This window comes from Notamacropus eugenii, chromosome X, assembly GCF_028372415.1.
Source record: "Notamacropus eugenii isolate mMacEug1 chromosome X, mMacEug1.pri_v2, whole genome shotgun sequence".
In the NCBI taxonomy this organism is placed as follows: Eukaryota; Metazoa; Chordata; class Mammalia; order Diprotodontia; family Macropodidae; genus Notamacropus; species Notamacropus eugenii.
Window position 1 is genome coordinate 22,054,393 of NC_092879.1, and position 288,358 is coordinate 22,342,750.

The 288,358-nt window shown below is 45.8% G+C and overlaps 3 protein-coding genes and 2 long non-coding RNA genes across 22 annotated transcripts in view; 3 read left to right on the top strand and 2 right to left on the bottom strand.

The window, feature by feature from the left end:
• Window positions 1–13,808, top strand: part of LOC140515350 (extracellular matrix protein 2-like) — a 20,777-nt gene extending 6,969 nt beyond the window's left edge. For both annotated transcript variants that reach the window (XM_072626019.1, XM_072626018.1), the window contains 7 exons: window positions 875–1,141; window positions 2,200–2,315; window positions 2,703–2,835; window positions 3,235–3,392; window positions 5,823–5,962; window positions 12,246–12,572; window positions 13,536–13,808. In XM_072626019.1, coding sequence (XP_072482120.1) covers window positions 875–1,141; window positions 2,200–2,315; window positions 2,703–2,835; window positions 3,235–3,392; window positions 5,823–5,962; window positions 12,246–12,572; window positions 13,536–13,713 — 1,319 coding nt within the window. In that variant the 3' untranslated portion in view covers window positions 13,714–13,808. The remainder of the gene's footprint in view (window positions 1–874; window positions 1,142–2,199; window positions 2,316–2,702; window positions 2,836–3,234; window positions 3,393–5,822; window positions 5,963–12,245; window positions 12,573–13,535) is intronic.
• Window positions 13,809–67,584: 53,776 nt separating this feature from the next.
• On the top strand, window positions 67,585–96,707 carry BGN (biglycan). 2 transcript variants are annotated; one of them, XM_072626633.1, is made up of 8 exons: window positions 67,585–67,815; window positions 86,334–86,584; window positions 87,539–87,651; window positions 88,590–88,803; window positions 90,385–90,495; window positions 91,202–91,295; window positions 91,477–91,615; window positions 95,476–96,707. In XM_072626633.1, exons 2-8 carry the CDS (start codon window positions 86,344–86,346, stop codon window positions 95,671–95,673), a joined length of 1,110 nt encoding a protein of 369 aa, XP_072482734.1. In that variant the 5' UTR covers window positions 67,585–67,815; window positions 86,334–86,343; the 3' UTR covers window positions 95,674–96,707. The 2 variants fall into 2 exon arrangements, with proteins under 2 accessions (XP_072482734.1, XP_072482733.1); XM_072626632.1 differs by having other exon boundaries at window positions 67,611–67,815; window positions 86,330–86,584.
• Window positions 96,708–105,267: 8,560 nt separating this feature from the next.
• On the top strand, window positions 105,268–236,468 carry ATP2B3 (ATPase plasma membrane Ca2+ transporting 3). Of its 15 annotated transcripts, none has more exons than XM_072626763.1 (25): window positions 108,297–108,539; window positions 139,907–140,122; window positions 140,388–140,715; window positions 152,410–152,607; window positions 154,209–154,466; window positions 155,704–155,829; window positions 158,011–158,136; window positions 158,958–159,002; window positions 168,993–169,034; window positions 172,614–172,670; window positions 175,457–175,621; window positions 180,020–180,234; window positions 182,775–183,017; window positions 184,030–184,271; window positions 186,407–186,641; window positions 197,921–198,100; window positions 199,429–199,516; window positions 202,827–202,933; window positions 205,196–205,387; window positions 208,968–209,181; window positions 212,683–212,894; window positions 215,935–216,042; window positions 218,172–218,354; window positions 222,425–222,578; window positions 233,328–236,468. In XM_072626763.1, the coding sequence occupies exons 3-25, from the start codon at window positions 140,511–140,513 to the stop codon at window positions 233,357–233,359; spliced, it is 3,627 nt and encodes a 1,208-aa protein (XP_072482864.1). In that variant the 5' UTR covers window positions 108,297–108,539; window positions 139,907–140,122; window positions 140,388–140,510; the 3' UTR covers window positions 233,360–236,468. The 15 variants fall into 15 exon arrangements, with proteins under 15 accessions (XP_072482859.1, XP_072482858.1, XP_072482864.1 ...); XM_072626764.1 differs by lacking the exon at window positions 233,328–236,468 and adding an exon at window positions 231,908–232,029; XM_072626772.1 differs by lacking the exon at window positions 233,328–236,468 and adding an exon at window positions 221,667–221,732 and having other exon boundaries at window positions 222,425–222,513.
• LOC140515925 (uncharacterized) lies at window positions 208,718–211,679 on the bottom strand. The gene is made up of 2 exons (XR_011971186.1): window positions 211,316–211,679; window positions 208,718–209,655 (listed from the first exon to the last, which is right to left on the bottom strand). It is a non-coding gene; the product is annotated as an uncharacterized lncRNA (long non-coding RNA).
• Window positions 236,469–260,897: 24,429 nt separating the features above from the next.
• Window positions 260,898–271,837, bottom strand: LOC140516052 (uncharacterized). Of its 2 annotated transcripts, none has more exons than XR_011971250.1 (2): window positions 271,659–271,837; window positions 260,898–268,320 (listed from the first exon to the last, which is right to left on the bottom strand). It is a non-coding gene; the product is annotated as an uncharacterized lncRNA (long non-coding RNA). The 2 variants fall into 2 exon arrangements; XR_011971251.1 differs by lacking the exon at window positions 271,659–271,837 and adding an exon at window positions 270,185–271,646.
• Window positions 271,838–288,358: the final 16,521 nt, after the last annotated feature.

Genomic DNA, 288,358 nt, shown 5'->3' on the forward strand with positions numbered 1-288,358 from the left:
ACCTTTGTCCCTTCTTTCCACCTCCATCATTATAAAATTCTTTTCCCATAGTCTCACAAAGGCCAGTCTCAAACACCATCACCATTACTTTTATGTGTTGCCTATAGTGGTCAGCCCTCAGCCCAAGAAACAGGGATTGTCCAGATAGCTGCTACAATCCTACTCTCAAAACTTAGCCTTCCCTGCTAGGCTAACACTGGATCCTAGATTCAGAGAAGGGACCAAAGAGACACTATTCAATCCAGCCAGACTTCCCACCCCTGGTTTTACATATGAGGAAACTGAAGCCTGAGGAGGTGATTGGCCCAAGGTTACTCAGGCAGAAAGCATGGGAGTCAGGATTTGATCCCTAGGTCATCTCAGTCCAGAGCCAGCACGGTTATCCCTTCCACATCACGACTTTCCCCATCTTAGTTTCAATATGTTGCAAGTCGGCATAAGAAATTAAATGGGAATTTCGGGGGAATTTTGCAGAAGCCAAAGAGGACATGTGAAGACCAGCAGACAACAGAGAAAAAGTTTAGAAACTCAGAAATGCCTAAAAGATATATATATAGTGTTGTATAATATCAACATATTTTGTCTTTGAATGTCACAATCATTCAGATTTCTTCTCTGATGTTAAGAGAGGACCAAAACATTTTTCAGATCCCACTGCACCCCTAACCCCCACAATGTGGAAGGAATAACTGTACTCTTTTTCCTGTCTCAAGGTGCCCCAATGGATTTTTGAGCTGGCTTGACTGCTGCTGGCTCACTGGGTGCTCTTGACCAAGGCTACCCTCTCTCTGGGCCTCGTTGTCTCGGGCTCTTGGAGCTCAGGGTTACTATGGCTTCCTCATTTTTTGCCCTCTGACTCTGCCTCTCCCCTCAGCTGTCACCTGGCGATTACAACAGAAGTCAGAGGACCAGAACATCAGGGACCTAGATAGCACCTGGAAGGATCCAGGGCCTAAACGTGGTGACGCTCCCCTCCTCCATCATTCCATTGTCTTTCCATCACTGAGTTCTCCTCAGGAACTGACTCCTTCTCGCCTAGCCACATGCCACCTATCTGAGGCCAGCATCTCCTGTGGACGAGTCAACCTGAAGGCGATTCCGCTTCTCTATGACCCAGGCCTGAAAAACCTCTACCTGGCAGGTAAACATCAAGGGCTGCAGGGCTCAGGCTCCAGAGTCACCAGAAGGTCAGAGGCTACAAGGTGGCTGGATCATCTTGGGCAAGGCCCTCGGGGGCTCTGGAACTCAGTTTCCCCCTCTGCAAAATGACAGTGAGAATCATGGCCCTTCCTACCCACAAAGCAGCCTGAGAATCAAGAGAGATGGGGAAAGTGTTTTGGGCACAAATCACCATCCAGATGCAAGAAGATATTATTAGACTATTATTATCATTACCATCATTAACAATACTTCCCCCTGACATATCCTTATGGGAACATGTATATAGAGCCAGAAAAGACCACAGAGCCCTTCACTTTACAGATAAAGAAACTGAGGCCAGAAGTTAGGTGACTTACTCAAGGACACAGCTGGCAAACAGTAGAGATAGAATTTGAACCCAGAGCCTTTGAATCCAAATTCACTGTTTCCAGTGCATTGACCCTACCCCCACAAGTCTGATAGGCATCCCCCTCATACGGTTCTGGAGATCTTTAAAGTTTATAAAGATTTTATTGAAAATATTTATTCAAATAAATTTTAAATAAATAGATTCATAATAAAGATTTATTCCAAGAGTACTTCCCTTGAGCTCTACAATTTCCCTGTGAGGTAGATAGAATAGGTATTATTGGTCTCATTTTCCATGTGGAGAAACTGAGTCTCAGAACGGACAAGTGATGTGCCCTGGGTCCAACAGCTAATGGCTAAGGCAAGATTAAAACCCAGGTCTTCCAGACTCACAAGTCCAGTACCCTGGCTGTCCACGTGGGAAATAAAGAACCAAATGGAAAGGCTTCCAACATGGGCCAGGTAGTCTGGCTTCCAAGTACAGGGGAGTGGCTTGGCACTGAGCACAGTCTTTTGGAAACATAGGTGTTGGTGCTGGTGAGGGTGATAGCCTAGCAGTCTGATCATCCTTGTTAGAACCCAGGTGGGCTGGCAACCACAGGGCACTGCTGGAGGTGAGCAGAAGAAACGAGAGTTTCGAGAGACGGCATGGTAAAATGTGGTGGTGGTTTTTCTTTATTTTTTTCCCAGAGAATGAAATTTCCAAAATCCCGGCTGACATCTTTCATGGCGTGCCCAACCTTGAGTGGCTGGATCTGAGCAAGAACAAATTGGACACCCAGGGCATACATCCTGATGTCTTTAAGGCATGTGCCCCTAGTGTTCCCTCCTTAGATAGCCAGTGTTTCAGGGGGGGAGGGGAGAGGGAGGGAAATGACACAGAGAGATGGGAGAGGCCTGAATGTCTACCAGGGGTGGGGAACCTGTGGCCCTGAAGCCACATGTGGCCCTCTAGGTCCTCAAGTGTGGTTCTTTGACTGAGTCTAAGTTTGACAGAACAAATCATGCCTGCTGTACAAGTGAGGGAACTGAGGCTCAGAGAGGAAGTAACCTACCTGAAACCACTCAGATAGTGGAGTCATAGGTCTCACACTCAGACCTTCAGACTTTTGATCCGGCAGGCCTTCCACATGGCCACTGCAAGTGCTCTCTGGTTTCTGACCTCTGAGCAACCAACATTTGTCTCTCCACAGAACCTGATACGCCTGAAGCGACTGAACTTGGATGGAAATTCTCTTTCTGCCATCCCTGAACTACCAGGCTCTCTTCAAGAGCTCAAGGTCAATGACAACAACCTTCAGGGCCTCCAGAAGACCAGTTTCCGTGGTGAGGGCAGGGACCACAAGGGGCTACTTGACCTTTAGCATCTGTCTCTACCTCCCCTGAGGGATTCCATCAAGGAAGGATTCTAGGGGATTTTTGACAAAGATGGAGAGATTAGTGCCCCCAGTAGGAGATCCAGAGCGTGGAAAGGAGGACTGGCTTTGGAATCAGAGAAACTAGAGTCCAAAATCTGGGCCTCAATTTCTAAGACGTTAGACTTGATGGCCTCCCTGATCTTTTCCAGTTCCAGGTCTCTGATTCAACACTTGGATAATCCTTAGCAATGAAAGGGATTCTGGGTACAAACTTGGAGACCCAGCTTGTCCCTCTCTCCACCTCTCTCGGGGCTCTCCTCCAGCTGCACTGATCACAGGCTGAGGTTCACTGTGCTCTTTTCCCCAGGACTCACCAAACTGTTGACCCTGGAAGCTGAAGGAAACCAGCTGCATGATGGGAACATCTATCCTCTGACGTTCCAGCCTCTGAAGAGCCTGATATATCTGAGACTGAACCGAAACCGCCTTAGGGGCATTCCACAGGGCTTGCCTGCTACCCTGCAGGTGAGGGCCAGAGTCCTTCCTGGGCCAAGCTCCTTTGGAAGGGTGGGGTGGAGGGGAAAGGCAGTCCTCTCCATGTGTCTGGTTAAAAGAAGGGGGAAGTCACCTCCCACAACACAGCAGAGACGCCCTAGATACTTAAGATTTCTTCACAATCCTAGTGTTTCTTAACTTTAAGCAAAGCTGACACATGCTGATCCAAAGTGACAAGAGAGAAATTAGGAAGTGAGGAGGTATTTACAGGTATTCCCCTGACAAGAACCAGCTCTCCTGGGTTCAATTGACAAAACCTTATGCTGTCAGGGAAAAAAAAATTAGATTTGGAGTCAGAGGTCCTGGGTTCAAATCTGGATGATCTCTTGGCATATCACTTCCCTCCCTGGGCCTCAGTTTCCTCCTCTGTTAAATGAAGGGGCTGGGCTTCCAGCTCTAGAACGAGGCTCCAGGGGGGCCATCTCCAGTCATCCTAATCGATATCTGGCCACTGAACCCAGATGGTTCTGGAGGAGAAAATGAGGCTTAAATTTACTTCACTTAAATCTAATTCATTTGCAAGTCATGACATCACCTCCCTAATGTCATGGTCCTCTTTGAGAATGAATGACCAACTGGTGAGGCTCCAATGATCTGAACTCCCATTCTTAATAAAGAAACACTTTGATTCATCCAAGAAAAGTACATATTGAGAGGATCCCTGAAGGGAGGTGGGTTATTTTTTTTGTCAAGGTAGAATTACCCCTCTCCACCCCATTTTCTCAGGCTTACTATTGCAAATCAGACCTAGATCAGTTCTAACCCAATCCTCTTATTTTCCATATGGGAAAACTGAGGTCCAGAAAAATAAGAGAGAATGAGTGACTTGACACTGTATTTGGAGCCCAAAGACCTAAGTTCAAGCTCTGACTCTGCTCCCTTTATATCTGGGGCCTCAGTTTCCTCATTTGTAAAATGAAGAAGGACAACTGATCTCTAGGGCAGTCTAAGAGCCATAGCTCCAAATTCCAGTAGCTCTCTGGTATAGGTGGAATTAGATCCCCAGGTTTCCTTTGTCCTGGCTCAAGAGTTCTGTCCACTGCACAAAATGGAAAGGGATATCTCTCTACCCAGGATCCTTTCAATAGGAAGGCCCCTCCTAGTGCACTGAAGATGGGGCTCACTTTACAGACATCTTGGCTCCACCCAGTGCTTTTTTAGGGACACACCTGCAGGATGAAGCAGCCCACCTCCCATCCTCCTCTGGCCTCAGAGCTGACTGACTTAGCCAAGGCTTACTTCTTGTATTGGGGTGGCAAGGAGGTGGGCTCCCACTCTGGAGTTTGGAAGGAGAAATCCTGGGACTCTAGGGGTCTAATGGAAGGGGGAAATAGGCCCCGTGGCCAATGGCAGCCCTGAAACACCCACCAAGCTTCCTTTCCAGGAACTTTCCCCCTTCCCTCCGCCTCTTGTTTGCCTTGGATAGCTGTGTGCAGGAGATGCTGAATGTTTTTTGTGGCAGCTGTCTCCCTCCCCTGGCACCAGGGTGAGGGAGCGGGATACAGACCAGGGTCTGTTCTGCAGACCAGGCTCTTTTGGAGCCAAAGGGCGGCTTCTCAGTCATGGCGTAGTGGAAAGAGGAATGGGGGCCAAGAGCCCTGAGTTCTGGTCCTGGTTCTAGCGTTAACTCTCCATGGGTAACTTCACTTTTCCATCACAATAAAGAACTAGATGACCTTGAAGGTCCTTTCTAGCCCTCAATCCTCTCATCTATAGTTCTCCCTGGGACTGAGCCAGAGGGAGGGAAAGGACACAGGAAGGTCTGATTTGCCAGAGGAAACATGTATAGCTCAGGGCCAGTTAGCCTTGGCCTTCAGGCAAGGCTGCAGAAGAAGGATGGGAAGGGATATAAAAGGTTTAGAGAATGGTGACGTGGGAAAGAACCTCTAGAGACCAGTTAGTCTGAAGCTCTTGCGTTAGAGAGGAGAAAACCGAGACCCAAGGAGTGGAAGCAATTTGTCCAAGATCACAACAGGCTCTTAGATCTAGAGCTATAGGGGACTCCCATGTTTTACAGAGGAAGAAACTGAGCCCTAGGGAGATTACATGATTTGTCCATAGTCACACAAGTAGTAAGGCAGCAGAGTCAGGACTTCTCCTAGACCACCTGACCCCAGAATCAGTATGAACTAGGAAGTATTGGCAGCTGAGTGGACAGAATCACTGGTGGGTGGATGGCAAGCATCATCAACACTTGGTCCCTAGGATGGGGCTGGAATTTCCCTGTTGGGTAGTTATGCCAGCCCTCTGGTCCCAATCCCAGGCCCCCTTTTCCACATCCCCTCAAAACATGAGGAAGGCAGGTGACTTGGGGTAATTTGGTCTGTGACTGTAGAAAAGGCCACCCATCTGCCTCCCTGCCTCATGCTCTCTGCCCTCTTGGGGCTTGGCATGGTCTAGGAACTCCACCTTGACACTAACAACATAGAAGAAGTGAATGAACATGTGCTGAATAAGTCCCGGAGCTTGAGCCTGCTGGTCCTAAGCAACAACCGTATCCAGGAGGATCGCATCGCCCCCCGAGCATGGATTGATCTCCCGTGAGTGTGACTCCCCCAAACTCCCCTCCTCTCATGTTAGGAAAAAGGAGAAAACTGAGGTAAGTGGTTTGCCCACAGTCACACAGCCAGTAAGGATTAGAGGTAGGATTCAAACCCAGGCTGACACTTTACTGACACTCTGTGCCACTCCACAACGCCCACAGAGGCATACTTCATGAAAGGAGCTCTCAGCAGCTCCTTTGACCTTAACCAACAAATGTGGCCCAGAGGTTACACGCCAAAGCTCTGATGCATCTCCCCCACCCCCCACCCCCCTGCACCAGTTCCTCTGGCAGCCAACAACACCTTCTTCAAGACAGCTGGTAGAGCCAGGGTTCAGGCAGTAGCCGGGGCCATGGAGCAGGGCTGTTCTATCACCCCCAATACCCAGGGTCAGACCTAAATATGGGCATTATTAGCTGTGGGCTCTGATCTACTAAGTCACCATGTCTCTTCTAAGTTTTCTCACATGATAGAATTTCAGTACTTTCCTAGTTTACCCACTACCCCAAAAGTGTCCTACAAGCAAGGGTGTGCTGGTACATGTTTAACAACCAGATCTCCCCCAAAAGTGCCCTACAAGCAAGGGTGTGCTGGTACATGTTTAACAACCAGATCTACCCCAAAAGTGTCCTACAAGCAAGGGTGTGCTGGTACATGTTTAACAACCAGATCTACCCCAAAAGTGTCCTGCAAGCAAGGGTGTGCTGGTACATGTTTAACAACCAGATCTCCCCCAAAAGTGTCCTGCAAGCAAGGGTGTGCTGGTACATGTTTAACAACGAGATCTCCCCCCAAAATATATGAGGGACACACTTTTCAGTTTCATCTTCATTGCTGATATTTCATAAGCCTAGACAATCCACCAACCAGCTCAAGAAGCCCTGATGTATAGGTTTTGTCAATTGGATAGCTCTCTCAGGTTGAACCTTGCACACCTTGGGGTCCCTCTTCTCTGACTTGGGCCCTTTCTTCCATTCCACAGTCATCCTAAATGTATGCTTCTCCCCAAACAAATGAGTATTCACCAGAGCTGACTCAACCTACCACAATTCAATGACTATGGCTAGCCTTGTGTGTACGCAGCACGTACAATGGAATGGACATTGACCCTTCCCACTGAACTTAGATTTATGGGATCTGAGTTTAAATCTTAGCCACGCACCCCTCCACAGATGTCCTTTTCCTCCTCTCTATCATGAGGGGGTTGAACTAAATGACCTCTAAGGTCCAAATTTCTAGCTCCACATCTGCACTCATATAATAAGCACTTAATAAATACTCGTTGCTTGATGATCCCTCGAGGGCCTCCAGAGTTCCGGCCTCATTCAGAAGGAGAATATCTTCCTCTACCTCTGCCTTTCCCTTGCCTTCACCCCAACCCTGCTGCCCCAAGGTAACTTGGGATTGGTCTCATAGGATCATAGATAGGATTTAGAGCTAGAAAGTAAACTTAATGATCATTTAGTCCAGCCTCCTCACTTTAAAGTTGAAGAAACAAGCCCGGAGAGGAAGAAGGCTGAGGTCACACAGATCCTCTCAATATTCTCATTTCCTCTAAGACAAGTCTAAAACCATGTGGGGCCGGAGATTGAGAAACAAGGGATGTTTCCACACATGTCCTTAGTCTGAGCCATGGCCCCATTCTCCTATCATCCCATCATCACCATGCCTTTCCTTCTTCCTTGCCACCTCTGTTCTGCCAGAGATGAGGGTGACAGCTGGCCAGGGACCAGGAGCAGGAGATCTAAAGATACTTATGGCTGGCCCAGATTCAGGGCAGGTCAAAGGTCCAGAATCCTGGTAGCTTGGTGAGGTTTGGAAGGCGGCAGGTCATCCCAGAAGCTGGGGATGAATAAGAAGTCAGGAATCCAAGCTGTGAGCATGGGATGAGGTGTCTATTGTATTCCTCTGTGGTCTCAGACCTGTCTATTCTAAGACTAGTGCTGACTATCTAGCTCCATGACTGCTTCTGGGCCTGAGTCCACTAGCTAGGTCTTGATTTCCTGGTGTCCAGACTCCCTACCTGGTCCCTTATTCCTTGTCCTCCACTTTTCTAGCCCAAGCCCCCTGCTGTCTGACCCATGAGCCTTATTTGCTGTGACCTTTGCTCCATCTGGACTTGACCTCATGGTTGTTGTTCAGACGTTTCAGTTGTATTCAACTTTTTGGGATCTTTTTGGCAAAGACACTAGAATGGTTTGTCACTTTCTTCTCCAGCTCATTTTGCAGATGAGGAAACTGAGGCAAACAGGGTACAATGACTTGCCCTATTATGGCTAGTAAATTTCGGAGATCATATTTGAACTCAGGTCTTCCTGACTCCAGGTCAGCACTCTATTCACTGCAGTGCCCCCTAGCTGCCCCAGACTTGCCCTCAGGTCCTCCTGATTGATACCATCTGCTTACTCTCCTCCTGTCTAGCCCTACTTCCCCTCTCATTTCCAGCTTGCTGCTGTCTAAGGAATTTGGGGTGCCAAAGGGTGTCTCACCAAAGACTCAGAAATATCAGAGTTTTGCCTTAAGAATATTACTCTCCATTCACTGTTTCAGGAGGGGGAGAGTCTGGATGCTGGGGGACCAATCAAAGACTGCTACAATAGGCCAGGGAAGAGGCATTGAGAGGGAGAGTGCAGAGGAATGAATGGATGAGGAAGACATGACTGGACTTAGCACCTGGGAATAGGGAGCCAGGGACAAGGAGAAAACCAAAGCTTCAGGGCAGGAAGGAGCTGCTGATCTCCTTATTCCCAGAGAATCAAAAACTCCTGCCCAGTATTCTTGCTCCATTCCAGGAAAAAGTTACCCAGAGCTTTTGGGTTCAATTATTATTCTTTTTCTCATTCCCCTCCTCGCCAAGTGAGGCAAGGGAAAGCAGACACCAATTTTGGTGGAAGAGAAGCCCCACCCGATTGCTCCGTTGGCCCGCTACACCCATTGTGCGGTGGGGCTGGCCTCCCTTGTAGGATTCCCAGACAAGCCCTGGCAGCAGGCCCCTCAACTGTCCTAATGTGGCCCTCCAAATGTTGGGGTCTGCAGTGATGGTGACAAAGGCTAGCAGAACTGACTCTCCCACATTCTCTTAGGAGGGAGAAAAGACACTATTCCCCTGCCCCACCTCCCTCCATCCCTGGATATCTTCAAGTAAAGGCTAGATGGACATTTGTTAGAAATGCCATAGAACAGGGCAGAACAGAAGCTGCTGAGGCCCCTGTCAGTTTGAGGATGCTGTGAATATGAGCCGATGAAGTAAATATCATTAGGGACTCTCCATTTTTAGGAAGCTCTGCCAAAATCTGCCTCCCAGCGACATCCTTCATCACTCCTCAATGTGCCCTGTCCAACCAAGTAGGATCATTTCTTCTCCTTCCACACATTAATCCCTCTAGTTCTTGAAGACAACCAACTGAGATTCCCCAAGGTGCCTCTTCTCCAAGCTAAACAAACTCAATCCCTTGAGCCAATACTCATATAAATGCCATGGTCTTCAGGGTCTCAGTGAAGAAAGAGTTTGAGGAAGAACAAAGTTGTAAAGAAGATGGCCAAAGGGAAAGGGTGACTCAAACCTTCTTTGAGCCTGAGTCTCCCCATCTTGCCCAAGCTGGAAGTACATTGGCCACTCATGGGTCGCATCCCAATTCTGATCAACTTGGGAGTTTCACCTTTCACACACACATATACACACACACACACACACACACACACACACACATACACACACACACACACACACACACACACACACACACACACACACACACACATACACACCCTTAGATAGCCTGGTGGCTCTCTGCTCTCCGGGGCTTACCGATTAGTGCCGGACTTTATTTGGACAATCAACTGCCTTAACCAATGACAGCTTGGAACTCCCAAGCTCAAGCGATCCACACCAGCCTCCGCCTTCACAGTAGCAGGGATTACCCAAGCCAGTCTAGTGAATTTGCAAAGTTCTCCAAAAATACCTGTTTACTCTGAATTCTAAGTTTTCCTTAGCTATTCTCTTCCTTTACTAGGCTAGTTTGATTTATCATTATAAACCTATGTAGCCTTTCCCACCATTAACCTAGATTTGACCAGATTTCTTCAATTCATGTTATGTAGGAGAATCCACAGTTCGCCCTTGCTACCTCCTCTGTCACTAAGTCATTTGTATGTCTTCGGTCACCTCACCTCTCTGGACCTTCTCTTTCACAGCTCCCTTCAAAGGGCCCTTCCCAGCTCTAAACATCACCAATCCTCCCCTTTTCTTTGGCTTCCATTCTTTCCTCCCCTCTTCTTTATTGTTGTTGTTTTTCAGTCATTCCATCATGTCCAACTCTTCATGATCCCATGAACCATACCAATATTGTCCATGGGGTTTTCTTGGTAAAGAAACTGGAATGGCTTGCCATTTCCATCTCCTGTCTTCCTCATCATAGGGGAGGCAAAAGAAGGGAGAAAGTGGAGGAAAGGAAAAAGGGAAGGAATACAGCCAAAGTGAGAGGCCTGAAAGGTGTCCCCTCATCCCATCCCAAAATATCTTCCTCTTGTCCCATTACAGTGCCTGAAATACTGTCATTTGTGTTTCACCTTTTAGGGGTACCCACAAAGCCTGCTTCAGGCTCTGAAGTCTGGAGACTTGGGATGTGAGGGGATGAGACATGTAGGGTCATTAGGGGAGCAGAATGGAATGGGAGAAGTCTGCCAGTTTTCGGATCTGTTTGTTTGACTTGAGGACAGACTGGAATCTGAGAGGAAAGAGGAGGCAGACAGAAGAAACCTGGTCACCACCTGTTTTGATTTCCATGATCGGATACTGCCTTAGCTCCTTGCATCTGAATAATCCTCCAATATCTTTATAACCCCTGGGGCAGCCACAAGGGCTTTGGACCAGACATGCACGGTTGGAAGCATCTGCCTCCCTTGTGTTAGGTGGCAGGCCCGGATGAAGTCAATCCTCTGCCTGGGGAGTTCTCACCAAAGTAAACTCAAGTCTGAACTCCAATTTGAACCCTGAATAATAGTTAAGTTTATAAAGAGCACTTTAAGGTTTGTAAAGGACTTTAGAGATGCTATTTCATTCATATATCATTCAATACCCCTGGGAGGTCAACACTATCATTACTCTATTTTACAAATGAGGAAACTGAGTCAAAAAGAGGTTAAAGGACTGGCCCAGGGTCACACAGCTGGGAAGCAGCTGAGGCAGAATTCAAACTCAGATCTTCACCTGACCCTCTAAGTTAGGCCTCAAATCTCACCTTCTCTACTTGGGGAAGACAAATAGCTGCCCAGAGAGCTGGGGAAAGGAGCTTATGGACAAGATAGGAAGGCAGAGAAGAGGAGGACTATGGTTAGTGAAAGAACCCTTGGATGTTAGAGTTGAAAGGGCCCTTATTGCTCACCTCATTCAGCCCTTTCACTTTATTAATTCCAAGAAGGAAACTGAGATCCAGAGAGGGAAAAGCACTTCCACAAGGTCACACACCTAGTAAGTGGCTAAGCCGGAATTAGATCCCAGGTCTCTTGACTCCCTGGGCATGTTTTCTATTACACCCATTGCCATTAACTTTTGAAAGTGAGAAGAATGAGAGAGGCAACTTAGGATGGAGTGGGCAGAAGAGATGTCAACATGTCCAGTGGGAGAGGGAAAGAAAAGTCTCCTGGGTATGGGGACTCAGACAGAACAAGCCGTGTGTGTGTGTATGTGTGTGTGAGTGTGTGTGTGTGTGATGTGTGTGTGGGTGTATTGAGTGGGGGTGTATGTGTGTATGCTTGTGCATGTGTGTGATATGTGGGTATATGTGCATGTGGTGCATGTGTATGTATGTGGTATGTGGGTACATTGCCTTGTGTGTGCGTGTATACCTGTATATATATGTAGTGTGTATGTATATATGCATATGTGTGTGGTATGTGGGTATATGTGCCTTGTGGGGGGGTGTATGTGTGTGTGTATGTGTGTGATTTGTACCCTAAGAGTCTTCACCCAGTGCTAAAGTGTTTTCTTAGCCTCAGTGACTGGAATGGGACTGATCTCCTCAGTCTGAGCAGGGAGTCTGGAGGGAGAGAATTCAGGATCCCCAGATGTATTCCTGAAGCCCCCATCTAAAGAAGAGAGCCCTGGGTAACAGTGGAATGGATGGGCAGTAGATGCCAAAAGGCTGTTCTTTGGTGGGGCTATCCAAGATGTGCCAGCACCCCTTCCCCTATAGGAAATGTCAACTCTCCCCTGGTCCCTGTGTCTGGCTCACATTCTGTCCTTGCCCCTAAACATCTTCTAACTCTCTCTCTCCATTAGGAAACTTGAGTCACTGGACCTGTCCCACAACCGTCTGGTCCATGTGCCCTCCTTTCTGCCACGTGGGCTGATACAGCTCACTCTCCATCACAACCAGATTGAGCGCATCCCTGGCTACGTGTTCGCACACATGAAGCCAGGCCTCGAGTTCCTGCATCTTTCTTACAACAGCCTGCGGGACGATGGCATCCATACTGTGTCATTTCTTGGGCTGCGCTGGTCCCTGGTAGAGCTACTCCTGGACAACAACCAATTGCAGGCCATTCCCCGGGGCATCCTGAGTCTCAAAAGATTACAGGTGCTTCATCTCAGCCACAACAAGATCAGGTATGCCAGTTGGAGACGCTGCCTTTGCATCCACCCTCTGACCCATACCCAAACATGCCAATCAAATAACAAGACATTGCGCTCTCCAGGGCAAGCTCCAAGTACCACCTAGAGGGCTGGGAAGGTTTCTAACTCCAAGATGGAGCTCCTAAGATTCCCAGCCTCCTCTTCTTCATGTCCCCCACAGTTCCAGGAACCAGAACCAAGGACCGCAAGAGACAAAGCTGATGTCAAGGTCCAATTGTGACCTAAGATCTGAGAGTCAGAGAGTCAGAGCAGGGACCCCAGGGAAGGCAGGGGGACAGAGCAGGGTCGCTAGGGAAGGTTGGGGGATGGAGCAGAGACCCAGGGAAGCCAGGAGTCAAGGCAGACCACAGCTGGGAAACTATCAGGGTAGGTTTTTTAAAGGTATGGCCAAAGATCAGAGCATAGAGACATGAGTTTGACCAGAGAGGGGAGAAATGGTCTGGGCCTGATGCCAAATATCGAGGGCCAGTCAGGTGCCTCCTCTCTATGACTATAGGAGCGTATACACACACACACACAGACCATGTGTACATGCATATGCCACATGCAAACACACATACACATGCATGTACTGTACATATACACACATGTGCACACATGCGCACACCTGTCCCCTGTCTGGCTCTATCCAACTTGCAAAGCCTCTGTTTATGTTAAATACTCCCAAGGCATGTATGCAATACGTCTTCTGGTCCTCATGACAAGGTCTAACTCAGGCCAGTCTGGTAGTTGGAGCTCAAGGAATGCAGTAGTAGCAGAGAGGGGCCACTCCTAGACCCAGCTCAGTCACAGGCCTTTACTGCTCCCTGTTTCTCCCTCTTTCCCCTCCTCCCTTGGTCCCTGCTCTCTTTGCTTTCTCCCCTCTGTGTCTATCACACTCTCTGGGGCTTGGCATGCCTGCCCATACTCAGCCGTCTCCTGTTCCTTCTTCCACAGACATGTGCCTCTGAATTCCGTCTGTGACACTCGAGTTTCCCAGGACTCAAAACTCATCTCCATGCGTCTGGAGAATAACCTCATCGATCGACGCCAGATTCCACCCACAGCCTTCTCCTGCATCAAGGCCTACCAGAGTGTGGTCCTCAAGCCGCAGCAGAATGAAGAAGAACATTAGTCTCCTACAACCTAGGCCTCTCTCCTTGGTATCCTGCCCCTACCTCCCAGTCCCCCTCCCCCGCCTAAGAGTGGCCTACCCTTCCTTTCCCTTCTCCTTCCCTCCCCACCTTTGGCCACTCCTAGCCAACTTGGGCCTCCTCCGTCAGCTGTCATTAATTCAAACTTTTTGTTGATAACCATTGAATGCCCTCTTTCTGCCACTCAGGGAAAAAAAAAGGTTTGCTGAGCAAATGAGGACCCAAAGGGGAATGTTTAGTTTCCCAAATAAACTGAATCATCCCAACAGACCCTAGCCCCCTACCCTACAACCTTGGGCTTACCCTGATTTCAGTTACTGTATACACTTGAATGAAATAAAAATACTTATCATTTAAAATGTGATCTAAGTCAATGGGCCTATCTTTACTTCATTTTCGATCATCTCTCTGTGGGCCTACCATGACTTCCTAGTCGGCCTTCAAGAGGAATTAGGGCCAACAACACCACCATCTGCAGCCAACCTGGATTAATAATATAGCAGCCTCCCCTAACTAAGGGGAGGGATGGGGAGTGAGTCTTTGACTTCATTGAAAGAGGGAACTCCCTCTACCAACACAGGACAACACATCTCTTCACCTTCTGCTCTCAGAGAATGGTCTGGGGCATTGAAAAGTTAAATGGCTGGCCCAAGGTCACACAACCATGGTGTGTCAGAAGTAGAACTGTGGGGCTTCAAGGCCCAATTGGTCCAAATTAATGAGATCTGTCTCTGTGTCACCAGAACCTGCTGGGTGACTTTAGCTAAGACTATAGGCTCTTAACTCTAGAGCTAGAAGGGACTTAGAACCCAGTTTGTCCAACCCTTCAGTTTATAGATGAGGAAACCAAGGGAAGGGAGGGGGGATGGAGAGGAAGGAGAAGGGGGAAAGGAGGGAAAGGGTGAGAAAGGAGAAAAGGGGGAAAAGGGAAAGGGAAAGGGATCAGTAGCTGGGAAGTTCATGTAGAAAGTGGCATTTGACCTGGACTTTGAAAGAAATCAAAGGCGGGGAGTACATTCCAGATAGAGGGCACAGCCATTGCAAAGCAGTGGGAAATGGAGCCTACATAGGTGGCAAAGGCAGGACTTGACCCCAGGCAAACTCAGGTTCTCTTGACTCCAAACCCAGCACTCGTTCTTTTACTCCACTGTGTTATTATTGCTCCTTTCAATCTTAGTTTTGGCATCTGTAAAATGGAACTTGTATTCCCAGACTGCACCACTTCAGCACTGTTGGTTGGGTTTGAACAAAATATGATTCCTGTCCCTCCCCCCAAAAAAATGCTTTGTGTTTATTATCTTCTTTACATGTACATATGTGTTGTCTCTCAACAAAATGAAAATTCCTACATGTCTTTTTTTTTTTCATTTTTGTGTCTCTATAGTGAGGGGCCAACTTAGCACCTCAGACACAGTGAGAGCTTACTAAACATTTGGCAATCAATTGACTGATCACAGACTTAGAGCCAGAAAGTATCTAAGAAGCCACCAGGTCTAACCATCCCATTCTACAGATGAGGAAACTGAGGCAGAGTGAAGTGACTTGCCCAAGGTCACATAGCTAGTAGATGGCTAAGGAAGGATTTGAATCCAACTCTTTCTGACTCCAAGGCCAGGCCTCTATCCCATGTACCAGGCTGCCTCTCTGATTAGTGAATTGAATTGATTCCCATTCCCAGCCTCAGCCATTCATTCACCATACTTCAGTCCCCTGTTCCTTAAGCAGGAAGTATCAAAATGAGTAGGAGGAAGAAAAGGGAGAGGAATTCAGTGGCTCACAGTGTTGACCTCTTACCATGATTCCTTGCTGGTAGGAGAAGCTCAGCCAAAGGGAAAGAGCATAGAGACTAGAGTCAGGGGCTCTAGGTTCAAAGCCTAACTCTGTCACTTGCCCTAGCTGGGCCTCAGTTTCCTCCTCTGTAAAGAGCAGGCAGATAGGTATCACAGTGGATAGAGCACTGGACCTGGAGTCAGGAAAACCTGAGTTCCAATCTGGTCTCAGATACTTCTTAGCTGTGTGACCCTGAGCAAGTCACTTGGCCCTGTTGGCCTCAGTTTCCTCATCAGTAAAATGAGCTGGGGAAGGAAATGGCTAAACCACTCCTGTATCTCTGTCAAGAAAACCCCAAATGGGGTCACAGAGAGTCAGACATGACTGAAATGACCAAGCAACAAAGTGCAGGCATTAGGTCAGGTTATTCTCTCCCTTCCAATTCTAAATCTCTGATCTTAATTCCCAGAGTCAGGGGAGGGGGTAGTTCCAGGTTGAGGAGCCCTGACCCTCAACGATGAACCAGAAATGAACCAACTCTCTGAGCTGTGAATGGAAGTCAGTGGGAAAATAGAATCTACTCTTTTATAAAAAGACTTCTTGTCACCTGACTTTCAGGAGACTGGGTAAATTGGGATGTGCTCTCTATTTCTAACCCCCTGCCCTGCTGCTCTTTGTTAGCTCTCAATCTTACTTTTGGCATATGTAAAATGGAATTCTTATTCCTAGGATGCATCACCTCAGCACTGTTGAGAGCACTGGGACTCTCTAGGATGGCCACCAGATAAATGATCTCAGGGTTTCTTGGAGGTACCCCAAGAGCTGGGAATGGGCCCCAACCCATGAGGGAACTTCCCCATCCTGCCTTCTAAAGCCTCGGAAGCTCTAATTCTTTCTCTCCCTCCTTGGGGGCTCTGAGTCATTATGGTAACTCCCCATGCTCTGGCATTCAAGGCCTCCTTCAGACAGCTGAGGCTGCTGGCCATCAGAAAAAGAAGTGCAATGACCATCTTGCTTGAAGGTTACAGACTGAAATTGCTCTCCTTGAACACAGCACTAGTGGAAGAGGACCTGAGTACAAAAGTGACCTTGAATGTTTATTAGCTGTATGACCTTGGCCAAGTCACTCTCCCTTTGGGCCTCAGTTTCCTCGGTCTAGATGGCCTATGAGAGATGTTTCCATTCTAGAACTAGGATTCTCTCGTCCTGTGAACTCTGTGTGTAAGGGGGTACAACTACTACAGAAGCCCTGGGACCTCAGAGCCTATCATATCCCAACAAATGCCTGAGCAAGAATCCGCTGTCCCAGCTCCCACTTGCAGTCACCCAATCCCATTTTAGGGGCTCATGTTCTTTTCAGCTTTTTCCTCGTATTGACCTGAAATCTTCCCCTCTCTTCAGGGGCCCTATCATTTTTGTCTCCATATCCCTAGTACTCAGCTCAGTGCCTGGCACCTGGTTGGTGCTTAATAAATGCCTTCTGCTTGACCAATTTCATAAGAAAATGGGGCCTAAATGGGGTATAGAAATCTATCTTACCCTATGGGAAAATAGAAGGGAAGAGGATAAGAGGAGAGGGCAAGATAGAAGGGAGGGCAGATTGGGGAAGGGGTAATCAGAAGAGGAGGAGAGATGGGGAGAAAATTTGGAACTCAAAATCTTGTGGAAGTGAATGTTGAAAACTAAAATGAATTAATTCATTTTAAAAAGGAAAAGAAAAATGGGGTCTAAAAAGAGAGGCAACTTGCCAAGATCATCATCCATTGAGTTAATGTGTATAAAGTCCAGTCTTGAACCCAGGTTTCTTGACTCCCAGGATGTTCCCACAAAGTATTTAGATTCCCCATTTTGGAGGGCGAGCTCCTCCCCCTCCCCAGAGCTGGCACTGTGCAGAAGCAGCTAGAAAGCCCCCGCCTTGACCAGTCCCAGCACCCAGGACTCCACCATGGCACTTTTAAAACCCTTGGGTTGATTGGAACATTTTCCTGACATGACTCAAGGCAAGAAAGAGTGAATGTGGGGAGGAGCAGGCACCTCGGACTCCAAATCTAGCATCCTTTCTTTCCACAGACCCTAACTGCTCCTCCCCAAATGGCACATTTCTACCATCTGAGCAAGTCCCTGAACCTCTCTAGGCCTCCGTTTTCTGCTTTGGAAAGTTCAGAAATTAGAATAGGTGAGCCTAAGAACCCTTCTTTTCAAATATAATTGCTATGATCTGGACTATGGGGGCCCCGGGCTCTCCTGTCTCCCTCGCGTTGCTACTTCCAAGCAGGTCCAAGTGTCAGGCAGCTCCTGGAGTGACCCAGCTGCACTTCCTTCAAGGGCTATAGATTGAATTGTGGAATAAAATGCTAAATAATGAAAAAGAAAAAAAACAGGAAGTGAGAAGGAGAGAAAGCTGGGCCTCAGTGAAGGAGACCCAAGGAGAAAAAAGCAGAGTTGCTCTTGGGGGGCACTCCATGCCCACGTAAGTGAGCAAACAGTGACAGTTGGTCCATCTATGATGGAGAGGCGTTGTTGGCCTGCTGGTGAGGCCTAGCCTAGAGGGAGAAAAAAGGGGGGTCATTTGGAATTCCACACAGCTTTGGGAGAGACAGCTAGCTAGGGATACTCTGGGTATAAAATGACTTAGAATGAATCTTCCAACAAAGATAACCTTGTTTGATGGCCTGCTGATCATAAACCTCAGGCAGGCATACAATAAGGAGGATTTGGGTGACCAAAGGTATTTGCCCTTGTGATGAAAGAGATCTAGCATGGAGTCCAAGCTGGGAAGGGATTTCCAGATGCTCCTGTTTGGAATGACAGCATGGTGCTTCCATAAATCCCTGGAACATTGTAGATCCTCCTGGATGAGAGCTGTAACCCTTCACAAGAATTTGGCAGGATCATTCACATAGGAAAGACCAAGAGGATGAAAAATGTCTTGCCCAGACTACGACATTCAGGTGGACAGGCAGCCTACAGAACTTGTCCATCAGTATGTGTGTCTAGGATGGAGAATACAAATGGACCACATATGGGGCTAAGAATGAAATGGGGAGGGGAGGAGAGTGGGCTTTCAGGAAACTGCAAAGCTCCTTTAATGACCCCAAACTTTTCCTCAAAACAAAGGCCTATATTTACCATACTCTACTGGTGGTATTATACAGTTGTGAGATATAGGCCACAATGGTCTTTGAAGTACTGAAAATGAGTATCACACAGCAGGCAATGGAGAGGAGCATATTAGGGGTGGGGAGGGAGTCATGGGGGCGTGATACAAGCAAAATAAAACACATAACCAATGAAGGACTTCAAAGAAGACCAGGAATAAAGGAGTTTATGAGAGCCACATATGTCAGAAAAAGCTGTGCTGCTCACATGGTGACAGTGAGGACAGCCTATGTGCTCCACTGGCACCCTGGAGATGGCAGGAGAAAGCGAGGATACCCCCAGCATGCCAAATAGCCTCCCTGATCAGTCATTCAGTCATCCTCTGTGATCCCATTTGGGATTTTCTTGGCAAAGATACTAGAGTGGTCTGCCATTTCCTTCTCTGGCTCATTTTACAGATGAGGCAACCAAGGCAGACAAGGTAAAATGACTTGCCCGGGGTCACACAGATGAAGAAATCTTATAGAGTCCTTCCCATCCTTCAAGTAAGTGGCCCATCCTACATGAGTCCTACAGTTTGTATGGACTTTGTATTAATTTGTCTGGGCACATGTTTTTACCAACAGAATTTCAGCTGCTTGAGAGTAGGGCCTGTTTCTTTTCCGTTGTTGTTCTTTCATCCCCAGTACCTAGCATGGTGCCTGGCAACATATCGGTGCTGAGAAATACTTAGTGAATGAACACACTTCTCCCAATCGTAGAACATCCAGCTGGCAGGAAAGGACATCGGAGCTCATCTGATCCAATCCCTCTATTTTGTGGAGGAAGGAAAAGACAATGGCATAAGCATTTATATAGTGTCTACCATGTGCTTTTACAATTGGCTCATTTAATACTCACCAACAACTATTCTTATCGACATTTGACAGATGAGGAAAATGAGGTAAACAGGGTGAAGTGACTTGCCCAGGGTCATCTAGCTAGTAAGTGTCTGAGGCCAGATTTGAACTTAGGTTTTCCTGAAACATAAGAAATTGAAACCCAGAGAGGTTGAGAGAAATGGCCCAGAGCACACAGGTGTTATGGATTCCAGGATGTTTAAGGGACGCCCTTGTCCTGGAGGAGAGGAGGAGCAGAAGCAAAGAGAAGAGTGAAGAGAGTTGGGGAGTTCTTGAGAAAACATCCATCACCTTCTATGAAGCCTGAGGCCTAGTGCAGACAGTCCCGGAGGAATCTGGTCCTGGGGAAAAGTGGCCAGCCATGTCTTTTCCACCTCAACCCCTCCTGGGCTCCAAGCCCTGAGTCAGGCCCCAGTGTTTCTAAACCACAAATGGAGAAATTCTGTGTGTGTGTGTTGTGGTTAGCTGTGGAATTCCTAGCTCTGGGGCTGGGGGAGTGGGCACAGAGGGCTGGGTGGAGAGGAAGAGGCTGGGCCTAGCCTTCAGGAGCTCTAAGGCCTGCTGTTGCCTCAGCCAGCTGGGCTCCCCCCTTCTTACCTCTCCCCACTCCTACTCCCCCCGCAGGGGCTAGCTGTCTTCCTTCCTTTGTCCCAGGAACAGGAAAAAATCTCAAGAATAATTCCAGTTCTAAGTTCACTCGGGGAACACCTCCCAATCCAAATTGCCCTTCTCCATTGTCTGAAATTACTCCGTCTCCTGCCTGGCTTATCTGTCCTACTCCAGCACAGAAGGCCAAATGGTCACTTCTCCAAGAACATGGCCTCACCGAGTCCCCCAGTGCCCACCCCCCCACACACATCCTCAGATTAAAGGTGAGTCTGCAGCCAGTTGCCCCTTGCTCTTACTCCTCACCCCCCATGGCTACTTAAATCAAGCAACCCCTGGGCCAAGCTGTTTCTCATTTGAGAGAAGGGAAAACAAGGGGGTTAGATCAAAAAGGCAGCCCTCCCCACCCCCTCCTAAGAGAGAGACACTTTCCCACCCCCCTCCTAGACAGGAAAGAATTCCCTCTTTCCTCTCCCTTCACACCCACCACGCCCCCTGCCTTCCACACTCCATTACCATTTCCAGCACCTCATTCCCCATTCCTCCCCATGCTCTGATACCCCGTTCCTCTGATGTACTCCCCACACTGCTCTCCCTATAGCCAGCCCCTTCACCCAACCACTCAAAAGAGGAATTTCTTGTGTACGCATGTAAGAAACAAAAAAAGGAAGATGGAGATTCAGATCCTTCTCTAGGCCTGACTTCTTCCTCTGGAAAAATGAAGGGTTGGGCTACAGGATCTCTAAAGGAATTCACGTTCCATAATTCCATGACTCCTTTGTGACTCAGATGGCTGGCCCAACTCCCTCCCCTTCTAAATGGTGAAACAGGCCTCCTCCACCAGCAAAAGTAGGGGCACCACCAGGCTACATGTGCTAAGGGGCCTTCTGAGTGAGTCACACGAAGGAGAGGGCACTGGCCCACAAGTTGAGTGAGGAAGTTTTTTGGGCGGGAATCAGTTTGTACTAGGTGTTGAAAGATTCCAATAGGTCAGAGTGTGGGGGGTGAGGTGATTGAGGGGGCCAGGATTAAACTGTCTGGTCAAGAAGGTCTAAGGAAATCACTCTGGCCTTCCAATCCCAAAGGCAACTCTGCTGGTCCCCCAGGCCTTCACTTACTGCTTCAATTAATAAGTCAGTTAGCAAGTATTTATTAAACTCTCTGTGCCAGGCACTGTGCCAGGAGCAAGGAAATAAAAAGGCAATAATCTTGCCTCAGTTTCCCCATATGTAAAATGAGAATAATAATACTGTATATGTATGTGCATATGTATGTGTATGTATACATACACATATACATATATATTAAATATGCTTATTCCCTTTGACCCTCCACTGTGCTAACATTATGGTCATAATCCAACCTCATACAACACAGAAAGGTCATTAATAATGTTATTACTGTTTCTGAAATTCAAAGTTTGAGTTCCCTAACTCCCCTTCCCAGCCAGGTCCTCACTCCTGGATCACCAGGATTGTTTGTAGTTGACCATTAAAATATTTTCAGTGAAATGAACCTTCCCAAATAAAGCACATGTAGACTTTTTAAAAAGGCAACAGTCCCTGCCTTCAATGGGCTTATATTTCTATCAGAGGAGTGTTTCATCTTCTGGGAACAGGCCTGAGACAATATATAAAGAGGTCAGTCAGTGAGTCGGTCATAAAGGACTTGCTTTAGGAAATGGACAAGCTTCAGCAATGGTTTTGTAACTGGCATATGGATCAGCATGTGGAGACTCAAGCTCCAAAGTGCCCAAGATCATCATCGCACAAGATGAGAAACTGGGACATTTCTGAAAAACAGCAAAGGTTTTCCAAAGCAGGACCCTGTCACCGAAGGCCAAGAAGAGGCTGGGTAGCCACTTGTTACATGGATTGTCAAGAGGATTCATGCCTCTCTGAGGGATTGAACAAGATGATCGCTAAGGTCCCTTGTACCATGGTGGCCATGGCTCCTGATTTCCAAAAGCTGATCTCTTATTTAAGAAATATTAACAAGGTTTTCAGTCGGGCTCTGACATAATAGGCAAATTATTAAAATAAGCTTTGCTCACTCTTCAGTCATCCCAGCTTTTCACTCAATTAAGACACTGAAACACTGAGGGCACTCTTTTGGCTACAAAGAAATTGTGATTTCTAGATGTCTCAGAGGCAGCTTGTGGATAGAGCACCAGGCCTGGAGTTAGGAAGACCTGAGTTCAAATGTAGCCTCAGATACTTACTAGCTGTGTGACCTTGGGCAAGTCACTTCACCCTGTTTGGCTCAGTTTCCCCATCTGTAAAACGAATTGAAGAAGGAAATGGCAAACCACTTCAGTATCTCTGCCAAGAAAACACCAAATGGGGTCACAGAGAGTTTGACTCAATTGAAAAATGATTGGATGATAACAACAACAAAGATGATTTTATACAGGTGTGATTTTTTTTTTGAATTCTCAGCTCCTTTCAAGGCTCAGCTCAAGTGGTATTTCTTACTTGGGACTTACTGATTCACCCAGGTTAGTGCTTCTATCTACAAGAAAAATGATATATACATATATGTATACATACATACATACATATATATACACATACACATATACACATACATATATATCCATATACACACATATACATATATACAAATATACACCTATACATACACACAAACACACAAACATGTACATATACACATGTCCATATACACATTCACATATACATATACACATACACACATATACATATACACACATATACATGTACATATACATTATCCATATGCACATACACAAATATACACACATGTATATACATATACACACATGTACATATGCATATAAACATGCCATCTACATATACATAAATACATACACACATGTACACTGCACACACATATCCAATACACACACACAAACATGCATATACACATATATGCACATATACACATATGCATACACATAAAGGCACAAAAAGATATATACATGTACATATATGCATATATACACATATACATACACATATCCATATACATGCATACACATAGGCAATATACATATACACATGTATACACATATGTGTGCACACATACATATATGCACACACAAATATACACTTACATATACATATAAACACATGTGCATGCACACATGTAATCACACACTTACACATGTGCAGTATACACATGCATAATACACATGCAAACATATGCATATACACACATACATATACATAAGCACATATACATGTACATACACACATATATACACATACATGAGAACACATGCACACATATACACACATACACATATATACATGCATGCATACACATAAACACAAACACACATGTATACACACATACACATACGCACATATACATGCACAAATATACACATATATACACACATACACATAAGCTCCTATATACACATGCACGTAAACACACATATATACAGATACATATACACAAACACACATATACATATGCACACTTACACATATACACACATATACATATGCACATATATAGTACATATACACATACACAATATACATATACACACGTGTGTGTATATACTTTGCTTCCCTTCCTCTCCAATAGAACATAAGCTCCTTGAGGCCAGGGGCTGTTTTCAAATTTGTCCCTGTGACCCCATTCCTAGCACATAGTAGGTGTTTAATAACGGCTTATGTAATTGAATCTAAGTGTTCTGAAACAGTCAATAACCATGGCCCAGGACCCCTTAAACTCTGAGTTTACACAGACCAGATCCAATCTTAGGGGCATCCACCACCATCACCACCGTTATATATTGTATTGTTCTCATCCAATGTTGTCTATGGGAGATCTTGGAATAGAGCAGAAGTATATTTTGTAGTTAGTGCTCCACAAATGTAGGTAAGCACAACCTGAGATCTTATGCAAGCACTCAAGATAACAATACCTATATTGGTGACAGGATACTTCATAGAAAATGTAGAAAACATGTAAAGGACTCAGAGCAGCACACTAAAAAGTGATACAGTTTTCCTCCAGGGAATTCTACCTTTCCCCCAAGATACCCCTCAGGTGGGAAATGAACTTGCATTACTAGTAGGGCAATCCCATGACATTCCTGTGATTTCTATTCCCACTTGGAGACAAATACCAGCATCCTCTGGTATTGTCTTGAACTCACCTGGGACTCCCCCAGAAAGGAAAATTAACTTGGTATTCATAAGAAACAACCTTCCATCACTCCAGTACCCTAGTACCCCTGAGACTCATATAGGCCTCCATACTTGTGGTACTACCCTAAGTGCATGGAATCCCTCAGAAAGACAAAACCTCCAAATTCTAGGGAGTCTCTTGGTCATCTTGGAGATGAATACAAGCCCCTAATATTAAGGTAAGACCCCAAAGGTCTGGATTCTCCCAGGAAAGTAAAATTAATTGGTGCTGCTAGGGAAGCAGACCCTAACATTCCATGAATCTCTTGGTTGTGTCAGAGACACACCCAGCTTTCTGGCCCTATGCTGAGGGCTTGGACTAGCCTGGAGAAAAAAAAAGCTATTTGACATTACTAAAAAGGCAAGATTCTGACCTGCTGGTGAGCTCCACTTTCACCCCAAAGACACATACAGGGCTCCAGCTTTATGAAGCCATGCCTAAGGGTATGGACCTGCCCCAGAAGGCAAACCAGCTTGGGGCTGCAAAGGAAAATGTGCCCCCACCATGTTCTATTGAGTCTCTCTTTCACCAAAGAGATTAGTACAAGCCTCCAACCCTCTGGTACTGCTCTGAGGACTTGGACTCCCTTACAAAGAAAAACAGACTGGGGGTTGCTAAGGAAACAGCCCCCAACATTCTCATGAGTCTCCTAGTTACCGTAGAGTGGTATGGTGGATAGAGTGCAGGGCCTGCAGTTAGGGGAGGATCTGAGTTCAAATCCGAACTCTCAGATACTGTTTGACCCTAGGCAAGAAAGGTAACTTCTTTCTGCCTCAGTTTCCTCAGCCTGAGTGTTATAGATTGTATGTATATATATATATATATGTGTGTGTGTGTGTAGGTGTATGTGTGAGTGTTTATTTTGGTATGTGGGAATGTATGTGGGTTATAGGTCTGTATTGTTTATGTGAGTATGCATGTATATGTATATGTGTGTGTCCAAGTGTGTATAGTGTATGTATAGATGTATGTACATATCCATGTGTGGATATATGTATATGTTTATGTGTAGGTTGTATAGATGTATGTATCATTTGTATTTATATCTATTGGTATCTGTGTGTGTATTGTGTATGTGAGTATGCATTGTGTGTATTGTGCTGTGTGTATGCATATGAATATGCTGTGTATTTTGTGCATGTGTGTGCATAGATGCATGGATGTGTTTATAAGTGGGTATGCTTATTTAGGTGTGTGTATATGTAAACTCATTTGTGAATTGTGTGCATATATTGGGTAGGTGTATATGTGTGTTTATTGCATTATGTACGTTTATATTGTGTAATGTTATCATGTGTGTATGTACGCATGGGCCCATCTGTAATATGTGTATATCTGCATGTGTGTAGTGTATTGTGTATGTGTATGTATGTGTGTGTGTGTGCGTAGTTGGACATTGTATTGTGTAAAGGTCTGTATTATGTTATGTATGTGGGTATATGCACATATTTATTGTGTGTTGATAAATGTGTATGTATGTGCCCTTGGATAAAGGTCTGTACTGTGTATGTGAGTATGCATTTAAATGTTTGTGCCTATAGTGCATGAATATGTGTATCAATGTAGAGGTGTTTGTATATATGTGTGTATCGTGTGTATTATATATTATGTAGTATAATGTTAATGTGTAAATGTGTGTTATATATAGGCATATCCATGTATGTGTTTATGTATATTGTGTGCATATGCATGTGTGTTTTGCATGTATTGTGACTTGTGTGTATGTATATGTGCTGCTTGTTTGTATACATGTTTACATATGTGTGCTTTGTATTCACGTGTTTTATAAGTGTGTGGTGTGTGTATTTGTGAATTGTGTGTATATGGATATATGTACATATGAACACATACATCTGTCTCTCTGTGTTGTGTTACATGTGTTGTATATGCAAATGTATCTACAAGTATATGTGTGTTTGTATATGTAGATGGTGTGTATGTGTTTATGTTTGTATATGTGTGTATGTTGTACGTGTGCCCCTGGAGGGTTTAGTCACATAAGAAAGCTGGGCCTGGCCATTGTAAGAGTGAAAAGGTTTATGGACAATTGACTTTTGGACACTAATGCATTGTTGGTGGAGTTACTAATTGGTAAGACCTTTTTAGAAAACTCTTTGGAATTTTACTCCCAAAGTTACTAAGCTTTCCATACCCTTTGATCCAGTAATATGAATACTAGGCATGTAGGTAGGGTCAAAACCAGGGGAAAAGGTCCCAGATACACAAAAATCTTTGTGTCAGCACTCTGTAGCTGCAGAGAATGGGAAGTAAAATGGGTACTCATGGGTTGCTCATGCTCTGCTCAGTGGCCAAACACATTTATCACACATGGGGCAGCGGTAGTATGCCCTCAGAAATGTTGACTGTGAAGAATTCAGAGGGTCTTGCGAAGTCTTGTCTAGACTTACACAGAGAAGTAAGCATGACCAAGAGAACCATCCATGTAATGAACACAAAGATCCAAGGATGACGACCACGGGTGTATTTCAGAAGACTGATGTGGAAGACACAGAGAGATGGTAGACAAGACTGGTGCATACATTTCAGGCAGGGCAATTGGTTTTGTTTGGCTTAACTGAACATATTTGTTATAAGGGAAGGTTCATTTGGGACCAGAGTGGGGCAATTGGTGGGAAGGAATGGTAATGTAAAAAATTAGAAAAAAGGGATCAATAAAACTTTATGGGAGACAGAGGGAGGGAAGGGGGGGGATAGAGGCAGAAAGAGAGAGAAAGAATGAGAGGGGAGAGAGAGGCAGAAAGAGAGAAAGAGGGAGAGAGAGATGGAGGGAGAGAGAAAGAGAGAAGGAGGGAGAGGGAGAGAGAGGGAGGGGGGAAGGGAGAGAGAGCAAGACAGAGAGACAGAAACAGACAGAAGAGAAAGGGAAGGAGAAACAGAGAGAGACAGAATGAATGGCCTTTGAGTGGTCCTGGAAAAGGCTGTGGAAGAAAAGGCAGTCTTGGTTGGGAAAGTTTCTATAAACAGTTGGAGAGATGGCCGGGACATTCCCAGGGGGTCTGGGCTCTGCAGAGACTGACCCCTGACCCTTCCCAAACAGGAAGTGCCATATCTGGAGGCCTGGCCACAGGATGAGAAAGAATGCAGAGGAATGGTCCAAAGCAAACACTCAGGCAGCCTTGGCAGGCCCCTCCCCCAAGGCCTTGTCTTCTCTCTGTGGAGAATCTGACTGACGGGAGGGAAGGGCAGAGTGTGGGAGTGAGGTTTTCATTCCCCCACCTCTAGCCCTGTCCCTCCAGCTGTCAAAATACCTTAGGCAGCAACTGGGGGTGGGGGGAGGGAGGGAATGAAGGTCTAGGGCTGGAACATAGTAGAATGGGGCTGAGGCCCACCAAAGCCTTTCAGAGGATTCAGAGCTGGAAGGGGCCTGATATGTTAGTCTCTAGTCTACCCTCCTTTTACAGACAGAATAGATGAAGTCCAGAGAGGGGACATAGCTTGCCCAAGGCCACACAGCCACAAAGTGGCAAAATGAGGATTCAAACTCAGGTCTAAATCCACTATTCATTTCACTATAGACTGCAACCATTCTACCACATTCTTTGTAGGGATAGGGATAGGGGTTACATTTATGATTTCACTGTTATAGGGAACTCCCAGATGAGGCAATTCCCTCCATCAGTGCAGATGGGCATCTTCTCATGTATAGTTACCTAGAATATCTAGGTTACATGACTAACCTAGGCGTACACAACCACTATGTGTCAGAGGCCAAGGATAAATGCTGTAGCCTGGTACTCAAGGCTTTCCCCAACCTGGCCCCAAGGCCCCAGTCCCATCTTTCCAACCCTACCCTTCTCTGCTCCTTAGGACACACTCCCTTCTGCTTCCTCCAGGCTGACTTGCCCTTCCCTTACTCCTACTTTTTTCCCATTATGTGCCCTTCCTGGCAGGCCTTCCCCTCTCCTAACCTAGTCTGACCTGTCTGTCATATTGGGCCTCCCCTAGGAAGCCTTTCCAAAAGGTACCAGCCCATGATGTCCGGTCCTCCTCAGAATCTTAACAAAGTGATTGTGCCACCCATTGGGCCAATAAGCCAGTCCTGCTGTGTATTATAATTTCCCTATTCTGTGTGGATGAAGCCAGACTCCTCAACCAGACTATGACTTTCCCACAATGGCCTTCCTGCTGTTATCTCTTTGCTCAGAGAGGCAGTGCCCTGGCTCTTGAATCTGCAATTCCCCTGTATCTTCAGTCTACAGATTCCTTGGTTAATGACCTCTTGTCTCATTGGGAGTCCAGGCCCCCTTCCCTGGCAGGGACAGACTCTGGAGCTTCAAATTTCAGACTCATAAAATGGATCCAACCAGAAGGGTCCTCTAGTCTAACCCTCTTATTTTGCAGATGCGGACACCAAGGACCAATGAGAGAAAGTAAGCAGATGGTGAGTACCCAGCAGAGATAAAACAAAAGCTGCCAGTCCCTTGGCAGGAGGGTACTGACTTGGATAATGTTCGAAGTTCCATTGGGAGGGTCCTCACCAATCCTCAATCAATGGGCCCAGTTTTCCCTCCTACTCCCAACGGCCTCCACTACAAGTGTGTTCTTGTGAATGTCCTTGAAGGGCAACAGATCTCAATCCTCTGCAGGCAGAGCTAGTTTTTGGAAATGACCCAAAGTCTTTATGAGGCAAGAACTGAGGAGAATGGGTGTCAGGCTGGAGAGGAAGAGTCTGGGGTCTGGGGATGCCATTGGGGAATAACTGGAAAGGATTTGTTCTGTAAAATTTGGACTCAATCAAAAGGCCGCACCTGAGGACCTAGAAGGCCACATGTGGCCTTGAAGCCTCAGGTCCCCCATCCCTGGTCCATGGCTGTCACCATCCTCCTTGCAACCCCAGGCTTGGAGCTTCCTAGACCTCTTTAGGCCTTTCCTCTGGCCCTCACTCCCCTACCTCTGGGACCTTCAAGATTGTCTAGTCAGCCTCAGGTAGGAAGGACCTCTGGGACTTTCAAATCCATATCATAGCCTCTGCTTTGCAGCAGTGAACCTTTGCTGGGAGGGAGGGGAAGCCCAGCACCTCCTAAGGCTGCCCTTCCACTCTGGTTAGGAAGTTTTCTCTTAAATCAAGCCAAAATGCTGCATCTCTGCATCTTCCCACCTTGGGCCGCTGGGTCTGCCATCTGGGGCCAGACAGGGCAAGTCTCATCCCTCCTCCATAAGCCAGCCCTTCGGCTACATGAACACAGCTATCACATCCACCCTGAGTCTTCTTCAGGGAATGCACACTTAGTTCTGTCAGCCAGTTCTGGTACGGTATGGCATGAGCTTACGTCTTTTCGCCCATCCTGGCTGCTCTCCTCTGGACTTCTCCAACTTACCTTTGTAAAACATAACCCCCCAAAACAGGACTTGGTACTCCCAGCACAACTCAGGCATAGGGAGAAGTATTTGCCAGTGGTCATGCAGGTAGCCAGTAGCCAGGCCAGGGTTGGAGCAGGGTCCTGTGATTCTGGGTTCCTCCTACTCTTCACTCCACTGTTGTCACTCTCCCATTTTCTACTCCAATTCATATTCTCCTTACTTCTTATCTGGGCTATTGTAACAACATCCCTGCCTAGTGTCTCTTCCTCTGGACTCTCTCACTCCCTACTCAAGTTGCCAGAGGAATCTTCCTGTAGCCTGGCTCCTTTCCTATTTGGGAACCTTCACTGCTTCCCATTGTCTATAGCAGTGGTCTCAGACTCAGAAACTGATGCCATTTAAACCACACAGAAGGATACCTGCAGCTGCATCCTGACTGAGAAAACCACATGTTCACATTATTTATGTCTTATTGTATTTTTATTGATTTTTGTCAAATATTCCCCAATTACTTTTTAAGCTGATTCGGGCAGCACTCAGGACTTGACCCCTCTGGTGTATACGGTGAAACCCAAACTCCTTAACTGGGCCCTTGACATCCCCCAGATACATCTCCAGTCAACCTTCTCACCCTGAACTAATGTTATTCATCTTCCAGCCAAGCCCCTCACCCATCCTACCCATCGCCTGGCTTGGTTTTTTTTCTCTTAATTTCAGTATAATGATACCCTTCCTTTGGTTACATTGATATTTCCTGACAAACACCCAAACAAACCTCTTCTACAAAATACATTCTCTGAGGAGAGAGTTCAATCAGTGATTGTTAGTAGAAAAGATTCGGCTCATCAAGGACATACTCTGCTGTTTGTTACAGAATCAGTCCCCATACCCCAGATACCACCTCCTTCACTCTGACAGCCATCATGGTACTGACATTGGCCACTTATAATCGACTGGAGTTTGGCAGCTTCTCCATGTGGCTTGCATGTTAGCTGGGCCAAGGTCTTTGTCCGTATGCTTCTTTGAGCTCTACCTTCAGCCTACAAATCTTCCTGTTTTTCTAGTGTTCAGATTCCTCATTCCTTACAAGGCAGCAATATTCCAGAACATTCCAGTACCATATTTCCTTAGCCATTCCCTAAACACTGGACATGTGTTTCATTTCCAGCTTTTTGTTATCACAGACAGTACTGCTATAAATATTTTTGGTTATACGAGTCTTCCCTTGCTGTCAATAACCTCTTTGGGACACAAGTTCCTGGTGATGGAATCTCTGGATCAAGGGATATGACTAACTTAGTAACTTTCCTTGAATAATTCCAAATTGCTTTTTTCTGGAATGGGCTGTACCAGTTAGCAGCTCTATGAGCAGTGAATTAGTGTGCCCACCAGGCACATTTTTTTTTCCAAATGGACTGCTATCTTTTGCCTTTACATTGCCTTCATTTCGAAAATATATCCTTCCCCCTCTGTGCCCAGCAAGCCATTCCTTTTAACAAAGGATAAAAAATGAACACATACACAAAAATCGAACCCCGAAACCCCAAGAAGTTCAATGAAACTAACCAACACATCAGCAGGGTCTGATAATACTCTCCTGTTTCCCTTTCCTCCCTTCTCAATCTCAACCCTGTAGTTAACCCACACAGTTTCTGTTCTCAAATCCCTTACCCACTTGGCCTATTGCCCACTCCTGTATTGCCAAACTCTGACCCTGAATTACTCACAATATCAGCCTCCTCTGTTTTTCACATGCCATTCAATGGAACTAGAGGAAGTCACATACCTAACCTTGCTGACTAGGTGAATTTATATTATCCAACTCCAACTGGGCCCTTACTTCAGCAAGGTAATCCTTTCATTCCTCCCCAATTGATTCCCTATCTCATTCCCCCACAGAAGCTGTTGCAAACCTCTTTTCTCCTTAAGCTAGACCTAGCATCTTACTTTACTAAGACAAATGGACTCCTGCTTCTTCTCTCAAAATCCTTTGACATCATTCACCCACTCTCTCCTTTCTCCTGGTGTCTGACAGAGAAGTGACCCTTCTCCTTGTCAAAGCCAACCCCTCCACATGTACCCTTTAGCCTATCCCTTTCATATTCCCCAATAGATCATCCCCTCAATCATCCTCTCTCCCTCTTCTTCTCCTTATCGTTAGCTTCTCTCCATCCTTAAAAATTCTTCACTAGACTCTCCCATGCCCTCCAGCTATCATTCTCTATGTCCTCTCCTTTTTGGACCAAACTTCTTGAAATTGTTCACACCCAATGGCTCCCTTTCCTTTCCTTTCACTCACTCTGCACTCCTGGCTTCTACCCTCATCACTCCAGTAAAACTGCTCTTTCTAAAGCTACCAGTGATCTCCCCATTGCCAAGCCTGGTGGTCTTTTCTCAGTCTTGCCTTTCTCCACCTCTCTACTTCATTGACTCTGTTGCCTGACCTCTCCTCTAAGATACTCTCTCTTCTGTTTTTTCATGGCACTCTCTCCTCATTCTTCTTGATGCCTGTCTGAGCAGTCCACTAGCTCCTCTGCTGGCTCATCATCCATATCACTTAATCTAACTGGGGGAGGGCCCCAAGGTTGTATTCTGGACCCTTTTATCTCTACACTTTCTCTGGGTGAAGTCATCAGCTCACTTGGGGTTTAATTATCATCTCTATGCAGATGATTCTATATCCAGTCCCAGTCTATCCCCTGATCATCAGTACAGCATGACCAACTGCCTATTCGGCATCTCAAATTCAACACATCCAAAATAGGACTCCTTATCTTCTATCCCCAAATGTCTCCTCTTCCAAGCTTCCTTTACACCATCATTTGTTTACAGTGTCCCAGGTTCATAACTTTACTCACTTGACCTCTCCCTCTCCCTCACTCCATGTCTATCAGTTGCCAAATCATGCCATTTTTACCCCTACAACTTCTTAGGATCCATCTCTCTACTCATACTCATGCTGTCCCCATCTACAGTGTTCTTCCCCATCCCCAAACCCTGCCCATATTTGCAGGTCTCCTCCCTGCCCAGCCCAGCCCACAGAGGGACCCCACCTCTCAGCCCTCCTCCAAGCTTCTATTGCACTTGTGTCAGAGGTCTGGCACCAATCAGAGTGGGAGATCAACAGAGGCATGGGATGAACCATACTCTTATTTAAAAGGCACAAAGCAGTTTGGCATTGAGATACATCAAACTCGATAGGGAAACAAATGAAGATAAGGGGAAGGAGAGGGAAGAAGGGGGTTAATACCAGGGAAGGTATAATTGATAGCAAAACATGTTTCCTGATCCCAAAGGGATGATGGAAAGAAAGAAGGGAGGAGGAGAGAAGAGGAGAGGAGAGAAAAGGAGAGGGGAGGGGAGTGAGGAAAGAAGGGAAAGGGGAAAGAGGGGAAAGAGGGGAAAGGGGGAAAGCGGGGAAAGGGGGAAAGGGGAAAGGAGAAAGGGGAAAGGGAAGGGAAGGGAAGGGAAGGGAAGGGAAGGGAAGGGAAGGGAAGGGAAGGGAAGGGAAGGGAAGGGAAGGACTATAATCTAGGGAGTACCTTAGATTACCTCTTAGATAATTGAGGAATGGTGAACAAATTTTTGCATATCAATGTAATGGAATATTATTGCACCATAAGAAATGATGAAAGAGAGTTCTTTGTAATATAAACTAATACAGGTTGAGGTGATCAGGACCAGGAAAACAATGTAAAACAGCACAAGTACAAAGAAAATTGATTTTAAAAACCAAAACTCTGATCAAGGCAATGACCAGTTATTTCTCCAGAGGACCTACCTACCTACCTCCTAATCCAACTTCCTTATTTTACACAAAAGGAAACTGAGGCCCAGAAAGGAAGAATGAGTTGCCCAAGGTCACATATTTGAACCCAGATCCTCTCACTCTGAAGTCAAGGCTCTTTCTCTTGTACTACCTCCTTCCTGTCTCTACTCACCCCCTCAGAACTCAAGGTGAAGTCCATGGTTAGGCTCTACGAGTACTTGGTGATAGATAGAAAGGAGCTGTCTCCTTTGATGGACAAAGTCATATGTCCAGGAAGTCTTGAGACAAACGTGAGGACAGGACACGCTGAGCCCCCCAGCCCAGTTAGCAGAGGAGGCCCATAGCTGCCTAGCAGAGCTTCTGCAGCTGAGCCCAGTGGCTTTGAAGGCCGTCCCTACCCGGATTCTGTGGCACTCTGACGTTATAGGAAAAACTCAGCCCTCTCTTCTAGACTCAGCTGTGAAAACATGGTGAGAGGCAGCCTCCTCCCGGGGCTGTACCAGGAACTGTCTCCCACACTACACAGCTTTGTCCTTCCCTCATGCCCCTCTTTCTCTTTCCACTTCTCTCCAATTCTCTCTCTGCTTTTCTTTGCCTCTTTTTCTTTTTCCCTCTCTCTAGATCTGGCTCTTCCTTTCTGTCTCTCTCTGTCTCTTGTCTCTCCTGACTTTTCTCTCTTTGCTTCTCCCTCTTTCCAACTCTCTTTTGTCTCTCTCCCTCTCCCTCATTCTCTTTTTGTCTCTCCTTGCCTCTCTGATTTTATTTTGTTGTTTCTCTCTTTTTCTGCTTCTCTCTCTGTCTCCACCTCTCTCTATGTCTCTCTCTCTCTCTGTCTCTGTTTCTCTGTCTCTCTGTGTCTCCCTCTGCCTCTATCTCTGTCTTTCTGTTTGTCTCTGTCTCTTTTTGCTTCTATCCAATTTTCTCTTGTTATTTGTCTCTCTCCATATCACTGTGTCTCTCTGTCCCTTTCCTGTGCCAGTTTCAGAGTACTATAATAAAACAGCTGACTAGAGGTGCATTCCCACCCAGAATGTGTTCTCAAGGGACTTGGGGGCAGGGTAGGGAGAGGATTTGCCTGTGATACCTCTCTTTCCAATGTAGCTCAGGTTTCCAGTCAAGCCCAGGGTCTCTTGCAGGTTACTACTGGGCAGTGGAAGCAGGGAAGGGAAATGAACTTCACCTAGGTTTGGGGTGGGGTTGGAGGAATGGGCAAAACATGGCTTCCAGAGAATGACCTTGTTGTCTAGGCTAACAGGAGAAGGCAGGGGTGACCACTGTGTCCTTGACTGTCTTCTTTTCTTCCAGAGGCTGTAAACCTTGTCTTATGACCTGGCAGGGAAGGCTGGAGGCAGGGCTAGGCTTCTAACTGTTCCCCTCCCCCCAAGAAGGCCTTAATTAGGAACTGCTCTCAAAGCCGTATTTGGCCCCTGGGACTTTGTCCAGGATCCAGCAAGGGGAGGTGAAGAGCCATTGGCTGTTGTAATTGTCCTTTGCCCTGTTCTAGGCCCATCTTGCCCTGGGCCTGAGCTAGAACTAAGAACAGGAGAGACAACAGGAAGAACCTTGGGACCTAGCATATCTCTCAGCAAACCTAGCAGCCATTTAGAGGTCACGTGAGATGATGGAAAGAGCACAGAATGTAGAGTTGGGAGTTGCTGGTGAGTCATTTTTCAGTCATGTCCAACTCTTCACAACCCCGTCTGGGGTTTTCTTGGCAGAGGTATTGGAGTGGTTTGCCATTTCCTTAATTTTACAGATAAGGAAACTGAGGCAATTGGGGTAAAGTGACTTGCCCAGGGTCATGCAGCTAGTCAGTGCCTAAGACCAGATTTGAACTCAGAAAGATGCGTTTCCCTGACTCCAGGTCCGACACTCCATCCACTGGCCACCTAGCGGCCTATCAGAGCTCCTAGCTTCAAATTCCAGCCTGTATGACTTTGGGCAAGTCTCTTCCCTTCTCTGGACTTCAATTTCCTCACCTGTAAAGTGAAGAAATTGAACCAGAAGGTTCTAGTTGAACCAGACACATGATAAACTGCAGTCATCACAGAGCCCTGGAGGGTGGTAATCAGCTAGCTCTCCCTCATCCTCCATCACTCTTTACACACTGGCCCCTTCCCTACTATTTACAAACATGCCCAGGTGTTCCTAGCTCTAAAAAAAAAACCCTTCATTTGGCCCTGCTCTCCCCTTCAGCTATCATCCTGCAACTTCTCCCTTTCACATGATGGGCAGGCACATTTCAAGTCTTTGCTCCTTTCTCAAGAAGTTCAGTATAGGGCTCATAGATTTTTTTTTCTCCATCCTACCCCCTAACCTCAAACTTGGGAATTTCAACATACTTGCTGATATTCCTTCAGACATCCTGGCCTCCTAGTCGTCAACCTCCTCAACTCCCATGACTCACATCTTCACTATCCCAGCCACACCCAGACCTCCACGTTACCAGGATCACAAACTCCACAATTCCTCTCTTGCTCATGACTTTTGCCTTCCTCCTTCTAAACCCATTCCTTGTCTTCTCCATGACCTCCAGTCTTTCCATTTCCTCTTCATATTCTTGACTGTTCTTGGGCTCACTTTCCTCCCTTCACTGTCTTGACCCTATGGTTGATCAGTTCACCTGCAAACCATCCCATACCCTTGAATCCCTTGCCCCTTGTCCTTTGACCCACTTCTGCTTTGACAAACCCTAACCCTAGCCCCTCATCATTTGCCTTCTTCATTCCTACTCACATACAGTTAAAGATGTTAAAGGAACTACCACAATGAGGCCAAATGGACTCACTACTAATTTATGTTTTCTGATTTTAACTGGATCCTCACTACTACATAGTGATATCTTCATTCTTCCTCAATTGTCTCCCTATCACACTCCTTCAGTCTGTTCCAAAGCTTTTCCACTCTCCTCAAGTCCCCTATACCACACCTCACACACAGACACACACACACACACACACACACAACTCACACATGCACATACATCTCAGCAGAAAGAGAAGGAAACAAGCATTTATTAAGCACCTACTAGGACAGCCAAGTGGTGCCATAGTGGTTAGAACACACACCCTGGAGTGAGGAAGACCTGAGTTCAAATACAGCCTCAGACATTTACTAGCTGTGTAACCCTGGGCAAGTCACTTAACCCCAATTTCCTCCCTCCCCCCGGAAAAATGAGTCATCTATTATGTGCCAGGCATTGGACTGAATGCATTTCAAATATTGCTTCATTTGATATTATCTCAGAGGAGCTCACCTCCTACCATGTACTCCCTCTTCTTCCCCACTCCCCATCTCTATATCATGCCTCATTCTCTTCTCCTTTGCTTTAGTCTCTACAGAAGAGTCTCTTCACCAAGGACAACTCTTCTATTTAGGATCATAAATTTAGAGCTGAGAGAAACCTTATGGTTCAATTCCCACATTTTACAAATGAGGAAATTGAGGTTAACTCAGAGATGTTAAATGACCTACCCAAAGTTACACAAGTAGTAAGTCAATAGTAAGTACTACATAACTTTATGTAAGAAGCTCCAAATCCATTATACTTTCCCCTCCCATTCCTTCCCATCTTTCCAAAAAAAAATCCCTTCAATTATTCCCCCTGTCTCTTTAATCTTCAACCCTTTCCTATCTACTGGTTCCTTTCCTATTATCTTCAAAAATTCCCAGGTCTCCCCATTTCCTAAAAGTGTTCCCTTTACTCTACCATCCCCCCAAACTATCATCCTATATTTCTTCTTCTCACAGACAAACTCCTAGAAAAGGTTATCTATAGCTACCCTTTCTACATCACTGGGGTTAGAGACACAGTGCCCCCACAATCTGGAAAAATCCACATCAAATTTTTTGGCCCTTCTTTCATACCTGAGAAGAAGTCTGAAACATTATGGTATTAAAAGACAAAATATGTTGACATTACACTATACTATAGTATAATACCATACATATCTTTTTGCATTTCTGAGTTTCCAAACTGTTGTGTCATCTGCTGGCCTTCATGTGTCGTCAGTTTCCACAACCTCCCCGCTCTCTAATTCCCATTGAATTCTTTATGCCAACTGGAGATATATCAAAACAACAATGGGAAAAGTCAGGATGTGGAAGGTTGAACTGTGCACTCAATGCTTCCATTTCCTAACTTCCCACTGGCTTCTCAAACTCTTGCCATTTGACTTCCAACCCCACCACTCCACTGAAATTGGTCTTTTAAATAATTTCTTAATTATTAAGTTCAATGGTTTTTTTCTCAAGTCTTATTCTCCTTCATCTCTCAGAAACTTTTGACACTGTTGGCCAATTCTCTCCTCCTCACTCTTGCCTCTCTTGGCTTTTATGAGTCCATTTATTCTCCTTTGATGTTCTTCCTATCTGACTACTCCCTCCCTGTCTCTTTTTTGAATTGTATTTTTAGTTTTCAACATTCACTTCCACAAGATTTTGAGTTCTAAATTTTTCTCCCATCTCTCCCCTCCACTCACCCCAGGACAGCATGCATTCTAATTTCCACTTCCCCCAACCTGCCCTCCCTTCTATCACATCCCTCCCTTCCCTTATCCCCACCCCTTCTATTTTCTTGTAGGGCAAGATACCCCATTACCTGTATATCTTATTTCCTAGTTGCATGTAAAAACAATTTTTAATATTCGTTTTCAAAGCTTTGAGTTCCAACTACTCTCCCTTCCTCCCTCCCCACCCATCCTCACTGAGAAGGCAATTCAATATATGTTATACATGCATAGTATACAAAATACTTCCATAACAGTCATATTGTGAAAGACTAACTATATTTCCCTCCATCCTATCCTGCCCCCATTTATTCTGTTCTCTCTTTTGACCCTATTCCTCCTCAAAAGTGTTTACTTCTAATTACCCCCTCCTCCCATTTATCCTCCCTTCTATCATCCCCCCACCCCCTGCTTATCCCCTTCCCCCCTACTTTCCTGTATTGTAAGATAGATTTTCCCTCCTTAAGCCAAATCCGATGAGAATAAGGTTCACTCTTTCCCTCTCATCTTTCCCTCTTTTCATCCACTGAAGTTTTTTCTTGCTTCTTTTATGTGAGAGATAATTTGCCCCATTCCATTTCACCCTTCTCCTCCCAATATATTCCTCTCTCACCCCTCAATTTTATTTTTTTAGATACCATCCCTTTATATTAAACTCACTCTGTGCTTTCTGTCTATATATATATATATATATATATATATATATATCCCTCCAACTACCCTAATGATGAGAAAAATCTCAAGAGTTACAAATATCTTTCCATGTAGGAATGGAAACATTTCAATTTTAGTAAGTCCCTTATGATTACTCTTTCCTGTTTACCTGTTCATGCTTCTCTTGATTCTTGTGTTTGAAAGTCATATTTTCTATTCAGCTCTGGTCTTTTCATCAAGAATGCTTGAAAGTCCTCTATTTCATTGAATTACCATTTTTTCCCCTGAAGTATTATACTCAGTTTTTCTGGGTAGGTGATTCTTGGTTTTAATCCTAATTCCTTTGACTTCTGGAATATCACATTCCAAGCTCTTTGATCCATTAATGTAGCAGCTGCCAGATTCTGTGTTATCCTGATTGTATTTCCACAGTACTCAAATAGTTTCTTTCTGGCTGCTTGCAATATTTTCTCCTTGACCTGGAAACTCTGGAATTTGGCTACAATATTCCTAGGAGTTTTTCTTTTTGTATCTCTTTCAGGAGGTGATCAGTGGATTCTTTCAATATTTATTTTACTCTCTGGTTCTAGAATATCAGGGCAGTTTTCCTTGATAATTTCACAAAAGATGATGTCTAAGATCTTTTTTTGATGATGGCTTTCAGGTAGTCCCATAATTTTTAAATTGACTCTCCTGGATCTATTTTCCAGGCCAGTTGTTTTTCCAATGAGATATTTCACATTGTCTACTATTTTTTTCATTCCTTTGGTTTTGTTTTATAATTTTTTGATTTTTCATAAAGTCATTAGCTTCCATCTGCTCCATTTTCATCTTTAAGGAATTATTTTCTTCAGTGAGCTTTTCCATCTGGCCAATTCTGCTTTTTAAGGCATTCTTCTCCTCATTGGCTTTTTGGATCTCTTTTGTCATTTGGGTTAGTCTATTTTTAAGGTGTTATTTTCTTCAGCAGTTTTGGGGGTCTCCTTTAGCAGACAGTTGACTCGCTTTTCATGATTTTCTTGCATCACTCTCATTTCTCTTCCCAGTTTTTGTTTTACTTCTCTTACTTGATTTTCAAAATCCCTTATGAGCTCTTTATGACCTAAGACCAATTCATATTTTTCTTGGAGGCTTTGGATGTAGGAGCTTTGGCTTTGTTGTCTTCTTCTGTTTGTGTATTTTGGTATTCCTTGTCACTAAAGTAAGATTCTATAGTCTGATTATTTTTCCAGTTTTTGCTTATTTCCCCAGTCATTTACTTGACTTTTGAGGTGTTTGTCAAAGTAGTTTTCTGCTTCCAGTTGGGGTGGTGGGTGTGCTGTCACCTGCTTGATCCCCCCACAATCTGTGGGCCTAGAGCTCCAGAAACAGCCACTGCCTCTGCCCCTGTGCTGCTGAGGCTGCTGTGGGCTCCCCTGTCCCTTCTGCTGCCCTGGGGCTTCCGCCAGACCACTCTACTCTCTCACACAGGTCCCAAAAGTTTTTTCCACTGATTTTCCAATTTGTCCTCAGTGTTTTGGGGTCGTGAAGTCTGGAAACCACTGCAGGTACCCGAGATTCAGTCCCCCCAAGGCCTGTTCAGGTGCCTTATGTGCAGGCACAGCCCACACTGCACTGAGTTCTGCTCCCAGCTGGGCATGATAAATGCTTCCCGTTGACCTTCCAGCCTGTCTTGGGCTGAAAATTTGCTTCACTCCTTCATTCTGGGAGTTCTGCAGCTCCAGAATTTGTTTAGAGTCATTTTTCACAGGTATTTGGTTGGGGTTGAGGGGAGAGTTCTAGCAAGTTTCTGCTTCTCCTCCTCCATCTTGCCTCCACTCCTGTCCCTCCCTATCTTTTTTGCTGGCTTAGAATACATTCCCTACCCACTCTGTGTTCAGGGGGTCCTCCAAGGCTCAGTCCTGGGCTCTCTTCTCTCTCTTCTCCCCACAAATCCTTCTTCTATTCAGTCACTAAAGGGATTTTCCTAAAACATAGATCTGACCCTGTTACCTTCCTACTCAATAAACTCCAGGGTCTCACTGTTTCCTCCAGGATCAAATATAAAATGCTCTGTTCAACAATTAAAACCCTTCGTCACCCAGCCCCTTCCTACCTTGCTGGGCTTCTTAAACCTTACCCCTACTGCGTACTCTTCAATTCAATTACCCTGGCCTCCTGAGTGTTCCACCAACAAGCCCCCCCCATCTTTCAGTTCTGGGTATTTTCTCCAGCTGTCCTCCATGCCTGGAATGCTGCCCCTCCTCTCTGGCTACTAACCTCCCTGGCTTCCTTGAAATCCTAACTAAAATTCCATCTTTTGTAAGAAGCTTTTCCCAACTCTTCTTAATTCCACTGCCTTCCCTCTGTTCATTATTTCAGATTTATCCTGCACAGAGCTTGTTTGTAGATATTTCTTTGTACGTTTCTCCTTTTAGATTGTGAGTTCCTTGAGGGAAAACTGTCTTTTGCCTCTTTCATTAGCCCCTACTATGTGCCTGGAACATAGTAAGCATTTAATAAATGTTTACTGACTATCTACACCTCTCTCAGTAAACTTAGCAACTTTCATGAGTTCAGTGGCAGATGACTCCCATATCTATCTATAGAAGGCACATGGCGGATTGTGTTCTGTCCATGTAAGTCATGTGTATCCACAAGGGTTTTTCTAGATGTGGCTTACAGGAAGGTATGAATAGATATCTCTATATTCTCCATTCTCCTTTCTCCAAGAGAGACTTTAATTACTGCCAAAAAGGAAAGAAAGAGATTGGGGCCAGACCATCCTGCTCTCCTTAGAGAAAGGGTACCAGAGTAGAATTGATCTCTATGTTCCCCTTAAATATTGTTAGTCCAGGGGAAATAATGTCTAAGTTCAGGCTGTGACAGGTGAAAGATGAAATGACTGAGGAAACAAAGGTTCAAGCTTCCAAGTATGCCAATTTATTAAGCAATGCATGCCAATTGCCCAACAAATAAGACTTCCTCCTAGCTGCCCGAATATAGAGGGAGACAGACTTTTATACATTAAAAACAATTAATCAAATAAGACCAGTTAATTAAAACTATTAACAAGGGAACATTAGGTAATCTGATTTCTAATTGGAGGAAAGATCAAGGACTTTCCAGGTTGGGAGGGGGGAATGAATAACTGCAATTCTCTGAATTCAGAGAAGGGGGTGCCCCACTTCCCCAAAGTGTCTGTAAACAACCAAAGGAACATGGAAACAATAACTGATTGGTCCCAGTATGGGACCAGTTTTCAGATAAGACAAATGACTTACTTGAGATGTACAATTGTCATAAAGCTCCTTGCATCAATCTTCAGATCTGACTGAGTTTCTGGTCAACATAACCAAAGTCCTTGGTTAACTGTCTCTAAGCCCGGATAGGTGGCCCAGCTTCCCAGCCAGGTAGGTCCAAGTTCAAACAATGCAAGAATGTTTTCCCCCAGTTCCCACAATTGAAGAAAGTTCTCTCACAGGACAAAAATTGGTTGAATATAAAAAGAATTGAGCTAACCCCAGAACTGAGTCACAAGAATGGAGTCAGTGTGGTTGTTCACTCAATTCCCATCACCATTTGCTGCTCCATTCCCCTCAATTCCCTCAAAACTGAGCTTCTGATAGCTACCATTTATTGGGGCAGGAGTGTCTCAAGTTCTACATCCAAGACTTGATTCCCTTCTTACCAAATGCTAGTTCCATAAAGAATACACATAGCAAATATCAAATAAGCCCATTTGTCCAAGTTGACAGCAGTATGAAAATATATTAGACAGAAAAGAGTGCATGAGTTCTCCCATTGTGTGCAAGATATCTCAGCCCAACTGTAACACCAATGCGATACCCATAGCAACTGCTATGAATATACGTGCATATCTCCATGGTTGGTTCACAAAATGTAACAAACTCTCTTCCTCCAAGACAAAATCAAAATATGTATTTGGAACATTGCTATTAGGATACCAGAAGGCAAGATTTAGTAAGATACTCATCACCAATCTGAGGAGTGCCAACATCACAAGCAAGTTCCCCTAGGCAAGTTCTTCCCCTTCCCTCCATATCTCTCTCTGTCTCCCCCCCCCCCCCCCCTGCTTCTCTCCACCCAAACCTTTCCCTCAAAGCAATACAAAGACTCTTGATTGCCTTAGTGCTAAGAAGCTTGGAGATCGGCACTTAATTGGAAAGGTGTGGGAATCCCTGTGGCCCAGAACCTAATTGGCTCTGTGCCGGAGCTCCATGTGAGACCTATTAATGGACAGGGAAGATCTTATATCCCATTGACCCTACATCAACGGGGGGGGGGGGGGGGGGGGGGGGGGGGGAGGGTGTAGAGACACAGAGAGAGGGAGAGACAGAGGAGGGGGGAGAGAGTGAGAGAAGAAAGAGAGACAGAGAGTCCCAGATCTCAGCCAAAGGGAAATTCCCTTAAGTCTCTAGTGTGGTTGAGCAGGGAGTAGGGGGAAAGAAGTTCTGGGTCCTTTATATGTGGTATTCTCTCCTTTCAGGGACCTGAAGTGAATCTGGAACCACTTTTCTTTCTCAGAGCTGGAAGCCAGAAGACCAGGATCTCTCATTTCCCAAGCTCTCTCCAACTCCAACCTTCAAACAGGTGAGGAACATTGAGTAATCAATCTCTACCAATGAGGAGACTTTTGCAAATGGGCTTATTGGAAGATTACATAGATATCTATCCCTAATCTCTTAAATTCCAGTTCCACAAAAAACAACTGCCTGCTGGACCCAAGATCAAAAGACCTTAGCTCTATCAATTGAAGTAATCTCAGAGACAATTCCTTCATTTGATGGATGAGGAAACTGAGGCCCAGAGTTAAACAACTTGCCTAAGATCACACAGGTGTTTTTACTCTGAAGTCTACCCTGCCTCCAAACATTCCTCTCAGCTTCCTCTCATTCACCTCAGTTTACAACCTCAGAGTCATCCTTGACTCTCCCCTCTCTTCTTTTCCCTCTTTACATTGGATCAGTTGCCAAGTCTTGTAGTTTTTACCTCCACAGTATTTCTGGCATCCATCCCCTCCTCTCTAATCACTCAATTCTGGCTCACTGCAATGCCTTCCTGATAGATCTCTCCACTTCCAGTCTCTCTCTTGTCCAATCCATCCTCCACCCAACTGTCAGATGAGCACTCCTAAGACAGGTCTGACCATTGCACTCACCTGTTCAATAAACTTCAGTGGCTCCCTATTGCTTTTAGGATAAGAAACAAACTCTTCATGTCTGACATATAGAGTCCTCCATACTCTGGCTCCCACCTACCTGACTTACTTCATATTTCTCCCTTTGTATACTCCACATTTTAGCCCAAACTGGCCTGCCAGATGTTCTTTGAAGCTGGTATTGAATCTTCTAGCTCCATGATTCTGTACATGCTCTCTCCCATGCCTAGGATGGATTCTCTCAATCCATCAATGATCAAATGAGATAATATTTGTAAAAGCACTTGGCACGACGCCTGACACATAGCAGGCACAATATCCTTCTCTCATCACCTCCACTTCATCCTTAGCTACAAACATATATGAGTATGTGTGTGTATATATACGTATATATACACATATTTATACATAGACATATGATAGAATCACATACACATATCTGTATATATACACACACACACAGGAAATACCAGATTATTGCATGGGATAAGGAGGCACTTGCAGCTGGGAGGACTTAGAAGGGCCTCCTATAATGATGCTGGAGCTGAGCTTTGAAGGAAGCAGGAGCTATTAAAAGGTAGAAGTGAGAAGGGAGGGCATTCCAGGCATGGAATTCAGCCTAGGCAAAGGCACAGAGGTGATAAATGGAATGCAATGCACACAGAAGAGTAAGTGAGCTTTTTTGACATGAATGTGGAATTTGTGACAGGGAATGATGTATAATAACCCTGAAAAGCAAGGTTAGAGCCAAGTTTTAAAGGACTTTAAATGCCAGAGGAATATGTACTTAATCCTAAAGGTAATGAGTAGTCACTAGAGTTTACTAAAAAAGGAGGTAACATTGTCAGAACTATGATAGAGGAATATGTTGGCAGTATATGGAGGTGAGACTAGAGAGGGGGAAAAGATTGGAGACACAGAGAGCAACTGGGAGGCCAAATGACTGGTGATAAGGGCCTGGGCTAGGAATTAAATGAGGCATCAGCCCAGGCATGGGCTTAGGGGCAAAGGATCAGCCTGGGGACGGGCTCAGGGGCAAAGGATCAGTTAGCCAATGGGATCAATAGTCTTTCTGTGGCTAAGAGACAGCCAAGGTTACTATCCCATCCCCAATGCCAATGCCTAAATTTTCCTAATGTTACATAGAAATCAAGTCAGAAAGTGTGTGGCCTAGCATTTATAATCTCTAAGCAGGGTTAATATCTTCCAAGAGAATATAACTTTTCAATTCATGGAGTAGTAGGCAGAGTGTTAAAGTCCAAGAGAGTACAATATGCTTCAGATGCCCCTGCTAATGCCCTTAGCAGTGTGACCATGGGCAAAGCACTAGACCTTTCAAAGATTCATTTTCACAATGCATAAAATGCAACTAATAGTCATATGCTACTGACTCAGGAGTTTTGTAAGATCGTGTAGTTAAATTGCCAGGAGGCTGAAGTCTTATGTGACCAGGGACTGAAATGTCTCATGGAACTACATCTCCCCAGGGGATTATGCCCTCTGGAGCAAAATATCTATCATCTTGCTGCCTTCTCAGGGACCCAGCAAGGCCACATTGGGAGCTGACCTGCTCTTTTCTGCAAAATATTTTAGAATCATTTTTCCCATTGAAATGGAGACCCTGCTATGCTGGACAGCCTTCCCGGCCATCACCTTTCAATGCAGCCTGGGTGTTCTCCTCATAAGCTCGCTACTAGGGCTAAGGAAGGAGTATAAGGCTGTCATCTCCAGGATGAAACTGAGGCAGAATCCATGCTTGGGAAAAGGCAGTATTGCCTAGTGGAAGGGGGAGGTTTTGACATCAAAGGACCTGAGGCAAATATTGGTTAACTATCAGTCCCATCCTTTTACATCTATGGGCCACAGTTTTCTCCTCGAAACTGAAGTCCCTTAAGGGTCCCACATGTACAAAAATATTTATAGCAGCTCTCTTTGTGGTGGCCAAAAACTGGAAATCAAGGGAATGTCCATCAATTGGAGAATGGCTGAATAAATTGTGGTATATGAATGTAGTGGAATACTTTTGTGCTATAAGAAATGACAAACAGGAAGACTTCAGAGAGGCCTGGAAAGACTTATATGAACTGATGCTGAGTGAAAGGAGCAGAACCACAAGAACTTTGTACACAGCAACAACTACAGTGCGTGAGGATTTTTTCTGGTAGACTTAGAACTTCATTGCAATGCAAGGACTTAAAAAATTCCCAATGGTCTCTTAAGGCAAAATGCCTTCCACATCCAGAGAAAGAACTTTGGAATTTGATCACAGAATGTAGTAGATCATTTTATTTAGTATTACATTTTGGTTTGTGTTATGATTTCTCCTCTTCATTTTAATTCTTCTATGCAACATGACTAAGGTAAAAATGTATTTAATAGGAATATATGTATAGAACTTATATAAAATTGTATGCCGTCTCAGGGAGGGAGGGGAGAGGGAGGGGACAAGGAGGGGGAGGGGAAAAATCTAAATTATATGGAAGTGATTGTAGAACTCTGAAAACAAATAAAATAAAATAAAAAATAGGAAAAAAAGAAATTGAAATCCCTTCCAAGTCTAGATCTCAGATCCAAGGTTTCTTCCTCTGTAACATGAGGGCCTTTGATGGCCCTTCTAGTTCTGAATATGTGCTCTAGTAAGTTGTAAAGTGTGATTTAAGTATAATATGAGGAAAATATCCCTCCCAATTAGACAGCTGATTTCCAGTAGGCAGCCTCTGGAGCCAGGGGGCCCTCCTTCACTAGAGATCTCTAAGCAAAGGTTGCATGTTCATCTGCCAGGTATGTTGTAAAGAGGATTCTTGCTCATGTATGGGCTTGGACTACGCAGATCTCCTCCAGCTCTGAACTCCTATGATTCTAAAAGGCCTTTGTGAATTCTTATTGCCTGCTTTTTGATCTCGTCTCTCCTGGTCGGCCTGTCAGCCATCACTTCTCAATGCACGGACTTTCTCTCTAATAGAACCTCTCCTCAATTCGAATTTGTTGTTTCTAATCTGCATCATACAAGAAACCAGAGATAGAATTGTGTTTAAAGTAAGAGTAAATAAGTGCTGAAAAAGGGCCTTTTATGCAATGAGATCATGAATTACATGTTCTTTGCCAACATTTACCAGGCTATAAATGTGTAGTGTTGATGAGGCTTTAGTACATAGGGTTTTCTGAAGCTCATTTATTTGCTCAGAGACCTTTTAGGCTTGTCTTTTGGATTCTTGGCCAGGTCCTGGATAGTTGAGTTTGTTGAAAAAAGTAACCTCTGGGTAAATATGATGGCACCACACTGTTCTACGCTACACTCCATTGTGATGTGTTTGCCAAGAGCTGAGGGATGTTTTTAAAGGAAGCTCAGTGTGTGGGCTCCAGAGACCCCAGGAAACATATTGTTCCTCAGAGGGACAGGGAATAGTGAAGGAACAGCCTGAAAACATTTCTAACCCTTTGAGTCAGACAGATGGAGGCTTAGGAGACAGAAACTGTCAAAGAAAGAGTGAAAAAATGATGATTTTTCTATTTGAATAGATGGCCCATGGAAGCACCTAGTCCTGGAAGAAGGGAGCCTGACGTCAGTCTCTAGGCATTCTTGGTCATTTTAAGGCTCATCTTCCAAGAGGAGATCCAGGCCAGATCAAAGTCAGTCAAGTGGTCAATGAGCATTAATTAAGCATGCCAAGGAGGCAGCTAAATGACTCAGTGGATGGAGTCCTGGGATTGGAGTCAAGAAGACCTGAATTCAAATCCAACCTCAGATATTCACTAGCTGTGTGACCCTGGGCAAATCATTTTACCTCTGTTTGCCTTAATCCACTGAAGAATGAAATGGTAAAATGCTCCAGTCTTTTTGTCAAGAAAACTCCATGGACAAGACTGAATGGCTCAACAACACCTGCCAAGCACTGTCCGAAGTACTGAAAATACAAAGAAAGGCAAAAGGTAGTTCCTACCTCCAAGAAACTTACAGTCTAATTGAGGGAGACAATTTGCAAACAACAAGATACAAACTAGCTGTATACCGGAAAAACAGGAAATATTCAACAGAGAGAAGATGGTAAAATGAAGAGGGACTGAGAAAGGCTTTCTTTTAAATAACATTGTGCATTTTATTAACCATTCAAGTACAGTAGTAAAGTCAGGGTTCTCAAGTGAACAGACAGATGGATGTTCAGTATCTAACAGGTGGAAAGATCCCATTCACAAACATGTTTTCACAGAGCCAATACAGTACTAGTCATTAGCCCAGCACTGAGCATGCTGGGATGGAAAATATGCAACAAGAAAAAAAGACTTCACGATTTTAGAAAAAGAACACAACTTTTCTGTAGAAGGTGGAATTTTAGCTCGGACTTAAAGGGAGCCAGGAGACACAGAGGAGGAGAATGTTCCAGGCATGGGTAACAGCCAGTGTGAATGAATCCATAGATACAGTATCATGAGAGGGGAACATGGAACTAGGCTGTGAAGGCCTTTGGACACCAGAGGATTTTATAGTTGATCCTTTACGATGATAGGGAGTCACTGGAGTTTTTTGGGTAAGGAAGGGTGGGGGGACATGATCAGACTGAATGGCGTGGGGCTTGGAGACTTGAAGCAGGCAGACCAACTAGAAGGCTGTTACAACAGCCAGGCATGAGTTACTGAAGGCCTGCACCAGAGTAGAGAGAATCCAATGCTCAGCTCAAGTGTCACTATTATTATTAATAATGATTATTATTTCTTAATCATAATTAATAACAATAGTAAGAACTAGTATTTCTATAGTCCTCAAAGGTTTGCAAAGTACTTTACAAATATGATCTCATTTGATCATCACAATCCTGTGAGGCAGGTACTATTGTTTATCCCCTCTTTACAGATGGGGAAACTGAGGCAGAGAGAGGTGACATGACTTGCCCAGGGTCACAACAGCTAGCAAGCATCTAAGGCCAGATTTGAACTCAAGGCTTCCTGACTTCAGACCTAGAGCCCTATTCACTGAGCCACCAGCTGCCTAAATCAGGCATTTCTTTATCTCCAACAGTTGTTAGAGCTTCCCCCTATATTATTTGGGATTTACTTGGTACATGTTTGTGTTGAGCTGTGTACATGTTGTGCCCTAAAGTAGAATTGGAGGCCCCTTGAGGACAGGTACTTTATTTCTGTCTTTGTATCTCCAGTGGCTGGTATATTATCTGGTACCCAGTAAGCCCCTGTAATCATTGCTGGTTGGGTGAGCTGATTAAGTGATGTTGGCATAGGAGGTTGGTCCTAGGATTCTGAACATATATGGTGACTGCTGTGAGGAATGGTGTTCCTTGGCACTGGTGCCAACCTGAGTCTTGTCATACAAGACTGCTGAGCCTATACCTGTGGTACATACCCATACATGTATCAAATTCAGTCTAGTGCCATTTAGCTGAAATGGGTGAGCCAAGCTTGCTACTAATTCTCATTTATAGAGGAGTATCTTTACCCTGATAGCATCACTAGAAGACCTATCATTGAGTCACCCTAGGGATGTGGAGGCAGTTTGAGAGATTAGGGACCTGGACCTAACCTAGGAGGGGAACCAGTTATAGAAAGACACTAGGCTTGGAGGAATGGGGCAGAAACAGAGTAGGAGAGGGTGGTGAGGGATCTCCCTCCTTCTCTGCAAGATGGTGACAGGGCCCTTAGGGGCCTGACCTCTGCCAAAGACATCCCACTCAGGGCCTCATTTCCCCAGAATGGCCTAAATTTCCAATCTTGGCCCTGTCTACAGAAGGATTCTTGAAACCAAAAGCTGTTGTTTTGGACTCTTGTTTTTCCCTCTAGGAAATTCCAGAGGAGATCAGAGTGTCCTGAACAGGCCCACTCTAAGGTCTCACTGCTTGGGTTCTCAGCCTCCTGTCCTCTGGCCTTGGAGATGATGAGCACGGCAGCTGCAAACCAGCTGTCTAGAAACTGGGGTTGGGGTTACAGGTGAGGATCGCTATTTCTCCACAGAAACCCCAGCAGAAGATTGGCATGTGTTCCCCTGCCCTCTCTGCAGACCAGATTTTGCTGGGCCAACTCTCTCAGCCTCTTATTTGTCTCTATCTTTTCTTCTCTGCCTCCCTCCTTCCCTCTCCTGTTTTCTTCCCCCTCCCTCCCATTTCTCATTCCTTGTCTTTCTCAAAGAATCTTGGTGTAGGAAGAGACATTGAGTCCAGCCTTCCATCTACTAAAGAAATCCTCATGAGGGCATCCTTAAGAGATGATCAGTCACCCAGTGTCTGTTGAACACTTCTAGTGATGGAGAACTCACTACCTACAAAGGTAGCTCATTGAGGGAAAATATGGAAATCTTGGGCTTGGGTATGCTTTTCTATAAGTTTCCATTAGGGTTCTGAACACCAGAGCTTGGAGGGATTAAAGAAGCCATCAGGGGGCAGGGCCCCTGAGAAAGTCAGGGCCTCACTCTCTCCTTCCTCTGAACTGGCTGTAAATTACAAGGTTCTGGTCCTGTGAGTCCCCTCTAATGCTGGAAAGCCCTATGGAAGAGATCAAAGGGGCCCCAAGCTAGTATAGGGCATAGGATATAGGTTAAGGAGACCCTGACCTGGTCATCAGGAGCCCTGGCTTCTAGCCCCCGTCCAGCCCCTGGGTAACCATGTGGGTAACATCAAAATGAAAAACTAGAGTCTGCAAAAATATACCCCTCCATGGTCTCATTGGAACCTCCCCACAATCCTGTACCTTCAATATGACAGGTACTGCTCTTGTTCTGTTGTTTCAGTTGTGTCTGACTCTCTGTGACCCCATTTTGGCTTTTCATGGTAAAGATACAGGAGTGGTTTGTCATTTCCTTCTCCAGCTCTTTTCACAGATGGGGAAACTAAGGCAAACAGGGTGAAATGACTTGTCACACAGCTAGTAGGTGTTTGAGGTTGGATTTGAACTCAGGAATATGAGTCTTCCTGACTCTGGGCCCTGCACTTTATCCACCTGAGTGCCACTTAGCTGCCCCTGACAGGTAGTATCATCCTCGTTTTACACAGGAAGAAGAAACTGAAGTTTGTCCACCATGAGGCAGCTAAGAAATGCCAGAGGCAGGATTGGAAATAATGTTTTGCTGACTTATAGGATCCTAGATTAGAAATGGAGGGGTCCTCCAAAGTCATCTAGTCCCAGTCTTCATTTTCCAGAGGTGGAAACTGAGGCCCAGGAGGGGAAGTGACTTGCCTAAAGTTACCCAAGTAATAAATGAAATCGAATTTGAACTTTTGTCTTTCTGCTTCCAAAGTTAGCCTTCTATCCACTACATCATTGTGCCAAATAATCTGTAACAATAATAATTAGCCTTTGCATAGTACTTTAAGGTTTAAAAAGCATTTTACAAAGGTGTTCTCATTTGATCCTCACAATCACCCTGGGAGGTAGGTGCTATTATCACCCCCATTTTAAAGATGAGGAGACTGAGGCACACAGTGGGTGGTTGTAAAACTCAAGTGAAAAGAGTCTTGGATTAGAAGGTAGAAGGTGTGGGTTCAGATCCCAACTCTACTACTTCCTACCTGTGTGACCTTGCACAAGTCCCTTGCCTTCAGTTTTCTCCTCTGTACAATGAGAAGATTGGACTGGCTGGTCTTTAAGGTCTCTTCCAGCTCTAGATCGAGGGTCTCATGAGCCTATAGGTTGGCTATTCAGCTCATTCTCTCTGAAAACCTGAACCCCAGAAGAGATTAACATGTTCTCTGTTCCTATCACAACAAAGAGAGGGCAGGTACTTCTCCACAGTTTTGAGGGTTTAGCTAAAATTCAGAATAAGTGGCAGTTTATAGGAATGCAGACTCACGTGAGGCTTCTAGCACCTCAGGAGCAAGCCCTGCCTATCCAGCAAGTCAGTGATGGCATTGAGACTAATCCCATAGGATCAAAGGCTCCCACTTCTGGAACAGGAAGGGACCTTAGAAGTTACCTAGGTCATGTCCCTCATATCACATAAGAGGAAACTGAGGGTCAAATGACTAGAACCACACAGGTCATAAGCATCCGTTAGGATCTAAATTCAGGTCCTCTGTCTCCAAGTCTATCATTCCTCCCACTGTTCCACACTGTGTGATCCTCAACCCAGTGCTTGGTCCCTCAGCTTCCCAGAAGGCCAATAACTCCCAGGCACCTGCTCAGTCCCAGCTGCCCACGTGGTTCTTCCCTTTCTCTCATCTCCATCTACCTCTGCCTTACCCCTCTCAAGTCCCAATGCCTTTCTGCCATGGCTTTCCCTTGGGTCTTCTGAGGTCCTATCCTATAATTAGCAAACTTCTTTTCATCTTTGATCTCTTCTTCTCTTGTTCTTTCCATCTTCAGGCACCCACAGAGACCTGGTTCCCTCCCCCTCCCCCAGAAAGCTCAGCAGCCCTGGCTATGCTCTCTAGCACTGACTTCCCCTTCTCTCATGTGCCTTTCCAGGAAGACAAATCAGCATACCCCTCCCCCATTTTCCTCAGCTACTTCCTGTCCCTCTCTCTGTAATCATCACTCAGCAAGCTCTTCCCACCTGAAGTTCGCTCTCTCCAAATCTCTCATTCTGTCCAGATCCTGCCAGCCCCCAATTCATTCTCTCTCCTGTCTCAAGTAGCTCAGTTCTTGGCGCATATCTTCCTCTCCATCCCTATCCCTTCCCTTATCCTTGGGAACTTTAACTGACACATTGATGTTACTTCAAATACCCTGGTCTCCCAGACCCTCAGGATTTTCAGCTCCCATGATCCTTCACTCCATCTCAGCCCCACACAGAGACAGTCACATCACTCACAAGTGTCTCACATTCCTCTATCACATCAGAATCTTCAAGTTCAGTGCTGAGTCACACATGAAGTCAGCCCAAAGCAGGAAGCACAACTTAGTAAAGCTAGATCAATGTCTTTTACACTATCTTCAATTCTCAAAACCTTAAATATTTTGTAACTGGTTCTCCAAAAAATATATACGTGACACTCTTTTAAGTTGAATCTGCATTAATAACACTTTTTCCATCATTATCTTAAGTCTAAACCAGGGGTGGGGAACCTACAGCGCTGAGGCCACATGCTGCCTTCTAGGTCCTCAAGTGTGGCCCTTTGAATCCAAACTTCACAGAACAAATCCCCTCTAAGTACTCCAGTGCGACCCTTCAAACTTCACAGAACAAATTCTCTTAATAAAAGGATTTGTCTGTAAAACCTGGACTCAGTCAAAGGACCGCACATGAGGACCTAGAAGGCCACATGTGGCCTCAAGGCCGCAGGTTCCCCACCCTTGGAAACAATCAACAAAACAATAAATCGAGCCCTGATTTGTAGCTTATTTCCATCCCCCTACCTCTGGACCCACAACCAATAGTGGATTCAGTCCTGGGGGAGCCTGGCTACTGAAAGAAAAGGATCAAACTCTTCTAGAATTTTCTGGCTCTTTACACATTCATCCAGAAACCTCAGGGAGAATAATAATAGCTAATATTTAGATAGCATTTGCTATGTGCCAGACATTGTGCTAAGTGCTTGACAATTATTTTCTCATTTGATCCTCACAACAACCCTTAGAGGTGGGTGCTGTTATCATCCTCATCTTACAGACAAGGAAACTTAGGCAGGCAGAAGTTAAGTGGCTTGTCCAGGGTCACACAGCTAGTAAGTGTCTGAATCACTTAAAACTTAAGTTTGGCTCCTGTCTAGGGTCTTCTCCAACAGGACTAAAAAGGTACTTTATGTGCACTATATATCAAGTAAAGGACAGCTATTTTTTTTTCCTCCTCACAAAAAGAAATGATGAAAATTCAAAAGACTCACAAATGCACATTGACAGTGACTTAAACATGAAGCAATGACTTCTAACTCCTTTTATATTTTTCCTGGGATTGATACTTAAAACACTAAAACATGAAGCACTTAGTGAGATTATTGAATGGACTTTTCACCTTCAACCTCAGATGGAGGGAGAGGGAGAGGGAATAAGCATTTATTAAGTGCCTCATTTGAAAATGTTATCTTATTTGATCTTCATAACAACCCTGGGAGGTAGGTGTTGTCATTATCCCCATTTTGCAGTTGAGGAAATAGAGGCAGGGAGTGATTTGCCCAATATCATACAGCTATTTAGTTTCTGCAACTGGATTTGAATTCAGGTCTTCCTAACTCCTAGTTTAGCATTTTATCCACTGAGTTGCCTAGCTGCCTAATAAATTCAGTGAACATTTAGTAAATATGGTTGTAGTAGTTGTAGGGGTAGTAGTAGTAGTAGTAGTAGTAATAGTAATAGTAATAGTAATAGCAGTAGTAGTGTTGAGGTCAGTTTCGGGAGAGTGGTTTGAGTGTGAAAGAATTCACTTAGATGTCCTCCGTAGCCAATGGGAGCTTTATTAGTTCCATAGGTCTCCTTAGCAAGAAAGCTCATTGAGACCTCGATATTTGGAGAAGTTATGCATGTACAGGTTTCAGAATGATGATGTGTTTTTAGGTTTTTATGAGAGTTAAAGCTTAAAGACAAGACAAAAAGATAGGATGAGGGAGACAAAAGGAATTCTTTATGGTTTAAAGATTTAAGGACAGGGCAGGGGGACACAGGTTAAAGATTAAGGATAAGGGGGACACATAAGGGAGACAAAAGCAATTCATTTGGTATAGGTTAAGGAGACGTTTAATGGTATTTCAAGGGGAAAGAACTTTAGGACACCCTCAAGTTCAGGAGGGGATCCCACAAAGTAGTGGAAAAGCAACCTTCAATATTCTTTTTAACCTTAGGGAACCATTTGTATCCACCTCAGTAGTAGTAGGAGTAGGAGTAGGAGTAGGAGTAGTAGTAGTAGTAGTAGTAGTAGGAGGAGGAGGAGGAGGAGGAGGAGGAGGAGGAGGAGGAGGAGGAGGAGGAGTGGTAGTACAGTAGTAGTAATGGTAGTAGAAGTAGAAGTAATAGTAGTGATAGCTAGCATTTATTAAGCACATACTATGTGTCAGGCACTGTGTGCAATTATTGTCTCATTTTATCCTCACAAAAACCCTGGGAGATAGATGTTATTATTATTTCCATTTTATAGCTGAGAAAACTGAGGCAAATAGAGGTTAAGTGATTTGCCCAGGGTCATACAGGTAGCATGTGTCTGAGGCTGATTTCGAACTCAGGCCTTCCTGACTCTAGGCCCAGCTCTCTTATCTGCTGTGTCACATGCTCTATACTGTGTTCCTCAAAGTCTGCATCTGCATCATCAAGTTAGGCCGGAGGCTGTGTTCATCCTTCTGTCCATGGTCATTTTCTCTTCCAAGAAGTGCTGTTGTAGCTGTAGAAGATATCTTGGGAACCCAGGAACTCCTACACTCCCCCAAAGTTCATCTCTTATGATTGCTTTTCAGCCACATATTCTCAGGAAAAGAAATGCAAAGCAGTCAAAGTAGCCAGGTGTACGAGGTGGTTGGTGGTGGTCCATCGTTCTCAAAAAGGACCAAAATAACATTACTATGTCAGAGTCAAGGTACAGCATATCTGATGGTGACTGATCAGACCAATACAAGCTCAGAAGGCTCAATCTCCCACAGGTCAAGGGCACACAATTCATATGAACATTGGGAGTGGAGATGTCTCTAAATTTGCACATCTCACATTTCTTTTGATCTACTGCAATTCTGCTTCATTCATAGAGCACAGCGCTGTCTTTGAGGAGGGCGTGCCATGCTGGGCAGTCCTGTGCCATTGTCTCTCATGTTTCACAGTCAATTCCAAAGTTCTTTAGAGACACCTTGAGAGTGTCCTTGTATCACTTCTTGACTTCCATGTGAGCACTTGCTTTGTGAAAGTTCTCTATAAAATAGTCTTTTAGGCGAAAATATGTTTAACATTCAAACAATGTGGCCAACCTATCAAAGTTGCACTCTCTGAAATAGCATTTAAATGCTCAGCAATTCAGCTCAAGAAAAGACTTCAGTGTTCCATACCTTATTTTTGCCAGGTTGCTTTGCATCCTGGGCCATCTCCAGTCATCCTGATGAATATCTGGTCACTGGATTCAGATGGCTCCGGAGGAGGTGAGGCTGGTGACCTTGCACAGCCCTCCCTCACTCAAAACAAAGTCAAGTGCAAGTCACGTCATCATTTCTTTGATGGCATGATCTTTGGCAACAAAGGACAAACACAACAATTTTTGCCAAGTGATTTTCAGAATCTTCCTAAGACAATTCAAATGGAAGTGATTGAGTTTTCTGGCATGGCAGCCAGGTGCACGAGGTAGCCAGATGCATGAGGCAACCAGGTGAACAAGGCTTAGGCACAGGCTCAGGCTCACCCTGCTCTAATGACCATGTGCAAGCAGTCATAATTCTTCCAGAACAAAAGAAGTCCCAGATAGAATTACAAGCCACATCTTTTAGACAGGGGAAGAAAAGAGAGAGCCTAGCTGTCTTTTCTTTTAAATGGACATCCCTTCTCCACCACTATCACAGTCACATCATTTGGCAGGGAAAGTGGGTAGGGACCAAGGAATCACCTAAGATTGACTGTGTCAACCCAAAACACAAAGACCTTCAGAGCTGGCCCACTAGAAGTTGTTCAAATCAAGTGAGACTCATTTCCTTGCCATCATTACACTAGAGTGAGGTCTCTGACAAAGGAACCCAAGTCTCAAGACCAGGTAGAGGAGTTCCAAGCATAGATTAAGCTTAGTTGGAATGAGTCTGCTCTTTGTTGAAGCCCAGTTTAGCATCTGGGGCTGAGAATCTCCTGCTGAAGATATTAGAAGCTTCAGTGTCAAAACTGAGGGACCAAGATAAGAGACCATGAGGGGAAGTTAGGGGTTATTTTTTTGCCCAGGTAAGGATTTCTGCCTTTTCTAAAAGAGCTGAGGAAGCCTATGAGCTTACTTGAGGAAGAGATAGGCAAGAGTTACATTTAGGTCAGAAGATGAAGACAATGGAGAGTAGAAGCCAGAGAAGCCCATTGATGACATTACTAGAAGACATCAGCATCCCTGCATCATTGAAATATGAGTTGCTGCTGTTTGCATTCTGACCATAGATGTTCCCTGTGTGTGTACACCCTATACCTAGTGCAGAGTGCTGGACTGATCATAGACTTATCCTCTCCAAACTGAAGTGGCCCCAAGGAAAGATGACTACCAGAAGATTTAATGTCAACATATCAGAGTGTTTCTTTGAGTGGGAACAGTTTGTTGCTAACTTGGAGAAAAGCTGAGCCAACACACGATTGGCAACAGTGGAGTAGAAAAGGAGTGGGCAGGTTTCAGAGTTTTGGTATACAGCACTGCATTTACTCCTTTGACCAAAACACTCACAAGCATCAAGATTGGTTTGATGAAAATGATGGAGAAATTCAGAAGCTGCTAAAAAAAAAAAAAAAAAAACTCCACAGGATTTACCAGGAAGATCATCTATAAAGAAGGCAGCGTTTAACCCCATCAAAAGTAAAGTGCAGGCAAAGCTTAGAGAGATGCAGGACTCTTTGAGTAAGAATGCAGATAAAATTCAATTTTATACTGTTAGCAACAATCCAAAGCACTCTTATGATGCCCGAAAGGCAATTTATGGGCCAAAGACCTATGGTGCATCTCAACTACTCAGTGCTGATGGAGCCACATTGATTAGTGATAAGGACATGATTCTGAGGAGATGGGCCCAACATTTCCATGGTATTCTCAGCGGGCCATCATCAATCAATGCTGAAGCCATTGGCCATATGCCTAAGGTGGAAAGTCAACCCCTCTCTAGCCAAATTTCCAACTGAAGAACAAGTTTTGAATGCCATTAGACTCCTTTCTGTGACAAAGCACCTGGTGCTGATTCTATTCCAGCTGAGATTTACAAGGTCCATTGCTCACTCAAAAGCTAACTGAAATTTTGCAGGTTATATGGCAAGAGAGATTATCCCTCAGGAGTTCAAGGATGCCTCCATTGTCCATCTCTATAAAGATTGTCCTGTGACAATCACGGCAGTGGATGGTGAGGGGGGAAGAGAATCTCTCTCTTAGCCATGACTCCTGCCAGAGTCCTCCTTAATGGGTTGATCCTCCACCTTGAAGATGGTCATCTTCCTGAGATGCCTGTATGGTTTTAGAAAGGGTCAAGGAATGGTTGATGTGGTGTTTGCTGCCCCACAACTCCAGGAGAAATTCCAGGAACAGAACAGAAATCTGTACACACCATTCATCAATCCGACCAAGGTCACACTGTCAGCCATGAAGGCTTGCACAAAATTATAACAAAAACAGCAACAAAGTCAGATACCACACTGATGGTAAATTATTCAACTTGAAAAGGCTACATGTCTAGACTAAAGTGGAGGGAGAACTAATGCACGACTTTGTTTGCAGATGATTGTACACTCGATGCAGCCTCTGAAGCTGAGAGGCAACAAAGTATGGATTGATCCTCTGCTGCTTGTGCTAATTTTGGCCTCACAATTAATACCAAGAAAACACAAGTCCTCCATCAGCCAGCACCATGACAGCCACACGTGGAACCATCAGTTACAGCAAAAGGAGACATTTTGAATACTGTGGATAAGTTCACTTACCATGGCAGTGTACTTTCCAGGGATATACACAGTGATAACGAGATTGACGCACACATTACCAGAGCTAGCTCAGTGTTTGGGAGGCCCTAAAGGAAAGTGTGGGAGAGAAGAGGTATTATGTAAACTGAAGGCCTACAGAGCTGTTGTGCTGACCTCATTGTGGTATGCCTGTGAAGCCTGGACAGTCTATCAGCACCATGCCAGGAAACTGAATTGCTTCCATTTGAATTGTCTTAGGAAGATTCTAAAGATCACCTGGCAAGATAGGATACCAGACAATGAGATCCTTTCTACAGCTAAACTGCCAAGCATTCAAACTCTACTACAGGGCGCAACTCAGATGGGCTGGCCACATTGTTCAAATGCCAAATGTATATTTGCCTAAAAGACTTTTTTATAGGGAAGTCACAAAAAGCAAGCCCCGCCCCCCCCATGGAGGTCAGAAGAAGTAATAGAAAGACACTCTCAAGGTTTCTCTGAAGAACTTTGGAAAGGAGGCACTGTACTCTATAAACGAAGCAGGATTATAGTAGCTAGAAAAGAATATGAGATGTGGAAACTGAGAAACATCTCCACTTCAAATGTTCATATGGACTATCTGTGCCTGACCTGGGGTTAAAGCCTTCTCAGCTCATATCGGTCTGATCAGCCCCAGCGGGACATGCTGTACTTTGACTCCAACACAGTGACATCATTTGGTCCTCTTCAAGAACAAAGGACAACAACCAACCAACACTTACATAAGTGGTCCCTATTATTCCAACACATGCTATATGTATTTGTCAGAGAATGGACCTGACTTCCCTGGGATTCAGCTCAACTTCCACCTTCTATAAGAGGCCTTTCCCAGAGAAGGGATTTTTGTTTACTTTTTTGTATCCCTAGCACTTAGCTTGGTGCCAAGCACATAGTAAATGTTTAATAAATGTTTATTGACTGACCCCAAATTTATAGGGGGAAATGTTTTGTTGATACTTTTCTTGCTCTGTCAGTCCATTAAATGCCTTTACTTTGAACTATGTCTTCTGGGTGACAATTAAAGGAAACACATCAGTGGGGGCTTATGAGCTATGAATGTAGAAATGTAGCACTACAGAGTACCTTAATCCTGGAGTAGCCATTCACTGAAGGCTCCACCCTGAGAGTTGGGGAGTACCCTCAGATCCAATATTTTCTAATCACACCTGGTCCCTCACTCTTCCCTGATTGATTTTCTCTCTTACTTGCCCCAGAGGCTATTCCAAATATCCTCTTCTCTCCTCAACCCCCTCACACCATCCTTCCTCCTACCTTCACAGAAGAGAGCTTTATTTCATACTTTGCCAAGAAAATGGAAGGCATTTTCCAAGAGTTCCTTCTCTTTTTTCTCAAAACCTTCTCATACCATCCCCCATTCTCCTTTTTCTTCTAGTATGTGATAAAGAAGTGTCCTTGCTCCTGAATAACCCTTCCTTCTGTACCCTTTAACCCACCTCCTCCTGTCTCCTCTAGCAGATTGGCCACAGAAACATCTCCATCCTGATCTTAAATCCTTCCCTATCTGGTAGCTCCTTCCCTGCTGCCTAGAAACATTCCCATCTCCTCCATCCTTAAAAAAAATCGGCACCTGATTCTTCCATCCTGTCAAGCTAACATCATATATATTTTCTTCATTTCACAAACTCCTAGAAAATGTTGTCTTTACCATAGCTTCTACTTCCTCTGTTCTCATTCACTTCTGAGCCCCCAGCTATCTGGCTTCCACCCTCATCACAAAATGGAAATGCTCTCTCCAGAGTTTCTAGTAATTTCTTGATGGCCAGAGTCTCTTCTTGATCCTCATCCTTCTAAATCTTTCTGTGGCCCTTTGGACATTCGACCACCCTCTCCTCTTGGATACTCTGTCCTCTCTGGGTTTTCAGGACACTATTTTCTCTTTATTCTCCTACCTATCTGACAGTTTCTTCTCAGTCTCCTTTAGTGGATCACCATCTGTGACCCAGCCATTAACTGTGGATGTCTAATATCATGCTGTTTAATGTTTAACTACCAGTTCTATAAAAATATACATCATACACTTTTAAGCTCTATCTGCATTATTAATATTTTCCACCTCTGTCTCAAAGTCAAGATAATCCACAAAACAATAAAATCAAGCCCCGATTTGTATCCATTCACCAGTTTCCAAGGTGTAAATGCTCCCTCTGGAAATTTAACAATTGGCTCTCATAAACTAGTTTGAACTGGCTTCAGCACTCCCCTGGGTGTACCCTAAGACTATGTCCTGAGTTCTTGTCTATTCACTTTCTCACTTGGTGCCATCATCAACTCCTAGGGCTTCAATAAGCAACTTCATAAAGATGACACCCAGCTCCGTATATCCAGCCCCAGTGTGTCTCTTGATCGCCTGTGCTTAAGCCTTATTCACCTATCTACCCAGCGCACCTGACTGCCTCATGAACCTGGCTGTCTCATGTACCTAGCTACCATATCTGATCACACTCTGAGAGAGAGAGAGAGAGAGAGAGAGAGAGAGAGAGAGAGAGAGAGAGAGAGAGAGAGAGAGAGACATCCTGGCCCCTGAAGCCACAGCCTAGAGCAGGGCTTCTTAAACTTTTTCCATTTGTGACCCCTCAGACCTTCCTAAACTGTGGATCACAACCCTTATGGCAATGGGACCTGACAACTGCCTTTGCTGGTTCGATAGCCCCCACATCCTCTCTAGCCTCTGCTATTGAAGACCCAGAAAGAAGGACATTCTCATTACCAGAGTCCTTGACTTCAACATCCAAAACAGATATGGTTTTATGAATGTAAATGCCAGACAAACGCATCACCATTGGCATTTGCTGCTGCACCCCAAGAACCACTGGGTCTTCCCATCATCCCTGCTGCTGAAACCTCCTTTCTGTGTTGCCTCCCCTTTTGAAATGTTAGCTCTTTGAGAGCAAGAACCGACGTTATCACAGTTCTTCATTTATTCATCCATTTGTTTCCACCAGGATGTCCCATAGGCAACTCCAACTCAACATGTGTTCTTCAGGACTCATTATCTGGTCCCCAACACACTCTTCCAAACTTCCTGTGGCTGTCAATGACACCACCATCCTTCCAATCTCCCAGGATCACAAGCTTCAAGTCATCCTCAGTTCCTCCCTCTCCCTCCCCACCCCTACAGACAATCAGTTCCCAAATCTTGTGGTGTCAACATCTACATCTCTTCCTTCTCTCCAGCCCCATCATCATCACCACTCTAATTTAGGCCCTCACCTCCTTTCCTCACTTTTTATCTGTATGCATGGCTTTTCTTCTGATACAATGGAAGCTCTTGAAATTCAGGGATGAACTGTGCATCTCAGCATTACCTGCCCCTAGCACAGTGTCTGGCACATTGTAGGTATTTTATTAAATGCTTCTTAACTGATTGAGTTGAGACTGAGTCTATTCAATTTCTTCAGTCCCCAGTTGGCATCCCAGATAATAATCCTTCTTTCCTTCCTCCTAGATCTCCCCTCTTCTGCCTCCTCCTCCTCCCTGCTTCCTCCCACTGAAGGGGAGGGAGGATGGGAAGCTGCTCCTGGACTCCTGGATTCTACCACAGTTGGTTCAGCAGAGTAGAGAGCAGTGACCAAGACAGGTCCACTCTGAGGAGGGGGAGGGAATGAATGGTCCAGAGCCTGGGCGCTGCCCTGGTTGGTCTGGGAGCTACCCCCAAATTAGAGGGCCCAACTGAATGACTCAGCAGCTCTCTGGGCTGGCCCTGCAGTTATGGGCTATTGCAGTCTGCAAATCACAGGCTTCCAACTTGAAGTACCATATTTACCCACGTATTCTCTCCCCACCCCACCTCCCCTTCCCTAGCCCCTCCCCTCCCCCAAAAAAGTGAAGAAGAAATCTAAGATATGTCTTGTCCCTGTCTAACTCTCCCCATTTCTCTAATCCCTGGTCCTAGGAATCCACAGAGAGAGAGTCTGAGGATCCCCTGTTTGGGCTTGAGAAGAGCCTAATGGTTGGTGTGAACTGGGGAGCTGATGAGGGAGCCGATAACAGAGGAAAACTCTGTTCTCAGCTTTTCCACTGCTCTAGACACAGATAAAGGAAGCCAGGATTGAATGTCATCCCGTGTTCCCTTGCCCTCACTCCCAGGATCATAAGATCCTAGCTAGGGCACTAGAAGGCTCTAGAGGTCAGCTGGTCCAACCCCCTCACTTGACCAAACTAAGGGCCAGGGAGGTGAACGATCTTGTCCAAGTTCTCCTAGTGAGTGTGAGAGATGGGATTGAACCTTGGCATTCCTGACTCCAAGTCCAGTGCCCCAGCCACCCAGGAAGACAAAGGCAAAGGAACATGTAGCATACTCAAGCAATAATTCAGTTCAATTCAACCCAAACATCTAGTAATTGCTTCCTATTGGCAAGACCCTGAGTTCCATTGCTGTATTTGGCCTCCGTTCTCAAAGACTACCATGACATCAGGGAGACAATGACAGATTTGCATTTGACTGATTTGAGTGAGGTCACCAGCCTCTCTTTCTCCCCCAGAGCCATCTGGGTCCAATGACCAGAGAGTCAAGCTCCATACTAGGGAAAAGGGGGCTAGGCATGACCCAGACTCAAAGTGCTTATGGTCTAATGGACATGATCGAAGGGGAGCTAAGTTGGGAATCACCTGAGTCTCTGTCCTGGGTCCTTTTCTCTCTCTGCACTCTCTTCCTCAGTAATCTTAACTTTGACTTCACCCCGCCACCTCTAGACAGATGACTCCCGGGTCTGTGCTAATGTCCCGAGTTCCACTCTCACATCCCCAACAGCCTGTTGAACATCTCTCCCTAGCTGGTCATCCCACTGACATGATGAACTCAATGTGTACTACACTGAACTTCTCTGTCTTGGTGACAGCTACCAATATCGCTCCATGAACCCAGGTATGAAACACTGGCTTCATCTTTGACTCTTCCCTCTCCATCTTCTGCCCAAGCCCAAATGAATTTGACCTACTTTATCAAGCACTTACTCTGTGATGGCCACAGCTGCTCGATTGCCAAGCCTTGTCCATTCTACCTCTGAGTGTCTCTTCCATCTGTTCCCTTCTATCCACTCACAAAGTCCCCCTCAAGTTAGAGCATTTATCACTTCTACTCTGGACTATTATAACTCCTAAATAAATCTCCTTGTTTGCGAGGTCTTCCCTGGAATCTTTCTAAGGCAGGGAACATGTCTTTCCCCTCCTCAACAACCTTCAGTAGCCCTCTATTGCCTCAAAAATAAGATATGAACTCTTCAGCCTGGTGTTCACCCTCCATATCCTGGTTCCAATGTGCCTCTCCAGCTTCACTTTCTATTTCCCCTCTTCACAAATTCTAGCTTCATCCAGACTTCTGCAAAGGCAGCTGCCCCCCAGCCATACCTGGACTACCTCCTCACCTCTGCCTGATGAAATCCTTGTCTTCCATTAGGGTTTCTTTCAGATGCCACCTCCTCCATGAAGCCTGCCCTGATTCCATCACCAGGAAGTATTTGATCTCTCCTCCAATCAGCACTCCACTTGGACCTCCCTTTTGCCCCCTCATGCCCTCCCTTGGGTTATACTTATCTGTGTACATGACATAGCACCCTAGTAGAATGGAAATGACTGGAGTACAGGAACTATCTGGTTTTCATCTTTATCACCCTGGCACTGAACACAGAGCCTGACACATAGTAGGTCCAGTTCCCATTTCTATAGTGATTTAAAGTTTCTTTAAGTGTTTGCTACTACAGTAGCCACTCCTAACACTGTCTGTTGGGTAGGTGCCCCCTTTTGACAGATAAGGAAACTGATGCTTGGAGGTTAATAGGCTTGCCAGAGGTCACATGGCTTGCAAGTGAATATTGCAGCCAGGATTTAAATTCGGGTTTCTCCAAGCTACAAGTCTAGCATTTTTGCCACCATACCATGCCATCTCTAACATAATCGGTGTTTAATAAATGTATATTGAGTTTCATTGAGTTGATGTAAAAGAAGAGGTTTTTTTTAAATTTATTTATTTTTAGCTTTTCAACATCCACTAAAGAAGAGGTTCTGATAGAAAGTATGAGGATAGTGAGGTCATGTTCACTGGGAAACTCAGGGAAGACATATTGGCAGAATTTGACCTTAAAAAAATCACCAGGTCAGTTTCTTGAGTAAATGAATGAATGAGTGTTTACTTTATTTCTTCAGTCTTTCTCTAAATTGTCTGTTTCTCTCTTTTCCTCATTTTCTTAGTGTCTTCTCTGTTTTTTCTGCCTCTTTCTCTGACTCTGTGACTTGATTTTGATTCCTGGAAAAATTCTAGCAAGTCTGGTCAAAGTAATGGTTAGGGAACATCTGAAGTAAAGAGAACCTGGGTTCAAATCCTGCCCCAGACATCTACTAGTTGTGTGACCCTAGGAATTCACAAGTTGTGTGACCCTGTGTTTTTTCATGAGCCAAAAGGAAGCAGTGAGCCCAAAGATCCAGCCTAGCTTCATCAGGAATGGATCATGCCAGGCTAACCTCATTTCCTCTTTTGACAGGATGACTAGACTGATAGATCAAGGAAGTTCCAAACCATAGTTTATGTAGATCGTAGCAAAGCAGTTTTCTAGAGTTTCTCCTGCTATTTTTATAGATAGCATGGAGAGCCATGGGCCAGCTGACAAGAGAGTTAGCTGAATTAGGAGCTGGGTGAATGGTGGGACCCAGAGTAATAATTAAAGGTTCTTAGAAGGGAGTTTCTAAAGGAGTGTCCCAGGCCTCTGTACTTGGCCATGTGCTATTTAAAATCGATGCCTTTATCCAAGTCACTAATGGTATACTTCTCAAACTTTCCAAGGACAAAGAGTCGGGCTCCTGAGCCAACACACTAGACGGCAGAGTTTGGTTCCAATAATATCTCATCGGGCAAGAACACACAGCCAAATGGAATAAGGTGAAATCTAAAAGGAAAAAATGCATCTGACCGGAGTTCAAAAACTCCATTTCACAAATACAAGCTCTGGGAAGTATGGCCAGGTATCGGGAAGTTTTAGTGGGTGCCGAGTAGGGCAGCCAAGTGACTGAAGTACAGTCCCCAGGACTAACCAGGGAGGTGGCAGGCCCTCTGTCCTCTGCCTTAGACTGGCCACATTTGGGTTAGTGGGCTCAGTTTGGGCAGCTGACCTTTAGGAAGGACATGGATGACCTGCAGAAAAAAAGACTCTCATGGGGACACAAGAGGTACCATGCAGGCAGGGCTGTCCTGGAGAAGAAGGGTTAGACATGTTTAGTTTGGGCACACAGGGCAGAGCCTGGAGTGGTAAGGGAAAGCTGCAGAGGGGTAGCCTGAGGCTGGGTGGCAGGAAATATTGCCCAAAGATGAGAGCTGTGCAAAAGGGTAATAGGCTGCCTGGGGAGGCAGGTAAAGGCTTCAGGCAAAGGCTGGATGACCCCTTTGTGGCTCTGTTGGGGAGAGGATGCTTGTTTAGACAGGACAGCCCCTTTTCAGTTCAGAGATGCTGCCATCTGGAAGTCTCCATATCTCTCTCTCTCTCTCTCTCTCTCTCTCTCTCTCTCTCTCTCTCTCTCTCTCTCTCTTTCTGTCTCCATCTTCCTTTGTCCATCGGTATGACTGTATGGTTCTCTCTCTATCTCTGTCTCTCTTCTCTATCTCTTTCTCTCTCACTTTCTTTCTGTGTCTCTGTCTCTTTCTTTGTCCATCTGTATGGCTCTGTGTGGCTCTCTCTGTCTCTCTGTGTCTGCCTATCTCTCATCTCTGTCTCTGTCTCTCTCTCAATCTCTATCTATCTCTTCCTCTTCTCAATTACTGTTTCTCCAAGAGTTCTCAGCTTCTATAGCTCCCAGACCACAATTTGGTGCAATACTCCAATCTTGGGCAAGCTCCCCTGGCCAGATGCCAGCTGTGGCCCATTGTGCAACAGGCTGTAGGGTGACAATGAGAACATGGAATGAATTCTTCCCCTTTTTAGGGCAAGGACCGAGTCATCCCTACCCTAGCAGTTGGGAGAAAAGGAGGAGACAAGAAAGGTTGAGGAAAAGAGGGGAGGAACTGTGACTGATCCTCTGAAGGGTCATGTCCTGCCTAACTCTTAATCCAAATAGAGTTTGATTTAGCTAAGTCTTTAGTCCGAGGACTTGGAGACACACTGGAATGAGTGCTGAGCAGACCCTGACATGCCAGGTGTCTGAGCTCTGACACTAGCTTCTAGTGTGACCTTAGACAAGTCACTTCCCCCTCTTAGAGCCTCAATACCCTCCACTTAGCAAAATGGTGACAAAATAGATCAAAACTACCGCCTGGTAGGGGTGAAGTGAAAATATGGTGAAGTCACAAAAGGGAAAGGGTTTGGGAGGGCCTAAGTCCTATGCTGAGGAAAGACACTTTTGCGGTAATGCCTACAGTGCTGGGGCTGGAGTCAGATGCTCTGAATTTATGTCACCTACTAAGCTGTATGATAGAGACTTTAGCTCTCAGAGTGAGCCACAATTTCCTCAGCTGTAAAAAGTGTGTAGTATCGACCTCCCCAGGTGCTTGCTGTAGACTGTGGCACTGAATAAATGTAAGGTCTTGTTATTTGCTCTTATCTTAGGGACCTGGAGTAGGGGTGGTCCTTCTGAACGCTTGTGACGCAGAGTGGTCATTATGTTGTGCCTGGACCAAAGACTAAGGAGGAGGCAACTGGGGAGCCATGGGAGGCGGGCAGGGGGGGTTAGAGCGCTTACCTAAGTTGTGACCTCCTTGGATGGAGGAAGTGAGCCCATAGACACCATAGTGAAGTCCTTCACCATAGTGAAGGACTGGTCACTGCTCGAGATGGGTATGGGAGATGTGGAGACTTAGGGGCAAAGCATGTGGCCATAGGGGGCAGCAGGCCTGGTGGTGGTCTGCAGTGGGGCCTGGTGGTGAGGAGCTCACTTGGGATGGCAGAGGGGAGAGGGGTGGAGAAGCAGGTCTGGAAGGGAGGGGGGCTGGAAGGAAAGCCCTCATACCCTTGCCCTCAATAAAGGGTCAAGGCTTCCACTCCTGGAGAGGAGAGGAGCTCAGAGTTCCCAGCTGCCCCTTTGCTTTCTCAGAGAGGCTCAGGAGAGCTGGCCTGCCAGAGATAGTGGAGGTCTTTGGCTGAATGGAGTTGAGGGTGGGAGTGTCACGGGGTGGTGTGGGGGGCAGCTGAGAACACCACATATTGGGTAACATGCTTGTAGGCCTGGGGCAAGGGGACCAACCAGGGACCACTCTCTTGGAAGGAAATTATTCCCTTCCTCAGAATCTTCCAGGATAACTAACTGGGCAGCCTTCCCTCCATCCCTTTTCTCCCCTCTCTTGCCTCTCTCCACCCCCCTCCCCCTTCCTCCTCCCTCCTCCCCCTCCCCTTTCTCTCCCTTCCTCTCCTCCTTCTTCCCTGCCGCCTCCTCCTCCCCCCCCCCCCCCCCCCTCAGCTGCCAGGGGTTTAGCCCTCGTCCTGCCGCCTCTGCCTCCCTCTCTCAGCGACCTGCCCAGGAGTCAGCAGCAGCCGCAGCAGCAGCAGCAGCAGCAGCAGCCCCCGCCCTCCGGAGCCCGGGCAGCAGAAGAGGGTGGGAGAGAGGGGCTCCGAGCCATAGAGAGAGCGAGCCGAGCAGAGGGAGCCGAGACGAGCGAAGCTCCCCAGGTAGGGTTTCTGCATGTGGGAGCCCCGGGGGCTGGGCTGGGCACGGCGGTCCAGGGGGGAACTGGGGATGCTGCCGGGGCTGCGCGAACTCTGGGGGGCAGGAGGGACCCCTGCCTGGGAACTTCCAAGGCCCGGCCCGCCCCGTCTGGCCCGACCAGCCAAGCTGGCTGGATACCTCCCGGCGGGCGGGCCGGCGAGCGAACAGCTCCTCCGTGAGCCCCCAGCTCAGCCGGAGGCTGGCTCACTCCCCGCCCTCGATGTCTTGAGCTCTCTCGGAAATGTGCCGGGGGTGATTGGCAGCACTTGGCAGCCCGCTCACTGGGACTAGCGGGGGTACTGACTTTAGACGGGACAACAAGATGGGGCTGGCCCTCTGCTTCCCTTCTTTTTCTCCCTTGGCCTCTTTCCTCCTCTCTCCTCTCTCCTCTCCTCTCTCTCTCTCCTCTCTCTCTCTCTCTCTCTCTCTCTCTCTCTCTCTCTCTCTCTCTCTCTCTCTCTCTCTTCTCTCTCTCTCTCTCTGTCTCTCTCTCTCTGTCTCTGTCTCTCTCTCTCTGTCTGTCTCTCTCTCTCTCTCTCTCTCTCTCTGTCTCTCTCTCTCTGTCTCTGTCTCTCTCTCTCTGTCTGTCTCTCTCTCTCTCTCTCTCCCTCTCTCCCCTCTGTCTCTCTTCCCCCCCCTTCTCTCTGTCTTTCTGACTTTCCTCTCTCTCTCTGTCTCTCCTCTCTCTCTTCTGTCTCTCTGTCCTCTCTGTCTCTCTCTCCCTTTTTCTCTCCCTTCCTCCCTTTCAGTCTTTCTCTCTTTACTCCCTTTCTCTCTCTGTCTCCCTACCTCCCTTTATCTGTCTTTCTGTCTCTCCCTCCCTCCATTCCTGTCTGTCTTTCTCCATCCCTCTCTTTCTCTGTCTCTGTCTCCCTCCCTCCCTCTAACTCTGTCTCCCTCCCTTCCTGTCTCTGTCTCTCTCTCCCTCCCTCCTTTTTTCTGTCTCTCCCTCCCTTTCTCTGTCTCTCCCTCCTTCTTTCTCTTCCTCCCTCCTTTTCTGTCTGTCTCTCTCTCCCTCCCGTTTTCTATCTTTGTATCTCTAACTCTCTCTCTCCCATCCTCTTTATTCTTCCTCCTTTCTTTTCCCTCTTTGGCTCCTTTGATTTCCCTTTTTCTCCCTGTCTCCAGAGCCCTAACAGTGGAAAGTTTCTCAGATGCACAGCTCATCCTGCTCAATGACACCTAGTCTTTCCCCCAGGGAGCTTCTTGGGTAGCTCAGCTGGGGAAAGGGATGGACTTCTAGGACCACCTGGAAGAGTGTCATTATAAAAGCAAGGCAAGGGGCCATTTTTGAAAGATGAAACAAATATAGTCCCCCTTTCTCACTACAATTATCACCCTACCTGAGGTCCACCATTAGAGAGTCAATCGTTCTCATGAACGCTCTCCTGTTAGGAGGCAATCCTCCTTCTGGCTCCAGTCACACACACACACACACACACACACACACACACACACACACACACACACCCCTTAAGTTCTATCACCATTATCCTTTAGTGGGAATAAATCTAGCAACTCTTTTCCTAAAGTGCTACATCGACGGAGGGAGGGAGCAGAGGGGCATCACACTCTACAAGGGGGCTGGCCACAGAGGAATGAAGCCACAAGTCTGTGCCATTTTGCCAGCTCTCCTCTTGTCCCTGAGAGTCCTCCCAGGGATTGAGGAGGACCCGCCTGTTTCTAAGCTTGAGTGTCTCCATCCCCCTTCAGCCAGTGCAAGGAGAGGGGAAGGGAGGTGGGGGCGGGGGAGGGGGGAGAGAAATTGGAAGGTTTCTTCCAAGAGGCTGCCAGTCCTCCTGGCTGCCTCATGGGTCAGTCTGGCTGGGGCTTCACTACATGGGAGGGGAGAGGGGACCAGTCTAAACTGAGCCAAGATACAGCTGCCTGCAGGCCTCCAAGGTTCTCTAGGATGAGAAGGGGGAGGGGTGGGGCTGGAAGAGCTCTGTTCTGGCCCCCCTCCCAGGAGGGCTGAGAGTTTGAGGGCCTCCCTCTCCATGAGTGGTGCCATCCAGGGCCCTTCGATGGCAAATGTCCATCAGCTTGATCCAATATGACTGGAAACAAGGGCCCAGCCCTGGCTCTGCTCTGCTTGAGGTCCCTAGAGGAGAAAGAGTTCTGAGCTTCTCCTCCCAGCCTGGTTAAGGAGACAGGTCTCACCCCACAGCCAACAAGGAGATGAGAACCAGAGGTCCAAGGGTTCCCAGTCCCACAGGGGTGAGCTGGTGAGCCAGATGAGAGGCAGCTAGTTGAGGAGTGTGTGATGGGTACCCAAGGAATGAGAGTGCCCATGCAGGCAGAGCTGGATGACTCAGTGGTCATTAAGATATTGGAAGAAATGACTGGAGGGCTCTCAAACTGAGCAGGGCAGTGAGATCCTCATGCCCCACCCAGGTTCCTTCTATCTCACCCATGTGTGACCCAAGGTACTCTCAGTTCACTGGGAAGTATGGGAAGCCAGGCCCAGTGAGCCTCACTCAGCCTTTTCCATTCTTCCTGACTGATCTTTCTGGATTCCCCACAATTTACTTGGTGATTTATTGACTCCCCCCAGGCCCCAATTCCTCTAGCATTCTCTTGCATGCACTAGGGAACCCAGGATCCTGGAGTGAATCTCTCTGGAAGGGCAAGACTAGAATGTGTTTGCCTTGTAAATGATGATTCACAGGTAAGGGATCATCTCAGAGTAGTGGATGGGAGGGGGCGGAGTGCCTCAGTCCACTTTGGAAGGACAGTGAGAAGAAAAAAATGTATGTATCTATATCTGGGTTGGGTTGGCACTTGTGTGAAGGGTGTGTCCCACCAATCATTAGGAAGCCCTAAAGTCCTTGATCCAGTCAGTCCCCCTAGGTGGGCCAATGGGCTGAGGAGTTGGGTTCCATGATGCCAAACTTCCCAGCAAGGGGCTGCCTGCCAGGCCCTGGCTGGGACCCAGCAGCCTGAGGCTGGGGGAACCTGGCGGAGGCTCTGCTGAGGTGGCAAGCAGGAGAAGCTCATATTGCCAGCCCTCCACCCCACCTCCCAATGCTCAGAGAGAGCCCTTGAACCCACAGCTCCCAGCAGCCTTTGGGGCTTTCTCTCTATTTGGCTATTGAGGGTGATCTCCTTTTGCTGGGCACATACTCTTGAGAAGTCTCTCCAGCAGCAGGGGTGGGGTCTGCATTGAGCCAGCCACACTCTTATGACATCCTCCTTGTGGCCAAGGGCTTGGGGTGGTAAGGGATGGCCAGAGTAGGACCTTGCCCAGATCTAGCATCTCAGGCTGGAGCCTTGGAACGCAAGTAGACAGGCTTGCTCAGAGATGGTTTCCTGATGGAGACAGATGTCTGTAGCCTTCTTCAGCTCCTCATTCCCTGCACATGCTAGAAGTTTTTCCTTCTGGTCCAACACAGTCTCATCTGCTTTCATTTAAGCCAGTCTCTGGACTGGGCAAGCAGCAGCTAGCCCCCTCTCAACCCTTGTTCAGTGCCATAAAACAAGCTTGCAAACACTCCCCAAGCTAACCAGCTACTCTTTCCCTTCCCCTCCTCTCCCTTTTCCTTTCCTCCCCCTCCCTTTCCCTTTCCTCCCCCTCCCTTCTCTCTTCTCTCCTCTTGGGAAAGTCTAAGTGGTAAAAACCAGAGGTTTAAGCTGGTGACTGTCCCTGAGGAACTCGAGGACTGTGGACGTAGAGAAGTGGGCTAGCTCCTCCAAGCTTTGTTTCAAGGTTTCCCAAGGCTTTTGGAGTTTTCTCCTCCAGGCACTGGGTAGATCTAAAAGCAGGACTCTGACTGTCCTGCACATGGCAGGAACCCCAGCCTGCCATCCATCAAGGAGAAGGGACCAGGAGTGGAACTCTTGAAACATCAGAGAGGAGTAGGTAAACAAATAGACACATACTTTTCAAAGTATATTTCTTTCTGGAGAGTGGTTCTTAACACCTTCTTCCACTAGCTAGAGGCCCTCTCCGGTATCCTGCAGTGAAGCCAGGGCAGGGCTCATGCCTGTCCATGGGACTGGGTTAGGCCATCCTGCAAGAGCCCTGGTGGGGAAACCACAGATCAGAGAGAGAAGGAGGGTTCAAATACTGCCTTTGCCACTGTTGAACTGTGTAGCCTAGGGCCAGATAGCCTACTTCCCTGACTTTCAGTTTTCTCAGCTATGAAATGAGGAAATTAGACTAGATGGACTCTATCATCCAATGCGTGAAGTCATTATAACTCCTAGGGCCTCAGTTTCCTCATTTTTAATATAAGAGGGGAGGAGGCAGATTAAGTGGCCCCTGGTCCTGGTTTCTCCCAGCCCTAGATCTAGGATCCTATGTGAAGTCAATTGGGCCAGTCCCTTCTTCTCCCTTGGCCTTAATTTTCCTCTCTAAAAAAAGAGGTTGAATTAGATGACCTCTGACATCCTTTCCAGCCCAAGATCAAGGACACTATAGGTCAATACAGGGTAATTTGAAGAGGAAACACCCACTAACTAACAAGGGGATCAGGAAAACCTTTGATCAGAAGCAGCAACTGAGTTGAGCCTCAAAGGAAGCTAATGGGGAGGGGGAAGCAAAGGAGAGAGCAAGGGGACGTATTGGAGCAGGGGTCATTGAGAAGACGGGGAAGACTCAGAGAGGGAGGGCTCAGCGCCCCCACCCCCCACTGTTTCCATTTTGTGTTACACATACACATACATATACACATGCATACACACATGCATGCGCATGCACATACACATACATACACGTGCACATGCACACACATATACAAATACATATACACTCCTACACACACACACATACACACACACACACACACACACTTACACACACACTGATCCAAAGCCTGCCCACCACCACCCCACCATTAGGAGTGATGCTGCATATCCTACCACTGAAAACATCTTTTTCTTTCTCCATTTGGCCCAAAATTGGCATTTTCTTTCAATTACCTAGAAAGGAACAAGGTTCCACGGCTCAGCTTTCAGATTCTAACTTTAGTGAACATCTGCCTCAGCGATCAGTTCACAGTTCCCAGGGTACCTCGTCACCAAGGCTGTTTCCTTTTCTCAGTCCTTTCTGGGCTATACTCATGTTGCCTGAGTCAAACTCCCAGCTGAGGCAGACTTCCAGACCTGGGGCGGGGGGGGGGGGGGGGGGGGGGTGCTTGAGGATCTGGGTCCTTCCCCAGAGCCTCTGGGTGTGGCCTGCAGACCATTCCCCTCTGGACCTGGCCATGCTGGAATCCCTAGAGATTTCTGTTGTGATAACATCAACCTCATAGGAGAGAAGCCAGACTTCTTAATGGACCTGAGGTCTTACCCTGAGCTAAAAGCAAAGCAGGTCACCTCTTTAAGTCTCAGGACCACAACTGTGAACGGGCTATAAATGTGGAAACTGTTCATGGGTCCCTCCTGGTACCCAGGCATCTCCATCTTTAAGGGTGAGGAAAAGGCGGACCCACCCAACCTCTGTCCCCTTTTCCCCCATACACCTTCTCCACTCTAGCCAGGAGCCTCTCATCTCTTCACTGTCCCAAACGCTGCCCCCCCAATACCAACAAACACACACTCTCTCCAGGCTTATTCCCACCTCCATACTTCGGCCCATCCCTCCAGGACACTACCACCTGGGATGCCACCTTGGGTCTCCCTTCGTAGTCAACTCCTATAGATCTCCCAGTGGCTATCACCCAAAAGAGTGTTATGAGATACATGAGCAGATATAGGATCATGGGCTCCACACATTGAGAGTTGGGAAGAACCTCAGGGCCTACTGGCCCAATTTGATAGAGGAAGAAAGTGAAGACTGATAGGTGTCAGACAGTAGCTCCCAGCATAATTGAGGGATCTTAGGGAAGTAGAAAGAGAAGAAAAGAGAGAAGGAAGGAGAGGAAGAATGAGGGGGGAAAAGGAAGAGAGATAGGTAGGGTTGGGAGAGATAAAAAGACTTCCAAACTTAGCCTGGGATGGAAAGTAGCAGACTTAGCTCTCCCATTCATGAAATAGTCAATTCAACGTAAGCCCAGGACTCTTCCTTCCTTCCTTCTGGTTGATATTAATCCAGAGCTACTGTCTCAGCAGAAAACCAAGTGCCAGAAAGATGATGAGGGCTGGGGAGGCAGAGGAGGTGCCCTTTTCTTTTAGGATCACTAACTGAGACCTGCTTTGGGAGCTGAGTCCTCTCCCCACCCCAACCTCAGCCAGGCTACTGAAGTCGACCTGTTGCTTACCTTGGGCCAGACTTCCTCCCTGTCCCCCTGCCCCAAGCCAAGGGGTAGCCAGATGCCTGGATGCTCACACATCTATGTGCTCTGGAGTCTAGCCTTGAAGAGGAGGAGAGGGAGTGAAGAAACCATCAAAGGAGGCAGAAATCCAGCCTTAATCTGTCCTGTCTCCAACAGGTCCCAGCCCTAGCCAAACCGGGCCTCCTAATGGAAAAAAAAAGTCACAGAAGGGAAAGTGTGACTTGCGTGCCCTCCCATTATGGGCCCAATTTGGCCTTTCTTTCCACCTCCCTACCTTTTAAAACCCCTGACAGCTGTAGAAAGGAGGCCAGCATGTTTAGAGGGCAGGGCCCGCCAAGGGGGGAAGAGTTAAACGACTCTTGGCCCACTCCCAGGGCCCCCCTCCCTGCCCCCTAGACAGCATTCCCAGACACGCTAATGAGAGCTGAGTCTTACCCCAGCCAAAACACCTGTGATCCTGGAGAGGAGGGGGAGGGGGTCGGGGGTGGGCACAGAGATGACTGGCAGAAGCCCCAAGTGCATCCATTCAGGAGCAAGTCTCAAGGCTAGAACTAGGGCTGTGAATGTGGAAACTGTTCATGGAGCCCTCCTGGTACCCAGGCATCCCCATGCCACTGATGGGCTCCTTATTAGGACAACATTGGGACTGGAATGTAATGGAAGCATTCACAGGGAGGAAGGAGAAAGGTCTTCAAAGGTTGATGCCTAGGCTGGGAGTCTCCCTGGGGCCCCCATGGCCTGAAGGGAAATGGAAAAGTTGATGAGATGGTGGATTTCTGTCTGATTTGGGAGCTTTGGGTCAGACTTGGCCTCCTCTTGGGCACATAAGGCACCAGAGGTGCTGCAGGAGATGCTTTGGGCAGGGTGGGGCCAAGGTGGTGGGGGAGGTGGCCAGCAAGAATTAAAGTGGGTCCTAGATGCTTCTAGACAGTCATCCTTTGAGGAAACAAGAAGCTTAGATGGAAGGGGGTTGTCTTTCCAAGTCCTGGGGGAGTGGGCAGAGCAACCAGAAGGCCCTACCTGAACTGCTGTTGATAGAGAGGAAAGGCTATCACTTCTGGCCAGAGAGGAGAGATAGCTTCCCTGTCTCTCAGACTCAAGTTCCCTCCTCGGTATCTTCCCCCCAAGCTCATCCCTAAGTCTGGAAAGGGATTAACCTGCAGGCTTTCAGGTTCAAGGTTTTATCTGACATGATAAGGAGAAGGGATAGGTGTCAGGGATGTGGGAAGTCTTCTACGTACAAAGGTGGATGGGACCTCAGAGGCCACCCTGCCCAACAATGGAGGAAACAGATGCCAAAGGGAGGTGATTTGCTCAAAGTCACACAGGTAGGCAATGGTGGATGCAGGGTTGGAACCCAGAGCCTGTGACTCCAGAGTAAGTGATCATTCCAGTCAATTGACTGGAATAAGGGATGTCTGTGCCTGCGACTCTGGCGAGAGAGAGAGAGGGAGACGAGTAGAGATGCCATTTGGAATTCTCCTAGGGGCTGGCTGGCTGACTAGAGAATAAAGAGAGAGTCAGGAGGGGCAGTACACAAACTGGGGATCCTGAAGGGGTGCTTGGGGCAGGAATACCTCACCATCCAACCCTGATGGAAGCCTTCTCATGGGCACGCAGTCCCCACCACCACCACTCCTGTGGTTAATTCTGAATAAGAAGAACTAATTAGTGAGTCCTGGGCTAGGGAAAACTCTCTGCACCCCAATCCCTGTCTTTTCTCCAACAAGACACCCCTCACAGACCTCTGAACTCCACTCAAAGTAGCTCAAAAGCTTATAAAGGCTCCCTATGAATTGTAGGAGAACATGTACATTCCTTACCTTGACATTCTGGGCCTTCCACTCTCTGGCTTCAGCTCATCTTTCCATCTCTCACAAACCCTTCATTTCTACTTCTATCAGACTCTTGCCTTCATTCTTTGTCCCTAGTATGCAGCATGTCCTCTTCCCTCCTCTCCTCTCCTCTCCTCCTCTTTGGGTCCCACCTCTTCCAGAAAGACTTCCTTCTCTACCCCAATTCAATGTGCTTTTCCCTTTGACCTGCCACATACTCCCCACACACAACATACACACCCAACTGAGGCTTAAGCCCTTATATCCTATAAATGCTTGGGCCTACCTTAATCCTAGTCAGCCTTGGGACAGCAATGCCATTGGAGTTTGACTGGTTAATATGGGTATTTCCCGCACAGATTGTGTTCTCGTTGATGTCAGGGATCTTGTCTCCTTTCTCTGGATCCTTCACCAAGCCCAGCATGGGACTTCCTTTGTACACAGTAGGCACTCAGTGAGGACTTACTGATTGATTGATCAATTGATTTTAAAACACCTGAGAAGTACTGTGTTTTTAATTCAGTAAACAGTGTGATGGCTGAATGCATGAAGGGATTAAGGACCTGGGAGTCAGGGGATCTAAGGGATAGCCTGGGAGTCAGGGGACCTGAATTCTTATCTTGGTTCTGCCACAAACTAGCTGTGTGACCATGGATAAACCATAGAATCAGAGACTTTAAAACTAAAGAGGCTGAGACCATCTAATCCAAACCCTTTACATTGGAGTTGGGGAAACTGAAACCTAGATAAGTTAAGTGACTTGCCAAAGGTCACATAAGTAGTATCAGAACTGGAACTACCCTTCCAATCCAGAGCTCTTTCTACAATCCTCTGCTATTCCTCTCTTGGCTTCTTTCTCCCCCACCTGTCAAATGGGGGGAGGGGGTGGACTCGATATTCTCTAAGGGCTCATTCGATATTTCTATATGTCTATGGTACATTTTTGTCCAAGGAAAGACTTAGCTGTTCTCTCTAGGATGACTCACACCAGACTGAGCTGGGCCTCCTGCCAGTCTGAACAGGTCCCAAGTGACCTCCCCTTAATAACAAATGATTCCTTACCAGCCCACCCTGGCCCTCCTTCCCTCCCTAGGTTCTTCCTGTAGCAGGACATCATCATTTAGGGACCTAAAAGGAGGGAGGGACAGACAAGGCCCTAAATTCAGGTATTCCTCCAACTATGTTCAGAAAACTCAACTTGGAGAAGTCTGAACTTGGGAAAATCAGGACATTTAGTACACTTTCCATGATGGAAAGTAAGGAATTTTCCAGTCGTGGTAAACAATGGCACCTGCTGGGAAAAGGGGGAGTTTGCAGGCTGGCACCAGTCAGTCAACAAACATTTATTAATCTCCTGCTGTGTGCCAGACACGGTGCTGAGTACTAAGGTTACAAAGAGAGCAAAAGACAGTCTGGGCTCTCAAGGAGCTCAAATAGGGGAGACAACGTGCAAACAGCCATGGACTGACAAACTATAGACAGGGTAGGTTGGAGCTAGGCTCCGAGGGAATATGTTAGCACTAAGAGAGGTGAAGAGAGGCTTCCTGTAGCAGGGAAGATTAACACATCACTACCTAATGGCAATTTCCAGGTGGAAATGGTGAGGACAATGAGCAAGCCCCTGCAGAGTTAAGGGAGAAATTCTTCAGAGTTGAGGGCCCATCCCCTAGCATGCACCAGGGGCAACTGCCATCACAGGCCCTTCTGAGGGATCACGTATGGGAGGCACAGTTGGGATTTTCCTAACTCCTAACAAGACTTACCAGAGCACCTCCCATGTTCCCCACCGTAGTTTCTAGGGCAGGGTTGGGGAACCTGCAGCCTCAAGGCCCTCTAGGTCCTCAAGGGACTTTTAACTTTAACTGAACCCAAACTTCACAGAACAAATTCCCCTTAATAAAATGATTTGTTCTGTAGAACTTGGACTCAGTCGAAAGACTGCACCCAACGACCTAGAAGGCCACATGTGGTCTTGAGACCGCAGGTTCCCCACCCCTGTTCTAGAAAGACTAGAGAGGAGGAAGTAGACTCATGCCCTGACTCTGAGAAGCTCACCAAGGAGACCCAGGATGGGCCTCACTCATACTTCAGAGAACAAGACAAGGCATTAAATGTGATCAAATCTCTTAGGCCAGAACCTGTGTTTTCACTCCTCCCCACCCTATCCCCAGTCCTAGCACGAGGACCCTGGACATCAAAGGCATGGAGGAAATGTTTGTTGGTTCAGTATGCATTGATTAAGCAACTGGTGGATGCTTGGTGTAAAGGAGGGTAAGTTGGGATGGTCAAAGAAAGTATAATAGCAGACAGACAGACAGACAGAGAAGGGGCAGGACAGGTAGGTAGCAGCGGCAGAAATGAGCCTGGTATGTGGGGAGAGGTTCAAAGGCCTGTGTGTGTGTGTGTGTGTGTGTGTGTGTGTGTGTGTGTGTGTGTGTGTGTTGGGAACTTGGGGGTGGGAGGTGGGGAAGGAAAATAAAGAAGCTGATTCGGGCCAAATATTCTTTCCCCCAAGGCAAACAAAACAAATAAGGGAAGTCAATAGGAAAATGGAATCCACTTTGCCAAGATTTGCCTTATAAGCAATCTTGTTGGCTAAAAGGAGGAAGATGATGCCCTCTCTGCACTGGTATGACTCCTCTAGGTTACAGAGAGATAGCTGGGAGGAAAAGGGCCCATCTTCACTGATGAGCTCTTCCTTGGGGGGCCTAGAGTATGTAAGCAGATAGTCTCTCCTCCGGCAGCTATACTGTGAACACTGAGGATGATGTGCTATGTTAGATTTTCCTGTGTGGGCTGCTAAGCTGACAACCTCTGTTCTCTGTGGTCATACAAGTGGAACAGGTAGGACAGTGAGACAGACAGAGCTTCCACTGCCTCCCCCCCACCCCCCCCAGCAGAGACAGGGCTGGCTCAGGGTACACAGGCTTTCAGACATCACAAGAAAACCCAGTGCTTGCCACCCCCTGGCTCCTGCAGTGTTGCATCCCAGGCTCTCGAAATTTAAGAATCTTGTCTCATGTACTAGCAGAATCACAGAACTGGGAAACTGAGAAAATATTGAAATTCTACATTCAAAGAACAACAGAATCTCAGAATCCTAGAAAAAGAGACTGATAAAATCCGAGAATGCTAAAATTAGGGAATGGCAGACTCCTAGAATTATCAAATGAAAAACAACAGAATCGCGGAACTTCAAAATCCTGGAATCAGAGAATCGGATCCCAGAAGGAATCCAAGAATCTTAGCTCTAGGAGGGAGAGAACTAACTAGATGTTCCAAATGTCCTAGCCTCCCTTTCCATCTTTCCTAGACTCTGTCTGTAGTTGTACAAACTAGGAAGATATAATTTCCCCGCTATTCTAACCTCCCATTCCAAAGAGTGGCATGGTGGTTACACCTTTCCCTTTGTCCATTCCATTCATTTCATGTGAGCCACTCTAGACTAGGTGGGAGGTTCACAGAATCTCGAGGCTAGAGGGGATCTCAGAAGCTATTCCTAATCTCCAGAGTTGTTAAAGTTTTCTAACTCATTCATCACTCTCTACCTAACTCTGTACATATTGGATAGTTACATGTCTGTGGATGCGTTGTTTTGCCCTAGTAGGTTATAAGCTCCTTGAGGGCAAGGACTATTTTTGGCTTTGTATCCCCTTCGTTGAGCACAGTATTTAGCACATAGCAAAGGGTGGGGACCTTGAGGTCACATGTGGCCTCCCATGTGCAGTCCTTTGACTGAATCCCAACTTCACAGAACAAATCTCCTTCATAAAAGGATTTGTTCTGTCAAACTTGGACTCAGTCAAAAGGCCACACCCAAGGACCTAGAAGGCCACATGTGGCCTGGAGACTGCAGGTTCCCATCCCTGGAGTAGACATTCGTTCGATAAATGCTTGTCAAATTAAATTGAATGGAACTCATCTGAATAGTTCACTGACCACAGCTCCCTCATCTTGTTTGTGTGAGGTTGATTTTTGGAACCCTAGTGGATGACTTTACATTTCTCCCTGTTGTCATCAGATTTGGCCCAGAATTCTAACCTGTTCTGCCATAATGGTGGCAGAATAGTCTCTTCTCAATGCAATTTATCAAGTCAACAAATATTAGAGCACTTCCTTTGGGTACTTCAGAAGGACAAAACAAGGGTGATTATGCAGCATAGTCCCAGCCTCCAGGAGCTTCTGTGTTAATCAGGATGCCACATTTACCAATAACGATGCTCCAAAGCAGAACGCAAGGAGCACAAAGGAGAGATGGGAAGAAGGAGTCATGGGGAAGATGGCACCTGATAGGACCTTAAAAGAAGAGAGAGATTGTACCATTTAGAGATGGAGGATGATACAAACCAGGGCACTGAGACAGAATGAGAATGGCTAGGGAGAGTCTCCCAGGTTGCCTGCAACATAACATGTGCAGGAGATAAGGCCAAAAAGGCAATCTGGAGCCAGAGTGGAGAGGGTCTTAGATGACGGGATCCAAAGTGTCCACTTGATTTGATAACTACTGGTAATGGAGAGGCCCCAAAGACTTTTGATGATACTTGTGTATTAGGAAGAGAATTTTAGCAGCTGTGTGGTAGATGGATTAGAGAAGGGAGACCCTGAAGGCAAAGAGCTCCCATCTCTGGGCCTCAGTCTGGCCTCAGACAACCTCGAAGAGCCTTTCCAGTTTGGACATTTCTTTGGTTCGATGGTTTTCCCATGGAATAGGCCAGCTCTGACTGGAGCCATCTGCCCCACCCCCCAGTCCTGGCAAGGCTGTCCCCAGCATGGAGAGGGATCCCCAAGGCAGTTCCCCAGGCAGTGTCTCCACCTCCCCACACCCCGCCCAGGCCAGCTGGCAGCTGGAGGCGGTGTCGTCCAATGGGTAGGACAGGCTGTCAAGGAAGAGGCTACTTAATTAGAGGGGCTGGGCAAGGCAAGGGATTAGAGACTCCCTTTCCACTCCAGGACTGGAGCCCATTAAGGAGGCCTTGTCATTAGCCCAGAGCTGGCTCCACTAATCGGGGCCCTGCCTGCTGGCCCACATGGCCTGGGTGTTTGCTCTCCTCTTTCTCTCCATCTTTTACTGTCTTTCTCTGTTTTTTCTTTCTGCTCCTCTCAGACTTTTCTCTCCTTGTCCTTGTTTCACTTGCTTCTCCATATAGACCTCTCTGTCTCTTTTCTTCTTCCTCTTCCTCTATTTCTTCCTCCTCTGACTGTCCATCATTGTCTTTATCTCTCTTTGTCTCTGTCTCCCCATCTCTCTCATCATTTCTTTCTCCCCATTTTTGTCTCTGTGTCTGTGTCTGTCTCCCTCTCTCTTCCTCTCCCCATCTCTGTCTCTCTCTCCCTCTTTCTCTCTCTCCCTCCCTCCCTCTCTTTCCCCCTTCTCTCTCTGTCTCTCTCTCTCTGTCTCTGTCTCTCTGTCTCTGTCTCTGTCTGTCTCTGTCTCTCTCTCTCTCCCCCTCTCCCATTCCTCCTTTCTGGGTTTCTCCATCTATACCCTCTCTCTGGGTAGCCTTTGGGCTCTCTCAATCTACAACATAGCAGGAACACAGATTTTGAGCTAGAAATGACTCCCCAGGTTGTCTAATTCATACTTATCCTTTTAAGATGAGATAATAACCACACCTCCCTCCCATGATTATTGTAAGGACCAAACAAGATCATAACCGTAAAGCACTTAGCATGCTGCCTGGCACAGAGTAAGTCCTACATTTTTATTAATAATAATAATGAAAAAACTGACCTGGAGAGTGACTTGCCTGAGACTGCACAGCTAAGAAGGGGCTGAGTCCAGATTTGAAGCCAGTGCCCTTTCTGCTGCACTACTGGCTTTAGAGCCTGTATTTAAGAGAGACCTAGGAACTAGTTCTTATTCTACCATCAACTCAATGAGTTGTCTTGACAGGGTCATTTGCCTTCCCTGAACCTCACTTTTCTCACCTGTGAAATGAAGGGCTTGAGCTCCTCATCTCTGTGCTCCCATAGTCCCCCAGGAGTCTACATGTGCTGGTAAGCTCCCTAAGGCTCCATGCCTTATCTAGACCTCCTCCACTACCTAAATATACACATGGCAGGTTATGTTCAATGACTGTCTGATATTTCCTGGCCAAGGCAGCACAGTAAAAGGCTCTTTTCTCCCTCTTGGGTTAGGTTCCTGGCTTCAGCTTGGGTACACAGATTTTCCATGTTCTCATCTCCTACTGGGCTGGGCTCCTCACCACACTAGGTGTACTCCTGCTTACAAGAGGTTCATGTCTCACTGCCAGATTTTCCCCTCTTTGGCCATTTGCCCTCCCCCCATACTCAACTCAATTGCAACTCAATCACCTCCCCAACCCCCCAATCTCCAGCTTTTGAGTCTTGCATACCCTCTGCTCCAATGAGAAGCTAGGAAGCCAGGCCTTACTCATTCAGAAGGAATAAGGCCAGGCAGGCTCACTTGTGTGGTCTGGGGTGGGTAGTGAGGAGGAGAGAACCCCTGAGGTGGGCCAGGGTAAGGGCTGAAAGGAGGGGGCCCAGCTCCCAGCATTCTTTCAAACTGAGCCCTGAAGGACATGGAGGATGGGATAGAAACAGGGATGTGGATGGAGACAGGGAAGGGGACAAGGATAGGGATGGGGGTGGGGATAGGGATGGAGATGGGGACAGGGATGGGGGTGGGGATAGGGATGGGGATGGGGACAGGGACAGGGATGGGGACAGGACAGGGATACGGATGGGGATGGGGATAGGGAAGGGGATGGAGATGGAAATAGGAAAACTCTGAGCCTGGGTTGTGTGGTGGACCATGAGGACTTTGATTTTAAACAAATCAAAATGAAGAATGGAAATGTTTCCATCTCAACAAGGTTCTCTGCTTTTCAAAGAGCCTTCACATCATCTCATTTGATGCTCTGGGAGGAAGAGGGGGCTACTTTTATTCTTCCTATTTTATAAATGAGGAAACTAAGGCCCAAATAAATGAGGTGATTTGTCCAAGGTCACACAGCAAACCCAGAGAGTCATAATCTGGCAAGGAACATGGCTAATCTATGTGTCTTTTTATTACTTCAAACATTTTTATTTTACTAGAGGAAAAGTAGGTAAGCCAGACGAGTAGAGAAACTGCCTCAGTTTCCCCTGATGGAGCCTAGACTGGCCTTCAGGTGTCAAGATCCTCAGGCTAGTGTTCCTTTGGGTCACTTACATTGAAGCGTGGGACTCTGTGTGTGTGTGTGTGTATGTGTGTGTGTGTGTATACTTTACAAAGCCTCCCTTTACCATATGTCTACCAAACAGCCTTAACCTAGGCAAGAGCTAGCCTTGACCCACCCAGTCAGTGGCTCCTCCTCTGCCCACACCATCCACCATTCTGGTGCCTGGAATCTCTTCCCCCTGATTTCCACTTACCTTCCTCATCTCCCCACCCCATCCCCAGTGCCCCTGAACCAAGGCCAGGCAGAAAGGTATCTCTCCAGAAAGACTAGAATTGGGCAACAGCCACTGATCTCTTCTTCAAAGGAGAGAGAATAGATTGGGATGCTTGGGTTCTCATGCAACCTGACTCTACCACTAACTGTGTCACCTTCAATTCCATAGCCCAAGCATCTATTAAACACCTGCTGTGTGCTGGGCACTGTGCTTGCTCCTCCAGATACAGAGACAATAAGGAGCTTATGTTCTACTGGGGGAATGTAACATATCCATAGATATGTCAAATCAAAATACATAAAAAGGAATTTCAAGAGAGGTGAGCACAAATCATGGTGGGAGGAGGCAGAAAAGGCCTCCTGCAGAAAGTGAAGGCAGGATTTTACAGGATGGAGCAAAGAAGGGGAACCGCATGTGCAAAGTCACAGAGGTAGGAAATGTGTAGAGGATAAAAACCAAGCAGGTCAGTTTGGCCAGAACAGAGAGTGTGTAAGTCACCTTTTTCTGGGTCTCAGTTTCCTTCTCTGTAAACAAAGGGATTGGACACCATGGTCTTGGAGTCTCCTTCTTGCACCAATGTTCTCTAGTCTTGGAGTCTCCTTGGTATGCTGACATTCTCTGATTCTGTGACTCAAAGTGTACTGGAGGGAATAGAAGCAGCCCTGAGGGGGGCTCGAATTGCAGCCCAGACAAAGATGTGGGTCCAGAGGGGAGAGGGCTGTTGAGCAATGCCCTGGCATGGGCACACAGAGTACCACTACTCCAGCAAAATCACCTCCCCCAAAGCTGCCAAGCTCGGCTGCAGGCCCACCAGCTGGAAATGTTTTTCCTACCCTACAAGCCTGTCTGCAGCTGCAACCTGGGCCTCAGAACAAACCCTGCTCTGTCCAGCCGCCTGTTGGGAGAAAGGGAAGGAAGGAGGGAGGAAGGGAGGGAGGAGAGACCAGAAAGAGTTTGTTTGTCTCTCATCCTCATTTCACAGGAATCCAGGAGAGGAGGGTCATCATAACCCATGCTAGAGAAACCTAGGAGCTCAGAAAGTCACACAATGGGAGAATTCAAAGAGACCTTAGTGAGCCAACCCACTCATTTTACAGATGAAGAAACTGAGGCCAAGAGAGGCTAAGGGACATGTCCAAGGTGGCAAGTCAGTGGCAAAGCTAGGAGTAAACCCCAGGCCTTCCAATCCCCAGTGCACTGCAGTGAACTCAGGTCAGGGAGCAGAGGGCAGGATTCTGAGGGGAGTGGGGGAACCCAAGATCCCTGGGGTTTTATGAATGAAATATTCTGGAAGCAAAGGGGGTAGCCAAAAGGGAACTGTGTTGGGGCATGAAGATGACTCTCCCACCTCTTTTGACTTCTCTGCCCATGGGGCTGCTTCCCCAGAAAGGTCGGTTCTCTGATGGGTTGCCCCAACCTGCCAAAGCCCCTAAACTGCCTAGTGTGTAGTCCTGGCAAGCCAGGCCTCCTGTCTCCAAAGCCTCAACCTTCTGGAGCCCAGAGGGGGCTTAGGGAAGGGCAGGGAGATAAAAAACACTAGGAGTCAGAGAATCAGGGAAACTTCAAATTTTCTAGTCTTATCAGAAACTAGGAGTGAAAGAGAGGCCAATCAAGAAAAGTCCTCTGCGGTCGAGTCTGGCTTCCCCATTTTACAGAGAGAGAAACAGAGACTTGCAGGGGAGTGACTTGCCAAAATTCATAGTAGGTGGGTGGCAGAGCCAGGTTAGGCTCTGGATACTCAGTGCTGGGCTTTTCCAAAGGCCCTGAGTCAAAGGTAACCAGGATTCAGCATCTTATTTAGCTTTTAGAGTAAGCACTGGTTCCTTGGGTCATGGAGGGTAAGGGTAGAGGAGCCACTGACTGAGCTTAACATGTCATCTAGCCCTGACCCCTTCATTATACCTATGGCGAACCTGAGAGTCAGTGAATTCAGTGACTTGCCCAAAGTCACACTCAAAGTAAGTGTTAGAACTAGGATTCGAATCTGCATCTTTTGATTCCAACAGCCAGCATTCTGCCTTGTACCAGCCTCCTGATATAGCACACACACATATCCCTCAATTTCCTGATAGTCACCTCAATTCTATCTTTATGATCCTAAGATCCTGTAATTCACCAGCTCAGCCCCCCCCCACTGGCTCCCCAAGGTGCTCTTGGAAAGCTTCTGGCTTCTTGATTTTGACTCAGTTTTTCTGGATCTTCAGGTCTGCCCTTTGTTCAGCGTCACCAGCCCCGATCCCCCAAGGCCATTCCTTCTCCCATGCCCATTGGTGATCTGTAAACCTAGTTCCATTTCCTTGCCCCTGGCTCGTTGTTTCAGAAAAGGCTCCCTCTCCTCCCTTCACAAGTGCCCTAGAGCTGGGTCATCCCTAACCTGCTACACATGGGACCTTTCAAAAGCCTGGGGGGGGGTAGAAGCTGCTGATATCACCCCCAAACACGTCATAGCCCCCCACCCCCCACTGTGACTGAAGCCAACTCTTCAGAGTGAGTTAGCCCCTAACTACTATGTGTTTCAAGCATGTGGAATGGGTCCAGGGAGGCCCTCCTCCTGTCTCCCCAGGCTTGACCCGGGGATGAGTAGCTAATTAGGAAAACATTTCAATTGCCTAATTAAGCTGTGTCCTGCCTTTGGAAGGGATGCTGGAGGGATGTATCTGAGAGGGCTGCCTGCTTCCTGCCTCCAAGACCTGTTTGTTTTTACCCTCTTTGGATTCTGCTTCTATCAGTCCAGCCTCCATTTGGAAGACAGACTCAAGCTCTGAGACAGATAGCAAAGTATAATGGATTGGGACTTGGAGGCAGAGGTCCCAGATTTGACTTCCAGCTCTGCCACTGTGTCATCTCAGACAAATCTTTTCCTCAGCCTGGGCCTCAGTTTCCCCCTCTGTAAAACAAGGGAGCTGGCCTCTAAGGTCTCTTCCTGGTATAGAATTAACATCCTCTCTCAATCTCTCTCTCTCTCTCTCTCTCTCTCTCTCTCTTTCTCTCTCTCTCCCTCCCTCCCTCCCTCCCTCCTTTCCTCCCAGGAAGACCCTCAGCCATGATGTGCCTCTGGCTTCTCAGCTCACTGCTGGCCCTGAGCCAGGCTCTGCCCTTTGAGCAAAGGGGCTTCTGGGATTTCACCTTGGATGATGGGCTGGCTATGCTCAATGATGAAGAGGCATCCGGAGTTGACCCCACCTCAGGCCTGCCTGACCTGGACGCCCTCACACCCACCTACAGCGCCATGTGTCCCTTTGGTTGCCACTGCCACCTGCGCGTGGTCCAGTGCTCAGACCTGGGTGAGAAGCTGCCCTGGGAGGGGGCCCATGGTGAACTAGAGCATGATTCAGTCCTGGAAACAATAAGCCCACACATTTCCAGGCTTTAAAACAATTAACTCCCTGCTGTTTCTCTTATCAAGTTTTGCCAAATTCCAATCTGTTGCCACTATCCCCTTCCAGCACCCCCATATACCTACTCTCTCTCTAATCCATCCTGCTCAGGCTGCCAGACTCATCTTCCTAAAGTTCAGCTCTGATCTTGACCTTCCTCTGCTCAAGAGCCTCCCATGGTTCACCATTGCCAGCCTTCCTCTGCCTGGTATCCAAGGACCTCCACATTATGACCCCAGCCTATCTCTTCATCCTTATTTCCCCTGCTCCCCCATAGGACCCTTCATTCCAGCATGTACTAGGCTCATTCTTACCTTTTCCCATGTGACAGCCCCCATCCTACCTCTGGCTCCCCCATACCTCTCCATTCATCTCTGCTTATCTCAATCCTGCCAAGCACTACCAGTGCTATTGTTTTTGCCTATGAGTAAGACCCTTTTTGTTAGTGAGACTAAGAGGTCCCTAGGGCCAGAGTTTAGGTCTCAACCTTCCCTCACTTCCCCAACCCTCCCAGTGTAGATGAATGAACCCAGGGCTGGACAGACATGGGAGGGAAGAGCAGTGATCTCTCAGGGTCACTATGCCAGCTGGGCTCAGTAGGGCAAGAGGGAAAGGGAAGGGAAGGTGCAGTCCAATGCTGTTTTTATATATCAGGAAGCTGAGAGAAGAAGCTAGAAAGGGAAAGGGGCTTATCCAGGGTCACAGGGCCCCTCAGCAGCAGATCTGGGACCAAGACTCAGGTCTCCAAATCCCCTCCCCCAGCTCAGGCTGCCATGGTCTAAGCCTCCCACAATGAGGTGTCCCTGGACCTTGGACTGGGATGGGGGCTAACCTGGACTACAGCGGGGACTCTTACCACAGGCTTGAAGACCGTCCCCAAGGAGATCTCCCCAGATACCACCCTCCTGGACCTGCAGAACAATGGCATCACTGAGCTGAAGAAGGATGATTTCAAAGGCCTTCAGCATCTCTATGTAAGGCTGGGGGCCCTGTTGGGGCAGGCCCGGCTGGGCCACCCAGGCTAGCCGGGTCTGGAGGCAGAGGAAAGGGAGGGTTCATCCTCTAAGGTCTGCTTGCAAAGGATCTCAGTGGGGGTTTGTGGGTCTGGCTCAGGAGTTAAAGAATATGGGTTCCAATCCTGTCTCTGCTACCTATGTGTGACCTTGGGCAAGGCCCTTCCCTTCCCTGGGCCTCCATAAGATGAAGCTGTTGGTCTAGGTGGTGTCTGAGGTACTTTCCAGCTCCAGAGTTCAGCCCCTAGGAATTGATGTATGTGTGCCAGTCCTTTCATCTTGATCCCAGAGTTGAAATGTTGAGGGTGACCGAGGTTGGCAGAGCCCAGAAAAGTCCCTTCAGGCAGGTACTTTCTCAAAGCCTGGCTGAAGGTGGAGTCAAAGAGAGACTCCTTCCAGGCAGCCCCTCACTCACCCATCCACTGGAAGCATAGGTTATTAAATTGTGATCTACTGTGGTGTTGACCACTTTGGGCTGTTTCACTTTGTCCCATGATACATCTTCCTTTATCACAAGTGCCCTTCCAACCCTGAAAAGTAGGCAGGGCAGTAACTATTAAAACTGGGGAACATCTGAGGTCTGGAAAGGGCCTTGTCTGAGGTCATGTACTCGGGCTCGGTTTGAAGGCCTCCTAAATCTCAAGAGTTTTGGACTGTTCTCATTAAAGCAAGTGCCTTTGGGGTAAGGTGGAGGGGTAGATGGATGTACACTTGGGAAAAGAAGTAAGAGGGGAAGGAAAAGGGCCATTCCTTCTCCAACATGGCCAACTATGGATCAGCTAGTTGTCAACCATGTTGGAGATGAAATTTTTATCCTTGGTGGGCTAGCTGGCTTCGAGGGCCTTTCCACCTCCAGGAGTCTGTGACCTAGTGGGTCTCATCCTTCTTCCTCGTCTCAGGCTCTGGTGCTGGTGAACAACAAGATCTCCAAAATCCATCCAAAGGCCTTTAGCCCACTTCGAAAACTGCAGAAGCTCTATATCTCCAAGAATCACCTGGTAGAGATCCCACCAAATCTGCCCAGCTCCCTGGTGGAACTGAGGATTCATGACAACAAAATCAAGAAGGTGTCCAAGGCAGTGTTCAGCGGGCTCAAGAACATGAATTGCATTGGTGAGTGGGCCTTGACCTCACTCCACTCCCCCCCATACACATATGAACATGTCTATATGTGCTGTGGACATGTCATCTGGGACTCATCTGATAGGGGAGAAGACCCCCAGCAGCTAACGTGCATCAGCTCAAGCCCTTCAAGACAGGAATGTCATAGGGAGTCTGACAAGCATGAAAGATAAGGATACAACAGTGTGTGTGTGTGTGTGTGTGTGTGTGTGTATGTGTGTGTGTGTGTGTGTGTGTGTGTGTGTGTAAGGCCTCAAAGTGAATAATGAAGTCTTCACAAAATCCATGCACTAAAGCTAAATCACTTTACTCAAGACAGAGGCCCTCCAGCTCTCAATCAATACCTATTGACTCTTAATTTGCATAGGCTTCTAATGAGCTTATCGATCTCATTTCCCAGCCCACGGAAAATTAGAAACCGTGAATTATGTTGGGATGAGAATGGAAGGAAAGAGAAGGAGAACTTGCTAAATAAAGGTAGGCAGGTTGACAGCAGTTGGAAGAGATCATTGATAGCATGACAGTGAGAGAGAAAACAGTCTTGGGCTGTTATATAACTCCACATATAACAGTAGCCCAGGAGGCATTATATTTCAGCTTAGGACAGCACCAGATTTCATCAGGATGGCTTCAAGTCACCGAGGAAATGTCAGATACACAATCCACACAGGTCAATGCTATCTGCTGATGCTGGGCAGGGGCCCAGCACATTTGAGAAACATTGCCATCCCCAACAGCTGGACTGCTCCTCAGCTTCTAACCCTGACTCTGACCTTGGTGTCAATCTTGTTCTCTCTTCTGGTTGGGGAGGAAGGGTGGGAGAGAGGTTCAGAAAGACCTGTGCAGGTGTGGCCAGCTGTGGGGAGGCAGGACTTAGGGCAGAAAAGCCCATGCAAGGAGGGGGTAAGGCGAATGTCTGGCAGAAAGAGGTTTGGGAAGGCAAAGAGGAACTTCTCGGTCCCAGGATGGATATCCCTGGCTTGCCCTTTCCCTCTCTCTTCCCCCTCTCTCCCCTCATCTTTACTCAGAAACTTTACCTGTGTTTCTCTTACTTCTCCTTGACTCAATGTGTCTCTCCCTTTCTCTGTCTTTATGTCTCAGTCAACCACTTCAAATGATCACATACCCACAAAGTATCTACCTCGTACCAAATATGCTTGACAACCACGTCCCTACCTGGCCAGGAGTTTATGATCAAAGGGGCAGAGATAGGACCTGAGTACGAATAATTATGCAACAAAATAAATGGTGTTAAGTGCAGAAGAGAGACAGCAGAAGACACTGGAGGTGTGAGGCAGGGGTCAGAGCACTCTTGGCCAGGCTCAGTGAAGGCATTAGAGGTGGACGTTCCAGACTTCCCAAGGCATGGGGAAAGAAGGCTGAGGATGTGGAGGTAGGGAAGGTTCCTTAGGTTTGCCTTTCATCTCTCTGTAGACTCTCCTGCTCCTCCCCTTTGCTTCCCCAGCCCAGCCCCTCAGTCACCCTTATGGATCTAGTCAGGTCTGCTAGCTCTTTGTCCTGTTCTGCTGTCTTGGCTAATCCTTCAAGGAAGACAGGTTTCATTTCTTTCAGAGATGGGAGGAAATCCCCTCGAGAATAGCGGTTTTGAACCTGGTGCCTTCGATGGTCTGAAACTGAATTACCTTCGCATCTCAGAGGCCAAGCTCACAGGCATCCCTAAAGGTAACTGCCTCTTTCCCACTCTTTGGAAGTCTTATCCAGAAAGAGAATCCCCCCCATCCCTAGGAAGCCTAGAGGTGGAAGAGACTGTGGGGATCATCTATGCCAACCCACTTCCTTAATCCTATAGAGAATATTGAGTAGAGATGGGACTTAACTAAGGTCAGTGAGGGTCTTCTGACCCCCAGGTCAGGGCTCTAACCACCAGGTGCTACTTCCATGTCCCAGAGCCATGTGAAGCTGACAGCTTCCCCTCTGCGGTGGGAGGGGTGGGAGGAAGCAATTACAGAGCAGTAGGGTTCCCTCTGCACACTGGCCCTTCCCAGCGGGAAATTGGCATGAACCTATATGGGTCATGGGTATATGGGTATGGGAGGGTGACAATACTCTTCTCATCCCAGCCTTCTCCTGTCTGAAATTGTGCCTTCCTTCCAAGTCACAGATAGGTCAAACCACAACAGCCCCCATTAAGATGAATCCAGGAGTTCTGGGAGAATAATTGAGGGTCTTTATGCTGCCCCCTACTGGTGCTCTCCTTGAAGTCCTGCTCTTTTCAGAGAGTTATCATGAGCCTCTCAGACCATCCTCTATCCACCTCCCCCATTTCCCCCTTCCATCCCATATAGAGTTGCATGGGACAAGACTGGGTCTGTCCCCCAGTAACATCAACCCTTAAATCCCCGTCCCCACTGTCCTCTTTTGCTTCCAGATCTCCCTGAGACTCTGAATGAACTTCATCTGGACCACAACAAGATCCAGGCCATTGAATTAGAGGACCTTCTCCGGTACTCCAAGCTCTACAGGTCAGGCCCAGGGGCTACTGAAGTGCTCATCGGTAACATCCTCCCTCTTCTCATAAAGGGGCCAGTTCACTATGGACAGGACACAGCAGTTGGAGATGAGGAACAGGACTGCCAGCTACAGAATGGTATCCCCCACTTTCCCACCCTTCTAATTCAGTGCTTGCTCTCACCCTCATTTCAGGTTGGGCCTGGGACACAATCACATCCGAATGATCGAGAATGGGAGCCTGACCTTCATGCCCACCCTGAGGGAACTCCACTTGGACAATAACAAGCTGTCCAAAGTACCCCCAGGCCTCCCTGACCTCAAATTCCTCCAGGTAAGAGTAGGCCAGACCCAGCATCAACTCCAGTTGATCCTCTGGGCATTCTCTATGGGCATCAGGTCTGATTTGTTTACATCTCTAACCTCTCCATTTACCTTGGTCAATGCAGGAAGGGAACCCTCGTTCTTGCTGCAAGTTGAAAGCCTGACAAGCTAAACTTTGCAAGGACCCAAGCTGTTATTGTTGTTTGATTGTGTCTGACTCCATGTGACCCAATTTGGAGTTTTCTTGGCAGAGATAGTGGAGTGATTTGCCATTTTCTTCTCCAGCCCGTTTTACAGATGAGGAAACTGAGGCAAACAGGGTGAGGTGACTTGCCCAGGATTACACAGTTAGTCAGTGTCTGAGGCCTCAGGAAGTCTTCTGGACTCCAGGCTCAGTATTCTATCCACTGCAGCGCCACCTAGTAGCCCAAAAGGGCTGAGAGGTAATGCTATCTATCTGGTCCTAGTATGGAGGAGAAAGGAGGTTCAGGACAAAACCAAGTAGAGACCAGGATACAGAGATGAACTGGTCTCTCAGCTCTACTCCAGATAGATCTCCACAGGATAGTTGTTTCACTGGGTTGGAAATTCATCTCCCAGCCACTGTCACACATCCTTATTTCTAGGGGAAAAGTAAAAGTATGCTTGATTTCAAGGTCAGATCTGGGAAGGGGGTGGGCAATCAAATTCTCTACTAATTTGCCATTATCCACAGCTCCAACCCTTTCCATTAGTATAGGTTAACACCTAGTAAGGACAGAAAATATTTATATAACGCTGGAAGCTTTGCCAAGTACTTTACATGGTCTCACTTGACCCTCACAACCACCATGTGAAATGGGTGCTATTGTTATACCCATTTTACCAATGGGGAAACTGAGGTCAGAGAAGTAACAGGGCTTGCCTGGGGTCAAACAGTTAATAAGAACAGAGCAGGATTCTGGTCCGGGTCTTCCAGACTCCAGACCCAATGCACAATCCACAAAATTATGCAGCAGTGTAGGATCAGCTGGAGTGAAGAAGGTCTGCCTGGCCTCACTCCTCCCTCTGTTCCATACCAGTGGAAGGTTGGGCTAGGTTCAGGGATTGTTGGCTATATGAGGACAAACTGACAGGTCAAGGCCTCTTCTGATTGCATAGAGAGAGGCTGGGGGGAACCCCAAAGAACTCTGGGAGAAATAGCCTTCGAACTATAGACATGAATCCTCAGACCCCCTTGGGGCTCTGAAGAGAGCCTTAGATTCACCAAACCTCAAGTTTCCCTGAAGAAAAAGAGTACAGGACTCATCCCCAGCTCCAAAGAAAGGGAAAACCAAACCCAGGAAGGTTTGAAAGGTTGCATGGCTGTAGTGCATAGAGCTCTTGGCCTAGAGTCAGGAAGACTTGAGTTCAAATCCAGCCTCAGACACTTGCTTGAAGTGTGATGCTGGGCAAGTCACTTCACCTCTGTCTGCCTTAGTTTCCTCACCTATAAAATGGGGGCAGAGGCCATCTAGACCTGTGAGGGCTTTTCCAGCTCCAGCTTTAGGATCTTAGAATTCCCTCCTGGAGTTCTGAAGGGAGTTGGGCAGGGAAGTGGGAGGCTCACTTCTGCCCTGCCCCTCCCCTGGAAAGGAATCTTAGACTCTCCCAAATATGTACTCTGGGGTCTGGTTTATTAAAAGATATTGGCCAGGGTCCAAGAATGTGAAGACCTGGCCCCTTCGGATTAGGTCCTTTCTTTCCCCAAGAGCTCTGGTCTGGGAAATAAGAGATCTGGGTTCTAGTATTGGGTTCTCAATTTGCCACTGGACTCTCTGTAGGCAAATGGAATAAGCTGCCCTGAGGGAAATGAGTTTCTGAATTTCTCCAAGGGCCCCTGTAGCCCTGACATTCTGTGACTCTGTGAAAGAAGACCCCAGCCCCCTCACTGTGCCTTTGAAAGGGGAATGGAGGCACCTCCAGCTGTGGCCATCTGGTGCTGGGGGAGGTGCAGAGAGGGACCAGAGTCCTGAGTCTGGCCCTACCAGGGCCCCACGCTCCCCATCCACTGGGCAAGGGTGCCCTCTGGTGGTCAGAGAAGATGTTTCCTTTTTCTTCTCAGAGATCCTCACATTTTAAAAGGAGAGATAGAGACTGAGAGACAAAGTTAGGGAGATTTTATTTTTCCAAAGAGATTCCTCTCCCCTTCCTGCACCAGCCATCCCATGTAGCAAAGGAATGTCCCACATTTCTACTTTCAAATTTCCCAGGCTGTGCTCTCTCAACCTTGAGCTACCCATTGCAGCCTCAGATTATTCAAGACCTACTTCAGCAAACTTTTGGATTAGGGGGAAAATGTCTCAAGAGTCCCAAACTCTCAGATGAGAGGGACCTCAGAGTCCAAGTAGTCCTCCTCTTTAATCCTTCCTCCCCTCTTCAGAGGAACTTCTGAGCTGTTCAGATGACATCCAGTGGCTGCTGACTCTGAACTCTCTGCATGTGAGGGGGAGAACCAGGTGATCATGGATGGCAAATAAGAATCTCTGAATCTAGAGAGACAGACAGACAGAGACAGAGAAGCGCACTCTCTGCCCACTTTGGGGCAGCTTTCATTATGAGCAAGTTCTTTCTGTTGTTCAGTTATTGCAATTGTGTCTGACTCTTCACAACTCGATTGGCAGAGATACTGGAATGGTTTGCCATTTCCTTCTCCAGCTCATTTTACAGATGAGGAAACCCGGGGCAGACAGGGTGAAGTGACTTGTCCAAGGTTACATATCTAGGAAGTGTCTGAAGCCAGACTGGAACTCAGGAAGATGAGTCTTCTTGACTCCAGGCCCGATACTCTATCCACTGCAGCGCCACCTAGCTGCCCTCTATATTTCAGTTTCTCCTTAAATCATCCCTCCTCCAGGTTAACCAACCCCACCTCAGATCATCAAAAGATTTTCGAGTTCAGAACTGGAAGGGCCCCTGGAAAGCTAGGGTGGGCCCCTCATTTTTCCTAGAAGGGAACTGAGGAGAGGACAAGCACAATGACTTTCTATTAACCTTAAACACCATAGAAATGTTTGTTGTTTTCCAAGCTCACTCAGACAGTAAGTGGCCAAGTCAGGATTTGGTCCCAAATCTGCCAACATTAAATTCGGGTCTGGATACCACAAGCCCCCACCAGAGTTGTACCTAGGAATTATGACACCTGGAACACTGAAGTATAATGACTCCCGTGTGTGGTTGAGGGAAACTGGAGACAGAGAACATGGAGCTAAGGAACCCAGAAACCTGGGGATTCAAAGGGGGCACTTTGGGGATGGACAATAAGTTGGTCATCAAAGCTCTGAACTTTTAGGGAGGAGGGAGAATGAATGACTTGGACAGTTCCTAGAGACCACCAAAGGCCTGAATAGGAGAAAGAGAATTTTTAAAGACAAGAGGTAGCACTGAAGTCCAGCTCTCCCTCCTGGTCTTGGGGGGTCAGGAAAGAAGGAGCAGCCTTGGGCTAGGGGGCCAATAGACATGGTAGCTTCAAGGAGAAAGTTAAGCTTCAGTGAACACTAAATGGAAGGAATCCCAGAGGAAAAGCTCTCACTTGAAGGGAAGAGTTTGTTGACAATAAAGGAGGGCACCATGGAGAAAGCAGGCAAAGGATTGGGGAATTGGAAGAATGGGGGGGGGCAGACAATATCTGCCTTTGCCACTGATTCCCCTCTCATCTTGCATGTATCTCAAGCTAGGTAAGGCATTAGAGGGAAGTCTGTCTCATAAGAAAGAAGACCCAGGGAGAAGGTCCCCAGGAAGGGGAGAAAAGAAGTATGCCCCTCCAGGTTGGCCTCTGGGTCAAAGCCCCCACTGGGGGCTTCTCACCACGAATATTAACAAGGCCTCTCCTCCCTCTCGTGCTCCTGACAGGTGGTCTACCTTCACTCCAACAACATCACCAAGGTGGGCGTTAATGACTTCTGCCCCGTGGGCTTTGGCGTGAAGCGGGCCTATTACAACGGCATCAGTCTCTTCAACAACCCTGTGCCCTACTGGGAGGTGCAGCCAGCGACTTTCCGATGTGTCACTGACCGCCTGGCTATCCAATTTGGCAACTACAAGAAGTAGTGAGGAAGGGGAGGAGGCAGCGGGACCCCCTTGGGAAAGAAACCCGGCTGAGAAGGGAAAAAACAGGAGAGAGACACAAAGAGGGTATAGGAGGAGGCAAAATCATGTGTTATAAACCCGAACCCCAACAGCCTCACCTTAGCCCAATGTGAACCCTGCCCAGGCCCTCATCCACACTTTAATCCCACACTCCACTTTAATGGGAATTTGAATCTCCAACTCCCTTGCAGACTTTCATAGCCTCTTTTTTGCTCTTTGGCTCCCTGACCTGCCACATCCAAAGCTATAGCTGAGTATAGATGGGTAGGGAGAGGCAAGGGGCCCACAGGCCATGTGGGAGAGCTGGGAGCCCTGGTCTCTAGCTTTCTGGCAGAATCCCCCAGATCTGGTACTTTCTGGAGAGCTGGGGAGATGGTCAGCCTGGTTAGGGTTTCCTTCCCCACCCCCATACTCTCCCCACCCCAGTCCCACTGAATCTCTAAAGCAGATTTCCAAAAGCTCTAGTTCTGGGCATTTCTTTTATGTGGTTCTATGTTGGGTAGAGTTTAGTCCTAGTGTGTCTACCCAAGCAGGGATGTCTCTCTCCTCGCCTTTCTCCCTTCCTTGCCTCTTTCCTCTGCTCTTTCTCTACTTCCCCATTTCTCCCCTTTCCTTTATCTGTCTCCTTTCTCTTCTTCTCCTTCTTTCCTTTAATTTCTCCTCTTCTCTCTCCTAGTCTGTCTCCCCTTTTCCTCTTTTCCCCTCTGTCCTTTGTCCTTTCCCCTTTCTCTTGACTCTCCTCTCTGCTCTGTCCTCTCTTCCATTTCCTCTCTGTTTCTTCTCTTCTATCTTCCTTTCCTCTATCTTCTCCTTTCTGTCTCCTCACCCAATTTCTGCCTTTTTTCTTCCTCTTTTCTCCCCTTCCTTTCTTTGCTTCCTCTATCCTTTCTTCTCTGCTCCCCTTTTCCCTCTCACTTTCCCTTCTCTCCATTTTCTTTATCTAGTTTCTTTTATCTTTCTCTTTCTCCTTCCACCCCAGCCAAAGTGGCTCTCTTCTCCTCCCCCACCCCTCTCTTCCTTCCTTCCTGTTTTTTTCTGCTCTCCCTCTACTCTTATTTTCTCCCATCTTTCCTCTCTGTCTCTGTGTCTCTCTGTCTCTGTGTCTCTGTCTCCCTCTGTGTGTGTCTCTCTCTCTGTCTCTCTCTCTCTCTCTCTTCTCTCTTTCCTTACGTATGTTTCTCTCCCTGACTTTTCTCTCATCCTGTCTCTCACCTTTTTCCTCCCCTCTGGCTCTCTCACTTCCCTCTCCACTCCCCTCTCTTTTGCTCAATTCCCTCTTCTCTCCCCTCTGTCTCTCTCACTTCTTTCTCTCCTCCCCTCCTTCTCTCTCCCTTACTTATCTCTCTCCTTCCCTCCGTATCCCTCATTATCTCTCCTCCCATCTTTCTCTTACTTCTCTCTCCCTCCTTCTCTCTCACTTGTCTCTCTCCTCTCTTGTCTCCCTCACTTGTGTCTCTCCCTCCCATCTCTCTCACTCAATTATCTCTCCTTCCCTCTCTCTCTCTCTCACTTCTCTTTTTCCTTCCCTCTCTATCTCTCACTTCTCTCTCTCTTCCTCTGTCTTCCTCACTTCTCTCTCCTTCCATCTCTCTCCCTCACTTGTCTCTCTCCTTCCCTCTCTATCCTTCATTTCTCTCTCTCCTCCCCTGTCTCCCTCACTTCTCTCTCCTCCCATCTCTCTCTTTCACTTGTCTCTCCTCCTTCCCTTTCTATCCTTCATTTCTCTCTCTCCTCCCATCTCCCTCACTTCTCTCTCCTCCCATCTCTCTCCCTCACTTATCTCTCTCCTTCCCTCTCTCTCACTTCTCTTTCTCCTTCCCTCCCTATCCCTTATTTCTCTCTCCTCCCATCTTTCTCTTACTTCTCTCTCCTTTCTTCTCTCTCACTTGTCTCTCTCCTCCCATCTCTCTCACTCAATTATCTCTCCTTCCCTCTCTCTCTCACTTCTCTTTTTCTTCCCTCTCTCTCACTTCTTTCTCCTTCCCTCTCTATCCCTCACTTCTCTCTCCTCCCATCTCTCTCCCTCACTTGTCTCTCTCCTTCCCTCTCTATCCTTCATTTCTCTCTCTCCTCCCCTGTCTCCCTCACTTCTCTCTCCTCTCCTTTTCTCTCTCTCCCTCACTTCTCTCTCTCCTCCCCTGTCTCCCTCACTTCTCTCTCTCTCCTTTTTCTCTCTCTCCCTCACTTCTCTCTCTCTTGCCCTGTCTCCCTCACTTGGCTCTCTCCTCCCATCCTCTCCCTCACTTCTCTCTCCTTCCCTTCTCTCTCTCCTTCCCTCTCTCCTTCACTTCTCTCTCTCCTTCCCTCTCTCCCTCACTTCTCTCTCTCTCCTTTTCTCTCTTTCCCTCACTTCTCTCTCTCTTGCCCTGTCTCCCTCACTTGTCTCTCTCCTGCCATCTCTCTCCCTCACTTCTCTCTCTTCCTCTCTGTCTCTTTCTCTCACTTCTTTCTTTTTCTCTTTTCTCTCCCTTCCTCTTCTCTGCTACCTTGCCTCAGATACTATCACCATCTACTCTTTATCACTCAGTCCCCAGGGAAAGTGGAAACCTGTCTTACTCATTAGCCCCAACCCCATGTGCTAAGGGAATCAAAATCCTAAGTGCATGGAAAGAGGCTGATGGAGGAAGACCTGTTTCTGAACCCCAGGAGAAAAGATGGGCTATGGGATGGGGATGGTGTGAAAGGAACATAAATGGGAACTCAAGAAAGGGATATGACTTTCCTAGAAGCTGGGGTGGGAGATGGTAAGACCTGACTGAGCCCTATTCCTGACTCTGGTGTCCACCTTGGCCTTAACATTCAGACTAGAGGAGCCCTCGACCCCAGAGACTGTCAGGTGGAGGTTGTAGCAAGCCTTACCCAAGCTAATTCCTCATGCTAGCAGGCCATCTGGGTCCACCCTGGACTAGGTGGGGAGGAGGGGGTACAGCTTAATCTTAGGGCCCTGGCTGGGAGGACAAATGCACCAAGAGAACAGTTCTACTCAAACACTATCTCCTGTCACCCCCAACCTATACCCAAGAAGCTGAGCTTCCTTTGAGAGGCAAGGGTAGTCATGGGCCCTTGGCCCAGGGAGCAAGTAGTGAAGGGGCTGAGTTGCCTGTTCCCCCCACCCCCTTGGACCCCTCCCCTCAGCAGTCTTCGGGGCTCCTCCCTGCACTGTATGGGGCACCCGAAGCACCATCCCTCTGGTGTGACAGCTGTTGTTGGAATGATTAAAGAGCCAATGTGCAATAGGAAGCCCTGTGTGGCCCTTCAATGCGGGCTGGAGGGGGGCGGGGCAGGGGAGGAGCCTGCTGGGGAAATGGGGGCAGGCTGGAGGCCCTCTCAGACCTGGCCTCTTGCCGCCGCAGCTGCCACCGCCGCCGCCTTCTCCAGCTCCATCGCTGGGCAACGCTCTGCTGCAGGCGGGGTGGGGACGGTGTGGAAAGCACCAGATTTGGAGTCGGGGAACCTCAGTTCAAATTAGGGATTTGCTACTTCCTAGCAAGTCCCTTCCCCTCCCTAGGCCTCGTTTTCCTTCTCTGTAAAATGAGATTGGGCAAAGTGGCCTGTGAGGTACCTTCCAACTCTAGATCAATGATCTAGGGGGAGATAGGCAGGAAAGACTTGGGCCCCGCCACTACTGGAACTCCTCGAAAGTTAGCAATTTGAGCCTTACCTGCATCCAGCGATCCTCCCAAGCCTTTCACCAGGGAGCTTTCAGTGCAGTTAAGAATCAGGCCTCACCCACAGACATTCACTGAGGAGCACAGTCAATGAGAGGGCACAGAGGGTTCGGAGAGGGAGACTCAAACTGGGCCTTGAAAAATGGGGTAGGAAGGAGAGGGAGGATTTTCCAGGCAGGGGTTAAAGGGTAACGAAAGGCCCAAGTGAGCCTGGTATACTGGGGGCGGGGCCGGGTGGGGGGGGGCAGTAATACTAAGCTGGCACAGAAGGGGAATGTTGCAAGGTGATGGAAATAAGTTTGGTGGAAGGCTTAGAAGCCAAACTGAGGACTCAGGACTTTGCGTCAGAGCCAATGGGCAGCCCACTGAAGAGTTCTGAGCAGGGGGCTATGTGCCTGGAGAGATTACTTAGGCAAAAAATGTCAAAGATGGAGTGGAAGGGGAGAACTGGGGGAGGGGGGGGGGGAGGGCGGGGCAGAGTGACCATTCAGTAGCACCGACTGGAAGCGGGCAGAAGAGGAAGCCGGAACAGGGAGAGGGGAGGTGATTGGACAGCACCTACAAGAGAGAAAGAGGAGTCAGCAGTAACAGTGAGGTCTTTGGAACTAGAGAGAATGGGTACTTCAATAAGAGAGGTCAGGGTTCCTTGAGAGGCTCTCCACAATGGGGAAGTAGCTCATCTAGTAACAGCACTTTTAAACCCTACCCCCTCCCACCCTACACACACATACACACACACAGTCATACATGAACACTCTTACTCAGACATACCCAATCACATATTCACACACACAATCACACAGGAACACTCATACACATATATGCCCAATCACACAAACTCACACATACATACACAGTCACACACGAACATTCATACACAAATATACCCATCACATATGCGCACGGCACACACACACACACACACACACACACACACACATATACACACACACCCCTAAACTCTCATGCTAAAAGAATGTGAAAAATCCCTCCACAACTAAATCAGAGCTCCACGACTTCAGGAGATTAGTCCTAGAGAGTGGCCTGAGGCACATAAAGGCTAAGTGACTTGTCCAAAATTTCACAGCTTCTAGGTATCAGGTGAAATGGGCCCCAGGCCATCCTGACTCTATGTGGCCCAACCCACTGCAAAATCAGAAGCCAGTTGATAAACAAGAATCCCAAGATCACGGGACATAGTTTATCTTATTGGCTGCTTCTTCTATTATTGAAAAGTCCTCCATGCCAGACCCTCCCCTGCTCCTGTCCTTCAATAGATTATTGATTCCTGCAGTGCTGGAGGATCCCAAAATACAGCGATTTACCAAATCAACCTCGTCCAGACTGAAAGATTTCATTAGTGAGGGGTGAGGGGAAGGAGGGACAATATTGGGGAGATTTTACATTTTAAATCAGGAGACAGTAAGTGTGCAAACCATTCACCTTGGAAACCAAAGAGAAAGCAGCATCACAAGGAATGCAGCTGCTGGACTTGACTCTGTCTTGTTTGGCTATGCTAACTAGCCGTACAATGGACAGCCAGCCACCAGTTAAACAAGTGAGCCATTAGGCAGAGATGGGCTGGCAGCTTGCACACAGGTGGACGCTTCTTGTCGACTGGTCCCTGGTGGCTTTTCTTCCTGACACAGTCAGAGGGAGCCTACTGCCCGGGCCCACATCCCAGTTAGGGGCTTTACAATGAAGATTACATGGCAAATCAGGGGTCGCTATGGAGATATGACAAGGGGGAGAATAAGAATATTCTTTGCCTTTCAATAATGCTTTCTGCTCTTACAAAGAAAGTCTCTTGGCCTATGCTGGGTAAGTGGCCGCTTTCCTGGGGTGTTTTCAATGAGGCACCAGGCAGATCCTTAACCCCAAATGCCAGCACACGATCTCTCATGCCACCATGAGAGCTATACTCCATTAAAGCAAGTGCCCTTTTCTGAGTTCAGGAAGACTCCTTAAATAACCAAAGAAGAAGAAAGGGTCCTCAAGTAACACACATAAAGTACAGGGCAGGAAGGCTGGAGGAGGAGGCCTTCCTTGAGGGGCTAGCACCTTGCCTAATTGTCTCACCATCACCTAGTAGGGTATCAGATTAGCTGTTGGCCAGTTGGCAGCATGAATGGGATCCATGATGAACTTCTGGAAAGTGCATGAAATGAGGGCTGCCAGGAGGGGAAAGGGGGATGATAAGGGAGATAGAAAGCTACTGGACAGGCACCACCCCCTTCACTGTGTTTGGGGATGAAGGGAGACAGAAAAGGGCAAGAAAGCCTCCAGAACAGAAGCAGGAAGAGAAGGTTTGGGGGATGCACCAGAAAGAGGTGAGGCCAAGAATGGAAGGATTTTTTCACAGCTCAGGGTGGCATAGAGGTTATTCTGGGGAAGAAACCCTAAGTAGTCAACTCTGCCACACTCCGTCGGGGAGTTGTGGGAGAGTACCCAGGACTGGGTAGGAGACTGGCAGACTTAACACCAAGGCTTCCTGCATCTCTCACTTGCTTAGAAAGCTTCAGTGGCTCAACACCAACAGATACAAATCACAAAATCCTAGCTCTCGAAGTCAGTGAGTCCAGCCACACAATCCATAGAGGACAAAATTGAGACTCAAGGACGGGAAGGGCCTTGGCCAAAGTCACACAGAGAATCCCAGATGTAGGGCTGGAAGGAACTCAAAGGCCAGTCAGACTGATCCCTTCCTTTTACAGAAAAGAAAACTGAGGTCTGGGAGGGAAAGTGACTTGCCCATGATCCTATACAGGATCCTGGTTGTAGAGTAGGAAGGGACCTCAAAAGCTATCTAATGCAATCCCTACCTGAACAAGAATCTTTCTATAACATACCTTGACAAATAATGATGATAGTGATGATGATGGCAGGTAGCATGTATATAGAGGTTTCTCGTTGCAAAATGCTTTCAGATATTATGTCATTTGAGCCTTACAATGTCACTGGGAGGCAGGTGCTATTATTAGTCTCATGTTATGGATATGGAAACTGAGGCTGAGATGAAGTGACTTGTCACCCAGCTAAGTAAATATTTGAGGCAAGAATCCAACTTGGGCCTCCCTGACACCAAGGTCCGAGCTCTAGCTACTTCCCAGTCAGACATTCAACCCCTGCTTTCTGGCAACCTGCTCCACTCCTGGCCAACTCAGATGGGGAGGAAGTATAGCCAAGTGGAGAAAATTGAATCCCTTTCATGTAACAGCCCTTCAAATACTTATGGATGTCTCTTGTGTTCCCCCAATCCTTCAGCCAATCCTCATGTTGAGGGGACTCAAGGTCCCAGTGGCCTCCTCTGGACACCCTCTAGTTTTTCTATGTTCTTTCTAAAAGGTGGTGCTCAGGACTGCTCCTAGTGTTCCAGGTGAGCTCCAGCCTCCAGCCTTTTACCTCCCTCAGCCTCTCCACTCAGCCTTTCAGTGCAGCCTCCAATGGCATGGATCTGGGAACTGCCATTTCACAATGTCAATGCCCAGTTCTTTCTTGAGATCTACAGTTCAAATGAAAATGAGGCTCAGAAGGATGGACAAATTCAAACGACAAGAATCCACGTCCCTCCTCTCAGACAAACCCTGAACTCTGGGTACTTCCCATTCAGGGTCTTTTCTTTGAAAGCATCTCTTCGTTCAGGTCAATTCAACAAATATCTATTAAGAGCCCACCATGCTCCAAGTGGCACTGCCCTTGGGGGACATTACATTGTACCTGGGAGGGGGAAAAGCAAGTACACAAAACATATACGCACAAAACATCTGCAGAATTAAACCCTGGGTCATTAGAGAGGGTGGGCAGTAATAACTGGGGAGCGGGCAGGGAAGGCTTTATGAGAAGCTCTGAAGGAAGTCTAAAAGTCAGAAGGGAAGAGGGAGTGCATGCCAGGCATCAGGATAAAGCTCCGGAGGCAGGAGATGGGAGAAGGGAAGAGAGACATTTTCGTGGATTTGTTTAAACCAAGAAGTAAGAAATGAAGGGAACAGCTTTCTCTGAAGTCCACCTAGCTTTAGGTGCTCTCCCCAGTGTGACCGTCCCTTAGTTTCTAGACTTCCTCACCTTCCTCTTCTCATGCTGTCTTTCTTTTTCCACCAGATTTTATAAGAGTATCTACTTGGTCTGGATTCTTAACTCAGTCCTTCATCCTTTCCCATGCAGGGATCAGTGGGCTTCCCACCTTCTCAAAGCATCTGTTTCTGTCCTGGTTCCTGGGCAGAACCTCTATCCCGGGGTCTCCCCCATCTCCCACCCCAATCTTGTCTGCATCTCCAATTGCCTGAAGAAAAAATAGAAAAAGAAGAAACAATAGAAAAAGCTAGGTGTCCCTCACTCTTAAGGAACCCTGATACCACTTGTCACCCTCCTCTTCCGGGAAAGTAAAAGGACTTTACATCCTATCCTTCAGACAATGAGGAGTCACTGAATATTCACCTCCCCCCCATTCCTTCTCCCACCTCCTCAAACCACCCTTTCCCTCCTCTCTCTACCTCCTTTCATGGCCCACCCCTTGCCCTTTACCATCTCCCTCTCTTTTTCCACAAACCAGCCTTTCTCCCCTTTCACAGACCACCTTTCTTCTCTCCCTCCTTCAAGTGTTCCTTCCTCAACCACTTTCTCCTCTCCCTCTCCCCTTTGGAAAATCACTGTTCTCTTTCCCTTCTTCCCTGGATCCCTCTCTCCTCTCTTCCTCCAGATACAACTCTCTTCTCATTCAATTCAATATAAACATTTATTTAGTACCTACTATGTGCCAGACACTGTATTGGGCTATAGTGATACAGAAGCAAGATGTGTGTGTGTATACACACCCCTTGCTCCTTAAAAAGCTTACTTTCTACTGGGGAAAATCAACTTGTACACAGATAAGCAAATTCAAAATATATGCAAATTAAATACAAAGTAATTTGGGGAGGGGGCACGGTTATAGCATTAGCAACATGCCAGGCATCCATTTATCTGTCTAAATGTCTCCTTCCCTCCACATACATCCCTCTCTTGTGCCTTTTAGGGACTGATCAGGCAACCCCCCGAGCATTTTTGTGGCTTGGACCCAAGGAGGGGCAGCTCATCCTAGCTCTCTTGTCCCCCTCCGGGCTCTCCCCTTCTTTCTTCTTTTAGGGACCCCCTTCTCTCCTTTCCCTCTGTCTAAGGACCACCAGCTCTTCTCTCCGTATCTCTATAGCCCACCTTCTTTTCCTCCATGGATCCCCCTCCCTCCCAGAACCAATCACTCTTCCCCTTCCCTCCAGGGAGCACCTTCTCTCCAGTGCCCTCCCTTTCCAGGGACCACCCAGTCACCCTCCCTCCAAGAACAGCCCACCCTCTCTCCCTTCTGGGACCACCCTTTTTTTTTCCCCTCCCTCTACCATCCTCTCCCTCCTTCCAGGGACCACCCTCTCCCTTCCCCTCCCCTTCCCCCACCCTCCACTCACCCCTCTCCCGTCTTCCACAGACCACCCCATCCATCCCCTCCCCTCCGGCTGGCCGTGTCCTCCCTCCCTGAGATCTCAGAGCTGCGGCTGGAGACCTGCGGCTGGAGACCTGCGTGGCGTGTCGCGTCTCCGCCCGTCCGGTGCCGGTGCCGTATGTATGTAGTGGAAGGACGCTGGCGGCAGCCACCCCCGCCCCCGCCCTCTGTCTCTGTCTCTCTTCTCCATCTCTCTCTCTCTCTCTCTCTCTCTCTCTCTCTCTCTCTCTCTCTCTCTCTCTCTCTCTCTCTCTCTCTCTCTCTCTCTCTCTCTCTCTCTCTCCTCCCCTTTCTCTCTCTTCCTTCATCCCTCTCCTCCTCTGATCCCCCACCCCCACCTCATTTCCCCCCCTCTCTTTTTCCCAACCCCATTGGCCGAGACCTGGCCTCTCTCTGGGGATTTATCTTCTTTTATTTATTACTGTATTTTATTGTAGCCTCCCCCAAAGCCTCACAACCCCGCCCCACCCGCAAGATCCCGCTGCTGCCTGGGCCGGTGACCATGGCCGGGTAAGTCACTCTCGCCCTGAGCCCCCAATCGGCCCGAGTCCCCCCCCCCCCGCCTCCAAGCACCCCAGCTCTTGAAATCTACACCTAGGTGTTGGAGCTGGAGAAACAGCGGCTGCGTGTACGCTTGGAGATCGGGCCATGGGGATGGAGCTGGGCTCCAGGAAACCAAGGGGGGGTTGGGGGGGAAGGGTATCACAGATGCAGGGATGTTGGCTGGGGGGTGGGGGGGGGCAGGCAGTGAACAGTATGTAGAGGGGAGTAAGCGTTGGGGACCAAGGGACCTGCGCGAGAAGCCATACTGCGTTTGGGGGGCCTGGGTGTAGTGCGGGGACGTCATGCAGGGCTGGAAGTCGGGGTGCAGTGTGGGAGTCTCTGGTGCAGTTTGGGACCAGAAGATGCACGGACTGGGACTGAGGGTGCAGTGCTCTCGAGTCAGGGATGAGGTGGGGCTGGGGGGGACAGAACGTGGCGGTCCAGACTGGGGGCTGGTGCTGCGATGGCATAGGGGGCGGGGGCCGGGGTGCCGGTGGGAAGGAGAGCCGGCCTAGCGCGATCGGGTCAGGCCAAGGGTGGGGGGCGCCGTGGCTTCGGCTTTGCTGCCCCGCCCGCCTGGAGGGCGCGCGGCCCGCGCTGACTCCGTGGCTGGGGGGCCTGGATGGATGCCTGAAGTACCTGCCGCGGCCAGCGCACCCTGCATGCCCTGCGCGAGTGTGTGGGGGGACCGGCCGCGTGCGTGCGAGCGACAGGGAGAGCGCGAGCTTGCGGGGCCGGCCGGGCCGGGCCGGGCGGGGGCGGTTGGGGGCGGCCCGGCCCGGAAGAGCGCGCGGGCCGGGCGCGGACGGGGATGGGATGGGGGCGCGCGCGCGCGCTCCGCCCCGCTCCACCTGCCCCGGCCCCCAGAGCTCGGCGCCGGGGGCGGGGGATGCGGTCACGCACGCCCACGCACATCCCCGAATCGTCAAGGGAACAGGCGGGCGCGTGCGGGGCGTCGCGCGTGTGCGCGTGTGTGCACGGACCCCTGCGCCCTCCGCGCGGACGCGCAGAGGACGGTTCACATTGCTTGCCCACACCACACCACACGCCCCCACCCCCCAGCTGCTTCGAGAGCTCGGCCTGAGGCCCACATCTGGCCGCGCCCTTGGCCGTGCCGTGCCGAGCCGGTGTGCCCTCCCTGCCGAGGCACAGACTCTCGTGGAGGGCTCTCCCAGAACCCCAGCAGGTTCCCTAACCGGGTGGGTGGCGGGGCACATCCTTAGCCTCTTTTTACAGAGGAGAGAAGGGAGGCCCTGAGAAAGGACAGTCCCTCTTTGGGTGAATGGGACAGGCATCCTGAATTCAAAGCAATCTTTTGCGTCCTGCTTCTGATACTTGCCTTCTGGAGGACTTTCTCAGAATCCTAGCTAGAGAGCTGAAAGTGGTTACGCAGGCTGATCCCTTCATTTGACAGAGAAGGAAAGTGAGTCTGAGGAACGGACTTGACCAAGGTCCCATCAGGTGCTAATCCACCCGAGCTGGGATTTGAACCAGACCACTCAAAGCCCTTCATTTGACCGAGAAGGAGATAGACCTGGAGAGGGTAACTGGCCCAAGGTCACACAATAACAACAACCAAGATTTGAACCCTGACCCCATAACTCCAAATCCTTCACCTTTCAGGGCCTCCATTTCCTCAACTAACTGTAAAATGTTTTCCCCCAGGAAGCTCTGTCCTTGAAAAGGGTCTCACCACATAAGTGGGGGAGGTTGGGGGCCAAGCTAGGCTGGATCCAAACTCGTTGCCCTCTCCTAGGGAAAACAATAACAGCCTCCCCTTCTTTGCTGAGTACATTCATCCCCCCCAAAATACTATCATTCAAACTACCCACTAGATGCCAGGCACTGGGAATAGAGCTAAGATTCAGACTTGCTCTCTCTGCCTTCATGGGCAGAGTAGGGAAGAGAAGACATAAGGGAGAATATGGTAGGGAAAGCTACAGAGAATTCTGGGATTGGATTGTGTGACCTTGGACAAGTCACTTCTTTTCCTGCACCTCAGTTTCCTCTTCTGTAAAATTAAGAAGTTGGACTAATGGCCTCTGAGGTCCCTTCCAGCTCTGGGTCTGTGGTGCTATGTGTGACCTTGGATAAGTCCCTTTCCCTCCCTGAACCCCAGATTCCTCCTTGGTAAAAGGAGATGGTCCCTGTGGTCCTTTCTAGCCTAGGATCTATGAACCTGAGCACTAGGTCATTTCACAGAAGGCAGAGTTTATTTCTGCATTAACACATTAGGCATTATGGGTGTTAGAACAGAAGTGTACGATGTGGCCCTGGCCTCTTTTCTTTTGAAACATCACCAGGGCACTGGGCCTTTTTCTCATTTACTCTACTCCTACTCAGTTGGTCTGAATGTAAACCACACCTTTCCCCGAAGTCTGATGTGTACAAAAACTGACCAGAGCCTAGAAGAAATTTTACTTACTCAGTGTACATATTTTTTCCTCTGAAATAGAACTGATTTGAAGAGGGCATGGCCTATATTTGGGCCACTGCAGTATTCCTGGGGCCCTTTCCTCTCTGACCATCTCCCCAGATGCTTCCATCACCCAAGTCCCTAGCCTTGTCTCTCCCAGCAGCACCTTTTTCAACTCTTCATAGAAGGTGATCTGCATGTATTTATTGAGAGAAAACCCTGGAGGAAGGTAGGAGTGCCCAAGGTCAGCAGTGAGGTTAAAACTGAGGCTCCCCTGCTTCCCATAAACATTTTCTAGGTCTCTGCAGCTTGCTGGTCAGTGGGAAGTACATATTAGAAAACTCTGCCATTATTCCTCTCTGCTTTTCATAGCAACTCTGAAAGACCAGGAAACTGAAGGCCAAGAGGAGGGGAAATCATTTGTCCAAGGTTACACAACCAATCACTGGCTGGTTTGTTCCTAGTTCCCAGAATGCAATGGGTTAATGAGAAACTCATCCCTCTACCACTGGTGGCCCCTGTCTCCACTTGACATTTTGTACTAATCCTCTGGGTAAGAGCTGAATCTTACCAGAGTGTCTTCCCTCAGCTGCCTCTCCTAGGCAGGGTAGCTCCAGGCCTAGGGAAAAGACCTGGAGCTGGGGCTGTCCAGGTGGGACCTCGATGCACCTCGATCCTGACACAAAAGGGACCCCGTCCTGGGAGGCAAAAGAGCCACGAGCATCATGCGGTATGGAAAGAGCTTTTTGACTGGAAGGGTCTTAGAGGATCTTGGGCTCTAGGCCTGGATCCACCATCCCTTGGTAGCTGGGTGACCTCACCATGTCCTTCCCCTTCTCCTGGCCTTACACTCTCCATCTCTAAAATGAAAGGGATGGGCTAGGGGCTAAGGGCCCTTCCATCCATCTCTGATGCTTGTCTCAGCTCCTGAGGAGATACAGGGATGGGAGGGGAGCTAGGGGAGCTAGGAATATAGTGTGAGGGGCTCTGCAGTTCTAGGAGAACCATTTGACATGCAAATGACTGTGTGTTGATTTCGTGAATGATTTTCATCTCTTCATTAAAACCAATTCCCTAAGGTCTAAGTAACAGTTTGGGTATTTATAATTACATCAACATTCTTTTCAAATACTGTTAAAGATTTTTCCCCTGGTAGACTGACCTTTTCCAATTAGTTCTAACTGGAGAGGTTTGCTTATAATTTTTAAATTAGGATGCATTTAAACGAATTTCGTTTTGAGAATGGAATAAAGCAGAGAATTTCTTGATAGAATTCCAAAGACTTCATTTTGGGTCTCTCATTCGTAGGAGCATAGATTCAAAGGGAAATCTGTCCCCTTTATTTGACAGATGAGGAGACTCAGGTCCAGAGAAGAGGGGTGACTTGCCCAGGGTCACACAGCTAATAAGCCATTTGAGGTGGGGGTTTGAACCCGTTTTCCTGACTCCAGGTCCAATGAGGCATCCACCATGGTTTTAGTGTTTAGGTGAGTGGCAGGAGAAGGAACATGAAAGTGTTGGTTGTACTTATCCCCGGGGTCACAGGAGCTGATCTGGGGGCCCATGGAAAGGCAGGGCCCAGGTCAGGGAAGACTCCTCTCTGGCTCTAAAAGTTGTCTGCTCCCCAAAAACTCCAGCTCACCTGAAGGATGATTGAGGCTGTTCCTAAGAGGGTCTTGTCTTGGCTTGGAGAGGAGTGCCTTGCTGCTTGGAGAGGAGGGTCTTGGCTTGGAGAGGAGGGTCTTGGAGAGGAGGGTCTTAGCTTAGAGAGGAGGGTCCTGGCTTGGAGAGGAGGGTCTTGGCTTGGAGAGGAGGGTCTTGGAGAGGAGGGTCTTGGCTTAGAGAGGAAGGTCTTGGCTTAGAGAGGAGGGGCTTGGAGAAGAGGGTCTTGGCTTGGAGAGAAGGGACTTGGCTTAGAGAGGAGGGTCTTGGCTTGGAGAGGAGGGTCTTGGCTTGGAAAGGAGGATCTTGGCTTAGAGAGGAGGGGCTTGGAGAGGAGGGTCTTGCCTTGGAGAGGAGGGTCTTGGCTTGGAAAGGGGGGTCTTGGCTTAGAGAGGAGGGGCTTGGAGTGGAGGGTCTTGGCTTAGAGAGGAAGGTCTTGGCTTAGAGGGGAGGGTCATGGAGAGGATGGGCTGGGCTTGGAGAGGAGAGGCTTGGAGAGGAGGGGCTTGACTTTGAGAAAAGGGTCTCGGCTTAGAGAGGAGAGTCTTGGAGAGGAGAGGCTTGGCTTGGAGAGGAGGTCTTGGAGAGGAGGGTCTTGGCTTAGAGAGGAGGGTCTTGGTGCTCGGAGAGTTTCAAACTCTTGGCCACCTCAAAGAGTTTAGCGAGAGGGCCTGACAATGAAAAAATAACTGCCACTTTGCAATGCTCTCAGCACCTGCTACATTCGGGATGATGGGACCTCTTTTGGTCATCAATCTGACAGCTTGAGCATGTGTGACTCTCCTCAATGGGTGGCCTAAAACATTGAATAAAGTGTTCAGCCAGTCCAGCTAAGTCAGAGAATTATGGATTTTGAGCTGGAAGGGATATTGGAGGTCACCTGCTCCAACCTTTTGTGCTACTGGAGAGGAAGCTGAGACAGAAAGATTTAGTGATCTGTCCAAGGTTACCTCAGTGGGCCAGCGGGTGTGTAAACTCAGGGCCTTCAACTCCAAATCTAACATCCTTCCTGCTGCTCCACACTGCCTTCCTCATCTGTATGTTAACTCCAGTTATTGGGCTGGTGGTCAAAACTGTTGGGCAGTGGGGAGATAAGAAAACTGAGGCCCAGGGAAACTGTGAATAGCCCAAGGGCACACAGGTAGGAAGTAGCAGAACAGAATTTGAACCCAGGTGTTATGACTCCTTTTGTTGTGGTTGCTCAGTTGTTTTTCAAAAACATCCAACTCTTTGTGACCCCATCTGGGATTTTCTTGGCAGAGATACTAGAGATACTTGCCATCTCCTTCAGCTCATTTTACAGATGAGGAAACTGAGGCAAACAGGATTAAGTGGCTTGCCCAGGGTCACTCAGTTATTAAAATGTCTGAGGCCAGATTGGAACAAGAAGGTGAGTCTTCCTGATTCCCAGCCCAGAGCTCTATCCGCTGAACCACCCAGCTGCCCCCTTTCAACTCCTAATTACATTTAATTCATATTAAGTACTTCCCTGTACAAGTTTCATGGAAGAGAGAGGTCATTGGGGGCTACAGGGGTTCTAGTTTGAAAAGATGTTGCTTCTAGTCTGAGAATGGAGGGATATTCCAAGGACAAGCCAAGTCTAGGTTGCTGGAACCTAGAATGTATGGATTGGAATATTGTGAGATAAGTTTAGAAAGGCAAAATTGTGAAAGGCCTTGAATGCCAGGCAGAAAAGCTTGACTTTCATTCACTGGACAATGTGGGCTAGCCCAGGACTGGGAAAACAGGGGCAGTGAGTCCTTGAAGCTCAGAGAGAACTGGTTGGGCAGGGCCTTGATTGTGCTTTCTACCCATGGATGAAGTTTGAAGAAGTCATGATGGGGGGGGGGGGGGGTAAGGGGAAGTAAGGGGGGCATGAGGACTCAGCTGGTGGGCTTGGTGCCTACCATTCAAGAGGTGTGCTCCGGCTGGGCTGCACTGGGCTGGGCTGGAGGCCTGCCAGCTTAAGCCAGTCCCTTCCAGCCTGAGCCAGTCGGAGAGCTGCCCAACGCTGCTGGAAGCCCCTCTCCTGCCTGCAGACCTTCTGCTGGGTAGGTGGGGTTGGAGGTTGGCCTGGGAATGCCGCCTGGAGGGAATGATTTTCCTGCCCACGCATCAGCAGGGAAAGGAATGGGAAAGGGAGGGAGGGAGAGATATTGGGGATGGGGGAGAAGGCTCTCAGCTGTGGAAAATCTCTTCCCTCAGTGGAGAGAGGTGTATGATCTTAGAATCAAGAAACCTTAGGATGTCAGAACTCAAAGAGTTGGCCATCTGGGTCAACTTATTTGACTGAGCAGGAAACCGAGGCCCAGGCACAGGAAGGGACTTGCCCAGGGATCCTAGATCTACAACTCTTCTTGTAGAGAGGAGTGACCTGAGGCCCGATCAGGGAAGGGACTTGGCCAGGGCCCAAGGGATAGGGAAGGCCAGGAGCAGGGTTTGAACGCAGGACCTCCAACTCCTGAGTTTTTCCATTGTGCCATGGTATTTTACACACACACACACACACACACACACACACACCTCACATACTACACACATACTACGATATACATATAACACAATACGCATACATGTACACACACCACATAATTCACATATACTACAATATACACACACCACACAATATGCATACCATAGTACATACACATACCACAATACACATACTCCTACATACACACCACACAATACATGCGTGCTACAATATACACACACCACACAATAGACACATACCACAATGCACATATACCTACACCTACATACATACCACACAGTACACACACTACAATACACATATACCACAAAACACAAAACACACAATACACACACCACAATACATATACTCATGCACACATACATACCACACAATACACATACATATACCTATACATATACCACCCAGTATACACATACCATACAATACACATACCACAACACACAAACACCACAAAACACAAACCATACAATACATACATTACAATACACATACATCTACACACACCACAAAACATACCATACAATACACATACCACAATACACATACACCTGTACATATACCACACAGTACACACATTCCATACAATACACATACCACAACACACATACACCACAAAACACACAATACACACACTACAATACACATACACCTACACACACCATGCAATACACACACCACAAAACATACTACACAATACACATACCACAATACTAACCCTAACCCTAAATGCATACACCGCACAGTACACACATACCATACAATACACACATCACAATGCACATATATCACAAAACACATACCACACAATACCCATACACCTACACACACCACACAGTATACACACACCATACAATGCATACACACAGTGAACACACAAAAGAGACCCACACAACATACTTAGCTGAGCATAAAGAAAAGCAAAAACAAAGCTGTGGAGCCTTCACCTGTGTGCCAGAAGAGAAGACCCTGCTGTGAGCAAGGACTTTTGCAGAAATAGCTTCAACCCAAGGGGCCGATGTAGGGCTAAGCCTATCCCTGGGGGGTCTCAGAGGAACGTGAGGGGCTTGGCTTCTCTAGGGTTGTTCCTTCCAGCTCCAGTTCCTCTGATCCTGGGCTCCCCTTGTGAGCTGCTCTCTCTCCCTCCCCTCCCCTTCCCTTCCCCTCCTTCCTCAGCCTTTCTTCCAGTTCTCTGGTTTCCCTTCTCTAACCCTGGCCCCAGAGAGCCCCCAGCCGCCATTTCAAAAACACATGCCCTTGGTAACCATGGGGACTGCACTATATGAACAGTCCACCGCAGCCTTGGCCCCAGTGCCTGGAGACTCACTCCCAACGCAGACCTTCCCTGAGACCCTTTGGGCTCAGCTCCTAGGATTCAGAGGTCTTCAGGATCGAGTTATTTGTCTCCACTGTCCCTCCCCCCACCACTACCCCCCATTTTGAGGACCAATATTTCCCTTTTCTTTCTGACCACATCTCCAGAGTCCCCAGATCCCAAAGGAGCTTTTTCTAGGGTATTTTTTCTAAACAATGGGAAAGCCGATATATTAATTCAGAAATAGTAGAACAGGGTAAGATTAATTAGAAGTACTTTTCCAAAAAGAAATCTCTCCAGCCTCACACTGAACAACACCTAAACCTGCTAAACTAATCCTCAATTCAAATTCCCAAACCTAGCCCAGCCCCTCCCAATCCCTTGAAGCTGGGGCACCCAGGAACATCCAATCCAGCCCATACCTGACCAACAATCCCCTTGGTAACACAGTCAACATTCTGACCATTCTGCCTTTCCTAGAATTCCTCCAACGAGGAGGGATCCCCCACCTTCCTAACCTGTCCATGAGCCGCTGGAGAACATTAATTATCAGAAAGTTATTTCTGTTATCAAGCTTCAATTCCTCTCTTTGCTACTCCTGCCCATTGCTTGTACAACTGCCTTCTGGGGATTTCATCCCCCTTGCAGCTTCCAGAGAAGAAGGGCCTCTTTATTCCCAGAACTCCTCCCCTCCCACTCACCCCCCCTGGCTGCTTTGGGGATTGGTCCACCCATTTGGACGGAGCTCCTTCATCCATTCTATACTTTTTGACTCAATCTTAGCCAGTTAGAAAGTCTCCTGGAGTCATGGTTGGTCAGTGATGCTTTACCCATATCTCTATACAGTTTTTTGTTGTTTGTTCAGTAGTTTCAGTCATGTACAACTCCATAATCTCATTAGGGTTGGTTTTTTTGGCAAAGATACTGGAGTGGTTTGCCATTTCCTTTTCTGGCTCATTTTACAGATGAGGAAACTGAGGCAAACAGGTGAAGTGACTTGCCCAGGGTCACACAGCCACTAAGCATCTGAGGCCAGATTTGAACTCAGTAAGATGAGTCTTCCTGATTCCAAGCCCAGTGCTCTATCCACTGCAACACCTGGCTGCCCATTCTATACAATTACTGGGTAGCTAATTTCTCTTCTTTCCCCCAATAAGGGGCAACCAGGAAATAGAAAAGGTTCAGCATGACATGACTCCAGCCACTTCAAAAACCAGATGAATTTGGCCCAATGTATGAGGCATCATGGTGGAGTGGAAAGACAGGGGTTCCAATCTCACTTCAAATGTTTATTACCTGTGTGACCTTGGGTCTCAGTTTCCTGCTTTGTAAAAGGATGGCCTCAGAGGTACCTTTCAACTCTGATCCTAAGACAAACTATAGGTCATCTCCAAGTTCACGAGAACCCCCTTTCCTTCAAAGTGTCCACAAATCTCATTCTTACTGGGCACCAACTACCTGCCTGTCAATGAACTTGGTCTTTCTTGGGATTCGGGAGATCTAAGACAGCCCCTGCCCTCTTGGAAATCTGAGTATAATCTAGAAGGCAAGATGAAGTAGTGCATTGTGGGGGGTACAACCCTCAAGTCTTAGAGACATCTCTTACTAATTCTTTGTATTCCTTCTATCACCTTCTGGAGATTTCATCCTCCATTGAAGCTCACAGAGAAGAATGACCTCCCTTGTGATACCCCAGATTTGTCTTAGATCTTGTCTTTCTAGAGTCAGAAGAGACCTCTCAGGTCACGAGTCCAACCCCACCCATTTTACAGAGGAGGAAAATGAGAACCAAGGAGGGGAAAATGATTTGCCCGAGGTCACACATAGGATCCCAGATTTAAAGCTGGAAAGGACCTCAGAGGTCAACCTCTCCATTTCAGAGAGAAGGAAACTAAGGTCCAATTTTTGTAGGAAGGCAAAGCAGAGAACCAGTTACATAATCATAGAGTTAAAGCTGGAAGGAACCATCCAATGTAACCCCTTAATTTTACAGAGGAGGAAACTGAGGCTAACAGAGGGGATAGGTCTTGTCCATAAGTATCAGAGCAGTAATTTTAACTGCATCTACGAGAGCAGAGGTGGTCAAGGATGTTAGAATCATCTGGAAAAAGGAACTTAGCAATCAATCATTTGGTAAAACCCCTTTCTTTTCATAATGAGAAGAAATGATTTACCCAAGGTTATGTTGTGAGTGCCTGGCACTGCTGAGACCAGAACCTAGGTCAGTTCAGACTTAAATGAAGCCAAAGATGATACACTTGTCACATTTTACAATGTGATCTAATTTCGGTCCAATTTGGAATTACACAAAGTTTGGAAGGTGAGGGAATATGGTGTAATGACTAAATCTGTACCTAAAAGGTCTCAACAGTCATGAATGTGGAATGGAGTTGGGGGGGGGGGAGACTGGGCTAGCAGTTGGAGGTGGGGGTGCAGGGTTGAGCTCCTTAGGAACCAGCTGAGTGATATGGTAAGCTCAGAAGCCAAGGCTATCCAAATTGAGAACTAGAGAAGTCCCATCCTCCTGCAGCTGGCCCTGGGCTGGGCATATCATGTGTGTGTTGTGTTCAGATCAGGGCAGAGCAATTTAAGATGGACATTGATAGACTGGAAAGTGCCCAGAGTGGTGGTGAGAGGGTCCCATGTCCCATGAGGAAAGGTTGCTGGGTATGTGTACCTGGAAGAAACTTGGGATGGAAAAGATAGTCATCTTGAAATTTGTGAAGCTTCCTCAGTAGAAAGGTAGGGTGGTATGGTGTCAGAATCAGGAAGCCCTGAGTTTGAGTCCTGACTCTTACACAGACTGGCTGTGTGCCCCTGGGCAAGTCACTACACTTTAATAGCATCCCAGCAACTCTATAAAATTCTTCAATTGCCCAAGAGGTGCCATTTGCCCTGTGGTAGAGGAAGTTTTCTCATGGGGAGTTCTGTATGCCAATGAGATCACAAATGCTGTCCAAATAAAAATCGTAGGGAAAAGAGAACAGAATTGTTTTCTGTGGCCTCAGAGGGCAGAAGCAGATTTACAGGTACATGTTACAAAGACATTTTGTCTCCATATAAGGAAGAACTTTCCAAGTCTGAACTGTTCAACAATAGAAGTAGCCACCTTGGTAGGTAGTGAGCTCCCTGTCACAAGAGGGATTTAAGCAGAGGCTGAACTGCTGCCTGTCAGGTGCTGTAGCAGAGATTCCTGCACTGGGTGGGCACCTTTTGAGTTTCTTTCCAACTTCAAGATTCCGTGTTTCTGTTTCTCTTGCTTTGGTCCCTTAGACCACAACGTCTATTGCTTATTCACATATTTGCTATTTCTCAGATTTACTGAGTGTCTTCTGAGAGCCCTGGGCTTATGGGCTCTGGGGTACAGACGGGGGAGAGGAGTTCTGGCCCTTGATCCCAAGAGCTCTGTATCTCACTGGGGAGAGCATCTCTGCACAAAGGAAGCCTCAGAAGTGCTTTGGAAGCCCAGAGGTAGGAGGAGGCCACTGTCGGGGAGAGAGGTGAAGATCAAAGCAGGTTCCTTCTAGGTGAGCCTTTGGAATCAGAGATTTCAGGCAGGAGGGGGTTGTAAGGATGATTAAATGCACTCAGATGCCCATCCCCAACCAAGCCACCGAAAAGAAAAAAGGTCCAAAGGGAGAAGGGACTTAACCAAGGTCACACAGAATTGGAATATGTCATAGGAGTGTCTTGGGCACTAAGTGAGACATAAGCTAAGCAGATAGGATTATGGTAGGTATAGAGAATTCAGGGGTTACAGCAGGTGGAGAGTCTTGACGTGAGCAAAGGCTTAGAGCTAGGAATGAACATGGAGTGATATTCTCATATTGCTCAGAAAGTAGGAGTCCACCCTGCCCCCATAAGGTCTCTATGCCCTCCTACAAAAGATTTTTCACATCATGGCCAGAGGAATCTCCTAATGCAAAGCTTTCCTTGGGTCCTTCTCTTGCCCCAGTAACTTCTATGGTTCCCCATTGCCCACAGGATGAAGAGTAAGCTTCTCAGCTTGACATTCATTCAAGGCTGACTTCCCTAGCCCCAGCCTTCTCCCTTGATCCTTCCTTCTACTCTGGCCAATAGAGGACCTTTCCCAGGGGACCTGGGTTCAAAACCAACTCTGGCCTTGAGCAAGTGATTTCCCCTTTGTGGGCCTCGGTTTTGTTATCTGTAGAATGAGTAGATTGACCTAAAGGGCTTCTGAGCCCTCTTTATTGCTCCAGGACTATGATCCTCTGTGTGACCTCAGGCAAGTCCCTTCCCCCCCCAGGTCCTCAGTTTCTCCCTCTGTAAAGTGAGGTCATTGGACTAGATGGCCTTCTGGCTCTAGACTTAGGATCCCCTATGTGATCGTACCTGAGTTGCTTTCCTCCTTGGGCCTCAGTTTCCTCCTCTGTAAAATGAGAGGATTGGACTACATGGCCTTGAAGGGCCCTTTCAGCTCTAGAGCTTTGTTCCACTGGTCTGTCCCCATCTTTCGAGGTTCGGCACAAGCCCCTTGGGCTTTCAAAGCCTACATAGCCCAGGCCATCCCTCAGTGAGTTTTCCTTCCTTTGACCTGTACCCTACTGCCAGGAAGAACCAGACTAGGCTAGGATCTGGATCTTCTCCCACTTTCTCATATTCCTTTCCAGCTTCTAGCAGCAGAGGCTGGAGCCAAGGCACACAGTGAGTCTCCACGAAACCATATTACCAGCAATGGTACCCCCTCTTCACACCAAGGGCATGTGGACTGTCAGTCATCATGGAATGGCAGTAACTTTCAGCTGCAGTGGAGTTTCAGGAAGTGTCTAAAATTGACTTGTCGATTTGTGTGTGTGTTCAAATCAATCGGGGGTAGGGGAAGGGTTTGCAGTTGGGCCAAAATAGCTCCCCGAAGGGAGACAGCAGGAGCCCAGCCAAGGAAAGTCATGATGGAGGGCAAAAGGAAAGGTTAAGAACCCCCAAAGTTTCCATTTCTCTCTCAGCTTTCAACAAGCATTTACTAAATAGTTACTGTAAACCAGGCACCATGCAGATGGAGATAGAGAAACTCAAAATGGAAAATGCCCCTGCCTTCAAGGAGCTTATATTTGATCTATTCTGTTGGGTTGGGTTGGGACCTGTTAGGGGAGCCATCTCCCTTTCCCCGGGGAAGAATGGAGTTGTACTAAGACCAAAAAAAGGGGGATTTGAAATCCGGATGCCTTACACCCTACCTAGGGGTGTCTTGGGCACTGAGTGAGACATAAGCTAAGCAGATAGGATTATGGTAGGTATAGAGAATTCAGGGGTTACAGCAGGTGGAGAGTCTTGACGTGAGCAAAGGCTTAGAGCTAGGAATGAACATGGAGTGATATTCTCATATTGCTCGGAAAGTAGGAGTCCACCCTGCCCCCATCACTTAGCAAGTGCTTGTTGACTGGACTGAAGCAGTCCAAGCTGACTCCAGCTTATCCTCATCTCTCCTGACCATGAGTCTGTACCATGTATCTAAGCCCTGGTTTATATTTGGTTTGACATTTAATCATATACTGTCCTGGCAGGTTCTTTGTTTCCTGTGGATGAGGCTTAGCACCCCCACCATAGGCGGGACTCCCTGAGGGCAGGTGAAAGCCAGGTCTTTTGTATTCCCGGTGAGCTAGGCACACACCACCTTAGGTGCTCAGTAAATAGAAATTAAATTGAAAAAAAGAAAAAAGGACAAAATGGAATTAAATTAGAGATGAACCGAACGAAGGATTTGAATTGGATTAACTTGAAGTGAATTAAGTTGAGTTGCAATGAGGTGGGCGTTAAGGGGATGTGCGGGAGGGAAGGGCAAGGGAATGGGTGAGATGAGTTGAGAAAAATTGAATTAGAACTTAATTTGGCCTGTTTATTGTCTCTGCGGAGACTCCCTGGCTTCTATGCCCTTCCCTTCCGTATCTCCTCATCAGAGTGCCAAGGGCGCCTTTGGCGACATCTCGGCCTCTCTGCTCCTAATCCAATCCTATGTCTCCTTGTCATTGAATGCAGCTGGAGGTGAGCCGGGAAGGGGGGGTGGCTGGAGAAGAGACAGGCAGCCTTCCTGTGGGAAGGGCTGGGGCCTCACAGGCCACTTTAGCCACAAGGTCCTGAGAGTTGAGGTCAACGAACTGAGTTATGGTGCTATGAGTTGAAGGGAGGTCACTTGATGAAAGGCTTTCTGCCCAAGGATGCTAGCCTCCCTTTCCCCTTGGAGACCAAGTGTTCCATGGAATAAGAAGAAAATCCTGCTCTGAGGAGGTGCACTGCCCTGACACACTCCAACCAGCCTTTTCTCTCTTCTCCTCCCTCATCAAACCCACCCTGTGACCCAGTCCTTGCAATGAGTGTTTTTCCAACTGAGGAAGAAAGAGTGGAGAGCAAGTAGACAAATTTGGACAAAGGGAAAACTAGGAATCTCTGTGCACCGCGAGCCAATCACATCAGCAATCACCTTTTGCCCTCCATTCTTCTTCACTGGGGACTAAGATGGACTATCTAAGAGTTCTATCTCTTAGGGAAAAAAAAATGAAGGGCACAAGCAATGGTGGGATTGGACTTCCCAATTGAAAAAGCCTAGGATAGAGTCCAGTGAGTACCCTGTACCCAAAAGGTGTTCGAGGTTTCTGACCAGCCAGAAATGAGGCAGTCTAATAGGCAGAGGTTGCCAGGAGGAGATCCGGGGTCTAGGCTCTGCTGATGACTAACTGTGGGACCCTGTAACTCAACCATTCTGAGAGCCTCAGTTTCCTCATCTATAAAAAGGCAACAAAAGCACTCACACAGCCTACCCTGAAGTTCTGAGATGATGTACTTGTAAAGTGATTTACAGCGACAGATGCCATATGAATCCCAGCTGTCATTAAGTCATAGGATGGGAGATTGAGAGCTAACAGGGGTCATTGAATCCAATATTTTCTTTTTACATGGAGAAAACTAAGGTCCCCGAAGGGGAAGTGACTTGTTCATGGTCAAACAGGGAATTGTAGATCTAAAGTAGGAAGGGACTTCAGAGACCATCTAGTCATTTTACAGTTGAGGAAACTGAGGCCCATGGAAGTGAAGGTCATTGCTCAAGGTCATACATAGGATCGTGGCTCTAGAGCTAGAAAACATTTCAAAAACCATCTAGTTCAACCTCTTCATTATACAGATGAGAAATTGACACCCAGGGAAGTTGTGACCCAGACTTGCTCAGGGTCACATGGGTAGTATGCAGCCGAGATAGAATTTGAGCTTGAGTCCTCTGACTCCCAAGTCAGTGGGCACTCTTTTTTAATACTAACTAGCTATGTGACCCCAGACAACTCACTTAGCCTTCCTAAAACTCAGTTCCTTCTTCTGTAGATAGGGTATAATTATTCTCATCTTCACCATTTCACAGATGTGGAAAGTACTCTCTAAACTATAATATGTGATGTGTGCGCCTCTTGTGTGCTGGGTGCGAATATGTGATGTGTGCGCCTCTTGAGTGCTGGGTGTGAATATGTGATGTGTGCACCTCTTGTGTGCTGGGTGTGAATATGTGATGTGTATTGCCTCTTGTGTTTAAATCTTGAACCATGGTGGGGCAAGATGTTGGGATAGTGTGATGTCCTTTCCCAAAGCAATGGTTGTACATGGTTTTTTTCAGGGACCACCACTCTTGCAGAAAGGGAGAGAGACCCACCACTGATGTTAGACTGAACAGGACCAGAATTAGTAGATTAGAACCAATCAATCAACAAGCATTTAGCAATTGTCCACTGAGGTCTTCATGTGGGGCAGGCAAAGATGAAACCTAGAGCAGCCCCCCAAGGAGCTGGTTTTCTGGCTGGGGAAATGTGTCTGTATCTAGGTGTATACAAGTCCCAAACACGGTAAATGCAAGATCAGTTGAAGGCGCTTGGGGTGAGGGGAGGTGCTTGCAAGTGGGGGGGATCAGAAAAGGCCACATGGAGGAGGTAGCTTTTAAGCTGAGCTCAGCTGGAAGCTAGGGATTCTAAAGGGCTGAGGGAGGGGGGAGCACATTCCAGGGCCGGAGGTGGCAGGTGGCATGCTGAGCTTAGGGAGCAGCTTAGCTGGACTGTATAGTTCTGGAAGGGAATAATGTATAATAAGGATGGAAAAGTCATTTAGAGCCAGGGTGTGAAGGGCTTTAAATGGCAAACTGAGGAGATTGTGTTTGATCCTACAGGCAGTAAGGAGTCAGTGGAACAGGAGAGTGTTGGGGTCAGGCCTGTGCTTTATAACAAGATCACTTTGGCAGATTGGTGGAAGATAGACTGGAAAGAAGAGAGCCTGGAGGCAGCAAGACCAATTAGAAGGCTAATTCAGTAGTCCCAGCGTAGGTGATGGGGGGGCTGAACTAGAGTCTTGTGAATGGAGAGAATCACAAAGTTCTTGAGTTAGAAGGACCCTCAGAGACCATCCAGTTCAAGTCCCTTGTTTTGCAAATATTCAGTTGTTTCAGTCATGTCTGACTCTTTGTGACCCCATTTGGAGATTTCGTGGTAGAGATAACAGAGTGTTTTGTCGTTTCCTTCTCTGGCTCATTTGAGAGATGAGGAAACTCAGGCAAACAGGGTGAAGTGACTTGCCCAGGGTCACACAGTCAATCAGTGTCTGAGACCAGATTGGAACTCAGGAAGAGCAGTCTTCCTGACTCCAAGCCTGACACGCTATCCACTGCAGCACCACCTAGCTGTCCTATTTTACAGATGAAAAAACTGATAAACTAAGGATATATTATAGAGGTAACTGATAAGACTTGGCAACCAATTAGTTCTGTGGGATGAGGGAGGGGGAAAGGTAGAGGATGATTTCAAAGTTCTGAATCCAGGTGACTAGAAGGATAGTCATGGCCTCTAAGGAAACTGGGAAGTTCAGAAGAGAGATGAATATGAAAGAAAATGAGTTCTGTTTGAGACCTGGAGAATTTGAGATGCCTATAGAACACCCACTGTGAAATGTCCATCAGCAGTGGCAGAGGCTGGCCTGGAATTCCAGAAAGATCCTAGGGCTCAGTCTATCAATCTGGGCGTGAGCTGCATAGAGGCCCTAACTGAACCCTAGGGAGCTCACAAGTATATAGAGCAGGGGTGGAGAGTCTGCATCCTCAAGACCACATGTGGCCCTCCAGGTCCTCAAGTGTGGTTCTTTGAATGAATCCCAATTTCACAGAACAGATCCCCTCTAGGTCCTTAAGTGTGACCCTTTGACTGAATCCAAACTTCCCAGAACAAATCTCCTTCGTAAAAGGATTTGCTCTGTCAAACTTGGACTGAGTCAAAAGGCTGCACCTGAAGACCTAGAAGGCCACATGTGACTTCGAGACCAAAGGTTCCCCAGCCCTGGTGTGGAGAGAGATGAGTAGAGGGCCCAGCATGAGACCTTGAGGGGCCTCTGTAGAAAGCAGGGCAGAGCTGATGATTCAGCAAAGGGCAAAGAAGGACTGGCCAGATGGGAAATTGGGATATAAGCAGACATTCAAAACCAGCCAGTTTCTTTAGGTACTTAAACCCACTTTCCTTGCTGAACTTTTATTTATACCCTTCATTTGTTCAGCAAACCTGGTAGGTTTTTCCCCTTTTCTCAAGGGTCAATTTCAGTCCAGTGAAGAGGGCAGGAAGTAAAGGGGGGGGGGAGCTGCTCTCAGATCGGACCCATGGCCTCAAGACCTAGTGTCCCCTCTGTCCAAACATCCCCAGACCCAATTTTGGGCTGGGCCACTGTTCTGCCACCTGCAGGGCCATAAGTCACAAGGACACTGTCTAGCTAGAGCCTTCTATGGGGTTTCAGGGGCTTAGCCAGGAGGCTTTGGTAGAATGGTTCAAGTTCTTGGTTAATTTTTATTGTTTTTGGACATGGTTCTGGGGGGTTCCAAGGGAACAGAAATAGCCCCCTCTTTTGGGGGAATTTAGGAACCTAGGGGTAAAAAGCACACAGACTGACCCTCAGCAGCCTGTCTGGCATATAGGAGGCCCGGTGTCTGGCTGCAAGCTGACCCTCCTACCCCCTCCCCCAGCAGCCTTTCAGGATGGCAGCCCCGTGGACCCTCTGGTTTAGTTGGTGCATGGGAAGCCCGACACCACCTATTACTGTTACGGTAGGTGGAGCCAGGCATGCCATGGGCTGCAGCTGTTATTTCAACTCAAACCTGAGATGGCAAAGGTCAAGAGTGACTTGCCAGGCTCAGAGATTCTGAGGAGCAAACTACTTGTGCCTAAAGCACAGAAGCCGAAGGAGACTCCATTGTATCCTCATGCGGGACCCACTCCGGCCCTCGGGGGCCAAAGGTGAATTCTCTGTTCGCCCTCCTTGGCTGTGTCTTATGTGTGTGCTTTCCCCCTATGGACTTAAGTTAATAGATAAGAATAATTTGTGAATGACTCAGTGCAGAGGCTCCTAGTTTTAGACATGGGAGGGACCTCAGATACCATCCAGCCCGTTATTTTATAGAGGAGGAAAACAGGACCAGGGAGGGGAAGATGATAATGATAATAACTAGATTTATATTCTGCCTACTGTGTGCCAGGTACCGTGCTAAACTCTTTAAAAATATTATTTGATTTGATTGTCACAACAACCCTGTGAGGAAGATGCTATTATGATCCCCATTTTATAGTTGAGAAGACTGAGGCAGACAGAAATGAAGCGACTTGCCCCAGGGTTGCACAACTAGGAAGTGTCTGAGGCTGAATTTGAACCCAGATCTTCCTGCTTCTAAGTCCCGCCCCCTAGAAGGGAAGTGATGTGCCCAAGGTGATGAATGGGAGCTCGGACAGAGTCCAGCTAGGCCAGCACCTCATCCAGGTCTGTGCTAGGACCAACTCAGATTGGTCAATTTTCAGCGTGAGCATTTACACCTCAGCAAACTCTACAAGTCAGAATTTGATTATTTTGTTGATTGTCTAGACTTAAGAAAATGAGGGTGAAAATATTAATAATGCAAATTCAACTTCTAAGTGTGTGCAGCTGTGCAGAGGAATGGGGGTGGGATGGGGGAGGGGGAAACTAGTTGTTTACCAGCACACCCCTGCCCTCATTTGACAGAGAAAGAAACTGAGACCTGGGAAGGTGAAGGGACTTGCTCAAGGTCACACATAGGATCCTAGAGCTAGAGCTATAAAGGGGCCATCTTTCCAACCCTCTCATTTTACAGAGGGGGGAAGGTGAGGCTCAGAGGCTTGCCCAGTTTAGGTTGGAATTTGAACTCAGGTCTTCCTGCTTCTAAGTCCTCTGTCACTGGTGCTCATAGTATCTCCCTCATTAGAAAGTGAGCTCCTTCAAGGCAGGCATCACCTTTTGCCTTTCTTCACATTCGGAGCACTTTGGATAGTATTTGGCACATAGTAGGTGTTTCTTGTTGACTTGTTGGCCTTAGGATGTATACATTTGTTGACAAGCACTTAGCATAATGCCTTGAATGTAATTGGTGCTTAATAAATATTGGTTGATTGGATTGATTGATTGAAGCGGGCCCAAATGGAGCAGTTTGTTCTCTCAAGTAGACTAAATGTCTCCTCTATAATCTGATTTCTGGCTTTCATTTACTCTTCACGTTTATACTCCCTCCCTAAAATGCTGTACAGCCTTGCTCCCCTAGCCCTTGTTCCAGAATTCAAGAATCCTGGAGTAATGAGGTGGACCATATTTAAAAAATGCCTCATTATCCCACACATCTGATTATACCAGGGCTCAAATCACAACTCTGGGGATACTACTGTGGCCCCCAACACCCACATAGCCTCTAAATACAAGGCTTTCAGTACCTCCAAAAGAGCCTGGTGGCCGCTCTCCCAGTCTAGAGGGATCTTCCCTCTCTTGACTGGCCATGGAGAGTCCAGGGACATTCATTCCCTGGCTCTCCTTCCTAACCTCCAGGGAGTCAGTCCCCCCCACCCCCTTCAACCCAGTAATACTATGGGGAGATGGTCAAATCGGCCTCAACTATCTACCTGGGCCTTCCTGAGGACCATTAGCGTCCCTGGAAAGAAACCATTTTGGTCCTTAGTCACCAGCCTGACATCCTGCCCACCCCCACTCCTTCCCCCCTCTTGCCTCACACCAGCTTTGAATATTTTCCAAAATCAGTTCCTTCATCAGAGGACCCAGATCTGTCCCTCTCAAGGCCATTGGAAATAATGTGCTATAGATGATGAAGGCCGTTTCTGGAGAGGAATCTCCGGAGTGGTCTGATCCAGGGTGGCCTCATTGGAGTCAACGTGCACTCACTCAAGGGCCCCGTTGGTGGCCAAGCCTGTCTCCTTCCCTACTAGGCCTACCACATATTTAGAGGAGGAGTAGGCCCCTTTGGCCCGTGTTGACAGGAACCAGAGTGGGACTCTACATTCCACCTGTCTTACATTCATTTAATTAGCCTCTGGAGGCTTTGTGGACCTGGGCCACTCTGGCTTAGTTGGGCTCAGAATCTGAAGTGAGAGGAAAAGAGTGAAACGGGAGATCATGGGGTGATGGAACAGCCTGAGACTGCAAATCACATGACCTAGGATCTCTGCCATTGTCTGTGGGCCCCTGATCCCAGATCCCTTCCCCTCTCTGAATCTCAGTTTCCCCCTCTGTAAAATGAGGAGGTTGGACTAGCTAGCCTTTAAGGGCCCTTCCAGCTTGAGATGTTGGATTCTATGTGTGACCTTGGATCACTCACTTCCTTTCCCAGCATCTCAGTTTCCTCCTCTGGAAAATGAGAGGATTCAATTTTATGACCATGAAGTACCCTTCTGGTTCTGTCAGTCTATGTTCTGTGGCCTCCCCTGAGTTCTAAGCTAAAGGTTCTTAACCTGGGGTCTGAGAACTTTAAAAAAAATCTTCCATAACTATATTTCAATATAATTGATTTCCTTCGCAATCATATGTATTTTATTTCATAAATTTAAAAACATCATTATGAAGAGGCCTCGGGTTTCTCCTAACATCAAAGGCATCAATCAGTGTCTCCCAAAGGGTTAAGAACTCAGATTCAAAGCTTTTTCTTCCTTTTTCTTTCTTCCTTTCTTTCTGTCTTCCCTTCTTTTCTCCTTTTTTCAACTGCCATTTTTATTAAGTTCATTAACTTTTGTAATGAAATCGATTGTAACAAAACGATCTGACTATTTAAAACAAAATGCAGCCAGCACTTTCAGATCATTGTATTTAAACTGACATTCGTTCAAATGCATAAAGTTAATAGGTGTCTATGTGTGCCACTCTTTCCAGAAGGAAGTAACTCTGGGCCATAAAATTGTGCACACCTGAGTGGGGCCCCAGACTGGAGCGAGAAGCCAGCTCTAGAAGGGCTTGGCATCATCCTAAGATGCTTGATTTCTAGCTGGGAGGTCAGCAAGACCAACCTCTCCCACATTACCATTGAGAAACTAGCCTCTCAGGCAAATGACCTGCCCAGGGTCACAAAGCTACTAAGTGTCAGAAGTCAGATTAGAAGCCAGGTTTTCCTGACTCTAAGTCCAATGGAGAGGGAGGGGAGCTTGGGACGGTGCTCGGGGCAGCCCAGGGAGCTGGAGATACTGAGGGAAGGTCTGTTTCTAGCCCATAGGCACTAGCTTCCCAGACCACTGCCTCCCTCTCTCCCTGGGAATGATACAAAACAGGCCCCCGGACCCTGGGGTGTGGAAGGGGGCTGATGAGGGGTTAAGAATCAGGCAGGGGAAAGTAGCATTTCAGTGTTCTGCCAGGGTGGAGATAGGGAGAAGGGGGATGAGCTGTTCCCAGCGACCATGGGACTTTCTTCTTCCAATTGTTATGGAAGGAAAGGGGAGTTTGCAAGTGTGAATCTGCTCCTGGGGGGCTATAGGTAGAAGTGACTGTGTGTGTATGGGGGGGGCATATGTGGGAACGGCTGTGGGTGTGTGTTAGATGGTGTCTATGAGTGTGAGGATATGTGTGCGTGTGTGAGGGGGCGTGAGTGTGTAAATGTGTACAGGGAGGGGGGAGCCCCAGTGTTTGCTGCCTCTGGGCTCCTTGCCATCCCTGCTGCAATGCAGTTTTCTCCCAGAAAAGCTCTGCTGTAACTGGCTAATTAGTGTCATTGTGCATCTTCCTTGCTGGTTTGTCTCTGCATCTCCCCCACCCACTCAAGATGCTTCACTGTGATCAATGCTGTGTGTCCCCCCCTCCCCAGCTCTAGGGACTCGGACCTGAGAGAGAGCCCCCAAGGTCTTTTCCATAAAAGAGAGTCTGACCTTCTGTTTTAGCATGGCAGTGTTCCAGTGGCCCTGGAGGGGGCAGGGGCACAGCAGCAGCCGGATGGGCAGGACAGGCCTGGCCCAGAGCTACAAGTTCTATCAGAGGAGCCAGGGCAAGGTCCAGGTAGGCAGGAGATTGGGTTGCACAAGAGACAGCTCAAGCTAGGCTAGGCTTAGGTAGCTGAGGTCCAGAGGCCTGGGAGTTGGGGAACACAGCACTATAGAGCAGGTGGAACTTGAGTCCTGGACTCCCAGTGTTCCTAGGGGTATGCTTTCATAAAGAAGGGGAGACAGCCCCAGAGGTTGTGTTTCCCCCAGGTAATGGCAGGGTCTTATCCTGAGCATTTCAGTTCTTGCCCCTGCTGGGTCCAAATGAGAAAATGAGACTGGCCCAAGGTTGAGATTTGAGGCCAATGAACTACCCTGGTAGGGTATGTAAATCCTCACCCCCTGTATGGCTTCTGTTGACATGGTTCCTTGTTACCAACCAGACCAGATAGGTCTGCCTTCATTCTATCACTCTTGGCCCAGAGTCATCAAAGGCTCCCTCTTGCCTATTGGACCAAGTCCAGTCTCCTTAGCCTAGCACTGAAGATCCTCTGCTCTATCTCTGACCACCCTTTCTAGCCTTCTCTCACACTGCTCCCCTACACAAAGCCATCCCTCCCTTCCCTCCACTGAGGCCAATCTCGCAGCATCACCCCCCCCCCTCTACACACACACACACCCCAAATCCATTCCCGCCTTTGCACATTCCATGGATCTTTCCTGGAAGGTCCTTTCTTTATACTTTCCACCTTTCCCATTGTTTATCAGCGTCTACTCCCTCCATGAAGTCTTTCCCGTGATAATAACACAGTGACTGTTACCTCCCTGATGTACTGATGTGGCTGTTGGTATATGCTGTACTGTTAGCGCTTTCTGATGGCCAATCCCAGTCTCTAATTGTTTCCTGCCCAGTAGTAGTTGCTGCTGCTGCTGCTGCTGTAGTGGTGGTGGTGGTGGTGGTGGTGGTGGTGGTGGTGGTGGTGGTGGTGGTGGTTGCCTTGTGCCACCTGCACCTGGCACACAGGAGATGCTTCATAAGTGCTTGTTGGGTTTGTTTGAAGACTGGTGTTTTATAACTCACAGTCATATAGCAACTGGGAAAACATTGGTGTCTTTCAAAAATGGATGTTGAAGCAAGTTACAGCTTGGGATTCTTGAAAGGACAGTTTCCTCAAGTGTGGCTCATCTGGATCTCTTCCCTTTGTCTCAGCATCCATAGTGTCCAATTGTAAGGCCCCTTCATTTTCCATCTATGGTGCCTAAAGTCTAAAAGACTAAGTCAATTAGCTGCCTGTCCAACTGCAAAGCAGAATTTGAACAATAGGCATTCTTTATCCATTTGGTTTTTTCTGTGTGGAGTGTTACTTTACTCTCCAACCCAGTTCTATACAACCCTCAAACTGTGGATTAAGTGACTACCAAGTGCCAGGTACTCTGGGTATAAAAACAAAAGGAAAGCTGAACCCTGTCTTCAGAGATCTTCCTTCTTTAATCTACCTTCTTCCCCAGGGTCTATTTCCTGTATGCTGTTTCTTAGGGGTCCCTTTTGCCTTCTAACCCTTACTGTCTTCCCCTGGCACTGGTGGTTTGGGGGAGAGGGAGGAAAGGGAGAGGTCTGTTCTCTAGCCCCCACTCCTAGGCACCCTGTTCTTTCCAGAGCCTGGCCCTCCTCCCACATCCCGCCTCCCTGGAGTTCGTTTTTCAGCTTCCCCCCTCCCAGTCGTCTGGCTCTAAGGTCTCCTTCCCCCAGCCTCCCGGCTCCACCAGTCTCCCCATTCCACTCTTTTCAGGGGAACTTTTTTGAATGATCACAAATTCTATCAAGGAGGTTGGTAAAGAAAGATGTACTGGATGCAAGCAGGCAGTAGCAGACATCCAAAGATCAGAGAATCATATAAGGTGATGGGCAGATTCTGGAGCAAGGCCAGATAGTCAATAAGCATTTATTGATCACCTATTATGTGACTGGCACTGGTCTACTAAGGGCAGATCACAGGTGATACAAATGAGCAAGGGCAAAGGTTAAGAAGAATGGATAGCCTAGGGCTGCACTACTGATACTCTAAAATGGAAAGAGACCCAAAGCATGTTGGGTAGGTCTTCTGTGAAGACTTCTGAAAAAGTCTAAACAAAGATGCGCTGGATGAGAAAGCCTGGATACATGGGGGTACCTGAGCCAGCTCATACTGGCTGTTGAGCCGATTGTTAAATTTTCAGTGTAAGCATTTATACTTTGGAAATAAGCAAATGCTACAAATCAGGACTTGATCAATGAATTTAGTTGGGTGTTTTTTGGTTGTTGGTTTTGGGTTTTTTTATTGTCTAGATTTAACATAGTGATAGAGAAAATGTTGATGTCAATTAAAGCTAAAAGAATGCCATATGGTTTTGGAGAGGTGGTTGTTAAACATTTATCAGCATACTGCTCTCTGGATAGGTCAGTATTGGCTCTACTGGAAGGGATTTCCCCATGAAGTGAGATCATATGTCTACTGAAGAATCCAAGTATAAAGAGACATAGAATATCAGCTTCGGGCAGGGCTTTAGAGATCATCTTGTGACCAACCCCTTCATGGAAAAACGGTGGTAAAGCAGATTGAGTGCTAGTTCTGGAGTGAGGAAGAGCTACCTTCAAATCTAGCCTCAGACACAAGCTTGTGTGACCCAGGGCACTCCCTGCCTTGGTTTCTCCATCTGTAAAATGGAAAAATCTTACCTGCCATTGTTACAAGGACCAAGTAAGATGATATAAGTAAAGCAATTAATAAACTTTAAAATGGTTGACAAATACCATTTATTAGTATTTTACAGATGGGGACATTGAGGACTCAAGAGGAAAAGGGACTTATATAAGGTCACATTGTGAATTAATGGCAAAGCTAGCCCTCAAACACAGGTTGACAGTCCAGGACTCTTTACCCTAATGCCCTAATCTTTATCCTCTCCAAAGATGCCCAGGGTACCCATTTAGATAGTACTCCAGGTTCCCAACCTTCTCCTTCCTACCCCCAACATCCTCCACCTATCAAGTTTAACTTTAAGACTGCCTTGCTCCTTTCCCTTCTGAGAGAAATGTCCCCGCGAAAGTGAAAATGACTGAATCTGTTCCTCCTCCTAGGTAGCACATGAACATTCTAAGAAGGATTTTCTAGAGACAGTGATTTAAACACCCCCCCCCCAAAGATTCCTTTGTTGGGGATTTTGAGCCAAGTGATAGGTTGCTAGGGAAGCCATCTTGTGATGTGCAGGACCTCGTGACACCTCTCACATCACAAGTCATAGGTTCCCATTGGCCCTGTCTAGATAACCTGGCTGACTTTGAGGGAAGCAAACATTTTATTAGTCATTCTAGCAGCGCTCGAGCTCCTGATAAGGGTGGTAGAGGTACCTTACATGGGGAGGCAGGATGAATTTCTAGATCACTCATTTCTTATCTATCTCCACCTGTCAAAATCCTACCCATCTTTTATGACCTAACTCATATATCCTAGAGCACAGAAGAAGTATTTGACCTGAAGAGTTCGTTTATTCATTCATTTACTCATCAAATATTTACTACAGTGCCAAGTATGAGTTAGCTCATGTTAGCTCCCTTCCAGTTGGAAAGACAAGCCTCATTCACAGGAAGTGACTGGAGAGAGCTAATAGAGTAGATTGAGCACTGAAGTAGATTGAGTCAGCAAGAACTGCCCTTAGATACTTAGATACATGAATCCTTGGGCAAGTAACTTCCCTCCCTGGGCCCCTGTATAATGAGGGGATGGGACAGGACTCAGTCTAGGCCTGAGGTCAGGGCTCAGTCTGGGCCTGGGATCAGGACTCAGTCTAGATCTGGGGTCAGGGCTTAGTCTAGAACTGAGGTCAGGGCTCAGCTTGGAATCAGGACAGGTCTGTCTGGGGCAGAAGATCTGTGAGTCAAAGCCTTGACCTTTGCCTCGTTGACCCACTAAGGCAGTTAATGTCCTCCTAGTTCAGAAGTAACACTAGCTCAAAGAATCTGTTGGAGCTAGGGAAGTATTGGTCAGCTCAGACTTGGAGAAAGGAACTGGGTAGGAGAGGCATCCAGCACGCAACTTGTATTATATCTATGTGAAGCTCTTAGTTACATGGAAGATGACAGGATCTGAGGTCAGAGACCGCTAACTTCTTTACCTCCAGGACTTCCCTCACACCCCACACCATGCTTTGTACTAGGCATTTAAGAAATGGTTATTGTAGGAAGGATTGTCATTCAATTATTCATTTTCCTCAGATTGAAAGCAATTTCACAACTATTCAATAAGACTTCTGGGTGGTGGGGCTCCAAAGCTAACTATAGAAATGATCCTTGCCCTCAGAGTACTTAAAATCTATGGGGATCCAATTTGCATAAATCTCTTGGCAATTGGAGATTTGTAGGAGGATTGAGTTTAATTCCCTCATTTTACAGGTGAGAAAACTGAGGTCCAATGAGGGGAAGTGATTTGCCCAAGGTCACTCCTCTGACTCTAAATCCTAAGTTGGCCCTGGGTAGAGCCTTAAAAGAAGTGATGGTTTTGAAGAGGAGGCTTGGGAGGACACTGCAGGCAGAAGGAAAAGTCTGGTGGATTCAGGGGAAATTGTTCCTTGCCTCCCCAGCCAGAGGGATAAGCCCCAAAGATGGAAGACTCAGTCCATCTCTGTCTTCCCCTTCTCAGCAGCAGGTCAGCAGACTAGAGCCCAGAACCACATCCTGCCCTCTACCTGTTTTTGTTTGGTCCTGGGCTTGCCCTTAGAGAGGAGGGAAGCAGTTATGGGATAGGGGACCCAGCAATGATTTGGTGAGTGGGCATCCAGTTAGTTACTGAAAGCTTCATTTAAACCCTTGCCTAATGAACTTCACTTTGCCAGCAGCCATTGTGAGCTAGGTGGCCCTGCAGTGGATAGAACAACAGGGGGTAGAGTCAGGAAGACCCCCTGAGTTCAAACCCAGCCTCAGACACATCCTAGCTGTGTGACCCTGGGCAAATCACTTTACCCTGTTTGCCTCAGTTTCCTCATCAGTAAAATGAGCTGGAGAAGGAAAAGGTAAACCTCTCCAGTATCTCAGCCAAGAAAACCCCAATGGGGTCACGAGAGTCAGACATTTAGTCATTTGCATCTTTAATACTAGAATGTCCACTTTGAGTGCCTGAATGGTTATAGCCAATGGCCATCTTTTACATTGTAGGTTATAAATATTGTATGCCAGATCCAGCAAGCTGGGTTCTGTTTTATGAGGGAGATAGGAGGAAGAGGAGAGCCAGTTGTTGCCCTTGATTCTGGCTAGTGCGCCTAGTCTGATAGAAGATAGCGTGTGACCAAGGCGAGACTTGGAGCTCAGATTCTTAAGTAGTTCAGAGCTCCCAGGAGGCAGGATGGCCCTGTGCTGCCCAGCTTCCTGAGAAGCAATAACCAAGGAGGTCCCCAGCTGACTTCCTTGAGTCTGGTTTCCCTAAGTACTCTAGCCTCCCAGGAAGGCTCCTTTCCCTGCCTGATCAGAGAAGCAATGGGCCGTGGTTGACAATGGATGTGATGGGTTATTTCTTCTCCCCCCCCCCCCAGCAGGAAAAGAAGTCTCTGGTTTGGTTGGTTCGCTGTTTTTAAGGGGGGGGAGCGGGAAAATAAAGACAGGAGGGCAAAGGAAGGAATCTGGTTGGAGAATGGGGGTCATAGCTGCTAGTGTGGCACAGTAACCTAGCCAGATCTCAGTTCTTCTTTGAAAGGATAAGATTTGGGAGACTGGAGACCTTTGCCTGAGGATGACCTTCTCTCTTAGTGCCCTATCTTGGCTTAAAGATATAGCTCCCACCTCTGTTGGAGCCTAGGGGATCCTGGGAAAGCTCTGGGGACACATTATTTCATAGAAATCTAATGGAGATCTTAGTAATCATCTTAGTGATCCTAGCGCCATGGCTATCTTGTCATCCTTGGACTCTGGGAGGGTCAGTGGCAACTGGACAGGTGGTCAGAATGAAGGGCAAGTAATATGGTGCAGACTCTGGAGGCAGAGGGCCTGGAGTCAGATCTCACCTCTGATACCGTGTGACTCTGGGCAAGTCACTTCTCTCAGAACCTCACTTTCTTCTGTGAAAGCAAGGGATTGGCCTTACTAGCCTCTGAGTTCCCTCTCAGCTATAGCTTTAGAAATCTCAAGTTCATATTTTGAAAATGATTTTCTCCATCTCTGAAGCAGCCTGGCTGGAAGTGGTCATCAGGAGTTGGGGGTGGGATATGGAATGGAGGAAAGGAATGTTTGAATGATAGGTAGGTCTTTGTCTCTGTCCAAATGTACCCCCCAGAGGAAAAGCAGAGTGGGAAGGTGGGAGAGGTTCAATGCAGCAACAGTCTACTCTGGTCGAGTGGAGAATCAGGCGAGGCCCAGAGGCCAGACGCACCACCGCCAAGTAATAATATTAACTGACATTTATAGGTACTTTACGTATACACAGGTCTAGGTAAGGAACCGTTAGATTCAAAGACGATTAGGTAGAAGGGTGGAAAGGGTGGGGCTTCTGTTTAGATTTCTACTTATAAATAGCAGAGGTTCCTAAGAACCACAGGCAGAGACTCAGATGTGGCTGGCTGAGAAAACAAGAGGTTGGGGTGGAATATTGAGGAAGCCTTCTGAACTTTTATGGTGTCTTTGGACCCCTCTGGCAGCCATGTGAAACCTCTGAGGCCCTTCTCAGAGTCCTGCCCTTAAGGAAATGAAAGAAATGCTAACTTTCAGTTAGAGGCGAATGAACATGAAAATGTGGGGGTTTCTTCCCCCTCCAAGTGCTCAGATCCTCTGTCGGGGGACCCCAGGTTCAAAACCTTCTCCTTTCCCCCCCCCCACCATGCTGGGGATGATCACGGGGGATAGGATGGGCAACTGAGGGAGGCTTCAGAGTCTCCCAGTCACATAGCACTGCCTTCCCCATATCTCAGAAAACCCAGGTAGTGTAAGTACATCTCCTTCCCCACCTTACAGATGAGAAAACTGAGGCTCAGAGGGGAGGGGAGTGACTCATAGTCTCCCACAGCTAGTAATTATTAGACTGGCATTTTTCCCACTTATTTGTTGTTGAATTCTTGGTTCTGCCTTGATCAAAGCTAAGGATTTGGGTGGAGATTTTGACCCCCTCTATGCTTCTGGGAGATTGTTTTCGTTCATGGTTGTTCAGTTGGTAATCGTTTTTCTTTAAAGAAATGGCCACCTGTCCCCCTGGTCTAAACCTTGGCCTCCCTGAAGGCTGGTGCCTGCACCAGTTGGTCTCTTCAGGGCCCCTTGCCGCTCCGGAATTCAATGACTCCATAATCCCATGATTCTTTGAGTCTAGAATTCCATGCTTTTAAGAATCTGTTTGTGATTCTGTTGGGCAACTGACTCCTTGAGTCTCAGAGGCCAGTGACCATGGGAAGGTGTGTGCCTAGGGGTGTCCTCCGCTGAAAGGTGACTGAGCTGCTGTTCAGGGCTAATGTTGGGGGGCTTCAGAGCCCCCCCCCGTTGCTGACAGGGGTTGGGGGAAGGAGGCAGTGGCAGCAGCTGCTGCTGCCCTGTCCCCACAGAGGGAGCCATTTGGCATTTGCCCATGAGGAGAAGGGAGGGGGGTGGGACGGGGGTTGGGAGAAGGTCTGTCTCTTTAAATCTGTCTTTCCTTTTTCCTTTTCTATTTTCCCCCCATCCACCTCCCTCCACTAGCACAAGTAGCAGAGCAGTGAGGGCCCTGGAGCTGCAGTGACTGTGCCTCTGAAATATTAATGAGGCCGTGCGCAGCCTCAGCTCCCTCCCCCCAGCTCCCCGCCCTTCTTGGCTGAATGCAGGCCTTGTCCTCGGAGCCATCCCCCTTCCCTACCGGGTGGGCACAAAGGTGCGTCTGGCTGGGGAGGGTGGCAAGGAGGGCGCTGGGGCCAGGGGTGTCCGAGACGCACAGGGTGAAAGGTCATGAGCTGGCCATTGAGCCACCAACAGCCCCTATAAAGACAGCCGAAGGATGGCTGGCAGCCTGTGAGAGGCACCACCAGGCTCTGGCATGGGGGACCCACTGTACACTTGGCTCTGTCCCCAGGGCCCTCCTGAACACCTGCCCTGGCAATCTCAATGCACTCACCCTAGAAATCGGCTGACCCACCCCACTCCTCCCCCCAGTCCAGCTCTACTACAGGCTAGCAACCCCTGTGGGATAGAGAAGGGTGGAGCAGCCATCGAGGGGTACCAGGGAGGAGTTTGTGTGTGTTCATGTGCTATGGATTCTGTATGTGAACAACGTGTGAACGCCCAGATTTATGTGTGGGCATGGTGCAGGCAAGTGTGTATGTGTGTGTGTGTGTGTGTGTGTGTGTGTGTGTGTGTGTGTGTGTGTGTGTGTGTGTGTGTACACAGCAGCATGTGTGTGTAGGCATGAGCATGCTGGCATGAGGTGCAGAGAAATGTGGCGAGGGACAAGTGGGAGTCCCTGTGCGTGCAGGAAACGGAGCCCTACCTTCTCACCCAACCCACGAGGTTTTCTTCTTCCTGATGTATCCATTTGGAGGGCCTTGTGGACTTGGGAATCAAGCCCTATTGTAAATGTGTGGCAAGTGGGGGTACAGTGTGCCTATGTCAAAGAATCCCAGGGTGAATCCTTGGGGATGCAAAAGACCTTTCTGCAGAACAAACCATCAACCCCTGCCCCGTAACTGTAGATGATTCTCCAGTAGTTTCACTTAACGGGAATGATTCCTCAAATGTCTATTGGAGAAAAGGACAGTTATATGGCTAATTTTTCAAATCCCTCCCTCCCTTCACCCAGGAGGATGCAGATACAAGGCTCATTCCCCTGCCTCCCTTTCCAGGGCTTAGACATTTATTCAACAAATGTGTAGCATTGAGGATTGCTCTGTAGAAGGCATAGCCCTCATCCTCAGGTCTGGGGTAGGGGGAGAGGAGATTCCTACAAGACAGGGAGCATTGGTCACATTCATTTTGTCATTGGTTCACCAAGCAAGTCCTAAGCATCTGCTATGTGTGGGTCCCCTATCAGTCATCTGTTCTGAGAATAAAAACTGTAGAGGTGAGGAATAATGGACAGAGGGCTGTGGGCAGCCCTGGAGGAACACTTCTCACAGTGGGGAGTCTTGAGAACAGGGAGCACATGATTGGGTGAGCACTATAAGGTAGGGGGAGAGGAGGCAGCAATGAGCCCAGAAAGTATAGGAGGCAGGACAGGCTGGGATGTATGGAGCAGAGGAAATCTGTGAGAGGGTGGGTCAGGTCAGACTGAGAAGGTCAAGAATGGTAAGCTGAGGAGACACTTGGTTGAAAATGGCCCCTTGACTATGGGCCCTGGGTGGGTAGGGAATGCTTCATGGCTGAGGTGGACCTGAGCTGCCAATGCTTGGAGAAAGGGTAGAGGTTGTACAGGTAGAGAGAGGAGTGGGAAAGGCCTGGGGAGGAGCAGAAAGGGCTGGATTGAGCCTAGTGGGTTTTCAGGAACAGCTTGACCTGGCTAGAGCTGAGTTTGTCTAGAGGACCAGGGGGAAGCGCTAGATGGGGTTGGGCCTGTGGCTCTCTAAAGACCAAGCTGAGGAGGTCAGCCCTGCTCCCACAGGGAGAAAGTCACTGAAGAGGTCAGAGGACAAGCTGACCCAGGAGCCCCTCAGTCACTGAGGGTCAAGGGTGGGGGAAGGGAGGCTCTGTTCATCTCCCCTCACCCATGAAGGGGCAATTCTGGTTACCCAGCCCTGGTGCCAGCTGCTCCCTCTCACTCTCCTCCCTAGGCCTAGACTTGGCAGCTGTTTTCTTTCACTTGTGGGAATCAGCAGTGCTATTAACCCCTTTGGCTCCCGTTGCTTCTGTCTGCTCTCTGGAGTTTCTGGCTACTTGGATGTAGATCATAGGAGCCTAGGTCTAGGTCTGGAAGGAACCTCAGAAGCCATCCATCTAGTCCAATCCTCCTTCATTTGACAGAGGGGGAAACCGGAAGATTTAAAGGTCAAGTGACTCATCCAAGGTCATACAAGTCATTTGCATCAGGGACAGGAAACAGCCCTTAATGTCAATGAGGGATCATCAATTAAATGGACTGCTGAGTAGAAAGGATCCTGAAATTCCTGATACCACTTGGGGATTATGTGTTCCTTTATATTATCTGGGACCTCCCCACCACCACCTCCCCCTCAGGACTCCCTAAGGTTGCCTTGGGTGACATTTTAAAGGAGGAGGATAGCAAGGGGCCAGGCAGCATAATACTATGGAATGAACATATTTACTACCCATGTGACCTTGGGTGTCTCCCTTCTGCCCTCCCTGGACCTTAGTCTCCTCCTCTAAAATGAAGGAAGTGGCCTTAGAAGTCCCTTCCACCTCTAACTCTAGGCTAGGAGGCTTCACTCACCCCCTCCAATTTCTGCTGTTCCCACCCCACTAATCCTCCATCCTGGCTTAGCCTCAACCTCCAACTTCTCCCCTCCTACTTCTAAGTCGCCAAGTCATGAGATGGTGCAGAAGGGGGCCACACCATAGAGCCATACTCTCTAACCTCAACCAGGCTGTCACTGCCACTGGACAATCCTTTCATTCATCTCTGCTTGATTGGCCTCCCGCTTCCCCAAGCTGCTGTGCCCAGTCTTCTCTGCTCTCTTCAAGCCCCTTATTCCACTTGGTGCAGTAAAGGAGGTATGGGTGAGAGAATGGAGAAGCCTTGGTGACTAGGAGAATGGGTCTGCCATCAGTAGAAATGGGAACAGAGTTGGGAAGAAGGAGGGACTGAAGTTGGCGGAGTGGGTGTGATGAGTGATGGGACAAGGGGCTGGTGGAGATGGGAGGCAAGGGGGGAAAGTGGGACTGGCAAGCCCCTCGGCTGTCTCTGAGACTAAAGCAGTATGGGAGGAGACCTAGATGGCTTGTGAGGTGTGGAGGAGGGGAGATAGAAGTGAAAAACAGCTTGTAAGAAGACCTAAGTCAAGTCTCAGCCCTGCTATATACTAGACATGTAACCTTGGGCAAGTCAGTTAACTTCTTACTTGTAAAATGACAGTAACTGTGCCTAGAACACCCCCTGTACCCCCACCCCTTCATGAGTGTGTCTTGGTTAATTGGTTGTATTGGATTGAATTGAACTCCACCAACTCACAGCCCTGTGTGTTAGGCTAGTTACAATGGTGGCTCTTGCCATCTATAGCCCTGCCTCTCTGTATTGTTCCAGCTCAGCCTCACATCCTCTGAGACTTGAGAGGCAGGAATTTTTGTCTCCATTTTACCCTTGAAGAAAGGGAAGCTGGGGCTCTCCAAGGTCACACAGCTAGTAATAGCAGAACTGGGACCTGACCCTAGGCCACCTGAGTCATAATCCAGCACTCCTTTAGCTCTTGATGAATTTGGGCCTCAAGGAGAGGATTAGGACCCCCAAGGAGGTCACCTTGGAGAGAGAAGTTTCAGTAGAGTGGCAAGTGGGCGGGGATAGAAGCCTGTTTGTAAGGAATTGAGGAGGCAGTGGGTGGTTGGGAAGTGGAGGCAGGGAGCTTAAGCCACAAGTCTAAAGAGTTTGGTAGTGAGAGAGAGGAGGAGGAGGATGGTAGTAGCTTGAGAACCCAGCAAAAGTTCTTTCAAGATGGGCGAGCATATTTAAAAGGCTAAGGAAAGTGAAGAGGAGAGATGAATATGTGATACAGGACCCTCAGGAGGTAGGAGCAGATGGGCAACAGCCCCACTGTGAGCAGCTTAAATCCTCTCTGTGTGCCCCCTTCCCCCAGTCATCAGTTATCGGGTACTCGTTCCCATTGGTGTGGGCTGGTTCATTAGCCATCATAGTGTGCTGTATGTCATGAATGATGTGGCAAAGCCCATGAGTTGATGGATGTGTGCATAGATACACCCATCATATGAGAACAAGCAGAGGGGGGTGGTGATGAGGGGGAGTGTCTAGTACAAGGAGATAGAGCTCCTGTTTCAAAAGGTCTTCGGCTGTTAGGGTTCAGGGAATCATTCAGGCATTCGGCCCACTGGAGGGGAGATGTGGCCATGGGCTAGGGAAATGAGAAGTTGGGGAAGAAGAAGGCTGGGCTGCTGAGAACTGAGTCTGTAAAAATTAGGACCACAGGCTCCCTGACTCTTCAAATTCTGGGGATTTCAGATAACTGGGGCAACTTCAGTCAGTTTAGAATTAGAACTCAGAGTTTGACTTAGAACAGGGACTGGAGCCAGTTCAATCCTTTCAGAAATAGGACTGAAATTTGACCTGAAGCTGTTTAAGCCTTGGCCTGTGCCCCAGGCGGGTGCTTCAAACCACCTCCTGCTTTGACTTTCTCCAATCTAGACCTAGGGTTTAGGGACAATTTGGTCCACTCAGAGCTTGAACTAGCATAACCTGCAGGGCTGGGGTGCCATCATTCATTCACTAACCCTCAGGGCTTCTCTGCCCCTTCTCTGTGCCTTTTCTATCTTTGACTAGATTATCCCAGTGCAGCGGAGATACCAGGTGTGCTAAATTGTGACTGGGATCCCCCCACTTGTCTCAGAGAACACCCTTGTCCATGGATCGGCCCCCTCTTCGGACCTCGACAAACCGAAGTGCTTGTGACTGTTAGCTGGCCGAATTCCCAAAAGAAGATTCCTCCAGACTTCTATATAGCATGAAATCACTATTGATGACCTCTTAACCAGGCAGGTGAGTTAAGACTATCCTTACCCAAAGCCACACACCACCTGATGCTGGGGGGGGTATGGGAGTGGATTGTGCCCAGGAAGGGCCTAGAGGAAAGCTAGCCTCAGTGCAATTGAGTATTTGCATTCAATGATTCACCAAGTAAACAGCCCAAAAAATTTATTCATTGAAACCTGAGTTGGTGGGGAGCAGAGCATCTTTGTAATTTCGATCCCACTGATTCATGTCTCTCCATTCTTGTTCTCTCCTTTCCTCCTTGTTCCACCAGGCACTCCATATTTCTGCTCTCAGAGACTGCTCTACTCAGCAGTGTTCTTTTCCACCAAGTAGCCCTCCCCGAGCCAAGGGCTAGCACCGAGCAAAGAAAGGGGTTACCAGTTGTGAAAGCAAGATGGGAGACGTAGCCAACAGCTCTGTGGGTCATCATGCCAAGAATCAGCAGCATGGAGCCAACCGGGCTGGGGGCTTCGGCTGTACACTGCCCGAGCTCCGCTCCCTCATGGAGCTCCGGGGGGCAGAGGCGCTCCAGAAAATCCAGGAAACCTACGGGGATGTCAGTGGTCTCTGCAAGAGGTTGAAGACTTCCCCCACTGAAGGTAGGTGTGTGAGGCAGAATGCTTGGCAGAATCACTGATCCTAGCAGCATGGTCGACTGGGCACCAGAGGGTTAATTCTTCCCAGCCCACAAGCAAGGCACCCTCCCGATGCCTCAGGCTGCCTACTCTGTCCTCCACCTCTTATAAGTTCCCCTTTCCTATCTCCCAATCAAAACTGACCCCTCTTAGCGCTCATCTCTTAAGGATCTTGCTCTAGTTTGTTTTTTTTTTAAATTTATCTGATACTTTGGCCTACACAAATATATTCTGTGGGTGCTTGGACTAGGGGACCTTTCCTGATAAGGTCATAGGACTTTAGAGCCAGAAAGGACTTGAGAAATTATTTGGAGAGATAATGAGATAATATTTTTAGATCACGTAGCACAGTGCCTAGCACATAGTAGGTACTCCATAAATGCTTATTTCCTCCCTTCCCTCCTCTCTCTTTTCATTTTATAGAAAAGCAAACTAAGTTCCAAGTGACTCAGTGATGTGCCCAAGGTCGTGTATAGGCTCATAGATTTAGAGCTGAAAGGGATCTTAGAGGTACAGCCCCCTTGTTTTACAGATGAGGAGACTGGGGGACAGAAAGGTTAAGTAATTTGCTCAGGGTCACACAGTAGGTGTCTATGGTGGCATTCCAACACAGGTCTTCCTGATTTCAGGTCTGATGCTCTATCCAAGCTGCCTTTCTGTGTGTGTGTGTGTGTGTGTGTATGTGTGTGTGTGTGTGTGTATGTGTGTGTGTGTGTGTGTGTATGACACACCTGCAGTTTATTTTCTTCCAAGCCTGTGATTCTGATGGGTTACTGGGACCTTCTAGAAACAGCTCAATGGAAGGGGCTCACTTTACACATAAGGAAACTGAGGCTTATAGTAGTTCAGTGACTTGCCCAAGATCACTGAACCAGGATCCTCTGGGTAAATATATTTACAATGACTGGGGCATAAGGACAGGGGAGACTTTCCCAGCACAAACAGCTACCAACACTCCTTCTGAGCAGAGTGGGTGCCGCTCACCGTAATTCTTCCCCCACACAGTAGGCAGATGGGCCTTGTTACAGTTCTCCTTTCACTGGGGTGCATGAGTATCGGGGAAGAGATGGCATCTGAGCTGGTCCTTAACAAATAGGATTTGAATATGGGAAAAAGAGGAGGAGGAAGGGCATTCCAAGGAGTGAGCACCGTAAATAAATCTGAGGAGGTGGGAGGGAAGCTAGCAGGTGTAGAGGGATGGTAAGGAGATCAGGATGCAGAAGACTAAGGGAGAGCAAGTTGGAAAAAGTCAATTGGAGTCAAATGAGAATGGGCTTTCAATGCCAGACTAAGGATTTTTGACTAGTAGATAGCCATTATTGTTTCTTGAGTCTAAAACCTTAGTGAATCTGATTTAATGAACCATGAGACTGATTTGTTATTCACATAAATGGGTACATTTAAAGTACTTGAAGACATCCCCCCCTAGATTAAATATTCCCACTGCAATCTCATTTATGCTGTTTACTTATCCAGCAATCCCTTTTCCTATAGAGGTTGTGAAGGCCAACTACTGTACAGCTTCTGGGTCAATAATTAAAATCATAGGATTGTAGACAAAAGCTGGAAGGAACTTCAGAAGTCAACATGTCCACTCCCAACCTCATCTCCTTTGTTTTCCCAAAAGGGAAACTGAGGCCCAGAGAGGGGAAGGCACTTGCCCAGGATCACACATAGGATCCTAGAGCTAGAACTGGAAGCAGCCTCAGAGGCTATCTCTAATGCCTTCATTTTACAGAGGGGAAACTGAGACTGAGGGAGGTGACGTGACTTGTCTAAGGTCACACAGCTAATAAGCAGCAGATTTGAACACAAATCCTCTGACTCCATATTCGTTGCTCTTTAATGCTGCCCCTCCCATTAACATCTACCTGCTATGTCATCACATTCATGAAATTAAATTAACAGAACCAAATCCCACATTAACGAGTGTTGGCTGTGAAATGAGGCTAAAGGGACCTTTGCTGAGCCTGGTTTCCTGTCCCAGGGGTGGGTGGATTTGATTCCATTCGAGATGGAGAGCTTTGGGAGTGGTCTGTGCCAAGGCCCTGCCCAGGCCTGTTGGGGAAATATGAAATGAGCTTAGTAGCAAACTAATTGATTTCCTCCCCCACCTTCCATCCCATCCCCCCACACCCCAGCCTCTCTCTCTGTCTCTCTCTGTCTCTCTCTGTCTCTCTCTTTCTTATTCCCCATATCCATCCCCCTCAGGTCCCATCTGGTAGACCCAACAACGTTTCTCTTCTTATCCCGTGGTCCATATCACTGACCTCTCAAGTCTCTAGACTCTCCCAAGGCTCTGGTTTCTCCCCTACCCATTCATCCTCCCAAACTACCACATTTCTATTCCATTTGTTCCCAAACTCCCCACCTCCAGCTCTGTGGAGCTAAACCAGCTAAGGCAGGAAAATGAGATTCTCATCTGAGCTCTGCCACTAACTAGTTGTGTGGGAAAATCACTTCACTTCTCAGGGCCTCAGTTTTCACATCTGTAAAATGGGGAGGAGGGGAATCATAGCCACCCCATCCATCTCTCAGATCTGTTGTAAAGCTTGAATGCCATCAGGAAAGCGCTTTGGCAAAGTTGAAAGGGCGAGACAGATGGAAGGGGTGGTTGTTGTTTTTCATGATGAAGCCTTCTGGGATCTGTTCCCTGCAGAGCATTTTGAGCTCAGGGGATGTTTCTGGAGAGCCACACAGTCAGTCACCCACCCCTTAGGCAGAGCTATGCTGTGTTCCCAACCCTGACTGCCATCCATCTGCACCCACCTGCTACACATTGTAGGCCCACCTGCCTAAGGAAGGGTATTTCTACTAGGGACCATAGCCAGTCATTCTCATTTCTTCCCAGGGGTGAGACAGGGCCCAAAGGTTCCCCCGTGAGGGGGGAGCACTCTCAGAGTTGGGAGACCTTCTAATCCAAGCTATGTCCTCCACAACATCCCTGAAAAGAGGTTGTCTGGCCTCGGCTTGAAGGTATTCTATGAGAGGTGGTCTGCACCTTCCCGGGAACTCGGTGGCCCTCTGCTTCTAGATAGCTCTCCTCCTTCTGAGGAAGCTTTTTGCTGACATCCAGTGGGAGCCATATAGAACAAGGCTAATTCCTCTTTCACAGGACGTATTTATTATTCCCATTAAATAACTTCTTCCTAAACCCAGCCCAATGTTTTAGCCTGTAAAGACCTTTGAGCATCCTAACTCAGTCATCCATTCCCTCCTAGCTTTGTGTCAGTTGCAAATTTGAGAAGCATTCCCTCAATGCCTTGATCCCTAGCCTAGGGCACTCCACCGGGAATTCCTTCCAAGTTGCCACCAAATCATCTGTGACTTCTTTTTGGGTGCAACCAAACCCTCAGTATTGGAGTCCTCTCTGTCTCCTATCTCTCTACCCCTCCATTACTCCATCTCATCTATAGCATTAGTGGGACAAGCACTGTCAAATGTTTAGCTGCAGTGTCTAGGTAATTCAGTATCTACAGCATTCCCTTGATCAACCAGGCTTGGGTAACCCCAGCAAAAAAAAAAAGAAATAAGGTTAGTCTTGTTCTAACTGAAGCCATGCTGTCTCTTAGACCTTACCGCTTCCTTTGTGGATTCATTAACTGGCCCTTTGTCAAGAGTCTTGCCAGGAATCAACACTAGACACACTAAACCTATAGTTTGCAGCCTCCATTCCTGTTTCTTTTTGGAAAACCAGAGCATTCTACACCCTTCTCCAGTTCTGCTTTCTACAATCCTTCAGACCTCCCTGACAGTGGCTCAGCCATCATAGTCGGTCAGTTCTTTCAGGATGCAAAAATGGAGTGAGCAATAACTAGGCCAACCTGTCTTCAGTGTTCAATGCCTTGAGGGTCTGGTGTCTTCAGTGTAGGAGCAAATGGATGCTCACATGCTTTCAGCCTCTGCAGAGTCCTCATTCACACTCACACATGGGCATGCACACAGAAGTTTTCCCTGGCAAGACACATGTGAATATGTGTACATGTGTATATGTTGTCATGAGACCACAGATTCCTGGGATCTCCAAGACCAGCTAGACCAACCCCCTGTTTAATGAAAGAGAGCCCCCTACCAGTGCAGGGAAGTACCTGCTGTGCCTTTATAATCTTAGAAAGTTGTCTGAGGCCCTCAGCCCAGTAAGGGAAAATGATTTGCCCAAGGTCACACAGAGGACGCTAAATCTAGAGTTGGAAGGGACCTCAGAGGCCACTTAATCCAACCTCCTCATTTTGCTGAGGCAGTAGGAGGAGAAGTGACTTGCTTCAAACACAGATCCCCTAACTCCAAAGTCAACACCCTTCCCACTGTACCATGCTATCTCCCTCTAGTTTTTCCCTATAATATTCAGGTTACTTAGCTATTAGGTTGTACCAAATCAGCTCAAGAAGGGACACCATCAAATCCTTCTATCCCTAAGCTGGGATCTGAGTGAGATTTCCATTAAAATCTTAGAATCAAAGACAGAAGGCTTGAATCTCTATAGTTGGGAGATTTCACTGTCTCCCACGTGCAGGTGTCCTCTTTCCAAACTCTGTCCCCACCATGTGGCCATCCGGCCTCACTTAGGTACTTCTAGCTGAGAGATCTCACTTTCTCCATTTAACTAGGGCTCACTTAAACTAATTAAAGTAATTGCAGAAGCTGGAAGCTCTGGGTTCAAGTCCTGCCTGGGACATCTACTGACTATGGGACCCTGGGCAAGTCACTTGAACTCTCACAACCCCAGGCTACTCTCAAAGGTCACGAATGAGTTCCTCCATGCATTGACAGAAGTATCCTTGAAAATCACAAGTCCACTAAGCCACTGGCAGGAACCTCATTGCCTGGGCAGGAAGCCCTGGGTTCCACAGACAGAGGCCAAGCTTTGGCAGGTTCTAGCATTCAACAGACAATTTGTAAGTGTTCACTATGTGCCAGGCCACTGTGTCTCTTTATCCCCAGCCCTCAGCACAGTGTCTGGCACATGGTAGGTGCTTAATGAATTCTCACTGAATGATGCTGGGAGTGAGCTAGGCCTCTAGGGCCCTTGGCATTTGGAGTCTACCAAGAGGACAGGCTCTAAGCCCAGGCCCCAGGCCAAACTGGGGGTGTCTGCTGTGTGAGAACCAACCTCTCTAATTTGGGAGATTGACCACTGGGTAGGGAGGTATTTTCAGCCACAGTCCCTCATAAAGGCTCTACTAAGTCAAAAGAGAGGGGGAGATCCACAGCAGTCCAGGAGGGGATCCCTATATGTACCAAAGCAGGTCTTTGATCCTCTCCCTTGATCTTTCAAGGGCAGAACCCAAGAAAACCAGGCAGAAGGGTTGGAGAGGCCATATCCAGCCCAAGGCAGCAACCATGGGTAGTCCTCATGGCGCCCCTAGAAAAGCCTCAGCTGGCCAAGAAACAGGCGGTCAGACCTGCTGGCCTGGGCCCACAGAAGCCACCAAGGGTTTTCAGCATTTGAGAAGGTGGTTTTCAATCACTGTTGAGACAAAGAGGGGTTTCTGGTCCTTGCTCAGAGGCCTGAAATAGTCAGTTCACCAGACATCTCCTTCCACAAACATTCCTATTAATCAGTTAATTGAGGATTTTCAGTAATCATCTCCAGGCTCATTTCTGCATGAGGTAATAGAAGAAGCATAGAGTTTAGAGTCAGACCACTTCCTACCTGTATGACATTGGGCAGCTCACTTCTCCTCCCTGGGCCACAGGGCCATCCTCTGTAAAATGGGAGGGTTGGACCCCATCTCCTCTGAGGCCCCTTTCAGCTCTAGGGTCTTAGGATTTCCTGGTCTTGGTCATAACCACTAGCCATTTTGGCCACCCCTCTGGCTAAAAACCAATGAACTTCCTCCAAATTCTTTGACTTTTCCTTATTTCTGAACCTGATGTTAGTCTTATGGTAGATTCTCCTGTTCTCTCCACCCTGGTCTAGGCACCTGCCATCTCTCACATCCTAATGGGTCCGTCCCCGCCCCCCCCCAGCTCCAGCTGATTCCCCCTTGCAATCCAGAACAATCTTCCTTAGGGCCTTTCTTGATCTTAACACTCATCTGCTTAAAAAAAAAAAAAACAAACATTCAATGACTCCCTACAGCCTACTGAATAAAGTCAAAATCCTTGATGTTGATATTTAGGGCTTCAGAAAAACCAGTATGTACACTTGGCCTTAGACTTCAGTTTGAGGCTAGAGGTGGGACAGGAAACAGGCAAGGAAATGAGCCCTGGTGCCCAGAAATGAGCCCAGGTGCAGGGAGATGAGCCCAGGTACAAGGAAATGAGCCCGGATATGAGCCCAAGTACAAGGAGATGAGCCCAGGTACAAGGAGATGAGCCCAGGTGCAAGGAGATGAGCCTAGGTACAAAGAAATGAGCCTAGATGCCCAGAAATGAGCCCAGGTATGGGGAGATGAGCCCAAGTACAAGGAAATGAGCCCAGGTGCAAGGAGATGAGCCCAGGTGCACAGCTCTTCATCTTTTAACCCAGGCCTCATTAATAGCACCCTCCCTCTCAGGACCCAAATGCCCACAGCTCCCAGTGTCTCCTTCCCAATCAGATGAGGGCCCCCATGCCCACTGACCTCTGAACAAGAATAAATTTCTAATCCTAGGAAACCTTTCCTTTACCTGTCAGTCTTGTTCAATATTTCAAATGTCAGGGCCCTCAGGAACTTGCAGAATTCTGCCCTGGTGCTGAGGAATGGGCTGGCCCTGTGGTCTGGAAGAGAGGAGGAGGAAGAGGAAGAGGGGAAAGGGGAAGGAGGCTCAGAGGCCAGAACCTCAGCCAAGTTGAAAGGCCTTTGTCATCCTCCTGAAGAGAACCTGAAGACCCACGTTCTAATCCCAGCTCTGGCATGAAGCTTGTTGCTTATGTGACTTTATGCAGCTCTCTTTGCTTCCCTGGTCCTCAGTTTCCTCCTCTGTGGAGTTGCAGGAGATGATCTCTAAAGGCCCTTCCAGCTCTGACAATCATGGCTTCTAATCTGATTCCTGTGGCATCTGGCTGCCTGACGTGGGCAAAGTGCCCCGTGTGTGTCTGTGCCACCTGGCCAGACCCTGCCCCCACTATGACTCATTTGCTGTCCTAGCCTTCATAGCCCTTGGAAGCAAGGAGGCAAGGAGAGGTGGGTGTGAGGGGGGGAAGGGAGGCCTCGCTCTCTGTCTCCTCTCCCCTCCCCCTTCCCTTGCTTATTTCTTCTTTATCTTCTCTCTTCTGCTTTCCTCCTCCCTCCCCTCCCCTTCCCTTTCCTCTCCTCCATTCCCCTCCTCCTTTCTCTCTCCCCTTCCCTTCCTCCTTTTCTCTCCTCTCCTCTCCTTCATTCCCCTCCTCCCTCCCCTCCCCTTCCCTTTCCTCTCCTCCATTCCCCTCCTCCTTTCTCTCTCCCCTTCCCTTCCTCCTTTTCTCTCCTCTCCTCTCCCTCATTCCCCTCCTCCTTTCTCTCTCTCCCTTCCCTTCCTCCTCCTTTACTCTCTTCTCCTGTCCCTTTTTCCCTTCCTCCTTTCTCTCTTTTCCCCCTCTTCCCTTTTCCCCCTTCCTCCTCCTTTACCTTTTCCTCTCTTCTCCTTTTCCTCCACTCCTCCCACCTCCTTTCCATCCCCTAACCTGTTCCTGCCCCCTCCCCCCCTTTCCCTTCCCCTCTCTCCTCTCTTCCTCCTCATCACCCCCACTCCACCCCACCCTACCACACACACACACACACACACACACACACACACACACACACACACACACACACACACACACACACACACACACACACACACACACACCCTCAGTAGCAATACTTCAGGGAACTTGAATCCAGCCCATGCCTGCCACATATAACCTGGGAAAGAAACAGAAGAGAAAGGAAAGACTGAGAGAGGATAGAGAACTGAGGAGGGGAAGGAAAGCTTGAGAGAGACCAAGACAAAGGAAGATTGAGACAAAAAGGAGGGAGGGCACGGGAGAAGGGCACAGAGATGGAGGGAATGAGCAAGATGCTGGCTTGCTGCAGCATCAAGGGCAAACCAAGGAGAAGCTGAGAGGGAGGGAGTCATGAGGTACACAGGCGCCATACATGGGCTGGCATTTTCCTTGTACTAAAACAGCCACCAAAGGGTTTCTCCCTGGAAAGGAAGGGATGCTGGGAGGGTACAGGTGGCCAGGGCTAGGAGGCAGGTTTTCCCCCAGCTCAGTTTAGCCACCCCCGGGGACTGGGGCACCTTGCCCCTTTTTCTGATGGGGCAAGGGGATAAATCCTCAAACTTCCTGTTGGTGAGAGACCAATGAGGGAGACGGTGGCTGGGGCACAAGCTGGATCCCAAAGAAAGAAGGGGCCAAGGGGATCCTTGCTATAATCTCTCTCTGTTCCTGTTACCCCCTAGTCACTCAGAGAATCCCAGAGCTGAGGCCAGAACCTCAGAGAGAATCTGTTCCAGCTGTATCTATACATGAATCTTTTTGAAAACATCAGTCATCCAGCCTCTGCTGGATGACCTCCAAGGATGGGGACAAGGGAGTGAAAAGGCACGTGCATTTATTAAGAGCTTACTATGTGCTGGGTGCTGTGTTAAGTGTTTTACAACCACAGAGGATCTCCATTTGATCCTCACAACAACCCTGGCAGGTAGGTACTATTATAATCCCCATTTTACACTTGGGGAAACCAAAGCAGACAGAGTCTAAGTGACTTGTCTAGGGTCCCCACAGCTAGTAAGTGCCTGAGGTAAGATTGGAACTCCAAGCTCAGTGCTTTCTTCACCTAACTGCCTCAAGGCAATACATTCTACTTTTCATTTAGGGAATTTTCCCCCTTATATTAAGTTGCAGTCTGCCTCTCTGCCACTTGCACACAAAGCTCCAAGTTCTACTTTTTTAGGAGTGGGGGAGTGGGAATGACAAGCAGTACAAATCTAGTTCCCTTTCCTCATGACAGCACATTCAGATACTTGAAGATGGTTCTTCAGGCCTCCTTAAGTCCTCTTATTTCTCTCATTTGTTCCTCATGTACATTGTCTCCAGTCACCTCACTATTCTTTCCATTCCTTTCTGACACACTCTGGTTTGTAAACATCCTTCCTAAAATGTTCATTCCCTCAGCAACATTGGGGAAAAGTGAGCCCACTATCAGTCAATGTAGGAGAGCTTTCTATGGGCAGCTATCAGCTTGGGCCAGCACGTACCTACTAGTAAGGAAGTTACCTTCACATGGGGATAGAGACAGAACTGGATATGTGATTTCACTGGCATGGGGAAATCACAATGGAGGAAATGCCCTCTACCTTTCTTCTCAGAATTGCCTTGAACACTGAGAGATATATGACTTGCCCAAGATCATAATGCCAGGATATGTTGGAGGCAGGATTTGAACTCAGCTCTGTCTCCACTGTTTCTCATACTCTGACATGCACTGTGCTAAATCCTAGACTCTTGGCATGTTACTAGCAACTCAGTCCCTGCCTCACCTCATTGGATAGAGTATTCTGGCAATCTCCAGCTTGACTCTGGTCATAACTGACCCTCTCTGGCTATGATTTGGATTCTGCCCTCAAAGAACTGTTCCCTCCAGCCCTATGGAATGCTTTTATTCACCAGCACCGTTCAACCCTAGGCCCTACTTCCTCGTAGCTGGGGATCCAAGACATCCAGAGCTGAACATGATGTTCCACATTTGCTGACTGGGGCGGGCAACTACTTCCTTCATTCACACCCCTGATTCTTATTGAATCTCCCAGATCTTTTTTGGATAAATTGCCACCTAACTATGTTTCTCCCCACCCTGCCCCCATAAGTACAGATGCAGTTGACCCTAGCGGTAATAATTCTTTAGACTCCCTTAGATCTATCCCATCATTTTAGCCCGCCAAGGTCTTTCAGGGTCTTTTTCATCCTCCATGTCAGCTAGCCTTCCCAGTTTCATAATTTGCTAAACATACCATTAATATCATTGATAAAAGAAAAACATTGACTATAAGAACACATCCAAGGACAGATCCCTAGGATACCTCTTCCCAGCCCAACTCCAATATTCTAATTCTGTAATTCAATACCCTGTGATCTCATCCAGGAAGCCAGCCCTGAAATACCCCTGTGTGCCCTCTGGTGGGGTCTGTGAATAGTAATAATTAGTATTATATCATCATTGTTAACCATCCATATTGTAGGGGATGCTGGAACATGGTGCTTTCTCAGTAGTCAGAACTTGAGGCTTTCACCCACTGATTATCACCCAAATCTTCCACTGTTTCCCAAGTGTCTTCTCTTATTTAGAAGTACGATGTTGCTTTGGTCTCTGTCCCATGCTCCCATTCTTAGCCATCCATGTCCATTTCTTCTTGTCCCAGGGTTAGGTCAATTGAATCTCTGATGCCAGGTATTATTTTAGTAATGAGCTTGGTTAGATTCGAAAGACTATACTAAAATACAAAGCAAAAAAAACATTACAAGTATGTAACATTCTTCTCATTTCCCAAATGCAACTTTCCAGGTGGTCAAAATCCTGTTTCAGTTGGTACCTATTGGCTGAAGCCTCCCTAGCTAAGGCCCAAGTCATGGGACCATCAGAAGTCAGCATCTGGTCATAAACAGCAGCAGCACAGGGCACAGGGAGACGCAGTGTGGTACAGTCACAGGAATTCTGACTTTGGCATTTGAGGACCCAAGTTCCAGAAGCATCTTGGTGATTGGGACCTGGAACAAGTCATTGAACCTTGATTTTCCTGGTCACAGGCTGCAAAGGGCACTTCCAGCTGGAAAACCTCCAAAATGGGACATAGATGCCAATCACTTTCCTTCCTTCCTCACCCAGCTTAGTCCATGGCCTCAGTTTCCTCCTCCGTAAAAGGGGGTTAATAGTCCCCTTGCTAGGCCCAGGAGATAAAGAATATGGAAGACCTTTGGTCAAGAAACTGTAGTAATTGTAGAAGTGGTGTACATTTCTGAAGCTCTTTCGGGTATGCAAAGTGTTGAAGAGACCACGGTCTCAATGGAACATCACAGCACCACTGAGAAGTAGGTACAGCTGGGTCCTGACTAGTGTAGTAAGGAATTCCCTGTAGTTGTCACATTATTTGAATTCTGCTTGCATATTTAATTTGGGCTGGAACCACTTACCACATTTTACATAATTATAGGGCCTAGTAGGTGGCGATGCAGTGTTTAGAGTGACAGGCCTAGAGTCAGGAAGACCTGAGTTCAAATCCAACCTCAGACATTTACTGTGTGACCTTGAGCAAGCCACGTTACCCTGTTAGCCTCAGTTTCCTCATCTGTCAAATGGAAAGGGAAATGGCAAACCACTCCAGTATCTTTGCCAAGAAAACCCTAAATGGGGTCATGAAGAGTCTCACACAAGTAAAAAGTAACTAAACCAAACATAACTTCCAGTGTAAATTTGAATATCAACACCACTTCAGGAAATTCATTAAGGGATTGCTACCTAGTTATGCTGCAACAATATTTGCCTCCATTTTACAGATAAGTAAACTGAGGCTGCAAGAGCTTATATCTTGCCCATGGTCATACAGCTAGTGAGTGTAGGAGGCAGGATGCGAACTCAGGTCCCTCACAACTCCAATGCCAGTGTCCATTCTGTGAGAAAGTTGTACCAGTTAGTCTGAATGAATGATTTGGTCTTAGATGGGGTACATGCCTACGTTCGACTGTTTGTTGCCTTTTTTGCCAATGTGCAGGTCTGTCAGATAATGTCACTGACTTGGAAAAGCGGAGGCAGATCTATGGGCAGAATTTTATCCCTCCCAAGAAGCCGAAAACCTTTCTCCAGTTAGTGTGGGAAGCTCTCCAGGACGTCACCCTCATCATCCTCGAGATTGCTGCCATAATCTCTCTGGGTCTCTCCTTTTATGCACCCCCCGGAGAACAGAGTGACGGTGAGTGTGGGATGGGCCCGGCCTAGCCCAAGACCAGGATCAAGGAGGCGAAGGGAGGGAGTCCAACAGTCCAACAGATCTTCGGAAAGGAGAGATTCAGGCCCTCCCCCTAGGAAGCTCCCCATCCCACTGAGGGAGCCAGGCCTCACCCACAGGCAGCACTCCAAGAATGGCATGTAGCAAAATGGGGAACAGTGTGGGGGCTCCAGTTCAAAGGCAAGAGAAATTCCTGAGGACCGGGGTAGGCCGGGAAGCTTTGATGGAGGCTGGAGGACTTGGAGATGCCTCTAGGCTTCCAGTGCCTTCCTGCTCACACTGTGGCACCCTCCCCGGCCCTGTTTTCCTTCCTCAAGTACTCCGAACCCTGAGATAACCCACCTCCCCTCTCTCCTAGGCCAAACTCTCATTTTCTTTCCGTATTCTGTTTGCTTTCCCCTTCACCCTCCCAGAGTTCTTTACAAGTTTTATAGCCCCTGAGATGCCACTGTCTCATTGGGACCCCACATTAGCCAACTCAGAACTGTAGTTCATAAACAAGAAACACGCATGTGTTTTCTCTTTCTCCAGCCATCCAGAAGACAATTCAAAGTGAAGGAATTTTAGTAAAATTGTAGAGTAAGAGAAACTATGATAAACAATCCCCTCATAAACCTAGAATGCACTCGCCCACAACTATCCACACGCTCTCAGGGGAGGCATGCATACATAGCACCTGGGGATGAGGGGTCATGATACGTGTGCATATGGCAGATGGTGGGGGGTCAACTCATGCCTTCTCCAGCGATGGCCACTTGGGATCTTCTGATGCTATCACCTTCACTTGCTTTTACTGAGTCCAGGGAGGAGGGTGACTAAGAAATCTCAGGCCTTCCAGAGAAGGCATCTTCTGTCTGTTGTTTCCTTTCTGCCATATTATTCATTTTATAGATGGAGAAACCGAGGCCCAGAGAGAAGAAATAATTTGCCCAGGGTCACTCATAGGCTCCGAGAGTTAGAGATGAAAGGGACCTCAGAGGTCACCCTTTACCATTCCCTCATTTTACAGAGGAAGAAATTGAGGTTTAGGGAGGGGAAAGGACTTATCCAAGGTCACACATAATATCCTAGCTCTAGAGCAGGCAAGACCTCAAGTCATCTAGTCCAACTCTTTCATTTTACAGAGGGGGAAACTGAGGCCAAGGGAGTAGGAGTGACTTACCCAGGGAAATGGCAAAATAGGAATTCAAACTCAGGTCCTCCAAATCCAAATGCAGCATTTTCTATTTTAGCCTGCCCACCCCTGGGGGCTCTCTCCTTTCCCCAGTCTCTATAGTCCAATTCAACCAACATAATCAGGTACTCAGGTGCCCATGGAGGCCTCACTGTCTGTTCTGTTAGCTCCAGCACTTTGTGCCCAGGGCCTGGCAGGGTCCACTGGCCTTGACTCAAGGGTGGGGACCAGCTCTTTCTCCACTTCTTCTGTCTCTTGACCTTCTCCCCAAAGCCGCACACTAAGGCCTTATCAAACTGACTGAACAATGTTGCCCTAGGCCTGCATGATGGCAGAATTGGTGGGAGTGTGCCAAGGCCTATCTAAGCCTTTCCCTCTCCCTTGGGGGCAGCCTGTGGGAATGTCTCAGCTGGGGCTGAGGATGAGGGCGAGGCAGAGGCCGGCTGGATTGAGGGAGCAGCTATCCTGCTGTCCGTCATCTGCGTGGTGCTGGTCACAGCCTTCAATGACTGGAGCAAGGAGAAGCAGTTCCGTGGTCTACAGAGCCGAATTGAGCAAGAACAGAAATTCCAGGTCATCCGGAAGGGGCAGGTCATCCAGGTCCCTGTGGCTGAGCTCGTGGTGGGCGATATTGCCCAGATCAAATACGGTGAGAAGGGATGGGGGGACTCGTTACACCTTCCCAGGGGCCAACAGGCCCCACCAAATGAGTTATATGCAAAGCGGAGAGGGCCAGAAGTTTCTCTTTGCTCTGAAACTTTCTTGTCCCATTTCCCATCCCTCATTTCCACCAGCAAATCTACCGTGCTTAGAACATGAAGAGAGACACTTCTCCCCACCCATTCAGGGACCTCCCTCCTTTCCCCTCTCCCCATCAGGGAACACATGAACTCTACAAGGGGCCTTCTAGAGACCACACCTTAATCTAAAGGCCCAATTCTAATGGTAGCTGGCCATTGTGGGCATGAGAAGAAGCCCTTAAACTGTAACCAAGTGTCTTTACCTGGGGTACTACAGTGCCCCTTTGAAGATGTTTTATGCTCTTCTTGCCCCAAGACTGACCAGTTCTATGGACCAGGGGTGGGGAACCTGCAGCCTCAAGGCCACATGTCACCTTCTAGGTCCTTGGGTGCGGCCTTTTGGCTGAGTCCGTTTGACAGAACAAATCCATTTATTAAGAGGATTTGTTCTGTGAAGTTTAGATTCAGTCAAAAGGCCACACTTGAGGACCTAGAGGGCCACATGTGTCCTTGAGACCACAGGTTCCCCACCCCTACATTAGACAGTAGAATTCTGCCTTTCATATCTCAAATTTCCCCCTCGTTGTTTCAATATATCACAGGTCGCCACGAGAAACTTAAATGGAAATTTGGGGAGTTTTTCAGAAGCCACAGATAACACAGAACAAGTTTAGAAACTCAGAAATCCATAAAATATATGTATAATATTATAGAACATCAACATATCTTATCTATAATACCATAATAATTCAGAATTCTGAAGGGAGGGCCAAAATATTTTACATGGATTTTCTACATTGCAGGGGTTCTGTGCCCCTAGCCCCCAAGATGTGGAAGGATAACTGTGTATAGAACCCCCCAGTTCCCCAGTGGAGCAGTGCCAGGATTAAGGGGGGAGGCAGGACCAAACGGTTGAATTCTCGGCCCCCATCTGCTCCAAGACAAAGAAAGGGTTAAAAAGGAAGACTCCAGCTTGCTATAAGGAGAGACTTTCTAACAGTACTATTGCCAAAATGGTACCTCCTAGCACCCTGAGATTCTATGTTTCTGTGATGAGAGGAAGAAAGAAAAGGAGGAGGGAGGTTGGTTGAGCCCTCAATGTTCCAGCTGCTTCCTGATTCCTTTTCTCTCTTGCCACCCCTCTAGGTGACCTCCTCCCTGCTGATGGAGTGCTCATCCAAGGCAATGACCTGAAAATTGACGAGAGCTCCTTAACAGGAGAATCTGACCACGTGCGCAAAGCAGTGGACAAAGATCCCATGTTGCTCTCTGGTAAGTAAGAGCCCCAAGTCCTGACTCCAGGCAAACACTAGGGGACTCTGTAAGGTAAAACATGAACTTTGTCCCTGGGGTTTTCTTGGAAAAGATATTAGAGTCGTTTGCCATTTCTTTCACGAGTGTGCCCCCATCTTACAGATGAGGAGCTGAGGCAAATAGGGGTTAAGTAACTTGCCCAGGGTCACAAGTAAGTGTCTGAGGCTGGATTTGAACTCAAACCTTCCTGACTCCAGGCCTGGTGCTCTATCCACTGCCCTCCCTAGCTGCCCTATCCACCACTCTAGTGTTGTTGTTCAGTCATTTTTTAATTGTGTCCAACTCTCTATGACCCCATTTGGGGTCTTGGCAGAGATACTGAAGTGTTTTTGCCATTTCCTTCTCCAGCTCATTTTACAGGTGAGGGAATTGGGGCAAACAGGGTTATATAACTTGTCCAGGGTCACACAGATAGGAAGTGTCTGAAGCCATATCTGACCTCCAAAAAATGAGTTTTCCTGATTCTAGACGCAGTGTTCTATCCTCTGCAGTGCCTCCTAGAGGCCCCACCGCTCTTGTTACCCTATCTAAAAAGGGACGAGAAAGAGGTAGTATGGTAGCATGCTGGCACTGGAGTCAAAGGGCTTGGGTTCAAGTCCTGACTCTGCCACTTTACTCCTGGTGCAACCTTGGGCAAGTCCCTTCCCATCCCTGGGCCTTGGATTCGTCCTGTGTAAAATGAAGGGGTTGGATTGGATAGCCTCCAAAGTCCCTTCCAACTCTAGAGCAAAGGGCTTATTATTAATCTGTCGCATTTTGACTTTTCCTAAAAATTCCAGTATTTGGCATGACCTAGCCTTTGGTTTTTGAAAGCATTCACATGCCAATTTGGACCCTTGGGCCTAGTGAGTGGCCTAACTGGCATTTGGCCTATTACATTACTTTCTTCACACTTAGTTTGGGTTCAGTCCCTGTTGGCCATCTCGTGTTGTCTTTCCCAGTTTGAAGATCACTTGTTCTTACTAGAGAAAATCAAAGCTAACTTTAGACTTTCCGTGACATTTTCATATTGGAAGTCTGGGAGGTGGAAGCAGGAAGGGGTGGAGGGGGATTAGGATGGCCTGAGGCACCCATACCCATCAGATAGTGACCCCAAGTCATACAGGCCAGTCCCACACAGTCAAACTTGTCTACAGGGAAAATCCAGGCTCATAGGACAGAGACAACCAGTTCTGAGTCTTCACTTTAGAGATAGATTTTCCATTTTATGGAGTCACAGAATCTTAGATCTTGGAGGAACTTGGGACATTATCTCTCCCAGTGCCTTCATCTTATAGAGGCCTGGGGCCCAGGGAGAAGAAAGAAGTTCCCCAAAGTTGTGACTTTGCAAGCAAGGATGTGGCAGCCTTGGGCCTAGCAGCCTAGATCCCTCCTTTATATATACTATAGTGTTGTGGAATGGGAAGAGTATGGACTCACAGCCAGGAAACCAGACAAGTGTCACTTGATATGACTTGAGCTTCTATGAGCACTATGAGCTTCATGGTCTGGGGCAAATCACTTCCTGTCTCTTGAGTGAAAATGTACTACAGCACTAGAGTTGGAAGGGATCTTTAATACCATAGAGTCCAACTCCCTCATTTTACAGATGAGGAAACTGAGGCTTAGAGAGCTGAAATGATTTCCCTAGGTTAACTCAGACAATAAGTAATAGCCAGAATATCAATAGGGAAAGGTGTGGAGGGAGGAAATTCCAGGGCGATAAGTAGTCCAGAGGGGTAGGAAAGTGTGAGTTGTGTTCATGACTTCAGTGAGTCAAATTTGCCTGGAATGTAGAGTGTAGAATATACTCTACTTAATGAGAATTGATTTGAGGTGAGTTTGGAGCCAGATTGTGAAGGGCCTTGGATCCCCAGTAAAGGAATTTCAATTCAATTCAATGTGCATTTGTTGAAATTTTCCCCAAACCTACCACCAAACAGGTGTGATTTCTCCCTCCCCTTAACTAGGCATCTGGATTATGGTCTCTTGCCTATTTTTATAGCATTCTTACTATCCTGATTTCTACAACACCTATTTCTGTATGTGTCTCAAACCCTACTGGGGCTTAGTTCTGATTCACAGATGGAGGGTTGCTTCTGATTTCAAGGCTCTAGAGGGTTCTATGTAGCATCCTGACTCTCTCTTTTTTTTAATCAGGTACCCACGTCATGGAAGGCTCAGGAAGGATGGTGGTGACTGCTGTCGGTGTAAACTCTCAGACTGGCATTATTTTTACTTTGCTTGGAGCCAGTGGAGAAGAGGAGGAAAAGAAAGAGAAGAAAGGTAAGTTTTTGACCTCCATTATCTACCAGGCCTTCCCCTTTCTTAGAATCAAGCCAAGTGGGGGTCATCTGAGAGCCATTAACCCTACAGATAGGAGAAATCACCCTCAGCCTGAGGTCCCTAGCTCTCTGAAGGAAAGACTGAAAAAACAGGTTTTAATCTAAATAGCATCAATCTCCTTGGACTCCCCCAAGGCATTTGATCGCCTTAAACTATAACCCCCAGAAGACGAAGTGCTTTTAAAAGTGCTGCTGAAAGAGTTCACATATAGGCAGGAAGATCACCCATCAGGAGTAATGTAAAAGGTGGCGGGGGAGTGGTCTAAAGAAGTCCATAATGGCAGAGTCATGTGACCTCTGCTGGCCAGGTCATGGCCATAACAGTCATAAACCTTCCGTGTTCACCACGACCTAGATATCGGACAGCTTTCAAGATGGCCCCTGAGCGCAAGACTTCCCCAGGAATCTAAACAATAAAGTTGAACTTAGAGATACTCACGGGACATCCTTTCCCTCCCTCCCCTTAAGTCACCCTGGCTCCCTACTACTTCTAGCAGAATTAGCTCGGTAACAACAGATCATCCCAGCTTAAGACACGAACCCAATTCAGCTTGTCTTGCTTTAGCTTCCACCCCTTGGCAACTCCAGAGCAGAGGATTGGTCACTGCCTTTCTGCTCTCATAACTCAATTGCCCAGGCTTCCTTACTGTTGCAGCTATAAAAACAATTCACATTCCTGTAGCACTTTAAGGTTTGCAAAGTACTTTCTTTGCATCACCCTTGGGAGTTGGTGGTGCAAGCATTCTCATCCCCATTTTACAGATGAGGATATCGAGGCTCAGAGAGGTGCTCATGGTCACAAAACTAGTGAGTATTGGAGCTGGGGTAAAATGTTCAGGCTCAGGCTGGATGACCATTGGACATGGATGCTTGTAGAGGGGACTCCTGCAGGGGGAGGGAGGTTGGGTTTTATGGAAAGAGAAATGAGCTGAATTCCTCTGATGGTGGGCTTGATACCTCCTGCTTCACGACTACCCTACCCCAATGGTACTTTACTTCCCAGAAGTAAAAGAGGGCATGGGACACTGGCCTGGGACCTCAACTGGTCCCCAGAGAATCCTTTCAGTAAAAGAAGCAGAAATCTCTTTAGGGAAATATAGTATGTCCCCTTGCCCAGGAATCCCTGGCTTGCAGGGGAAGAGGGAGAAAGGAAGGGAGAGTTCAGGAGCCAAGGAAGAGTGGCATCTTATCTAAAGATAGATGCCTAAGTCTGATGGGACATTAGTGCCAAAGCAGTCTCCAGGGTGGGGGTGGGGTCCCTTGGTGCCCTTGGTGCCCAGGATGGCAGCCTTCATGTGACTATGGGGCAGGGGTCCAGGTAGCCCCAGGCTGTTCAGGAACAGTTGATGCAATATTTACAGCCTGCAGAGCGGGGAGCGTGGTGGTGGTGGGAATGCTGAATTCCTTTTGAAAGCCCAGGTCTAAACCAGCACTTGCCACAGTGAACAGATTGCCCCACTCCTCCCTCCCTCCTCCCCCTCACACACACATCCCACTCTGTCACTTATGCATCCTCCCCCCACCCAACCTCCATCGATAAGCCATAGTCTGGAGTCCAGAGACAACCTCATCACCATTCTTGTTTCCTGGCCAACAGTATGTTCAAGAGACGTAAAGAAATCATTGAATCCTAGAGCATCTCCTCTTTTATGTCATTTCCTAGTCTCTGACAGCCTCAAATCCATCACAATCCACCAGAACCCATACCCCTGCCCTCCATCTCCCTGGGTGCTCCCTAGTCCCAGGCCCTTGAACTTTTCCTGTTTATATTCCACCTCTGAGATCTAAGAATGACCAGCATGAGGAGGCAGAGAGCTTAGAAAGGACACTGACATCACCCTGTCTGCTCTGACCTAGTGCCCAGTTGCTGAATTAAGACCAGATCCTCTCACCTTGATCCTCAAATCCAGACAACTTTGTGGTGTTGGATCACAGAATATTACAGCTCAAAAAGACCTTCAAGATAATCTAGTCTCATCCCCTCATCAAACAAAAGTTTTCCTTTATGTTCTATTTTTCTGCAATTTTAATTCTGAACATAAACATCACCATCCCCAAAGGCACATTCATAAACATAGTGGAACAAAAAAAATAGGATTCTGTATGACTCTCCATTTCACATGACTTGCTTTAAAAAAAGTATGCAATAAATTCTAGATATTAATTTCCAAACTGTCCTGCTTGTCAGTGCTTCCTTCTGAACTGCCTTCTAGTCTCTTCTGTGCCTTTTAAAATATGTTACAATGGCCCCTTTTGTGAGGGACAAGGGGCAGTGATCATTTCTTCTAGGTATTCATTCAGGTCTTGTGGAAAATCCATTTTTTTCCTTAGAGTCTCTGTTTGCAATTATTATGGACTTACTTGTTTCTTCTGGTTGTGTATCTCTAGATTTGATATTTTCTTTTACTTATTTCTCCAACTTTAATTCCTGAATTGGGACTTTGTGCCAGGGCTAGGGTCCACCAACCTGCTGTACTTGGGTGGGGAGTGGGGTTCAGTTCTCTATGGTCTCTCACTGGGTCCACCAGAGTTCAACTTGCCTAGATCTTTGAGACTGAGCACTGAATCTTTAGAATTTTCTCTAGGATTTCAGGATGGAGTATTTGGAATCTCAGAGCCCCTGGGCTAGGTCTATATTCCTCTTGAGCATGGGAGGTACCACACTAGTTACTGGTCACTTAGTTCTCCCCAATGTGTTTTTAATCACTCTAGGGCTTTCTAAAGGGAGTCCCCTGCTCTTCCTGCCTCTAGAGGCAGAGCTTTGATGGCCAGATATGTCCCATCTCTTGCTGTGGTGCTACTTGCTTTGCTTGGAAGGGGCTCCCTTTCCTCTTGCCTGTGCTCTTCTTGCTGACTGTTTATGCAATTCTGGGATAGAAGATGCCACTTACTGTAGTTTCTTATTGGATGTCTTGATCACTCTTACATCTGATGCAAACTTCAGGGTGTTGCTGAAGTAGATATATGAGAGAATTGGATGGCCTCCTCAGTTTAGGCAGCCATCTTGAAAGAAAGAAAATGGAATCTCTTTTTAAGGGCTAGGTTCTTCTTCCATAACTAACTCTCTTTTAGACTGCCCAAGATGACTCTCCTCTTGACTAAATCCTCAGAGGGGAAATGGAAGCCCCACCTCAAGAGCAGTGACTTGTGCAAAGTGACTCAGGTAGTGATAGAACCAGGACTACGGACAGGATCTTATGACTACAACCCAAGCTATGAATGGAGCCTTGATCTATCTAGAAGAATTCTGTTGATGGAAGAGAAAGCTAGATGATACCCAGGAGCCAGCTTGGGACTTCTTGATCCTCTGGGTTCTCAGGTTTTTTATGCACCTCACCATGTTAGTGCTGGTTGAAATCTCTGCCAAGGAGTATCGCTAAGAGGAGGGATCATTGAGATAGAGCATAGTGATGGTAGGAAGAGCCTGGAAGATACTGTCTGTCTAACAAGAGTCCAGAAATCAAAAAGCATAGTGAGGAGTGCATAAGTATTCAGTCTAGAGAACAAGACTAAGTTCTAAGTCATAGAATCTTAGAGTTGGAGGGGACTTTAGATGGGCTTCCAGCCATTGCTTGGATACCTCCAATCACAAGACTCTCACTACCTCAAGACATAGCCTCTTCTGTCCTTGCACAGCTTGGAATGTTAGAAAGTCCTTCCTCCCATCCTATACTGTGTGGCCAAGCAGAAAAAGTCCAGTGTCCCTTCCACATGCCACGTTTTCAAATATTCAAAGATGCCCATCACATTCTCCCTTAAGTCTTTAATTCTTCAGGCTAAACATCTTCACATGACGTGTTTCTCAGACCCTTCACAAGCCTGGCCTCCTTTCTTTCGACGGGCTCCAGGTGGTCAATATCTTAAAATGCAACATCTAGATCCGAACACAGGGACCCCAGGTGTGATTGCATTAGAACTTTTCTGTCCAGTCAGCACACCACTAGTGCAGCCAGAGATCATGGTAGCTTTCTTTTAGCAGACGCATCCCCCAATTGGCTCATCTTGAGCTTACAAGTAACTGACCATGACTCCTCTGTACTTTACCTGTGCATTTAGTTACACGGATCTATTCAATCTCATCTTGTTAGTGTTTCAAACCATTCTTCAAGCCTAGTAGGCTTGAAGTTCAGTCTTGCGTTGCTCTCCCTAGCATCCAGCTCAGTGTTTTGCATGTTTGTTGCATTGAATTGAATGTTTGAATCTTTAATTCTTTATTAGTTCCAGATTTTTTACTCGGTAAATTTGAAAAACGTTACATATATGCCTTCATTCAAATTATTGATAAAAATGCTGATGATGTGGTCAGTGACAGATTCTTGAAACACTCCATTAGAGGTTTCTCTCCAAACTGACTTCTGTTCATGAGTTGGCACTTTGGGGGTCTAACTGTTCAACCTGGTCCAGATCCATCTTGTCCAAAAGGATTTAGTAAGGCACTGACAAATACTTTGGTGTTGTCTATGACCTTCTTTTCATCTACCCATCCAATAAATGTCAGCAAAGGAAATTTAGCTAGTTTGGCATGACCTGTTCTTGAGGAAGTTGGGCTGGCTTAGGGCGTTCTTTTCTGAGCATTCACAAACTTTCTATTCATTGAAGTGACCCAATCATGAATTTTGTAGTCTATAGAAACAAAAATAAGCTAGGACAGCAGTTCTTCCAAGACCTCCTTCCATCTTCTCAAGTCCTAACACAGGAAAACATCAACTGAACAAGAGAGGTGAGAATAGTTAAGAGAGCAGTGTACTGTTTGAAATGAGTTGGAACCTTCTGGACTAGACAAATGACGGACCTGGGAACAGCAAGTTCTTTCACTCTGATCAGAATTTTCTAACTAAAAGATTATTTGTTGACAGAAAAGATGGAAACAAAGTAATTCATTTATTCAAGAATCATCTGATAACATCTAGTATGCACAGAGCACTGGGCTGAGCCTGAGGGGAGATATTCCTGAGATCTGATGCCTCTGCCATGGCACTAAGCTGAATCTTGGATCTACAAGGTCCTGAATGGAGGCTCTTGGCAGGTCTTAGAAATCCAGATAGGTTCTCCATCCACACCATGTACCTGCTTTCAGTTGAAGACCAGTCTAGCCAAATAGGGAGAAGCTGAACACCGGAAGGCTCCCCAGATGATGAATTCTTTGGCTGTGACAATTCCCTCGACAGATTAGAATTCAAAACAGCCTTTAGGCCTGCGTATCCCCTCTTGGTTCTTCAGGGATGGTGGTAGCATGGCAAACAAGGAGGCTTATACAAACATCTACCTTTTATGTAGCTTTTGGCACTGTATTGTCAAATGGACAATGAGTAGAGCCAAGAGTGGAGGAACTGAAACACAGCCAGAGTAATACAACACCTGTCCTCCAGCAGGACTCCTCTTCCTTGTTATTTCTGTTCTAAGCATCACCATAAAAACTCTTTAGATGCTCCTTGGTACTATTCCCAAACCTCAGTCCATGTAAGCCTTATCCTTTCTAACTGTTCCTAGAAAATCCTAACAATCTTTATACGTGTCTCCTTCTATCTTTTGTAGGCACACTTTTTGTAAATGAACCCATTAGAGAGCTCACCACGTAGCCGCATCATCTCTTTAGATGCCTGCACATTTTCTTTTTCAACAGGGTGATTTATATCTGCATCATCAGAATTTTACTTTTCTTGGCTTCCCATCCTTCTTGAGCCAATTTTCCTTTGGCTCTGTCTATGGGCTGTTACTTGTCTCTTCTCTAATGTCTTTGAAATCTAGTCAAGTTATGCTTGCCATTTCCACCTTTCTCTATCTTCGTCCATCACATGGTTTGTTCCTTATATCCCAAGGTTCCAGTCATTTCTACATCACCTACCATTGGTCCAGAGTAACCATTTCCCTCTTCACTCATTTATTCCTTGTCAGGAAGATAGATTCACCAGAAATCTATCAATTACTCAGCTTTGAGCAGAGGGAGACCTTCTGGCAGGTGCCCAGAGAGCTGAAATTCATCATCATCATCATCATTGTTGCCAATGGCATCACCATAACTCACATTTATTAGATGGTCTTGAAGGTTTCCAGAGCCCTGCTCTAATCCCCCCTACAAGGGATAGGCTGGGAGCTAGAGAAAGGCATCCTGCAGCCACCAAGGGACTAGGCTGACCTGATCTGACCTGACTGACCCTGGTCCAGGAATTGTACAATCAGAGGCTGGCTTGTCTGACCTCCACATTTTACTGAAGGGAAAACTGAGGTCTTGAGAGGAAAGATAATTTGCCCAAAGTTACATAGGGCTAGAGTCTGGCATAGAACTGACACAGAACCTTTAAGCTTCAGAATTACCCAAACTGTTGGAGATCCAGCCACCTTGTTTTATAGATGATAAAGCCAAGGCGAGGGAAAGAGAAAGGAGTAAGTGTTTCTATAACACCCACTCTGTGCTGAGAACTTCACAATTATTATCTCATTTGATCACCACAACCTTGGAAGGTGCTATTATTACCCTTGTTTTACAGTTGAGGAAACTGAGGCAGACAGAGGTGAAGTGATTTGCCCAGGCTCACACAGCTAACAGTAAGTGTCTGAGGCTGGATCGGAACTCAGGTCTCCCTAACTCCAGACCCAGTGCTCTGTGCACTGTGGTAGCCCCAGTGACCTCTGCAGGACCCAGAGATGTAAAATGACTTGTCCAAGGTTTTACAGATAGTTAGTGGCAGGGTCCAAAATAGAATCCAGGTGTCTTGATTCTCAAGCCACCTACTTCTTCCCTCAGGCCTGCCCTCTCTAGGCAAAGCCTCGGGATAGAACCTTTCCTTCTCCTCTTCCCCACCCCCTCCCAGACCTCCTTGTCCAGAGCTGCCTCTCCTCAGGGTTCTTCTCTCTGCTCACCCAGCTAATCTCTTAAACTAAATCGCTATTAGCATCACCTTCCTGGCTTACCCTTCCAAGCATGATGCCTTTTCATGTTGTCAAGGGCCTTCTGGAAGACAGAGCTCAAATCCCAAAGGAGGACCCTTTGAACCTTGAGTGTTTTCAGACCCCAGCAGGAGGTGGGGGTGGCACTGGAGGGGTGGGGTGGAGCCTTACTCAATATTTAAAAAGTTCAGAATAAGACTCAACAACCCCTACCTAAAGCCCACAAGCAGATAATACTAGCATTTCTATAACTCTTTGAGGTTTACAGTTTTATAAATATTATCTCATTTGATCCTCACAACAACTCTGGGAGGTGGGTGCTATTATTATTCCATATTACAGTTGAAGAAACTGAGGCAGATAGAGGTTAAGTGACTTGCTCAGGGTCACAGAGCTAGGAAGTATCTGAGACAGAATTTGAACTCAGATCTTCCTGACTCCAGACCTAGCCCTTGATCCACTGTGCCACCTAGTCACAGACCTTGGAACCTTTGAGACCAACTGCTTAGAGGTCAAAAGGACCACCTTCATGGCTTCAGGCCAAGCCACAAGGTTTCCCTCTCCTTTCTCATCAGAGAACCTTGAATCCCCTCATCCAGCCCTAGAAAGATGATGCAAAAGGTATCCCCTGGAAGACAGTTGAGGAAGCATCTACAAGACCCCCTGGAGGTTGCACAAGCAGAGAGCCAACATTTCCATAGTTATGAGGTTCTGCTTATAGAGCTCAGCACCTCAGACAGCACCATACCCCCCTCCCCAGACAATCCCCTAGGGGGAGAAGGGGGAAGAGGAGGAGGGTAGAGCACAAGCCCTTCTGGAGAGCAGTCTCCACCCCATGGTCCTCACTATGAGGGTATGCAATGAGCTCTAGAAAGAAAGGAAAACCTAACCTATGCAGACAAACAGGGGCTCAGAAGGTACTCCAGCATATCATTTTCAAGGATACACAGATCTTAGTGGCTCACAAAGGAATTGCTAAGTTGAGATCCTTGGAGGCTTGCTTTAATAAGTGACCAAGCCTAACTTTGCAATGGATACCTTATAAAATATTAGAGATGGAAGGGACTCATCAATCATATAGGCAGTCCCCTCAAGAAAACTGAGTAGAAAGAGTTAGGAGTCCACTTAGTACCTGAGTGACCTTGAACAAGTCATTTGTCCTCTTTGGGACTCAGTTTCATCATCTATAAAATGAAGGGCTTCCTTCCAATTCTAATCCTAGGGCAAGCTACAGTTTATTTGGTCTTCCTTCCCCTCCCCCCCAATCTCTCCCTGAACATCAAGGAATACCAATTTTATTTGCAAGTTTTTGCTGCCAGTAAAAGTACAGCTAGGAATCAAACCTTGTTTGTAAAAGGGGATCAGATGTGCCTACCGTCTTCCTCTTGGCTACCACAGGTTCCAAAGCTGAATTAGTGAGGCCTTGTTGTATTAACTGACAAACTTCCAAATGATCCAGTGAACAAGTTATGTATTACAGGGGAAATGAGTCATCCACAGAACCTTCAGAGTAGAGCCAGCCTGGTCAAATTCCCGTAATCAGAACAGTCTCTTAAGATACTACAGATTTTAAAAATCCACCAATGTTTTCTGAGGTGGGGGGGGGGGGGCAGAGGAGAGAAGAAGAGGGAAAAAAATGCATCAGTTATCTGGATCTCTTGGAATTCTGGCTCCATGGAGATCATTGGGTATTCCATCCTAAAGCCCATGGGCTTCCTTCTTCTCTCTCTCTGCCTCCCTCCACCCACCCACCCCCAGCCATAGTTCTTATAGGATCACATGTTTAGAGCTGGGAGAGATCTTACAAGGCATCTAGATCAACTTCCTTCTTTTACAGAGGAGGAAACTGAGGCCCAGAGAAAAGAAATCACTTGGCCAGGGACCCACAATAAGGAATTGTCTAAAGTGGGATCTGAACCCAGGTCTTCCTGGCTCCAAGTTCAGTGCTCTTTCTGTAACATGGCTGACTGTACCTTGGATTTGGTGCCAATGTATTTGGAGGCTGAGTTCATCCCATCCTTTAGTCCCACACTTAACCCCTCATACCACCTCCCATGCTTGCTTTCATGGAAGGAGAAGAATGGTTTTGTACTAAATACATTTTAGCCTTCTTGTTTCTCCTCCCCCTCCCCCTCCTTCCCTTTCCTTCCCCTTCCCTCTCCCTTTCCTTTTCCTCCCCCTCCTTCCCTTCCCCCTCCTCCTTTTCCTTCTTTCCCCACCTGATTCTTGATCTTCCAGGGAATCCCAAACTCTTCCCTTCCTCTCTCCACAGGGACTCCTTGCCTAGCCACTCGGCCCCACTATTGACTTGGAGGGGCTTTTTCAACTTCCTCCAGTACCCTGGATGTCTGGGCATGGAAGCTGTGCTTTAGAAAGGCTTGCTAACAGTACCAGGTTCCCCTCCCCCCACCCCCACCTCCACTTTCCACCCTAAGTAGATCCTTCAAAAGTTGATTTCAGAAACAACATCCCCAGCGATTTCTACTCTTATCTTCCTTCAGCCCTGCTGGCTTTCCAGAGGCAGCCACAGCTCACAAATGAATTTTGGTGGCCTTTCTATCACTTAGAATGAACAGATAAGTGTCTCACCAACCACAAGCTCACACAGTATATACAGTATCTGACCGAATCACCCAATATATATTTAAACCCTGGGATTACAGGACCACAGACTTTCAGCTGGAAGAGACCTCAGAAGTCATAGAGTCCAACTCCCTCCTTTAACAGATGAGGAGACTGAGGCACAGAAAAATGAAGTTACTTGCGCAGGGTCACATGGCTAGTTAGTGACAGAAGTTAACAAGCCCTACAACAAACACTTCCATGCCCTGGGGAGGCCATTCTTTAAATCGGGGGTTCATAATTTTTAGCGTTGGCAGTCTGGTGAAAACATGAGCCAGGTATTTGTTGTCTACATTCATAATTGGAATAGATGCTAAATTTTGATCAGAGGTTAGTGAAAATAAAGATACAATTTTTTCCCATCCAGGTTCACAGACTCCCTGAAATTTATCTGCAGACTCCTTGGGAAGGTCTGTGGACCCCAAGTGAAGAACCCCTGCTTTACAGGAACCCTTCAGGAACATGAATGATCCCACCACTAATTTGCTTGCTCTGGCTTTTCATAAATTACGCTTGGAGTCAGGAGGACCTGGGTTCCAGTTCCGCCTGTGACAACTATTGTTTGGGCCAGTCATTTGGCCCCTCGGTGCCCCAGGCAGAAATATGAATTACACAGATGGGCATTGGCAGATCCAGATGGAGTTCCCCATATGCTGATGAATCATAGGCCGGAACCAAAAGTGATATGTTTGCTAATTTCAGGAGGGCTACCCATAGGTTGCTAACTCTGCATCTACCTTCCAAAGCTGAGACCAGGGAGGTTCCCCTTGGGTTTTTTCACCAGCTTATAACTCAGCAACCAACCAATCATTATTAAGGTGAGATGTGGAAGAGAGGTGGTTCAGTCCACTTGCCTGCCACCCATCATCTGTGAAGAGAAGACCACTCACTGTTGGTGAGCTATTACGTCTAACAAGGCAGTGTTTAGCTTAGTTCAGGGCTATGCCCAATAACTCAAGATAATGCTCCATTGATCTTTGGGATCAGCATTCCCATTCTCCAAAGGAGGAGACAGGCCCAGGGAGGTGAGGAAAAGAGAGTGAGACTCAAGGTTGGGTACCTAATAATCTTTTCCCTCAGATCCTACACTTCCCATCATGCAGTAATCCAATGAATTCCTCTTTGTGACCTTGTCTCCCTCATCCTCCTCAGTCACTCCACATCAGTCACCATGGGCCCTGTTTGTCTTTGGCAGCCATGTTTCATGTGCATGTGTGTACACGCGTGTCTATGAGCTCTGTTTGTCTGTTTTCAAGTGTTGTGTCTGTCCTTCCTCTTCCATTGTAGGCAAACAGCAGGATGGGGCTGTGGAGAATAACCAGAATAAAGGTAACTGGAAAACCGTGGGGCCAGCTCCCACCCCTCCCCTGCTCCCCTCCCCTAGCTTCAAGCCACAACTGGAGGGAGAAGGGAGGAGGGAGGAGGAAAGAGGGAGAAGAGCCGTGATGTGGGCTAACTGAGGGCTTCCTACATGGGCTGCTGGGCACTCCTGGGCTCGGGAGACTTCTCTAAAATCTACTCTCAGCAGCATTAAGAAAGGAGGTAAGTAACTCCCAGAACATGTAGGGATGCTGGATTCAAGGGGGCCTTAAAGACTAGCTAGTCCAAACCCCGGCATTTTATACTGGAGGACATTTAGCTTGTCAAATGGCACATCCCAGGCTCTTCTCTCTATATCACCCTCCCAGCTCCTTAGACACCCTGCTTCTTTCTTTGGGCTTCTTTTCATTTCCTTTTTGGGGGCCAGATCTGTGATTTCATTGGCAAAGGGAACTTCTGATGAGGAAGTCCCTCTACCAATGCAGCATCGCTTGCACTCGGCTTGCCCAGAGCACGGAGAGGGTAAGTGACTTGGCCTGAGCCACGTGGCCAGTAGCTGTCAAGGTGGGACTTGAACCCAGATCTTCCTGGCTTAGATCCCCACTATGGCAGCTTCCTCGCCATCCTTCCTCTTTGTTAAGGAGAATTGTTCAGTTGCAGGATCCTAGTTGTAGGGTCATAGTTTGACAGAAACAGAGGTCTACAGATACACACATACAGTTATCCCTTCCACATCCCGGTGGTTACAGGGGCAGGGCGTCCCCAAGATCTGGAAAACCCATGTAAATTTTTTTGGCCCTCCCTTTGTACCAGTGAAGAAATCTGAACTTTTTCTTTGATGGGGTGTTTACAATACCTTATTGTAAAATTTGGGTTGCTATTATATAATGCTATACGTAGACTTGTTTCTAAACTTTTTCTGTGTCATCTGCTGGCCTTTGCATGTCATTTACAGCTTCAGATTCCCATTTAATTTTTCATACCAACCTGCATTACAGCAAAACTGCCATAGGGAAAGTCTCAGTGTGAAAGGGATTACTGTTTATACATATATTTACATACATACATATATGTAAAGATATACTGGAGCCAACTTGGACAGGCTCTGGGGAGTAGATTGTTAAATTTTCAGTGTGAATATTTCTACCTGGGAAACCAAATGCTATAAATCAGGGCTTGATCGGTTGTTTTGTTGATTGTCAGTGGTGTCAAACTTGAAGGCTGCATATTGATTTAGGAAGGCTAGACCCCCAAAGGAGAAGGAATTTGTCCAAGATCACACAAGTTAGTGCCGAGCCCAGACTCAAGACTGCAACTCCCGACTCTCAGGCCATGACTTCTTACTACATAACCACAACAAGTTATGACTATGATTAAAAGGCAGTGTCAAGAGTCAGCAAATCCCAAGTCCAAGGCCCAGCTCTGAGCCAGCCTAGCTATGTGACCCTGGGTCATTCATTTCCTACCTTAGTCCCCCAAGCTCTCTTTAAGATTATAAGTTACAGAGAAGGTGCCAGTCTACATTGGGAAAGGAAATTCCACACTGGGAACCCTGAGGAAAACATAGAACCAGTCTAAGAAATGAAATACCTATGGCTGGTGATTTGATGCTTTGGCCGTGGACTGGCCATATAGCTTCATCCCTAGCATAGAGAGGAAATCTGAGTCACGTGGCATTGGGTACCACGGCACCATCCCTACTGGCATGGATGTCAACAGCATATGGTGTGTTGGCAGCACTCAGCTCCCTCCCCACTTATCCAATCTGCTTTTGCTATTTGTTATTTGCCACCATCTGAAGACTTGAGTATTTTCTCCCCAAAGACTTAGGAAGCATGATTTGGAGGCCTAGAAGTCTGTCCCTTAATAACCTCTTGGGACTTCAGCTCCTTCATCTGTAAAATGAAGGGGAGCCCTTGAAAAACATGTCCCATAGAATCAATATAAAGCCAGGGCCACTCCAATGAGGAGGGAGACCAAAATGGGTGTCGGCTCATTTGGGGGTCACGTGACTGCAACATCAAAGACTTGAGAGCCTGAACAGGGTGATGGCTCATCCAAGTCCTTCCTTTTACACTGAGTGAAACAGTCACCTACAGAAGTGACTGTCCCAAGGTCACCCACCTAGGATAAAGAGCAGAACCAAGATCTGAACCCTCTGACCTCAGGTTCAATATGTTTTCCATTACACCACACCAGTAGCACCAATGGTATGCTGGAGCTTTCTCGTACTGGCCCAAGAATTCAATTGTTAAATTCTCAATATGAGCATTTATACCTTGGACATCCACAAATGTTACAAAAGAGTCCTTGATTCATTGTTTTGTGAGTTGTCAAGAAAAGAATGGAGAAATGGAGAATAATGCTAATTAAACATAAAAGGTTGTCTTGTACAGTTTTGTTTTGGAGAGCCAGTGGGTAAATGTTTACCAGTACCCCCCAGGCAGCATTATTGTGAGACAGTATTGGTTTGGGATATACGAGACAATCATTGATATTCTTAATGGTGAGAGGCAGAGTAATGGCTAGAGGGCCAACCTTGGAGTCAGGAAGACCTGGGTTCCAAGCCAACCTCTGAACCCAGTGGCCATGCAACCCTGAGCAAGTCATAGAAAGGTGACTATTTGAAAAGAAAAAAGGCACAGGGTCTCAGAAACCAGCCCTTCCTTCTCTGAGGGACAAGGGTAGCACAAAGCATCATGGGATCCTAGAAGACCATCGAATCTGATCCCTTTATTTTACAGATGTACAGTGGCAGTTTAGCAAATTGTTATTTATATGTAATAGCCTGGAAAAGTCCTGAGAAGTCACTGTGTTTGGACCCCCTCCCTTTTACAAATGTCCCAATTGTCCATACTAGGAATTCTCTCCCCCTGATGAAATCACAGGTCTGCCCCCCCCAAAAAAAACCCCAAAAGATGATAAAGAAATAAATCATCAAGACACAATTAACATATACTCAGTTCAATGTGTTTGAGAAGGTAGAGGATTCAGTCAGTTTGAATTAACAAGAATTCATTGTGCAAAGGACTGTCTTAGGCATAGGGGAGAGAGATAATAATTCTGCCCAAAAGGAATTTCCATGGACATGTTACTGGAAGAATAGGTTTGAATGCTAGCTCTGCTACTTAATGTGTGATCTCAGGCAAATCTCTTCCCTCCTCTGGGCCTCAGCTTTTCCATCTTTAAAATGAGGGGAATGGGCATGGTGAGCTTGAATGTTACCTCTAGCCCTAACATTCTCTGGTTATGTGATTAGATGGGCTCCGTGGGCTCTTCCTAATTCTGATGGTTGCCAGTGGGATTGCCTAAATCTGGACAAAATCCTCCAACAGATGCCTTTTACTATGTTTTTTTGTCTTTAAAAGATCCCTGAAAGGCACAGGGGACAGAGGACTAGAAAGGTGATGGGATGGGCCCAAGGTCCCAGAATGATGGGTGAATGTAGGGTGTTAGTGGTCATTAGTCATCATTCCTTCTCTACCCCAGGCGCATTTCTGCAGAGGCAAGATTAGCATGGCTAGAGTTAGAATCCTAGCTCTAGAGCTGGAGGAAAACACCACTAAGTCAACACCAATCGTTTTACAGATAAGGAAATTGAAGCCCCGGAGGAGGAAAGTGACCTTGCACAGAGTCACACAACTAGTAAGTGTTTGAGGCAGGATTTGAACCCAGGCCTCCCTGATCCCAAGTCCAGGGCCCTTCTACTTCCTGTGCATTGCTTTCTAATTTGCAGAATGCTTTCATTTGATCTTCAAGGGAGCCCTGTGAAGAAAGCAGAATGGGGATGGCTTTACCCATTTTTCAGAGGGATTAGTAGAGCCCCAGGAAAATGAAGTGACTTGACCAGTATCATACAACTAGTCACTAGCAGTTTGTCAAAGGATAACTCGGAGATGAATGAAATTCTGAAGCCTGGGTTTCTTCCTGGTATCTGTGACGCCTAGATCCCTCCACACAACCTATGTGTTCTGTATCTGTCAACATGTTTTTGCCTGTGGATGCTTTGCAAATATCTGTGGTTGTAGCTGGAAATGAGATGGGATTCTGTGTGTGGAGTGGGGGTGGGGGAGCAGAGGAAGGAATGGAAGGAGACTGTGGGAGGCAGGCCAGGAAGAAGCCAGCCACTAGATGCAAGGCAGTGGGTTGGTAGAAAGGTGAGAAGAGAAGGCCCAGAGAGTGGGGGGCCCTAGAGAGTGAGACAGTTGGCTGGGCAAAGACAGAGGAAAGAAGCAGAGAGAATGGGAGTGAAGGACTGGATGGATCATAAAATCACACAATCATCACACAGATAATGAAACTCAAGCAGAACGGAGATGAAGTGATCTTCCTAAGATCACACACAGGATCCTAGATCTAGGATTGAATGGGACTTCATAGGGCATCTAGTGCCACCTCTTTGTTTTACAGAGAAGGAAACTGAGGCCCAGAAAGATTAAGTGATTTGCCCAAGACCACACAGGTAGTAAGGGTCAATGGTAAGATTTGCACAGAGGTCCTCCAGCTCTTGGTATAGTCAGTGTTCCAAAGAGAAACTGACATGCCAGAGACCCTTTTGTCTGCTTCCTCAGTGGCCTCAGCAAGTGTGGGGACTCTCAGGGCAAGGGCTAAATAGTGGTGGCCTAGAAGCACAGGGCATGTTAGTTGACAGGAGGCATTCAGTTGGCCTTGTCTAGCCTATGTGCATCAAAGCCTGAGTTAGTCTCCTGAACTCATGCTATAATCTTATACCCAGAAAGCCCCAGGGGTTATCCTTTTAAACTTCCTTGGCAAGGACAATAGCTCTCTAACCCTTGGGTGCTGTGAAAGATGAGGGCTCTGGTACTAAACCTAAGAACATAAAGCTCTGGGCCATTAGCTTGACTGGTGGCAAGAACATTGTGTTGCCTTATACCAGCTCAGGAGAATGAAGTCACTCAGGGAACCTTCCTGGTCACTGGGCCGCAAAGAATACCATACGCCAACACACAGCTTTAGACCCCAAGGCCCCAGATCCCTACCTCATCATCTTGATTTCATTCAGAGGGCAAAACTCCAAGGTCAACTCTGCCCATACATTATTCTGTTTCATCACCACATTGGGTGCTGGACAAAGGTGAAATTCAGCCAGGGGAGCAGGTCTTGCTGAACAGTTCACAGCCAGACATTCCAGATAACAAGAGGCTCAGCCTGTGAGGTCTCAAGGAGGTCATGCGGAAGGTCACTGACTACTACTGTGGGAAGGGTAGGCTCCTGCAGAGAGGCGGATCTGAAAGGTGTGGGGCTAAAGAACAGGTGGATTTGAACAGGTTAAAAGGAGGAGAAGAGGCATGTTAGGCCCAGGTACACACTGCCTGGCACTCAATAACAACAAAACTGATACTTGGTGATGGCTAGATGGATAGATTGATTGAGGGCAAAGTGGCAGCAAAGGCATGTAGCCTTCTTTGTTTAAGGGATGGTGAGGAGATTGGCTTAACTGGAACAGGGGGATGGGGAGGTTGTAGAAGCTGGAAAAAGACTAGATCTGAGAGAGATACAGAGGAAGGCTGTGGTATGGTCCAGTCTGTGTAGAACTTACAACCTAGCGTATTACAACCAGTTCCCAGAAAGCTTGTCTTAAATCTCCTGATGAAGAGATTTCCAGGTTTGGGGACCTCTCACCCCAAATTTTCTCCAGACTGTCAGCCTCTCAGGCATTTGTGGGAGCTGTGAGACTGTCCCCAAAGAAAAGGAAAAATACTATCTTGTGGTAAAGGCTTGCTCTTGGCAGAGAGGTGGTAGACTATAGTTGGAGAACGAGGCATTATATTGTGAGACGTGGCCAACATGTTGGTTTGTTTCATTTAACTGTACTATTTTGCAATAAAATCTTAGTGATTCCCTCTTCCTCCCCTCCCTTATAGCAAAAATACATAAATGAATAAACAAACGAATTAAAAAATTTTAAAATAATGAAACAAACCAACATATTGGCCATATCTGAAAATATATGCCTCATTCTGCATTGTAGTCCACTACCTCACCACAGAGACAGAAGGCAGCCTTTTCCCACAAGACACTGTTTTCCCTCCTTTTTGGTAAAACCTGGTTTATTTCTGCAATCAATAATAACAGCTCCCATTTCTTTAGCATTTGAAGCTTTACAGAAAGCCTGACAGTCACCCTATGATTCAAGGGTGAATATCTCTGCTCTACAGACAAGGTAACTGAGGCTCTGAGAGTAACTTGTCCAGGGCTGCATGGGTAATATTCAAATCAAGATGCACACCCAGATCACCTCTTTCCCTCTCTAGCATGCTGCTTCTCTAATAAGAGAAATTATTTCAATAAAGTAGAATGTGTCCAGGCTTGTTTTTTTTTTTTCCTGCAAAGGCAAGTTTAACCCTTACAACAGCCAGCTCAGACCTTGACCCTGACCCTCTTGTGTTCTTCCATTTCCTTTCATGCAGCTAAGAAGCAAGATGGGGCAGTTGCCATGGAGATGCAGCCACTGAAGAGTGCTGAGGGTGGGGAGATGGAGGAACGAGAGAAGAAGAAAGCCAATGGTCCCAAAAAGGAAAAGTCTGTGCTTCAGGGGAAACTCACCAAGCTGGCTGTGCAAATTGGAAAAGCAGGTATCAGCTGGGGCTCCTTCTGTGACCACCTGTCCTGTGCTGGGTACAGCATGGGAAAGAGTTGTGTGAGTGAATAAATGAATGAATGAAATGAAACAATCCTCAGAAAAGACAAGACAGTGCATGATGAAAGTGATTCCCAGAGAGTTCAGAACCTTCAGCCTTGATAGACTGAGCTTCCTGGTATCCCAGTTCCTTCCTCTGCTTGGAGCCAAGCCACGAGATGTTTACCTGCTACCCAGGGCTTGCTAAGACTTTCCTTATCAGGCTGCTCACCTGAACATCCTGGGGCCCTGAGAGAGCAGGGAGGTTCTGGACCAAGGGTGGGGAACCTGTGGCCTCGAATCCATATGTGGCCCTCTAGGTCCTCAAGTGCGACCCTTTGACAGAATCCCAACTTCACAGAACAAATCCCCTTAATGAAACGATTTGTTCTGTAGAACTTGGACTCAGTCAAAAGGCCATATCCAAGGACTTAGAGGCCACGACTCTTGGGCCTCCCAAATCTAGCCCTTTGCCCCCTGAGCTACTATCACTATCCCTGATGGCTCTGGGCTGGCATATGCTCACTTTGTATCACCAGACACACTCGATCCTCATGAACATCTATCTTATAGAATTTATTTACAAAGCAAATTCAGAAATACCACATCCATGTAAAGCAATTAGAATCAACCTCCTCGCTTAGATTCCTATAGTATGTGTCACACATGTTATTTCATTTGAGCTGTACAACAACCCTGGAATGTAGGTACTTTTATTACTAGAGATAAGAGAACTGAGGCAGACAGAGAGGGTAAGTGACTTGCTCAGGGTCACACAATTATTCTGTCACCCCGCAGCCTCTTTTCAGAAGGATTCCTCAAAGTAACCTACCCAGTTCAGACTGTGAGGTTCTTATGCTTCCTGTATTCTTTTATCCAGCTATAGCAGCCTGAGCTGAGTTGGACCCACTCTGATTCTCCCTTCCTTTGGATCCCCGGCCTCCTCATTACCCAGATCAAGAAGGGGATCGTTTGTCCTAGACTCCTCCTGACCCAATTGAAATGAAGCCATCTGGGGGCCCTGGCTGGAGCTCATTGGCCCATTCTTCCCTCTGTATTCCTGTGGAATCTTGGCTTTCCTGGCCACCAGGTGGACCCAGATGGGTCCAGCTGCCTGGAAGCAAAGGTGGCGTAAGCTACGGCCTTGGAATTCTGCTCCCAGGAAGGGAGGCTAGGTGACATTGGGCCTTTGCAGTGTTGCAGACTGTGTTCAGTTACTTTGAACTTTTGTCTCAGGATTGATCTGGGGGAGAGGAACCCCAAACTTGGGTTTTCACAGGTTCAGTCACCCAGGGACATTGGTGTTGCATGGAGTCAGCAGAAGAGGTTATAATGTTGCCTTCCTTCCTTAGTCATGACAGTCCTGGAATATTATGTTCACAAACCAGTGCACTGTGACTGATGCCATGATCATATACCCCCACCAGGTCTCCTATGCTACATTCCAGTCATCCCAATGGCAAAGCCAGTTGGCTCCTGTCCTCCAACTGAGGCCCCAACAGGTCCCCAGTGAGAGACAGGGCCCACCAGTTCTGGGCTCCAGTTGTATTCAGGACCTGGTAGAAATGGTATAGTGGTATACCAAATGGAAGTTCCCTTCTACTGTAGCCCTGGCAGGAGAGGTGGATAGTTGGTGCCCAGGAATCTTTGGCCTGGTTCTCAGGTCTCCCAAGCCAAGGAGTCTACCAATCTGTCCAACACAGAAACTCTGATACTAAGTAGCATGATCAAAGATACCGTGTAGAGACACAGAGCTTCCCTGGTGTAGAGAATATTGATAAAATTCTGGTATTAAGGAGACAGCTCTTGATTGCCCCCTCTCCAGTAGGTGCCAGCTCAGGAGACTGTCTGGCCAATATTCTGGATCACTGGATCAATGTGGGCCTACGTTGATCATCTTAATGGATAGGAATGCTGTTCTGGAGATAGCTGGAGCTCTGTCCTTCTGCCCTTTTTGCTGTACACTTCAGTATCCTCCTAGGACAACAGTTCTTGTGCCCCAAGGTCCATGAACTTGCTTTTTTTAAAAATACATTATGATGACTGTATCTCAATATAACTGGTTTCCTTTGTAATCTAATAGGTTTTTTTTTCATTTAAAGCATGATTCTGAGAAAGGGTCCGTAGGCTTCGCCAGACTCACTACCGAAAGGATCTATTGCACAAAAAAGACCAAGAAGAACTCTTATCCTGGGACTCTTACCCCAGGGATTGTTGGGGACCTCCAGTGCAGGGAGCACAGACAAGTGGCCCTCCAGTAGAAGTAGGTTTGTTTGGGTTTCAAAGATGAACTCCTACTCCCAATTCAGGGAGGAGGAGGGCTTTTGGAGTCCCAGTCCAACCAGGAAGTTGCCCTCAGTGTTCAAGGGGCCAGGAGCATGAGTGCCAAGTGCCAAGGAGAAAGCAGAGGCAGGGCATTACTGAGTTGAAATCAAGATTCTTTACTGGAATTCAGCCTGTAGGAAGAAAAAGTCTGAGAGGAACGGGTTAAGCTTTTCCCAGCTAGGTTCTAGAAACCATGCGGGATACAATGGAGTCAGACAGAAGTCTGAAGACCTGTAGCAGTGTAAATGCTTGTGTCCCCAAGGACTGCTGGGAGCCATCTGCTTTTCAAGACTACCCATGCAGGACTAACAGGCCTCAGCTGGCATTGATAGCCCTGCTGCCATCTTGGGTCACACCAATCTCCTCCTCCAGGCACTAGCATACAACTCAGTCAAATCTTGTTGGAATGGATCATTTTTCATTCCAAAACCTCCGCAAAACCAAGATTTCCAAGTCTCAGTCAAAGGTTTGTTTATTGGAAACCCTCTAGTCTGATAGGATTCCAGTCCAGGTACCCCAGTGGTCAGCAAACTTCAGCCGGGAGACCAAATCTCTCAGCCAGGGAGACCAAATATCTCCACTTGTTTGTGCACAGTCCTTAAGCTAAGAATGGAAATGTGAAAACTATTCTTAGCTCATGGGCCCCACAAAAACAGGTGGCAGGCTGGATTTGGCCCTCAGGCTATACTTTGCTATCCACTGCTTTCCTAAACCAGGAACTTGAACTAAATTGAATGGTGACCCCCCCAAACAAACTATGTTCATTTTGCTGAAATGTAACTAGTAGCAAATATGAATCTTTTTGCCAAATAATGGCTCCCCCTTCCAAAAAAACCCCCACAAATAAACCTAGTGAATCTATTTATACCGCAACCAAGCTTTGATTGTTTTTTTCTATAACTGTTGAACTGGAAAGAATCACCAGAGTATTCAAAAGTCACCAAGCCAAACCCAGACTAAAGCAGCGTTCCATTTGGTATCACATTTTTGTAAATAGAAATCCTACTTTAAATGTATTTAGGGCTCTTTATTCAAAGGAGTCCTGTTGTGAATCCTTTTCTAAAGCTAATAACATCTTTCTAATTGGCCTTTTGTGTAAACGTACAATGATCCCCTCCCCATTTGCAGGGTGCTATTCTGGAAACCCCTGCTAATAGACGAGTGTGAATACGCCAGGGTTTGCTCCTAATATGGAAGGCTTCCTTCCCACAGCTGCCCACTGGCTTGCCCCAGCTCTCCCTTTCCCAGGGCTCTTTCTCTTCTTCTTGCATGGGGAGAAAGCGTACATTGAGGGCTGAGCTATCTTTACCACCCCTCTCTAATACTAGCTAACCTCCCTTTTCACAAGAAAGTTTCTTATTGCAGCTGCTGCCTCCACCACCACCGCTGCCACCACCACCACCACTGCCACCATCACCACCACCACCATCACCACTACCACTGACTGGCATCTTTGTAGGCAGCTCAGAGTACCACCAGGAAGTCAAGGCAGTGGGCATAGAGGGGCCAAGGATCTGCAAAGCTGTAGCAGTATCCAGAAACAGAAGGCACTTGAATGAGTCAGGGTACACTGTGAATACTTGAAACGGCCAATCTTAAATCTGCAGAGTTCCCAGTACTGGTAATTCACATTTGATGATGATAACAACGAAGAATGAAGTTTGTTTCAAGACCATTCTGGTGAAGCTTGAGCAACCAGGTATCTGTGCAGGGGAAAATATAAAATATGTTTACTACATACTTTGAAGTTTAATCTGCATTATCTTCATTTTTTTCCCATCACTGTAATTCCAGAAAAGAGTCAGCAAACCAGTACACCAACCCCTGATTCGTATGTTTGCTCATTTCTGAGGTATAAATGTTCATGCTGAAAATTTAACAATCTGCCTCTCCTCCAGCACGCCCCTAAATGTGAGTGGTCTCATAGAATTCATATAATGGTGCTTGACTATTTCTTCTCTCCTTTTCTACCTCTTCTCTCTGACTCTCCCCTCCCCAACCCATATCCTCGACTGCCATTGCTTGGTAGGTCTGGTGATGTCCGCCTTCACTGTTGTCATCCTGGTCATCTACTTCGTGATCCACAACTTTGTCATCGGTGGCCGGCCCTGGCTCTCCAATTGCACACCTGTCTATGTGCAGTACTTTGTTAAGTTTTTCATCATCGGGGTCACTGTCTTAGTTGTTGCTGTTCCTGAAGGCCTACCACTAGCTGTCACCATCTCTCTCGCATACTCAGTCAAGGTAAGGGGCTGCCGCCACCAACCCAGCTGCCTTCTCTGAGGAAGCTCACCTCATGTAATAGGCCGACATATTCCTTACACCAGAGTAATTGGAGTGATATCACCTTGCCTTTACTAGCCTGTGCGCTTCAGTGACAGTAGCTGATCACTACTTTGTATGTCATTCAGTAATCAATCAATCAAGAAGCATTTATGAAGTGCCTACTATGTGTCAAGTACTGTGCTGGGCACTGGAGAGTCAAAGGGAAAACAAAACAGTCCCCTACTCTCAAAGAGGTTACATTTTATCAGGGGAGATAGTCATGTGCACATTCAAATAGATTCAAAACAGACACAAATGAAAAATGAGGTCAGCGAGTAGGAAGCAGTGGGAGATCAGGGACAACCTCATGTAATAGGTAGCCCTTGAGCTGAGCTTTGAAAGAGCCGAAGAACTCTAAGAGACTGAGGTGAGAAGTGATTGCGTTCCCGGCATGGGTCACAGCCTATGCAAAAGCATGGAGAGGGGAGATTGAATGCCATGTAAAGAAAAACCAGAAGACCAGTCTGGGCTGAAAAGTGGAGTATTCCAAGGGAATAATGTGCAAAAAGCCTACAAATGTGGGCTGGAGCCAGGTGGTGATAGAGAAGTTTGTACCTTATCCTAAAGGTAAGGGGGAGTCCTCGGAACTTTTTAAGCAGAGGAGTGATGTGGTCATCCCTGTGCTTTAGGAATGTCACTTTGGTATCTAAAAGATAGATTACAGTGAAAAGATAGTTGAGGCGTGGACATCCATGAGAAGTCCAGGTGAGAGGCGATGAGAGTCCAAACTGGGGCCTGGCACATAGTAGGTGCTTAACAAATCCTTGGCTGACTGAGCAAAGAGAAAAGGCATTTAATAAGTCAAAATTTCTCTAAATTGACTCATTTCCCCCAGAAGGCTCACATTTTCATCTCAGACATCCATTTCCTTCATCTCAGACATCCCATGATTACTGCGGGCCAGCAGCCCCCATAAACAAATCTAGCTTCGTTTTGGTCCTGAGCGTTAGTCTCTTTTAGGCCTTTTTCAGTCCTGGGCAGAAGTCTGCTGCCACATAGCTGGGTCAAAGGCTTTATACTCTTATGGTCTGCTTCCCTATAGGTACTCATTTTCTTTTATAATACAGTATGTATTATAGCATTATAATACAATTATATACAGTTATAATATAATCATAATAAAACAATATAAGACAGTGTAGAATGTTGTACATTAGTACAATAAGCCTTGTTGAGCATCTCCTATGTACCAGGAACTATGGTAAGCGCCAGGGATACAAAAAGTGGCGAAAGACTATCCCTACCCTTAAGGAGTTTACAATTTAATGTGCGAAGCACCATACAAATCAATATACACAAAAAGAGCTCTATACAGGATAAATAGGAAATAATGACAAAAGGAAAGGCATCAGAATTAAGAGGGGTTGGCATAGGCTTCCTGTAGGAAGTGGGATTTTAGTAGGGACTTAAAGGAAACCAGGAAAGCCAGTAGGCAGAGTGGAGGAGGGAGGGCATTACAACAGGGAGGACAGCCAGAGAGAATGCCCAGAGCCAAGAGATGGAGGCTGGCGCCTTTGGATCAAAAATACGGGAACTGAACTAGATGCTTTCTAAGGTCCTTTCTAGGTCTATGACTGGCCCACAAAGCCAAAAAGTACTGTCTAGGATAGTCCAGAGATGCTTGGAAAGCTTTCTCTAAAAGATTTTTTCCCTTCCCACCCACTGGCAAATCTCTCCCCACTGCCAGCCAGAATTATTATGGAGGTGGTCGAGTCAGTCCCCAAGAGAGGAAGGGAGAATCCAAAATCGTAGACTAAAATCAGGACATCCTAGACTAGAATCTCCAAAGCCCAAAATAGCATCATACAGTTGGAAGGGGCCCCAAGAATCTAAGCCATCCAAGAGAGACATTCATTGATTTTCCTTGGGAAGATTTCTGAAGCTGGAGACTCCACACTCTCCCTCGGTTACCCATCCCAGTGTTTAATCATCCCAGCAGGCCTAAATTCCTTATTTCTGTCTACCCTACTCTAGCCCTAAAGAGTTCCCTGGCCACTTGAGACATTAGCAAGGAGGGATTTCTTAGACCACTAGGGAAAGGTTAATCTTGAATCCTATGGAGAAAGGAATAAGTTTAGCAATCTGGAACTTATGGGTAGAACCCAGGAAGCTTAGAGATGCTTCCTCACCAGGACTTATTTCATGTTATGGAGGGAAATCTCTACATTTCCAATGCATTTGCTCAGATAGTTTCCATCAATTACAACCAGTTAGTAGACCATGTTAACTTTTCTTTCTCAACCTAATAAGCTGTTTATTTGACTAATGGCTGCTGTCTCCATTAGGGATTGTTAACATTACAAAATGGTGTTTCAAGAGCTTGGCTCTTGTTAAGTGTTTGGGGTTTTGTTATGTTGTTTCTCCCAAGGCGATTTCGGACAAACCCTTTTGAGGGCTAACAACCCCTACTGAGGACAATTAAATGAGTACCATAATCAGTGTCTGCTTCAATTTTGCAGAAAATGATGAAAGATAACAACCTTGTTCGTCACCTGGATGCTTGTGAGACCATGGGCAATGCTACAGCTATCTGCTCGGACAAGACAGGAACACTCACCACCAACCGTATGACAGTGGTTCAATCCTATGTGGGTGACACGCACTACAAAGAGATCCCTGACCCCAACAACCTGAACCCCAAAATCCTGGATCTCCTTGTCCACGCCATCTCCATTAACAGTGCCTACACCACCAAAGTGCTAGTAAGTCTGGGAAAGAATATGGGGAAGAGGGGCCTGGAACAGGGACACATGGGTTGCTCCTTTGGCCAAGTCCTCATCATGCTTTAGTTAAGAACTGCCTAGTAAGGAGAGCATGGAGATGTCTCTTTAGCTCCTGGTCATGAGAAAATATTAGTGACCTCCAATCAGGAAGCTTTTATGGAAATCCCTGCCCTGGGGAGGAGGAAGGGAGAGTAGATGACCCCCATGGTTCCTGCCAGTTCCTTGATCCTAGGGTTCTGGGATCTCATAGAGTGGAAAGGGAAGATGACCTTAAGCATTTGGAAATCTCAGACACTGTGTAGATAGAATGAATCCTGACAGTGTGTTCTCCAAACACAAAAGTGCCTTCAGTTTGTGAAAAGAATCCATACTCTGCTTTTCCTGTTTCTCCAAATTCAGCAGTTTAATCCCTCTGTCTCCCATACCTTGTGGTTTGGGCAGGTCTCAATTCCCAGGCCTTTACTTAGTGGTATCGTCAGGGAAACTGGGAAGGAGGAGGCCCAGTACTTGGGCTCGGGGAGCTCTACCTAGGGAGGTGAGAGGGACCCAAGGGAGTGGACAAGGCCACAGAATCTCAGAGCTAGGAGGACACTCGGGGGGCATTTGGTCTCACCCATCCAAGGAACAAGAGTCCCCTCTACAACTTGCTTGTCAAGTCTTTACTTGAAGACCACCAGTGAGGGAGAACCCCTCAAACCCTCACCTCCCAAGGCAGCCTATCTTGCTTTGCAGCACCTTGGATTGTTGGGAAGCTAAAACCTCTTTCCTGCCCCAACTACTCCTAGTTTGTCCCTCTGCGGTCAAGCTGAACAAGTTTGATCTGCCCTTCATGTGACAAGGCTATAATCATTTTCCCTTTCTCCTTGTGCTGGGCTGGCAGCTGGATTCCCTAGAATGGCTGAAAAAAAAAACACATGGGTAGTGGGCTGGGTGAATGCAGGTGAGCCAAGATTCCCTGGCCTGACAAGTTGATCGTCCTTCCTCCCCCAAGCCTCCAGAGAAGGAAGGAGCCCTCCCACGCCAGGTCGGCAATAAAACAGAGTGTGCTCTGCTGGGTTTTGTCCTGGACTTGAAACAGGACTTCCAGCCAGTGCGGGACCAGATCCCAGAGCAGAAGCTTTACAAGGTTTATACCTTCAACTCTGTCCGCAAATCAATGAGCACTGTCATCTGCATGCCTGATGGTGGCTTCCGACTGTTCAGCAAAGGAGCTTCTGAAATCCTTCTCAAAAAGTGAGTAGCAGCCCCCTGCCTTCTGTTAGGTTTCCAGGCTGTCACTTATTCTCTGTACTGTTTCCCCACTGCCTACCCCTGACCTCCCACTTACACCTCCAGCCTTACCTCTTCCGGCTTCCTCCCCTCTGCTCCAGTCAGGCCAAGTTCCTCACAATCACATCCCTCTTTTCTAGGTTATCTACATACCTAGAGACAGAGAGAGAGAAAGAGTAAGAGACAGAGAGAGTGTTGCTTGAGTATCAAGATACGTTAAGTGACTTGCCCCAGGGTCACGTGGCTAGGATGTGTCAGAGACAGGACTCAAACCCAAGTCCTCTGTTTACAAATCCAATACTCTCTTCATCACACTAAGCTGCTCTTCTAGGGGTGGTCAGATGAGGTGGGACTTGGTCTGGGCCTTGAAGGACAGGGAAGAGGGCAGATGGCAGAATGGACAATGTGTCTTTCCAAGAAAGGTGGGTGAAAAGGATCTGGATTGGGGTGGTGGTTATGAGAAGAGGAAGATACAGATAGATACAACTTAGTCATGGTTCCTCTGCCTTTTGGAAAAATGAGATTATCATTAAGGCAAGGTAAGAAGTTATTCACTCCCCCGCTTTTCTCAGAGACAGTTTCGGCAGATGTCTGGATAATTTAAGTCCCCTGTCATTACTGTGTGTTTCCTCTATGCCAGTCTTATGATCTGTTTCCCACACTTTTCATCTATGTCCTCTTTCTGTCCAGGTAGTCTGAAGTACACTCCAATGACAAAATCACTTTTGTTTCTCTCTCCTTTGATCTTGTCTCACATGCTATCCACCAAGTTTCCCCCTTCACCTCTATGCCTGATTTCTGGATTTTCTCACATGAGTATACCTTTGTAACATTCATTGCTACCCCAGACCCTATGTCCTGTCCTATTTCTTTTGAATAAGATATTCCCTTCAAAGCTATGGTCTAGACATGAATTTTATCCCACCAAATCTCAGCGATGACTGCGAGGTTAGGTTTGCCCCCTTGCATTTAGGACTTCTAGTTGCTCCTGGTTGTTGCCTAAACTTTGGGCCTTTGGGTTTAGATATTTGAGTGGTAGGTTTTACAGCTAGTTCATTTTTTGGACTTTGTCTCCTGTGAACTGTTGGGTGTTTTAGCTGCTACTCTCCTCTCTGTGATCTTGGTAGGTAGGTAGATGGTTTTCTCCTTCTCCCACACTTTGTTATTTTAAAGCCCTTTTGAGTCAATTTGCAAAACATCAAGTAAATACCTCCTCACCACCTTTGTTAGGTGTACTCCATCCCCATGCAAGAGCCTGTCATTCCTATCTTTTAAGCTGTATCCAAGAAGTTCAAATCCCTTCCTCAGATTCCATATTCTTAGCTAGTTGCTGATTTTTCAAATCAATTTTTCTCTTCTGCATTCTACTTTCTGTTTGGGTCAGAAACCCTGAGGGTCTTTCCCTCCCAGATTGATTTTATTTTATTATTTTTGACTAGGTATAAGAAGTCACTCTTTGCCTCATTTTAACCTAGTTTTAATCGCTGAATGGGTCAAATTGCCTTAGTCAAACTGAGACCTGAGAAAGACCTTAGCTTACAAAGGTCAAGGTCTCCCGCTGAATCTGGGGTCATCTCCAATCATCCTGAACTTTATCTTGCCATTGGGTCCAGGTGGCTCCAGAGGAAAAAGTGAGTCTGGTGACCTTTCTTGCAAAGCCTTCCCTCACTTAAATCCAGTTCATTTGCAAGTCATGGCATCACCTCCCTGATGTCCTGGTCCTCTTGGAGAACAAAGAACAATGATAAGCAGCAGGGAGAAAAGTCCCATGGTACTGGGGTTGAACTAGATGAGTTATACCAGTCTCTCCAATTTCTGGAATCTTAGGTACTTCGAATTTTTAAATATTAGGATTTTTTTAAAGTTTGATGACAGAAGAGCGTTGGTATTTTTCCACTTAAATTCCAACCAGCCGAAAACCTACTTGTGGCAACACTTCTCAAACTATGTTTAGCAACGATTTTACATGAATTGGGGAATACAGGGCAATTTTGATTCTCACCAACTCACTCTCTGTTTCATCAATTTTGCTGTTTTGTTTTTCCACTCCTCCTGCCCCCTCCTTTCCTACACTTCTGTCCTTCACTCCGCTTCTCCAGATGCACCAATATCTTAAACAGCAATGGAGAACTCCGCAGCTTCCGTCCTCGGGACAGGGATGAGATGGTGAAGAAGATCATTGAGCCAATGGCCTGTGATGGCTTACGTACCATCTGCATTGCCTACCGGGACTTTTCTGCAGGCCAGGAGCCCGAATGGGACAATGAGACGGAGATTGTGGGAGAACTCACCTGCATTGCTGTTGTGGGCATCGAAGATCCCGTCCGACCTGAGGTAAAGATTTATTCATAAGAATACCTGCCATTTTGATTGAACTTTAAGGTTTACAAAGTATTTTCCTCCCAAGATAGTATGTGTATTATTATTATACAGAGGAAAGCCAGAAAGGTGAAATGACTTGCTCATTGTCACATGGCTAGTAAATTGAAAGAGCCAGACTCAAACCCATGTCTTCAGATGCCAAGTCCTGTGTTCTTTCTACTATACCATGGTGCCTTTTATAACTCATGCTTTCCCAACACTCTGAATTTCTCCTCTACCCCACCAACCATTAGATTCCTTTTCTTCCCTTATAAGAAGCAGTTAATAACATTTGACATTGGAGGGCGCAGATCTGTGCCTAGGCATGGTACTTCCACATATCTTGCTCCAAGGGATATTCTCTTCTGTTGTTAATATGAAAATATAGAATGGTACTTTTCCTCCATTCCCCAACCTAGTCTACCAAATGTACTTCTTTCTTGATTGTCATAGAAGGAAAAGACAGGAAGAAAACATAAACAGAGGCTAGAAAGTTTCATTATATAGGTATATAAGAGGAAGTTCCCAAATGTTCCCTAAAAGGGAACTTTTGCTCCAACCTGGCTGGTCTCCTCACTGGATTTGGAATCAAAGGGCTTGTGTTTGAATCCCACGTCTTATACTTGCAATCCATATGAACTTCGGCAAGTCGCTTCAATTCCCTGGTAAGTTTCTTAGAATGAGGAAGTCAAACCAAATGACTTCTAAGTCTCTTTTGGTTCTAAATCTGTTCTCCTCTGGAGCTCATCTATGTCAGCCTCATTCCTACGTTTGCTCTAGCTGTTCCAACCATAACACCCATCCTAATCCAACCCACAGTTCAAGTCCCACTTGTTTCAGGAAGCGTTAGGTGATACCCCAGCCCAAATTCCATTGTTTTCTTACTCCTCTGAGCTCTTCTGGCCCTTACCATTTCTAATTCAGGGTTTGGCCCTCAGTTGCCCACTGAGGGCTATTGATAAGACCTATCTCCCCAAACAGACTAGGAACCCTCTTGAAGTAAGCCCCAAGTCTCCTCCTCCATGCTCCCCCATCACTGAGCCGAAGACTAGGTACACAGTATAAACTCACTAAATGTTTGGTTGACTGATGGACTGACATTTGTGATAGCTTCTGAGGCTGGGAGGATGCAGTCTGTGGGAGTGACTGGGACCTTTCTGGGGTCCCCAGTGGAGGCTATATCCTGGCCCTGAGGAACCATGAGAATGGACCAGGAGGAGGGCTGGCATGTCCTGGGTCCTAGAAATGGATTGATTGCAGTTTTAAGCACTTCTGTTCTTTTTGAACCAAGTAATAATTAATTCAACTGGAGTTGGACTACATGGGCCTTAGGAAAAAAAGAAGTCAGTGATAGACAGACAGACAGATAGATAGATAGATAGATTATTGATGGATAGATAGATAGATAGATAGATAGATAGATAGATAGATAGACAGACAGACAGACAGATAGATAGATAGCCACCAAACAACCATAAGGTGTTGGAACCAGGAGAGACCTTGAGATCATTTCATCCAAATCTCTCATTTTATAGGTGAGGAAACTGAATCCCAGAGAGGGAAGGTAACTTCACTGAGGCCACACAGGGGACAGAGCTGAAACCTCTACTCAAAAGCCTTTCCCTCCCTTTGGAATGCTGCCTCCCTGCTCCCTCTCCTAATCCTTCAAGGTCAGACTTTTCAAGAAGCCTTCCCTAACCACCCAAGAGAGGAAGCTCAGAATACCTGGGTTTGAGTTCTAATTCTTCCACCCCCTAGCTGTGTGACCTTAGGCAGATAACTTCTCCTCTCTGGGTCTCATCCAAAGTCACAGAGCAGCAACTGGACTTTTCTTTTCATAACCCTTCCTTGCTTCCTTTATTCCAGATAATGTTTTCCATTCATTATTTGCTCTATGTTCCCTCATTTATTTTTATATTAAGCTCTCCACATTCCAAACGGGTTCTTTGGGGGGCTTTGAAGGAGAAACTTGCAAAGTTTTCCACTTGGATGTTTGGATTGGGGCTGGCTGTACTTAGACCCACGCCCCCCCAAACATAAAGGTCCCACCTCTGTTGGGCCAAGTAAATGGATGCCTGTTAAGACACCTAAAAAGAAGATATTCATAGCAACCTGGCCTCATTCTGCCAAGGCCTCTCAGGATCGTAAACATGCCCTGAATAACTGGCCATTTGTTGGCCTCAGCCCTGGTGTGGTTCCCTCTCCATGTTTGGTGTTTGCCTGTGTGTGCATGTGCGTCTGTGCTTGGGCATGCAAAGTTAGCCAGTACTGCTGCCGCCTTTTACAGACATCTCTGCAGATGACTTCCTTGGGGCCCCCTGAGCCTTAAATTCCCCCCCTAATCTCCCAGACTCTCAGAATGTTCAAGCTGGAAGGAACCTTAGGGCTCTTCCAGGCTGAATCTCTCTGATGCTTCAGGAGCCCAAAGTCCAGAGAAGACAGATGACTAGTTCAAGGTCACCCAGCCCCAAAGTAACACAGGCAAAACTAGAAACTCAGGTCTCCTGACTCTCAGGCCAGGGCCCTTACCACTGCACAATGGTGCCTTGGACATCAGAAGAGCTGAAGCCAGCTCAACACAACCAGCATCCCTACTGTGTGCCACATACTTCTTCAGGTAGTGGGGTACAGACAGAAAAATGAGAACCAATTCCTGCCCTTAAAGGGGTTTGCATTTCTTCAGGTTTGGGCTGGGGAGGATATATCATGCATATGTATGTAAATAAATAAGGATCATCTCCAGAGGAAGAAGATGCAAACACTTCCTGCTGGTGGTAGCACAAGAGTTGGGCATTAAAGGAAGCCAAGGATTCTAAGAGACAGAGGTGACACCTCCCTTTGTGGCAGAGGTGGGGGACTATGGGTACAGATAATTTTATACAGTCAGACTCAGTTAATGTTGATATTTAGTTTTGCTATCCTGCTTTCTTATATTCTTTGTTACATCTTGCTGGATGGGAAAAGAGGTGGAAAATTGGAAAATGAAAGTGATGTAAGAAAGAGATATGAAAGATCATTAAAAAGGATGAATTGGATGGAGGCCAAATTGGAGAGGAGAGAGATTCAAAGCAGAAAGACCAACTAGGAAATTGTTACGAGAGTCTAGGAGAGAGGTGATAAAGTGGTAACCAGACAGGTAGGAAAGGAACCAGGAGAGCAGAACACCTGCAGGAGTTAGGCCAGGGGTGGGGAACCTATAGCCTCAAGGCCACATGTGGCCCTCTAGGTCCTTGAGTGCAGCCCTTTGACTGAATCCAAACCTCACAGAACAAATCCCATCTATGCCTTCGAGTGCAGCCCTTTGACTGAATCTAAACTTCACAGAACAAATCCCCTTAATAAAAGGATTTGTTGTGTCAAACTTGGACTCAGTCAAAAGACCGCACCTGAGGACCTAGAAGGTCACAGGTGGCCTCGAGGCTGAAGGTTCCCCACCCCTGGGCTAGAGTATCCAGGACAAGAGGTCAATCAATAGTGTCAGAGAATTCAGAAAGGTCAAGAAGGATGAGGATTGAGAATTTGGCAATTAAGAGGTCATGGACAACTTTGGAGAGAGCAGTTTCAGTTGAATGATGAGGTTGGAAGCCAGATTGTAAAGAGTTTAAAAGAGAGTGAGAAGAGAGAATGTTGAGATCGTGAGTGTAGTTGGCTTTCTCAAGGAGTTTCACCAAGAATGAGAGGAGAGTTATAGAATGATAGCTAGCAAGGATGATGGAATCAAGTGAAGGATTTTTAAGAATGGGGAAGACATGGGTATGTTTGTAGGAAGCAGAGAAAGAGCAAATGAGATGAGACAACATTAGAGAGAAAATGGGGAGTCTGCTGGAAAAGATGGAATAGGATGGGGTGGGATCAAGGATTCATATGAGGGCAGCTAGGTGGCACTACAGTGGATGGAGAGCCAGCCTCGGAGTCAGTAGGATCTCAGTTCAAATATGGCCCCAGATACTTACTGTGTGACCCTGGGCAAATCACTTAACCCCATTGCCGAAAAAGGAAAAAGAATTCCTCTACAGGGGTCAGCCTTGTCAAGGAGAAGCCTTATCATGTGAGACAGAGATAAAGGAAGAGACACTGGGGAAAGATGTATGCGTAATTTGAGATAAGGTGGATAGGAGAAGAGGCAGCTTTTAGCAAAGGAACTCTTTTTTTCTTTGAAGGTCCTCAGTTTGGAGGGAGTAGTAAGAGTGGGGAGGGAGTGTCTTGGGAGGGTTGAGGAGGAATGAAAAGGTTTATAATGTCTACTGTATTAAGGAAGAGAGAAAATAGCTGAAGGAGGGAGAAAAGGTTTGCCTTGCTTCGGGGAAGGCCCAGTTGAGGCTTTATAACATAAATATGTAGTGAACCCAAGCAGCATAGGTTATGTGACTCTGTAGCTTCATTCAGTCCTGTCTGAATAGGCCTGAAGGAGGCAGGTGGAACAAGGAGGAAAAGCATTTAATTGAGGACTTCCCATGTGCCAGACATTGTGCTAATCACTTTACAAATATTATCCCCATAATTTGATTTCCACTAACAACTCTGGGAGGTAGATGCTTTCATTATCCTCATTTTACAGTTGAAGAAACTGAGGCAGTGGGTTTTCTTATGGCTTGTCCAGGGTCCCACAGCTAGTAAATATCTAAGTCTTCCTGACTTCAGACCCAGAGCTCTATTCTCTTGCTGCACTACCAACATGCAAATATCGCATCTGGAAGGTCAAATCTCAGGTTGGGGCATAGAAGTGCTTCATCAAGGCAAGGGACTCTAGTGGTTTCAGAAAAAGAAGGAAAGAAGATGCCCAGGATAGGAGATTCCTATTGTGGAATAGATAGAGTTAGGGGCCAGAGCCAAGGAAAGAGAAAGAAGTTATAATATATAGAAACTTGGATGTTACCCTTCACTAGCACTGTGAGTCATGTGCAGGTCCATGAAAATTAATCAGTAAGATTTATTATGCACTTGTTAGGTGCTAAGCATTGGTCTAAGTGTGGCCAAAAAAGACAAAATTGGAGGGAAAAAATCCCTGCCCTCAAGGAACTTACATTGTAATGTAATTCTAATGTATTCGCATATAAATTTATATAGAATATGTACCAGATGAATACAAAGGTAGCACCTAAGGGGACCAGAAAAGTCCTCTTGAAGATGAGAACTGTAGTCATCTTTTTTGCCCCAAGTGTTTTCCCTTTGCAGGGTCCTCAAACCTCTAAGTCTAGAAGAATGTCGAGGACCCTGGACCTCACCAGAGGAAGTGTGCAGTTGTTTTGACTACAACCCAAAGTTACATGGGGAGTAATCATATTATTCATGTGAAAAAGACTCCAGGGTCTTGGTGGGCCTCCAAGCTTATTATCAGCAAGCATGCCATTTAAGAGTCACCTGAAAGAGCTAGAGATGTTTATTCTAGAGGAAAAAAGAAGTAGGGATTCACATGGTAGCTATGTTCCAGTATTTGAAAGGATTAGAAATTTCCTCTAAAGAGCACAGGATGGATAGAAACCAATGGATAGAAATTTCAAGGGAGCTGATTTCAAACTCATGATAATAAAAAACAATCAGAAGTGTCCAACAATGGAGAACACCGCCTCATGAGGAGCCTATTGAGGAACTTCATGTCACTGTCATATATCCTGTAGAGGGGATTCCCTACAGGATCAGGAAAGCTGAATTCTCTGCCTTCTGAGTTTTCTTCCAACTCAGATTCTGTGGGTGTATGACTCTTAGCTGCCACTTGGTGGCAGCAGAGACTAAGAAGCAATTAACAAGGACTCCTTTGATCACAAGATGGATCCATTCAGTCTACCTTCATTTATTAAGAACCTACTATGTGTCAGATGCTGTGCTAGGCTTTGGGGAGACAGAAAACTGAAATGGGCTCTGTCCTCAAGGACCTTGTATTGTATCAGCAATCTCCTTTGCTGGATCTTCATTCAGATCACTCCCTCTATCCTACTTTACCTCATTTCATCAGTTCCCATGGATTCAATTAGCATCTTCATGCTGATGAATCTCAAATCTCCTTATCCAGCCCTAACCACTCAGTTGATCTCCAGTCTCCATCTCTAAGTGCCTGCTGGACATCTCATGAAAGATGGTGTCTAGGCTTTTTTTTTTTTTGATCATGGCTTTCAGGTAGTCTCATAATTTTAAAATTGTCTTTCCTGGATCTATTTTCCAGGTCAGTTGTTTTTCCAGTGACATATTTCACATTGTCTTCTATTTTTTCATTCTTTTGGTTTTGTTTTGTAATTTCTTAGTTTCTCATAAAGTCATTAGTTTCCATCTGCTCCATCCTAATTTTTAAAGAACTATTTTCTTCAGTGAGCTTTTGAACCTCCGTTTCCATTTGGCTAATTCTGTTTTTTAAATCATTCTTCTCTTCATTGGCTTTTTGGCCCTCTTTTGCCAATTGAGTCAGCCTATTTTTAAAAGGGTTATTTTCTTCGGCATTTTTGGGGGTCTCCTTTAGCAAGCTGTTGACTTACTTTTCATCATTTTCTTGCAACGCTCTCATTTCTCTTCCAGTTTTTCTTCCAGCTCTCTTACTTGATTTTCAAAATCCTTTTTGAACTCTTCCATGGGCTGAGACAATTGTATATTTATTTTGGAGGTTTTGGATGCAGAAGCCTTGACTTTTAAGTCTTTCTCTGATGGTATGCATTGTTCTTCCTCATCCAAAAGGATGGAAGAAAATACCTGCTCACCAAGAAAGTAACCTTCTAGTGTCTTATTTTTTTTCCCTTTTTTGGGGTATTTTCCCAGCCAGTTACTTGACTTTTGAGTCCTTTGTCAAGAGGAGGGTATACTCTGAGGACCTGTAAGTTCTCAGTTCCTCCAAGATGGCACAATCAAGGAGGAGGAGTTTACTCCTCTCCTGGCCTGTGTTCTGGTCTGGGAGCAACCACAGGCACTATTTTTTGCCCAGGATCTGGGAGTAGAATTCCCTCTTTAGAGCCTCCACCAGCTCCACCAGACCAGCCAGAGCTCCTCCTCACCCCAGGGCCCCCAATCAGGGCTGAGATCCAGATCAGCAGCTCAATCACCCCTAGGTCTTTAGGCCAGGGCTCCAACAATGGAAGCTGCACCACCTGGGGCCAGGGCTAGGCTGCTGTGTTCCCTTCTCACCCAGGTGAAAGAGCTTTCTCACTGATCTTTGAAGCTGCCTTTGGTGTTTGTGGGTTGAGGAATCTGGGAATTGCAGCTGCTGCTGGTGGCGCCTTGAAGCCCCCTCCAGTCCTGTCCCTGCCACAGCTCAGCCAAGGCTGGGCTGCACTCTGCTCTGCACCCGATGCAAAAGACCTTTTCTGTCAGCCTTCCAGGCTGCCTTGGCCTGGAAATCTCTTTTACTCTGTCGTTTTGTGGTTTCTGCTGCTCTAGAATTTGTTTAGAGTCATTTTTACAGGTATTTTATGGGCTGTAGGGGGAGAGTTTCTAGAGGTGTGTCCTTCTACTCTGCCATCTTGGCTCTGCCCCCCTGCCTGCTAGATATCTCAAAGTGACTGTCCCATAGGCATATCAAAATCAAAATGTCCAAAACCAAACTCATTATCTTTCTCCCATAGTTTCCCTGTTACTCCTAAAGGTACCATCATCCTTTCAGTCACTCAGGCTCACTCCATAGATATGATGCTCAACTCCTCACTCTCACTTGCCCCCATATCCAATCTACTGCCAAGTCCTGTTGACTTGACCTTCCCCAAATCCCTTGCATAAGCCTCCTTCTCTCCTCTGACACTATCACCACTCTAGGGCAGACCTTCACTACCTCAAAGGTCAGCTAGTACAAGAGCCTTCCAATTGATCTCCCTGCCATAAGTCTCTCCCCATTCCATTTCATCCTACACTTAGTTGTCAGATCAATCTTCCTAATGCCCCATACCACCTCCCTACCAGCCTCCCCATTCTGTTAACTTCAGTGACTCCCTGTCACCTTCAGGATCAAATATAAAATCCTCTTTATCTTTGAAAGCCCTTCTCAGCCTGGCCTCTCCCTACCTTTCCAGTCTTCTTCCACCTTCCTCTCCTAGGTGTACTCTGCGATCCAGTGAGACTAGCTAAACTGCTGTTCTGAAAACAAAGCACTCCATTTCCTGACTCTGGGCATTTTCTCTGGCTGTCCTCTATGCCTCAAATTCCCTCCTTCTTCATCTCCACCCTCTGGCTTCCTTCAAGTCCCAACTAAAATCTGACCTTCTAAGCCCCCTTAGTTCTAATGCTTTCTCTCCATCGATTATCTCCAATTTTAGCTTGTTTGTATATGGTTGTGAGCATGTTGTCTACCCCTATAGACTATGGACTCCTTGAGGGCAGGGATTGTCTTTGACCTCTCTTTGTATACACTATCCTTAGCACAGTGCCTGGCACTGAAGAAGCACATTGTAGGCATTCAAGAAATGTTCGTGGCATGACTGACAGAAACAACACATACGCGTATAAATACATAAAAACATCTACAAAGAGAATGCAATGTAATTGGAATGGGAGGTCACTGGGGATTGGGAGAATCAAACAAGAAGATGTGGCCCTTGAGCTGAGTCTGGGGACCCAGAGAATCTCAGAGGTGCAGGTGATGAGGGCTCTAGCTTTTTTTTAACTTTAATTTTTTAAAAATGTTAATACATGACAATTTGTACACTAACTAAAAATGTAAGATCCTAACCACATGCAAAGATGCACTGTGTATGGATTTCATGAAGCATTCACATGTGCATCTATTTTCTTCACTTACAAACAATGCAGACAAGAGAAGGTGGCAGAAAAATAGTATTATTTTAGGTGTTAATATAATATGATATTGTTGTTAATTTAATAGAAAATTTCTGGGTTTGCATTTTCAGCAGATTACTCTACAAAAGCCATGCAAAAGTTAATTTTGAGCTGTTTTAATGACAAATCCAACAGTAAAACATTGAAATCAGCAGCAGTTTAAAAGCTTCAGACAGAAAAGACTGCCATCACTTTGAACAGCACTTGAAGGCAGGGCCCCTTCCAGAAGACTGCCAAATCCTACCTTGACACTTTAAAATGTTTTTTAAGGTATAAGATCAATTTTCCAGACAAGTGGATCATTCTATTTTTCCAGAGGGTATAATTGCAACTGTTGTTATGTAGAAAGAATTTACTGCATGAGCTCATGAGGCCACTGAAAGGTGGGAGAAGGGGGTGCAAGTTGAAAAGACAATTTTACAATACCAGAACAATTGCATTGCTGGTAAAACTGGTGAGCTACGTTCTCTCTTTCTCTATGCATTTAGTAACTGCTATAACACAAACGAGTACTTTGTTGTGCCATTTTTTGAGTCATGACTGACTTCATGACCTCATTTTGGGGGATTTCTTGGCAAAGTTACTAGAGTAGTTTCCTATTTCCCTCTCCAGCTCATTTTACAGAAGAGGACACTGAGGCAAACAGGGTTAAGTGACTTGTCCGGGGTCACACAGTTAGGAAGTATCTAAGACTGGATTTGAACTTAGGTTTTCCTGAGTCCGGACCAGGCATTCTATCCACTGCCGTGCCACTTAGCTTGACATTTAAGACCTTTCTTCTCTGGCCCCAGCCAACCTCCCTGCCCATGCTATATACAAGCACACATTCTCTCCTTCCTGCTCAGGTTTCTTACATCCCTGAAATATATCAGGCCCTTTCCCATCTCTCTATCTTCCAGTCTGACCACCACACCCTCTTGTCCTTCAGGGCTCAGCTTGCCCTCGGGAAATTCTCCCTGCTTATCCCAATCCCCATTGTCTTCCCCCAAAAACACACACCTTCTATAGGCCTCATTGCCTATCTTCGCAGCTTATTAAATTCTTACTCTGTTGCATCTTGCCACCCCTACTGGATTGTGAAAGTCTCAAGGGCAGATACTATCTGAAAACTGAAAACAAAGACCTCAGACCTCAATCCTGTATGTTCTAAGTGGTTCTTGGCATTCCACCCTGTGAGAATTGCTGTTCCTTATCCCAGATGAGGGAAGTTGAGGCTGAGCACATGGAAGGAGGGAAGGTGGTGCTTGGGTTTGGACCAGCATAGATCCGCCAGCCTCAGAAGATAGACAAGAAATACAGCATTTTACCTTGAAAAAGACCTGAAGGTTGCTTGTGTAAGTGGGCATGGAAAAGGCTGCAGCTTGGGATTTATTGTAAAGTGGGGCAGTTTTCTGAATTTCATGGATGAAATCTCCCATAAGCAAATGCAAAATTCTCTTTATGCTCACGTTGTCCCTTAGTATAGCGATTGTGTTGTAACAAATACGAATTGTCAAAATGAGTAATGTCATAGACCTTACTGCCCCGTGTACAGCAAGGCGATGGACTAGGGTCACAACAATTCAATCAGGGAAGCACAAAAACCCCCTCCCAGGTAGAAGGATCATAGATCTGGAGGAGAAAGGGACCTTCAAAGCCACCGAGTCCTGACTCCCCTTGTTTTACAGAGGAGGAAACTGAGGGCCAGACAGGGAAAGAGATTTACCCAAAGTCACACAAATAGCAAGCAGCAGAGCCTGAATTTCCTATCATAGCATATATCATGAATAGATGCTATCTGATCACATGTATAGGACAGAAAGGAACCGTAATACCATCTACCCCAATCTTCACATTTTACAGATGAGGAAACTGAGCCCCAGAGAGAAGGGACTTGCTCAAGATCACATAGATAATCAATGCCAGAAGCAGGATTTGAATGCAGGTCCCCTCACTCCAAATCCGACACGATCAAGAATCTTTTCCACAACAGATTTGCAAAGTGGGCAATCTGCCCCTTCTAGGAGTCAGCCCCTTTTACTCTGGTACAGCTCTCGTTGCTCCAAATTCCATCCTATCCTCAAGGGCCAAAGAGAACAAGTCTTGTCCCCTTTCTGTGTAAGCACATGTTAAATACTGGACATTAACAGCTGTATTGCACCTATATGGCTAAAGCTCCTGCATCAGCCCAGCCCCCAGCCGCTATACATCTTCTCCCATGTGAAATACATCTTCAATCAATTTGGAGTCTGTGACACTTACTAGTTGTATGACCTTGGGCATACCTCAATTTCCTTCTTGGTAAGATGAGGAATTGGACTAGCTGGCCTCTGAGGTCCCTGCCAGCTGCATGGGCCTCAGTTTCCTCCTCTATAAAATGAGATCCCTCTCAGCTCTACACTGAGGATCTCATGATCTTCCGTGAAACTCATAGCTAACAGGGAAATGATGTGTATATAAGGTCCCTTAGATGTGGGGAGGCGAGGCAGAAGGAGATGGAGTTTACATTTTTTTGTTTCCTGTAGGTTCCTGAAGCCATCCGCAAGTGTCAGCGTGCCGGCATCACAGTGCGCATGGTGACTGGAGATAACATCAATACTGCCCGCGCCATTGCAGCGAAGTGCGGTATCATCCAACCTGGGGAAGACTTCCTGTGCCTTGAAGGAAAGGAATTCAACCGCCGCATTCGCAATGAGAAGGGAGAGGTAGGTCTTGGAATTCCTTCTTTGAGGACTGGTTGAACCTGGGGTTGCATTGGGTATGGCCAGGAGATGTCTGCTCCTTCCTGGCCTCCACACATGCACACACATGTACGTGCACACAAACATACACTCGTGCATACACACATATGCACACGTGTGTACACACTTTGTACACATACAAGCATGAGACACTCTTTTCGCCCCCAAATATATCCTGTTGACAGGATTCATTCAAAGCTTTCAAAAATTCAGTGCAATTGAAAGATTACAACATCTAACTTTTGATGAGTTAAAAAAATTGAAAAGAGCAACCTTTATTGCCTTTATAAACTATAAATTAATAGGAATAAAGATGGGAGCTGATATTCAATTCTATATTCATGGAAGGGAAGTGATTTGTCCCAGGTCACACAGCCAGTTTGTGTCAGAGGAAGGATTTGAACTCAGGACTGCCTAGTCTCTGACCACTAGGCTTTTCTGCCCATCAATGCTAAGATTAATTGAAAAGTTAGTATGGAAGTTAATGTTGAATAATAAAAGCTCATTTTTGATGCTTTTACTGCATTAAAAAATGTGGCCATCTTCTTATGGATTTTGTTTTTGAACATGCTTTTTGTAAATATACCCAAAGTGAAGGCCGCTTGGTACTGCCATCCTGAAGGCAAAATCAGAGGTTCCCAACTTGCCTACCCCACAAGGTAGCTTGTCAAAGGGGCCTTGGATCAATAACCATACTTTGTATAAATAACCATATTAGCCTATTGAGAATGATTTGGTTTTTCTTCCATGCATATGAATGAAAAGCAGTGTGACTTAGCAGACCTGACCTCTGACCTACCCAGCTGTGGGACCTTGGGGAAGTCATTTGACCTCTCGATGCTCTGAGCAGCTCTCTCAGACTCAGGAATGGTGTCAACCTTCATGAGAAGGGACTTCCCCCACCCAGGAGGGAACTCTGTACCAATGAAATCACAATCCCTGTGCCCTAGCCCATATACATATGCCTAGCAAACTCCCGAAACTATTTCCTCCCCGCAGAGAGCGAAGAGATATGGGGACTGGCAAGGCTGGGGGCCCTGGCTCACATGAAGATAAGCGGGTTTCAGGGATCTCCTGACAGCTGACCAGACTAGAGCTGGGGTGGGGGTGGGAGGGTCAGGGGATGTTCTGAACGCATGTAGCCACATGTCCTTCCCCCAAGGCCCTGGAGAGAGCCAACAGATGGGCCTTTGTGGCCTTGTGTCTCTTTATCCCCCAGCCTTGCCATCCAGTGTTTGCTCTTTCTCCTGGTCCCCTCGGCCTCAGCCTTGACTGTTTTTTGTGCTCCCCAGATCGAACAAGATCGCCTAGATAAAGTCTGGCCCAAGCTGAGGGTCCTAGCCCGGTCTTCTCCCACTGACAAACATACTCTGGTGAAAGGTAAGGCCCAAAACCCTCCCCCAACTGGTTCTCTGCAGTCACCTCCTCCACTGTACTGATCTTCTCTGTCCTCTTCCCTACTCCCCCACCTTCCATGGTGTGTCCTCATCAATTTTCTGAAGCTTGGTTTTTTTTTTAATCTCTCCCGTCATCCTCTACTCTGGATTGCATCCAATGTGGCACCACCACATCTAGGAGAAGCTAAGCCAATCTGGGACCTGGATTGAGAACACTACAGCCCGCCCACACACAAAGTCCCTTCTCCTCTAAGCCTCCACCTTGGGAAATCTACAGCAGGGCAATGTCTTTTAGCTTTGGGGAGGCTAATTTGATGCAGATCAAAGAGCAGAGGGTTATGGGAGAGAAAAAGATGGAAATGAGACAGGATACTTAATAAGAACAGCAATAGCCTATCTCTCACTTGTGTACAATGTGGAAAGAAGAGCCAGAGTCAGAGCACCCAGCTTCAAATCTCAGCTTTGCCACTTGCTCCCTGTGTGACCTTGAACAAGTCATTTCCTGTCACTGGGCTTCAGTTTTCCCATCTGAGGTCTTGGATGAGATCCTTTCCAGCCCTGACATTTTATGATCCTTAAATTTAAAGAGCCACCCCCAGCAATTCATGTGCTGCCTTAAGGTTCTTTTTGTGGTATGAACCCTGCTCACAATAAGGCTACTTCAGTTATAGGTCAATGAAAATGGTGCCATTTTTCTCATTCCAATTCCCTGAAATCTATCTACAGATCCCTGGTAGGGAGGGTGATTCCATAGACCCCAGGCTAAGAACCTTTACTATCTAGGAAAGGTAGTGTGGTTTTACTATCCAGCAAGAAGATGTAATTGCAGATGTTGTCCACTGGGTGGCAATATGCTCAAACTACAAACCAAGTAGTCTTCCCAGAATCTCTAGCACGCATGGGCCCAAAGCCTCCCCTCCTGCCAAAGCTGGAATCTGAATGGTTGGTCAAATAAATATAACCATTATGACCTGTCTCTGGATTTAACAGACTGAAAGATGATGGAATATCAGTCAAAATATTAAAATATGAAAGTTATAGTCTACGCACAACTCAGACCTCCCTCCCCACCTCTGGACTTTTCTCTCTCCACATGAACAGCATTCCCCCACCCCATACACAGGACAAAGGCAATTAGCCAACTAGGGTCAGGTAGCTGGGGGTTTTAGTTTGGTTTGGTTTGGTTTACATTATGAAAATTCAGGACAAAAGTTTTCAGTGCCTCCATATAGACTTAAAACTGCTTCCCATGTGGTTTCCCTGCTTTTCCTTTGGGACTGAGAGAGGGACAGTTTGGAAGCATTGATACCTCATGAGTTAGAGGAAGGATTGTGTTTGTGACCCCCTACTTTGTGGTTGGTTGTAACCGAAAGCAAGGGAAGACAGAGGGAACACAACAGAGGTCGATTGGTCTCCCTCCCTACCCCTTCACACCAGCAGATAAGGTCAACAAAAGCTGTTATTTCTGTCTACCTGTCCAGTTGAGACTTGACCCTCCTGGTCCCTGATGTCTTGATCTTAAAACCTGGCTCATCTGTAGCTGCCATATTGGGCTGGGTCCTCTCCACAACATTGGCTTTGGGCCTTTTCCATAGCAAATAATTGTATGTATGTATATATGTTTGTATATGTATATATTGTTTATGTATGTATATTGTGTGTATGTATCTGTATGTACATGTGTGTCTATATGTGTGTGCGTGTATAGTTATATATAATATATATATTTTAAGGTTTGCAAGTCACTGTGCATATATTATCTCATTTGGTCCTCACAGCAATCTTGGGAAGTAGGAGCTATTATAATCCCCATTCTTCAGATGAGGAAACTGAGACACAAAGGTTAAGTGACTTGGCCAAGGTCAGGCAGCTAGAAAGGATCATAGGTAGATTTTCCTGACTCCACGGCTAGCACTCTATCCACTGAGCTGCGTACATCAGGCATTTCTTGATTCCCTTAGTAAGAGACTACGTCTGTCCCCAAGAACCAGCCCTGTTAAGTTCAGAGAGGTTTATCACCAGATCACCTTCAAGAGGATGGATATTTTAATCATAGTAGATTTTGAAGACTGTCTCCTAAATGATAATGAACTTGGGGTCTACAAGGAGATAGGACAGGGATTCTTAACTTGAAGTCTGTGAACTTAGTTTTTAAATATATATCTATGTTGATAACCTCATTTCAATATAATGGGTTTCCTAGTAATCCTATAGCATTTGATTTTCTGCATTTTAAACCATGATTCTGAGAAGATTTTACAATGACACAAAGATTCAGAATCTGAAGTCTGGAAAGTGCCCCCATATGCCCTAAATTTCCAGGTTACTGGAGAATTGAAATGTACAAGTGAAATATACGATAGAAGACTCAAAGAGCCATAAATGCATTGTCCCTATCCAGCAGGCTCTTATTCTAAGCAGGCTCTTATTCAACACATGTGACTCCAGAACTGGAAAAAGGAGCCTGAGGAATTTTCATAACCATCTCTCATTAGGACGTTTGCATAATGAGTCATCAGATTTGTTCTTTGTCACCTGGGAAGGTAGAAAGGTCAGCCTGGGCTTGAGGGAGTGGAGACAGAAAGGGAGATAGCCAAGTGCAGGTTAATGACCAAGGAGGAGAGGCCTAAGGGTAGCAGTACACACAGTGCAAAGTACTGTATCCAGCCTCTGCCCCTTGCTGCCTGTGTGATCCTGGGCAAGTCCCTTCCCCTCCCTGGGCCTCAGTTTCCCCCTCAGTCAAATAAGAGGGTTGGACTACCTGGCCTCCGAGGCCCCTTCCAGCTCTCGGTCTATATTCCTAAGTAAGGCCCCACTATTGTGGGGAGAGGGAGGGCACTAAGGAGATGAGTCAGCTTACAGGCTGAATATTGTGTAAAAGTGAATTATAACTCATTCATTTCTTTTGGCTAGAAGAGGCTTGCCTAGTTACTTAAAGGGCCCTGAAGTCCACAGGCCGCCGCCTCAAAGATAAAGAAACTGAGACCCAGAGACAAGAAACGACTGGCCCGACATAGGAAAGCTAGTAAGCAGCAGAGTCAAGACTAGGGATGGGGAAGCCGTGGTTTTGAGGCCACATGTGGCCCTCTAAGTCCTCAAGGGAGGCCCTTTGACTGAATTCAGGACCTGTAGCCTCGAGGCAGCAGGAATCTCCTAAGTCCCCATCCAGGGCTTTCCCAGCCATGCCTTATAATTCTCCAGTAGATTGAAACATCAGGAAAGTTTGACCAGTAATGGTTCAAAAGTTACAGGTAGCTTTGTTTCAATTCAGGGTCTTCTCTTATGTGTTACAGGGATTATCGACAGTACTATTGGGGAACAGCGTCAAGTGGTGGCTGTGACTGGTGATGGGACCAATGATGGGCCTGCCCTGAAGAAAGCAGATGTTGGCTTTGCCATGGTAAACTTATCTCCTCAGGCTTCCTCCCTGCCCCCTTGCTCATGGCCCCTCCAGTCCCATAGAGGTATCCTTTGGGATGGTGAGACCCCCATCTTGGGAAGCTCCAGCTACACTGATTTTACACACACACACACACACACACACACACCATACTGTGCACAGCCAAAGCTCACACACTTCTTCCTGGTGGGGGGAAGGTTGATCAGACTTGGGGAAGGGCCATGTTTAAAGTGGCCAAGCATGGTAACTTTCTAATATCCAACTATGACTAAGAGACAGAACTCAAGGAGTACTAGAGCTGGATGCCTCAGTGAACTAGTTAAGAATCATTGACCATTGGCACATGAAACCCTTCTGCCAAAGCTGGACCTGGCACTCTCCCTGAAGCAGCTACATGTTGCCTTTGTCCTTGCTCTGTTTCCTAGAGACCATGCAAAAGGAAACCAAGTCAGTGGCTCAAATTCATTCCAAATTGGTCAAGTCTAGATGAATAAAGATTTCCACCTCTCCTGACTCTTCTGCTTGCTTCTTGCAGAAACAGTCATGGAAGGCAACATTGTTCAGTCATTTTTCAGTCATGCCTGACTCTCTGTCACCTTATTTAGAGTTTTCTTGGCAGAGATATTGGAGTGGTTTACCATTTCCTTCTCCAGTTCGTTTGACAGATGAGGAAACTGAGGCCAACTGGGTGAAGTGACTTGCTAGGAAGTATCTTGAGGCTGGATTTGAACTCAGGAAGATGAATCTTCCTGATTTCCAGCCCAGTGTTCTATCCACTGCAGCGCCAGCTAGCTGCCCAGAAATAAACATCCTGTTTTTATTAATTTTTGGTCATGGAATATAGTTCCAATAAAATGTAAGGTCCTCAAGGGCAAGGACCATCTCATAGCAAAAGGGCTTACGAATTAGCTGTCGTGTCTTAGCAAAGACATGGATGAACAGAGAACATTTAGTCAAGCACAATGGGGAAAAGGCCTCCACATGACACCCTTTAAAGGTCATCTGAGGAACTAGGAATGTTTAGCCTAGTGAAGAAAAGGTTCATGAGAGTTATCTTCAAGCGTGTGAAGGGCGGTCACATGGAAAAGGGCCTGGACTTGTTGTGTTTGGCCCCAGAAGGCAGAACCAGGAGCCATGGAAGGAAATTAAAAAGAGATCAGTTTGGGATTGATTGTCCAGAGAGACTTCCTGGCCATTTCAAGTGGGCCCAGAGCGAAGTGAGCTGCCTCGGGAGGTTTTCTTCTCACTGGAACTTTTCAAGCATTTGTCAGCTAGGTCCTCGAGGAAGAGAAGGTGGCCAAATGGCCAGAATCCAGTGGTGTGTGAATGGAGCAGTGCAATGGAAAAAAAAATGCAGGGTGCTAGCGAAAGGCCTGAAAGGTAGGGGGGAGCCAGAGACTAGAGAATCCTGGAAGTGGACTTGTACCCTTTATTCAGTGAGCAGCAAAGGGCTTAGAGCAGGGCAACAACCAATCGGAGTTATGCCTTAGAAAAATGCCTTTGGCTTCGTACCAAGGGTGGGTCAGCTCAGAGACACTGAAAGCAGGGAGGCCAGGTAGGAAGTGCAGAAGCCAAGGGGGGTCATTTTTTTACACTTTGCGAAGATACCTCTCCTAATGATAATGGGATATTTAAAATAGGACTAGCCTTCCAAGCACTTTGTTTTATGGCCAGGTTTGCAGTGCTACAGCACCTAGCATAAAGACCTGGGAAGAAACTTAGAGGTTATCTAGCCCAATCCTCTATTTTACAGAGGAGATATCTGTGTATTTGGGACTTCATTATTCAATGTTTCAGGATGGAAAGGCCACTGGAGTCTTGGAGTCAGGAAGACCTGAGTTTGAATCTTGCCTTGGACACTTACTACCTGTGTGACTTTGGACAAGTCACTTCATCGCTCCTGCCTCAGTTTCCCCATCTGTAAAATTGCCATTAGCATCCCCTACCTCCCAGAGTTATTGTGAGGATCAAATGAGTTAATATATGTAAAGTGCCTTGCAAACCTCACAATGCTACATAATCTCTAGCTGTTATTGACATTACAGAAAGGAAGTCAATACCCTATGTAAAATGTTGTGTCTGTGGGCTCCATGCCAATAGCAGGTACTCAATACATGAATGAATGAATGAGTAAAGGAGTCAAATAAAAGTGTGGATTTTATGCCAGCAATGACTTTGCTTTGATCAGAAAGGAAGGAAGTAGGAGGTAAAAGTGGTCTATCGAGAAAGTCTTTCCCATGGGTCTTCTATGTGATTCTCCAGGGGATCGCAGGAACAGATGTAGCCAAGGAAGCTTCGGACATCATCCTAACCGATGACAACTTCTCCAGCATCGTCAAAGCAGTGATGTGGGGCCGAAATGTTTATGACAGCATCTCTAAGTTCCTGCAGTTCCAGCTGACAGTCAATGTGGTTGCTGTGATAGTGGCTTTCACAGGTGCCTGTATCACACAGGTAAGTGCCATCTTGCTGTCAGGTCATACTCAGTGGACTGGCGCCAGGGTCCCTTCCACAAGGGTCAATAAGGTAGAAACAAAACTGGTCTCCTTGTCTCAGAGCCTTCCTGCATAGAAAGCAAGCTCTAGCAGTTTTAAACCAAAGTAGAGAGAGGGGATCCATCCTGGACCATTTAAAAGGAAGGAGTGTGTGTGTGTGTGTGTGTGTGTGTGTGTGTGTTCGTCCTTCGTTGCCAAAGAAGACCATGCCCTCAGAGAAATGATGACATGACTTGCACTTGACTTTGTTTTGAGTGAAGGAGGGCTGTGCAGGTCACCAGCCTCACTTCTCCTCCAGAGCCAGCTGAATCCAGTGACCAGATATTCATCAGGATGATTGGAGATGACCCAGGATGAGGCAATTGGGGTTAAGTGACTTGCCCAAGGTCACACAGCTAGTGAGTGTCAAGTGTCTGAGGTGAGATTTGAACTTAGGTCCTCCTGACTCTTACACTGATGCTCTCTCCACTGCACCACCTAGCTGCCCTTAAAGGAGGGAGTATCCAAGGAATGAGAACAGTACTGGGAAGGCCAGGCTTACCTCTCCCAATGTGTTTCCAATACCAAGAGGTTCTTGGGACAGGGAGATCAGTGCTCCATCCTCATGGGTAGACTTGTCTTTCAGGTCTGTATTACATCATAATGAGTAAAAAACTAGGTCTGCCAAGCATTTTGCCAGCATTATCTCTGATCCAATTTGAGACATGCATGTTAAAACAATCCTGAGGTACTACCTTATAACTATTAGATCGGCTAATAGGACAGAAAGGGTGAATAACAAATGTTGGAGGGGATGTGGGGAAAATGAGACATTACTGCACTATTGTTGGAGTTTTGAAGTGATTCAAACCATTTTGTAGAGCAATTTGGAACTGTGCCCCAAGGGCTATAAACCCTGTATACCCTTTGACCTGGCAATGCCACTACTAGGTCAGTATCCAAAAAGAGATAAAAGACAAAAAGGAAAAAGACCTATATGTGCAAAAATATTTATAGCAGCTCTTCTGTGGTGGCAAAGAATTGGAAACTGAGGGGATGCCCATCAAATGGGCAATGGCTGAACAAATTGTGGTATGTGATTATGATGGAATACTATTGCACTATAAGAAATGATGAGCAGGATGCTCTCAGAAAAACCTGGAAGGACTTACATGGGGTGATGCAAAGTGAAATTTACTGTGTACAAAGTAACAGCAATATTGTCAGACAATCCACTGCGAATGACTTAGCTATCTTCAATAATACAGTGATCCTAGAGAATTCTGAAGGATTTATGATGAAAAATGCTATCCATCCTCAGACAAAAAATTGATGGTGTCAAATCAGATTGAAGCACAGTTTTTTACTTCATTTTTCTTGAGGTTTTTGGGGGGGGTTATGTTTTCTTTCACAACATAACTAATATGGAAATATGTTTTGCATGACTGTACATGTATAACCTGTATCAAATTGCATGCCTTCTCAATAAGGAGGGTGGGGAGGGAGGAAGGGAGAGAATTTGGAGCTCAAAGTTTTAAAAATTAATGTTAAAAATTATTTTTACGTATAACTGGGGAAAGATAAAATACTAAATAATTTTTCTTTAAAAAAACACTTTCATCATACCATCATCATTAATAATAGCACCTGTGTTTTTGACTGGGGGTGGTAATGACAGAATGAATTAATTTTTCATCGGTACAGCAGCAGTTCTTACACACACACACACACACACACACACACACACACACACACACACACACACACACACACACACACCAATCGTAAGTGGTGCCAATACCCTTTTCTTTTGACACTGAAATCATTTCCCAATCTCTGATGCTACTCCCCTTTCTCTAACAAACCCTCCCTTGTATCAAAATAAAATAACAATAACTGAATATAAAACATAACAATAACCAAGCCAAAGTGTTCCTCAAAGCCACCAAGTCTGAATCACTCCTCTTCTCCAGTGGTGACCTCCTTCGTCACCTTTGCCAAGGTTTGAAGGTTTGAACTCATTCTTACTTAGACTTTTGAAATCCTTGTGAAAAACACTTGTCTCCCTCTTCCCTCGGACTATGGCCATCAGGCAAACAAAGGGAGGAAGCTCTTTGGTAGAACTGCAGTCACTAGGGGAGGTGGGGCTTGACCCAGATCTTTAAATACAAATTAGAAGAATTTGAGGAGGAAGAAAGGAGAAGGGGGTATGGTGAGCTGGAGATCAGAGGAGGGCTAGGGTTAAGGCTGGAGAGGTTAGCCAAGGTCAGACTGTGAGGAACCTCAAGCCACCATGATCATCATTCATAGATGGTCATTGAGCACCTGTTATATACCGGACACTGATTATGGAATAAGCACCTGAATTGCCTTTCAGAGCTCTGGACTTTACCCAAAAGGCAATGGGCCTTGAGCATGGGGAGAAGGCATGCAAAACAAGACTCAACCAGGATTGGAAGCCATGTGGGACAGAGGAAGGGGCACTGAACCTGGAAGCTGAGGACTGGGCTTCTCAACCCAGATCAGTAGGAAAGGCTCTGGTGCTGACCTCTGAGATCTCTTCCATCAATTCTAGACTATAGTCATATGATCAAGGTGGGTCACAGGGTCCTAGGTCTGAAGCTGGAAGGGACCTCAGAAGCTGTCGAGTTCAAGCCCCTCATTTTGCAAAGGAGGAAGCTCCAGAAGAGGCTCCGACCTTTATTCTTGAAGTGTATCCAATGACATTAGGAGGGTGATGTCTTAACTCGTGAGTGAATTGAAGTGAGGCAGGGCTGTGCAAAGTCATCAGCTTCACTCTCCTCCAGAGTCCAGTGGCAAGACTCAGGTCAAAATGACTGATGATGACCCAGAATTCAGTAGGAGACCTTGGCCTTTGTAAGCTAAGATCTTTCCCGGGTCTGTTTGTCTGAGGCAACACACATTCAGTGATTTAAGGCTAGGTAAGAATGGAGGCAAAAGATGGCCTAGTTTGTCTACCCAAAAGAATCAGTCTTGGGAGAGGAAGACCCTCAGAGTTTGTGGGCAGAACAGAAACAATTGCTGTTGAAGGAGGAAGGGAAAGACAGAAAGTAGGGACACCAGTGAGGAGGCGTCTGAGAAGCCCAAGAAAGTAGAGGTCTGGCCCAGGGTACACACACACAGTCACACATACACACACACACATACACACACACACACACACACACACACACACACACACACACACACACACACACACACACACACACACACACACCCTCTCTAAAGGCTTAGCTAAGCACCGTGCCAAACCTCAAAGCAGTAACACAAGCAGTGGGGAATATCACGATCACCCTTGGTCAAAAGACCTGTCACATGTTTTCATTTGAACAAAATGCCAATAAAAATGAGCCCAAACTGGGTGGTTTTTTTTCTTTTTACAAAGATCAAAACTCCCACCTGCTCAGTAGGGAAGTGTTTCTGTAAGGTAATTGTCGGCACTGCTTCTGATTCATGTCTCTGAAAAGCCTAGATCCTAGGTCCAAGGTGCCTTGATCCTCAGGAGCTAACTTCTTGCTGCCCATCCTCTCTGCCCACAGGACTCCCCTCTCAAAGCAGTCCAGATGCTGTGGGTGAATCTCATCATGGACACATTCGCTTCACTGGCACTGGCAACAGAACCACCCACTGAGTCTCTCCTCCTGCGAAAGCCATATGGTCGAGACAAGCCCCTCATCTCTCGTACGATGATGAAGAATATTCTAGGTCATGCCATCTATCAACTCACGGTCATCTTTACCCTGCTGTTTGCGGGTAGGCTGCCTCTGTTTGCCCAACACCCTTCTTGCTGCCAACCAGGCTTGCACTTACATGTTAGCCTTGATACGTGCATTCAGCTCAACCTTCTCAACTCCCAGGGGCTGCCCACATATGGAAGGCGGGTGATCAGCCTAGCTCAGCAGGGATGAAGTCCAAATGGGTTTCAGGTTTGCATGGAGACCCAAATAGAAAAGGTCACATCCTAAACAAGTTTGAGTCAGGGAAGGAGCTGCTTTGCAGAGTTATGGCTAGGAGAGCATGGGTTGGTCTGTCCAGAGCTAAAAGTGACCTCAAGGATCAGCTAATCAAATCCCTTCATTTTCAAGTCCAGCAAACTGGATCCCATCCAGGTAAAATGATTTGCCCAAGGTCAAGTAGCCAAATCAGATTTTGAACTCAGGTCCTCTTATACTCCCAATCCAACTTTTTGTCCACTCCACCAGGCTGCCATCCTTGATCAAATAAAAGCTAGAGGTGGTCAGATAAAATAAAATGAACAATTTGGGTTATGTAAAATTGCTTTTGTACTAACAAAATCAATGCAGCTAGAAAGAAAACGGGAGGGGGGAACTTTGTTGCATATTGTTCTTATAAAGGTCTGATATGAGAGAGAAAAGCCAGAGCCTGGTATGTTGGGTAGAGAGCCTCTGAAACATCCTGGCCATGTGACCTTGGAGAAGTCACTTAACTTCTTAGTACTTGAAGCAATTCTCTGAGACTCTGTGTTGCAGAGAAAGTGCATACATGGGTGATGGAATTTTCCTCATCTGGGAAGAGACATGCGACCCCTCACTAGAGGGAATCAGGAAAGGCCACACCTAGGCAGCTAGGTGGCACAATGGATAGAACTTAAGACTTGGAGTGGAAAAGACCTGAGTTCAAATCCTGCCTCAGATGCTTAGTAACTGTGTGACCCTGGGCAAGTCACTTAACCTCTGCTTGCCTCAGTTTCCCCAACTGTAAAATGGGAATAATAAGAGCACCTCCCTCACAGGTCAATCCATGTAAAGGGTCAATCTATGCAAATCTCAAATATTAGCTAGTATTCTTCTCCTTGAAGAGGTCAGCAATCTTGGCCCAGGAGTTGACAAGCTATTGTCCTGAGGCATATAACCTGACCACGAAGAGGAAAGAAATGAAGGGGAAGGAGGGGGGGAGGGATAGGGATTTAAGAGGAGGAAAAGGAGAAGGAGGAGGGTCAGGAGCATATGACTCTACCCCTGATCCATGCTGACACATGTGGTTAGCTCATCTGCTTCCTCCTCCTCTCTCTCATTCCCCTTCTCACTGAAAGAATCAAAACTGCCAGTCCCTGCCCTCGTCCTTGGTTAGGTGCTGTTTTGATTCATCTAACCCAGTTCAGTTCATTGATTAAGCTCTTCCTCTGTGCCAGGCCCTGGAGCGTGCCTAGCATAGGGTTACTAGGGTGGGGGGGATTGCCAGGGATATCGAGGCGAAGGGGAGACAGGTCCTGACCTCAAGGAACTTATATTCTATGTGAGGGAAGCAATAGATAAACGGAAGGAAATAAATACCAAGTCATTTTGTGGGGAACATGAGCAGAGTGCCAACAGCTGCAGGGATTAGGAGAGGTCCCGTGTAGGAGGTGTAGTTTAAGCTGAAGAGGAAGCCCGGGAGAGACGGAGGGAGGAGGGGAATGCATTCCAGGAATGGGGGGGGGGGGGGGGGCAGCCTAGACAAGGGCACAGAACCTGAGGGAAGACCCATCACCAGCACCACCCCCCCACCCCCACCCACAACCCTACCTCCTACCCCCCCACTCCCACACCCCCACTAGTGCTCCCACTCCCATCACCACCACCACGGAAAAGGGGTTCAATCCTAGATATTATCAGAAAGACTAAAGAGAAGGCTGGATGGGACATGCCAAAGTTGTTAGGGAACATTCAAATCACTGTTTGCTTGGAGACCAGGAAGGAGCATTAGGCAGGCCATTTTTCTCTCTCCACCTGCTGCTCCTCACTATAATGTTACCCCAAGCTCAGTACCAGTTTCCCCAGCTTTAAAGGGCTCTTTATCCATCCCAGCCTCCACTCCTTACCTCACCTATTAGACTGAGCAGTCCAAGCGAATGTGGACCTAACCCAGCAGAGTCGTCCCTCCTTACCCAAAAGGACTCCCTGGAGCTTTCCTTAATAGGCACAGGCCTATGACATTTTAGACTGAGGTGGCGTTCTTTTCTGCTGATGGCATGTTTCAGTCATTGTGTAAGCACTGCCACGGGATCATCCAGAGGTAATTTAGGGCCATCAGACTTCAGGCAGTTGTCCCTGCAAACTCCAAGGTTGTGATGGCCACTAAAGGTGCCTCTGCACACTCCATTCCAGCAATGTAGAACCTGCTAAGGAAAACAGATTCAACAGGTCAGCCAGATCAAGGGTTTAAAAAAACAGCAACAAATTGGGGGTGGGAGCCAGAGAAAACTGGCAATGACCTGAAAGAAGAAATTCACTTCGTCTCCTTTTTTAGGCCCCCATCTACGTAGTTTTTATGTTTATATTATGTTTATATCTATATAAATATTATATATTTATATGTTTTTAATTGATGCTAATTCTTGCCTGATGCTGAATTCTGAGCTGTTCAGTAAAGTAGGCTAGTTTATTAACCTTAGAATCATGGAGGGAGGTGTAAAACTTAGAATCATGGGATCAGAGGTTTACAACATACAGCTGGAAGGTCAGCAGTCCATTCCCCTTCATTTCACACAGGAGAAAACCAAGGCTCAGGGAGAGAAAGGGACTTGTCCAAGGTCATACGCCTAGGAAGAAGCAGAGCCAGGGCTCTGACTTCAGAGCCAATATTCTAAGCTATTGTATCCCAGTGCTTTAGAAGTATTGCTCAGAAGTGATCATTGTATTACTTTGAAAGTAGTAAAAATGACTTCTTTCAAGTCAGACTTTTCATTCATCCTAATAGTCTTCACTCCTTTCATCCTGTCCCCAACAGCTTAGAGCAGTAAGATAATATTATTGACCTTGAGTAAGTCATTTCCCTTTTCTGAGCCTCAGTTTTCTCATCTCTAAAATAGGAATAATAATCATTGAACTATTTAATTTATTGAGTTTTTGTAAAGGAAGTGCTAACAGAAAGGTGAGTTGTTATTGATAATCACTACAAGTGTAGATGGGAATGAATCAAAATACTGAGTCCTCATTTGTTGGTAGAATCAGGACTGGAAATTGATTTGGGCCTCAGGAGTTTCTCAATCAAAATCTTCCTTGGACTTCCATGTCACTAAACCCTGTGAAGTTGGAAGACCCTCCATCTTTAGGCCCAAAGAAGGACTTATGGCTGGTCTGGGAAACTTCATGGTGGGAGCTAGTAAGGGAAAGTGATACTGAACAAAGTGTGCATGCCCTTTTCCCTCTCTTCCCTCTCTGCCTAATGCTGCCTCTACCCCTGCTTGAATCTTCTGGGATCTGCCCATTAACCACCTCTCCTCTCCCTCTCCTCTCTTCCTCTGCATCCTAGGTGAGGTCATATTTGACATTGACAGCGGCCGGAATGCCCCTCTGCACTCTCCACCCTCAGAGCATTACACCATCATCTTCAATACTTTTGTGCTGATGCAACTCTGTAATGAAATCAATGCCCGGAAGATCCACGGCGAGAGGAATGTTTTTGAAGGCATTTTCAGCAATCCCATCTTTTGTTCCATAGTCCTGGGCACCTTCGGCATTCAGGTAAGAGAATCCAGGCCAATCTAGCCACCTACTTATCATGTGGCCTTGGGCAAGTACTGACTCTGGGTTGCCATTTCCCCTTCTAACAAATGGAAGAGACCAGAAATTGAGGAGAATGAAGGAATACAAAATCATTTATTAAGGGGTACAAATGGAAGTAAGCAAGACAATCCCATCTTCTTAGTTAACCCTTACATCCTTCTAATGCACAGGGGAGGAAACAATTCATAAAGGGGAGCTGGGGGAGAGAAGAGAAAAGGGAGGGTTAACCTAGAAGATGGATGGGTCAAGGCAAAACTGTGGAGTATTTTTCAGTCCTCCCACCTCCCCTTGAGGGCCTATTGTCATGACCATTAGCACTTTTACCCAGGTGATGGGTACTCAGCCTCTTCATACCCAAGATCCTCATCTACTTTCACCTCAGAAGCAGATCGTGTGTCCCAATAAGGTTTAATTGCCGATAGTAGGTGGCCCAGTAGATTTTTCCTGTCCAAGGGTATTTGCTTTTGAATAATCAACCTAGCCCCAGGGGAGCTAGGTACAACTGTGATTTCCCTAATCAACAGCAGACTTTCCCCAGTGCCTATCTGATCACACTGTGTTCAACCATTCAATGAGCCTCTGAGTAAGACCAGTCCAGGGACTCAAATTTAAAGGTTTGTCCAAGTTGTCCAGATCAATGGAGAAGGCTGAGTGGTCTGTCTGGGAAGGCCAGTGGGGTGGTCCCGACTCTTGGCTTTCAGTCTGACTTGAATAAAAGGCATTAAACCTTCACTTTTCCTTACTTGGGAGAGGGGACAAGGGAGGCAAATTAGTGAGCCCAAGTCACTACAGAGTTGGGGAGGGGGAAGGGAGGAAGAGAAGGACCACAGGACTGGGCTCTGAGGAAAGGTCTGCTTAAGCAGCCTGGCAAGACCACCCCTGCCACAAGGCTTTCTCCCACTGCCAGCACTAGGTGGGGTACAGTTTCAAGTGGTTCTTTGTTGGGCAGAAGGAATTTGAACATGGCCCCAAGCTCACTGGCCAGGTATTTCCCAAACTCAGACTTTCCAAAAACATTGTGCTGCTCCAGAGGTATCCCTTACTTGGTACGTCTTTAAAATTCCCAAAATTTGGCATTTTTTTTTTTCAAAAGAAAACTTTCTTCTCTTACCTCCCCCACACAAATTTCCCAGGAAAAAAGTTCAGGCTTGAGCTCACAAGTGACTTGTAGGTACAGCCCATGCACTAGAGAGTCTGGCACCACAAAAACCAAACCAGCTTCACCAACCCCAACCTCTTAAGTCAATTTCATTGGAGTACTGGCCTCGAGTATAGAGAGAGAACACCAGAGGGTGGGAGCCAGTAAAACAGAAGAGGCCATTAGTACCTATGGTCAGCCTCATTCCCACTCAGCAAACAAACCCTAGAATACCTCAGGCTTGTTGCCAACCAGTGAGGCCCCTGCCACTTTCTCTGGGATGCCTTCTCCCAATTACCAGTTACAGGTGACCATCCATCACTTTTACATGCAGTGCATTCCTGGAACCCTGTCCTGCCAAATACACCCTTAACTTTGGGGGGTAGAAACCACTGAGTATGTGGAGACAGAAGCCAGGGATAAGACTTTGTTAGGCAGCAGAAAATGGAGAGCATATTGGTCATCTGCCTCTTGGATCTGCAGGAACTTCTCTCCTTTCTTCCAGGGGTGGGCCACAGGTGGCCCTCTAGGTCCTCAAGTGCAGCATTTGACTGAATCCAAACTTCCCAGAGCAAATCCTCTTCATAAAAGGATTGGTTCTGTAAAACTTGGACTCGGTCAAAAGACTGCACCCAAGGTCAAACTTTAACCCTTCAGAGATTTTCTGTAAATGCTGCATCCTGTAGAGTGAACTGACCACCTCCTAGCAATTTCATTGCTGGCACCTTTGCTGTCTTCCTCCAGATTGGTTTAGGGTAGAGGTTCTTTACCTGGAGTCAGTGAATTATTGCTTTTTACATTTTGATAACACTATTTCAATGTAAATGATTTGCATTGTAATAGTATCTATCTTATATTATGAATTTTTAAAAAATTATTTTGAGGAGTAAATAGGTTTTACTAGATTTCCAAAAGGGCCTATCACACACACATTAAGAACCCCTGGTTTAAGGAATTGGTTAGCCCAAAGCAAGAATGTCCCTATCCATGAGCAAGGTAGATAGCTTCCCACCACTACCACCACCACCACCACTACCACCACCACTACTAGTCTAGCCCAAGGCAGGAATGGCCCTATCCATGAGCAAGGTAGATAGCTCCCCACCACCACCACCACTACTAATCTGCCTGCCCACAGCTCCTGAAAGCCTCCACCCTTAGAGTTGCCCCTTTGGGAGAAGCATTATCTGCCCAAAGCCCATGTTAGAATGCAAAGTTCCTGACATACAAGTAAGGTTTGATTGGAATGGGACAAGGTGCTAGCAAAGGCCATAATGATGATAAGGTCCTCCATAGGGATGCTAGGCCTGTGGTGGGGAAGAGGGAGAAGGAAAGGGCAAGGCAGCGGAACATGGATGTCTCAGGATACATCAAGACTTCATTGGAGTGACTACAATACCTGGCCCTGAGTTTACTGATACCAGAGAACAGAAGAGGGGTAAATCCAGGTTCTGGGGAGTTCCCAGCTTGCTGAAGAGACAGGTCTTATCCTTCTCCTCTTCCCTGCTTACCTCATCACCCACACACCTCCAGTGGGCTGGGACATTGGGATGGGCTTCCTGAAGAAGATGGAACTTAGAATCAAATGGTAAACCATCAAATGTTGAAGCTGGAAAGGACCCTAAAAATCATGTAGTTCATGGGGTAAACTGAGGGAAAATGAAAGCTCAGGGTCCCATAGCAAGTTCATGGTACAAACCAGGGCTCTTTCCAAGACCCTGTGCTCTAGAACTGAGCCTTGGGTCAGTGGAATTCATATGGAAGTCGGGAGGAAGATAGAGGAAGGGTAAGAAGACGAGAACAGTCTGGACACCCCTGCCACCCAAACCTCTGACTTAGGGCCCTCTTTTACTCTTACAGATCGTAATCGTACAATTTGGTGGGAAGCCCTTCAGCTGTGCCCCTTTGACCGTCGAACAGTGGCTCTGGTGCCTATTCATTGGCATCGGAGAACTTGTCTGGGGACAGGTAAAAACCTGACTTCTTTGGTGTTCCTTCCCCAGTTATGCAACCTTGGCACCATCCCAGTGGTGGAGTGGAAAGAGCATTTGCCCAGCATCCCTGGGCTCTCAGTCTAACTCTGCCACTAACAAACTGTGGAACTTTAGGCAGAGGAACTGTCTGATAACCCTGCATTCTGTGGGACCTGGGCATCCCTGTTGACCTTTACTCTGGTCCATTGACTCACTTTCTTTTCCAATCATCTCCCGCCAGCTGATGGCTTTTAGGCTGTTTGTTTTACAAGTCATTGTTTTAGCCAATGGGGGAGAGGGGGATGGGCAGATCCCATTGCCCTTGGGGTCAGCAGAAGGTTTGAGGCTTCTGATATTGCTTTGGTCTTATGTCACCAGAAGAATATTACAATTACAAAAAAATGTGTTTCTATTATATTCTTATATTATATTAATGCTAGTAATAGTGTGTTACCATAGAATATTAATGTTGTATAAGAATATTTTATGTATTGAGCCTGGGCAAATCACTTAATCTTTGTTTGCCTCAGTTTCCTCATCTGTAAAATGGAGAGAATAACAGCACCTACCTCCCAGGGCTGTTGTGAGGATCAGATGAGATAATCATTGTAAAAAACACTTAGCACAGTATCTGGCACATAGTAGGACTTAACAAATGCTAGCTGTGTAATTTATCATTGACCCAAACCTACAATTTCATCGATGTAGGGAGCTGACAGGGGGAAATGTTCTCTTTTAATGCAAACTGATATCGGCTCTGTAACTTACAGTCTCAGAGCGTTCCCTAGAATACTGAGAGGTTAGCTGACTTGCCCAGGGTCACACAGAATGTGTCAGATGCAGGTCTTGAACCCAAGTCTTCCTGACTTTGAGGCCACCTTTCTGTACAATATATTGTATAATATTATATTCTGATAATCATGGATGTGCTGGTGAATATTTAACAGCCAGCTCTCAGGGAGGGGGGCAATTGTGTATGTGACACATTTTTATGTTTAATCTGCATCATTAAGATTTTCACCCTCATTTTCTTAAGTCTAGACAATCGACATAACAATCCATCCATCTTTCATTTGTAACATTTATCAATTTCCAATGTGTAAATGCTCACATTGAAAATTTGATAAGAGACTCAAACCTGTCCAGGCTGGCTCCAGCATACTCCTGAAATGGAATATGAAATAACAGATTCAGACTCAGAAGGGATCTTAGAGTGCACGTAGTCCAGCCAGTCAGCCATCCTCCTCCTGTTACAGAGTAGGAAACTCAAGCCCAGGGAGAAATGCCTAGCCCAAGTAGGTAGGAAGAAAATAAGCATTAATTAAGCACCTACTTTATGATGTTTACACAGATTATCTCATTTGATGCCCGTGGCAGCCCTGGGCGAGAGGTTCTCTTATTATCTCCACTTTACAGATGAGGAAACTGAAGCAGAGAGGAAGTGATTTGTCTAGGGTCACGCAGCTAATAAATATCTGAATTCAGATTTGAACTCAGGTCTTCCTGATTCCGAGTCCTGGACTCTATTTATGGTACCTAGCTGTCTCCGTGAGTAGCAAAATTTCAAGGAACAGGGCTGATGGTGCCAATTCAGGGAGGTCAGGTAAGGCAGAGAGGAAAGAGGGGGGAGGGCAAGTTGAATAGGTCAATCAGCAGGGATCAAGAACCCAGGCTAGGAAGTAGGAACAAAGAGTGTGGGCAGCCAGGGATCTGAGCATCGGGAACAAGATTTCAGCTTACCACTGAGCTAAATGGGCAGACTAGGCCCAGAGTGTGGGCAGTCCCTAGAGCCTGTGAGGAGAAGGAAATAAGAGGACCTGGCTGCAATGGGAAACAGGACACACACACACACACACACACACACACACACACACACACACACACACACACACACACACACACACACACACACACACACACACACACACACACACACACACACACACACACACACACACACACACACACACACACACACACACACACACACACACACACACACACACACACACACACACACACACACACACACACACACACACACACACACACACACACACACACACACACACACCAAAACTGACAACTATCTCTGCCTTCTGGGGGCCTTTTGATTCTGCTCAGGTCATTGCCACCATCCCTACCAGTCAGCTGAAGTTCCTGAAAGAGGCAGGGCATGGACCAGGAAAAGATGAGATCACTGATGAGGAAATGGCAGAAGATGAGGAAGAGATTGACCACGCTGAGAGGGAACTCCGCCGTGGCCAGATCCTCTGGTTCCGAGGCCTTAACAGGATCCAGACTCAGGTATACCACTGGGGAGAAGCGGGAGGAGGAGCGACAGTCAGTTGCTTTGGAAAAAAAGACACGTTCACCACTCAGGTCCTTCAAATCCCCTTAAAGTGTCCTTTCAAGAAAATAACATCCAGCTGTGCATGTCTTTGGCGGGGTGTGCCCAGTTGTTTACCAGATGATTTTACTTTAGTTAACATTGGTTGCTTTTCTGCCTAGAGAGACTGGAAAGAAGCAGAGGATGGGAGAGCTGGGCTTAGACCACTGAGGGATGTCTTTATCTTCCATTCTGATCAGTTTCACAAAGCAGGTTGCCATCATGGTTTGGTTTGGTTTGGTTTGGTTTGGTTTTTTAAATCTAGTTGGTGACCCAAAGAGAAAAGAATTCCAATTATACAAAATTCAACACAGCTTACTTCACCAAAATAGACACTCAGGAAAGCTACCTATGCAAATTAGTTTAAAAACAATGTGACAATGCAAGCTGGTTATCCAGACCAAATATGTTTGGCCTATTTTGAGCTATCTCTTCTTCCATTCTAAATGTAAGCCGGTCTCCTCCCTTCCAACTCTGAGCTCAGGTTAATTTTCTCCATGGGATTTCTTCTCCCAGATGATGCAACATACAACTCAAGGTGTGTTGGTGGTGGTAGAGGGATTGAGGTGTATAGGGAAGGGTTATGTGTGGGATTTTAATTAGCCTGCCTTCAAAACATGAGGGACATTGGCCCAAGTGGATGAAACAGATCAACTCCCATTCTGGTTTCCATAACTGACCATGCCGAAGTCTGAGTGAGGATACTTGGTAATCTGTTTAAATATGGGAAGCATATTTGACAGAGTAATTTCAACAAGGTCTACTGAAGCGAGAGTCATTATCTGGGTCACCCTCTTCTCTCCCTAACCTTCTAAGCGCCATCTTAGGAGTAAATCTAGTTGAACACAAGACAAAATGCAACCCAGTAGCCAAAATCTGGAGCTTAGTACGATGCTATTTCTGAATACAGTTCTCTCTGGCCCAGTCATCCAGAACCCCAGCTGTTTGTGCTATGTAGCATTCTAAATTATTAGCATTCACAAGAAGTCTTTTTTTTTTCATTGTGCATATAGGACGATCTAACCAAAGCAGGAAGGAAAAGGCAAAGACCAACCACCAGCTCACGGAAACTATCTCGGAAATGAATTATCCCTTTCCCAGATCTTCCTTAATAAAAAAAAAATTCCCTCTTTTAAAAGACTTGTCCAAAAAGATTATCTTCATGTAGCTTTAAAAGGCACCAACAAGGGAGTAAAATGATGGGGAAATTCTTAGGGACATCCTGAATACTTCTGGTAAAATGACATGGGCTCATCCTACCAAGTACCTTCCTAATTGACACGTTTAAGTGGTAGTCATTGGGTTTCCCAGCTGTGTGGGGGGGGGGGGGGGCTGGGGGGAGTGGGGCAGGAAGGGATATCTTCACCAAGAACAACCTCACTGTTGTTTCTTCATTTAGACCAAACCTATGCTTAGTTCAATTACCTGAGGTTGGCAGCTGGGTGACCCCAAGGTCTAAAAGCCATATTTTGCACAAGTCAGTACTAAATGCCCTCATTTCTCTACTGTACTGGCAAACGTACCACAGTTTCTTCCTTGTATTTTGTCTCGTGCACTGTGCCCTGAGCCCAGCACTGCCTTTCAAAGCGACCCTGCCCAGTATTTTTCAGCTCAGGACACCTAGTAAATGCCATGTCCAGTTTGAATAAACAGAAATACGTTCAGCTAATAGGGCAAGGTGAATGTGAGTCTATTGATACAAAAGAGAGTATATCCTGGAAAAATCAGGGCTAATGCGATGGATGGCCTCATGTCAATGCTTTGGTTCTAAAAGAAAAAAGAAAGAAAGGAAAAAAAAAGAAAAGAAAACGTCGATGCTACTGGGCAGGCTTCTCCACACTGACTCGCCCTGTTCCTGGGCCTCTCTCACTAACCTGACCTGAATGCACAAAGCCTCCTTTATTTGAACACATGTAGCTGGCTGATGTGGTTGTAGGTGCCAAATCAGCCGCATAGACATGAGAATTCGTAAATGCTCTCCACCCCAACTAAAATAACAGAACGCAATGGGACACACACAACATTGTTGGATTTTGCCTAGCAGCCTCGGAAGGGAGCCCTGCCCCGTGCTCTGCCTCCTGGCCTCCTGCCGACAACATTTGGGTCTTGCTTCCAAAAAGGCCTAGTCAATTCCTGAGACCCACCCAGGTCCTTACTGCCCAAGCACTCCCTTCATTGTTTGGGGAGAAGATTGGGTACCCTCCTTTCCTCCACCTAAAGTCAGGATACATGGCTGGAAGAGAAAGCAGGGGCTCAGCAAACATTTGCTTTAGCTTCTGGATTTTAAACTCATGTGGAGTTGGACTCAAAAGAAAAGAGACTAATAGTCTCCTTGTTAACAGCCAAGAGTGTATCCTTCCCCTCCCAGAGAGCATTGTTCTCCTCTTGGGAGGCTGCCCCAGCCTGGGGAGGGGAGGGGGGGTGGGAAGGAGGGGGTAGGCCTTCTCTTTGGCAGTGGCCTTGAAGAAAATCAGATCTCATTCCTTTATGGTCACACCACGTTTATGACCCCAGACAGTACTTCCTGCCTGGCCTGGACCTCCCCCCTCCACCTCCTTCCACAATCAATGACTTTGGGATGCCTCCAGAATTCAGATGCACCCTCAGAGGACCCAGATCTGTCCCTGTGAAGGACATACAAAGAATATAGAAGAGGCCATTCCCAAAGAGGAGCCCTCAAAGTGGTGTGGGAAGTAAGGGGGAGGACTCTAAAAGGGAACATCATCCACTTGGATGTGAACATTTGAGTCTGTTTCATAATTAGTATAATTGGTCTCGTTGCCTCAGAGTCACACCACCTAGGCTTGATTTGGCAAGAAATAAAAATCTCCAAGCAACCCTGAAAGGAAAACAGGTTCTACCAGCAGCAAATGAAGCTAGGATCAGAGGGCTGACAGGGATAATCCAAAAGCACTCATTTCTCTCACTACCCTGTGCCTATACCCCTACAGACAGCTACAAAAAAATTAAAAAAACACACACACAGAGCCTCAACTCATAAGAAATCTAAAAACAGACTCAACCTTGTGCACAAAATCCACATTGTTGCTCTGAGCCTTGGGGGGAGGGAAAATGCAGATGTCATGTCCCCTCCTCCCCCCTTGCTGCTGTGGAGCAGGGACTCTCCCCAGTGCCAGCAAGCCCACAGGCTTGATGGGAATCTTGTATTGCCGGAGTTTTGAAAGTCTACCCTTCTTAGTTAAGCAAATTCTCCTTTTGATATTTCCTAGGGGATATTTTCCTGGCTGATAAAATAAGATACTCAGAAATCTGATCATTTGGACAGAGTAATAAAAGTGAGTAATTAATAGAGTAAGAACTTGATCATTTAGGGCGTTCAAGGCTGAACTTAAGTATAAATGAGAAGACGGTTTTGAAGTAAAGCACTATTACGACTTTCTTAGAGAATGTAGAACAATTAGAAATAGGTTAACTAAGTATTGCCTAGTAGAGGTACTTAGGAAGTGTGCTTTAATGGCTAGAGAAGTGGGTTGTGATGTGCTTGTTGTATATACAGCTAGGCCAGAGGAGTGCAAATAATGAATCCCCTTGAAGTAGTCATGTTATTCTAATTCACATTGCCTATGTCTACTGGCTAGAGCCAATGACCATACTTTTTACATAACTTCGAATAGTGCAAATTGGAATACATAAGACCACTTTGGGGAGTTCATTAGTCGCAGTAACCAGGATCGGGCTGAATGGTACCTTTTAAATGCCTGAAAATCTTTTGTTCTCTTAATTAGTTTCAGTAACCCTCTACTATGCCCTTCTCCCCCATACACTCACAATCTTGTTCGAATTAGTCACTTCTTCAACGAGCCCATTCTTCATGGATAGTACAGAGGTCAACCTCAACCCAGCCCTATCCAAATTGATTATATTTTCCTAATCAAGTCCCCTTTCTCCTTTCCTAACCCCATTCCCTCCTTCACCGTCTCTAGGAGGGTAGTACAAGCCAAACTTTATCTCATTTTCTCTCCCACAGATGGAGGTAGTGAGTACTTTCAAGAGAAGCGGTTCATTTCAGGGTGCCGTGCGCCGACGTTCTTCGGTCCTCAGCCAACTCCATGACGTAACCAATATTTCTACCCCTACTCACGTAATTCTCTCTGCTGCCAATCCCACCAGCGCTGCTGGGAGTGAGTCTTGATTTCCCTTTTCTGATCATCTTTAAGCAAAAAAAATATATATATAAATATATATATACCAACCCCCCTCCCCCCCGAAAAAAACAAAAAAAAATTCCCAACCCTCCCCACAACTCTTTTCTTCTCTTTTTTCCAGTCTTGCATTCTCTGCTCAACGTGGCTTTTAAGTTCTTCTTTTATTGCTCTGTCTAGTCCTTTTTCAGTCAAGATGGTGTATACGTTCTAAAGCCATGTTCTCTTACGATATTTCTCTACATCTGTGGTCCTGCTAGACCTGTTCTTTTAGCTGTAGTTTATTTTTTCTTTTGTTTCAGTTTAGTGCTCTTTTTGCCTTTGATTTCCATTTTACTTCCTTTGTATCTGCCGATGGTTTTTTGGTGAGTTTGGGCTACTTCTGGTGTTGTAACCTGTCTTTTGGTGTATTATGTGAGGGTTTGGGAGCACGGGTGCTCTATTTAGAAGGGTGAGGGGTAGTGCAAAATCAGGAGTGTTTTTATAAAGAAATTGTCTTTTTCTGTATCATTTATGATGGAAGAATCCACTATCTAGGGGTGGGGCCCAAAATCAGTAGCACCCAGCCTTTTCTTGGAGTTGATTTCAAGGGGACGGATCCATTCTGAAATGCTCAGAATTCACCGGACATTACTACTGCCTTCCCAGAGACCATGGGCCAGGGGCGGTGTTACCTACCACTGGGCTGCTGCTACTGCTTTGCAATGGGAGCAATAACCCTGCTGCCTATGCTATCTCTTTCCATTCTGGAGGGAAGGCTCTGCCCTCTGAGCTTACTTCTCCAAGCTCTCTGATTTTTTGATGTTCTCTATAAATTCAATCTCGACCAAATTTTTGTCCTGCTCTGAAGTTCTTTGATTCCCCAGTGCGCTGTGGGGCCAAACACCTTGGAACACTGGCAGCATTGTTTGGGGGATATTACTCGTTTCTACCATGGGTCCTATTCCGGACGTGGATTCTACCACATCTTTGTTGTTTAGTATGGCTTCCCTCAGCAGCCCACAGAGCTAGATGGCTAAATTCTGACTTGGCCTACGCTCTTTCTCAGGGAAAATGCCCCATTATTCTTGACAAATGGCAAATCGGTTTGATTTTTTTCTTTTCCTTTTAGTTTAAAAATACCACAGGGCTTTTTCGAAAGAGGTAAGACAATTCCACTACTGTGCCAATCAGTCCCCCCTCAAAACAGGCAAAGAAAAAAAAAAAACAACACAGTTGCTCGAAGCACCACCCCCACAGCTAGACACATACATCACTGTTCCCTTGTTAATGGTTCCTTTAAGGGAGACTGGTAAACTATTGACAGTGCTGCTGATTTCACTCACATGTTGGCCTGCTTTTCATAAAATGCCAAGAGCTAAGAGTAAACCTTCGAGTATAGGCCCAAAGGGTTTGCGGAAGTCTGTAAATGCTGCCATTTTCTTTCCTTTCAGTGAGATGTAATCCCTTTGACCTGCAGTGAACAACATTTGATTATTTATACAGTCTGAAGGTCATTAACTGCGTCTTTTTCTCCCTATCACAGAATCTTTGGTTTTCTTTTAGGAACTGTTGTCAGGCCACCCATGGGGTGAGGTCCACGGTCCCTGTTGGCTAAGTTGTCATTTCTGGCTTATTTTAAATCAGTAGGAGAGCCCGACACATAGGAATTGCCAGTTTCCCCACCCCCCACCTCCCCACACTTGCAGCTGTGTCTATTCTTTGGACATTTTCTCCCATGAGCGCCAACCTCAAACCATGACTACCCACTGAGGAAGTCACTTATTGGTCCACAAGTATCTGCTGGTGCCGGACAGATGTCCCCAAACATAGTCACCCAGGCGGCACCCAGCAGAGAAATCCATACCATCACCCAGAGTACATCGGGAAGCTCATTGTCACAAAAACACTGAGTGCATGGCTAGGTAGGGCCTCCAAGCAGCTACTATAGAACATGAACCGTATAGTACGCCAACTGTACTTGGGACAGGGAGTGGGGGCAAGGAGGGCTTCTGCTCCAGGGAGAAGCACCAATGCACCATTGGGAAGCCTTTGTACCTTGACCCCATCCTTCTTGATATTGTTATGTCCCTCCTGGTCCCAAGCCAAGGAGCACTACCAATATCAGTTGCCAAGCACCTCACTTTGCACTGTCTCTTTTTGTTCCTAGTTATCTCTGTCGGTCTCTGTGTTGTTTCAGGAGGGCATCAGCTCCCTTTTCTCCTCCCCATGACGCCATTGCTGCCTTCTCCATAGTGCTCTGACTTGACATTCTCGCTGGTGCCCCTTTCCCGGGTCCTGAGCCATCAAACATCACTCCCTCTCCCTGCCATCTCCCTGCTGCTCTCTCTATCTCTCTTTCATGCCTCTTGGCTCCCAGATTCCTGCTTGTTCTCCTGCCTGCCCCTGGGCATCCTTTGTGTTCCTGGCACCTTCTTCTTCCCTGCAATGTGCCTGCCAGCCATTCTCTCCTTCCTTTCTGCTCCTGGGTGCCTCCCAGGAGCCAGCAGGTGGTAAGTACAGCGGAATAATAGTTCCCGCTGTTACCTGAACAGTTTAGATGAGGAATTCACCAAACAGCAGCTGGGTGAAAGGTTAGCTGCTTCTCACTCACTTTGCAGGGTAGGGGAAGAGGAGGGTTCTCCATCCCCTTTGGGTCACACCTGCATTCCTCTCCAAGAGCAGGAGTTGAGAGGATAAAAGGAAGTAGGAACAAGGAATTCTAGCGCCTGAGATCAGTTTGTCTCTTTTATGATTGGGTTGTACTTTCTGGAAAAGATCATCTGTTTGGGATGAGTCCATTGGAGCAGAACAGCACTGACTCTCCTACGTGGCTGTTGTCCTGCTGGGGGGCTAAGACCCGCATCAGCCATGTTGGAGGTGACTAGCATGTAATGAGACTAGTTCCCCAAGCCACACAGGAAAATCAGTGTTAATCCTTCACGGTCACACCCCAGAGGCGTGCAGGAAACTAGAGAACACCTTTGCTCTGTTTCGGAAAGTGTGTGTGACCCAGCCAAGGAAATGGATCAGGAAGCATGCCCAGCATCATCTTCTTAAATTTCGGGAGGCATCCAAGGTGCAGATATTAAACCAGAAACAGGTGCCCCTCCCCCAAATGGGGCTTCTCTCCTGAAATCAACAACACAGCTTACTCATTTACATGCTAAAACATTCGAGCATCAAAATTTGTTCTCATGATCTGCTCAGTCCCAACAAAGATGAGTAACTGGGACCTGAAGTGCTTTGGTTGAGGGTTGAAATGGTTGAAAAACAAGACAACATTTTCTGATAACTCCAAGCTGTCCACAGGGCTACTGCCCAGACAATGCTAATAGTGCTTTGGGGTCCAAGAAAAGAGAAGTCGTGAGGGATGGTTGGGGGGTGGAGGGAGCATGGTGGGGAGGGATGTGAAGACCTTTGGCAAAGCATTGCTTAGACAGCCAGGGTTCTCTGTATACTGTATATAGCTCTTGAAAGGCTACACACTCAAGACATCCCTCTTAAACATACCAGGGATATAAACACATTCTGGCCCCAAACACCATTCCTCTACATCCTGAGTGCTTTTTGGTAAGACTGAGCCTGAAATGAATTCTTGACCGAAACAGTGACCTGGGACCACCCCATGCCTTTCATCTCCAAATTCAATTGCATCCCCTCCCAAACCCATTTCTTCTAGTTGGACCTCAAGAGGGGCAATGGATGGACTCGGCTGCCTTCTGTTTGGAGTTGGATCTTCCTGGATTTTCCCCCTGCTGGTTTCCCTTTTGGTTTGATTATCATTTGCCGTCATTAGCATTTGAATATTGTTTGCTGCTCTCTGCTGTGTTGCTCACATCTGCTGCCCATCAGCGCTTCTTCATTTATTAGGCGCAACACTGGCAGCATGAGACCTATGGCCAAAGGAAACCCTTCCGTTCCAATCCATTTTTATCTGAATGATTTTAGAATAAAAATGGTGAAGTCTAGCCCTCTCTTGGATGAGCAGTTATTGCTACTGCTTCTTAAGGGCCTATATCTTCCCAGTTAAAGAGTATGAAAAACCCAAGATTGGGACTTGGGATTTTTCCCTGGTAGTATAAATATAACCCATCCTTACTCCAGTAAAGCCAATCCATTCAACAGAAATATGTCCAATGCACTGGGGAAACAATTCTGGTAGACTTTCAGACCTTGCAGACTATCCATGAACTCAGACTGCTCACCAATGCTTCATCCATCCAGAACCCCAACCCTTTCCCTCTCTGCCACACTCCTGACCCTAGAAAAATGGGGACTTGATATATTTGCAAACTATTCCTTATAGTTTGGACTCACTGGGAAGTAGCTTCCAGAGAAAAAAAACTAAGAAAGTAGCTTTGGAGGTAGCCTCCTCTTCTCCCCCTCCCCCTCCTCCTCCTCCTCTGACACACTCTCTGCTGAAAGCTCATAGACCATAAAAACAAACTAGCACAGAATGAATGAGGCCTGTCTATCCCAGTGGTAAGCCTGAGGTTCCTTTCATAGTGCCTACTTTAATTCAAAGACATACATTCACAAACTCTGCTTTCCTTGTTTGTTTACTTTATTTTATTTTATGTGTGTGTGTGTATGTGTGTGTGCACGAGTGCGTGCTCATGTGCGTGTGTCCATGTCCCCCACGTGCCTCGTTAGCTTCCCTCAGGGCCCAGGCATGGATGGACCCACCAGTGACTTGGCATGCAATTCTCCCTGTTGAAACAAGGGGCCACTCGAGGCCTGTCCCCAGCCCTTCTTCCAGCAATAATGGGCCTTTATACTCGAATGTTTACTGTGGCAATAATGCATGAGTTTTGTACCCAGTGCTTCCTCTGAGGGGGTTGCAGACTGTGTCGGTCGGCCATGGACAGAGGCCTTCTCTATGTTGTCTTGTTTCTCTGTATCATGCCGGAAACAGAGTCACAGGCGGTTTGGGGGGTTGGGTGAGGTTTTTTTTCCTTTATTTTCCTCCCTTTTCATTTGATTCTGGCAGCATGCAAACCTTCCATCCAGCTTTGCAAGGCCTGAACCTGGGCCTCAGTTGGAGGCCTCACAGCTTTGTGTTCCCACCACTCTCCATGAGCATGTGGAGACTTTTTAAATCATTGGTGCAAGAAAACCTTTTTGTCGCATGTAATGTGCAATGCCTTAAAAATTGAGCTCAGTCTCATGTTGAAAGGAGCTTTTTTGCCAAGAAAAAAAAATCTCCAAATTCATGTCTCTCCAAAGAAACAAAAATGTAAAGCAATAACAATAATTTTCACACAGCACTTTAAAGCATTTTATACACATCATAGTATAGATTCCAAGCTGGAAAAGATTGTCAAGGCCAGCTAGCCCAGCCTCCTCATTTCCCAGTGGAAACTGAGACCTAGAAAAGTTGAGGGATTTGCCCAAGGTCACAAAGGTAGTATAAAGCTGTGGAAGGATTTGGGCTCAGGTCCTCTGACTCCAAATCCAGCACAGTCCATTATACCCCACTACTTTGTTTGAACCTCACAACCACCTGGTGAGGCAACTACTAAAGGTGCTTGGAAGGAAAGAGTTTCCCAATTTTGCATTCAGGGAAACCAAGGCTCTGAGAAATTAAGTGATAGGACTTGCCTGTGACTGTATAACTAGTGTCAGAGGTGGGATTTGAACCAAGGCCTTCCTGATTCCACTGAGGCTCCATGTGATCTCTCTAGACAGCCCTAAAATATCCAGAATTTACCCAATTCCCAAGAAATTTGGAGACTTAGGAGGCATTACACCTTGCATTGCTGGAAGGACTTAGAGTTTTTTCTCTCCTAAACAAATATGGCATCTTTCTTCCTCGGGCAGCTGAACAATTATTGATGATGATGACGATGATGATGATGATGTTGTTGTGATGGTGGTGATGATGGTGATGGTGATGGTGTTGGTGATGGTGATGATGATAATGACTAGCATTTCTTGAGCACCTACTATGTGCCAGGCACTAAGCGCTTTTACAAATATCTCATTTGGTCCTCACAATAACCCTGTGAGGTAACGACAGAGAGGTTAAGTGACTTGTCCAGTGACACACAAGCAGGATCTGAACTCAGGCCTTCCTAACGCCAAGTTCAACACTCGATCCAAATAAGCTAACTGTCCTTATTTACTCTAGTAAACCTACCTGTTCCTGGGGAGAGCTCCTTCATGAGGGAGGGACTCAAACACCCTATCTTCTCAATGCCTTTATTGGCATCCCTGGAAAGTGTCTCCAAAGAAAGTTTTTTATAAGGCCTATGTATCCAGTCCCCATACTAGACATTATAGGAACAATATAAAAGAAGGATTGGTCAACTCTTTCCCTCCAATAGGCAGCCACTAATTGGCTTGGGTGTCAACTCAGCCCTTCCAAGTTCCATGAAGCTTAAACCTAGACTTGAACTCAGACAACTGTGTCCTGGACCCCCTCTTGAGTAGTCATTTCAAAGTGTCCTGAGTCAAGCTGAAAAATAGCTTAGATCTCATCTAGTCATACCAGAGAGATGCCAGCAACTAGATACATTTCCCCTTTAGTGCTAGAGTTTCACAGCATTAGTATCTTCCCCTCCACTGCTGCTGAGCTTCTTGCCATCTTAAAAAAACTTAGACCCACCCATGAATTAGTTCAGTTCCTTCATTTTAAAGATGAGGGAAGATATAGTGAGATCACCCACCACCCAACAAGTTAATGGCAGAACCAGGATATGAAACCTCCTAGTCCAGCCCTTTTTCCCCTCACCCACTCTACCACATTCATAGACCCTTCTCTGAAAGGGTAACCACCTCTTGATGCTTAGCAACCCCATCAGAAAACTCTCACCTAGATTACTCATATGAAGTACAGGTCCTCCAGTGATCTCTACCCAGTTAACAGCTTACTATCCCAAAGCATTATGTGAAGAGGCATTTCAGGAGTCAGTGACATCAGTTTGAAGTCACTGCTTTGCCAAGTACTAAATCAGGGAGTAGATTTGAGCCCATCCGGTCCAGCTGCTATATTTTCTTCTAATCAGGAACTTGAGGCTCCAAGACCAAGTTAGTGGCCAAGCTAAGCTGAGAATCCAGACTCCCAGCTCAATGCTCTGGCCAGGACACTGCCTCCCTTTTCCCATGTTTAGACGCTCCAGCGTCATTTGGCCCTGGGTAAATGGAACACAATGGACCCATCGCAGATCCTGCTTCCTAGGGTTTCCTTTCTTCAAGGACACACATTCTAGTAACCCTTGAGAAAGTTTGCAAAAGGAAGTGCCATCAGCTGCATCAGGGTATCTCTATGCCAATTAACTCCCCTCTGTACAGGCTCATGGAAACACGTCTGGTTTTCCAAGGCCACATCTTTATTGCATATTTGGAGAGCTTTCTTTGCAGTTCAAGGACCAATTCTGGATTTCACTGATTAACTTCTCAGCTTCCAGCACCCAACCTGTTCTTTCAGTGGTTAGGAAACAAGGTCTTGTCTATCACATTCCTTCCATTTCTGATGCCCGTGGCCACACAGACACTTTAAGCATGGAGGCTTTCTTCACAGCCTCAGGGTTAAGCCAGCAATGTAGCCTAGTAAAGATAGAAAGCTAGGAACATTCAAATCTGCCCCCCAAATGGAGTCATGCCTGAGAATTCTGAGATCCTCTTGAGCTGTTACAGTGGATCTTCCTGGCCCATCCATATGAAATATCACTCATAATGGTAACTCAGAGTTACTCCTGGCACATGAATGAACATCCCTGAAGGGGTCTGAACCCAAGTGGTTTGTGAAAACCATGAGTGGAGGGAACTCACAGTAAAACCATAAAAGGTGGTGGGGGCAGGAGGGAGGCAGAGATATCGCATATTGAAAAGACATAGGTTTCTAACAAGGCTATTAGATACAATGAGGTGGTAAGCAGTGGCAGAGGTCAGGGACACCGGAAAAAGGAGACAGCAAGATGGGCACCTGGGTTTGATCTTGGCTCCTAAAGCAGAGCAAAATGAGAACGTGGCCTTCACATTTCTTGTTGGTTTTGTCCTTTAATTTGACTCGGCTTATTACACTAAAAGCGAAAGGAGGTTTTCCTCCCCATTCTTTGCTCGTGTCCCCCCGCTTCCTCATCCTGTCTCCACTGCCATCTGTCCTGCCTCCAGTGAATGTATGCTCAGGAAGCGGAATGCTTCTCTCTCGAGACAAAAGCCCATCTCCTTCTACTGGAACCTGCCCTCTGGTTGCTTGAGCTCACTAAACTCATCCATCAGGTGCCTATTTCCGTTGCAGAGTCTAACACCGGCATCCCCTCCACTTCCGTTCCTTTGGTTTCATTTGATTTGGTTTTGGGGTGTTGTTGATCAGCCACTTGACCTTCCCCTATTCTTATAATGTTTTGTCTCCTATGTGTGCCACAGTCTGGATCAGTCCACGGTAATGCATTCTCCAACTTATAACTGTTCATGCACATTTATAAGGGACCATACACAAAATGTCACCATGCACAGGTGGGATCGGAGATTCGGATGGGTGGGGTTGGGGAAGGGGGAAGGAAAAGGAGGGAGGGGGACACTTCAGCCTCAGTTATGTCTACTCTGGATTTTGAGATCTGTCAAAGTCTTAGTTCAATGGATTCCTGAGGAGGCCAATGTGGATTACTCAGGCCCTTCTTTACCTTAAAACCTTGGAAGCAGAGCCTTCTCTTAAAGGGCTTCCACATTCTTTGGGTTTGTGATTCTCAGCTTCTCAGGCTTTGACCCAACTCTTCAGTGATCAGGCTGGTGGCAGTGCCAGGGAGGGCAGCAGGTATCCAAACCAAGTAAACCTTGCTGATGTCACATGACTGGTTACAGGAGGGAAAAACAAAAACATGGTGTCACAGGGAGCCACAGGACCAAAATTTTAAATAGGTAACTGGTTGAACAAAGTCATGATTTTTACCATGGGATATGTTCAGAACATAGTTTTGATTGTAAAATGACAGTTTGAGGGCAACCTCCGAGGGAGGTGCCTCAACTTGGAACCTCAGATCCCTAATCCAGGAATCAGAAGGGTTGCGGATAGATCTCAGAGCGGTCCAAATTAGCACAAAATCAGGATACTCAAACCTACCATTCTCCCTCCATGAGGCTGTAGTTTCTCAGATTGCCCTAAGGGTCCTTTAGTATTCACGTGTGATATTCCAAGTCTTCACTGCCCATTATTCCAGCCCTCAAGGGATGAACAGTTATAATGAAACAACTCCAACAAGTCATTGAGGTGGACAGACCCAGTGGGTAGCAATAAGTGAACAATTTATGGTCTCCTCCTTATTTCCTCCCTTCTTCTCCCATTCCCAACTCTTGCCCTCCTGCCCCATCAATTCCCATTTCAGATCCGGGTGGTGAAAGCATTCCGTAGCTCCCTCTACGAAGGACTGGAGAAACCTGCATCTAAGACCTCCATCCATAACTTCACGACGACGCCTGAGTTTCTGATCAATGACTACATCCACAACATCCCTCTCATTGATGACACTGACGTGGAAGAGCTGGAGGAACGCCTTCGAGCCAGCCCCCAGCCCCCCTCCAATCAGAACAACAACGCCATAGACAGTGGTATCTATTTGACCACAGATGTCAGCAAGCCAGCTACCTCTTCTAGTCCTGGAAGCCCACTCAACAGTGTGGAAACTTCACTCTAACCGGAACTTCTCTCTTTTCACACACACACACACACACACACAGGCACAAACATACATATGCATACACACGCACACACAAAGGCACAAACATACATACATGTGCACATGCACAAACACACACACATAGGCACAAACATATATATGCGTGTGCGCACACACAGGCACAAACATGCACACGCACAAACATACACACACACACACACACACACACTCAAAAAGGCCCACCTAACAAGACAGGGAAAGGAGAAGGCTCTCCTAAGACGTTTCTTGCAGCGGAACAAATTAGACAAATAAGGATTTGGTATGACAGACGTTTGTTCAGCCAGACCACGAGGTCTAGCTTATTAAAGAAAAAGTGAACGAATACAATGCTAGAGATGGGGATGGATGTTTTCCCTACTTGTTTTATTCTTTTTGATCAATGATGAAAGAAATAACCTCCACAATTCCATTATTTCATGGGGGCTTAGACTCTGAGATGGGGTGGGTTGGGTTTGGGGTTTTTTGTCGGGGAGGGGGGTTTTGTATACCCGGTGGGGTGGGGAGAGTGGAAATGGATTTGTAAGTGAAAAAAAAATGTGAGTAACTTCTATGGTTTGGGCTGAGCTCAAGAGCCAGGAAGGATGCTATGTGTGTATGTATGTATGTATGTATGTATGAATATCTATATTCCTTATTTTTTCCTCTCTCTTCAGTCCAGCAACTGGCCCACCCACAGGAGCCACTTTCACACATATTTGCACCTTTTTCAGGCACTTTAATTCAGAAATGCCATCCTTTGTTGAAACGGATATTTTTCAGGGAGAAAATTCTGGGGTTTATGTATTTTATTCCTTTCCCTCCTCCCTCATTTCTCCTTCCCCTCTGTCTTCCTGCTGTGTTCCTGGGAATACTTTTGGTGAGATACCATATTCCTAAGAGGGGAAATGAAGGGAGCTAAAATAAAGTTTACACTTTGAGGCATAGTGCTAGGTGGGGGAGGGGGGGAGGGGGGCAGTTATCTTTAAGCGGATTTCACGGTTTCAAAGGAATGTACCAAAGTGTCTAACTGGAAACATCCCATCCAACAGAGGGGAGCTGAACTGTAATTTCAGTTCTTGTCTCACTCTAGCCCTAAGAATGTTCCGATTTCTTTCTCCGTGATCCCAATGTCAAGAAAATGGTCTCTGGTGAACCAAGTCGAAGCTGCCAGCGCCCATTCAGGATCCATCCCAGGCTCTTCAATTTATAACAGATACAGGCCAGTTCACTGCAGACTCCTCCTGGGGATCGATCACTACTGGCACGCTACTTGGAATCTCACCAAGAGGGATTTCTCGTGGGGCAGAAAGAAAGGAAATCTGAAGTGGCTGTATCCAAATGGCATGTGTGGGGTAACCATCACCCTGCATCCAGAAAAGACCAGAGAAAAGAAAATCGATTCCTGATCGGGTTCAAGATGCTGACAACACACAATTGCCACCAAACCCAGGTTCAATAGACTGTCATGAAGGTGCCAATGGTGAGAAAACAATACCAAGAAGTAAAAGTAAAGAGAGGACATCAATTCGTGAAACCCAGAAGATGTAAAAAAGCCTGAGGACTAGGGGTCCAAAGTCTCTAGTACTCTGGGTTGCCCTCTTTACCCTGGGGGAAGCTTAAAAGTTAGCACTGGACAATCAATCAGCTTTTGAGAAAAAGCATTTTACCTCTGGTGTATTGCCTGCCGCTAGAGTCAAGGAATATGCTGGCTTTGGTGTCAATGAAGCATTTCTGGACACTTTCAAACACCATATGTCAAAAACCCTCTTCTGATCTCTTCTAGCTCAGAGCATATGCAAAGGAGAATGTCGCAACCCATTTACATTCAACTTTGTTTACTGTGGCTTTAAGGCAACATCAGGGGAGGGAAATGAAAAAAAAGCCATCTGGAGGAATGGAATCTTGTTTTTGTTTAAATAAAACCTGTGGGCTCTTTCTCCTGAGGCTACAAATCAACTTTCTCTCCTGGGAAAGCCCTGTGATACACAGATCCCTTCTTTATGTGATGGCTGAAAACCACGTCTGTTTCAAACAGGCTACCCCATCATTTCAAACTGTGGTCAACCTCAATATTGCCTAGTAGTTCTATTACACAGCTATGCCCACCCTCCTCTCTCTCTCTGTCTCTCTGTCTCTGTCCTTGTCTGTCTGTCTGCCCCTCCCCGTCTCTCTCTCTCTCCCTCTCTCTCTCTCCCTCTCTCTCTCTCTCTCTCTCTCTCTCTCTCTCTCTCTCTCTCTCTCTCTCTCTCTCTCTCTCTCTCTCTATCTCTCTCCCCCTGTGTCTGTCTCTGTCTCTGTCCCTCTGTCTCTGTCTCTCTCCCTCTTCTCTCTGTTTCTGTCTCTCTTCTCTCTGTCTCTGTCTCTCTCCCTTTTCTCTCTGTTTCTGTCTCTCCCTCTGTCTCTGTCCCTCTGTCTCTGTCTCTCTCCCTCTCCCTATCCCTCTTTCTCTCTCCTTCTGTCTCTATCTCTCTCCCTCTGTCTCTCTCTTTCCCTCTTCTCTCTGTCTCTTTCTGTCTCTGTCTGTCTGCCTGTCTCTCTCTCTCTCTTTCTCCCTGTGTCTCTGTCTCTCTGTGTGTCTGTCTCCCTCCTTCTCTCTGTCTCTCTCTCCCTCTGTCCCCTCTCTTTCTCTCTGGTCCTGGGCATAGGGCTTCAATTGGACAGTATCCTACATACTTTCAGGGCACTTTAAGTAATCTTGTTTGCCAGTGCCCAGTGCTCAAATGAGCACCAGATAGTGTTGAAGCTCATTCTATGAGACTGTCCAAGGCAAGGGGGTCATTGAGGAAGGTCTGCAACCTACCACTGCCCCTACTTGGAAGAAAGTTGGAGATCCCAGACACAAACAAACCACTGTGGTCATTAAAGGGAACCATCTCTGCCGACCAAAGACTCTCTGAACAATTCTATATAGCATGAGTTCAACAAGATCACAATTTGGGGTGTGTGTGTAACAGGGGGGACGGGGGTGAGAGTGAGGGACTTTTTCCTTTTGCAACAAGAATGGCTGGTCCAGATCTAAACAACCTGGCATTTCTTCTCAGCTCGTGGGTTATTTTTTTTTCCTTGGTATTATAACCACGTTCTCTGTTTGGCCTCTAAAGGCATCTCTTTGGATTATTCCTGGTGAGAGGTTGCTGCTTGGGAGGACTGGGGAGGGCAGATTGAAATTAAACCTGTAAATTTGGGTAATCCAAAACTGAGTTTTCAGAGGATGCTAGAAAAATAGCTAAGGGGTGCATGAGTTCCTTTTCCTCCTGCTGCCCCCTCCCCAGGGCTCCCACCTTAGCAAATGGGTGCTGTGTTCACATGTAAAAGTGGGATGCCTAAACCACAACAGAGTTCTTATGCTTACCTCTTTTACCTGCTAAAAGCTTTCACCCAGAAGACAAACCCAAGCTGAGTGGACTCCAGTCCTGGCTACAATAAATTGCATTGCTTCACACCTAAGCAAGACTATTCCACTCGCTCTGAAACAGTCATTCTGTTGGAAAAAGTACATCCCACTTTAAAATACCAGCTAGAGATAATTTAAAGCCATCCCTTCTTTCAAAAGGGCACATTGAGAATGTTCTCCATTTGTAAACTCTATCTCGCTGTCCTTGGGGTTTTTTTTTGTTGTTTTTTTTTAAGGCAACTCAATTTGTTGAGCATCTGTGTGTTCATAAAAATGAAACTGAACTCTTAAGTGTAATTTTAAGAAGAAAACATGTGTAAGCACATGCACAGGCTTCTCGTCATTCGATATTGTAGATATATTGATAGAACAAATGAGCAAATCTATATTTAAAAACAGAAAAATCAAAAAAAAAACCTTGCTGCTGTATAAGGTTGCTTATTTACCGTAAATCTCCTTTACTTTAGGGGGAGCGGGGTTGAGGGGTTAAGGTTGGAATCAGGACAGTGAAATATGTTCCTCACGTCTAGTTGGGTTATTCTGTCTGGTTTTTTTAAAAATCAAAACAAAAATGCTTATACATTTTTCTGGAAGAGGGGACCCCTCTCTTTACAAAGCATTATATTCTATTGAATGGCTCTATACACTTTGTTCAGATTATTAAATATGTTTTAAAATTTATCTGCCTGTTATAAAATGAACAAAAAATTATATTAAGAAAAAAAGACGACGCCTGTAAAGTAATTGAAAAAAGAAAAGTCTGTACTGGAATTTCTGAACTTGAAGACTAGGTCAACACTTTTTGTGTGTATAAAAAAAATATTATGTATCCTCCAATCTCAGCCTGGATAATGTGTGTGTGTGTGTGGTTTTTTTTTGTGACTCGGTGACTTCTGGCGGTATTCTGGCCAAACCCAGCTAACAATGTATTAAACGGCAGCAGTGATACATGTCTCCCGGCCTTGAAACAGCTTTAACAAGTTATTCGGAAGGGTAAAACAGAAAAGGAAGGGCAGAATAGCACCCAGTTCACTAGTACCTTGAAGTTTACAAAGAACTTTCCTCACAACCCTGGAAGGTGGAGAATACAAGCATCATCAGCCCATTGCACAGATGGGGAAACTGATGTTGAGCAACTTGCCCAAGATCACACAGCTAGTAGGTGGCAGAGTCAGAATTTGAACCTACATCCTCTGACAGCAAATCCAGGACTCTTTCCACTGTGTTGCCCTGCCTTTGTATCCCTAGCAAGTCTCTTGAGGATCTAGCTATGGAAAGGGGTCACTCCATCTCCCACACTTCTACACACTTTGGTGCAACCAAAGTACAAGCAGGGAGGACAACCATCACACTAGTAGACGGAATAATTTTGTACAAGTGTAATAGGAAAATAACTGGAGTTCTCACCTTTACCTAGAGGCTAAATGGGGCAGCAATGTAAGGCTATAGGGATTCGATCAAGGTAAGATACACAAACAGGTCACCAGTACAAGGGAGACTCTCTCTTAGTTTGGCACCTGCTTCAGCATTTTCAGGGAGACATGATTTCATCAAGGTAGCCAATGCTTCCACCAGTATGTGGACGGTCTTCACCAGTTACTGGGGCCTGGGAGTCAGCCTTCTGAAAAGCCTTTGCAAGTACCAACAGGTAGAATCTGGGCCCATAACTCAAAAGTCTTTCCAAGCTGAGGAGAACCTACCAGCTTGTGCCCCACTGGTATAGCCTGGAGGAGCCCAGGGTATTGACCACGGGTCATGCCTCCACTGAATCATGAGAAGATAATATCAGTAGGAGAAAGGTGGTATAGGGCCATTCAATGAAAGAAAAATTACAGAATCTTAAAGAAGAATCCCCCATGAAGAGTCAAAAGTAACAAGATTTGTTTAGCCTAGAAGAGAGCAATGCACAAGGCAGGCTGCAGTCTTCCAGGTGTGTGAAGAAACATTTAATGCGTGAAGGATAGCAAGCTTTCCCCTTATTTCTGCTGAGGACAAGACCAGAGAGAACAGCAGCTTAGCATTTAGGTAAGCACCAGGAAAGTCAACTTACAAAGGGTCATGAAATATTACCGAGAGGTCCTAGATTGTCGTTGTCTGGATATTTTTTTAAGAGAAAGGGTAGCTAGTTCTCTCTGGGACAGACTGTGTTGAACCTTGAATGAAGGTAGAAGCATTCCCTTATTTGGCAAATGTTAGTCACCTATCATGTGCAAAGCCCCATACTGGGGGAGGTGTCAGGATCCATAAAACAGACCTAACATTCACGAAGTTTTTACTATCTAGCAGTAAAAATCAGCACAGTGCTTTATGGGCACCAAGCACTGTATGGACATTAGCTGATTCTTCCATCACAACCAACCTGGTACAAATATCATTAGGGCTTTAACGGAAAAAGAAAATGAGAGAATGAAAAGTTACCCAAAGTCACATAGCAAGGTCTTGATCCCACAGAGTCTCTGACTTCATATTCTGGGTTTTCTCTACTACACCATCTTGCCTCTTTGGTATGGACTAGGTGACCCAGGAAAACCCTTTCTGTTTTTTTGAATCCATTTACGTGAAATGGGAAATTACTTGACCTTTTAATAATAAAGTGGCCTATTAATATATTGTTTTGTTCTATTTTATAACTTACTGTGGTGACTATTTCCAGTGAATTTTAAGAAAATAATAAACCAATCAACAATACTTTTTATTACTCATGAATATCCAATTCTCAGCCACTATAATTCCCCATTTCCACCACCATCCCACCCAGTGCACATCATATGAATCAATTTTTGAACAAATTTGAGTTATAATCTAGTTAGGAAGGAATATGTGTGTGTGTACATGTGTGTACGTGTGTGTGTGTGTGTGTGTGTATAAAATGATTAAAAAGTTTTGAAAGACATGGTTTCTGGGTAATTAAATCATTTTATTAATAAGAGCATCAGGTTATTAATAAAAGGATGGCCATTTGGCCATCTCTCTTAGACCAAAGAACCCTAACGGTGGTGGGGTCACAGTTTATGTGCCCTTTGAAGAGGAGGTGTTCCTGAGGGATGGCAAACCAGCTCTGATTGGTTAACACAAGGGGAAATGGGCTGTCTTGAGGTACGACTTAGATCACTCAAATCTTGGTCAAAGAGACATCAATTTCCATATCATCTATCTTGATGATAGTCAACATTTTCCCAGACCTCTCTGGGCAAACTCAATGAACAGGAATATACCCATTTGCCCAAATTTAGAATTTCTTTTACTGTCTTATTAGAACTTAGTTAGGTAAATCTCTAAAACAGATCTCCCACACTGGTTGATTTCTGGTTGAGGAAATAGAAAAGAGAAAAAGCAAAACCTTGGTCCTAATACAATAATTAGTTATTAAATATAAGAGAGAAATGCTCGTTTCTCATATGTATAGTGTATGTTCATATATTTATGTATACACACATATACATATACATGCACCCACAAACACACACACACACACACACACACACACACACAATGTACCCCTCCACTACCACATGATCACATGAAGAGCAGAGTACCTTACACAGACACTCGATAAATAGCTATTATTTCTTTTACTGTGTGACTGATGATTCATTGTTTTGTAACCTCCATACCAATGTCCTGTCTTTCAGTGGCACAAATAATCCAGGGCTGACTCATCCGTACAAGGCTAATAGCCCTTGGAGGCCTTGCTTGGACAACATGGTTTTTTGGGGTTTTTTATCATCATTTCATACTCAGCATTGACAGGTTTTGACCTTCTTGACTCCCAAGAGATCTTATTTCATATTATTCTGCAAAATCCTCTCCCCATTTCCCCTCATCATTAGACCCTAGGAAAAAGCTGGAGGCTTGCAAATTAATAGAGCAGTGATGGATGCCAATTTCCTGGTTGACTCCAAAGACTGTTGGATGTGAAGTTCCTTTTTGGTGCCTATAATGCCATTTCTGAGTTGGCAGCTGTAAAAGGTAGGTTTCTTGGAGATAGAAAAGGATCAGAAAATAAGAGATAAGTGGCAAAGACCAGCTTGTCTCCCTTGTGCCCAGTTCAGTTGTGAGCTCTGAGGAGGAATTGTCTACCTTGGGAAAAACTGCCTCTCATTTGATATAAGAGAACTATTATCCCCCCCCCACCACTACCCCAAAGCTACATAATATATTCCTGTAACATGAATCCTCTTTTCTTGTTGATGTCTGTTATAAAATATGAGTGAGGTTCCTATGGAAAAATATTTCATAGACTTAGTTGATGAGTCTTGGCAAGGAAATGATTAAACCAGAGGTTAGCCTGGCAGTATACTGTGAACCTGCCTACAGTCCTTTCAGAATTCTATGGCCTTTTCTCCAATATTCAGGTCCCTTTATTGGCCCTCTCACTCTCTACCCAGCATTCACTCCACAAACCTAAAGCATTGACTGTGCACTAGGGGAGCTAGGAGGAAAGGCTTGGAGACTTGGTTTAGCAGAAGAGGACACAAACACAATATTCATTTGCCACTCACAACCACCTTGTAAAGGAAGTCAGTGCTATCATTCTCCCCATTTATGAGATAAGGAAATTGAGGCTGAAAGTAGTTAACTTACAGTAAGTGTCTGAGGCAGGATTTGAATTCTGGTCTTCCTGACAGAGTCCTGCATTCTACCCAATGCCATCTAGTATCTTATGTTTTCTGTCTTTAAAGGCAAGGAGGAAAGATGGGATCCGGGAAGGTGAAAGAAATTGGAGAGGCTAAATGCCTTTCCAGCATTTGACAAATGAATCCCAACTGATAACCATGAAAATTAGTATTTGTTACATAGACTAGACCAAACATTTCCTGACCATTTTTGACCTATGCTAGACATTAGAGGGGCTATAAAGAAGACAGTCTCCTTCCCCTCAAATATCTCTTTCCTGAGCAGTTTGAACAAGAGACTGGACCAAGTCAAGCCTTTTCAACATGAGTTTCCACATTAAGGGCTGTTCTCAAGTTGTCTCTATCAGATGGTGTTGTCCTGCTTTGTACATCCCCAGAACCTAGTATGGTGCCTAGGACAGAGTAGCTTATTGACTCAGGAAGGGTCTTCTAACTGAAACCAGTTCCCCAACCCATACAGCGCTTGGTGACAGTGTGGCACAGTGGAAAGGGCAGTCAAAGGACCTGGGTTCGAATCCAGACTCTGCTACTTACTACCTGTATAACCTTGCTTATAATCAAGTCAGTTTACCTCTCTAAGCCTCAGTTTCTTCCTCTGTAAAACAAAGTGTTTGAACTAGATAGCCTTCTAGCTTTAAGTCTAGAATCTTATGTGTGATTTTGAATAAATTACTTCCCCTCCCTGGAACTCAGTTTTCTCATATGTAAAAGTGGGACATTGGACTGCAAGATCTCTGAGGTCCCTTCCAGGCTTTAATCCTATGACTTTTTTAAAAAATTAAAAATGAAAATAAATTAATTATTAAAAAATAAAATAAATCCTTTTCAGTCCAAAGAAAAAAATTAAAATGGAGGCAAATTACCTTAGCTGTGAGAATAGTGTGGTATAACTGAAGATAACGGGGCACACCTTAGGGAAATAAAAACTCAGAGTTGGGAATCACTATCCAAAGACGTTGTCCTACACAAACCTGATGTTTTGCACTCACATTGAGACAGGCAACCCTAAACTTACAAGCCAGTTGTGATATCAAATTCATTTTTGTTACAGATGATTTCCCAAAGAACCAGTCTTCTACAGAGCAGTTAGTCCACATAAACGTGTTTAACCACAACTGCTGAGGAACTACAGCACTAATAGCAATAGAGTCATGCCTCTGGGCTCAAATAAAGGAGGGTCTGATTCAGTGACATTAAAGAAACCTATACATGCAAAAGAGTACTGCCCTTAAAAGCAATCCTTCCTCCCTCCCCCAGCTCCACCAGTCTCAGACCATTCATTCATGCAATGCTGTTCTTGTTTCTCAAAAAGCACTTGGAATTTCTAGGAGTTACCACTCAGCAAAATTGTCCATACTTGTCACAAAAAGATTTTGGGCTGTTTAAAAAAAACCTGTACCTTCAATGAACAAAGATTTGTCATCATTGAAGTGATCCAGGTGAAGAAGAATGCCCAGCCAAGCTAACTGCCATTCATAATGTTGTCATGACCCTGAGTGAGTCTCCTTCTCTCTCTGGGCCTCAGTTTTCCCATCAGTAAAATGAGGACAATGGACTAGATAATCGCTAAAGATCCCTCCCCAGCTCTGGTTTCATGGGAGAATGTCAATAAGGGGTCTAGGAAAAGCAGCCAACGTGTCTCTTGCTGTACTCTGGGTGATGAGGTGAGGACATGTGGGCTGAGAGCAGCACCACTCCTACCCCTAGCAGGGAGACGCTCCCCATTCATTGTCCAGTCCATGATGTCCATAAGTCAGGCAGAGCCTGTACTGATAATGAATAGCACTGTGACACAAAGAATATTTTCAATTTATGGAACCATTCTAGGTGACAGTAATATGACTTTAAATGCATACACAAACCATGTTGTTTTTAAATAACATAAGAATTGGAATCAGAGGTAACTAGAACTATCTAGAAAAGAAAAGTTGCTTACAGGGGTTTACCTTTTATTAAGCCAAATAAAATATAATTCATCTAACATGGGAAGAATATGCTTGTTTTATGCCTGCCTTTTAAAAAATATCCCAAAGGGCAGTGAAATACATATTCCACTGTGGTTTTCATTTGAACAAAGAGATACAGTTTGCAACAAAGCCAAAGATCTCCCAAGGTACCAAAGATAATAACTGAAGGTTTAAAACTGCATATTCCTCATTAAACATGAACCAATTCATATGGCATGTGAACATCATGGAATGTTACTGCATCATAAGAAATGGCAACTATGAGGAATTCAAAGAAAGTTGGAAAGATTTCTATGAATTGATTCAGAGCAACAACAACAGCAAAAAACAGAACCAGAAGAACAATATACATCACTACAACACTGCAACAATGAAAAGAACCATCAAGCAGGACTGGCTCAATATTAGGAAAACTATCAGCATAATTGATCATATCAACAACAAAACTAACAGAAACCGCATGATTATCTCAATAGATACAGAAAAAAAGGTTTTGAAAAAAATCTAACTCCCATTTCCATGGAAAACATTGGAGAGCACAGCAATAAATGGAGCCTTCTTTAAAATAATAAGTACTATCTACCTAAAACCACTAGCAAGCATTATATGTAATGGGGAGAAGCTAGATGCATTTCCAGTAAGATTGGGGGTGAAACAAGAATGTCCATTATCACCACTATTTTTTAATATGGTACTAGAAGTGTTAGCTTTAACAATAAGAAAAGAAAAAAATAGAAGGAATTAGAATAGGCAAAGAAGAAACTAAGTTATCACTTTCTGTGGACGATATGATGATATACTTAGAGAATCAAGTGAAAAACTGCCTGAAATAATAAACAACTTTAGCAAAGTTGCAGGATACAAAATAAACCAACATAAATCATCTGCATTTCTATATATTACTAAGAAAGCCCAACAGCAAGAGGTAGAAAGAAAAATCCCATTTAAATTTACTGTAGACACTATGAAATATTTGGGAGTCTACCTGCCAAAACAAACACAATTACAGAACTCTTTTCACACAAAAAAAGTCAGATCTAAGTAAGTAGAAAAACATCAGTTGCTTGTGGGTAGACCGAGCTAATATAATAAAAATGACAATTCTACCTAAATTAATTTACTTATTCAGTGCCATACTAATCAAACTACCAAAAAATTATTTTATAGGCCTAGAAAAAATTAATATCAAAATTCATCTGAAAAAACAAAAGGTCCAGAATATCACAGGAATTAATGAAAAGAAACACTAAGGAAGGTGGCCTGGCCATACCAGATCTTAAATTATATTATAAAGCAGCAATCATCAAAACCACTTGGTACTGGCTAAGAAATAGAAGGGTAGATCAGCAAACTAGGTTAGGTACACAAGACCCAGTAGTCAATGATTTTGGCAGTCTACTATTTGATAAACCCAAGGACCCCTGCTTCTAGAATAAGAATTCACTGTTCGACAAAAACTACTGTGAAAACTGGAAAATAGTGTGGTGGAAACTGGGCATAGACCATATGCATGACATTGTATACCAGAATAAAATCTAAATAGGTACACGATACCATAAACAAACTAGGGGAGCAAGGAATGGTTTCTTTGTCAGCTTTAGGGAGAACGGAGCAATTTATGACCAAACAAGAGATAGAGAACATTATGAAATGCAAAATGGATAACTTTTATTACAGCGAATTGAAAAGGTTTTGCACAAACAAAGCCAATGCAACCAAGATTAGGAAGAAAGCAGAAAACTGGGAAAGAATTTTTACAACTAGTATTTGTGATAAAGGCCTCATTTCTAGAATACATAGAGAACTGAGTCAAATGTACAATACAAGCCATTCCCCAACTGATAAATGGTCAAAGGATATGAACAGGCAGTTTTAAGAGGAAGAAAGTAAATCTATCTACAGTCATCTGAAAAAATGCTTTAAATCACTATTGATTAGAGAAATAAAAATCAAAACAACTCTGAGGTACCACATCACATCTATCAGATTGGCTAACATGACAAAACAGGAAAATGATAAATGTTGGAAAAGATGTGGGAGAGTTGGAACACTAATTCATTGTTGGTGGAGCTGTGAGCTGATCCAATCATTCTGGAGAGCAATTAGGAACTATGTCCAAAGGGCTATAAAAATGTGCATACCCTTTGACTCGGCAGTACCACTTCTAGGGCTGCATCCCAGAGAGATCATAAAAATGGGAAAAGGACCCATATGTACCAAAAATACTTATGGCTCCTCTTTTTGTGGTGGCCAAGAACTGGAAATTGAGAGGATGCCCATCAATTGGGGAATGGCTGAACAAGTTGTGGTATATGGATGTAATGGAATACTATTGTTCTATAAGAAATGACAAACAGGCAGACTTCAGAAATACATGGGTAGACTTATATGAACTGATGCTGAGTGAAGTGAGCAGAGTCAGGAGAACATTAATACACAGTAACAGTCACAGTGTGCGAGAACTGTTTTTGATAGACTTCACAGCAATGCAAGGACCTAAAACATTTCCAGAGGACTCATGATGCAAAATGCCATCTATATCCAGAGAAAGAAATATGGAGTCAGAACGCAGAATGAAGAAACTATTTTCTTTTGTGTTATGCTTTGTTTTGGTTTGTTTTTTCTCATAGTTTCTCCCATCCATTTTAATTCTTCTATGCAACATGACTAATGAGAAAATGTGTTTAATAGGAATGCATGTGCAGAACCCATATAAGATTTCATGCCATCTTGGAGGGAGAAGAGAAAGTGTGGAAATTTGGAATTTGTGGAAGTGATTATGGAAAACTGAAAACAAATAAATTAATAAATTTGGGGAGGAAGAAAAGAACTATCAAAAGAGGGAATCGTTTATAATGATAATTGACTCTACTGCTGAATATGTCAAAGACCCATCACAGAATAAAGAATGAAACTTAATTTTTTTCTCCCTTTCTCCTCTTTGCCCCCCACCCTGGTACTGCAAAACTGCTCCCCATGGCCAGTCTTCTTACTTGAACCTTTCAGGCAACATTTTTTATGTTTATTTATTTTTAGTTTTCAACATTCATTTCCACAAAATTTTGAGTTTCAAATTTTCTCCCCATCTCTCCCCTCCCCCACCTCAAAACACCATACATTCTGATTACCCCTTTCTCCAATCTGCCCTCTCTTCTATCACACCCCTCCCTTCCCTTATCCCCATCTCCTCTCTTTTCTTCTAGGGCAAGATAGATTTCTATACCCCATTACCTATATTTCTTATTTCCCAGTTGCATGCAAAAACAATTCTCAACATTCGTTCCTAAAACTTTGAGTTCCAACTTCTCTCCCTTCCTCCCTCCCCATCCAACTTCACTGAAAAGCAAGTAATTCAATATAGGCTATATATGTGTAGTTTTGTAAAAGATTTCCATAATAGTGATGATGTGTAAGACTATATTTCCCTCCATCCTGTCCTTCCCCCCATTTATTCTATTCTCTCTTTTGACCTTGTCCATCCCCAAAAGTGTTTACTTCTAATTACTCCCTGATCCCATTTGCCCTCCCTTCTATCATCCCCCCCCACTCCACTTATCCCCTTCTCCCCTACTTTCCTGTAGTGTTAAATAGATTTTCATATCAAATTGAGTGTGCATGTTATTCCTTCCTTAAGCCAAATGTGATGAGAGTAAGCACCACTTTTTCCCTCTCACCTCCCCCCTTTTCCCCTCCACTGAAAAAGCTTTTTCTTGTCTCTTTTATGAGAGATAATTTGCCCCATTCCATTTCTCCCTTTATTCTCCAATATATTCCTCTCTCACCACTTAATTTTATTATCTTAGATATCATCCCTTCTTATTCAACTTTCCTTATGCTGCCTCTCTCTCTCTCTCTCTCTCTCTCTCTCTCTCTCTCTCTCTCTCTATATATATATATATATATATATATATATATATATATATATATATATATACACATGTGTATGTGTGTATAATCCCTCCAACTACCCAAATATTGAGAAAAGTTTCAAGAATTACAAATATTATCTTTCCATGTAGGAATGTAAACAGTTCAACTTTAGTAAAATCCCTTATGATTTCTCATTCTTGTTTACCTTTTCATGATTCTCTTGATTCTTGTGTTTGAAAGTCAAATTTTCTATTCAGCTCTGATCTTTTCAACAAGAATGCTTAAAAGTCCTCTATTTCATTAAGTGACCATTTTTCCCTGAAATATCATTCTCAGTTTTGCTGGGTAGGTGATTCTTGGTTTTAATCCTAGTTACTTTGACTTCTGGAATATCATATTCCAAGCCCTTTGATCCCTTAATGTAAAAGCTGCTAGGTCTTGTGTTATCCTGATTGTATTTCCACAATACTCGAATTGTTTCTTTCTAGTTACTTGCAATATTTTCTCCTTGACCTGGGAGCTCTGGAATTTGACTACAATATTCCTAGGAGTTTCTCTTTTTGGATCTCTTTCAGGAGGTGATTGGTGGATTCCTTCAATATTTATTTTACCCTCTGGTTCTAGAATATCAGGGCAGTTTTCCTTGATAATTTCATGAAAGATGATGTCTAGGTTCTTTTTTTCATCATGGCTTTCAGGTAGTCCCATAATTTTTAAATTGTCTCTCCTGGATCTATTTTCCAGGTCAGTTATTTTTCCAATGAGATATTTCACATTGTCTGTAATTTTTTGGTTTCTCATGAAGTCATTAGCTTTCTGCTTCATTCTAATTTTTAAATAACTATTTTCTTCAGTGAACTTTTGAACCCCCTTTTCCATTTGGCTAATTCTGCTTTTTAAAGCATTCTTCTCCTCATTGGCTTTTTGGACCTCTTTTGCCAATTGAGTTAGCCTATTTTTAAAGGTGTTATTTTCTTCAGCATTTTTTGGGGTCTCCTTTAGCAAGCTGTTGACTTGCTTTTCATCATTTTCTTGCAATGCTCTCATTTCTCTTCCCAATTTTTCCTCCACCTCTCTTACTTGATTTTCAAAATCCTTTTTGAGCTTTTCCATGGCGTGAGACTATTGCATATTTATTTTGGAGGTTTTGGATGCAGAAGCCTTGAGTTTTAGGTCTTCCTCTGATGGTGTGCATTGTTCTTCCTCATCAAAAAGGATGGAAGAAAATACCTATTCACCAAGAAAGTAGCCTTCTAGAGTCTTATTTTTTCCCTTTTTTGGGCATTTTCTCAGCCAGTTACTTGACTTTTGAGTCCTTTGTCAAGAGGAGGGTATACTCTGGGGACCCATAAGTTCTCAGTTCCTCCAAGGTGGCACAATCAAGGAGGAGGAGTTTACTCCTCTCCTGGCCTGTACTCTGGTCTGGGAGAAACCACAAGCACTCTTTTTTGCCCAGGATCTGGGAGTAGAATTCCCTCTCCAGAGCCTCAATCAGCTCCACCAGGCCAGCCAGAGCTCCTCCTCACCACCACTCAGGCCTGAGATCTAGATCAGCAGCACAATTCCCTTAAGGGCTTTAGGCTGAGGGCTCCTAAAATTGACACTGTGCCACAGCAACTGCTGCTGCCCTGGGGCCTCTCACTGACCTTTGAAGCTTACTTTGGCGTTTGTGGGTTGAGGGATCTGGGAACTGCAGCTGCTGCCAGGGATTCCATGTGCCCTGAGGCCTCCTCCCGTCCTATCCTGTCTCTGCTGTGTGGCCAAGGTCAGGCTGTGCTCTGCTCCAAGCCTAGTGCAATAGACCTTTCTTGTTGGCCTTCCAGGCTGTCTTGGGCTAGAAATCTCTTTCACTCTGTCGTTTTCTGACTTCTGCTGCTCTAGAACTTGTTTAGAGTCATTTTTACAGGTATTTTATGGGCTATGTGGGTAGCTTCTAGAGGTCTGTCCTTTTACTCTGACATCTTTCTCAGGCAACTTCTCAAAGTCACAACCCATTTTGGTCATGCCAAGTCTAGCCCTCCCAAAATTTAAACACTTCTTTTTGGATAGTTCTAAAACAATTAAGGGATTTTGGTGTCCATGGTATAAATCTGAATCATATCAGAGACAATCTTATCAGTGACTAACTTGGTAAGGTCTTCATTTACACCCTAGAAAGGAGAAGAAAAATGGATTTGGCTCAAACATGCATCAAAGAGAACAAATGCAAATTTGATTTTCTTCGAAGTGAGGCTCTATTACTCTAGAAATTGGACATAGAAAGCAGGATGTGGATTCTTTAACAAGATTGGTTCAGCTTTGACAAGGTGGTATCAATCAAAAGTTTCTAGAACTGCCAACATAGAAAGGCCCTTAGATATCAGCTAATCCAACTCCCTCATTTTATAAAGAAGTGAATTAAGGCCAAATGAGAGAAGACAACTTGCCTAAAAGCCTTGCAGTGAGTTAGTAGCAGGGATAGTACCCCACTCTCCTGCCTCTTTCCACTCTTTTTTTTTTCTATTTGCTAACCTAGTTGAAAGAGTACAGCGAGCCAAAATATCTAGATTTCATGGGTCTCTCCAAAAGTGGCTTCCTTGTCAACAGCCCAAGAGCCAATGAGAACAACAATAGCATGGGTAAACTCAACCCCCTCTCTTGTTTGGAAAGTTTCTTTCTTTATAGAATTGTTATAAAAGTTTGCATGACTTCAGCCTGAAGAGTGCCTGTCTGGCTAATAGTGAAAGCAGGGATTGAAAAATCAAGAAATGTCATTGATTTTAGAAAAAGAAGAATGTGGCACATAATGACAGTAGAAGCTTTAGGATAAGCCACCATGGCAACTGGCAACACTTCTGCAGTCAGGGCAGGGTTGGACCAAGTGTTCAAGTAATACTGGCATGGTATACTTTACCCAAAGGACAATCCTTCAATCAGATCCTATTGACTTATTTTGGACTCAACTTTAACAAGCTTGGAGATCCACTTTCCTAGCCCACAGAAGATCAGAAGAAGCAAAATTGAAACCAAGGGTTGGGGTAGGGGTGGGGGTAGGGGTGGGAGATAGCATTGGAACTGGGACTGCTGCTAGAAGCAACAAGAATCAGACACTGAAAACAAAGAAGGTGCTACAATCTCAGTCACTAAAGAGTACTTTGGATTCATTGAGATGCTATTTTCCATTGGTTGTCTCACTACCTTCCTAAATTCATGCAGTTAATTTACAAAATTTGGACCAAAAATGTTTGATATTTGATCTAGAGTTAAAAAGATGCTACCAAAAAGAGGTGGACTGATGTTGCAGAGAACAGTTGCTTGTTTAGCATTTCTGAAATTGTGGGAAATAGACCATCCTAAAAAGCATCAGAGTACATTTGTATGTGTGTGTTACTTGCTGATGATGAAAAGGGTCACATATAATACGATAGGTCCCAATAGAGACTGTGATGCAATTGCTAGGAATGAGCAGATTGGCCATAGTTCTGGCCTCAATTTGGCCTATGACAGGTTTCAGCACTTCTGAAGCCTCTCTCATGTTCCAAGATAAGAATTAGTTTGCATTTCAAGGGGGCAGGATACATATACACATGAGATGCACATGTACTTTATCCAAATGATGTCTATGTTCCTAAAAAAAAATTACAGGAAGGTCAATTTTAGTATAACAGATTGTGGGCACTAGGGAACCCACTCTGGTGAATCATTTGTCTTGGTAAGTTTCTGCTTTCTGAGGCCCAACTTTGATGAATGTGGAGAGACTCAACACCAAAAGACTGGCAACTTGCTAAGTGATAAAGTCTTTGGCCATGCAGCCCATGAAATCCAGACCACTACAGAAAGGCCCTTGGTCCTGAGGGGCATGTTCTGCTTTTGTGGTGAAATTAGCAGAGTGGTGAGAAAGGAGTTAGAAGGTATTCTAAATGTCAGCCCCTTGTCCAATGAAGGAATCCTTCAGAAACTTAAAGTTCCTTTGGAAAGAGAACATGGATCCCGTTTTTCTTTTTGTGACTTGAGATGTTCCTTTATTGGTCTGCATAAAACTGCCAAAAGCAGCACATCAGACCTACTGATCCGCTTAGGATGGGAGTCAGACCCCTAGAAATTTTAGAAGAAGGTAGAGATGTAAAGTAGGAGGTTGATGACTGCAACACAAAACTGTTTTCTGAATTCTAGGATGCATGAGAGAGGGGCCAGAGGTGAAAGTGGGAGACTAAGGAGGTCTGATTCATTCAAATAAAGGGTGGCAGGGGCCACCCTTATATATATATACTCTTTCTCTCTCTCTCTCTCTCTCTCTCTCTCTCTCTCTCTCTCTCTCTCTCTCTCTCTCTCTCTCTCTCTCTCTCTCTCTCTCTCTCTCTCTCTCTCCCCTGATGACCCAATCCATGTCACAGCTTCATAATATCACACTGACCTGAGTCTCTTAGCCCTAACCTCTCAATCTAATTTTCTGAACCAAGCTTCTCTTTGCACCTGAACCACTTCTTCCTCCTCCTCTTCCTTCATCTCTTCCTCCTTCTCCTCCCTATTTCTGCTGGCAGCCTAATGCCTCCCTCCCTCTCACATCCAATTAGCTACCAAACATCATGGACTCTTCCTCTACAGCTTTATCCCTTTTTATTACCCACAGCTCCCACCCTAGTTCAGTCCCTGGTGATAGAGCTCTTGTCTAAACTATTTTGTGGGTTTCTTGAACCAACCTAATATTTCCAGTCACTTCCCTGATCCAACCAACTGCTTCCCATGTGATGTACTACTGTGATCACATCACTCAAAAAACCTTCATTGCCCTGCCTTGTCTAGACTCCTTAGCTTGGCATTCAAGACTGTTTGTACTCTCCTCTCTTTACAGATCTCTCTCATACTACTTCCCCTTCAAGTTTTCTATTTCTCAATACAAACTACTCACCATTCCCTGAATAGAGCCTAGGTTCTCCCATCTCTGTACTTTGTTCATGTCCTTTATCTGGTTCATTACCCAGGAATCCATCCTTCAGGAAACAGCTTGAATGTTCCCTCTTCCACAAAACCTAGACTGGAAGCTACCTGGGGCCAGGGAATTGCCCCAATTTGATCTTTGGATCTCTCTCGGATAATAAGCATAACTCTTTGCACATATTTCAATTAACTTCAAGGCTTGGGTGAGAGACTTAGCAACTGATAGAAAAATAAAGACACATTTTTAAAATGCCCCAATGACTTTTCTTATCTGATTGGTGCTTCATCTTTCAAGACCATAGCTGAGGGTCCAAAAGCAAGAAAAGTCTAAGTTCTAGGTGTTCCAACAATCATGAACTTAACTTAAGAGAAAAACTCTTATAATTTACTCATGAGGGTCCCTCCAGCCCTCAAGTCAACACCATTTCCTTTTATTTTATGGGGAAGGGAACATACATTTATAAGCACCTAAGTGCTTTACAATATCATCTCATTTGATCTTGACAACAATCCTAGGAGAGAGATGCTAGTACAATCCCCATTTTATAGTTGTGGAAACTGAGGCAGCCAGAGGTTAAGAGGTTTTCCCAAAGTAAGTGTCTGAGGCCAGATGTGAACTCAGGTCTTCCTGACTCCAGGCCCAGTGCTCTATCTACCTCACCACCTAACTTCCTAGCAACTAGTTGGAAAATTTTATGCATGAATCTAGTTAACCCTGGTCATTGGATTTCCCAGTCCATAGTAAAGGTACAATTTCAGGAGGTGAAGGAGCACAGGAACACAGATGGGAGCTAGAGATTCATTAACTTCAAAAAGCCATTTAGCACAGAGGCAAACAGCTCCCATGTACCACAGCAGCCCCTTTTGGGTATCATCACATTTGGCATAGAAGATGAACAGGTGTTTGTATAAAGAAAAAAAATTGTCATTGTGTCCAGGAGTCTGTTTAAGAAGGTAGGGAATTGTGTAATCAGTTTTTAAGACTTCTATTCAAAGAAGGGTAGAGATTTAAATTTAAAAATAAAAAAGATTAGATGATCAAAGAGATGAGATTTAGTTGTCCTGAACTCATTCATTTGGCAGCAAATAAGGGAAAAATAAATAAAAAATTAAAATATCAGTACCAAAATGTATCAAGTAAGGACTGGAATTGAGGAAAGGATGCGCATGACCCCCAAATTCTATGCCTGAGAAATTCTGTACAATGAAACCTGAAAGACTACCAGAAGAAAATAATATATTAGGAAGTAAAAGAAACTTCAGGTCTCAACCTCCTACACAAGGGTGTAATAATATGCATGAAATTCACAGACCTTGATTCCTCGCCTATGCAATGCAACTCATAACTCATGCAGAGAGTCAATGAGGTTTATTTGTCTGTAGGGAAACACTTTAAGAAAATCAGTTGAATTAATTGTTCATCCTTTGTTTTGTTTTGTTGCTGTTGAATAGTCCCAACTAAAGGAGGTTAGAGGTACAAGTTACTGCTGACTAGCAAATGACAATGATTTTTAAAAATTCACTAGTGCTGGACATTTACACCATCTGTCTCCCACTGGTGCTTTTGTGCCTTGGAACTAGGGGCCACCTTCACTCCATGAAGTCCCGAAGTGCACCACTGCTGCAGGGAGGTGCCAGACCAAAGAAACAGGGGTCCTCTCCCAGTCATACTGATTCAAACCGTTCTTCTAGAAGTGGAAGAGGGTGGTATTTTGAAGACAGTTTAACCAGCTCACCTAGAGTAGCCATCAAATGGCCAGATATATTTCCTGCTCATTTCCCACTTAGCTAGGTGACTATACCCTCACCTACCCTAAAACCACAACCTTAATTTTCCTACCTCCATGCTTTTGGCTCACATCATTCCCTACCCTTGCAATGTCATCTCCACCATATTTCTGCCTGCTAAATTCTACTATCTTTTACAATCTAGCTCAAATGTTTTGTCTCTCCACGTATCCTTCCTGCATCCTCTGTCCATCCCAAGTTGGACGTTTTCTTTCCTTCTGTGGGCCTCAGAAAGTGTGAGACTGTTAAACTCTATTTATAGATATTTATATATAACATATAACTCTATGTTATGTCCCCAAGATTTCAAAGATACTTTTATCTTGATAATGCCAGTAGAATTGAATCAAGAGGAAGCAACCTCTTGGTTGGAGGAATAAAAAAGAAACAATCCTTCACCTTCAAAAAGCTTAAGATTTGGCCTTTCAATTTCTTTCGTTTGAGTGTCTCATCATTAAAATTGCTACATACTCAGTTGTAGAAATCTTATTCTCAGAAAACAAACATGTTGCTTCTGCTAATGAATAATGGAAATGAATAAATACATTGGGATAATGGAAATTAATAAATACATTGGGAAGACTTCTAACTGGTTCTCCTAAGCAGTCTCTACCTCTGAGCAGGATACATAGGAAGGAATCAGGTATATCACTGTAAGTCTGACAACTAGGTTCTAGATCCAAGTGAGAGGAATAATGAAGTCCATAAAACTCTCAGCAGCAAAAACAAAGCCACCTTATTCCATTAAGTATCCCCCACTCCCACCCCTTGACTGATCAGCCTTCTCCAGGCACCCATGGACAGTGATTCTTAAAAACTTGTCTTGACGACATCCCACAGATGCCAAGGCTTTTACTGTCTTCTCCCACCCTCCTAAGACATTATGTCTTCTGAAAAAAAAATCAGTATGATTTTTTTATTAAGCTGCAACAGAGGTATAAATCAAAACTCTTCGGTTCATTTTTAACAACCATGTTCTCAAGCTGTTCTCAATGGAATTTGACTCATCTTAAGAAGAGATAATATCAAAGTCTTATGCTTAAAAGCTTTGACTCCCCCACCCCCAACCTTTCTGTTGTTTTAAATGGCTCTTTCTAATCAGAATTGTGTACTACTAAGTTAAATTGTACATAATTGTAACCACTTGACTTTTAAAAATTTTTAAACCCAGCTGAATTGGGAATCAGCTAAAACACATAATAATATCAAGCAAAGGTAACATTAAAAAAAAACACATTTTACTTCCTGTCATTGTGCCCTATGTTACAAATCAATTTCACAAAAAGTCTTTTAAGTAAATGTGGTTAAGATTTGGCATTTACCTATCCATACAGACCTCAGCCTGGCCTAAGAGATAATCCATTGTATGTTAGCACACAAAGGATTATAATGGATACAGGGAATTTCACTCCTACATGGAAATTAAATATGGAAAGGCAGAGAGTATGCTTGCAATCTTGACTTGGAGTTAAGGAGATTTGGTTTCTAATCTCAATTCTGTCACTAACTCTCTGTGTGACCTTGGTAGTACTGGAAAGCCTCCAGGTCTTGTTTTCCTAATTTATAAAATCAAAGGGTTAGTGCTTTGTTACAAGGGAGGATATATCAGAAAAATATTGTGGTGCAAAAAAAAATATGAGTCAAACTTTTTAAGAAAATAGTAACATGAAAGATTTGAAATGAATGATCTTAGGTCCATTCTAACATAGTAGGAGTTTATGAAACATGAACAGGGGATCAAGGAAAGAGAGTGAAAACAAAGCACTTCTGGTCCCTGAAACATTAACTTATGGTCTCACGGACCAGATTTGATAAACTCTCTGGATAAGGAACAAAGACCCTGGCTTATTCGTCTCCCAGCTCCCTGAATGATCTTCGTGATATTCCCCACACTGTCTTCCACTGCCCACCAATTCATCAGTGCATACTTTGTGTGGAAGCTGGAAGGAGACTCAGAAATGTAAAGCCCCTTAACATGAGTAATTCACACTGAACGATGCCCCCTTTCATTTCCCAGAACCAGGAGTTCATCTCCAAGGGCTTACTTCTTGGATTCAAATACATACCATGGAAAAAGAAAAACGATTATAATGTTTGGAGTGTTGGGCTTTTTTTTTTCTTATTCCTCTTTCACCACAGTTTCCTGAGATTAGAGTGAATGGAATTTGTTTTTAAAATCTTTAACCAACATGATGCTAAAATTACAAGGTACCTTTGCTACATATTAAAGTAGGATTGTTTTACTTATATTTACAAAAATAGCCTTTCATCCAAGTGTTTAACACACAAGGTGAGAACATTAGCCAAACGAGTGGAGGAATCCAAAGTTTTATTTCTAACCTTAATGGGCCATGTCAATTCCCATTCCCATGTCAATTAGCAAAACACCAATTTGAAAAATATGCTTTTACCATAGCACAAGATTAGTCAGATATAACTGGGACTATAAATCATGCAAGACTTTCATCCAGCAATATTTGTTCTTACATCTCTTTCTAGTCCCAAAGGGTTTGATGTAAATTTCATAATAAAGCTATGTTCATAATAGCAAACATTTTTGAGTTTCAAACTTTCCAGGTCATTTTCCTTCCAAACATATTTACATTTTATTTTTCCATCAGTCTCCCACACACAGGAACAGCCAGCTCTCTGGGAACACGACCCATAATCAGGTGATCCAAACTGAATCATCGCTCCCAGTTACTCACTAATCTTCCAATTTCCCCCCGCCCACTTTCACCTACACACACACCCGTCTACACACTGCTAATGAAGCACTACCAGCAGCTTCTTTTTCTGCTGTCTTCCCTGTTATTCTCAGACAATTCCTGACCGACTCTGTAGTCACCCCCTCTCATAACCTTTACCTGCTTCTTTGTATTCTTTCCCTCTGTTTTCTGAAGTTGTCTCTCTTCATTAGGGGGAAAATGCCTTCTCCCATTATCTGTTCTCAAAAAATTAGAGAAAAATCATTTCCCTTCCCCCGTCCTTCCTCTCTGAAACTTCATTTTGTTCCTGGAAGGACCAGTGACTCAGTGCTGGTTAGCAGCTTTCCATAAATCAGAGGGGTGCTTTATGGGCTCTTAGAGCCCACAGACCACATTGAAATACTGGTGGGGAAAATCTGCAAGGTACAGTCAGAGCAGTCTGACCAACTTAATGGATCCTGGGGTCATTCACTGACTTGGATCAAACTGAGCAGTCCACTCACTATCAGTCACTGACTGAGAAATATAGAGGCAACCCTTGGGCTCAATCTGCCCCCACAAACTACAGAAGACAATGACCAAGGTAAATTTATTCCCTGGCCACTGAAATAGATGACTGGCTTACGTGACATGTGTAAACCAACTGGCACAAGAGACATTTGTTCTCTGTTTCCCTGCCTTCACGCTCTCCCTTGTCCAAGCCTTCCGGAAATAAGGCTGCCGATTTCAGTTTCTAAAACACCACATTCATCATCATGCCCCTCCTCTGCTTGAGAACCTTCGATGCATACCATTGCGCCACTGTACCAGCGACTTTGCTGCTGGGCAGCTGACATGGTTTCCCCCACTCCCTTTCCTAGCCAACTATTTGCTACTGTTTCTCTATAAGCCCCTTCTACTATTAGGGTCTCTTCACTATCTCTGAACACACCATAATCATTCCCACTGACATCTGCTCCTCTCTACCTTTGCTGAATGGTGGTTGGTCCCCTCTCTCTTCCTTTCTACCACCACCTCCTCCACCACCACCAACACCACCACTACCATTGCCACCACCAGCACCACTACCACCAACAGGAGCAGCAGCAACAACCTAAGTCCTACTCATAGTAGTCCATCCCATAGTGATCGCCCCCTTCCTCTGAACTCCGAACTCATGAGTCCAAGTCACCAAATAAATAGCTAATTATGCCATGTGCTCTGCTTTTGGCTCCCCAACTCACTATAAACTTTCAGGCAAAGTTCCAGCTCACTATATCTTCACAATTTACCACAAAAGTGGTATTTGATGCTTACCTGTTGGTCAATGACGTATTGTGACTCAGTGGACCTTACCCAAAAGGCACAGTTTGAGACACTGATGATATCACTTGTACAAACATGCTGCTCTAGAAAAAAACAAAACAATACAAAACATGCTGCTCCTCTACGGTGCCTGCAAGTAAATAGTCAACTTGGCAGTAAGGTAAAGGTCATGAACATCCAGTTGAGCCTTGCAATTGGAATGGTTGGCATCCCAAGCTCAACACCTATTGAAAAGAGGGGTAGACCAAGAACTTAATTCTAATCAGTGAACTTTTATCGATACTTAGAAAAAGAATCATGCTTCATACATATTTAAGGGTGTACCCAACAGCATCAGACAGGTTTGTTGTCCACAGAGAGCTTACATTCTTATTAGGAATGGTTTATAGTTGCTCACAGTTAAACATATTCATTGTTTTTTTAATAATGTTTTTCCCAATTACATGTAAAAACAATTTTTAACATTTGTTGTTGTTTTTTAATTTTGAGTTCCAAATTCTCCCTCCCTTCCCGTCCCCTTCCCTGAGACAGTGAGCAATTTCGTATGTTATGCATGTACAATCATACAAAACATATTTCCTCATTAGTAAAAAATATATTATTGTTAAAGTCTTCTTTTAACAGACCCACACACAATAAAAAAACAAAGGATTCTATTTCTATGGAAAAGATGGAGTTGGATAAACTACACTGAGATTTGAACGTACCAGAGAACATCAGACAAGAAGATTCACTACTTAGCACCTGCCAACAGGGGCATGAGATGATGCCCAATTGGGCACCAAGGTTGGATGATTTTATCTCCTTTGCTTCCAAGGCTACCACCCCAGTAGAGGCCATTATCACCTGCCTTGATGAATGCAATAACTTAACAGGTGTCCCTACCTTCACTGTCTCCCTACTCCCTACAACTCATCCTTCATACTGTTGTGATAATATATTTTTAATGAGATGTGACCACTACTCTTCAGCACAGTCTAGTGAGAGAACACTGAACTAGAATTCGGGGGATTTGAGTTCAAATACTGCTTCCCACTAACTCAGCTAACTTCAGTTTTCTCATCTATAAAAGGGGTTAATATGCCTAACTCACAAGGCATTTGTGAGGGAAGCACTATACAAAGGTCAATAGTGACTGCTCTGGCTCTGGCTCCCTACTACATCCCCATCACGGCTTCAATATATCATGGGTCAGCATAAGAAATTAAATGGGAATTTTCTGAGAGTTTTGCAGAAGTCACACATGACACGAAAAGGCCAGCAGATGACCCAGAAAAAGTTTAGAAACTCAGAAATGCATAAAATATATGTATAGCATTGTATAATATCAACATATTTTGTCTTTTAATACCACAATAATTCAGATTTCTTCTCTGCTACCAAGGGAGAGCCAAAAAAATTTATGCAGATTTTCCAGATCATGGGGGCATCACACCCCTTAACACCTACGATGTGGAAGGGATAGCTACTTGCTAAACCAAGGTCAAGCTCTTTCACTGGGCATTCAAGCCTTGTTCATACCACCCTTCTAGCCTCATCTCTTATTACTCCCTTCTACACATGCCATTTTTCATCTCAACAGAACTATTTTCTGCCCCATCCCTCCAAATACAACCTGAGCTGCTTATTATTACTCATTTTCATTACTTATTACACTTACATGCTTACTATTCCCCATTCCTGGAATAGCTCCTCATTTAATTTCTGACTTATCCCTTTAAACCCAAGGAGAGGCTTTAAGGTTATTTCCTCCATGAAGTTTCTCAGGGTCCTCTGTCTAGATTCTAGGTCCTTGGGTGCAGCCCATTGATTGAGTCCAAGTTTGACAGAACAAATCCTTTTCTTAAGGGGATTTGTTCTGTGAGGCTTGGATTCAGTCAAAGGGTCACACTTGAGGACCTAGAGGGCCACATGTGACCTTGAGGCTGCAGGTTCCCCACCCCTGATCTAGGACAACCTTCCCCTTTAGACCTCACATAGTACTTCCTTTTGTAATGTTTGAATGCCCCTGTTATGTAATACCATGTAATCTAGTGATCTGCACTCATGTCATATTCTGCAACTAGACCTGAAGTTCCTTGAGGGCAGAGCCCATGTTTTATCTGAACTTTGTATCTCACCCAGCATCAAGCAGTCTTTCTCCCACAGACACAATAAATATTTATCAAATAAATGAAACCTGTATCTAACACTTTCTTTGTTTGGCCTTTCCCTTCTTCCTTTGCTCTGCAGTACTGTGCTGTTGGATGTGTGCTAACACCTCACTTGGGGTCATTTGTCCAGCAAGCTTGACCCTCCAGAACCAATGGCATGATCAGAAGGAATGGGGAAAAGGGAAAAGGCCCCTCTCTGAGCCACCCAGCTGAGAGGCACTAAATAGACTCCAGTCACCACTGCCCTCATGGCAACAAATCCAAAGAAGCAAACTGGAGGACTTATGGGATGCTACAAGTGAAAGCAGAAAGGCTGGAGAACGGGAGAACCCATGAAAAGCAGACACTTCACAAACCACAGCAGGCTGGGGCTATTCCATTTGCAAATAAACAGCCCTGTATACCTCAATAAGCCCTGAGGGCATAGTTTGTGTTTCATCCTAGGACAATAACCACTGCTGATAATGGAGACTATAAGACAGCAGGAAAAGGGTAAGTACATGGTTGTAGCAGAAAGTAGCAGAAAGTGTGTTGAATCTAGAGTCAGTTTTATTGTTGTTCAGTCATTTTTCAGTAATATCTGATTCTGCGCAACCCTACTTGGGGTTTTTTTGGCAGAGATACTGGAGTGGTTTGCCATTTCCTTCACCAGTTCATTTTACAAATGAGGAAACTCAGGCAAATGGGGTGAAGTGACTTGTCCAGGGTCACACAGTGTCTGAAGCAGGATTTGAACTCTGGAAAATGAGTCTTCCTGACTCCAGGCCTGGAGCTCTATCCACTGCAGTGCCATCTAGAGTCAGAGACCTAGGTTCAAATGCCCACTATGCTACTCACTACTGGGGTGTTCTTGGGCAGGTGCTTCATAGAATCCTTAATGTAGAACTGGATCCTCCCCAAGCCCAATCCACCCCCAACCTGGAATTTTACAGATGAGATCCAGAGACTTGTTCAAGGTCACACTTAATCTCTTCTGGGCTCCAGTTGCCTCATCTGTAAGATGTTGGAGTGGAGGGACATCAAGTATTTATATACTGCCTACTATGTGCCAAGCATTATACTAAATGCTTTATAAATATGATCTCATTTGATCCTCACAACAACCCTGAGAGTATATCCCCATTTTACAGTTCAGGAAACTGAGGCAGACAGGTTGTGACTTGCCCAGGGTCACACAACTAGTGTCTGAGAGTTCACAAATTTGAATTCAGGTCCTCCTGACTTTAAACCCAAAGTTCTATCTAGCTCCCTCTTAGAGTGGCCAATATCCACATAGTATTTTACATTTTAAAAATGCCAACACATGAAATCCATTTTGGAAAGATTTCCAAACAGAATGTTTAACAATGCTTTAAAGTTTTAATGTGTTAAGCTTCAGTAGTCTGGAAATTTTACTTCTATGAAACTCTTTCCTCCCTGGTGATACTGGAAGGAAATATGTTCATGCATTCATTGTTGTTGTTCAGTCATGTCCAACTCTTTGTGACCCTGTAGACCGTAGCACACCAATAATGTACATGTGGTTTTCCTGGCAAAATACTGAAGTGGTTTGCCATTTCCTTCTCCAGTAGATTAAGGCAAACAGATTAAGTGACTTGCCAAGGGTCACATAGCTAGGAGGTGTCTGAGGCCACATTTGAACTCATCTTCCTGACTCCAGGCCCAGTACCCCAGTACTCTTTCTATCCACTGAGTCACCTGGTTGCCTCCTATGCACTGATCCCTATTCCAGACCTGCAGAAGGCAAGCAGTTTTCTTCAGTTTTTACCCATTAGACCAAGCTTCCCAAAGTGGGCAATATCTCTCTGTGGGGGGAGAGAGGGGTGCTGGAATGATCCAAGGAGGTGGTAGTAGCTTCCAGTGCAATCGGGGGGCATTGAATTAAAATAAGGGGGAGATAAAAGCACAAGGAAAGACAAAAAAATTTGAAAAACCATTTATACATGTTTCATCTGTTGTATAACAGAGTTAGAGTTGTAACGATTACATTACTTTCCAAATAAACACACAAAATGCAAGTTATAACCCATCAGTCAGCTGACAGGTCTTAACAAGCAAGTGTTGACAGGCTAGTATGTTGTGCATTGTAGGGAAGTCCAGCATACATGGGCAGGAATATGTGCATGTAATGACTTATTTACAATATGATACTATACAATTACATGATGCAATATTGTATCATCAAATTTCAATACAAGAAAAAGCACAAATTTACAATAAATTATTAAATTTAAGATCCAGCATTTTAAAATAATATTATATTTACCGAAATAATATGTGTTTTTTAAAACATTAAAAGGTTAAAGAAAGTAGATTTCCAGGGTGATGCTGAGTATTTTCTTTGAAAGGGGGGTGGTAGGTCAAATAAGTTTGGGAACCTCAATTAAGCTCATTGAGGGTAAAGGTCATGTTTTGGCCCTTCATTGTATCCCTAGCACATAACACAGTGCTTGGTGTTTAATAAACGTTAATTAACTAAAAAACTGATAGTATGGACACTTCATTGATATCGCATCACAGCACATAAAGAGATAGTAATTACTACATTTTGTTTCCCTAGAAACTTTCCAATGGCTCCAGGAAATGCATATGAATTCAATTCTAATGGTGTTGAAGAAGTTGTAGCCCTTCTATTTTGAGACCAAGCTAGAAAGAGGAAGGCTCCCCACCCTCACACTCCTCTATACAGAGAAGTTATCAAAGACTACAATAGAAGCATGCCACAGCTACGAAGGAATGGCCTTCCCATACTGAGACATCATTATTTAACATGCTCTAGGGTGCTGCTTTAGGAGGGAATGAGTTTGTCAGCATTGATGATCAAGAGCAGACACATACCATCCCTGGAGAGAGTTAGCACAGCCACATCGAACCAGAGATTTTCCTCCATTGCTAACTGGCCTGCAAGGGAATCGAGGCTTTTCTCAGCAGGCTGGAGTCAGCCAGCTGGCCAATTAAACTGAAGGCATTTTTATTAAGTGCTTATGTACAAGGCACTGTATGCCAAATGAATGAATCTTGTATATAACACACTCTTATTCCTACTTCTGAACCTCTGCTCATGGCATTCAGTGCCTGACTGCTGCCTTCCCAAACTACTGCTTTCTTTCTCTCCTTTGAAATCATGCTGCCTCATGGAACAGTTTTCTGTTTATGTTTCATCTCATCTTCACTCTATAGTCCAACCAAACTGGACTTCTTGAAGCTCTTCACATATGACATTCCATGTACCACCTTCATACCTTTGCATAGACTGTGTCCCATGTCTGGAACACAACTCTTTCCTCTTAGAATCTTTAACTTTCCTCAAAGCTCAACTCAAGCTCCACTTGGTACATATAGCCTTTCCTGATTTCTCTAGCTTCCTGTCCCTTCCCCAAATTACTTTGTCTTTACCTTGGCTATGATTAACTGTTTCTCCCCAACAGAACACAAGTGCCACCAATAAACCAACAAATTGTATGAAATTCCTTCTATGGGCCAGGCACTGGGCTAAGTTAGACACTCAGATGTAATAAAGAAAAGCAAAAACAGCTATTTTGTACTCCCAATGACCAGTACAATGCCTAGTCCATGGGCTCATGCTCACCCTGCAAGCTCCTCAATGTAGTCATTGTCTTATACTACTTTGGATCTCTCCAGACTAAGAGACCTGGCTGGGCCTCCATCAATTGCTTAGTAATAAAGAACTGCCATTTTCAAGGTGGCTTTCCCATGTTGCCCCAACTTAAAAACCCCTATCAGAGACACAGATGGACTGAGCTTTAATCATCCTCTTGATCTAGGGGAGGGAAGCCTCACCAAAGCTCAGATGCTGCAAGGCATACTCTGAATTACTCAGGATCACATCATGCCTCTGCATGCCCATTTCGAAGCTGGGCAAAGTGAGGCTCACAAAGAGGTTAGAGAATGGCAGCTCTTGCCAGGTCTCACCAACCAATTTGCTAACATGCTAGCTAGCTTTCCAATGAGATCTACATAGCTGCTTTCTCTGAGCTTCTGCACATTGGCCTCCTGCTCAGGTGCCTTCTGGCACATGGCAGATCAGGTGGGAGTTGGAGGTGCTGGGGCAGATGGCTGCAGAAGAAACACTGAAACCCTAGCCCAGAGTTGGAAGGGACCTCGAAGATCATATAATCCAACACCTCATAGTTTTGTTTTAATTTTAATTCTCAATCTGTCGTTTTTTACATCACCTTCATTTGGTGAATATATCCTTCCCCTGTCCCTACCTAGCAAGACATCCCTTGTAAGTCAGATCACAAGCATTTACTAAGTGCCTGTTATGCTTTGGGTACTGTGGAGAAGGGGTGGGGCATCTGCAGCCTTGAGACCACATGTGGCCTTCTAGGTCCTCAGGTGTGGCCTTTTGACCCAGTCCAAATTTGACAGAACAAATCCTTTTATTAAGGGGATTTGTTCTGTGAATGAAATTTAGATTCAGTCAAAGGGCCGCCATTGAGGACCTAGAGGGCCACTTGTGGTCCCTAGGCTGCTGGTTTCCCACCCTTGGGTCAGCCCTGGGGAATACAAGAAAGGCAAAAACTGGTCAGTCCCTGCCCTCAAGGAGCTCACAGTCTAATGAGGGAGACACCATGCAAACAGCATTGTACAAACAAAATAAATCCAGAATAAATTCCAGATAATCTTAAAGGGAGATTGGAAAGGCTTCTTACAGAACTCAAGATTTTAGCTGAAATTTGAAGGAGATGGAGTTGGAGAGGGAGAGAAATCCAGACACTAGGGAGAAATAGTGAAAATGTCAGGAATAGGGAGGTGGAGTGTCTTGTTAATGAAACAGCTAATGAGGCCAACATTACTGGATTGCAGAGTAAGTGGAAGGCCATAAGGTCTAGGACTGGAAAAGAAGAAAGCAGTCAGGTTACAAAGGTTGTTAAACACCATTGGGAGACTGGGAGAATGGGAGGGGGGTGGGAATAATCAGTAGTAATAGAGAAGTTAGTAAGTGGAAGGGTTAGGGTAAGAGCTAATGAGTTCAGTAAAATTTAAGACAGTTCTCAAATACCTAGTTTACAATGTCCAATGGACAGTTGGAGATGCAAGAATGGAGGTCGGGACAGAGGTTAGAGATGAACAAATCGATCTGAGAATCACCAGCATAGAGGTGATCGTTGAATCCAAGGGCACTGATGAGATCACCAAGTGAAAAAGGAGAGAGAGAGAGAGAGAGAAAGAGAGAGAGAGAGAGAGAGAGAGAGAGAGAGAGAAGAGAAAGTGGCCCAATCCAGAGCCCTGTTACAGGCACAACCTGGAATGAGATCCAGCAAAGACTAAGAAGAGGCTCTCAGATGGGACCTAGACAAGAAAGATTATCCAGGAGAAGATGTTCATTAACAATGTCAGAGGCCACAGGTTGAGAAGGATGAAAATGTAGACAAGGCCATGATGTTTCAAAGAGTGGAGGGAAGGCAGTTCAGTAAAACTAATCTACACATCATTCAAGTCTAACAGTGTATGCCGTGTTCTGCACTCATAATTCCCCGCTTCTGCAAAGAAGGGAGGGAGATTTCAGAATGAAAGCTGTTTGGCTTTCCAAGGAGCTGGCTCCAGTAGCTGTCACTACACAGTTAAGTGGAGACTTCTTTTCTCATCACAAGACCTCAAAAAAAGGCAAAAAGAAGGACAGGGTCTTCCTCCCCATAAGAAGGAAGAGTTTTGCTCTCTGGCTTTTACTTGGGGGGAGGGGGAGTCAACTAGCCAGAAGGAATCAAGGATTGTCCATATAAATACTCCAGCACCTGAATTCCTTTTACTCTGCCATGGTATCCTATGCCCCCTCTCCCTGAAGCTTTTCTTCTGCATCTTTCATTTTCTGTTATTAGAGATGGATCTCTGGAAGAGGGTAAAGAGAAGGGATATAGTGGGGAATGTAGTATGTAAAAAAGAATGTCAATAAAATGTAGATGTTGAATATTGAAGTTCTTCCAAGGTGTTTGGGACATGGACATTCTAAGAAATTATTTTGTTGAACTCTATGTTTTGCTTAAAACAAGTTTGTTTTTCCTTTTTTCTTTTAAATAGGGGGAAAGGGAGAGAAAATAACTGCTGTTAATTAAAAAATTAGAAAAAATAAAGTGCTATAAAAAAGGAGAAGAAGGGGGAGGAAGAGGAAGAGGAGGAGAAAGAGAGGAAGGAGGAGAAGAAGAAGGGGAAGAAGAAAGAAAGAAGGAGAAGAAGGAGGAGGGAAGGGGAAGAAGAAGAAAAAGGAGGAGGAGGAGGAGAAGAAGAAAGAAGAAGGAGAAGAAGAGAGGGAGTACCCTGCAGACAGTAGGACCCTGCAGATAGGAGGTGCTTCATAAACACCTGTGGCTTGATGAATTGATTGTGCATTTTCCCATCTCTTCTTGCAGGACAAGTTTATTTATTAAAAGTTAGGCAGCATCTTGTTTTTGTTCTTTCCATTTACATTGTTACTATTCAGTTGCATTCAAACATTTGTGGCCCCATTTGGGGCTTGCCAAAGCGGTTTGCCATTTCCTTCTCCAGTCAATCCATTTTGTCAGGCAAATACAGGTTAAGTAACTTGCCCAGGGTCACACAGCTAGGAAGTGTTTGTGGCTGAATTTGAGTCTTCCTCACTCCAGGCCCCATGCTCTATCCAGTGAGCCACCAGCTGGTTGTAGTCATTGCATGGGAGAGACAGTGTGGCATAAGTTTCCTAGAAAATAGGAACCTGGAAGGTGACATAATAGGTAGGAACCTGGAGTCAGGAAGACCTGAGTTTAAATTCTACCTCAGTCACTTACTGGCTGTGTGACTTTGGTGAAGTCACTTAACCCGTTTGCCCCAGTTTTCTTATAATGAAGAGATTGGGCTAGATGACCTCTGGGGTCCCTTTCACCTCTAGATCTATGCTTCTGTGCCTCAGTTTTAACAATTAGAAAAAGGGGCTAATAGTTCTGGTCCTAACTTACCTACCTTACAGGGCTTTTATAAGGGAAACATTCTGTCCATCTTAAAACTTATTATTAACTACTTTCCAGGGAATAATAAATAAATAAACTCTTTTAACGCAGGGAAAGAAGCAAAGAGAGAGGTAAAGAGAGGGGACAGAGTTTGGGGTTGGCAGATGGAGTGTGGTGGGGAGAGAAGACTTTTTAAAATTCTGGCCTCAGACCACAAGGCTCACAAAGAAAAGGAAAACCGGCACAAATAAGTCCCACAATATCCAGTCACTCCGTCGTCACTACTGCAAGAGGGGCTGTCTTGTAAAGAACTAATTACTGGACAACACAAGGAATGTACAAACATTGCAAAGCTCACTGAATTGAATTGTTGCCTGCCAAAGCCGGGAGTGATCCCCTGAAAACATATTTACCGAGCATGTGCTATGCACCCAAGCGATGTGCTATACGTTGGCTTGGACTCCACAGTTCAAATCTGACCTTCCCCTCTATATAATAGGGTTCCAGACTCTCGGAACTGAAAGATAGTATCTACTTCAACCTCTCCTTTTTTCAGAAGAAGAAACTGGGGCAGAGCAAGACCACCCAGGGAGCAAGGGGACTCTCTGCCCATTGGTGGGCACACAGCAGGGCTGGACGAATGCCGGAGTCCATTTACTTAGCCTGCCACAGATCTCCTGTTGTGCAGCATCAGGTAGTCTCCTAGCCTGCTTCTCAAATGTCTCCAAGCAAGCAGATGGAGCCCTGGATCTGGAGTTAGGTCTGGAGTTAGGAGGATTTGCTTTGGATTAACTTACTTATATACCACTTGTATTCCCCAAGTAAAATATAAACTCCTTGAAGGCGGAGGTGTTTTGTTTTAGTCTTTACTTCCTCGGCCCCTAAAGTGTCTTTCACGTCCTGGGTGTTTGTTGAGTTGAGTCCAGCTCTGCTACTTTGTGGGTGTGTCAGCTTGGACAAGTCACTGCCTCAATCTGAGTCTCAGGGTCCTTAACTGAGAAATGAGGGAGATTGGGCTAAATGACCTATAAGATGCCTGAAGGCTCAGGATCTTAGAGTTTAATGAGTTGGAGATGATCGGTTCTATCTTCAGCACCAAGTGCCCGCTAAAATACATAGGGAAAGACAGTCACTAGGTGGTGCAGTTGTCCAAAGGAAAAAAAAAAGGAATGCGTCCAAAGCCTGCTCATTGCCAATTTCTGGGTTGTTTCTTACGCTGATGTGGTTTTGGTCATCAACACTTGATACCCCAGTGTGTGACGGCAATTCTCCCCAACAGCACAACCTTGATGGAAATTCTCCTATGGAGCCGAGTACTTCTGAGAGAGGGCTCAAGTGTCCTGCACTGGGATTAGTCCCAAAGGTCTCCCCTTTGTCATATTGTCAGAAAACGGGAAGGAGGGGAATGTAGGAGGGGGCAGGATGGAATCTGGCACCTCAGCCCCTGAAAGAGGCCCCTTAGGAAGCACAGGTTGGGACAATTCATGGGTCTTCACTATCCAGAGCCTGTGTGCACTTATACTCCCTACCTCACAGTTTTGTGGTTTGTTTGTTTTTTAATTAAGCTGTACTAATGTCTTTTTAAAGGGTATTTTTATATCATTTTCATTTCTAAGCATATCCCTCTCCCCCAACCAGATAGCCATACCTTTTGGGGGGAAAACTAAAAGAGAAGGGAAAAAAATTTAAAAACCCAACCCATACTCACCTACCTCAATCTACCAAGTCTGACTATCCCATGTCCACAGTGTCCCAAGGAGGGCAGTGCATTTGTTCAACTCCAATCTTTATAATCAGCGCTCTGTGTCTCTTTTCTCTGCTTCCATTTACATTGGCATCATGTATATTGCTTTCCTGGCTTTGCTTACTTCTCTCTCCATCAGTTTATATCAGTCTTCCCGTGCTTCTCCGTGTTCATCAATCATTATTTCATAAGAAGTGTAATATCCCATGATTGCCATCACTTATCTTAATTTGGTTAGATATTCCCCAATCAATGAACACCTTTTGTTTTAACATTAAGATCCTTTCTGGATGTAACTCCTTCCTGTCAATTGAACAAAGAAACAGCTAAGCAAATCACAGCTGCCTGACAATGTATGCAATGTTCTGCCCTTCGAATTCCCACCCTACCCCCCTCCGTTGAGAGGATGGAAGTGTCTTTCATTATCTGTTCCCCGGGAACACTATTGGTGTTTCATTTATTCAGAGTAAGGCTTCCATAGCGTGGCTTTGAGGAAAGCACTTTGGAAATTTTAAAAGAAATTGGAACGATTTCAAAGTCATCATTTGCAGAGATGAAGAGATACACATGTGATTCCATGTTAGGAGTCCTCAGAATCAGGCCAATGCAGTAGGAGGGCCTGAGTTGGTCTCAGCTGGTTCTGGCCGGTCAGTCAGAGTCAGGCTTGAGCAGACCTGTAAGGAAGAGGAGGAGACAAAGACTGAAATAATCCTGGGGTGTTTGGGTGCAAACCAGAATGGCATTCATTGTTAAGAGGCCTGGGTTCCCCACAGGTAGGTGTTCACTCTGCTGTAAAACTAAACAGGAACTGTAGAGACTGAGGTTTTCTTTTGAAAGGCCAGGTGAGTCAAAAATATGATTAGGATCAGGCCTTAGGTGCCTTGTCCAGAGAAAGGAGGTGACTAGGGTGGGGAGGCTCATTAGGAAGGAAGAAACCAATTGATTCAGTCCTTGCCACCACCACCAAACACATCCATCCTTACCCCCCAACCCCCCCCCCCCCCCCCGCATCTTCTGCACAGCATTATCGACTCACTTTCTGGAGAATCAGGATTCACAGCAAAACATAGAACCAATGAATAACTGGGCCTGAGTCCCAGAAATAGGCTGCTTTTTCTAAGGGGTGATGGGAATATCCTCCCCCACTTCCCGTTACCATGGTTTCCATTCACATAGCAGTCTCCTGTTAGCAGTTCCATGCAATGGTTCCATGCAGGGAGCCGATATAGGATCCCCACACCGGCTTGGTGTGCAGCTAGTGGCGGCCAAAAAAGAAAGACTGGAACACCCAGCCCCAGAAATCGAGGCAGCCAGTGAGTAAATGTCAGGTATTTGGACTTTTTAAAAAATGTCCTTTGAGCTCAGAGATCAAAGAACCTTGAAGAAACACTGGACTCAGTGGGGGAAAACCAGAGAAATATTGAACCCACCAAATGATTTTACAGAATGAAAAGCTAGCCGTGGGCATGATGCATGGATTGCCGGAATTGTAAATCTGATCTTACTACAAAGAGAATAGAAGTATTTTAGTAGAGGTGCCACACCATGGAACATCTGGGCAATTCCAAACCCATGTCACTTCCTAAAGGCATGAACTAAAAATGGAATACATCCCAGTTAACCCCTGCCAGGTAATTCTGATTTCTGGAACCTTCCCCTTGCCCTTCCCCCAAAGGGCAGCCATCTAAGAGCCAAGCCAGGTGAAAGTTGTTTTTCATAGTCAGGCTAGTCAGTAGCATTTGTCCATCCAGCTGTTGCCTTGAAAAACCCTGGCAGGTGTGTGACCTCCATGATGTGAGTTTCAAGATCTGAAAAACTCCTGAGGTTGAGTCACGAGGTCTGATTCTAGCTTTTCTGTTCCCTTTTTATTACAACTAATTTCCTTCTCCACCTACCCTCCCACCATTTCCCTGAAAGGAAAAAAAAACACCTCCTTTCTTTTAATCCAAGGTTGCCCTAATTAAGAAGAGCACAATAGAAGATTGAAAATCTGCAAATCTAAAATTTTCAAGCATCCAGAATCATCAGTATGCCTGGATGATTTACTTGTGTATCCCTTCCCTGCCAATACTTCCTATATTTTCTCATCTCTTTTGCCATTCAAAAAGGGGGATGGGGAGGGTCGATATTGCAACCTTCTATGTGGTAATACACGTGTGCCCATGCCAGGCTCATTTCTTCCTGGGCACCTTGGCTCAAACTGTTCACCATCTGAATGCCCTCCCCTTCATCTAGCCCAATCCTACTGATACTTCCAAAGCCAGTCTGTTTTCCCCGTGCAAAAGCATGGAGTCAGGAAGGAGCATAGGATATAGTTGGATTTCATTTTGTTTGGGTTGAGGAGTGGAGGGCGGAGAGACATGGAAGTTGGTGGAGAGATCAGCCAGCCTAGAGCATCATGGAACCACAGGAAAGTTCACTGCAACACCTGAAAATAGCCCCAGCCTCCCTGCAGAGAATGTGATAATCAAAGAAGATAACATTATAACACTTTGCAAACCTTAGTGGGCTATATACATGTCAATTCTTTTTAAGCACCTGCTTTTTTCAAGGCACTGTGCAGATAGAGGTGTGAGGGGATGTCATCTGTGGCAGGCCCAGGATTGGCTCCTGTAATCCTTCTGAACCTTCCAAAACCTTGAATGCAAGAACACTTGAGTTTGGAAGCATAGAAAATCTTGATGATTCATTAATTCTTCCTAGTTCTTTTGCTTTCTAGATGCGATGAGTTCTCTTCCTATCATAGATACTTGGAAATTTGAGTGTTGTGCCCCGCACATAGTAGGCACTTAATAATTCCTTGTGGATTGACTAAGGATCTGACTGTTGGCTATATGATGGGCTTCTCTCATGTGAGGGAGTATTGATTGATAGATTGCATGGTGTCTTCCTGGCAGAGTTTTGGTTTCTCATCTGTAAAATAGGCTTCAATAAGAAGAGACCACTTAATGTGAGTACTGGGAGGAATCATTAGTAAAACTTTAAAAAAAAAACCCTCCTCAAATGGAAAGTTAGGTATAGGGTGGGGAACCTGAGGCCTCTAGGCCACATGTGACCCTCTAGGTCCTCAAGTGCAACCCTTTGACTGAATCTAACTTCATAGAACAAATCCCCTTAATAAAAGGATTTGTTCTGTCAAACTTGGACTCAGTCAAAGGGCCGCACTTGAGGACCTAGAGGCTACAGATGACCTCGAGGCCACAGGTTCCCCATTCCTAAGAACAGGAGAAGCACTGAGCTGGGAATCAAATAATCTCATTTCAAGCCCCTCTGTCACCACCTAGCTGCATGACCTTGGGCAGTCTGGGCTTTAGTTTCCTCATCTGTAAAATGAGAGGAAGGAATGTACCAGGTGACATCATGGTCCCTTCCAATTCCAAATCTAAGCTACAAAGAACTCTGGAAAAAGTTGAGGGGAAAAGCTGGAGGAGGATCAGGAATGATTTCCCAGAAGAGGAAGAAAGGGAAGGACAGAGATCAGAAATACTGCATCGAATTCCAAGAATGGCGGACACCTTCAGGGACACATTGAGGCTGGAAGGAAGAAGCAAGAGTCTCAGCATGCCTTTTAATTATCATCCAAAAGGTGGCCATTTAGACACCTCATTCTTAGAGAGGCAAGAGGAGAACGATGAAGTTAGCAGTAGGTGAAGCAGCTTGCTAAGATTAATCAGCTATACTAATAAAAATAATCCTGTTTCTTGGGTCTTCATCACAACCCTGTGAGATTAGGTAGTATAGATATGATTATGCTGATTTGACAGAAGGACTTGAAGCTCAGAGGTTTCATTGAATTGTCCAAGGTCACAGAGCTAGTAATATGAGAGTGCCCAGGCCTTAAATTTTTTCTACTATACCATCTTCTCTGCATTGGGATTGGGGATGGACTTCTGAGGAAGGACATGTAAAGTCACAAAACATTAGAATGTGAAAGAATCTAAATTGTCATTTTAATCAACCCTCTAACTTTCCAGATGAAGAAAATGTGACCCAGGGAAGGAAAGAGACTTACCTAGATTCAACCAGTGGCAGAGTCAGGGGCTAGAACCCAGAAACCTGACACATCGTTCAGGACTCTTTTTTCTGTCACTCCATCTCTTGTCAATCCATAACTGAACTAGATCCATCAGTGGCTCAGTGGAAAGGGGAACAGGGTTCAAATCATGATTCCTCCACTTGGGCAAATAAATCACTTACCCTTCATGAGGTTCATTTTGTAAGAAGAAAAACAGTATTGATTTTGCTTTTTTCATCTGGCAAAAATCTATCTTCTCTCTCACCTACCACCACCATGGAGAAATAGAGAAAATAAAACTCAAGTTATAAACCCAAATAGTCAACATATTTGATTTATAATACCCACATTGACCATATCCAAAAAATGTAATGTCTCAGCTGTCACCCTGAGTCCATCAACTCTCTATCAGCAGGTAGACAGCATGTTTCATCATTAGTCCTCTGAAAACTGTCATTGGTCATTAGGCAGATTAGAGTTCCTAAGTCTTTCAAAGTGGTTTGTCTGTACAATGCTGTTATTACTGCATAAATTGTCCTCCTCTTTCTGCTCACTTCAATTTGTATCTGTTCATACAAGTCTTCTCGGGTTTTCCTGAGAATCAGGTTTCCCTGATTGTTCAATCATCTTCATCACATCTTAGATCATAATATTATTCTATCATATTCATATACTGTAACTTGTTCAGCCATTCCTCAATAGTTGGACACCCCAACAGTTTCCAGTTCTTTGCCACCACACATAAAATACTTTTATACATTCTTAATTGGAATTTATTTGGTTTAGGATTAATCCCTCCCTTAATATACTCTCCCTCTTATTCCCTCTTCTTCTTTCTCCCCTTTCTTCTGGGTTTGCCTTGAGAATTCCCATCACCCTCAGATCTTTTTATTGTGGGATAATTTTGTTTGTTTGTTTCCTCAATCTTTCTGCCTGCTTTCTGACTTTGAACTTTATGTCAGAGGTAAGCTCTGGGTACTTCTTCTGGAAATGTCTGGGCTGTTTGTGTCCTCCAAGGTCCTGCTACTGTTCTCTTTGATTAGTGAGTGTTGATTTATTCCAGGATCTCAAGGACAGCTAAGACTGGGGACTTGCAAGTTTTAATTACTCTCAAAAAGTAGTCTGACTCAAAGCAAAATCTTCCTGGTCTGACTTGGGTTTGGGTTTAAACAACACACCTGTAAACTTGCCCTGGCTGAAGTTCTAGTAAATTTCTGCTGGACTCAGCCATTATCAGCCAACTAGAAAACTCCGCTTGTTCAGAATTTCAGAACTGTAGGTTCCCCTTTGGCACCACAGTTCCTGGCACCTCAGTATCCCCAGACTTCTATGCTTGTCTCTTTTTTCTGGAAAAGATGACTCACTGGGATTTTTTTCTTGGATTTTCTAATCAGGATTCAATCTGTCATGTTTTCTAGATCTGTTGTTTGAGGGGGCAGAACTCAATGGTATTTCTTCCTGCTACTCCACCATCTTGGCTCAATCTCTTATTTCTTCACTTTCTCCAGCTGTAAAATTAGGGGGGTTGAACTAGCTGAACTCTAAGGTCCCTTCCATCTGAAATCTTTGCTCTGACAATGTATTTCTTCAATAGAATTTTATTGAGCATCTATATCTTGGGAGTAGATAGGAATAAGAATAAATATGTGACATGATAAGACACACAGAGGAAAAGTTGTATCACAATACAAGGTTGCATGTGCTGAATCTGTTCCTTGACCGAGACGGTCAGACTAGAATGATTTTGATATCCTTTGCAGCTCTAGATCTGTGAGCATATGAAATGATAAATGAGTAGTACTCCCTTCAGAGAGCTATTGACAAACTGGAGAGCATCCATTGCAACCTCTTGCTGGGTGAGGGCTGAGACATTATATTTTTTGGACATGGTCAATGTGGGTATTTTAAAACAATTATGTTGACTATTCAGGTTTATAACAAGAATTTTATTTTTCTATCCTCAATGGTGGTGGTAGGTGGGAGAGAAGATAGATTTTTGCTGGTTGAAAAAAAAGAAATCAATACCATTTTTTATAAAATGAACCTCATAAAAGGTAAATGGTTTGCCCAAGTGGTGGAATCATGAAAAGGCAACCTGTACAGCAGAGGGCTTTGAGTCCATACTAAAGGATGATCTGTTGAAGGAACTGGGACTATCAAGCCAGAGAAAGAGAACATTCAAAGGGTAATATGATTACTTTTTGGGGGAACTTGAAAAGCAAGTTGAGTCAACAAACATTTTTGTTGTTCAGTCATGTCCAACTCTTCATGACCATTTGGGGGGTTCTTGGCAAAGATGCTAGGGTGATTTGATATCTTCTTTTCCAGATCTTTTTACAGATGAGAAAACTGAAGCAAGCAGGGGGAAGTGATTTGCCCAGGATCATACAGTTAGCAAGTGTATGAGACTGGATTTGAACTCAGGTCTTCCTGACTCCAGGCCCAGTGATTTCTCTACTGGGCCACCTAGCTGCTAGGCACTGAGCTAAGCTCTAAGGGTGTAAAGAAAAGAAAGGCAAAATAAAACAAAAACCAGACCCTGCTCTCAAGGAGCTCACAATCCAGTGGGGGAGACAAAATTCAAACAAGCGTGTACAAACCCATAAGACACAGAACGAATTGGAGATAATCACTAGGGAAGGCTCTAGCATTAAGGAAGACTGGGAAAGAATTCTTGTATAAGATGGGATTTTTAGTTGGGATTGGAGGGAAACCAGGAGGCCAAAGAGGATGCCTCCTCTTTCAGGAGGAGGAAGACAGTTCCAGACATAGGGACAACCAGTGCATATGCCTGGAATTGAGAGATGGAGTGTCTTGTGTGAGAAACAAAGAGGTCAGTGTCCATGGTCTGCAAAGTATATGGGGGAGGGGGAATGGGGAAGGAAAAGGAAGGTGTAAGATGACCAGAAAGGTAGAAGGGGAACCAAGTTGTATCAAACAAAAAAACGAAAAGAGGTGAAAAGGAAGGGGGAATAGCACTTCCAAACTAAATGAACTAAAGCAGCAGTCGTTCAAACCATTTGGTATTGGTTAAAAAAAAATAGGGAAGTGGATCAGTGGAACAGAGTAGACGAGGAAGAATCAGAGACAATGGAATTCAATACCTTAGTGTTTGATATAGTAGAAAACATAAATTAGTTAGGAATGAAATCTCTGGTTTTAAAAAACTGCTGGAAAAAGGGGAAAGCGGTCAGGCAGAAACGAGGAATGGGCTAGGTACTGAAGGATCACACTTATTCTTTTGGCAGGGAGAGTTCTAGAACAACAAAAAACAACTTTGGGGCTGCTATCAGAGTCTTCTTCCCACTTGATGGTGCTTCTGATTGCTTTGTCTCATTGCTAGTGCAGTCAAGTTAGACTGGATGTCAAGGAAACACTTCCTAACAATGAGAGGTGGCCCAAAGTGCCACGCACAGGATGCCTCAGCAGATGGGGGAGCGGTAACAGGGAGCGAGGGATGGTAAAGGCCAGGTGACCATTCTTTCAGATACGTTGTAGTGGGGGATTCCTTTTGAGTTGGAGTTGGAGAAGGTGGCCGTTGAAATTCCTTCCCATTCTGAAAAATTCTCCGATGATCTCAGAGGTCCCTTCCAACTCAGAGATTCCAAAGTTCTGTGAGTGGTGCAAATGCACTGTTATTGTTCATCTTTCATTCTCAAAGAGGACCAATGACATCAGGAAGGTGATGTCTTGACTTGCAAGTGAGTTGGATTCAAATGAGGCAGAACTGTGCAAAGTTACCAGCCTCACCATCTCCTCCAAAGTGGTGAAGATAGAGGAGAGAGGACATGTTGCAAATTATAGAGGTCAACAAGTGGTCCCTGGAATAGGTGGGATTTAAACTGGGTAGGATTTCAGTAGGTGTAATGATGGCAATGAGGAGGAGGAGGACATTCCCACAAAGGACATGACTGGAGTCAGAACGTATCGAATAAGGGTGGAGGAGGTGTTTTGTTGCAGGGTGCTTGGTAGCAGGGCAGAAAGAGTTCTGGAACAACAAAAACCATTGGAGCTTGCTGTCTGAGTCTTCTTCCCACCTGCTGGTGCCTCTGATTGCCACTTCCTTGGAAGATCCAAATCTCCATTATGTGAGAGGAACCTCATCCCAATTGCACAGGTCTAGGGGGACTGAATTTCTTCTCCTTCCCTTGCTCTTTGACATCTCACCCAGGCTTCCACTTTCCACTTGTGGTTGCAGTTCCTACTTTCATGTATTCTTTTCCTTTCTGGCTTCATTCTTCTTGGATTATTCCTTCCATCCATCTGGTCTAGAATAGTTTCATCCTTTTCGATAAACTAGAACCGAAAATGATGTACCTTAATTTCTTTCAGTGTTTCCTCAAACAAGGAGACCAGCTTACATTTGTAACACCAAATAATAATAATGGCTAGCATTTATATAGCACTTACGGTGTGCCAGGAACTGTACTAAGTGCTTTACAAATATTATCTCATTTTGTACTCACAACAATCCTGTGAGATAGGTGCTATTATTATCCCCATTTTACAGACGAGGAAACTGAAGCTAAATAATTTGCCCAGAGTGACATAGCTAGTAAGTGTTTCAGGCCAAATTTGAACTCAGGTCTTCCTGACTCCAGACCCAGCACTCTATCCATTGCAGCACCACCTAGCTGAAGAGTACCTCAGGCACAGGTCCTGAAGATCACTGGGACAGATAGTTACCCCCTTCAGTGGCCAGTCCTTTGCTGGGGGAGGGGGGGGCATACCTATGACTTCGAGACCACATGGGGCCCTCTAGGTCCTCAAGGGCAGCCCTTTGACTCAATCCAAACCTCACAGAACAAATCCCCTCTAGGTCCTCAAGGGCAGTTCTTTGACTGAATCCCAACTTCACAGAACAAATCCAAAGGATTTGTCAAAGTGCCACCCTTGAGAACCTAGAGGCCACATGTGGCCTCAAAGTCTCAGGTTCTCCACCCCTATAATAGCCGCTACTATATAGGAAGCTACCTATATGCTTCTGAGTTCCTGCCCTGAATTCAGGCTCCCTGCTCCTCTCTCCCTCTCCTTCAGTCTGTTAATCCCCTAAGAGACTTTGAGATCACCAGGTAGGTGTCAGGTCAGGTTTCTTCACCAAATGCCAGACATACAACAGAATGTCAAAAGTCAGATGTTTCTCCCCAGTGGGACAGGTCAGAGCTTCAAAGTGTGAGAAACTTCAACATGAAAAGCTTTACTTCTATCTCTCTTGTAAATCAAACCTGTTGTTGCCTGCTTAAAATTCAGGAAGACTGTATTAAGTTGCTTCCTTAATCTTTCCACCAAGTCTATCCAACTCTCCAGTCCTTCTCTTTCCCTTTTTAAGGCTGGAAATTGGCCTTCTGCCTCCTTTTCCTCATACAGAGATGGAGGTGTTTCCCTGTTCCTTTCCCATGACTTTCACAGCGGACCCCTCTTTTCCTGACTAGTTCCTAGCCTAGTAGGAGTCTCAAGGTGGTATAAAAATTCATTTTCAAAAAAGAAATGGCAAACCACTCCAGCATCTTGGCCAAGAAGCCCCCATGGACAATAGGGTCCAAAAGATCCCAAAGAGTCAGACGTGACTGAACAACAAAAGTTCATTTGCATAAAATGCTATGGGTTAGCTATTACTCTCCCTGAAAGGTTTACAGCTCCTAATAAAACTCCTTCTTACAGGAATGGTGCATATTTACCTTCTGAACACTGTAAAACACATGCTAATATAATCATTTCAAACAAAGATAAATAATTTCTCCACAGAATCTTTGAATGTGTGTATTTTTATATGCTTTGTGTATACATATTATCTTGGTATATATCTGTGCGTGTTTATATAAGAAGGACTGATACTTAGCAAGTACTATTTGTGAAACATTTTCAAACCCTTTTCTTATTTAAGCCCCCACAACCCTGTGAGGGAGTTGCTACAGCTATTAGGGATTTTTTTCTTATTTTTATGGATTTTTTTTTTGCTTTTGTTTGTTTTTATATCATCTCCATTTCTGAATATATCTTTCCCTTGTTCCCTACCCAGTGAGCCATCCATTATAACAAAAAAGAAAAAAAGACAAAGAAAAGAAGAGTCAGCAAAACCCACCAATATATTGAGTCTGACAGTGTATTCAGTGTTCCATATCCATAGGCCCCTACCTCTGAAAAGAAGAAAAGGAAGGTACTTCTTTTGGGGGATGTTTTTGTTTTTTTCAGTTTACATTTTAGTCATTGCAAATACTGGTTCCTGGCACGGCTTACTTGACTCTGCAGCTTTTCATATAAGTATTGTCATGGTTCTCTGCATTCTTCATAATCATCATTTTTTTAAATTGTGTTGCTCTCTCTTGTTTTTGTACCACTTCCATTTCCCAATGCATATCTTCCCTTCTCCCCTCCCAGAGAGTCATCCCTTTTAACAAAGAATAAAAAAAGGGAGGGGAATTATTCAGCAAAACTAGCCAAAACATCTGCCAAATCTGATATTATATGCAGAATTCCATGCCTATAATCAGTCCCTTATCTCTCCAAAGAGGAAAGGGAAGGAAGTTCATTCTCAGATCTCTTCCTTAAAGCCAACCTTCATCACTAAAATTCCAAGGCTTCTTTTTTTTCCATCGTATTATTGCCATTTACATTGTTGTAGTCAATGGGTATCAACTGTTCCTCATCCCTTTCTGAAGCCACACTGGCTCTCAGGTATATGATCATCTTCCAGGCTGTTTTCCTGGTTCTGCTTACTGCATCAGTTCTGCATTCTTCATCAGTTCATATAGGTCTTCTTCTGCTTCTCCATATTCATTATCTTCATTGTTTCTCATGGCATAGTAATAATTCTGTTACATTCACACAATTTGTGAATGTAATGGAATATTTTTATTCTTCAAGCAATGAGCACCTGCTTTATTTCCAGTTCTTTGCCACTACAAAAAAAGTGCTTCTATGAATATTTTCTTCTATTTGGGATTTTTCTGTCTTTAAGACCTTTCATAACCTGGGCTCTTTCTATTTTTCCAGTCTTCTTATACTTTGTTATTCAGTTGTGTGTAACTCTTCATGATCCTGTGGACCTTACTGTCCATTAGGGTTTTTTTGGCAAGGATACTGCAGTGGTTTGCCTTTTCATTCTCCAATGGATTAAGGCAAACAGGATTAAGTGAGTTTTCCAGGGTCACACAACTAATAAGTGTCTAAAGCCAGATTTGAACTCAAGTCTTCCTGACTCCAGTCCCAGCACTCTATACACTATGGTGTTACCTAACTTCCCCTCTTATACTTTACACACTCTCAAAAACTACTATACTCTTCTTGCTGTTCCTTCAGCACAAGACTTCATGTATTTGCACTGCCTTTGATGCTCCCCCTCCTCACCTCCTACCCCTAGCTTCACTGACTTCCTTCAAGACTCATTTCAAATCTTTCCTCTTTCAGAAGGCCTTTTGTGGTCCCTCCCTACTCCAAATCTTGTCCCTTTAAAATTACCTCCCATCTGCACTGCATATACCTTTCATGTAGATGCTTATTATCTGTCTCTTCCGTTAGAATGTGAGATCCTTGAGAAGAGAGACTGAGTTTTTGCTTTTCTGTGTATCCCTCAGGCTTAGCACAGTGCCTGGCACATAATAAGCTCTTAATAATTTTTTTATTAGACTGCTGACTGATTTGCTGTCCTTAAGTCACTTTTTTTTGCATAATTCTAAATTGCTTTCCAGAAAGTTTAGACCAATTCACACCTCCACCAACAATGTACCAATCATCCTCTAGCCCCTCCAATATTGTTATATTTTGTCATCTTTAACAATTTTCTGGATATGAAAAGAAACCTTAGAGTTGTTTTTAATTTGTATTTCTCTTATTCGTGCTTGGAGCATTCTTTCATGAGTTATTGATAGTTTGCGATTCATTTGAAAACCTTGTTCATATCCTCTGACCACTTGCCCACTGGAACTCTTGGTCTTATACATTTGTATTGATATACATATTGGAAAGCAGAATTTGACAAGAGGTTTGAAGCAAAGATGTTTTTTTTCCCTAATTGACAGCTTCCCTTCTTATTCTAGCTGCATTGATTTTGTTCATGCAAAATGTCTTCAGTTTTATGTAGCACAGTTATTATTATTTTCATTTTACAAATGAAAATATTGAGATTCAGAGAGGCCAATAGTCACAAATCTATGTCAGAAGGGATTCAAACCCTTCTGCTTTTCCCTCATGAAAAAAATAATCACACACATATACACACACATACAAACATATGCATACACACACTCGTGCTCATGCACTCACACACATCCATCATTTTGGCTGTGCTTGTCTCTTTTCTTCTTCCTAACTCTAAGTCACATGCTCCACCCACTATACTCTCTCATTATAGCGTAATGGATAATGTGCATGTGTCCAAATGTCTTTGTGTCTGTATTGTTCTCTATGTCTATGTCTCAGCATGTCTCTTTGAGTCTATAGAGCCAGTTTTCAATTATTCGTGCTAATGGAGTATAACAGCGGTCCCAGACAATGAAAAATTAGAGGCTGACACAAACATTATGTCTCCAGGGTTTTTTATAATAATAATGGCTCCCATTTCTGTAACACTCTTAAGGTTTACAAGGTATTCTCTTCACAACAACCTAGTGAGGTAGATACATCTGACTATTGTTAGGCCCCTTTTACAGAGGAAGAAACTGAGGCTCAAGGAGATTATATGAGGTGCCTTCTCTGTAGTAAGCACTTAATTAATGTTGGTTGAATTGTATTGCCTGGAGCTAGGAAGCCATCCGAGCCAGGGCTTGAAGCCAGGCCTTCTGACTCCAATCTCCACTCCACCTGGCCGCCTTGCCAATGTAATGCATCCGAAGGTTATTTTGGCCTTTGTAGCGCTTCTCAGCTTAGGCTGATATTAAAATGAGGTTCTGGGCAGTGCCAGGTGGAAGATGGTCATCTCCATAAGGGATGCATCATGGCTAGATGACTGAGAGTAAGTTACTTCCCCTCCCTGGTCCTCAGTTTCCTCTTCTGAAAAATGAGGGGGTGGAATCAGAAGATTTCTAAATCCCTTCAGGCTGGAAATCTATAATCCTAAGATATTTTACTAGTTCTATGTCTCACCCCCAAAGTCCTCTCCCACCTCCTTGGGAATCAGCCAAGCTTCTAAATTAATATCCTTTCCCCACCCCCCAAGAAAAATAAATACACCCATACACATGTACACACATACATATGCTCATGCCCATGCACTCACACACCTAGCATTTGGGTTCTGCTTGTGTCTTTTCTTCTCAGATAGATAGAAAACTTTTCCTGGCTGATGGTTCATCAATAACCAAAATCTGCCAGCGATCAGCTTCATGGGCCCACAGTTGGACTGGAAGGACCGGGCATCATGGGCCAGGGACTACTGTTGAACTCAGGACAAAAAAAGACAAAATGAGGAAGATGACAGATTTTTCCTTTGATACCTTTGTTCAGTCAAAGAACACATCTGAAGGATTATGGGCTCAAAGATTAGTTGTTAGAACCAGAAGAGACCTTAGCAATCCTTGAATTCAAAACCTTTATTTTACTCAAACTGGCATCTCTCATGGCTCCAGTTGCGTGCTTGGCTACATTGTATGGGAGATTAAAGAAGGAAGGGACCTGGGTCCTGCTCTCAGGGAGCTCATAGTCTACTTGGAGAGAGAAGATGCCTATATCGAGAAAATATACAGTGGATAGAGCACTGGGCCTAGAGTCAAGAGGATCTGAGTTCAAAACCAGCCTTGGACACTTACTAACTGTATGACCCTGGGCAAGTCATTTCATCTCTTCTTGTATCAGTTTCCCCATCTGTAAAATGGGGATAATCATAGCACCTGCCTCCCAGAGCTGTTGTGAGGAGCAAATGAGATGATACTTGTGAAGCACTTAGCACAGTGCAGAGTAGAAGTTATATAAATGTCAGCTATTACTATAATTCTTAATTTGATTAAATCCTGATTAAACAGATCAAGCTGTTTGGGTTCACATTTCATGCTGTTGCTTCTCTTTAAAAAAATGTTTTATTGATCATTTTTTATCTTTATTTAGTCTTACATAGACACAGAAGTCATGATTCTTCTTGGGAGTTATGTTGATAATAACTGTATTGGTTCTGGTGATACTTTTACCAACATAGATCTTCTCAGAAAGACAATCTTTGAAAGACAGTGTGGAATGGTAGAGAGTTTAGAAAGGCCTGACCTTTTCCCACCTTGCCCTCAGAACCCTTCCTTGTGACAAAGAAAAAAAATTAAGCAGGACTATGTTCAACAGAAACCAACTAAGATATTGGATCCAATGACAGTCCCCCATGCCTGTTATGACCGAAGAGGTAATGGGGTTTTTAAGAGAGTGGTAGAGCTGAGTGTTAGAAGGCCTTGGGTTTCGTATTTGCCATGGATAGAACTGGCTAGTCACAGAAGGTTTCTGTAGAAATGTGGGCAGAGTTGTATATTGGGAAAGTGATCGTGATGGTGGTGCCTTGGGGTTGATGAGGCTCAGCGTGGAGGCACCAACTAGGAGGCTGCTGGTAATAATCCAGGTGGAGGGGAACGTGAGGCAGGGGCAGTGGGAATGGGCAACGCAGGGAGAATAGAATCTAATAAGAGGGGAACAGTCTGTGTCTGGTGGGGATGTCAATGTTGTTGTTGTTGTTTTGTTCAGTAGTTTCAGCCCTGTCTGACTCTTCGTGACCCCATTTGGAGTTTTCTTGGCAGAGATCCTGGAGTGGTTTGCCATTTCTTTCTGCAGCTCATTTTACAGATGAAGAAACTGAGGCAAACAGGGTGAAATGACTTGCCCAAGGTTACACAGCTAGGAAGTATCTGAGACTGGATTTGAACTGAGGAAGTTGAGTCAACAGAGTTACTGAGTATATTTGGCTACTGACAAGACTTAATACAAAAAGAAAAGTCAAGGAATTCCCCCCCAGACTTGGGTTACTGGTCTACCCACATGGGGTGAGCCCAGCCCTACCAGGCAGGCCAAAGGGCTAGTGGAAGCAGAGCTTTTTCTAAGAGGAAAGATGAAGAGCAGGCTTAAAAGCTGCCTTCTGGCTGGCCTAGGCTCTATCGAGTTGGGTGTGAGTGAGAGTGTACCTTCTATTTATAGTCCAGGCTGTAGCATGATGCGTGATTCAGACCCAGCAAGGGCCAGGTAGCATGGCAGAGCTGGAAGGGGGTGGGGGGAGAGTCAGGGAGGGACAACAGAATTCATTGCAAACCCTTCAGTGCTGAGCACTGGACCCAGCCTTTCAACCCAGTCCAGCAGCTACAGAACACCTGGTCTACTGTTCTAGACTACCCTGTGTAGGCAACAGGAAAAGAATGTAACCATTCCCCGAAACAGAGTCAGAGATGGGGGTCATAGATCTAAAAAGATAACTAAAAGTAACCCTTAGCTTTTGACCCTGGACCAGTTAGCTCACTTCCTCAGGCATCTCTTTGTCCCCCACCCCCTCAGGTCCCTTCTGGATCTGTAAAGTGTATACATGGCAATAAAATGGCAAAGACAAATGAGGGAAGTTACAATTGTCTCCTCTGAGTCTCAAAACTACCTGAGGAGGGAGGGATGATATCCTCCTCATTGTGTAGATGAGAAAATTGAGCTTCAGGGGGGTAAAGTCCAGAGACTAGTCCAGGATGACCCAGTCAGTCATCCTGTACCCAAGGCAAGATTCCAGCCTAGGGTTGGCTAACTCCATTGGCACAAAAGCCAATCCACCATGATTCTTCTCAGGAGCTATATTGATAATGGCTATATTGGTTTGGGTGACATTATTACCAACGTGGGCCTTCTCAGAAAGATGATCTTTGAAAAATAGTGTGGAATGGTGGGGAGAGTTTGGAAAGACCTGGGTTCAAAGCACACTTCTGATAGCAGCCCTGTGACCATGGGCAATTCACTTAACATCTGTGTGCCTCAGTTTGTTTATATGAAGATAAGGATGATAATACCTGTAGCACCTCTCTGAGGCCCAAATGAGATGTCTGTAAGGCACTTTGAAAACCTTCAAGTGTGATGTAAAAGCCTTCTCTCACTCAACAAAGTCAACTGCAAGTCATGTCATCATCCAGATGTCATGGTCCTCTTCAAGAACGAAGGACAAACACACAATGTAAATGCCAGATGTGATTTTGTAAATCCGTAGTAGTGAAAATACAATGGAACTTCTCTGCCCACTCCAGTGCCCTGAATAGGTACCAAGGATTCCGTTTCATTTCAGACTCACTGCTCACATAGTTTTGTCTTGATTTTGGCAAAGAGCCTCCAAGACATATTATCAACTTCCTTCTATACTGAACCCTATGTTCCTCTCAGTCTCTTTGCATGTACATACTCTTATTGTCCAAATCTCTGTGTCTCTGTCTCTATATCTCTATCTCTTTGTGTCTCTGTCTCTCTCCATATCTCTATCTCTCTGTGCATCTCTGTCTCTCTCTATATCTCTATCTCTCTGTGTGTCTCTGTCTCTATCTCCCTTGCACTCTCTTTCCCTCCTTTCCTCTCTCCTCTCCACTCCCTCCCTATTTGTACCTTTCCTCTGCCTCTCTGTTCTCATTGTCTTTCTCCCCAAATCTTTCTCTCTGTGTGTCTCTATCCTCTGTCTCCATCTCTCTTTGTCTCTCTCTTGCACTCTCTTTCCCTCTTTCCTTCCTTCCTTCCCTCCCTCCCTCTCTCTACTCCCTCCCTATTTGTACCTTTCCTCTGAATTTCTGTGTCCATTTTTCTTTCTCTCTAACTCTTTCTGTCTCTGTCCCTCTGTCTCTGTCCCTCTTTCTCTGTCTCTCTGTATCTCTCTCTCTGCCTCTCTCTCTTTCTCTTTCTCTGCCTCTCTGTCTCTCTTTTTTCCTCCTTCCCTCCCTCCCTCTCTCTACTCCCTCCCTATTTGTACTTTTCCTCTGAATTTCTGTGTCCATTTTTCTTTCTCTCTAACTCTTTCTGTCTCTGTCCCTCTTTCTCTGTCTCTCTGTATCTCTCTCTCTGCCTCTCTCTCTTTCTCTTTCTCTGCCTCTCTGTCTCCCTTTTTTCCTCCTTCCCTCCCTTCCTCTCTCTACTCCATCCTTATGTGTACCTCTCCTCTGCCTCTCTGTGCCTGTTTGTCTTTCTGTTTCTGTCCTCCTTTCACCTTCTCCATCTATGTCATCCTTTGCTCTCTTCAGTATCTTCCTGGCTGCTTGAGTTTGGGGGCTTGGTCACATGGCTTAACGTCTATACGAGTCTCTGCTTTTGGGATTCCTTTTCCCTCCCATCTGCATTCCCAGGATGCAAAGCCGTTCCCAGTGTGGGAAGCCAGCACTGAAGGGATAATAGCTGCTCTCTAAATTTAGACAGGGGAAAAGTCCCCATAGATTTTGCAGAAATATTTCTGAGCCTTTTGAATTGGGGGAACAATAGGATTCATTTTGATTTACTACGTGCCTAGTAATGTGCTGGGCCCTGGGTCTCTGTCTCTAACCCTTCCAATGAGGAGCCTGAAATCTATAAAGCAGGAAAAGGGACAAGAGGTTTCTGGGGGCTGGAGCTGTGTCATCAATCTCAAATTGTTGGGTGTAACAAATGTCGGAAGTAGGGGAATCCAATGGTCTTTTGGGAACCATCCTCAGTAGGTCATTGGCTTTCCTATAGCAATCCAGAAACAGGGGAAGATAGATCCTGGAGGCATGGATTTGGAGCTGGAAGGCACCTGAACTCAACTCCTGCCAGAGATGTTTGCTAGCTGGGTGATCCTGGGCAAATCTCTTAACTTCTCTGGGCCTCAGTTCCTTCATCTATAAAATGAGGGAGTTGGACTCAGGGGCCTTTCAAGTCCCTTGTAGCAAAATCTGTGCTTCTATGAGGTTAAATGACTAGCTCAAAGTCACACAGGATTCAAACTAGCATCATTTAACCCTAGGCCAATATTTTTCTGCTACACCAGTTCCTTAGAGGGCTTGTCCAGATGGGAATCCTGTGATTCCATGATGGATTCAGGCCCCATCAGTTACTCACAGGCCACGTATCAATTACCTGGAGCAACAGATGATCCGGTTTGAAGGTATTCCCATGGATTTCATTGAATCTCCAAGTTGGTGGGTAAGTCAGCAGCATCTCATCATAAGTAACAGAGTTAGGCCAGGAAGAGATCACTTAGTGCAACTCTCCAATTGTATAGATGAGGAACCTGAGGTCTGGAATAGGTCAGTAAATGACCCAAGGTCACAGAGATAATAAATGGCAGACTTTGACTCCCAATCAAACTGGTTCTCATTCTATTACACCATGCACAGCCCACTCATTCTCGATCCAGAATTCTCCCATTTCCCAAAAGTGGTCTCCTAGCCTCTGATTCTAGATGGAGAGATGGGGGGAACTTCAGAGGCCTCCTAGTACAACTTTCCTCATTTTACAAAGAGGGAAACTGAGGTAAACAAGGACATTGACTGGCTTGCCTAAGGCCCCACGAGGAAAACTTTGAGGCCAGATTTGAAGGCCTCTGACTCCAATCTCTTTCCCCTGTAATCACACTTACTCCCCTCCTCTTCTGGGAGACTGCAAGTGAGGAGAGAGCCACTCCCTCCTGAGGCAACCCATTCCACTTTGGGACAACCCTAATTATTAGGAAGTTTGTCTTTAGATCAAGTTGAAACCTGCCTCCCTGTACCTTGTTCCTTGTTCTGTCCTCTTGGACAAACCAAGACAAGTCTGGTCCCTCTTCCATATGACAGCCCTTCAAATACTTTCAGAGAGCTGTCATATTCCCCACCCTCCCCAACCCCCACCAGTCTTCCCCTCTCCAGGCTAAACATCCCTGATTCTTTCAATGGCACCCACTCCATTCCCCCCACCCAAGCTTTCTAGAGCTGGACATGCTCTAACAACTTGCCAATGGCCTTTCTAAAACGAGGCACCCAGAACAGACATGCCACACTCCATCTTTATCTTTATGAGTCTTACATGAATAGTAACTTCTCACATTATAGCTTTTAAGCTCATTCATTCAACAAAACATTTACTAAATGCCTGCTGTGTGCAGAGGACCATACTAGGCACTGGGGGAGAAACAGAGATAAATAAGAAATGGTCATGTGGATCTTCCTGTCTGGCATGGGATAAGAGACATGGCATTGGAGGTGGTCTGAAGAGAAATTCACAGAAATTCAGTAAGCAAAGTGGCAGAGCGAGAGCATTCCACACTAATTCAATCTGACAAACATTTATTCAATTTTGTTTATCAAGTATCAATGATACTGTTAACAGTCTTCATCCCTGTAATCCATCTTTACCTCCATCCAGATGTAGAATGATTCCAGAGACCATTACTCCATCCCCAATGCTCACATATACACATTCATTCCTGCAACTGCCGGACACCTCATTGCCTGGGCAATGGGATAACAGTTTCTCCCTTATAGTACATTTATCAAGACTACTTGGCTAGATGGACCCATCTACCTTGGAAGTGAGAGGTGAGAGTGGGGGTGGTCCATGAAAGATCAGCAAGTGTCATGGTTCTTATAGATATTCAACACTAAAGTTACCTCATAAGCCTTTCCATTCATTCATTCACTATCCAACAAACATTTATTTATTAAGCACCTACTGTGTGTGATGGGAGTAGATCAGAGGAATCCCCAATCAGTTTGATGAGAGACACGATGGATTGACATGATGAGATAGCAGTGTGTGGCCCTCTAAAAAGGCCACTTATCCTAAAGCTAGGAGTGTGCCCTGGAACCTTTCACACAGGGCTCACATAATGCCTTTGATTGATTTCTAGTGACTGGGGTTGTCTCTAAGATTATTGGCAACTGAGAGTCAAAGAGGAGGGATTCCTGCCAGGAGAACCATTTCTCCCCCACAGTCCATTAGAATGGACTGCTGTCATTTTTTCTAGTCAAGAAGAGGTCACTCAGCTTTTCACTGAACACCCAGACCAGAGCCAGGAGAGTATACTTTTGTTGGGGGGGGGGGGGGGTACAGGGTGGAGGAGGATTTTCTCGAGAAGTGGGGGGAGAGTAAGGGAGGCAGAGTAATGCAGATCTTAAATTGTACTACAAAGCAGTAATCATCAAAATTATTTGTCAGTGGTTAATAGATCATTGGAACAAATTAAGTGCCACAGTTACAGAACCAAATGAACCTAGTAGCCTGGTGTTCAACAAACTCAAAGATTCTAGCTATTGGAGTAAAGACCAAAACTACTAGAAAAATTGGAAAGTAGTCTGACAAAAAGTAGATATAGACCAAGACCTCATGCCATATGCCAAAAGGAGCTCCAAATGCATACATAACTTACAGACATAAAAAGTCAACATCATAAACAAATTAGAGAAGCAAGAAAGAAATTATCTTTCTGATCTATGGCTAGAGGGTAGAGTTTATGGCTAAACAAGGGATAAAGAGGATCACAGTTGATAAAATGGGCAATTTTGATTGCATAAAATTAGAAAGGGTTTGCACAAATAAAACCAACGCACTTAAATTAGAAGGGAAATGTTGAACTGAGGTGGGGAAAACCTTTGCAGCAAGTTTCTTTGATAAAGATTTCATTTCTGAGATACGCAGGGAACTGATTCAAATTTATATAAATCCAAACTTCACAGAACAAATCTGATTTGTCAAAGGGCTTCCCTTGAGCACCTAGAGGGAATTTGTTTGGTGAAGTTTGGATTCAGCCAAAAGGCCACACTTGAGGACCTAGAGGGTCACATGTGGCCTCGAGGCTG

Excerpts from the sequence above, each read along its gene's own strand:
- ATP2B3 (XM_072626758.1), top strand. The coding sequence starts at position 140,511 with ATGGGAGACGTAGCCAACAGCTCTGTGGGTCATCATGCCAAGAATCAG. Across the intron at positions 154,467-155,703 it reads TATTGCCCAGATCAAATACG|GTGACCTCCTCCCTGCTGAT; the intron begins GTGAGAAGGGAT and ends CCACCCCTCTAG. Across the intron at positions 184,272-186,406 it reads TCTGAAATCCTTCTCAAAAA|ATGCACCAATATCTTAAACA; the intron begins GTGAGTAGCAGC and ends CCGCTTCTCCAG.
- BGN (XM_072626633.1), top strand. The coding sequence starts at position 86,344 with ATGATGTGCCTCTGGCTTCTCAGCTCACTGCTGGCCCTGAGCCAGGCT. Across the intron at positions 88,804-90,384 it reads CAAGAACATGAATTGCATTG|AGATGGGAGGAAATCCCCTC; the intron begins GTGAGTGGGCCT and ends CATTTCTTTCAG. Across the intron at positions 90,496-91,201 it reads GCTCACAGGCATCCCTAAAG|ATCTCCCTGAGACTCTGAAT; the intron begins GTAACTGCCTCT and ends TTTTGCTTCCAG.